Genomic DNA, 288,358 nt, shown 5'->3' on the forward strand with positions numbered 1-288,358 from the left:
TTTGTTACCAAAACACGAGGGTATGTCAGTCCTTAATAAACAGAAGTTTCTTAGTGACAGTAGCCATGACACATGTGGACTGTTGATCTACTTGGAAACAAGCTTCTATTTGTTTCACCAAAGATAATAAAATGTAATGAAATAATCCTTGACATAAACTTGATGCAGTAAATTCTAATACTAGTTTACTTGAGAGAGAGAGAGAGCAAGCATGAGAAATCATTCCTCTTTTTGGGTTACGGCCTTCATTCCCTTCATTCTGCCCTGTTGTGGGGAGTGACCACTTCCTGGCTTAATCAGATTCAAAGGCTTGCTGACTGAGCTAATTGTTTCTCCACTCAACCTGCCTGGCGGTTCCAGCATAAAGCCAACATCCTTTGTGCACAATAGATCCACATTCCCAGCACAATTTCCCACAAAACAAAGTAAAAATAAGCACTCTGATCACTTTTCATTACTTTTAATTTAAATGATTTAAAGCAAAAATGAGACCTCTCCTCTCATTCAAAGTTCAATTCTCCTACAATTATTTTTGAGTTTTTGACAAATATTTTTGATAGGGATTCATCCTCAAATAGGCATAAGCTTCGTTATGGAGTTCTGCATTGTTTTTACTGAACTGGCTTCACCTTAATTATTTTATTATTGCATAATTCAATTATCAAGTAAAGGGCAAAGATGGAAATGTATGCACTTGTAAAATAAACTTTGAAGAGTAATTTATTGGTTCAATAAAATACTGATCTCTAATAATTCTTGAATAGTAATTCAAATTTTAGAGGTTGAATTTATGTACATTAAGCAATTGCAAAAGTTCATCTCTTAATTTCTCATGCATTTGAGAAAGTGGTGATATTTGCCTTTGATTGATAGGAGGTGTTTGACTGTTTCTTCCAAGATAATAACTTGAAAACACAGAGCACTCTTTGAAGCTATCTAAATAATTTTCCTGTTCAATATTAATACCTTTTTTCTTTAATAAAATGATGAAAAATAATTTTTTTTTTTGGTGAGGAAGATTCACCCTGAGCTAACTTCTATTGCTGATCTTCCTCTTTTTTTTTTTTCTTGAAGAAGACTGGGCCTGAGCTAACATCTGTGCCAATCTTCCTTTATTTTGTATGTGGGTCCCTGCCTCAGCATGGCTGATGAGTGGTATAGGTCTGCTCCTGGGATACAAATCCGCAAACCCGGGCCGCTGAAGTGGAGTGTGCCAAATTCATCCACTACACCAAAGGGCCGGCCCTAAAAATAATTTTATGGGTAGAAATGTGGTGGTTTAGACCATGTATTTTGGCATCAGACAGAGCTGGGATCCTGTTCTGGTTCCTCTGCCCAAGGTGTGTGTCCTTGGGCAAGGGCAAGTTACTGCACTTTCTAGGTGTGTTTCTTCACATAGGAAATGGGAATAAAACTACCGTTTATCTCACCAGGTGGTGATTGAGAGAATTAAATGAGCCAATACACGTCAAATGCTCAGCACTGAGCTCCGCATAGCAAAGATGCTCAGTTAGTTACCTGTTATGACTCTGGGACCTTCCATCTTTGGAGTTTTTTCAGCGTGGGACAGAGGCACAGTCGTTGTTATTGCTTTTATCCATCATCTTATAAACGAGAAGTTTAACTCTTCCTGATCAATTTGGTAAAAGCTCCCAAAACACCCTCCCATGTATGGTGAGGAGAGAAGCTTCTCTCTGATTCTCTGCTTCTGTCTTTCTGTCTTTAATAGCCCTTCCACAGTGTGACCCAGATTTTGAAGCAGTTGTATTCCTGGAGATACAGAATCCAGAAAACCAGCTCAGGCCTTCTGCTATAGCGGTGATTTCCCATCTCCCCTCAACACTGTATGTTCTCTGATTCTTTTTTTCTGATGCCGTTAGGTAAGTTCCACAAGGGCAGAGGTCTTGCAAGTCTTAGACGTTCGCTAGATGCATAAGACATCCCCAACACCTAGAATTGTGTCTGGGCCAGAGGACATACTTAATACACATTTGTTGAATTAATTAATGCATCAGACTTTCCAGCTACGCACTTGGGGCTCTGTCGACCTGCCTCAGAGTAGATCTACATGTGTCCATCAACACCAGTGTGTTCCTTGTTACAGAGGGAAGGGGTCTGGACTGAAGACAGACTTGTTTGTGTTAGCTTTTGGTTTGAGCTGTTTTGACTTTTTCCTTTACTTTTTATCTCAAGGTTATAGCTACATGGTATGTCAATATACTGTGGGTCAGATCACTCTCTCCTGTTTGCATGTTTGGAAAATAAAGACTGTTGAAATACTCATGTTAAACAGTACAAAGAGGGCAAACAAAGAGAATATTTTTTGTTTTAATTTGCGGGGGCCTTTTTAGTGTTTGTAACTCTGGCAGGCTAACCCTGACACTGCCGGTGTGACTTTGTAAGCCCGAATTTCTTAGTGATTAGAAGAGTTGTTGTCACTTAGTATAACAAAGAAAAGGGCCAGAGGCAGAACTAGAGACTTCTCTCTGTGTGTTTTCCCGGCTGCACTTTCCACAGGCATCTTTCCACACTAATTTCCTTAAAGCAAAGAAATTTTCAGGGAGGGCAGCTACTGGGAAAGAAGAGAAAATGTCATTCTGCTCCTGGCCTGGGCTTCCTCTCAGGTAGCCACGTCTCTGTGTTCCCCGTCTCCCGCACCAGCAAGGCTCACAGGGCGCCTGCGCCCTCCGGGGCCCCTCCCTCCCATTTGGAACTAACTTACTGGAAGGTGGGTCTGTATCCCCAGGGCAGGAAGTGGAGTCAAGGTCTTTGCAGACCCTACCTTCCCCCTCACCCAGGGGGATCCTGACATCTTGGCTTAGGGAAGAATGTAGAAGTTCCAGTGAACTCTTCAATCCAACTTTGCCACTATATTTTTAAAAAGTACCCAAAGAAATTGATGCTTTGATTCCAACACTCACCATTCGCCCTCTGCAAAAAAAAAGAAGAAAAGAAAAAAGAAATGTACCCTGGACCGCCAAGGAGGTGGCATAATGTCAGTGATGCTGAGGGAGAGAAGCCGATTTAGACATTCTCTCCCTCTATAGACACATGCCTTCACATGTGAGCTCTAGAAATGGCAGCTCTGTGTGTGTTAGAGTCTCGGGATTTTTTTGAAAGTAGGTTTCAAAGCTACAGAAGGGGTAGCTTTTGCCAAGATAAAAGAAAATGGAGCTCTAAACAAGAGATGAAATTAATATGCTTATTTTCCCAGCAGATGACTAGCTTCATTTGTTTACACATTAGAGGTAGCTCCTGTAGCAGAAAAAGCATGAACTTTGGCATCAGAAAGACCTGGGTTTGATACTGAGGATTCTATCTGACATAGACAAAAGGAATGAGACAATTGGAAAATTAACACTCTGCTACCCCAGTGCAGATTCAAGAACAATGGAAAAGGACACCTTTACAATGGCAAATATGGCAGTCCCCTCCTTAATCAAGTTGTCCGACTGTATATCACCATTATCGGGACAGACTGACATCATTGCCTCCTGATATGATGCAGTGGAAGCACAGACCATCACCTGTGTCGTGGGAATCTAATTGCAAAGAAAAGACAAAGTCCTTTGTAAAAGACACTTTACAAAGGACTAGCCTGGATGCCTCAAAATTGTCCATGTCATGAAAGATAATAAAAAGGTTACTGGGACAATTGGGGAAATTTAAATATGGAGTTTACGTTAGGCGATACTAGTATATCACTGTGAAGTATCTTGCGAGTGTGAATGCCATTATAGTCAAACAAGAGAATGTCCTATTGGTGAAACTAGGTAAGTTAGTGTTCCTTATGCTTTCTTTCAGCTTTTCTGTAGGTTTGAAAATTTCAAATTAAAAGGTGGGAGAACAAAAGGGAAAAAAAGATTTAGCTTTATTAACTGCACAAAATGAAAGGCCTAACTTTTACTCAGACATACAACCATGCTGGCTCAATAATCCTTGAGAATATTGATGAATGTAGGTCACAGTGTAAGGAATGTGAGGCAGGAGATGCTCTGCGCCCCTTTAGCACTGAGACAGAACCTGTCTTCCCAGAATAGGAATGATGGAACAGGAGTGTTAGGTTATCCTCTGAAGACATACCATTCATGCATTCACGACGATGGGTATCTTTTATATACTTTTTTGCCTTTCCAAATTTTCCAGTTTCTTAACTAGATTAAAAATCTTTCCAATCCTCATTCATAATGCATATTTCCCTCTGCTTTTTACTAGCCATTCGACTTCAACTTTGAGTGAACCCTCTCTTCTCAGATGGCTTGGGGTTTAAGGAGAGCAAAGTTCAATTTTTATCATCCCTAACTGGGAACTGTCGAATTGAAAGCCTTCCAATCTTCAAGATGTTTGGACCTAAATAGAGATTGGTGCATCAACTTGTACTTACCTAATTCAGATTTTATCTGCCTTTTGTATGTCTGACCCTCAAATGTGTTTTGAAATCATCTGGAATTTATCAGAATTTTCCCATGTTTTTGCAGAGCAAAACAACTTAAGTGTGTCACCGGCAAACTTGTGCGGCTAGCTGTCAGTTCGCTGTCCCAAGCCTTGCAGCTGTAAGGACATGCTCTTATTGGCAGACTTGACCTCGCCAGGCAGCCTCCCACAGGCTACTGTGGAGATCGTCTGTCTTTTGGAGAGGCTGCCCCTATCTCGCTTTATCATGCAGATGGAGCAGCCACAGATGGAACTGCGATTGTGACAGCGATCGTGATAGATTGGTGCTTTGGCCACCAAGGAGAGGGCAAGAAACTAAGAAAACAGGAAGAGAGAAACAGTGGGGGTGTCTGGGGAAGAGAGGTGGAGAAAAGATGGAGAGGAAAGGACAACAAGAGTAGAGTCAGAACATAGAGGAAAACATTCCTGAAGCCAAAAACAGCGTCTTGCGTCACTCACAGATCCAAAGCCTTGGTCTGGACAGAGTTGATTTCAGGACAGGGGAGCGTTGGAAGCCATGGGCCATTTGTGTACATTTTCCAAACGATGTTTGTAGGGAGGACAAAAGAGAAATAAATAGAGAGGGAGGGCAAAAAAGCAGAATGATAAAGAAGAAGTTAAGTATCCTGAAATGTTCTCAGATTATGCTTGTTTTTATAGTTGCTTTTAGTCCTCTTAAACAGGAAATGTACACTCATTTAGTTCCTTCTCTTGGCATTTTTGAAAAAAGGAAAGAGTCAAATTGTTCAGTGAGAAACTAAACACACTTTGATCCAATTATAGCCACGTAAAAGGCAAAAGGGAGGGAGGAATGGTGCACATGCATTCACTCAAGTCCTCTACAGTTGTCACTATTATTCCCATTCTACAGATGACAAAACTGAGGTTTTGAGATGTTAAATAACAAAGGTGACATAACTAATTAGTGTTGAATCCTGGTTTTGTGCCTAGGAATGCTTGACTCCGAAGTTTGTAATTTTTGTTTTTCTCTACTAGATCAGTATACAGGTATATTATGTCTTTTTAAACATATGTGTACATCTGAAAATTGAACCATGAAATATACCAAAGCGTATAGGGCTGTACTCAAACCAAGGACATAATAGGAATGGAAATGATGCTGCATATGCACAAAGGAGACGTTATTAGAACTGCTGATTCTACTCCCAGTTATAAAAAAAAAAGTGAACAAAAAGATTCCTTGCTATTTCTTTTTTTAAAAATTAGAACAAAAGAGAGAACTAAAACCAAAGTTTCATTTCTGTGTATTGAGGTAAAAAATCCCAGAATTCCTATCTAGAGCATTGCTGTGGCTAGTTTTCCATTTTTCAGGGCTTCATGTGTGGGCTCTTGCCCTTAATGTGGAGGTGGACTGGGAGAATGTTCCTGAATGGCTCCTGGAAGGGCCTGGACTAAAACAAATGAAGAAGATGAGGAGCAGCCTGGGGCGGTAGAAAGAGACCAGGGCTGTGTGACCTTGAGTAAATCAAAACCTCTCATAATCTTGGTGCTCTTCTCAGCAACATGTGGAGGTTAGACTAGACAAATTCTAAGACTCCTTCCATATCTAAGATTCCTTCTATATCTAAGATTCCATGACTTAAAATAAATCCCAAAGGAGCAAAAGTGCCTACGTGGCCAAAATGCCTGTCCCTAAGAAGCCTTTATCAGTAGGAATGTTATCTCCTTGAGGGCTGAACCGCCAGCTAGATCCTCCTCTATCTGGTGCAAGCAATGGGCACGTAACAAGCTCTGCACACTGCGTGTTGGCCAGTTGGATTCTTTTTGGAGAGATTTCATCTAGAGCTCCACTGAGGAGGCCTCACTTTGTCCCTTGTGGCACATAAGTAGGCAGCAACTGGGGGCCAACATCCACCAGCTGGATAATTAACAGCCCCTGAGTAACAAATTGGTGATCTCAGCCCAGCTCTGGTGACCGCGTCATAAAATAATTGAAACTTGTCAGTAAACACAGCAGAGGCCAAGGAGGGCAAGGATTGAAGGCACATAAGACGGAATCGCTCTTCTTTCCCAGCTTCCTGAAAAGGGATGAAAAGCTGGTGGAAACTGGTAACACTTGTAGGCATGAAGTTTCTGGTGTAGACGAATGGAGAGAGGAGAATTCAGTGAGAGTCTGGACGTGGCAGAGAACTCCAAGGCCAGGCCCCGTCCACTGGACAGCAGGGACTAAGTAGGACGAGCCTCTCTAAACCAGTTTCTGATTGATGAGGAAACAAAGTCCTTATTCTATGTTTTCCAAGCAACGATTAAAATATCAGGAGCCTCAACTTTCTATACATTTTAACACATATAGGAAAGCAAGGTGAGCTAAGGGTGCTACCAACAATTGATTCACTCTCTCACTTCATCCAGGTCTCTGCTCAAAGGGCCTCTCATCATGGCCCTTCCCTCATCAAGTCTCTCTCTCCATCCCTTTATTGAGCTTACTTAGTACTACCCGGCTTTATTCTTCATAGCTCTTGGCTTATTTGTTTACTATGTGTCTTCCCAACTACAGTGAAAGCTCCATGAAGGCAAGGACTTTGTTTTGTTCACTGCTACGGCCCAGAGCCAAAAACAATGCCTGGCCTGTAGCAGATGCTTAGGAAGTATTGATGAATGAATGAATGAATTCATGAGGTCACTGCCTATCACAATTGCTAGTTTATCGAGACCATTTTGCTGTGAAAGCTAGCTCTTCAGGCCTTCGCTTAGAAACATTTAATATCTTGGTACCTCAAATCTCTCCATCCTTTCTCCACGAAAATCCACACAGAAACACAAGGAAGATCTTCGAGGTTAGCTCACCGGCTGTGAGACTGCACCGTACATACATGTGCATTTACACATATATGAAGATACATATTCACATGTAGATACGTGGGAGAGACGCCCTGAAGTCACCCATTCTGGAGTTATTTCGGACTTCCTATACCAGCACGTGACATGCTGCCACATGATTCTGTGTTAAATTGAGGAAGACACAAGGTCACAGACTAACCTCATGAGAGTCCAGCAAGAACTTCCGCCCCTGGGAGAAAGCTCTGATGTGCTCCTTTTTAATCCTCTGTGATGCCGACTTTTAAAGCAGTTCGTGTTCATGGTGATCTATTTCATGATTTTTATGTACAGTTTTTATGCATAGTCAAAAATTTTCTCTACTTCTTTATCTGACCACTTTCCATAGATAATGAGTATTTTCCCCTAATCTCTAGAAAAGAGAAATAACACAGATATTAAAAATTTTACCTGAGAGAATTTGTCTATGCAAACTTATACTCCTATTGTATTTCCATACAGATGACATTGTGATCTTTTCTGAGATAGGACAATGGATATAAACTAAGTACGTCCTCATGACATAAGGAGTTGGGTGGCATAGCATAAACATCACCTATGCTTAGCAGACAATGGTATCATTTTTGTATACAAAGGCCCACACTTTCCTTTCCCTTTTCAACAACACAGTTCCTGCCCTGGTTTTTATTTCTTTCCTTTTTTTTAAAGTGGAGAAAAGGGCATTTCTTGGGACTTCCCCATTGCATTGTCCCAGTACATAAGTCCTTCTATTTCTTCCTCACAATCCACACAAAGCTAATTGACATAAAAGATAAAAGCTGGCCTATGCAAGGCTCCTTTATCTAATGGACAAGTTTCCTAAAAAGAATGTGGGGCAAAGAGAATGAAAGGTACATAGTGATAACCCAGCTGGAGAGTCACAGAGTCGAAAAGGACCTTAGAGATCAGCCAGTCTATGCCTGTCATTTCGCAGAATAATTCCACAGTTAAAATACCAAGAAAAAGAGCCATCCAATTGCAACATTAACCTAAAATGTAAGAAGCCAGTTATGACTGTTGATCTTCTGCTATATCTGCGTTTAGCACTAGGTGTTGCTCTACTGCTATTTATAGACCAGCTTTCCTTTGATTTGCAACAGGAGCGGATTCCGCAAATGCTGAGTTTTTGAGATGATGCTCCTGTAGCACATTATATGTTACAGTGAACTAGCATCGTTTAAATGGTGCAGGGATGGCATACTGAATCCACTGAAGCAGCCACTCCGGAAAGCAGGGATCAATACATGCCAGGGAAAGGCTACCCCCAAGTTAAATTTTTCAAATTGTCCTAATTCAAATATTTACTTAAACTCTGTTTTTATATTATGTGCAATACAAGGGGAATGACATTGTCAGCTGTGTGTTTCCTGGAACTGACCGTCTGCTACAAGGCCACAGATAAAGTTTGTTTATAGAAAAACAAAATATGAAAAAAAAAGTGTAGCACTGTTCTATTTGGGGTTTCATACTCCCACACATACCAAGTGGGAGAAAGGACAACTTTCTAGAACCTTTCTTTCCCCACGGCAGCAGAGGATGGAAATGCTTTCACCCCTCTGGTGACAGACAAGCCATTACTCAGTGCCGTTGTTCAAAGTTTGAGTGGCAATACCACAGGGAGAAACAGGTCATGCTTCAAGAAGTTTATGGTGTAGGAAGAGGGCAAATTTTCAATTCACCTTTAAGTTTTAAAGGGTATAAACTTCAGCTTTTAAGTGTGAATCTTCAACCTCACTACTTAGTTCTTTCCACTTGGATACATTTGGTGTAAGCTCTCAGCATGAATGTTCAAGTTCTGCTAGTCACATATGTCACACTACTACTGAGTTTAAAATCTTCTGGATACGTGTAACAAAACAGTGTCTTGTATGTTGTTCCTAACCATGTTATTTTTTCAGTTTTGGTTATTTGCCAATAGCTATTTGTAATGCCAACAATCAGGTAATGATGCTAATAACAGTCTCAGGTTTTTCGCAGAAAGAAAAGTAGAAGACTGAAGCCCAGAGTGGAAGCATCACAGTCACATCACGGAGTGTAGAGTAAAGAGAGAGAAATAGTTCTGCAGAGTTAGCTGCTAGGATCCATAATCTAAACCCTTCAATCTAGTCCTAAAGAGGGGGTTTCTTATAATTTTTATAGTTTTGGCCTTGGGCTGAAAAAACTAAGTAATACTTGGCTGAAGTTTGACTTTCTTACAAAATGTCCTTTTCAGCTCTCTCCCCGGCATGAACACAGCCCTTCTTTTCTGAAGATTCTATTTCCTTTACATCCTTCAAGGATAAAACTGTGCTTTGTGCTTTTTATGCCGTATTCACTTAGGATATTTAAAAACAGAGTGAACTCTACTTTTTCTCCCAATTTTCTCTTCACAGCGGTTCTCCTTTCCCTGCCCGTACAGCCTCAATAAGATAAAGTTTTTTGCGTTTCTTTTGTTATGCTCCATGTTGAAGATGGACAACTTTTCAAAAGTGATATGTCAAACTCCTGATCCGTGTTCTTGTAAACTTGGAGTAAGAAGTGTTTGTGTGTCAAGAGAATTGTCTGTTTCCTATAAAGGGGAATGGGAGAAGAATTTTTGAAGGAATCCATTTTGGAAATCAATGTTTAGTGAACGGCAGGAAGGAGAAGCACAAAGTGGTGGGCACTGAGGAAGTTTCTGCCATTTTTAGCCAGACTCACTTCTATATGGACCCTTTATAGGTAAGTCTATGGGTGTATGTATAGGGGGTAAGAAATAGTAAGACCTATGAAAATAGACTTACCATTTATATGCACACAGACATGCATACACAAATCACAAATCATTTTTCCTAATGCTAAATTGATCAAAGTTTTTAAAAAATACTGCTGAATGGACTCTTCTAATGTCATCTACTAACCTCTTCCATCCCTGTCTATCCTCCAAGCAGGTTTCATTTGCATAATTCCAAAGAGGTGAATATGGGTCCTGCTCATGCTTAAAAATTGTTTCCAGCCTAGCTTAACAACCTCTATTTTTCAAGTTTATTCCAAGACTGAGACAAAAATCTCTCTACCAAAACCAAAATAAAAGCCAAATTCCTACCCTTTTGCCTCATTTCATGTTTTATTATTCTTTGTTTCCTAATAATACATTTTGTAAATATTGAGATGGGCACATGTTCTGTGTACCAGAGGCAAGGCTATGCACGGTTAATGCAAATCACAGTCCCCAGAAGATGTCCATTTCAGGCCACATGCAATTTATATTTTTTCTCCTTTCTTTGACATAGGGGAAAAAGAAACCTAGAAAACATTATAGAACCTAATGATACACATTTTTGGGTCAACGATAAACCATTGGCTTTTAATGCTCACAGCAGAGTCAGAGCTGGCCTGAGCTGAAGCCTGGGAGTGTGCTTCCTGATGCACAGATGTGATAACCACAAATTGGAAAACGTAGTGATGAGGGCAGACCATATTATTACAAGGTGCTACTAAAATGCTTGTTAAAGTCTAACATTATTAAAGTTAGAAATTAGAAATGTTTGCTGATGACCAGCTAAGCCCACATGCACTGTGAAGAATTCATTTTGTGTGTTTATAATAATAATAATAGCAATAAAAATTTCCCCCAAATCTGCTTACATTTTTCTTGTTAATTATGGGTTGGAGAAGACAGCAATTATAAGAAAGACATCTTGAAGAACACATACACTTTTGTCGAATGGAGGAAGTGTTTGCAATATAGATTTAATTAAGTTTTTAAAAATGTAATTATTTCAGTTAGGCAAACCTTGTGCTCTATTTCCTTAGAGGAGAGATTTTCAACATTTTTGGGAGTGCATTTTGAGTGAGCAAAAGTCTCCCTTTTGAACACCCACATTAGAGGAACTTCGAAATGGGCCATCAGTAGGTTCTCTCCAATCTAAATGTGGTGTTGGCAAACAGAGGACACTCCTATAGCACAGAGGAAGCAATTCCTTTTATCGGCATTTCCTCGTCATGAATGATAAGGGGATATGCTCTTTGAAATCCATCAGTTTTCTCTTCATATTTTTTTCAAAATAGTTCAAAACACATGAAAACTCTGATTCCCTAAGCTACACTATTTTTCCCCTGAATTTACCCCTGCCTGCAGAATCAGGACAGAGTCCTACAATTCTGCAGGAGCTATCTCCTGTCTCCCTCTGGGAGTCTGCTCCTCCTGCAGCTCAGGCTCCCACACTCGTTTCCTCTAGCTGCCTCTAGGCGGCCCTGAGCCCTGCGCCTCCATCCAGCTGCTGAGGTGATGCCCCCGCTGCTGCGTGTCCTTGGCAGCTGTCGCAGTATGGTCTAGCTCATATCTTTGGACCAAGCCACGGCCTTGACTCTCCTTCCTTGGCAGGAGGGTTCTTCCCCAGGGGACTGCTCAGCCTCATACAAATACAGCTGGCCCTGGAACCTCCCTAGGCTTGTCTGAATTTGTAACAGTTTAGGCTGGCCTGTGGCCCTCAGTTATGTAAAGATTGGAGCTATCACTATCAGTCACCGACTACTTTGTGCTTAGCACTATTAGACTCTATAGAAAGATAGGAAGAAAGGGAGGGAGGAGAAAGACAGAAAAAGAGAGAGAGGAGAAAAAGAAGGAGAGAGGAAGGGAGGGAGGGAGGAGAAAGGAGGAAAGGAAGAAGGAAGGAACGAAGGAAAAGAAAGAAGGAAAGAAAGAAAGAAGGAAAGAGAGAAAGAGAGAGAGAGAAAGAGAGAGAGAGAAAGAAAGAAAGGAAGGGAGGAAGGAAGAAAGAAAGAAAAAGAAATTTAAAAGGATTAAAGAAAAGGTCTGGAAATGAAAATCCTAAGAGGTACATGTTTGCTGCCTATAAGAAGTTTTTATCTACTTGGTTATAATTATTCATAGCTAAATACAATGCAAATTTCATAATGAGATGACTAAATCAGAGAGCACATCTAGATGCCAGCTTAAAGACTTTTGGCAAACAGTGCATCAATGTCAATCAAGCCATCCAGCAAGCTCCTTTCACAGGAGATGTCATTGCAAAAAACACCTCTGCCCAGGACCAAATCCAAGTTCATGGGTTTAGCAAATGAAAGTAGAAAACCTCTGTCAATCAATCTCAAATTCAGCTGTGGCCTGGACTTCAGAAACAAGCTTAGCTCTAAGAATTTTCGAAAGTCCTTATGCAACATTTTTTCACAAATGCTTTCATGGGGGAGGAAGTTACAAGTTAGGGAAATTGCATAATATATCTGCTCTTTAGCTGATCTAAGTATTGGGTCCAGAAAATTGTGCGAACTTCAAGGACACCGGCAGCCATAGCATTGCTCCACTGGCGCTGGAGAATGTCTCCAAAATTTTCTAGGATAAGGAATACTGCCCTGCACTCAATGCAATTGGGCCAATAAGGGCACAAATACACAAGTAATAAAGGTTGTAATCTAATCAGAGAATAGGGAGATATTCCTTACCTTGTTCTAGGTGCGACATTTTTATTAATGCTGCCTAACATCACAGTAGCTTTAGCTGGGCCAGGGAGGCCATGCTCTTAGAGCTTATTGAGCTTGAGGTCAACTAAAGCTCTCAGGACTTTTATTGTATCCGCTCTTGTTAAACCCATCCCATGTTATCTCACATCCCATAGATGTAGAGTTGGCTTATCAACTGTACACGTATCACTGCTTAACTTCTTGGTAACTTTAACCCTCTCCCCTATTCTACTGAAATCACTGTGAATCTTGATTCTATCGATTTTCCCTCAGTTTTCACCTGCAAATTTAATAAACACAAATTCATTATTTCCATCTAAGTTATTAGATGAAGCTGCATGGAGTCCTGTGGCAATTCACTGAAGGCATTGTTCCAGTAGATAATCACGCATCATAATAAACACTTTTTGAATATGGTTATTCAATCAATTTTGGTTCCACATAATCAAATAATCAGAAACACTGTGTATACGTATTCTGATTTACCAGCCCAGTAGCTCTGTCCAAATATTACGTCAGGCTTGTTTATGATAACTAATCACTAGGAAACTCTTGCCTGCTCATTGTGATTCTTCTTCACCTGAGAAAAATAATAACATTTTATAACATGTTTATAAAAGTAATAAGTGGCTCTTTGTAAACAGATTTTTAAAATAAATGCATAAAGAAGAAAACAAAAGTCACGTAAAATCTCACCACTGACCCCTGTAAACAGTTTGGTTAGTTTCCTCTCAGCTTGCTTCCTCCCTGCACCCCCCCTCCTCTCCTCTCCACGCACACACATTACTCAGTCCCCTCAGCTGTTTGCTCTGTGCCATCTCTTCTCTTCCCCAGCTCAAACAATTGGACGGCAGTCACCTGGCACTTTGAGGGGATATGGGTCCAACAAAGCCAGAGAAAAAAAGAGGGGAGAGAATTTTGACCTTTAAGGTCAAAAGCTGCAAGACTAACTGTAGAATAGAAATGTCTGCATGCATACTCAGAGAGTGATTATTCTTGAAACAGGTCAGAGGAAGTCAAGGAAGGCTGAGGTATAGACTTGGAGTTATCACAGCCAGGAGAAGCCCAAGATCAAGAGAATACAGCCTCAGCCAGCCACCTGCACCAGGGAGCCACATGGGTGCCAAGATCACTGCCCAGGTGTCGTCGTTGATGTCCAGTGGAAGCCACCAGTCAACATGGCCGGTCAATGGTCCTGTGAGTTATACCCTTCTGTGGCCAAGGCTTTGCTCTACTTGCCATAGCCTCTCTTCAAAGGCCCCAAATAATATCAGAGGAACAGATAACTTAACTGTCATTAGCTCAAAACCCTACCCGGGTGGAATGAATTTGAGGTCCAAGTAAAACCATCGCCATCTGCCCTCCAGCATACACTCTCCAACATACATGTAAATATAGGAAAGTCTCTGTGTTCCTGTCAACTCAAGGCTCTGCCAATGCGGCTGCTTGGTCTCTGCCAAAGTGAGATGTTGCCTCAACCCCCACAGCTGGAAATCTATTGAAGCCCTTCTCGTCCACCCTGCCAATGCTCCACCCTCGAAGATCAACCTCTCCCACTTCTCTGAATCTTGATGTCCTCATCCCTCCTGGGGCCTGGCAGCTCAACATCTGCTCAAACGGTGTCCTTAGAGTGCTCATTTGGTTCCACACAGCTTTTCCTCCCCAGGAGCACACAAGTTTTGGTATCTTACTGTGCTTTATTTTTATATCTTTATACTCCCAGTGAGGTTAAATACTTTTTTCATTTATTTATTTGCCACTTAAATTTTTCTTTTGAAAACTGTTCGTATAGCTAATTTTTGTTTGTTTTCTTTTATGTGCCCCCAAATTACAAGCAAACCCTTTTCTCAACTAGTTGGGAAATAATCTCCTTGGAGGTCACATGTCTTGAAGTCACTGAGGAGTCTTACTAATTTCCACATGGAATAAAAAGTACAGAGGTCTAACTTATGTCCTCCTCTTGACTGCCTGTGGAATTCCCACTTTAGTAACTTTTCACCAAAATTATGAAATCCTAACAAATAATGGGGCTCAGTCCACACAGTCACGGTCAAAGACTCACAGTCCAACAACCACAAATAGTAATTTAGAAGATTTCTGATATTTATATATCACAAAGACCATACAAGGGGACCCAATTCATACCCCCAGCAACACACGGCTCAAGCTCCTTTGTGCAGCCACATCAGATCCTCTTGGCCCCACTCTCTAACACTTTCCCTCTACCCTATTCCCCACACAGATTTTCTTCCTCTCTCTTCCCCACTCTTCCCTAGGTCTTTATCACGTAGATTAGCTTGGCCTCTCTGCCTGGGTCCTCTCCTCCTTTATATTTACCTCTCCGGCCCAATCCCTTCCTACCCATTCTCCTGATTACAGATCACAAAAAACAAGGGTAAGGAAGTAGATTAGGCACATTCACACCTGGATCAATTTCGTTCTTGTAACATTTGACAAAACCCACTACAGCCTTCTAGCACCTGCTGGCCTCTGGTACCATCAGGAAGCACAGTTTGCACCTGCATGGAAATAACTCCACACCAGAGAACTCTTAACACTTCAAGCCAATTAACTCCAAGCTTGCCACCTGCCCCTCTTATCTTTACAGCTCCCCAACTGCAAATGCACGAGTCCTTCCTCCTCTCATGTACTGTGTTTTGTCCCCTTTTCCTTATCAGCTTCTGACACTAACCTACCTCTGGAGCCTTCTTACTGTGTTCTGCTGCCCCCTGAACAAAATTCTCACCCTCAAACGCTCACAGAACAATACCACGTGTCTTGCATTCCTGTAATCCTACTCCATCCAGTGCAGCCTGCGGGAAGGAGGCCACTGTGGGATTTGGGGAACAATCTTCAGATCATCCAAGCTTACCCCTCTTTTTGCCAACAACTCTTTGAAATGATTTCATCTTCAGTTCAGAAATGTTTGTGGCCCTCCTGTTTACAGGTATGGATTGCATGCAAAAGTTACAAGGTTAAAAAAAAAAGGCAGCACTTAATAAATATTTGTGTAATTAATGGAAATATTATTTGTATGGGCCAGTTGCAGATATTCTAAGAATGTTAAGAATAACATTGTGGGTTTAGTTGGGACCCAGATCTATAATACCAAGCTCAATCAGTGTGCCAAGGCAGGGCCCAGAGCATGGGGAAGGTGGGATGGAGAGTTCTGGTGGGTGAAGAGGAAAATCACTCTACCTCCACAACAGGGGAGGCTCTGACAACAGGCCCCTTAGGCCATATGATATATGGCTTCATATGTCAGACTACACCCAACAGAGGGATTAAAAACCTTGAGCAAGCCCCCTCAAGTAGCCCGAGCTTCTACCTTGGAACCCCAGGAGGATTTTTCCCGCTGTCTGCTCATCTATTGGTAAGCCCAGGAAGCTGTCCCAGTTCTTCTTTCTTCCTGAGGGTTCCTTAACACCCACCACACAAAGTGAGCTACTTGTCCCTCCCTATCTCTTTCTTTCTGTGCTGGGGGTAAATAGGGAGGGGAAGGGTCTTGCATCTCTGCTTTTAGTTCATTTTTTTTTGTGAGGAAGATCAGCCCTGAGCTAACATCCATGCTAATCCTCCTCTTTTTGCTGAGGAAGACCGGCTCTGAGCTAATATCTATTGCCAATCCTCCTCCTTTTTTTTTTCCCCCAAAGCCCCTGTAGATAGTTGTATGTCATAGCTGCACGTCCTTCTAGTTGCTGTATGTGGGACGCGGCCTCAGCATGGCCGGAGAAGCGGTGTGTCGGTGTGCGCCTGGGATCTGAACCTTGGCCGCCAGTAGCAGAGTGCGCGCACTAAACCGCTAAGCCATGGGGCTGGCCCCTGCTTTTAGTTCTTAAAAGCACTTTGGTGAGAAAGTGGCTGTGAAAGAGAAAGCAGTAGATAAACTTCAATAGGATTTTAAAATTGAGCTCCAACACAGCCACGCATTCTCCCATTCCCCACGACCTGTCTGTTCTGGCTGCTACACCTTGTTTCAAACTTGACATCCCCGGCTGTACATCACCGGAGTTCTGCCTCTCCCCTTAGCCCCTTTAACTGGGCTCTCTGATTTGACTGTCGGTCTTGTGCTTTTGCTTCTGCTCCAATGCTACCTCCAAGATCAAACTGGTCTTCCAAGCTCTGCAGCACTCGGAACAGTCCCACCCAAGCCCCCGGCTAGTCTGGTTCCCTGGACCCCACTGCAAGCTCCTGCTTAACCAGGAAGGTGCTGGAACAACACCAAGTGGTCTGGAGACAGCACAGGAATGCTCCTAGGTTCACACTGTTGTTTCCCAAAAACTAACTGCCCTTTTAACCTTATTTGAAAATCGCTGCTCCTTTGAGGTTCCTGCTACCTGACCACACTGTAATCTAGCCCCTTCTCATTTTCAGTTCTTGACCTCCAGGTTAGTATCCCACTTTGAGCACGGGCTTTAGAACATGACTGACAGTCTCATAATGCCAACTATCCCCATTGTCTTCAGTGCCTTCAGGATCCATGTGGATGACCCATCAAATACTCCAGCCTCAGATTTCTGTGACCTCTTCAGCTCTAACCTACCTAAAGTCCCACTTGACTCTAACCACCCACTCTCATAACCGAGGTTTATCTGTGGCTAGCTAGACTGTTACCAGGTGCAAATCTGAAACAGTGTGAAGTGACATAAAGAAAAGAGTGACAATCACAGTGGGTTAATGAAGCCAGAGGTCATAGTCTGAGAAACAGCAAAACCTCATCTAGGGCATTAAGTGTAAGGGGAAGAACACAGACAGCAATTAAATTAAGAAATGAGGAATGATCATATTTTGTAGATCCAGGGTGATGAGCTCCAGGACGTTGGAATAGATACATTTACACACACACAATTGTGAATGCAACTTCAGGGAGTTTATGGACCCAGATTAAATTGTGGCTGAACATATTAGTACATATTATCTAGAGTCACGTTTTCTTTCTTGCTGAACACTTGGACATCAGTTTTGGCTTTCCAGTCTTCTGGTGATTTTTATCTTCTTCTTGACTCCTCAAATATTACCAAGCACAGAATCTGCAGTTGCGTCTACAATGTTTTTAGTGTTCTGGAATGTCAAACGTCTGGATTTAGAAACCGAAACTTAGAGAAGCTAAGAGTTCTCTTCCTATCTGATTCTTCACTTATCTTAGCCTTAACTCGTATAGCTAGTCTCAATTTTTTAGCTTGAAGATTATTCCCTTTGATAAAGACAATGCTTAAGTAGAAATCAGATTCTTCTGCTTTCTCTTCGCCCTATCTGACTCAGCAATGCTTCCATCTCTTCTTCCTCCTATTTCATAGCTCTAGCTATGAAATCGTCTTTTAAATTTGACCTTAGTATTTGTCATGAGTCTCCCCTTATTCAGAGCTTGAGGCTTTCCAATAAAATTCTTACTCTTTAGAATTTTGGGTCCCACTTTCCATCTTTTCTATCTGTATTGCAGAGGGCCAGGAAATACCAAGAACATTCCTTGAAGACTGTCTTGTTATGTAATCATGTCAAATGTTCTCTAAATGTTTCTTGAAATCTGCTTTTCTAATGTTTAGAGTTTGTGTGTGAGTAGGCTCAGAGTTCCCATTTTTGGCTGTTGTAAATGCTAAGAAAAAAATAGACACTTTCTGATCTCAAATCAACAACCTAACTTTACAACTTAAGAAACTAGAAAAAGAAGAACAAACTAAACACAAAGCTAGCAGAAGGGATGAAATAAAAAAGACAAGAGTAGAGATAAGTGAAATATAGAATAGAAAAACAGTAGAGAAAATCAACTAAACCAAAAGTTGGCTCTTCAAAAAGATCAACAAAACTGACAAACCTTTAGCTAGATGGACAAAGAAAAAAAGGAGAGAAGACTCAAATTACTGAAATCAGAGATGAAAGTGAGGACATTACTATGATTGTACAGAAATGAAAGGAATTATAAAAGAGTACTACAAACAGTTGTATGCCAAAAAATTGGATAACCTAGATGAAATAGACAAATTCCTAGAAACACAAAACCTACCAAGACTAAATCACAAAGAAACAGAAAATATGAATAGACCTATAACTAACAAGGAGATTGAATCAGTGATCAAAAATCTCCCAACAAAGAAAAGTCCTGGAAACTGATGGCTTCACTGGTGAATTCTACTAAACATTTAAAGAAGAACTAATGCCAATCCTTCTCAAGCTTTTCCAAAAAATTGAAGAGGAGGGAGCCTTTCCTAACTCATTATACGAGGCCAGCATTACCCCAATACCAAAGCCGGACAAAGACAACAAGAGAACTACAGACCAATATCTATTATGAACATTGATATAAAAAATTCTCAACAAAATACTAGCAAACAGAATTCAGCAGCATGGGCCAGCCCCATGGCTTGGCGGTTGGGTGCGCATGCTCCGCTGCTGGCGGCCCGGGTTCGGATCCCGGGCGGGTACCGACGCACCGCTTGTCTGGCCATGCTGGGGCTGAGTCCCACATGCAGCAGCTGGAGGGATGTGCAACTATGACATACAACTATCTACTGGGGCTTTGGGGAGAAAAAAAAAAAGAATTCAGCAGCATATTAAAAGGATTATGACTAAGTGGTGTTCCAAGTGGGACTAAGGTATATGAATGGCCAATAAGCACATAAAAAGATGCTCAACATCACTAATCGTTAGGGAAATGCAAATAAAAACTACAATGAGATACCACCTCACACTCATTAGAATGGCTACTATCAAAAAAATAGAAAATAACAAGTGTTGGCAAAGATGTGGAGAAACTAGGACACTTGTGTGCTGTTGGTAGAAATGTAAAATAATATAGCTGCTGCGGAAAACAGTATGGTAATTCCTCAAAAAATTAAAAATAGAATTACCATATGATCCAGCAATTCCACTTGAGTATCTCCTCAGAAGAATTGAAAGCAAGGTCTCAAGGAGATATTTGTACACTCATGTTCATAGCAGCATTATTCACAATAGCTAAAATGTGGAAGCAGCCCAAGTGTCCATTGACTGATGAATAGATAAACAAAATGGGATTAAGCGTATACAATGGAATATTATTCAATCTTAAAAAGGAAGGAAATTTTGCAATATGCTACAATACGGATGGACCTTTAGGACATTATGCTAAGTGAAATAAGCCAGACATAAAAAGAGAAATACCGTATGATTCCACTTATATGAGGTACTGAGAATAGACAAAATCATAAAGTGAAAAAGCATAATGGTGGTTGCTAGGGGCTGAGGGGAGGAGAGAAGGGGAATTATTGTTTAACAGGTATAGAGAATGGTGGTGATGTTTGCACAACAATGTGAATATATTTAATACCACTGAACTGTACACATAAAAATAGTTAAGATGGTAAATTTTATGTTATTTCACCACAAGAAAAATAATAGATACTTTCTGCCAAAATTTTCCTCATTTCTACTTTACCAACCAGTTCTTCTCATGGGTCAGAACTAAACCTGAATAGCAGATCTTTTCATTGCAAATAAATTTTCACAGGTGACCAAACTGTGGCCCACAGCAAGACAGAAGGGTGACATACTTCTAACAGAATGAGGATCGCTGGGGACGTCGCCATTCTGTCTTGTGGGCCACAGTGCGGTCATCTGTGAAGGAAAACATTATCCAGTGTCTCTACCTAGCCAGATAATTTATAATTTATTCCTAAAACAATTGTCACTTATTTATCTTTCTCTCCTTTTACCCTCATACCCTCCCATTGGCTCCTGTACTCCCTACAAGTGTATGGTTTCTTCATTTAGAGAGTTCAAGATTTAGTCCTTCTATGCTCTTCATTTTTTTTTTAATTTATTTTTCCCCCAAAGCCCCAGTAGATAGTTGTATGTCATAGCTGCACATCCTTCTAGTTGCTGTATGTGGGACCCGGCCTCAGCATGGCCGGAGAAGCAGTGCGTTGGTGCGCGCCCGGGATCTAAACCCGGTCCACCAGCAGCGGAGCGCACGCACTTAACCGCTAAGCCCCGGGGCCGGCCCTATTCTCTTCATTTCTTTGAACAGATTTTAATTCATTCATTGTTGCCTTCAGTATTTATATGCAAAATTTTGGTGATACATATGTAATTTGTGCAAAACTGCAAATTTACGTTGCTTACTATCCGTATGCTGTAATTGGTGCACAGCTAGCTGAATTGCATGAAAACAAAACCCAAAGGGAAAAAAATGAAAGGAAATAAGTTCGTATATTGAACTATTGAAACTAAATTGGGTTTCAACATTCATTACAAAAGTCAATCTCTCTTAAGTGCTAGCCTATCAGATTTTTTTAACTTCTGGATTTGTAAACAAAGTCATGAGAAAAGATTCTTTGGTTTGTGTATATTATGTATTAATCAACCTGTTTTCATAGGGTGCAAGCCTATAGAAACTATTTTATAGTGGCCAACCGAAAGAATAGAATTAATGTAAGATACACTCTGATCAGAATCTATTTCTGTTTATTAACTGTAAATTAGAATTTCTAAGAGCAAATATGATACTGTACAACTCAAAGGAAGTAACTGGTCTTACAATTCCCTGCAGAGTAGGGAGAAACTATTAAATTTTTATTTATTTTTATTCTTAAAAATAAGAAAAATTAAGTTTTAATAAAATATTTTGGTAGATGCAGGCATCCTCCCTCACGTTTTTCTTGAAGTAAAAATAATTAAAATAATATGAGGAAAACAATGTGGCAACCAGACATCAGGAAATAGTTGCGGAAGATAAGTCACATTGTGGAAGAATTTAAGAAACAAGTGTTAGAACACATTATACAGTGTGGGAGGCTTGCTATACATTTGGAAGAAAGAATGAATGTCTCTAATATGTCTGGGCTTATGCTGGATTCTTCTTTAATTAAATGCTAGACGTAATTTTTGTGTTTCGTTTAAGCAGTGGCAATTAGCAGAGGTCACGCTGGCCCATTGGAACATTTTGGAAACGGGGGGTGTATTTTTGATCAACACAGTGGTTGGGGGCTCTTATTGGCGTTTAGAGAGTGGAGGCCAGGGATGCTAGAAGACTGTTATGTGTGTAATTGTCTTGTAAATTACAAGTCCCTCGTCCCACACAACTGCCAAAGGTCTTACTGGACATTCATGTAAGTGAAAAACCTGCTAATTAGCTGAGCCTGGAACCTAACTCTGATTTACATATAAATTCAAAATATTGCTTGCATCCTTTTCATATACACTGCATTTTTGGAGAATGTAACTAGTGCACAAATTGAGAGAAAACTGTACTTTACTTGTTTGGAACTTTGCTAAGAGTTGTTTGCCAACAACTCTCGTTCGTGCAACAATCATGAACCGATGGTTTGTAACTCACTTGGCAGCAAAACCTGACCTCAACTGACTTGAGACTATTTGGAAAATCATGTCACTGAAAGCAACACCTTTATCAGTCTACAGTTCTAACGGTCACATCCAAATGTCAACATTGAGAAATGGTGTTGACACTCACTACTCACAGTGTCCAGCTTTGAGTGGACCTGCAGCATTAGAGTCACTTTTGAGCTTGCTAGAAATGCCCCACCCAGACCAGTGAAATCAGAATCCACATTTTAACAAGAGCCACAGGTGACTTGTATTCGCACTGAAATTTGAGAAGCAATGGTGTGGACGATAATTACATGAAAATTTGCCTTAAAGAAAAACCCGTATTCGTTATAGGTAGTACAAACATCGGACCCATATGATGTCTTCTAGTATGGTTGTTTGAGAATTTTACATATTGAGAGAGACTCTATTTCATTATAATTTGCTTTCTCTTATTTCTCCTCTTTTGTCAATACATTATATGTACTTTTTTGAAATTATGAATAATCCCATTTCAAGATAATAAAACGGATGTTACAATAAAAAGGCTGTGTTGCCCTGATAGGGTTAAGAGCTACTGAATAAAGGAAAGATATACTAAAGGAGAAAAACATATTCCCAGCCTCTATGAGTTCCATAACAAAAACAATGTTTTATGGAAAAATTGTGCCAGTGTAATCAGTGGTGGAAGAGTTGCTTTGACTGGAATAAAATTTGCATTCTTGGATAAAGATGCAGAGATAGCTTCAAAAATAAATATATTCACTGCATCATTCAGAGGCAAGAAGCTCTGGCAGCAAAGATGAAGCTAGAAGCGTATAAATTGCTACGAGATGTCATTGACAGAGATAATGGTATAAAAGCCAGACTTGAAACAATAATAAACTATTTGCTGTTCTTGGTAGAGATGATGAGTGATGATGAAAACATTTTGTATCACAGACAAGGTAGCCCATTTTATCATGGCTGAGTACGTTTCAGCATTGTCAAATTTAACTGAACTACACATTCCTATTTTCTAAAAACACTGGTGTTCCACATTCTGTCTTTTCTATGATAATGAGTACGTATCAAGTCTATGATAATAAAGCAGGATTTTAAAATAATTAACTGTCCCTTCAAAATAAAAGTGTTACTTTAATAACAAGTGGGAGAGTTTCTGCTTTTGAAGGAAACTTGGGCTAAGGGGAGAGCGTTCTGAAAGCAGACCTTTGGAAGTGCTTCCTTCTTAACTGATCGACTTCGGAATGCATGTGTCACTTCCAAGAATTCTCATATCTGCCCACTTTAAAAAGCTCAGAAATAGACATTTTTAATTCATTTTAAAAATATTCCTCAAAATGACTCAAACTGGTTTTGAATCGTCTTAAATACAGTTGTTAAAAATATAGAAATGCAACACCTCCGATTAGTTGGCAAAAAATAATGTTCTTTAAGATATTGAATGAATTGGTGGGGGTCAGAAAAGGTTTTTAAAGTGTTCCTCTTTGTCTGCGGGATCTACTTAATTCTGTCTTAATTCAGGTCCATGATGCCCTATCTGCAATTCTAAAATCCAAAAAGCCCTGAAAACCAAAAGTTTTGTTCATAACTCAGGGCAGCAAAACCTGACCTGCATTGATTTGAGGCTATTTACAGTGTTCATTTTTCCATGCAGTGTGCCTATTCACATCTTTTTTGCAGAAATATGAAGGTATTTAATTATGGAGTGCTGCCCCAGGCCTCGCTGGGGGTGTTACATAATATATGCTAGATGAATTTTCCAAAATTCATAAAATTCCAAATATCCTAAATTCAAAACTGGTCCTGAGGATTTTGGAACTTGTGGACGTATGTAGATTCCCAGCAGTGAATATGAGATGAGTAAAGAATTGCAAAGTATTCTTGAGGATAAACAAGGATCTTTTTCATTGTATTTTAATGTTAAGGATCTATAATTCTGAAATTTGTTCCTGAGTTTTTGTTGTTATAGGGATAGTGGAGTTACATCTTTGGGCAGAGGGTCTGTAATTCAAAGTTAGCATGGAAGTCAAATAGATTGTCCCACTATAGAAATTAATATGTATATATATAAATTTTTTTTTTCTTTTTTCTACTTTGTCCTTACAGGAGAGTTCTAACTCCTAGGAACACTCTGAGCTCAACTGAAGCTGAGAGAGTTCTGTGAGATGCCTTTGCTATATCTGGGGTGAGAAGGTCTTGACTGGCTTTACAAACTAGCCTAAGGCATGAGTTTGAAAGTACATCTATAATGCCACAGTCTGTACATGAGTGAAAACTTGTACCAGCAACAATTTAGTGTGAGTGTCTATAGGATTACATTTCTACTGAAAAATGAAAAATGAAGCAGGGAGATGAAAATGTTTTCCAAACCCCTTAGCTGTTACCAAGTGTTAGCCAAGAAAACTCTTCTGTAATTCTCTGGAGGTTCTAAAAGATTAGAAGGCACATGGGCAGGGATCTAAATGGTTCTCACCCTGGAAGTTTTGCATTCTACTATTATTAAAGAAACCTTTTATAACAAGCCCTTCTATTTCTATTCTTCTATTCTAAGTAAGAACATTTGCTAGTATAACAAACATAACTTCTAAATGTAAACTGAACGAGGAAAGTATAAAACCAAACAAATGTTTGTAGAAACATTTCACTTGGAAAATGCAAAGAACGCTAATGGGTAATGGAGTCTGAAGCTAGAAGCTTTGGAGACTACAGATCGAATATTTGATTTCAACCAGCACTGAAGTTATGACCTGAAAAGCTGAATTGGTTGTATGTTTATTTAGATGAAGACTGAGTCAAAACTTGATGGAAAAGAAATTTGTCTTTAATTTTGAAATGGGAATATGGGAATATGGTGCAGGAACTGGTCTAAGGGTGGTGGAACTGAATTCTACAGGGCAAAGTTGCAATAACACAAACTTACATTTCATAAACAAATAGAACATTTGCCTAGCTGAAGATAAAAATGCAATGGTAATGCAACTGATTGGGCCCCTCTGATGCCTTCACTAACTCATCTCTCCATGAACTTTGTATCATCAGGGAGGAGCTAATGCCCCTGACGAATAAGGCTCACCTTGAATATTTGGTTTTCCTGAATATTGGTTTCTTTCCTATCTATACCAAGATGCAGAATCTGACCACTTCTGACACCCGCATGACTATCACTCCAGTCCATCCTTGCTTGGTTGCTTTGTCTTCATGCTTCCACCCTCACCCCCATGCAGTCTGTTCTCCATATAGCAGTCAGTGTGGTCCTTCTAAAACAAAAGTCAGATTACATCATTCTTCGCCAGAAGCTTTCCACATCAATGAACATTAAATTCAAACTCCTTCCTCTTAGGAATTTGCTCCCTGCCACCCCTCTGACTCCATTTTCTTTCTTTCTTTTCTTTCCTTTCTTCCTTCCTTCCTTCCTTCCTTCCTTGCTTCCTTTCTTTCTTTCTTTCTTGGTGAGGAAGATTGGCCCTAAGCTAACATCTGTTGTCAATCTCCCTCCTTTTGCCTGAGGAAGACTGTCGCTGAGGTAACATCTGTGCCAATCTTCCTCTATTTTGTATGTGGGACACTACCACAGCAGGGCTTGATGAGTGGTGTGTAGGTCCACGCCCAGGACTCAAACCCAGGGACCCCAGGCTGCCGAGTGGAGTGCGAGAACCCAACCACTACGCCACGGGTCTGGGCCTGACTCCAGTTTCTATCACTTTTCTCCTTACTCACACCACTCTATTCACTTTCGCCTCTTACTCTTCCTTGAAAACACCAAACACATTTCTTCCTCATGGCCTTATGCTTGCTAGTCCTTCTATCTGGACGCTTCCCCAGACTTCCGTAAGCCTTATGCCTTTTCTTCTGCTCCAGTGTCACCTTATCAGAGAAGCCTTCTCTGTCAACCTCTTCCAGCCCCGCCCCGGAAGCCCTTGTCTTTTCCTCTACCTAGTTTACATTTCTTCATAATACGCATCATCTCCTACATATTTCAGTCTGTTATCCTACAGAAAAGCAGCGGCTTCGTCAGTTTTGTTCATGCAGTATCCTCAGCCACTAAAACAGCTTCTGTAACATAGTGGGCTTTCATGATGTATGAATGAATGAATACTGATACTTGATTTTAAGTCTAAAAGTTGAAAATACATAAATATGTTTGGACAAAATACTTGAGCTTTGAAAAAAATGTTAGTTTTTTTATATGGATTCTTAAGATCATTTTTTACTGTGCAATTTACGGATTTTTTTGAAAACTGAGAATAGTTACTTTTATAGTTACTTGAATGCAATGGTAGCAACCAATTGACATACAATTGTTTTTTTCTAAAGAAATATTCACTCTTTTAAATGCTTTTGGATGTTTTCTTATTTAATAATCACGCTACTTTGTATATATGTACAAACGCATGAAAATGAATACAATTTTAGAAGATATGTAAACATGGAAAATATAGAGATATTCTCAATAAGTTATTAGACTTATTTAATGACTGTTGGTGGAGTTGGATCACTTTGGCCTGTTGGAAATGAAAATGCTTCAAAGGGATTGGCTCAGGGTAACTGAGAAGATTCATCTCTGGTGTTTCATTGGGGCTGTAGGCGTCAGCGTGGCCCCTTTTTACAGTGTCGCATGGTAGACAGCCCACAAGCTGACCGTTGATGGAAGAAATTAGGAAACACATGAATGGTCCACAGGAAGCTAAAATGGAGATTATAGAGAAACAATGCGTACGTACACCTTGGCAATATCCACTCTGTTCCTCATTCTCTCTTGAGACTTTTTGTCCTAGCCACTGTGATGTTTTTTTTTTTTAAGGCTTGATAACCACACTGTTCTCATCTTTCATTCTGTCTCTGTTATGATGGCTGAAGTGATTTATGTCAGCAGATGACCGAGGATAAAATATCTTACTCCGTACTCTTGTTTTCTGAGTAGCATGTGTGCTGTGGTTAGTTAATTAGCGTTAATAATTAATTGTTTATGAACGAATGAATGAAGTGCATGGTTGCTGATCAGGGGACTGTCAGTTGGACTGGATGACGCAGAAGTTGCACAGGTTACATCAGTGAGGGTTACTGGGGGCAAGCAATAGAGCAGACTCTTGCTATCTGAAGGAAGAGGGCACCAGGGGCTCAGACTCAAGGCAAGGCTGGGAGACAAGGCTGGGAACAGCAGATACCAAGGAAGCACCAGAAGGTTAAAAACAAACACACCAGGAAGTGAGAAACTGTCTCTGACGGGGTCACCCTGGTCAGGGCAAAGCTGTTGCTGGGGCTGCTACGGCCTCTGCTCAGTGAGCCTAACCCCAAACATCCCCAGCTCCCTCATTCCTTAAGACTCGGCGCACTTGGCCTGTGGGGTAAGGAGTGGTGATGGGAATAGAGAGGAAGGATCTCCCCTTTGCCTTGGAGATATACCAAGACTTACCAAGACTATACACATATGGGGAGAGAGAATTCTCTGCAAAAAAATTGAACCCATCACAAAAGATGACGGACGCTGGGCATCCCAAAATGACCTAGATGATCTGAACGGCACTGTACATATAAAAAACACCATGAGGGAAAATCTGTGAGGGCACACTGGTATGCAAATTTTATAAAGTAGTCTATAAATAATGTATATATTATTGTTTATTATATTTTATACAGTATTCTAGAAATAATATGTATATATAAATAATATATTTCTATTAAAAGCATTAATGCAAATTAACAAGAAGAGCAATAATATCACGTAGAAAAAAAGGCAATGGACATGAATAGATCATTCTCAGTAAATAGTACACACAATCAATAAACGTGAAAAAATAGTGTTCATCATTATTGATTATTGGAGAAATGCTCATTAAAACAAGATATGATTTTGATCCATCACATTTTCAAATTATAAGCAAGATAGTACTTAATATTGGAAGGTATTTTTGCAGTATCTCACAGAGCTTCAAAAATGTTTATAAATGTTGATCTAGTAGTGTCATTTTTAGAACTCTATCCTAAGAATTTAGAGATCTCAACAAAGATTGCTATCCACAGTGTTCATTCTAGCATGATTTATAAACTGCCAAAACGTCTGGAAACATCTTAAAAGCCATCAACAGATGAACAGATAAATAAGTGTTTGGAATATTCTTCAACAATTAAAAATTATATTTAAAAGTTTTAGTAAAAAAATACTCAATTTGTAAATATTCAGTGAGATAAGCAGGATTCTAAATTGTGTTAATTTTGTGACAAACCTGTATTTATATAAGAAACAAACAAAAAGGAAATATACCAAAATGTTAACAATGGGTATGAGGGGGATTATAGGTAATTTTAATTAAGAAAAAGTTATTTTCTGTGGTCTCCAAAACTTTATATTTTTATAAAATATAAATATAAAAATTATAAAAATGAGCATGTGTTACTTTTATACTGAGAAGAAAAGATAAAAATTAAAGAAGATTTAGAATACCATTTATCTGATAAAAATGTCAAATGTATCCAGATGGATATGCAAGCAGATTTTGTAGTCATTTTTTATTGACATCTCTGAAGGTATGCAAGATTTGGTAAAATAACCACAACAACCAACAATCAGAAAATCTCTCAGGAAAATAGAAATAATTACATACAGAATCAAACTATGTCTAAAACTGATCTTCAACAGTCCATAGCTTATCTCTAAACAACATGTGGCCTTTTTCTATTTTATTCTTCTAACTCAGGAAAGCAGAAATTCAATTACTGTGAGGGCACTTAAATAATTTTATTTCTAATCATAGTTAATAGAAAGACCTATTGTCGTAGCTTAGTGGCAAATGTTTTAATGATGACACAGGAATTTGCGATGCAATTTATTGCCTGCTGCTTCTCAATCAAAAGCGTTATAATTTCTGAAGACAAGCTTGTAAGAGTGCAGTTGCTTGTGTGTATAATACTTATCAAATCATCTGTGACTAATAAAACTTGAGAAAGAAGGGGAGGAAGGGGTATCCGGGCTTTCAGTAACACGCTTGTCTTACACTTGCCAAACTCCTCTTAGGCAACACACTGTTTGCTCAGAGGGCCATGTGTTTAATTGTAAAAACCTGTCAGTATCGTAGGATTCAAAAGACATCAATCATTTCTGTCAACAAGGAAAGAGCGACTGCTGTGTGACTCTTCTATCATTAGGAAAAGATGTGCTCAGGACAGAAAAATGTAGTCCATGGAGGGCTGAGCAACTATAGGATACAGGAAAAGAGCTCCAGGCTATAATTTCACCCGCCTCCCCTACTTTGGACTGGAATCTTATATTTTTCATTTCATGTAGTTCCATGTGTGCAGTAAGACATGATGTAACCCGGCCAGTCGCGGCTGCAGGATGTTCACGAAGCGCTTTTAAGTGGCCATGGTTACTAATAGTTGGGTTTGTGTGGAGGCGATTGCTGCTTCGGCTTTGGCAGAACGCGATATTGTGTAATGAGGCTTGAGCTGGCCTACATTCAAAACCATATTCCAGAAGGGCTGCTGGTCAAGCCACATGACAACTGGTTCTCTTTTTCTTAAGACTTTATTCTAAGTGGACTAAAAACATCAAAATTGCTGTGTTTGGCCAGTTCCACGAGTGGAACGGGAATTTTCCGTGTTTTACTCCCGATTTATTATTTTATGCTAAGATTTCTGAATTGTATCCAGCTTGAGCTTTAGAGACATCAAGACACAAATTCCAGTCTCCTGCGTTCTAAGTTGGGTGACCTTAGGCCGGTTACTTCACTTTTCTGAGTCTCAGTTTTCTTACTTGTAAATTGGCAATAACACCCTCGCGAGGGGTTGGCAGAAGGCTGATAGATGACGTCAACAAAGCTCCCACTTCTTAATTGTGTCACCTCAGGCAAGTTATTTCGCTTTTTTGATCCTGTTCCCCTGTTTGTAAAATGGGCCAATTGTGGCTACGAGCTGCAATAAACAAGGATTAGATAACGTAGGCAAAGGTCCTAGAACAGTGCTTGAGCACCTGGGGGCTCAAAAGTACCTAATAATAATAATGATGATGACGATGATGCTGATGATAATAAATGATAACAATAACGCTAGTGAACATCCCTAGGTTGATGCGGTTGAGTTATGAAACTTTGGGAGAAGAGACAATAGGGAACGGGGACCAGGAGCGAGGCCCAGCCGCCGGCGCCCCCCCGCCCCGCGGAGCGGCCGGCCAGCGCCGCGGCGCACCCGGACCCGGCACCGCCTCGCCCCTCCCCGCCAGGCCAGGGCGAATCCGGGCGGCGAGTTCCGGGCGGCGGCGGCGCGGTCCCCCTCGGGCCCTCCCTCCTTCCCTCCTCCCGCGCCGCCAGCTGTGCCAGCTGCGCCCGAGCCCCAGGATCCGCCGCCACCGCGCAGGTGCCCGGCCGCCCTCGTCCTGCAGGTAGGAGCCGCGCTGCGGCCGAGGCGCGCCAGGCTCCCGCGGGAGCCGGGTTTCCGCTGCCCTCGCCCTCCGTCCCTCCTCCCGCCAGCCCCGGGCAGCTGGCCGCTCCCCGCCCAACTTGGAAGGGACTTTGGCAAAAGCGTCGGCGGCGAACGCCAGCGCCGTGCGGCCTCGCGGGACCAGCCTCCCTGGCGGCCCCCGAGGCCCCCTGTGCGCGCCTTCGGGCCCAATTCCCGCCGAGTCGCCGCAGACAAGTTCGGCGCGCACCTCTGCCAGGGCGGCCGGCTGCCTGGGGCGCTGAGCCGCGCTGGCTCCAGGCCGAGGTTGGGGGCGTCTTCTGCAGGATGCACCCACCCACCCCGCCGCGGGGCCCCCGCTGTGGTGTGTCTGGTGCCCCGGGCCATCTCGCGCGCCCGGAGTTCGCGGGCGCTGTAGGATGACAGGGCTGGCGGGCGCGATGGCACCAGCATCCCGGAGCAACCAGGAAGTGCTGCGTTCCGAGGCTTAGAGCCCAGCTTGCCAGATGCACCGTCCTGGGCGTGTGGCCACACAGCTGCTGGCTGTGGCGCCCACGAGGTTATGACTCCGAAGCGGAGCGTGTGTTAAGGGCTTGTTTTTCTCGCTCCAGCTCAAAGTATTCGGGACCTCGGTCTCAGATCCAGGACCGCGGTGCTCCAAGCCTTCTATAGGATTTGGTGACGCCCTTCAGAACAGCCCTCGTGGAATCAGTCCAGAGTTACGCCACGCCTATATTTGCTCCTTCTCCCAATCTCAGATTACTGCCTTCTTTACTTCCTCTGTGAAGTACTAAATGCAAATAGATTCTTCAGGATCACGAGGGTTTCTGTGTTTGGTCAACCCTAGGTCTTTCTTCAGAATGAGGAGTTTCCTAAACTTTATCTGCCAGGCCTGCCACTTTCAGTTTAGATAACCGTTTGTGGGCCTTCTAAAGGCTTCTGGGAGACTAACACAATACCCAGAGACCTCTGTATTGTGTTAAATGGGCTAATTATTGGTGGTACAATGGAAGTGTAAAGAATGAAAAGAATCTACAGCTTGAACTGTTAACAGACACCACATTTACACACTGCCTATTTGAATAAGGATCTCTTTCTGTATTAAATGTTTTGTAACATACATACAAGTGAATTTGTACACAGGCTTTTAGCTTGAGTTTATATGCAGCCTTTAAATGTTGTTTGGGGACCTTTTAACTAATTGTATGAGTTCCCAGGCTGTCTTCTCTGGATCCAGTGTAACGTATAATCTTTATAAAAATGTGAGTAGTTAAGGCCTTGAGGAAGATGTGTCTTTACCATGTATGTCCCTGATGTCAGATTATTTATGAACCATGGTGATAAGTGCTGTATAAGGCTAATTTAGGTGGATTTATTTATAACCAGGTAGTGGGGGACCCTGCTCCTTGAAAGTTGTCTGATTGCTAAGTGTGTGTTTCCTAATTAAAAGTTATTTGTTATAAAATTCATTTACCTTTAATTTTTACAGGGTATTTTTTTCTAGTTGTTTTATTTTTGTTGTGGTAAAAGACACAAAATTTGCTGTCTTAACCATTTTAAGCATACAGTTCAGCATAAAGTTAAGTACTTTCATATTTTTGTGCTATCATCACCACCATCCCTCCACAAGACTTTTCCTCTTTCTTATAGGGTTTTAATTTCATCTTATAGGGTTTTAATAACATTTAAATGGTAATGATTATGTTGCAGGCTTTAGTTTTCTCACTAAGCAAGATTTGAGTTCCTTCTCATAGCTTTAGAGAAATGCACTTTTAAAGAAGAAAGGTGAAAAGCCATAGCCAGACTGTGTTTAGTAAATCTTATCTCCGTCAGGAAAGGTCTAATGCATTACTATTTGAGGATAAGCTTGTGAGCTGTTTAAATTTGTATATAAAGATATTGCGAGGTTTCGCTATCAAGAGGGAAAAGCAGATAAGAGAGTTGTTGTTGATAATTTTCTCCCCTTAGTATCTAACAGACACATGAAATCGTTTTGTTTCCTTTAGCAGAGCGGTAGCGCTGTTCAAAATTATGCTTGGGCTCAGCTTGTGACACCTTTTTAGTAACTAAAAGCAGTTTTGATCCATCTAGCTGCTGGGTGTAGCAATTGCCTCTGCACTCCAGGTGTGTACTAAAGATTGATGCTGGAAGACCCAGCACATGAGATATGGCCTTTTAAACTCGCAGTTAGTGTGAGTCATTGTGTTCACAAGAACAGTGTAGCTGTGCAAGGCTCGGATCTATGTTTACAATCCTGGCAGTCTTAGCACCACAAAATAAAACATATTCTCCTGCCGGGGTGTGGTTGAACGTTGTTACAGGGTTAAAGTGGGAAACCGGTAGCCTGAATTTCCCATAAGCCTGTGACATTTCTGATTAGAAAAGGAATTGTACAAATGGTGTCTTACGCTGCAGTGGGAACGCGTTCCAATGTCTTAGTTTTCCCTAAGTTCACAGTGCAGCATATAATCTGGATGCCAGATGTTTTAGTGCTGGGTTCTTAAACAGCAGTGTATGTCATATAAATGCTTCATAGTGTCACAGCCCTCTCTTTTTTCTTTCTGTTGTGAAGCTTGCTTAATTTTTGAACTTCTTGAACAAACATTGCAGAAACAGAATAAAATGGTTTGTTTATTTAATCAACACTTACGTGGTGCTCCCTGTGTGCCAGGCACTATTCTAAGCGTTTTGCAAACATGAACACATTTAATGCTCAAGACGACCCCGGGAGGTGGGTAATCGTCTCATCCCATTTTATAGATGAGGGAATTTGAGACACAGTGAGATCATACAACTAGCACATGGCAGAGCTGGGTTCCATCCCAGGCAGCCCGAACCCAGAGTTTTGGCGTTGCTATCTCACCAGGAAAACATAACCTGAGATTCCACCCTCCTAACAAATGAACTTTTTCTGCGTTGTTATATTCCTATCTTGTCCTTATCCTTAACGATAAATGATCTGACATAATTGCAATCTGAGTGCAACCCAGACATCAGTTCAACTCCGTTATTTTTCAAAAGAGGAAATTAAGGTGGAATGTGGTTATGTCCAGGGCTGGGAGCCCTGGGGCAGGATCCTGGAGAGCGTCTACTGGGCCAAGTTGTACCTCTTGATTGTGAGGAGATTGGGATAGGGATCCTGGGAGGGTCTGGGGATCCAGGGTGTGTATTTGGGGGGACAGTATTTGCCAATCAGAGGGGAAACATTTCAATATTTTACTAATCGTTATGACCATCCTGGAGCCAATCTGCTAAATAAAGGGCCGGGTTATGCCAGGAGTGGGCAGAGCAGAAGCTTGTGCCGGACTGGGGCCATGGAAAGTCTTGCTGCTTAGGGCTCCACAATCCTGGATTCCTCCCCCAATTGCCGGTGCTGCCTGTGACCCTGGGCTCCCCTCTGGATGAGGGGAATATTTTATTCCGAACTCAATCATTTCTTGAGCTTTTTGGATCTAGAGTTGGGAACCTTTTGAAAGCCTCTGACGCACAAAAGAAAATCAGCCAAGAGCAACATGGAAGTAAAAATAACTTGGTTTAGTCGATTCTTTTGTTGAGAGAGAGAGAGAGACTTGTAAGGGCATAAACTGACAAACTCTATATCAAGAACAGGAAAATCAAAGTTCAGTATTCAATAGTGATTGAGTTCAGTCTGGGCTTTTACAAACAGTACATTTGGATGAAGGAGAATAAAGAATAAACATGGGGAAATGACAGTGGTGGGAAGGGAGGGAGAAACAAATGCAGAGAGAAGAGGACGTGGAAGAGGGGGCACAGAAGACGACAGGGCGCTAAAACGTCGTCGGTTCTTTATACAAGGCTGAGTTTCAGTGCATTACCTCTTAACGCCCATTGAAGTGCCACATGCAGTAGAAAATTATCTTTCCTGTGATGTATCTTGAAGTGATCTTAATGTTGCTTAAAACCATTGCTAATCAACAAAGCTTGGGGACAAGGAGATACCAGGGAACTCTTAGCCCCTGCTTGGGATCTTCATACCAACCTAGTCTGTTTTCGTTTATACCTCTTTTATATGATGGATTTTATGCATGATGTAATAATTGCCGGGTTTGCAATTATTTTGTTTATCATCTGTCTTCCCTGTGAGAAGGTAAGGTCCTAGAGGTCACAGACTGTGTTTTTGTCATTTTTGTGTCTCCAGTGTCTGTTGTAGGGTACAATAGGTGTGAGCTGAATGAAAGGACACCTTTAATGGATGAAGGAATAAGATGTGATTCGTTTTATTCAAAATATATAGATATTTCCAGAAAAAAGGATTTTTGATGGTTAATGTTTTACTTGTTTATTTGCTCCTCTGTGCCATTTAACTATTCTCACAAATAAATTTGTAGACGTGGAGTGGACAGTCTGTGGCGTTTTGATCGGCAGCTGTGCTCATTGCATTGGCCTTTTTCTGCGGCTTGCTCTACCCAAGTTCTGATGAAGGAGTCCTTTGAAATAAGGAGATTGGGGAGGTAGCAGTGGGTTGCCATGGGGGTTCCACAGCTTGGAGCAGGAAAACAACTCAAGGTGTGTGGGGGAGTGGTGGTATGAATATGCAGAACCAAAAGTGGGAAATTTGAATCAAGGAGCTAAGAGTAGAAAACAAATAAACTGAAGATGAATTTTAGAAATTGTTTTTCAAATCTTACCATTATTCCCGCTTTGGAATAAAAACATATGAGCTAAGGTAAGGGCACAGGATTTGAGGATGAAGTGTATTTTTGGTACTAACATGATTGGGATGTCAAAAAGATTTAAAAACAAAAAAGGAGAGGGTAAAACCAGCCAGAATCCTATTATCCTAAGGGAAAAAATACCACCTGTTAGGATATTGGAGATGGTAAGTACTTCAAAGCTAGGAACGTGGAGCAAAAACTCTAACCCTAACTGTCACCTTACCCCAATGCCAACCCCAACCCACCACTGTCTTGGCTGGAAAGGCAGGGTGCTGGGGCAGTGAGTAAGCAAAGCAGGTCTGTGAGGCTTGTAAGGGACAACTGGGCCCACGGGATCCTCAATGGGAGGAATAATAACTCCGGGCCTCGGCCTAGGAGCCAGAGAGCTTAGATTCAGATCCTGAGGACTCTAGCACCATGTGGCCTGAGACAAGTAACTTGAAAGTCCTTCTTTGCCTTGGTTTTCCCATTTGTAAAATGGGGATAAAAGTAGTATCTATCTCGCAGGATTGTTGCAAGGACTGCAGGCAACAATGCCTGCAAAGGGTTTAGCATAGAGCCTGGAACATAGACATGACACAATAAATGTTAGCTTCCCCCCTTTTACACATCACCCTCCCCTCTCCACCCAAAAGCCAGCAGGAGCGACATCCATGAATAACCAGGCAAACTGTAATTGCTGCTGGAGTAGACATGGAGATGTGGCCCTATGGGAATATGGAGGATAGAGAAATGAATTTTGCCTGGGAGCAATTCTTGAGTGAGAATGGGATTCCATGAGACTCCCATGATGGGAAGCAGAGAGAAGACTTCTGGCAACAAAGCTGGTTACAACCAGAGAGAATGAACTATATGCCTTTGATAATTATACTTTTAGGATATGTGTTTTGACATTAGCTAGAAAATTTGATTTTTCGTAATTCGGAAGCATACCATGGCATTTAATAGGAGAAGCATGATTCATTTAATAGGAGAAGTGTGAATCATTTCTCTTTACCCGTGAGTGTACACATAGAGGTGTATTTTAAAAATGTATTTAGAATTAAGAAGAACAGAGTGTACTCTCAAGGTAAGAGTGAATTAGCTCATGCTGTGTTGGGAAAACACCCCTCTCATCACATTCTTTAGCTTCACATTAACTGGGAGGAGGGCATCCCTGGCGCTACCAGCTCTGTAGGGGTGTGTGTAATACATGTCTACATGAATCATGGATGGAAGCGTAAGACTGTTCGTCAATAACCTAGACCAGCAGTTTTCACACTTTTTAGAACAATTGTGGTTCCTGTTCCCCACCCCTACTCCCAAGAACCACTTTTCTGAATGAGTTCTGTGACATCCCAGTATGTAAACCACCCCAAAGCAGAGCCATCCTTCTTGATGATTCCTGGATGAAGACAGTGAGCCAGCAGCTTCCTCCCATCTCCCTCTCTGCCCACCTCCCGGCACCAGTTGCCCCTCAGCTGCTGGGACCGTAGGGCTCCTAGGAGCAGATGTGAAGGCGTCACCATACCGTTATTATAGAGAAGAGAAGACTAAGACCCTGAAAGAGGAAAGAAAGGCAAGGTGGTAGACTGTTCAGCTTTTGCCAGTGATGTGCTGGAACTGGCTCAGACTGCGAGCTGATTTTTAAATTGTCAGGAATTTTGTGTGCTGATTGTTAAACACGCCATTATTAAAAATTAAATTATCTGAAGTTTAGCTTTTAAGCTCACATTAAATAAATTATGTCAAAAACAAAGATAATAAATACCACAAGTCATCACTTAGTAATTATTTTACTAAATTTACTGCTATCCGTGCTCTTGGAGTTATTTACATCTGTTGTTTCTGTATGGTAAAAATACTATAACTACTGCACATCTTTTGTCAAACTGTGTGTTCTGTAACATCATGCTGGGAGCTTGAAATTGGCCATGGTGGGAATATCTACACCATGGAAATTGGCAAACCTTCTGGTTAGGGCTTCTCCTCTGCCCCCAGCTGGTTATTAAGCATTTGTCAGCACACCGCTGGCTTTGCCCCTATGGGACATCAGAGCTTCTTCATTCCCTTTTCATTTCTCACTGGGACCAACGAGATTTGCCCAGTTCTTTTCTTTCAGCTGTCACAGTGGTTCTAAATTTGGAGATGTGGTCGGAGGGAAAGGAATACAATTGCAATGTTCTTATATGTCTTTTCCTATTAGCTGGTACAGTTATGATTGATTCCAAACGTTTTAGATCTCAACTACATTCAATTTAATCCTTGAGTCTATTCTTTCGTAGAGACAGGATTCTTCTGACTCTACCCTCCATCCCGCCCCAAAGAGCTTGCCCTCTGCCCTCCATCACAGTAATTCTAAAGTCTGACTAAACAGAATCACCTGGGAACTTATTTGAATTCAGATTCCCAGGTTCTGTCACATACCTACTAAATTGGGATTCTGGGAGTAGGGGGGACTCAATGTACTTTGTTGTAAGTTCCCCTTGGATTTTGATGATCATCTCATGTACCTGCTTGGTATCTCCTGTGGCACCTTGCTGCCCAGAGCTGGTGCCTCCTGTGCCCTGTTTAGTGTCGGGTCAGTTGGGCTGCTGGGCCTGGCCACATTGCACGGGAGCCTTGATTTTTATGTTTGGTCTCAAATTCTCATCCTGTGAAACTTAGCATTCAGAGGCTAGCTCTTTGCCCATGAACCTGTTCCGCATAGCAGGGCCTGATTCCCGGAGCTCAGTTCTACTGGGGCCTACAGACTGCTATCCAAGGAGTCAGCTCTATGTGGTGCTTGGAGACTAACATGGGAGTTGGGTGTGCTGGGTTTATTTCCACCTTAGCCTCAGTTTTCATCCTTCTGAACTACTGTTGCCCATCTCTGGGGATTGTCAGTAGCGTTCTGTTTCTGGAACACACCAAGCATGGTTCCATCTTAGGGCCTTTGCATGGTGCTGTTCCCTCTGCCTGGACCACCCTTCCCCTAAGTCTTTGCATGACTTGCATCTTTTTGACATTTGGGTCAATGACACAAAGTTAAAATATTACCTCCCTGGAAAGGCTTTCCCTGACCATCAAATCTGCCTCCCCGCTCAGTCTGCATTGCTTTGCCCACAGCCTCATCCATCCTAGCCTTTACCATGGGTTATTTTCATCCCAGCACTTATCACTATCTTCATCTCTTGTTTTCTTGAAGATTGAGTTTTCTACATGAGAACGTAAGCTCCATGAGAGCAAACAGTAGGTGTTCACTAGTTGCTTGTTGAATGAACGCCTCTCCAAATTGCTCTCTGAATATATGATGTTAGTGTGAACCCTGGATTCCCAAGTGACTCGTCTGTTTCTCTAATCATTCTTTCCTGACCCCACACATGTTACTATGTTCATGATGGTGATTAATTGCTGAGGTATTACTGCCATTTGGAACCAGGGCTGCTCTTGACTGATGGGAAGTAAAATCTGTAGCTATATGTGAATGTCACCTTCTGTTTTCAGAGAGCTCATAAGGAGTTGATTCAGCTGTACCCATTTGTCATGTGGGTGAATAATTTGTGATAGAATGGATCAATTAAACATGAAAGTAATGTAAAATAAACCTAATCGACTTTGGGAAACTCTTGTTTCCTCTTTTTTAAGTTCTATTAGGGGTGGTTTTTGGTGGGGTGATGGGGGTTAGGGGGTGTACAACACTCTGTAAGACACCAGGAGGCCAGAAATGCGTGCTGGAGATGTTTGTCCTGTTTGATCGCACCAGAAGACACGGAATAGGCTTGACTAATGGGGAGGTAAATTTTGCAGATCTGTTGACAGGAAGGCCAGTAGGGTGGGCACTGAAAGCCGTCACCCTGTGTTTGCAACAGTCCCTACCCATGCTGGTGTTGGAGAATTTACCAAGCAGAGTGTTTTGATGCCAACAGAGTGCTCAGCATGTGTTAGTGAGTGTACAGTGGGGTTCTGCCCACAGCTTAGAGCCTATGGTCTAGTGCAGGCAGCTGAGGGTAGGACTGAACTGTGCAGTCAGGTCCTGCCCGGCTGCCTGAAATGGGCTGGTATTTTGTCATGATAACATGCTCCAGTTTTTCTTGAGAGTGATTTTCAAACCTCTCTGTGTTTTGGGATTGGAGCAGGGGCTGGGGTCAGGGATGTAGAGAGCAGAGTTCTGGAGCTTCTCTAAACTTTACTTTCAACAAGAGCACCTCATTAAAAAGCCATAATTTTGTATATTTGCCTTTTTAAAAAGAAACTTTTTGTTTTAGATTTACAGAAAAGTTGCTATGATAGTTTCTCAGCCTTTCCATGTTTTTGATGACCTTGACTATTTAAAGGGGTATTGGTTCGGTATTTTGTAGAATGTTCCTCAATTAGAACTTCTAGGATGTTTTTTTCTCATGATTAAACTGGGGTTGTGGGTTTTGAGAGGAAGACCATAGAAGTAAAATACGATTCTCATCATATCATATTAAGGGTACGTACTACCAACGCGACTTGTCACTGTTGATGTTGACTTTGACCGCCTAGCTGGGACAGTGTTTGTAAGGTTTCTCCACTGTAGAGTTACTCTTTCCTCCTCCCTCTCAATACTGTACTCTTTGCAAGGAAGTCACTGTGCTGCAGCCCTCACTATTGTGCTGGGGAGTTATGCTCCACCTCCTGAGAGGAATGTTACCTATATAAATTATTTGGAAATCTTCTGCATGGGAGATTTGTTTTTCATCCCCATTTATTTATTTATTCAATTCCTTATTTATATCAGTATGGGCTCATGGATATTTATCTTATGCTTTGGGTTATAATCCGATACTGTGTTATTTACTTACATTTGGCTTTTTAAAGATTTTATTTGAACAAAACATTCTGTTGTTTATAAGTGTTAGGAAACTGTTATTCATATATATTTTTAATCTTTCTTCCTTTTTTACTTTAAATATCCTACTTATTTATTTATTCATTGGGGGCAATTAAAAGCAAATTACTGTTTAGTATTTAATTATGTTTTTCTTTTCATTGTTTATTGCAGGAGTCAAGTTAAAGTGTAAGTATTTAAATTGTTTTTGAAGTGGTAGAGGTCAAAAGGCATTTTTTCCCTATTGTATACTGTGTTTGCACTCAGCACTTTCAATTTTTGCTGAGATCACCCGTAGGGAGATTCATAGTCATCTATCTTCCTAAAACTCCATAGGAATTGTAATAACATACAGGGGTTTAGGAATAATTTTTGGCCTTCTTTTTTTTTTCTTCAGATTTTCCTTAAATATAAGAGAAACTTTGAAAATGCTACTCAATGGACTGTTCTTATTCTTTCTGCTGGAAGAATGGGAGACTGGTAACCGGAACCCTCATATCAGCCTTCCACGCTTCCTGTTTTCTAAAATGAATCTCCTTTGTGCAGTTTTTTTCTCTACTAAAGAATATAATTAAATAAATTATATGTAAATTTATATTTCACCTTTTTAAAAAAAGTCTGAATGTCTAACGTAATAGATCCTAACATGCTCATTAACCTGGCTTAAAATAGAGGGAAAACATCCTAAAAATATTTCATTTTCTTTACTTCTCTTAATGTTATAGATTTTCTTTTGTATTTCATTAATTTTGTTCTAAAATATAGTGCTCTTAGGTATTCTTCTTTCTGTGCCAGTTCACACACACAGAAATACTTCGCAGAGTAGTTTTAGCCGCAGGCAAGTCCCTCTTTTTTTATTGAAGTTGTGGACAGAGACTTATACTTGAAGACCAGAGGACCTGGCTAATTGGGTTGGAAAAATGCTTCTGAATCAGGTGTTGGTTAGTGGTTTAGTATACAGTGGGTTACCCACACAGCCCTAATTAATCAGATGCCCCATTGAGGACTCAATCCTCCCATAAGGAATGTGAGGCCCGTCCGAGCATGGCTGACTTCTTAAGTGGCCAAGTAAACTCGGATCTGTGGTCAGCTCACAGTAGGATCAGGTAATATGCCCAGAGCTGGGCCCTGGGATCCAGGTAGACAGGCCTGAAGAGTTTACTGTTGCAATTAAATAAGGGATAACAGTGTTAATTTAGAACACGTTGAAAAGTCATTATTGTGATTCATGGTAATTGCACAAGTTAAACATAAAGGATAAGCACTTCATTTAATTGACTGGAATTAGAATTATTTTAACACAACCAGAGCAAACATTAAATTCTCATTCTTTCTCCTCAAACCAATGCACGTCTTGATACTCTCCTGATTCCACACAGGATTTGTTTCTCCATTTCTTTGTTTATTCACTAAGTCATAGGTCCTTAATCTGATGACTTTTATACGGTAAAATCTTCTTTACACTCTGATTTCCCCTGGCCAAGGACTCGGGGATGCTGTGAAGTTTGTCCATAACTTAAAATAAGCATATGTTCAATGAGCAGGAATGACCAGAAATGATGAATAGAATTTCTCGTCTTTGTCATGGCACACAAACCAAGCTGGGGCTGGGGCAGGAAGGGAGAGGCATTGTTTTAGGTAAGGCCTGGGCTTCTTTGGCCCTGGAGTCCTCCTCACCACAGTCCCCAGAGCTGGTGTGGAGCAAGAGAGGTATCACAGGCAGAGGATGGTGACCCCTCAGACCCTTCTTCGGCCCTGAATTAGCTTCTGATCTCACCAGCCAGCCTGGAGCCTCTTCTGCTCAGAAGGTGGGCCTGGAGGACACTGCGTCCCAAAACAGAGGCTTGGTTTTCTTCAAAGTGTAAATCCATTGCTTAATGCTGCAAAAATGGGTTTAGAATTGCATTAGTAGAGGATGTCTAAGTGATCGTAATTCACTAAGCGCACCCTCACCATTTAGCTCTATATTGCATCCCACAGCATTTTCATCAGTCTAATTTGATCTTGTCCAAACCACTTTCCTGCTGTTGCTGATTATCCAGTAGGACAATCTTACTTAAGTCTGGGTGAGTGTTACCTGGATTCAGTGGCCTGAGAACTTTTTCCTTTCCTTTAAAGTTTCTTTAGGATTCACATTTTAAGGATCAGTGATACTTACATTTATCTATTGTTTTACAAATAAGTCATGAAAAAATGGAAAATGGGTTTGAAAATTATTCTCACATGACAGCCATCATGAAACTTATAAGGAAGAATGGCACTTACAGAGTCATAAGCCTCTAAAAAATTCTAAAGATTGAGAGAAAAAGAATAAACCCTCAAAGAGTTTAGCCAACTTCAGACAATTTTAAATAGGAGGTCCAAAATAAATAAGTGAGAAATTTAAAAACTCATTCACATCAGTACATGCCAGCTTTTTTTCACATTATTAAGATATTTGCATGTGTTTTGGTCAAAAGCTGCTTAATTAAAAAATATGCATTCAAAAGAAAGATATCCACAATATAGTATGAGTTTTTGTAATTAAAGTTTCTTTTATTGTTTTTTCTTTTTAAAAAGCATCACTGCTCATTATAGAAAAATTAGAAAATATAGACAACTAAAAAGAAGAAATGGTAAAATATCCATAATCTCACCTACTTTAAACAATCACTAGTAATACCATGTTAGATAATTAAAATATCCTCCTAGGTAAATATAGATATTTATTTTTTTACAATTTGTGTAATATTTTACACTATTAATACCATGTTAGGTAATTAGAATACCCTTCTAGGGGTGTGTGTGTGTGTGTGTATGTACATACGTAGATATATTTGTATTATTATACATAATATATGTTATATATAGTACTGTACATATATAATAATGTACATATTATACCTTATGTATATATATACTATATTATACTATATATATACTAATATGTACTATATTGTGTAAGTATATATAATATGTTTTTAAAAAGACAACCTTCTGAGTTTGCCTCTAAAATCATTCTGTGAGCGTAATTTACTTTTTAATAGTGAGTCCTGTGAGAAGTTTGAAGGACACACATTCAGTGGCTGATTCTTCAGTTCCTGCAGGATCTCTCCTTTCATGCAAAAAGGGCATCTCTAAGTGACCTTCTTGGCTACTAAACTAATTCATCTTTTTGAAGTCACAGATTGAAAATGACTTGATATGATAATTGTGCAGTCTGTCATTATTAGGTAATTTAAGTACATTTTCTACTCCACATAGGTGTTTATGCATTAATTTAAATGGTCTAAATTCACTATTAGAAACTGTGGACATGCTGGAAAGAACTCTGGTCTGGTGTTCAGGATAACCTGAGTTTTGGTCTTGTCTCTGCAATTAACTTAGTGTGAGTCTGGGCACTTTATTTCTGGAAATTCCACTAGTACTCTTGTCTGTTTCAGGCCCCCGCCTCTGGAGCTGGGTGAATTACCCTTAGCCTGATCACTGCCCTCAGGGAATTTAGGGTCTAGTGCAGTGGTTCTCACACTCCAGTGTGCATCAGAATCCCCTAGAGGGCTCAGCAGCACACTGAGTGCTGGGCCTCCCCCTAGACTTTCTGATTCAGTAAGTCTGGGCTGGGTGCATAATTTGCATTTCTAACAAGTTCCCCAGATGGTGCTGATGCTGCTGGTTTGGGGACCACAATTTGAGAACTACTGATCTAATGATTTAGCTGACACATCAATAATGAGAGTTCAAAGATTAAATGCTGTGAAATAAGTACAAGTAATGTACACTGGGAAACAGGGTGTGGAGAAGTGGGTCAAAAGATTAATGAACAACTGGAGATCTGAGAAGCCCTGATGGAAGAGGGAGAGGTTAAGCAGGATCTTGACAAGTGGATAACACATGGACGGGTAGGGCATTTTGGGGGATGGCACCATCCCAATCTCCTGATGGGAGGGAGAGTATGGAATGTACATGGCAGTAGGGAGGTAGTCTGGCATAGGTGGAGTGGAGAGTGCTGTAGGGGAAGGAACAGCCAGAAACAGATGGAATCGAGAATGATAGAGCTAGAAAGTGAAACTCAACGTGTTCTTGGCAGCCAGGGAAGAGCATGATCAGAGCCGTGCGTAAGAAGGGCAACTCTGGCATTGTGATGGATGGCTTGGGGACAGAAAGAGTGATTTCAAGAGAGGCAGTTAGGAATTATTGGGGGGGCAGCCTAATCCGCAAGCAAGGATGGGCTGAAGAAGAGCATGAAGGTGGGAAGGATAGAGTTGTGTGATGGATCTGTGCAGAAGCCACAGACTGGGTAGTTGATTGGTTCCTGGGGATGAAGGAGAGGGAGAGGAAAAGGGCAAGGGAGACTGAGGATTCAGGTCTGAGCAGTTGAGAAAAAATGATGGTGGCTGGGTCCCTCAGGGGAAATAGATTGGGTAAGAAAACCGAACTTCTTGGGGCCTTGATTTTTTTAGAAGAGGACTGGACCAGATGCTCTTAAAGGTCTCTTTTTGTATGATTGCAATCAATGTTTTAAGGGTTGTTGGTTGTCTGAAATATTATAGAATATATTTGTACAAAAAGTAAATGGCTGATGTATAACAGGCACTCATATATAACAGGCTCTTCCTCCCATTTTGTGTGCTATGCATATATAACATTTTTTGGATGTGTGTTCTGTGTATATATTTTAAATAAGTGTAGCAGATATTTTAAACCTCTTTGGCTTTTTCCTCCCATTATAATAATCACACTATGTATTGATACACTTCTGCACAAATCTGTCTTTCTCACTGGCTTATAAACTCCTTCTAAGTGAAGAATATGTCTTATTAATTTTTGTCTTCCTCACTGCACTCTTTATAAGTGCTTGTATAAAGTGGCCAGCAAATGTTTGAGGAATTTGATTGAATCATTGAGTAAAAGTCAATTAATATCTGTTCTTCAATGAGAGACAAAATGGCTTAGGCAATACAAAGTAATAGTTTAAAGAGAAGTAGAAATCCATGTATCTTGGGAGATAGAAAGAGGAAACATTTAGTTCAGTAGACTCTCAGGACTAGAATAGAGATATTCAGGGATACTTTAGGAACCAGAAGCGGAAGCCCATATAAACTAGAACAGTGTTCAGCTCTGTCTTAAATTAGCCACTGAAAACCTTGGGCCAGACCTTTCTACTCTGGGCCTCAATTTCCTTATTTGTAAGGTTGTGGTTGTAGTAAATTACAGATTTTTATACCTCTCCCCACACCCTTTGGGGGAGAATTCCAAGGATAGGGAACAGCATAAGCAAACCATCAGAGACGGGAAGGAGAATGTGTCTTCTTTGTGACCAGGGTGTGACATGCCAGGAAATGAAGCAGGAGAGGGAGATAGAGGCCTGGTATCAGAGGGCCATTTCTGCTAAGATAAGGAGCTTGGACTCTATCCCATGGGATAGTCTTGTGCCAGGTAGTTTAATTGGGAATGCCATCTGGGAAGCAGGAGTGAAGGACCGGGGAGAGTCACACAGGGAAGGAGGCGTTATTGAGTTGGCCATTGCTGTAGGCAACTGGTTGCTTGAGTCCGAGGGAATCTTCTCAGAAAGAGTCTTATGGAATGCATCTCAGGACAGCTCACCTGGAGAAAAAAAGGGAGAAGTTTTTATCCATGTTTCTCGTCTCCCATTGCTTAAAGGCAGCCCCACTTTTTCAGACTGGGCACGTCTGCCTGCCAGGCAGGTTCCCATGGGCGCCGTATGAGGCAGTGTCAGAGGAGCATGGGCTAAAGATGCCCTGTCAGGTTGCGCTTGTGTGGAGCTGGCTGGATTCTTCATGGGACTGGCTGCCATTGCAATGGCGGGAATACAAGGTGAGTTTGCCAGGATTTGAAGGAGTGCTTAAAAGGGCTGATAGAGGGAGCTATTGAGGGATTTTTGAACAAAGGAACCACCTAATCAGATTTATACAATGATGTGCTGGTAAATGTTTCACAACCGGCTCTCCAGAAAAATAAATGTATATGTGTGTGTGTGTGTGTGTGTGTGTGTATATATATATATATGTATTATAAATTTTACTGGTATAAATGTTGTATACTACACAATTTACAAATAATGATAAAATAGACAATACTCTTTATCATAAAGTCCATATAGCTAATTCACAGTTTTCTTTTGGTTTTTGCTGAACTCTTGGATCCAGAGCCAACCTATGGTTACAATTGACAAAAGAGGGTAATTCATGTTTTCCTATTACACTATGGAGTAAGATGAAGGTGAAACAATGAAGGCATATCCCAGAGCCCCACTGTTTATTATGCATCTTCTTTGTGAAGTGGATGGTACTAGAAGAATATTTCCTCAACTTTTTGTTTTGTTCATGACGTAACTACTGCAGGTGCCACACATTTTATTAACATTTTCTCCATCACTTGCTTAAGCCTAGACAATCAATGAAACCAAAATCAAGCTATGATTTGCAGGGGTTGTCAATTTCCGTGTGGAAACACTCCCCTTGTGGCTGATTTTAAGTTACAGGGATTCCGGAAGAGATGTGCAGTAGCATAACGTTACACAGTATTTCCACATGCATGTGAAATAGACCTAAGTAACCTCAAGAGCATAGATATTACTAAAATGTGCTGAAGTAAAGAAGTGATAGATTTGGGGTATGAATTAGCTTTGGGTTTAATATAATTTATTTCATTGTAAGCTTATATAATTTCACTTTTAATAATTGATATGTTTAACAACTGATTCATAAAATTCCTGAAAATGTACCAATCAGTTCTTAGGAGATGGGATGAGCCTGGAGTCTTACGTGTGCTTGCCGAGCCCCACGTCCCTTGCAGTCTTCTGCTTTGGCTTCCTTGTTGATGACCATGGGTCAAAGGGATTTGAGGGTGATGCTCCACCCCCACCACAGCTTCAGGTGCCCTCCTGGAGAATGGGATCCGTGCCATGGAAGCCACATGCAAGGCCCTGCTTTCCCAAGTTTGCAAATCTGGGGGAGGGGACTCTAGGAAGATGTTGGAACCTGGAGTGTGCCCCGTAGAAATTTGTGTCCAGAAGCCTGAAGTTGCTGGGTTTGCTTTTCCGTGACTCACAGAGGCAAGGGGAAGGCAGCCCTCTCTACTTCTTCGTGCACCTGCTCGCTGCAGCAGCCTCCGTCAGTCTGGAGCAGGGCGGGGAAACATCCCCTCTTCCCTCTCCTGGTTTGGCCCCTGGAAGTCACAGAGCCCTCTCTGCCTGAAGGCCCCCTTCTTCCCTTGCAGACCAACTGGTTCAGATGAATGCCTGAAGGCCAGGAGTCACCCAATCCATCCATACTCCCAGAGTGTATGGATTTCACTTTGGGGTTGTCTGGTCCCCCACTATTTGTAGTAGAAAAATAAGGTGGAGTAGATAAAAGGGTAGAAGTGGCCCCTGGGTACATGATGGGGCCAGTAACTAAGATATGGAATATGAAGGGTGGCACATGTGTGGCTGGGTGTGGGAAAGGGAAAGATGATGGAATTGAGATTCAAGGCAAAGAAGTTTAATTGTGTTCATTTTTTTTTTTTTGGTTGAGAAAGATTGGCCTTGAGCTAACGTGTTGCCAATCTTCCTCTTTTTGCTTGAGGAAGATTGTCGCTGAGCTAACATCTATGCCAGTCTTCCTCTATTTTGTATGTTGGATGCCACCACAGTATGGCTGGATGAGCAGTGTGTAGGTCTGTGCCCGAGATCTGAACCTGCAAACCCTGGGCTGCCAAAGCGGAGTGTGCGAACTTAACCACTATGCCACCAGGCCGGCTCCTAATCATATTCAGTTTTGATCTTGATAAAATGGGTGCCAGTGGGACAGTTCAGTGGGTTGTGGGCATTCAGGAGAAAGAGAGGAAAGGAATGCTGGTATTGGGAGTAATAAAGTTGGTGAAACCATGAATGTCTGTGAGACCTCCTCCTACTATGAGGCTGTAGAAAGAGAGTCGACAGGTAGACTAGCTAGAGCTCAGAACCCCAAGGAGCACCAGTGGTTAAGAGATGGTGTCAGGGGTTAGGAGCCCAAGAGCCAGACAGAGAGGAGTGTCCAAGGAACCCTGAAAGGAAGGAAATAGCACAAACAAAGGAGCTGAGGCACAATTGTGGCTCCTACTGGGACAGTTTGGCCCATTGTGTTTATACTTACAGTTTCCCAAGTTTATCTATTCAGAGTTATGATTATGTTCACCTGACCTCCCTTCCTCCCTCTGAAAAAAGGAGTCAGAGACTCTGCAGTGTCATAAATGACCCAGGGTCAGGAGGACATCTGACACTTGTGTACCATGGTAATACTTTGATCCAGCCTTTTGTAGTCAGTGTGAGGAGAAAACAAATTTACTTTAAGCTAAAGGTACTGGAAATGTCAACTTTTTCCTGTTTGATGTTTCTTACTGTATTTTCCATCTTAATCACTTTATTTTCCCCTTGGTCACAGGCCTGATATCTTTTCTTTCGCAGCTGTCAGCTGCCTGGTGTGTCAGGCTGTTTTTCACTGTGATAGAGTGACACAGTAGAGTTCAAGCTGGCAAGGTCAGTGCCCAACGTGTTTGCCACTCTTGGTGGTTATGTTCACGAACATCCAAAAAGCCCAATGCCACCGAACTGAATTATAGGTTGTGGAATGACCATATGGTTTGCAGTCAGCAAAAAATATCCCCCAGACATGTTCCAGGGTTGTTGGTTTGGGAGAAATTGGATGACTCCAACATGAAAAGACAGGGCCTATCTAAAGAGATAGTATAGTGAATTTTCTACAGCACAAATCTGTTGAATAAGTGAATTTGGATGTGACCACAGGCTTGCCATATGAAATTCTATTCCATGGGAATTAAAGTTAGTGGATTTGTGAAGGCATTTATCGCAGGACTGTGAAAACTTTTCCCGTATTCTTTTGCCAAAGCATAGAAGCATGGAGAAATAAAGATGGGCTTTTACTGTGACTATCTGCTCTAATCCTCGTAAACACTTAATGTGTCCCCATGTATGTAGCAGTGAAATTAAATATAGCTATTCCTTGTAATGTGTTAGCCTACTGCAAAGCGAATAGGAAAACTAGAGAAAACAGTCCTTATATCAGTTAATATTGTGTTTAGCTACAAGTGTCAGAACCCTCCAGATAGTGGCTTTATTTCTCATGTAAAAGCAGTCTAGAAGGAGACAGTTGTGAGCTGGCGTGAGAGCTCCAGGAATCATCAGGCTCTCTCAGCTCTCCAATCTGCCGTCTCCAGGATGTGATCCTTGTCCAAGATGGCTGCTGAAGCTCCAAACGTCCTATTTACATTACAGGCAGAGAATGAGGAGGGAAGAAGGGTGTGCCATCTTCCTTTTAAGGATCTGTCTCAGAATTCCAACCCTCCTACTTACATCTCATTGGCCAGAGTTTAGGCACATAGCTGTGCCTAGCTGCACGCATTGTGTTTAATTCACTCCATATCTCTCAGTAATTATAAATCTCATTTTTTGAAAAATTAATTACCCCACAATCTTCTGTTCTTCTGGTCATTATTGCAGGAGCTTAGGAGAGAGCTCTTGCAAGAGTGAGATTCTTTAGTGTCTTTCTGGATGATTCCATGCCAAGAGGTCTTCCTCTGTGTCTTCTCAATAATAATTCCAACATGAACCAGTCAGGGTTGACCACAGAGGCAGAGCTAGTAGGTTATGTGGATTAAGGGATTTGTTATAAGGAATTGGCTTGCTCAGTTGTAGGGCTGGCTAAGCATTCTTGAAATCCATAGGTTTTGAAATTCAAGCAGTAAAGAATATCAGGAGCAGGCTGGAACCCCAAGAGCAGGAGCTGAAGCTTGGAGTTTCTGAATTCAGGGAAGTTTCAAGTCCTGTTTTACAGGGGTTTCAGCTAATTACATCAGTCCCACTAGGTATAATTGACTAATTAAAGTCAACTGATTAGACACCTTAATTACATCTGCAAAATCCTTCACAGCAGCACTAGATTACTATTTGATTGAATAACTGGGAAAAGGTGTGTGTATGCTGCAAAATGGCTGCTGCCTCCCTTCTTTACTCCGACTCTCAGGAAAGAATATCCCTTGTAGCCAACTCGAACTGGAAACATACAAGAGAGGGAATTCTGGGAAATATAGTTCAGCCTAGCCAAGTTGACCCATCACAAAGCCATGACATACTATTATTTAGTTGTCATCTAGAGAGAGAGGGTAAAAACAAATCAGTGTTTCTTCATTTCTGCTATTCTGACAGCTAAAATGAAGGCCTGGTATTAATTACGAATTTTAAATATTTTTTCTGCTTTGTTTTCTCTTTCTGTTTATCATAGATAGTTAAGACTTTATTTTTGATGTTTTCATTAAGCAAGTAAAGAGCTTTGAGGCTCATTGATCATAGTGAACTCATCTAAGTTAGCAGAACTTAAAATTTGCTTTTAAAACTAATGGTAAGATGTCTAATTTTTTAGTAACAAATATTTTTTCTCATTTGTACGTTTTTTGTCTTCTGTCTACAGAGATACGAATGGACTCTTTCATTCTTTATTCAAACAAATAATAGCTTTTGTAATTAAAGCAAAAATTAGTATCATTGCAAATCTGTTTTTACTGATGAGACCCAGATGCTCATTCATCTTTTATTGAAAGAATTCTCTATATTCTTTTTTTTAAATAACAGCTTTATTGAGATATAATTCACACCATAAAGTTTTTTGAGTGTATAATTCAGTGATTTTTAGTATACTTAAAAAGTTGTGCATTGATCACCACTAATTCTAGAACGTCTATGTTCTTTTATATTAAATATAGATATGCATGTTTTAAGACAAGTGAAGAATTTGAAAAACTCAGTTCTGTTGCCTGATTTAAATTCACTTGAAAACAGAAATCGGTGGCTTTTGGTAAGGGCAGAGCTGCAAATGTTTGGTTTTAATTTTGTGAGGAGACTATGCATGAGGACTTCATTATGGGATTTCCTGCGAAGTTTAAGTATATTATTCTCACAGATATAATTCAAAATCGAGGCTTTCATTCATCTTTCAGCAGGTATTTATTGAACCCGCACTTTGTGCCACACTCAGTGCTAGGCCTGGCGGTCCCAAGTCTAATGAGACTTTCTCAGAAACCTTGAGAAAGGTGGTCAGGTGGGTGGAGAGGTTGGTAATGTCATTCTGTTGGCCTTCATGGTGCCATCTTGATTGTAGGCTCAGGAGGTGTGAAGCTGCCGGAACTAGCAGACACCATGTGTGGGGATCCCATAACTGTGACTGCACCTGTAGAGAAGGTTTTGAGAACACACCAGAACATTCCATGAGAGACCCAGGTCTTCTTAGGGGTTGGTTTCACAGCAGATCCGGGTGAAATCGCTAAGCTCTTCTGAGAAGTGGATGCAGATTCTAAGTGTTGGGAATGTTGCTGCAGTTAGTGAGCTGTCAACCAAGGATTCCCTTCTGTCTGCAACCTCACTTCCTTCAGATCTCTACTTAAATATCCCCTATCAGAGAGGCCTTCCCTGACCACCTCTCTAAAACAGAATCCTCTCCTGCTCCACCACTTTGCTCTGCTTTCTATTTTTTTTTTAAAGATTTTATTTATTTATTTTTCCCCCCAAAGCCCCAGTAGATAGTTGTATGTCATAGCTGCACATCCTTCTAGTTGCTGTATGTGGGACGTGGCCTCAGCATGGCCGGAGAAGCGGTGCGTGGGTGCGCGCCCGGGATCCGAACCCGGGCCGCCAGCAGCGGAGCGCGCACACTTAACCACTAAGCCACAGGGCCAGTCCGTGCTCTGCTTTCTATTTATTCTGAGCTCCATGTTATGTATTTGCTATTGCAGCCTCTCCTCCCCCCCCCCCCCGTTAAAATGAAAGCCCCATGAGACCAGATATTTTATTTTATCTAGTACCATGTCTGGCACATAGTTAGTGCCAATAAAGATTTGCTGCGTGCGTGAATGAAGGATCTAAAAAAAGGTGCAAATTATAGAATTCTGTGTATGTGGTTCCTTATGCAAGCAGAAATTAAGATTCTTAATAAATACTCCAGACCTTTGGTGTATATTTATTTGTGCATGATAATTGAGTGAGGCTGGTTTCTCACTGCAAAACGATGGACTGCAATTTGAATCCGTCTTACCTTTTCTGTTCCTAGACCTCAGTATGAAGCTGAGAACAGCTTCGACTGTGCTAATTGGCCCAATTTAAAATGGATGCTTTCCAACCTCAGTTAGGGCCCCACTTAGAATGTAAGCTTCATATGAGCAGGAGATTTGTCTGTTTTCTTTTATATTCACAGAGCCTGGAACAATGCCTGGCACACAGTAGGCTGCAAATAAACATCCACCCATCCTCTCTCAATAACTGAATTCGCTTCTTTCTTCTCCAAGAAAACAGGCCACAGGAATGAACTCCCTCGAATCCCCTTAGACTCCAAACATTTCCTGCCCCCTTGCCTCTTCTTATCTGTTTCAAACTGCTTGGAAGTTCTATGTGTGTTTTTCTTTCTTCTATTGGGATTTCCTGTGGGACCCTCCCACTCTCACATATGAAACCATTTAATCACTGTTAAATCTTTCTCTTCAACTTACGGAATGCCCGTCTTCGCCATATGTGGAGACCTTCTCTTGCTTATCTCTTGCTTTCCTTCCCTTTGCTGCCAGCCTGTTTGAAAGAGGCTCCAGGAGCTGTGGCCTCCTAATGTATGTCAGTGCTCTCCTCCTCCTCTCCCCCAGTCCCCTGAAACTGCCCTAGGAAGATCACCCATGACCCTGAATTGCCTAACCTGATGGTGTTGTCACAGTGTTCAGCTAGTCCACTGCTGGAGCCTGCTGAGTTACCCCCGCATCCTCTTGAAGTTGGTGTCATGACACCCTGCCCTCACCCCCCACCCCCCCCCGACTGTGGCTTTGCACTCCTCTGGCAATGGCGTTGCCCACACCTCCTTGTTTAAGTAAGAAATGTGGTCATCTTTGACCCTCCTGCCTCCCTGCCTCCTAACTCAGCTGGTTACTAAATTCTTCCTCAAAGCCTGCTTTCCATTCTCACTGTGGCCGCTGCCCAAGTGGGCTCTTAGCTCCTGGAAAATTGGAATAATGCTGATTCTCTGCCCTCAGCTTTACAGAGTGAGCTTTCTAAAACACAGATTGGATTATGTTATTCTACAGTTTAAATCCTTCTATGCTTCCCATCATCAAAGATTGGATCTAAAACTCCTTAGCATGGCATTCGAGACCTGTCTCAGTCTGTTCAGGCTGCTATAACAAAATACCACTGACCAGGTAGTTTATACACAACAGAAATTCTTTGCTCACAGTTCTGGAGGCTGGGAAGTCCAAGGTCAAGATGCCAGCATGGTCACCTTCTGGTGAGAGCCTTCTTCCTGGTTTATAGCCGGTGCCTTCTCTCTCTGTCCTCACAAGGTTGAAGAGGGCTAGGGAGCTGTCTGGGGTCTGTTATAAGTCACTAATCCCAGTCATGAGGGCTCTACCCTCATGACTTAAGCCCCTGCCAAATGTCCCCTTAATACCATCATCTTTGGGGGTTAGGATTTCAACATGTGAATTTTGGGGGGACACAAACATTCAGACCATAGCAAGACCCTTCTCAATGTGGCAGTCATATGGTTTTCAGCCTCATTTCCAGTCTCCCCAGTGTACATACACACATCCTCTCTCCTTCTCTCCCTCCCTCCCTCTCTCTTTTCTCTGCAGGGATTCCCGGTGCCAGAGCATGCCTTGTGCTCTCCTGCTTTGGGGCTCTTTGAATAGGACGCCCTTCTTCCCTTGTCCACTCACACGCGGAAACACCCTATACCTCCCTGGAGTTCTCCCTGACCACCCGTTCTCCCTGCATGCTGCATCACTTCTGCCCTGCTCCCTGTTTGTGCAGCACTTTTCTGCACAGCTCCTTTAGTGCACAGTATACTTTTGTGTGGGGCCACATAGGCTGCCCTTCCATGAGTTTGCCAGTTTTTTGAGGACACCGTCTGTCTTATTCATCCTTGAATCCTCAGTGCCTAGCAGAGTGCACAGCAGAGAGTAGGTGTTCAGTAGACATTGGAATTAAGGAAGAAAATTCAAATAAGCGATCTCATTAATAGATGCAGACCAACCCCGGTAATGGCAGCAGAGAATTTAAGCACAAACAGATCATTGGACTTGGCAATAGAAGTGTGTAAACAGAACTCTAATAAGTGCTGTCTTTGTCTTCTTAAGCTGTCTTCGGCAGTGAGGTGTTTTTATAAACGTGGAGAACCTCAGATGAGCATATGTGTCAAAGCTCTTTTGTGTAGGACTGACCTGAGTCTTGTCATCATCTTGACAGTACTTTTCTGGGTCAGTGTTCAGGAGACAAAAAGTTTTTAGAGCAATTCAAAGAATGTGTAATAAAAGCTTGCTATTTTGTTTTATTTGCTGCTATATTGTTTTTGTCTGTTTTTTATTTGAGAAGCTAATGAGAGACATGCTGTTAGAAAACCAGAGGCAAGCTGGTTGGTTTATTGATGTGCTAACTGAATGAATTCAGTTGTATGAGTAATCCAGGAAGCCTATACATTAAGGAAAAATTCATCCCTACCACCTCCCTGGTGGTGTGAGCTTGTGAACCGGGCCTGTTTCTCAGCAGTTGGTAAACTGATCATCCTGTTTCTCTCTGTCACCCATCTCATCAGTTTACAGGTCCACATATCCTCCTTTCAGTCCATACAAAGAGAAGAGGCAGGTGCGCTCAAGAACACAAAGGTTCAGTTTGTTCTTGAGGCTGACAATCATAATAGGTTTCTTAAATAATTTTTTCCTTTCTTTTTTTAAACCAAGTTAATTCTCGTATTATCTGGATTTCATTAGATTATCAGAGAAAAATATTCCCTTTTCACAAATGAGGATTGAGGCACAATGTACTTGCTGCTTCATAGGAGGCATCTGCCCTTAACTTGTATCAACCTGCCTTGTTTATACCTGTCCCCCCACATACACACCACACTATGAACATTAAACACCATGAACATGAACACCATACCATGAACATTAAAAAGAGAAAACCTGTCCTTCTTTTTATTTTCTGGGCATGTTGACATCTAAATGAGTTATATGCAAATATACTTTAGACTCCTTTTCTGGTTCATAAATCCATCACATTTTCTCTTAGGTTAATATTATGCTTGGGAGGTTTTTCTTGGGTGCTGCATTTTGTACAGCCAGCTCTTGCAATGTGAGAGAAGCATCAGCCACTTGGGGGCAACCAGGTATTTAATGAAAAAACTAAAGGAATTGCCAAGGGAAAGTAATTTGATCTGAAGAAAAACAGGGAAGTTCTTCACTGAGTGTTCACTCAGTGCAGATAGACCATTTCAACATAACCAATCCGGAAAGTAGGTCTGTGTTGAACCCAGATGACCATATCCTAAGGAAGGAAATTCACCAGACAGCCTGTTTTACTGTACAGAGTCAGTAAAACCCCAACCAGGTTCCTGTTTGTTCCTGGGGGACTTCTGCACAGGCACGCAGCCTTGGGAATCTCAGAGAGAGGCTAGCAGTGGAAAAGCAGAATGAACAGTGAATGGCAAGAGAATTCAACTGTAAGCTTCCCCAGGGCCCAGACCACATTTTCTCATTCTCTGTTGTGTGCTGGGTGCTTAGCACTCTGCTAGAGACATGCACTCAATAAATATTTGTTTAATGAATAGCTAGATGGATGAATTGAATGAATGTACAAGGAACTAACAAAGAATGGGTGGACAGAGGCTGGAAGTTTTAAAGTGATGATGTAGTTAGTTAGCATGAGACATAACTACATGGCATTGCATGTATTGTAAGATGTAGTTGCTTGGCTAGAACGTTTACATGAGAGATGAGAATTGGTCAAGAAATTCCCATGTTACTTATTCTCATTGAAATTTTGTCAGGCTGAGATATTGTGTTATATATATATATATTATATATATAATACATATAGTAGACTTGTTCATTTGCATTTTGAGTATTTAATCAAACAACACAGAAGCTTGAACAATGTGAATGCTCAAATTACAATTTTTATGGTACCATCCAGTGTAAATTTATGATTATAATGTTGCTTTGAGGCATAGGAGATTCTGAAATGCCTTTTGAATTCTCAAATAATATTCAATTATGTTAAATATTTTTAGAGTTCTTAATTCTTTATCCTATTCTAGTTCCTTGAGAATTGGAGGCTCAAGTAACTGCTTAGTTTACTCAGTTGCTTTATTAACCCCTAACTCTGGAAGACAGGATTCTATGATGAAGGATCTGGGCAGACAAAACCCTGAGATGGAGGATCTGGGCAGACAAGACAGTGTGATGAAGGATCTGGTCAGACGAGAGCCTGGGCTGGAGGGTCTGGGCAGACAGGATGGTGGGATGGAGGATCCGGACAGACAGGACTCTGGGATAGAGGACTGGTCTGACCAGCCATTTCCAGATGGGCTCAGTAGTGGCTGCTCCTTGGTTCTAGCTTCTTGAATCTTTTCTTCAGCTTTGTAGCTTTAGAAATCCACTTTCATGAATTCAGCCAGGGATGAATGAACCCTATGCGTTTGCTAGAAATCAAACTCACTGGGAACTGATGAGAACCAGGATACTATTTTATTTATTATGAGAAATTATTGTTTCCAAGTAGTCTGGATAGTTTATTGGTGGCTAAAATATTCTTCTGTTAGGAAAATAAGCTGTGAAACCACATTATGGTCACAAGGCTCTTTGGAGAGTACAAAGCAGAATGAAGGGAGTCTGATGCTCTTGATTCTAAAGCACCATTTCTTCCGTGGGAGTTCAATCCTGGAAGCATTTGTTGAGGGTCTGTTGGATGTAGAGGAAAGGGAGGCAATGGTTGCTGAACGCTTCCTATGCAGCTAGCACGTGCTTGTGGCTTGTAATCTCACTGAATGGGTAATCACTGCGGAGAGTGTAGGGCTGAAAGAAGCAGCCTCTGCCCTTAAGGACGTTCTAGACCTGTGCTGTCCAGTCTGTTATGGACACACGTGGCTATGGAACACTGTTAAATGTGACCAGTCCAAGCTGAAATGTGCTCTAAGTGAAAATACACACTGGATTTCTAAGACTGAGTACAAAAGAAATGTAAACTCTCTGATTAATAATTTTTATATGGATCACACGTTGAAATTACATAGTATTTGGCTAAATTAGATTAAACAAAATGTCATTAAATTATTTTCACTTGTTTCTTTTTACTTTTTAAGTAAAAAGAATCTTTTAAGAAGATTTTTTTTTTTTTTTTGGTGAGGAAGATCAGCCCTGAGCTAACATCCATGCCAAGCCTCCTCTCTTTTTTTTTTGTTTTTTTCTGTTTGCTGAGGAAGACTGGCTCTGGGCTAACATCTGTGCCTATCCTCCTCCACTTTACATGGGACGCTGCCACAGCATGGCCCAACAAGCAGTGCGTCGGTGCACGCCCAGGATCCGAACCCCGGCCGCCAGCAGCGGAGCGCGCGCGCCCAACCGCCACGCCACGGGGCTGGACTAGGAGATTTTAAATTACACATGTGGCTCTTGTTTATGACTCACACTGTAATTTCTACTGGACAATGCTGTTATACAGGTAAGGCATATGCATGAATTGCTAGAATCTCATGATGAGCATTTAAATTGGGGTAAACTTTATGAAGGATAATTTGGCAATACGTCACGATAATAAAGTCTGGATCTTTACGTAAGTTATTGTAGTATTAGACACAGAATGCTGAGCTTAGAATAGGCACGCCTACCATTGTGTTCAACTTTTCCTTATGAGTCCCTCTAAAATATGTATGTCAACAGCTGTCTACTGATTAACTATTATGCCAGGCACTGTGTGAGGCATTCTGAGTCCAATACAAAGGTAAATCATGGAGAGTTCCGGATTGAAATATTAGATGATTCTCTCTAAGGGGGGAGATGCTATAGGTACCCAATAGCTATGACACTGGACACAACTCAATAGACATCTTAAGAGGTGAGAATGCAGAGCTTTGGCAGTTCCAGAGGAGTGTGGTCAGTCTTTGGCTTGGAGTCTGTGATTGAGCTGGAGCCTGAAGGATGATAAGATGTGCGTGGGCAGAGACTGGGCAGGTGGGAGGGTGGCCCAGATGGAGGGAACAGCAAGAGCAAAAGGTCAGAGATGAGGCAGGAGGGGTCTTGTAGGAGGAAGGGCGGATCCACATGCCTGGGACATGATGTGTGTGCAGGGGAGGGGTCGAGGACTGGACTTCAACAGCAGAAGGTCAGGCTAGGGAATCTGGACTTCTTCCTGTAGGACTTCAATGCCGGTGAGAATGTGGTGCCCTAAAACGGTTTCTCAAATACCCATATAGCAGTCTTTCTAAAATTCTGAATGCCTGGAAGAATGCTAGCTTTTTTTTTTTGAGAGTGAAGTGACAAGGCTTAAATTAAATGTTTTTAGTGTAATTTTTATGCTTAAATGTTTTTGAAAGAAATTCTCTTGAAATAATTGCATTGAGTCTAGCTTCTTCAGATCCTCCTAACGTTTTTTTTTTTTTTTATAATTTTATTTATTTTTTCCCCCAAAGCCCCAGTAGATAGTTGTATGTCATAGCTGCACATCCTTCTAGTTGCTGTATGTGGGACGCGGCCTCAGCATGGCCGGAGAAGCGGTGCCTGGGTGCGCGCCTGGGATCCGAACCTGGGTCGCCAGCAGCGGAGCGCGCACACTTAACCGCTAAGCCACGGGGCTGGCCCAGATCCTCCTAATGTGGTATTTGTTCTGTTCCGAGTAGCAACATGTTTTCTTTAGGAGTGGGAAATAGAAGACAAAAAGGGATGTGCTCAGAGACAAGAGAATAAATTTTTCTCTCATAGCCAATTTGTCGTGATGAAAAATCACACCAACTCTTCATGTCTTATATTTCCCATTCCATGAAAATAAAGAACACTTCTATAAAACTTATTTTTCAGGACATTAGGGCAAATAATGCCCTTGAGTCTTAGAAAGACCAAATTGGTAGACAGATTATCCAAACACAGAGAGTTATAGGGGCCAGAAGTGCTGGAAATGCTGGAGAGTGTACAGTTAGGGGGGTGGCCTTGGGAGACAGACAACTGGGTTCCAATCCCAGCTCCACCATCCCCCACTTCTGCTATCCCCAGATCAACGATTTTACTCCAGTCCTTTGACTCTACTACCTTTTTGCTTTCCATCAATGACCTGTGCATTTTAACGTTCCCTCTGTACTCGCCTTATATTCTGTCGTCCATTGCTGTGTCGCCTCTCTCTCCTCCCTCTATCTTAGTCTCCTGCAAAACCCAACCCTGGTTAAAATCAAGGTTATACAGGCATAACTCTGCACTTTCCTCCAAACAGCTGAGCATACCTGGAACACACACACACACACACACACACACACACACACACACACACAGAGCTCTGATGACATTAAATTGGTCACTCCACCCCCTCCACTGACACTCAACGCTTTCTGGCAACCCTACCACATTCCCTAGTAAATTCATTCTCTCACTCTCCCACGTGACTATTTCATACCTTTGCCTCTTTCTTCAAACCTCCAGCGTCCCCTCCGGTCTCTCCCTCAGCTAATGATCTTGCTGCTTATTTCACTAGGAAACTAGAAGCAGTCAGAAGAGAAGCACCTCATCTCCCCACTACCAAATCCTTCTGCATTCACCCATAATTCTGTCCTCCCAACCCCACTCTTTGCCGTGGATGAACTGTGTGTGCTCATTTCGGGTGTGGTCCACCTCACCCCCAACCCACCAGATCCTCTGCTCTTGCCTGTTCAGAGCTCTGCTTCTACAGTATCCTCTCACCAGCTTCACCAAAGTTCCTCTTTTTACTGGATCATTCTTATTATTCAAACGTTCTATATCTCCGTTCTTTACAAATTCCTGCCTTAATCCTTTGTCTCCCACCAGCTTTGCTCCACCTATCTGTTCCTCTTTAAAGCAAAACTCTTTGAATAAGTTGTCTGTTCTCACTGTTTCCAATTCCTTACCTTATACTCTCCTCCCCCCGCTAGCCAACATTTTATTATGAACATTTTCAAACATACGGAAAAGTTGAAAGAACTTTAAAGTGAACACCCATATAACCACAACCTAGACTCTACAATTAATGTTCTATTTGCTTTAACACATATCTTACCATCTATCCATCCTTCTATCCTTTCATCAACCGGTTTTACGTTTTGGATACATTTTAAACTACATTAACAAGCATCAGTACACTCTCTCCTAAACACTTCAGTGTGCCTATTATTAATTAGAGTTCAGTATTTGTTTATGCTTCTTTTCTCTTTTGAAGTAACGTTTATATACACTGAAATGCATGAGTCTTAAGTGAATCATTCAGAGTTCTGACAAAAGCATATACCACCTCTGCAATCCAACCCTTATTAAGGTATGGACCGTGACGATCGCCACTGCAAGTTCCCTCATGCTCCTTCCCAAGCAACCCACAGCCCGCTCTCCCATCTGCCAGAGGCAACCACTGTTTTGATTTTTCCTCACCATATATTATTTTTGCCTATTCTAGAAGATTATCAAAATTGAATCACACAGTATGTACACTTTTGTGTAAGTTCTTTGACTCAGCATAGTGTTTTTGAGATTCATCCATATTGTGTGTGTTAGTAATTCATGCCTTTCTGTTGCTAAGTATTATTCCAGTGTTTCACTACACAACAGTTTATTCATTCCCATTGGTGGATACCTAGGCTCTTCCTAGTTTGGGGCTATTATGAATAAACTTGCCATGAGCAAACACGAAAGTCTTTTTGTCGGTGTGTCTTTTCTCTTCTCTAGGCTAAATACTTAGGAGTGAAATTATTGGGTCATAGGGTCGGTGTATGTTTAGTTTTATAAGAAACTGCTAGAACTTTTTCTAAAATGGTTGTATTGTCTTACACTCTGACCAACAGTATATGAGAGTTCTGGTTGCTCTACATCCTTGACAGCATTTGGTTTTGTTAGTCTTTTTAATGTTTATCCATTCTAATGGGTATATAGTGATATCTCATTGTGCTTTTTATTTAAATTTCTCTGATGAATATTAACATCAAGCACTTTTTCATGTGCTTATTACTAGTTTATCTTCCTCTGTGAAGTGTCTGGTCAAATCTTTTGCTCTTTCTATTGAGTTGTAGGCAGTCATGATATATCCTAGCTGTCAGTCCTTTGTTAGATATATGATTTGCATATATTTTCTCCCAGGCTATGATTTATGTATTTATTTTCTTAACGGTGTTTTTTGATGAGCAGAAATTGTTAACTTTGGTTAAGTCTAATTTGTTTTCCTTTTATGTTTATTGCTTTCTGTTTCATATCTGAAAGCTTTATAGTTTTAGCTTTTACATTTAGGTTTATGATCTATCTCAAATTAATTTTTGTGTATGGTGTGAGGTTGGGGTCAAGATTTATTTATTCTTTAGCCATATAGATATTTAGTTGTTTTAGCATCAATTGTTATAAAGCCTTTTCTTTCTCTATTGAATTTCTCTGTCAACTTGAGAAAATTCAAATGATCATACGTGTGGGTCTGTTTCTAAGCTGTCTATTCTGTCTCATTGATCTTTTTGTTGACCCCATGCCAGTATCAGACTGTCTTGATTACTGCAGACTTACTAGTCAAAGTCTTAAAGTCAGGCAGTGTAAGTCTTCCAGCTTTGGTCTTATTTTCTTGTGATTGCTTTGGCTCTTCTAGGTTATTTGCATTTCTACACACATTTTAGAATCAGCTTGTCAATTTCTACAAAAAAAGCCCAGTGAGATGGTAGTGATTGGGATTATTGAATCTATAGATCAGTTGGTAGAGAACCAATATCTTAACACGATTTCATCTTTTAATCTATAAACATGGTATATCCACTTTTTTAGGTCTTTAATTTCTCTCAGCAATGTCTAGTAGTCACATTCTCATTTGAGCCCACTCCATTTAGGTTTTTGTGCCCCAAATTCCCCTAAACCACTTTTGTCTAGGTCAGCAGTGACCTGCATGTTGCGGTATCCAATGATCAGTTCAGTCTTCCTCTTTCTTCATCTCTCAGCTGCCTTTGATATAACTGATCACTCTATCCTTGAAGCATTTTATTCACCTGGTTCTGCCTCACCGTGCTTTCTTGGTTTTCCTTCCATCTCCCTGGCAGCTCTTTTTTGGCCTCCTTTGCTGAATCCTTCTCTTATTTCTGAAATTTAGATGTTAGAGGGCCCTGAGCCTCAGGCTTCTGTCCTTTATCCATTGTCAGTCAGTCTCATGGTGTAAATATGTTATTTAAAGCCAACTACATGTGTGGTGAACATGATGTAATCTATGTAGAAATAGAAGTATAATTATGTACACCTGAAATTTATACAATGTTATAAACCAATGTTACCACAATAAAAAAAAGTTACTAAAAAATAAAATAAATAAAGCCAACTACAATGTTTAAAGCTATCTGACTCCCAATTTTATATCTCAGTCCTAAATCCAGACTTATATATCCAAACCCCAGACTTATATCCAACTTCCTACTGATCCTCATTTGAGTATCTAAAAGGTATCTCAAACTTAACCCATCCAAAATGGAACTCTCGATTTGCCCCTGAAACATACTGTTCCTCCTTACTCTCCACCACCCACCGTGTTCCCCAGCTCAGGAAATGGACCTTTCTCCCCACTGCTCATCACCAATCTTAGAGTTTTCCTTGACATCTCTTTTTCTTTTACACCCCACATCACAACTCACATAGAAAATCCTCTTGGCTCTATCTTCAAAATATGTCTTAGATCTATCTACTTCTTAGCTGTCACTCCTGTCCAAGCCATCATCATCTCCCACCTGGTTTACTGCAGTATTCTCCTAAGTAATCTGCTTTCTCTCAGTCTGTTCTTTAGCTGTACAACTGGAGTAATCTTTTAAGATGTCACAGCCTTTTGCTCCCCTGATTAAAACCTTTCAGGGCCTTTCTGTTGTGTTTAGGGAAGAAAACCTGTGCAATGGTGTACAAAGCCTTCCATGGTCAGACCTCCCTGCTTGCTCTCTGACTTCTTCCTCTTCTGCTGCTCTTTTTTTCACAATACCGAGCACGCGGGCCTTTTGGTTCTTCTTGAACACTTCAAGCTCGTTTTGGCCTCAGGGCCTTTGAAATTTCTTTCTTTTGCCTGGAATCTTTTTCCCAGAAAATTACATGGCTTGTTACATTCCTTCATTCAGCTCTCTGCTTAAGTGTCATCTCCCCAGAGAGGCCTTTTCTGACCACCCTATCTAAGGGGTGTGCCCCCCACCCCATCCCTCTCCAGTACCTTACTCTGCTTCGGTTTTCTTCCCTGCACTTAGCATTATCTGCTTTGGTATTTGTTTGTTTCATTTGTTGATAGTCTGTCTCACCTAATAGAATACAAGCTGCCCACGGATAGGGCCTTTCTGCTTTGAATCATTAGTGCTGTTAACAATGCCTGTCACATAGTAGCTGCGCAGTAAATGTATGTTGACTGAATGACCGTGGGCAAGTCAACCTTGCTGGCCCCGTTTTCTTCATCTGAGAAATGGCAAAAATAATGGTATCTACCTCCTAGGGCAGATGGGAATGTCAAATAAGATATTGGGTATAATAAGATATTGTGGCGATAGTGTTGGCTGTTGTTACTGTAATTACTATTAAATAATATAAATGATTTCACTCTCTTATAATCAATCCACATAGACATGAATTCTGTGTAAGGTAGAAGTTGTCTGTTACATGCTTTTTACAATGGTCGATTTCAGAGGTATAACTTGTGACCCCCAGTTGTTGATAACTTAGTTGGAGGAAATAGATGTAAGTACATGAAAAGTGAAATGCCATAGAATATTTAAATAACCCATCCAGACAACAATAGACATGTCATCAGGCATAATTAGTCATGGAATACATTTGCTGCTGCTGATTGTTCTAGGTGTGAGTAATAAAAGCGATTTTTTTAAACCAGGGTGGTCTGAGAAGGCTTTGTGGAGGACATGGGTTTGGGCTGCCCCTTGAAATGCTGGAGAGGGTTTTAATCCTTTACTGGCCATGAGGGGGAAGGGCATCGCAGGTGAGGCAGTGGCGCACACCCAAAGGGGAGGACAGACTAGGGGGTTTGAAGATGGAATAAACCAGTTTGGCTGGAAGGAGAGGGCTTTTGAGGAAGCAGTTTGAGAGCAGTGCAAAGAAAACAGGGAAGGCACCAAAGCAAGTGGCTTCAGGCTGCAGGAACTGCCAGGGCGACAGGAAGCCCTTCCTTCCTTAGATTGGGCAAGCAAGGAAGGAAGTGCTTCTGGGTGGTGAGGAAAGAAGCTAATATATCACGGGCTTGTTGCTGCCAAGTTCAGTCCCTTCTCCCGCTGCAGTGCAGGCAGCCAGGTGTTACCCTCTGCTGATCACATGATGGATGGGCGTGCCGAGTGCATGTATCCACGCGTCCACCACGAGGCAGCAGCAGGAGGGCCCCACCTTCTGTTCCGGGGCCCAGAAACCAATTTTGAACTTTCTTTTTTACCCATAAGAATTCTCACTCTAGTTTTTAGGTGGCTGTGACTAGAAGGCGAGTGACAATTTTCACTATGGCTCCTTATTAAAATAAGAAAGAAAGAAAAGAATAGAGAAACTTAGAAATTAAAGGCCAATCTATAAATATAATAATTTACATATTAACTTGCATATTAAGAAATACTCAACTTGTTTTTCAGAAGAGCACATCACGTCAGTCATATAAAGCCACATTCTCGTTATCGTTGTGAAAGGAAAGCATGCATTACGTGAGAGGGGGCCAAAGTAATCTGTGAACTGAGAAGCTTATAAACAAAGAAAAAGATAGGTTATCTAGCCAACCATGAGATAAAATTTGCTTTAATGATATAATTTTGAGTAAATTTTAAGTAACCTAAAAGAGTGTCAGTGTGCACACCTTAAGTTTTTTTGTTATTACTAAGTTACAAAATGTTGTTATCTTTGGAGGGTTAGATTAGATTTCAGAGCAATTTGTAATAATTATGAAAATGACCCTGTAAGAATAAGAGAAGCAAAATAAAACAAAACAAAATAAAATAAAATATAGATATGAGCCATAACAGATGTTTCAGAATAGGGAAAAGACAATAAGCGACATTGTCACTAACACAGCCCTGGCAACACGCGTCACACATTAAATCATGAACGCCAGTTGGTGGGCACAGCGAGGCGAGAACAGAGAGCGCCTTGTTCCAGCGTGTCTATCTAATTTCAAACTAGTTGCTTAAGTACAAGCTTCTGTTCTGGTTATAGCCAAAGGAAAATTAAACAGTTGAAATATTGTAAATCTTGTCATTCACCCTGGATCACCAATCAGAACTAAATAGGACAGCTTTGAGCAAAGAATCCAAGCAAATCGTTAGCGCTCCCTGCAGATGGAAGCCTGAAGAACAGCAGGACCCACTCGTTAGGCTCTGCACTCCCTATGCCTTCCTCCCGGATCAGGTTCTAGCGAATATGATAACAGGGATGGGCTCTTCATTGCACTCGTCTATGCTCATGACTACGGCTCCGTAGAGTCCGGTGGCAGATGCCACATTCCACCCCTGGGACTGGCCCGGGGAGCCGTGTCTTCTTGGGCTGCGGCTTCTCTGAGGTTTCAGGCAGGTTGGGGTTGCCTCCCTTTTCCTCCTCTGGGTCTGTGTGATGAGCTAACGAGCAGATACATGTGAAAGCGCTTTGTTGACACAAATGAAGGGGTTACTACTTTTATTATTTTAGGGTGTGGAGTTGGTGGAGGAAAGAACATAAGTCAGAAGTCCTGCATTTGAATCCTGGATCATCTCATACGAGGTCCTCCCTTTTCTGAATGCTTTTTCTAAGTATCTTCCTGTGGTTTTTTCTTTTCCCCTTAAATCAGATGTTCCTTACTTTTGTGTATGTGTGCCACGAGACCTCTTTGGCATCCTAGTGAAGCTAATGAATCCCTTTTCAGAGTAATGTTTAATGCATAAAGCTAAATGCATAAATTTAAATGCATAAAATTAGAATGCTTAGGATTACAAAGGAAACCAATTATACTGATATAGTTATCAATATACCGCCAAAAATGTAATATTGTAATACATGTCCTTTATTAATGCATTACATACCAAGAGCTAGTGGCAGGTCTAATAACTACTGTAATTCTGAAGTAGCAGTGAGTGGACATCATACTTTGAGATATTTGCAACTGTTATGTGATATGAAGATATCTTTGATTTCTACTTGTGACAAGTCATAGGTATGGCTAATTCTACTGTGGATTGTTGCCTACATTTGCGATTGAAGGAAATGGTAAATTTTTGTTAGAGGTTAGTAAAAATTAAAATGAAACTTTTCCTCACCCATGTCCTGAATTCTGTCTGAGATGCTCAGAAACCCCTTGCCTTGGACTGCACTCTTTCCTCTTATGCTGTGTGCTCTTCAGGGGCAAACTCACTGCACCTGCTGCTGCCCTCCAGCTGCAATTTGCCTGTGCGTGCAATGACTCCTAGATATGTACCTCCTGTCCTAACAGGGCACTGGAGCGCCAGATCTGTGTCTCCTGCAGCCCGCTGCACATCCACCCTTGATGGCCCACAGGACCTCACACTCAGCCTCCAAAAGCCACCTCCTTGGCCTGGCCATCCCACCTCCCCTCCTCCAGCCTGCTCTTCCTCCTGTGTTCCCAGCTCTGAGGATGGCACTAACAGCCTCTGCATGGCTCTGGCCCCAAACCTAGCTTGAGCAAGGGAACTAGTGAGCACCGCTGCTGCCAGGATTACCACCTCAGCCTCCTTGATGATGTTCGTGACAGTGTAAAGTTGTACGTTTTAAAGCACTGGTCTGCCCTTCCCTTCACCTGGAATGTCTTCTAAATTTCTACTCACCCTACAAGGCTTGGTTCCCCCTTATTTATCTTTCCAACATGCACAGCTAGTTGCTTTCTGGTTTAAAATTTTGGTGGCGCCTCTTTGACTCCATGACGTGACATCAGAAGACTCCTGCCTCCCTCGCAGTGTTTTCTTCTGCTGGTCCCCTAGCCTCACCAAGCTTCCTTGGTCCCTCCAATGGCCTTCTCTCCATTTCCCCCTTTGCCTTGGCAGGCCCAGTGAGGGCCCTCTGCCTGGGGATCCCTTACCTGCCATGTCGCCTTCAGGTCTCAGTTCTGTGGCTGCTTTGCTGAAAAGCCTTTCCCAGCCTGTGTCACCATGGGGACTGCTCACAGAGCAGTTCTTGTGCAACTATCTCCCCATCCCTTTCATTTGACCAGAGTCTGGCAGGGTTTCACAAGTGGCGTGCACTTGGAGGACAGAATTATTAAAGTACATGGTCAGAAGCATTGACTTCAGAGCCAAATGGCTTGGGTTCTAATCCCAGCTCCACCAGAGCTGTTTGATCTTGGCAACATACATACCCCTTAGGTGCCTCAGTTCGCTCATCTGTAAAACTAGTGTAATAATAGAGGTGTGAGATTTAAATGAGTTGATGCTTGTAAAGCACTTCAGAACCATGCCTAGCTTATAGTGAGAGCTTAAATATTAGCTAGTATTCTTAGTTTTAGCTTCAGTAGTGTGGCTTGGGCTCATTTAAAAGTCACATCCTACTATACTTTTATTTTTGCTGGAGTTTTATTAGACTGTAGTGTAATTTGAAACCCAATATTTAACTTCAGCTCCATTGAGGTTGATATGGGATGTTGATTTTAGCAGAAATAATTTATATGAGACAAAAGGAAATACTTTTTAACAGAAAGGTAGGAAAAATCCTGGGGATACAGCCTTTTAACAGAATGATGGAGACATCGTCCCACCGGTAGTTATATAGTTGAATTGGGGATTTATCCGTATTTCTTCCATTTCAAAGATGACATTGACCTCACAGGAATTTTCCTTGCAGCTCTTTGGGTAAAGGAGAGATCAATATTATTTATCAGAGGATTTCTCTGAGAATGCAAATCATCATATAAGTTTGCAAACCAGATCTACATCAAAGAGATGGTTTCGAATGTAATTACTTTATTTTTGCATAAGTATTTTCATATCCTCTAGAAATATTTTGCTCTTGTGGGAAAAAAACTTTTCAGGATCCTTACCACAAATTGTATGTGACATTAATGTGCCCTTATAACTGATCCTTCTCTTCCTTTTTGTTTTTCTTCCAGCATCCAAGTACATCATAATACTTCCCCTGAGGTTTCCAGCCTTTTCTTGGTTTTGCCACCAGGTGGCGCACTGACTCCTTTGTAAGGCACGGGCCGCATGCCTTGAGGCTAGTTTTCTCACTGAGGTAGGTGACTGGCTTGCCTCCCTCATTCTAAAGTGACCCCGTGAGAAACTGTGGAGCCCTGACCTGAGAGTGGGTGGGGGAGGCAGGCGGGGCGAGTGGTAGACCTGAGGGAGTCTCCAGGTTTTTCATGCCTGATCTTGTTGAGCTAATATGCTAATGGCTTATTTTTCATCGGTTTTGAGTAACTTGAATTTTACAAGAAATACACGTAAATCTATTCTGCAACAAGTAAATCAAGTTTTCCTTGGACTATTTGGTCTGATCTTATGGTTTAGAAGAAACAATAAAGTGAGGTAACCTTGACCATTATGTTAATTAGGTCTTATTTAAATAAAATAGAAATCATGGAGGCAAACCATTAGAATTAAAACTGTTCTTGGAGTTGAAAACTAGGGGAAAGTTGTGTATACTGTGAACACATTATGTTGAGTAGCAGAGCATGGATTCTTATTCTTTCTTAAGCAATATGCTGCAACATTATTGACTGTTTTCAGATAAAAATGCCTTAAGGAAATTATCAAATACATTTTTTTAGAATGAAAAATAAATTTAAAGTTCTAACTTTGAAACCATAGTGAATGATATTAAGTTCCATTTTAAACTATAAAAAAACTACAAAAAATATTTATCTTATAAATATAACCTAAACGTAGATGGTGAAACTGAATTATGAGTGATTTTCAGATTTACAGACACCAAGTCAGAATCAGAAGTTAGAAGGTGCTTTGATAAATTTTCCCCGTGAACTTCATTAATTTTTAGACTTTAGTGGTGAGTGAGAGGCTTATTTAATGCTATGCCCCTGCCAAAAAATCGGAAAATAGTGATAGTATGGGACTTTGCTTCTCAGAAACAATAACTTCACGTGTCCCTCTTACGCAATGTGAAATCACAGTGCTACATGTCCACCACTGGCACCCAACTCCAACAACAATATAAAACTCATTTTATGGCCCAATGGAGGGCAGACTGTATGCCTCTTAAAATGAATGATTCACTTTAATACAGTGTCTGGGGGAGAGAAGGGAGTGAGAGTTCTTCTAGGGGAGAAAGGGGAGTACGAGTTCTGTTTGTTTAAGTTTGTGTTATAGTTTTCTTGGGCAGCAGTACAAAAGTGAAGCCTGAAGCGTTAGCTCATTCTGTACATGAGTTTTATTTCTCACAGCAGCCTAGTGTCTATTTAACATACGGGGAGTGGTTTCAAGTTCATTACCACAGCTTATAGGCTAAAGTGCTTTGTGGGCTTGGCTGTGACTTAAATTGCCTTTAGGGAGTCGGCCAAAAACGGGGTTGGGAACAGACTGCTTTCCCTGTGTCTGTGGATTCTCAGGGTGGTCAGATTTTTCCCCTCTCCCTCTCGGCTATCAGCTGCTTTGGAGACTAGTTTCATTGTGAGAATTCTTTCTTTAAAGCAAAATGGAGCGACTGCTTTCACAGGGGTGCCAGGTTAGTAAATAACATTTTGAACTTGCTGCTGCATGTGTCACATTTTCTCTCTGTGCTCAGGGGCAATGATGTGACAGTTAGCATTGCATTTGTGCTGTTGCTGCGTTCTTTTAGAAAATAATGCTAGTTCGTTGATCCTGCCGAGGTTTGGGGGTTATGATTCTTCTTATAATATATGCATTGTTTGACAATATTAAACGCAAGTGGAAGCCAAGAAGAAATAACATATATGTGTTGGATTTGCAGTTACAGGTTTGGACTTGCTTGTAAGCATTTTCAGTTCCTTTTTTAGAATTACTTTCTTTGTGTCCACCCATTAAATCTTCTAGGCATAAGTCTGATTTTATACACAGGTGATTTTGGGTTTTTTGGACATTAGGCAGCCGTGTGTTGCCCCCGCTAGCGGTGTTGTCGCTCACACACTCATGCATGCTCGTCTCATGCATGGTTTTACCTTGGGCCTACTCCTTATAGTTACAATGAACCAGAATATCATTTTCATTTTCTCTTCGAAAAGTCTGGCATTTTTCTAGAATGCCTCATAAAATACCTGCATAGCAGTTTATGTGGGCAGAATGTACAGGTGGATCAAGCTGGACTGAATCCCTTCCTTAGTTGTCACTGTTTTTATTCTCAAGTGATTCCTCAAAATCTGAGATCACTCTAGGAGTAAATATGACTGTAAAAATGGAGTGTGGCTTATAAAAGATAAAAGTATTGCTAATAGTAATAAGATGAAATTGTCAATAAAATTAAGTACCAAGAGAATATCTTCCTTAATTTCATCAACTTAAAGATCTAGAGAGCAATTTTACTTTTGTTAATTTGTCACCAAAGCAATTCGGCACGAAGTAGTTCCATAAGAACAGTAGTTCAATTTGATGATGTTTTAATGTTTGCAGCACTTTATGAAATATTCTTGCTTTTATGTTACTTTAAGGACGCTTCACTTCAAGGGAATGTACTAGTGTTTTAAAATATGCTAATATGCTTATGTCGTTGCCATTTTATTCTCTTCTTTTTCCCGCTTGGAAATACAGTGTTTCAGAAAGGGTCTGTTCTCTCATGTTCTCCTCTGTTTAAAAAAATAAAATTGAAGGGAAAGGGAGACAGAAATAGGTACTTAAAAAACAATCTTTGAGGCGATTTGCTAAACTTTAAGGATCCCAGTTTCCATCTCTAGGGCTGAGGCTGGAGTTGTGCAGTTATGGCTGCCTGCCAGTCAGGCTTACCAACTTGACCCCTGCGTACCCCCAGACGCAATTGTACAGCTGTATTACCGCCCCCGCCTTTAACAGCAGATCCACTAGGCCATTTGAGCTTACCAGGAAAAATCAAAGGTGGCTATGACTTGCTTATTTACGCTATTACTGCATATATGTGCTATTATCAATTATTAAATGCTGTTAATTTAAATTTTAAAGGAAGACTTGTCAATCTGATTGTAGCTGCCCAATGATTTTAAAGAACAATGTTAAGACATTTTACTCATTGATTACTTGTTTGTGTTTAATTGGCATGGATAAAAGTCTTAAAAAGCCCACATAAAGCTCATTTATGTCTGGTAGATCTTAGTTTCGGTGTTCCCAAGTGCTTCACAGCCTCTTCTTCAAGAGATGATAATAAAACAAAATAGCATTGATTAGAAACTGAAATAAACAATGTGGCCAAGGATAGAATAAGAGGGGAAACTCCCTAAAAACCAGATTTTAGGGTTTTCCCAAAGAATATTCATTAAAATAAGTTTCTACCAAAACTGGGGAGAAAAAAAAAGACTGTATAGTAGTGTTCAAAATCTGTCATTTTGGGATAAATCTTATTTCTGATTCTAGGTTTGGAACATGTAGCACTGCAATTCTGATTCTCATCTTGCTGGACTGGTCTAGTTTTGTTACATCTCTGCCTTTTGGCTAAAACCATGTAGAGACAGGCATTTTTCTCGTTCCGTACCATCTAATTTTAAGCTTTGAGCTGATTAATTTTTATCCAACATGCTTTCTTGTTGATATTGCAAGTATCTAGATGTCTCTTAAATCTTACATGGCTTATGAACCTAGCTGATGATCTAGGAGCATGTGATTCTTATTTTCCTTTAAAGTGAATCTGAGTTTTGAAGTTGAAAACAGATTCTTAGGCAAACTATTTCAACGTGAATTGGCCCACACCGGAAACATTGGGAAAATTAAATGGCAGTAGAAGATAAGGACTCTGAGGGAAGAAATGAATAACTAGGAGTAATTGTGATATTAAAAGTGGGTTTTCTGACTGCTGAACCTTGAAAATTTTTCACCTATCCACCAGTTCCATTCACACCCCAGAGCATTCGTTCCCGTTCATAGTCTTGATCTTCACGGTGCCTGTTTCGGGAGGTGTCAGCTCTTGATCTGCAGTTTCTGGCCTTTGTAGATTCATGTAATGGCTACAGTGAACAGTGCCACCCCTGTCTTTTTCAGGCCTACCCCCCGCCCCGCCCCCGCTTCTTCCTGCCATTAACCCTGCTCACTGAAGGTGCCAACGTGCATGGGTCTTGTGATTACATATCAAAAGGTGGGGACAGAAAGCAGGGTAGACTATGATGTCACCCATCCCAGGAGTTTACTATTTCAGTAATAACAGTAAATACTAACTTCCCAAAGGGATTGCAAAGGCTGAGCTGATCTGACCAAGGACCTCCCCAGTCCCATCTTTCCTTCTGAAGAACCCAATTTAAGTTTGACTTTCTGGCATTTCTGGGGGTGATGGTAACAGTAGTCATGGCAGGAGTAGTAGAGGTGGTAGAAAGAGTAATAATAATACCCAATACTCAGAAAACGTTTCCTAAGGGCAGTCCCTGTACTAAGCCTCTTATTTTATCCTCACAACAAGCCTAAAAGGTCAATTGTCTTTATTATCCCCATTTTGCAGTTGAGGAAACTGTCCCAGGAAGGTTAGGTAATTTGTCCCAAGTTGTAGCAGCCAGTAAGCAGCAGGATCACTATTGTGCCTCAGAGAGGTGCTGTGGTGGGAAATTGATATGAGAAGTTGACGTTCTTGGGCAATATAATCCAATATTTGTTATGAATGAGAAGCAACCATGTAAATACTGATGTCTGTGCTGCTCTTCATACTCAAAGATGCTTCTGTTGACCCACTGTCAACCAACCGACTGTCAACACTGTCAACCTTTGTGTTCTTTTTCTATTGGGTGGGGGGTGAGCTTGTGCTGTGCTTTTTTTTTTTTAAAGATTTTTTTATTTATTTTATTTTTTCCCCCCAAAGCCCCAGTGGGTAGTTGTATGTCGTAGCTGCACATCCTTCTAGTTGCTGTATGTGGGACTCGGCCTCAGGATGAACGGAGAAGTGGTGCCTCGATGCGCACCTGGGATCCGAACCCGGGCCACCAGCATCGCAGCGCGCGCACTTAACCACAAAGCCACAGGGCCTGCCCTGTGCTGTGCTTTCTCACCCGTTCTGCTGGTGACCAATGGCAAGAACCTGATGACGAATGGCAGGATGTAGAGGTTGCCTGTGGTCAGTAAACGAGACCAGTGGTGACCAGTACACGTAGAAAATAAGCCCAGAGCATTGAAAACTGTCTGTTGACTACGTAAGCTCATCTTGGAACTTTTGAGACTTTTTAAGGCTAAGATAATAAAATCACTAAGGGTAAGAACTTGTACCTTCTGGTTGTTTAGCTTTAATTTGGCCTGTGTGAGTGTCCTCTTTATTCCTGCCTAGTGTGATTTCCTGCTGATAATCAAAGCTCTGGGTATTTCGTCAGGCCTAAAGGCTTTCTGAGACTTAGTGGAAAGCCAAGAATATGAGACATGTATTTCCTTTAAAAACATAAATGTGCATTTGAAAATGTTGGGTAAATAACTTACTCTAGATTTGGCCAAAACTTAAACACGTGACAAATAAGTTTGGAATCTTTAACAATATATAAAAGTATAGCCCATAGATTAAGGATCTAAGTTAAAAAAAAAAAAAAGGAAAGAAAAAAATCAGTATAAATTCTGGTCTTTGGTTGGGGAAGCACTTTCTCTTCCTAAAACTAATGGAGGAAATCACACAAGGAATAAGGCAATAGATTGGGATTTTCCAGGTAGGAATGTAAAAACTTTAAGTACAGAAATACTCACTGAAGCATTATTTTTCATGAAACATTGGAAATAATCAAAACATATAGTAGTAGAAGAAAATTACATGATGGACCATTATGTAACTATTACAACTTTATTTATGAAAAATTGTAATAGGAGAAATGGTGATGATAGATCTTTAAGTTAAAACACTGGATATCAGGGCCAGCCCTTGTGGTGTAATGGTTAAGTTCAGCACGCTCTGCTTTGGTGGCCCAGGTTTGGTTCCCAGGCATGGATCTACACCACCTGTCTGTCAGTGGCCATGCTGTGGCGGTGGCTCACATACAAAAAGAGGAAGATTGGCAACAGATGTTAGCTCAGGGCGAAACTTCCTCAGCAAAAAAACAACAACAAAAAACACTGGGTATCAAACTATTTGTACATCATATATTTGCCCGTGTTTAAAATATATCTATCTCTGTGTGTTATATTTAGGGAGACAGCAGAAAGGACAGTCACCTTAAGTTAATATGAGTTTAGGAATTATTTTGAAGATGGAAATTTCTGGTAGTTTATATTTTCTTCTTATACTTTTCTGCATATTAATATTTTTAAACATGATTACTTTATATGTATTTGAAAAAAAAACTACTCATGGAGAGAAAAAAAATAAGAACAACATATACCAAAATTTAATGGCAGGTTAACATCACCTGCAATCTATTTAAGGTGGTGGCTCTAAGAATGATTTTAATTTCCTCAAATAGTTTGTAAATTTAAGATTTCCCTTAAGAAGAATTTATTATTTTTATTTTTAAAAATTTGTATTTATTTATTTATTTTTGTGAGGAAGATTAGCCCTGAGCTAATCTGTGCCCATCTTCCTCTACTTTATATGGGACGCCGCCACAGCATGGCTTGACACGCGGTGCATCGGTGCGTGCCTGGGATCTGAACCCACGAACCCCTGGCCATGAAGTGGAGTGCACGCACTTAACCGCTATGCCACCAGGCTGGCTCCTATTATTTTTATAATGAAAATTAAAATAGATTAGGTTAGAGTTGAGACAACATCAATTTTTATAAAGGGGAGATTAGTTTTACTTTGAAGAACAATTATTTTGCTGTGTTTATGCATTACTTTAGGAAACTGCCTTTTGATTTTTACGCATTAGGTTTAAAATTTTAGTCAGACGTTATAGCTCATCAAATTATAAGGTAGATAATTTATTTAATAAGGGATGTGGGAGGAAGTTCACTTAAATACTTGAAACATCAATCCAGAAGAGACACTTTAATGGATTTCAGTGTGTCTTAGTGACGCTTCCTTGGTCTAAGAGCAGTTGATGACTTTTACAAAGAGACAAGTCAACATACTGAGACAATTCTTAGAAGAGATGATTCCACTGGAATAATGAAGATGGAAGAGAATTTTAGAGTGGTTGACTTCATTCTTCTCCCTCCTCATTTTATGGATGAAGCCCAGAATGATTGAGTCCCCAAGGCCACAAAGTTCTAGTAGACTCAATTGGAGCCTTTTGAGGTCTTTTGACTCTTCCATTGCTACCATTTCTAATATTCCATTCTGTCCGTTTAAAAACATTTTAGTAACGATGAGTGAAATTTTGTTTCCATTTTTCCTGGGTTGGTAAAAATCAAAAACTAATACTATTCAGCTCTTACCTAATGACATTTGAGAAAGAGGCAGAAGGCCCTTTACTGCTTCCAAGGAAAACATACCAACTTCACAGCCATGGTCTTTATTCTCATCATTGTTGTTTGAACATTTTGTTCTTGGGTACAGGATTATTTAATGCACGTCTGGAAGATAGCAGCCACGTGGACTAGATATCACTTGATATCTACCCCTGGAAATTATTTTTTAACAGCTTTATTGATACAATATAATTTACATATCACAAAGTTAACCTCTTTAAAGTGTACAATTCAATGGCTTTTAGTGTATTTACAGAGTCGTGTAACCATCACCATAATGTAATTTTAGAACATTTTCATCATGCATAAGAGAAACCTTTCCCCACTCTACCTTCCCCCCCCGTCTTTTCCTACCCCAGCCCTAGGCAACCACTATTTTATTTTCTGTTTCTCTAGATTTGCCAATTCTGAACATTTCATATGAATACAATCATACATTAGGGAGAAAGCTGGAAATTTTTTTTTTGCTGAGGAAGATTCGCCCTAAGCTAACATCTGCTGCCAATCTTCCTCTATTTTGTATGTGGATCGCCACCACAGCATGGCTGCCAATGAGTGGTATAGGTCCGCGCCTGGGAACCAAACCTGGGCTGCTGAAGTGGAGCTCACTGAACTTAACCATTAGGCCATGGGGACAGCCCCTGGAAACTTTAATTTGCTGCTCAAAGACCACTTAGATGAATATGACCTGGTTACTGTGCGGGCCCTTTCTTCTCAACAGTGTCCTAAAGTGTAAGATTAAGACCAAATGAACTCAGTGTTGTCACTTATTTATTAGATTAAGTGGATTATTTTTGTTTTCTGGAATCTTTGTATTCAATATTCAAATAAAAATATTCAATATTTAAATTAAAAGTCTATATGGGAGTACATACCCATTAATATGAGCTCGTTGTAGGCTATGTTGCAAAATTGTTAGGTTAGACTGCTGCTTATTAGTTGGGACCTTGAGCAAACTACTTGACTTCTCTGACTCGATTTCCTTGTCTATAAAATGGGGATTATAATATCAGTCCTTATCTTAGAGGGTTCTTGTGAGAATTAAATGAAATAATGTATACAAAAGGCCTACCACAATGCCTGATGCTTAAGAAGTGTTAAGTGATGTTAGCTATTGTTACTAGTGTCATTTGTAATAAACTGTAGAATATTATTTTATTTCATTTTTTATGACTTTATCCATGCCCTACTAAGGATTTGAGTTGGCTTGCAAGAATATTTGCCTACCATTGAATACACATATACACACACACACTCAATATAACAATAAAACAAAAGCAGGGATGATCAAGTTAGTAGAAAGATAATATCAGAGGAAAGTATAATAATATTAGTAATGATAGTCAACCCTTATATAGCAGGTTTTCCATGGACATTTCTTTAGCGTCTTTCATAGTGAGCTAAGGGAATCTTGTCATATCAGAAATGAGCAGAGACAATCAAATGAGAGCCCCAGGCTGGGAGGGACCTTTGATGATCTCTACTCCACCTTCATACCCCATGTGTGAGACATTGGCACAGATGACAGCTTGGTCTGGTGTTGGAACTCACAGTGAGAAGCTGAGTTCACCATCTCACTATATGTATAGCTGATATTTATTAGGCACTCACCATGAGCTAAGCTAGAATAAGAACCCAAACTGACTCCAAAACTATATAATTATGATGTAAACTTGCCTACTCAACCAGTTTTCTTGTTAATAGTTCTATTTTTTAGAATGTTCTTAGACATATTAAACTGAAATGTACACTCTTGCAGATATTGTCCTGCCCTTGATTCTCATAGTACCTTCTACATGGAGAAGCGAACACCTGATCAGATAGTTCCACAGATATCTGAAAACAATTATCATGGCCCTCACCCTGACTTGCTCTCTTGCTCAAACATGCAAGGTTATTTTTTACTGTTCTTTAGATTACATAGTCCAACATACTGTAACTGTTGCTTTTTTCTGAAATGTGCTTTCTTTCAAGTATACTCAGTGAACTCCTGTCTGGTCTTCAAGATTCCTTTCCCATGTACCTTTCCGGCAGTAACCTTCCCCAGCCCCCAGATTGAGCACTTTCTCCTCTGAGCTCCCACTGCACTTCTCCTCACACTCTGAGAATTAGCTACTAAAAGCCTGTCTCCTCCCCTGGACTGTGAGCCCTTGACAGAGCTGTTGACCTTTATGCTCCTAAACCCCGTCCCAGCACCTGACATGTAGTAACTGCTCAATACGGTGGAAGAGAGAATTTTTTTTTTTTTTTTGGTGAAGAAGATTGACCCTGAGCTAACATCTGTTGCCAATCTTCTTTTTGCTTGAGGAAGATTGTCCCTGAGCTAACATCTGGGAATTCTTTTGCAATGGAAGAGAGAATTTTGACCTTACTTCATATGGATTCCTAACTATGTCTGATTTTATAGAGGTATCAATTATAAGAAATGTCTTTGGACAAAAGATTTGTAGGTAAACCCAGACTAACAGAGGGCTGAGGCAGATGACTGAAAAGTAATAGCCTATGGCTTATCTTGGACCAAAAGTAGCGTCATCTGGGGAGTAAGACTGTGAAGGCCTTTCAGTCAGTTACTGTGCCATTCATTTCACCTGGTAAAAGGATCCACTAATTGCCTGATGTAAGCAAAGTGCTTGTTTGTGGGGCGAGGCTGATACCCACTACTTTTGCTCGGAGAGATTTAGATAAAATGATTGTAGGTGAATCATGATGTAGTTGAATCACAAAGTTCACAGTAACCTTAATACCAGTGTTCAAATAAATGTTGATAAGAAGATACAGTCCAGGGCCGGCCCCGTGGCTTAGCGGTTAAGTGCGTGCGCTCCGCTGCTGGCGGCCCGGGTTTGGATCCTGGGCGCACACTGATGCACTGCTTCTCCGGCCATGCTGAGGCCGCGTCCCACATACAGCAACTAGAAGGATGTGCAGCTATGACATACAACTATGTACTGGGGCTTTGGGGGGGAAAATAAATAAATAAATAAAATTAAAAAAGAAAAAAAAGAAGATACACTCCAAAGTTATGCTTCTGTTTTAATCTGAGATCTTAGCCGTTTTTCATGGATATGGGTAAAGATTTTTCCTTAAAGCATGGATGGAGTGTTAATTTAAGAACAAGTGTGTCACTAGGGCAACAGGGAGCTGGCCTACACTGAAGGAAAGAATGTGGATCTCACCAAGGGTTTCCTGTAATTCATCAAACTGGTCCACGTCTTAAATGGACTCATTAGGACTCAACTGGAACATTCTACCTGGAGTAGGTCAGGCACTGGTGGTGTTTTCTGAGAGTTTCAGTACTTACAAAGTGCCTACTCTGAGGGCTAGATTCATGCTTCTTCACATCACAAATTTCCAGGATCTGGGAGACACTGCCTCTTGCCACCTGAGTTTGAATTTGCCAGTTGTCTCTATCCAAATTGAGTCTTTGCCTCCCATGTGAGTTGTTACAATACCAGACACCCCAGTGAATCCATCTTATTCTCCTTTCCCCTTTTTCCAGTTTTGTGGTAGCTTTTCCCTAGACAGTGGAGCCTATGCTGGTGGAGGCCTAGGGGGCCACTTCTACTCCGAGTGGTCCCCAGAGGTCTGGCCTAGGTCTGGAGGAGGAAGAGTCAGGTGTGGAATTCTAGAGTTGAAGTGGACACAGGGTGCAGCCTCTGAGACCAAGAAGGAGGCTTTTCTGGAGATGCCGACAGGGAGCCATCCAGGCGCTGAAGGCACACTTCCTGTTTTAGGAAGCTTTCCATTTCCCAGGGCTCTTTCACTCTTAGAGAGCTCAAAGTGTTAGAACGTTCTCCATTATGCTGAAGTGACACGGGCCTCTCTAGAATATCCATCCTTGTGTTCCAGCTCTATTCCTGGAACCACAGAGGAAACACCTACTACACCCATAGGTCTTGATATGTTTGAAAGGCCTCTCATTTTTGTTCAGCCTAAAAACTCGATTCTTTCAGTCTTTTCCTGTAATATCATGTTTTTCAGACTTCTCCAACTTGGCCCTATTCTCTGACTATCCATAGTTTGCCTTTGTTGTTCTGTGGCCCGCAGACTGAGCACAGCACTCCAAGTGTAGTTTGACTAGCAAGCTGGGATTATTGACTGCTTTTCTGGATACTGCTCCTCTGGCAATGTATCCCAAGAGTGCATCCACTCTTAAAAAATAATAATATTAACATGTGCCATATTTTGGGGGGACAGTTACTATTTTCAAGGCAATGTGCCAAAGTGCCTTATATGTGTTTTGTCATTTAATCTTCACAACAATACTGAGGTTGGTATTACTATTGTATTTCCTTGATACTAAGACACTGTCAATGGCAAGATGCACCATCAATTAAATTTTAGCTTTTCAGGGAAAGTAGAGAAAGGAAAATGCCATCACATTAAATGAAGATGTAAAATGCAATAGCCTTGCCCGTTTCAGAAAAGTTAAAATGTGTGTGTGTTGGGGAAGGGGGACAGAAAGTACATCTTAGAATCAAGGAAATACGGTATCTTCAGGCTACTGATGAGGAGATCAAGCTTAAGGAACTGGAGTAGCTTGCACAGTCTATAGAAGGGACAACCGGGATTCAGACCTGGCTCTGCTGACTCCAGTGTGTGCTCCCACCATCCATGCTACTCCCTCCCAAAGAGCCCTAAAGTGAAGTTGGTTCATCCCAAATTTCCAGGGCTTTCACATAAAATAGCTGTCAATCCAGGCAACCCCGGCCTGTACTTGTGAGTGTGTTTAAAGCTCAATGCAGATGCCTACGTTTATCCTTGACAGTGAACAACTTTCTGTATGTGTCTTTCCCTGGATTTTTAGGGTGTGATTACCAGATCAAAGGGAACACATGTTTTTGAGGCTTTACAAACATATGTCCAAAGGTGGTGTATTCATTACCAATGCCACCAGCAATGAGGTTGGGTTAGCAGAATTGTTACAAGTTTTTAATACAATCCAGTACTGGTCTCATTCAGATTAGGAATTTGGGTCTGTTGTGGGAAACTCACGCATTTGACGCTCTCCTGGGATTCCTGGGGCCCCTTGAAGCCCCATCCTAAGCTGACTCAGGCCTATGGGTTACTCCGCCAGTGCTCCTCCGTAGTTAATACGTGCCTCTGTTTCTGTGGCCTCTGGACTCGGCTCTGAGTCAGAATCCTCGGGGGCCACGCTGCCCTCAACTTTGCCCTACTTACTGCTTGCTCTCGGACTTTGAGCATGCTCATGTCCTTCCTTTTCCTTTATTGTACAACCCTGGGTTATTGATGCAGTTTATAAAAAAATCTCTGATGCATCCAGAGGATGATTCATGACAGTAACAGAATAAGTGGGTTGAGAATTAAGAGCAGTTCTTTTTATAGATCCATTGTGGTTGAAGGAGGGCTATCTTGCAAAATTTCTAGGAGATATCTGGATGATTAGTTAGCAAGAAATCCATCCTAATTGTTCTAGTTCTCTCTAGATGAAGACAGGGAGGAAGTAGGAAGTGTCAGGAATGTATAATTGAAGGTTCTAAAGTAAAGAACCTGTCTAGTAGATTTAAATGACGAAAAGGATAAAACTGAGGAAGAGAAAGAATGTCCACCTCTTAGCTCCAGAAAGTGTAGTCTTGTGACTAGGACATAAATGTATTTTTTATTTTAAAATTGAGAATAAAGGGGCCAGCCCGGTGGCACAGCAGTTAAGTGCGCGAGCTCCGCTCTTGCGGCCCGTGGTTCGCAGGTTTGGATCCCAGGCGCGCACCAAACGCGCCACTTGTCGGGCCATGCTATGGCGGCGTCCCATATAAAGTAGAGGAAGATGGGGCACGGTTGTTAGCCCAGGGCCAATTTTCTTCGGCAAAAAGAGGAGGATTGGCATCGAGTGTTGGCTCAGGGCTGATCTTCCTCACCAAAAAAAAAAGAGAGAATAAAGAAAAAAGTCAAATATACATCTCACCTACTAAGACCACTTCTAGTTATGTGCATAGATTTTATATGTGGAGTTATTGGGGTTTTATAACTCTCTTTAAACAAGTAAGAAATATTAAGTAAAAATTAACTCCATCAGGTACTTCTTTAGATTCTGACTCATAGCTCAACATCACTCATATCTCTTGTGAGAGGATAGTTACTGTCCTGCACTTCTTGGCTACAAATATAGGTCACTTTCTGTCTAAAAATATAGGTGTGCCACATAAAAAGAAAATCATAAACCATATTGAAATAAGTCAAGTTTAAATCAAGTTTAAACTCAAATTTAAATTGACTTTAGTGTTGTATTGTGCTCAGACGATGTGTTAATACTCAAAAGGATAAAGTTACCTCAATAAGAAGTGACTCCTGGATTGTGAACGAAGGTGGTAATGTCACACAGATCTTGAGTTTTATCAATCCATGGCACAGCTCTACTCTGCCTGATGAATGATTCAGTATTTGCCAAAGACAATGTATTTTTATTTCCTACATGATACATGCTTCTAAAGATACAGGTCTGGAAATTTTAGAAGAGAGTGGAACTAATGATATACTCACTATAGATTCAGCCATTGCCTCTGTCATCAGTTCCCTAGGGATCTTTGTAGGTCCTTTGTAAATATCTGTGTGCCATTATCCAGGTGAATTAAGGTCCTGATACAGCCATAGCAAGCTGGTTTTGTTCTCACTGAGTATAACACTTCTATCATATTTTCCTTCTCAGACCTTCTTTCCTCCTGTCATTATCTCTATCATTTTGGAGCTAGTCCAAACCACTGCCTTTCAGACTGATATCTCTATGAATAACGTGGGTATCTTGTGAAAATGCAGATCCCTGTTTCTGGGATGTGGCCAAGATTCTGCATTTCCAGCAAGCTTCAGGCTGATGCCTGTGCTCCGGGTCCATGGACCATACTTTGAGTGACAAGGATCTCAAGGTTTTTACTGTCGATGCTCCCAGGGAGACAGGTGGTAGGAAAAGACGAGGAATAAAACAAACATTAAATGGAGGTGCCTCATATGTTAATTGATGACGTGATTACTTTGGCAGGTGCCCAGCTGAGTTCAGAGGGGCAGCAGTACACACTGATTAAGAACTTTGGGCCCTGCAGTCCTCTCTCTGCCAGCCAGCATTTGAGTCACATGGGCCCATTACTAATCACTTTAAACCTCAGTTTCTGAATTTGTGACATACAGATAATGTGAAAACCTCTTTTATAAGGTTCTTGTGATGATTAAATTATATAATGCGTGTAAAGTACTTAGTGTTTGCTAAATGTTAGCTATTAGTAGTAATAATTCAGAAAGCATTTATTGAACACTTACTGCATGCCTGGAATGTTAAGGTAGGTAAATAAAGATTAAAAAGCAACTCTTTAATTTCAACCAGGATTGAATTGGTTTATTTGGGAGTCCCTGGAGTGGAGATTAGATCTAAAATTTGTAACTCCAAGGCCAGTGCCTTCCTGCCTAATTCTTTCTATGTGCTCATTGGCTGTTTCTTAGGATGTGTAGCCATATTAAAGCAAACCTGGTTTCAGACAACTTTAATTAAGTGCAACACATGCGCTGAGTCACAGTGGATTCAACATGTTCTAACTTTTAAAACCAAAAGTGAGTTATGTTTGGTTCGTTGGGTTTGGGTGAGTTATCTCTGAGGACAGAAATCAAAGGATAGGTTTTTGTTTTGTTTCTTTACAGCTGAATTGTTTTGCTTGATCAACCAGAACTGAGTGATATCAAAGGCTAGGCATAATCAGTTTCTATTCTGGTGGATCAAATTCTGAGCACACACCTGCCTTCCATTTACGCATCTACCTTTTAAAGTGATTTCAAAAGGACTCTGTCTTCACGTGAACTCACTTGTTTTTCTAATACAGACTGAAAAATTTGCACCCTGCCCCTTTTCCAACAAGTACCCAGCACAAACACATGCGTGCCTCTGAGGAGCTGGGTATTCCTATTTTTCATTCATCTTTTGTACCTTTCTTTGGAACCCTGTCTTGAAAAGGAAATGATCACTGACCCAGAATTTATCTTTTCTTTATCTGATTGTTTCTTTACTTATTGAGACTTGCATGCTTTTTCTGAGCTTACAATAGTTCTTTTTGTGATACATACTTTTGTAATTTTTTAAAAATATACTAGTTTGGCGGAAACTCCCCAATGTGACTGTTGTATTTGTGAAAACATCATAATCTCACCAAGCAGAGTCTTCAGACAGTGAAAACAGTGAAATTAAAACAATATTCAACATAGGCGTTGACAGATTGCTTTCTTTAAGTGTTTTGACAATTCCTTTTTTCCTTATCTTTTTGGTTATAAGGAGCAATTTGTCTATTTTAGTTATAAGAAATGTAAAAGTGATTTTTGTGGCTAGTTATTCCTCTATAGGATCAAGAAAAATTACCAGCTCTTCCTTTGAGTATTGATATATGTTGATTGATTTTTACAACTCTGCTTATTATTCCTCTGTCTTTGAAGATTTTTTTGAAAATAGCTTCATTGGGATATAATTCACAAACCATAAAATTCACTCATTTATAGGATATAATTCAAAGGTTTTTAGTACATTTATAGAATTGTCTTTACAGATTTTTGCTGGTACAGTTTTCTTTTCTCTTTTAACTATGTATGCCCAAACTCCTCCATATTACCGTTCCTTTAATAAATTTTATTACTACTTATAGTTTTGGGCAGATATAGGTGCCTTAACAATGAATTCTGAGAAGATCCTAACTTAAGGCACTTTCTGATTACATTGTGGCTTTCCATTAACTTTATGTTAGTGCTGTTTTAATGATAAATCAATAATCTGTCAAACATGCCCATGTGTTCTGAGCCTGGCCTGTTTCTCATTACTCTTCTATCCCTCCTGCCCCCTAAACCTCACCCTCCACACACATCTAGTTTAGCTTGTTTACCTTAAATGTTGCATAGTTTCTCAAATGTGACAGAACTGAACTCTGATGGTCCCATTAAGGCATTACTTTACACAGCTGAAACTCATCTGGAAATTGTTGTTCAGTAACTATAAAAAGAGCAGAGTCAGTTTTCTATTTAGCCAAGTATCTTTTTTATTTGTGAAAAAGCACCATTGTTTAGCTGGGTAATAAAAAAATAACCAATTGAAAGTGATGTTAGTTATCCTGCAAAATCCCGTGGGGGGCAGCCCCAACTTATTGTTATTAAATGCTTTTTAGCTCCAGGCCTCCTGCATCAAGATCAGGGAATGGGAGGTGGTGGATGGAGACTTGGATATAAAATCTAAGTGCCTTAACATCACCTGCCTTGTACTCTATGCCTAGCTACACTGCACCTTTTTTCATTTCCTGAAACCTACCATGGTTATGGAGATAACATATAGTGGTCACATTGAAAAGATATTTAGAGTTTGGCAGGACTTACTAATTGATTGGATATAGAGAGTTAGGGAAAGAGAATTGCTAAGGATGAGTTCCAGGATTCGGTTTATGCAGCTGGGTAGATGATGTTTCCAATTCATTCAGGGGGAAGCACAGGAAGAAGAAATGTTTTGGGATTTGGAAGATGATGAATTCTTTTTTGAGCATATTAAGTTCACCTGATGGGGAAGTTCATAGGCAGTTGGATATATAGATCTCAAGCTTAGGAAAAAGAACAAGACTGGAAACAGTCACTGAGAGCCCAGTAGAGACTAGTGACTGGGAATAGAGATGGCCTCTGCCTTCAGGGAGCCCCCAGTCTTCCAGGGGAGACAGAGGCCAAGTGGAAAGGAATGGACTCAATGGTAGGTGTTACCTGGGAGCCCTAGAAACACCAAGGAGAGGAAGCATTAGCAGGTATTGTAACCCCATTAGAGTGGGAAAGAATGATCCTAGGACCCTGAAGAATACCAGCTTATAAATGTTGAGCAGAAGAGGAACAGCCTCAGAGAAGATTCCACCTCAGTGGCCGGAGGGAGGGAGGAGGAAAACTAGAACAGTGTGGGATGGTGAAAGCCAAGAGAAGAGACTCTTAAGAAGAATAGAGTTAGGGTTATGCAACAGAAATGTTAAGTGAGATAAGAATGGGGAGGTGTGGGCTGCACAATATGCAGGTGGTTATGAACTTTGGTGAAAGCTGATGGAGTGTAGAGGTGGAGGCCGGTTGCAGTGGGTTGAAGAATGAGGGAGAAATGATGAAATATAAGGAGCAAGTAGACAACTTTCTTAAGAAGTTGGCCTTGGGGCCGGCCCGGTGGCTTAGCGGTTAAGTGCACGCGCTCCGCTGCTGGCGGCCCGGGTTCAGATCCTGGGCGTGCACCGACGCACCGCTTCTCCGGCCATGCTGAGGCCGCGTCCCACATACAGCAACTAGAAGGATGTGCAGCTATGACATACAACTATCTGCTGGGGCTTTGGGGGAAAAAATAAATAAATAAAATCTTTAAAAAAAAAAAAAGAAGTTGGCCTTGAAAAGGGAAGGAGAGACAGAGCTGGATAGGCTCAGGTGAGGTAGGAGTCCATAAACACTAGCTCATGCAGTTGATGCTTTTTCTGCACCCATGTTTAGAAACCTTGGGTAGGGGCCAAGAAGGCAGATAGTTGGATCGGCCCAAGATTGGCTTTTTCTAGATGACTGCAACAGAAGGACAATGGGACAAGCGAGTAGAGGTTTTCAGCAAGAGAGGAGTTAAGAGTGATGGATCACGTGCTCTCAGCTGGATGAACAGGGGTGTGAGACGTGAAAGGGGCTGAAGGAGAGTTCACAGCTTGTCGGAGATGTAGTAGTTGCTGGGTATCAAAGGGTCTTAGATAAATGTTGCCTTCACTGCTGTTCTACCACATAGGATGGTGATTTCCTGGTTTTCATAATTAGTGAGTCACATATGCTTAGATTTTCATTTTCACATAATGAGTGAGTCACAGGGCAGATCTGTAGCCATTTCATCATGACCCCTAAATTTGAGATGTTTTGCAGGTTTTGGGGGAAGATATGATGCCACTAATCATTTATGTTCATCCATCCCACCAAAGGAAGATGGAAGTGATGTCTCTATTTTTCTGGCTGTATTATTTCTTTTTCTAAATTTACTTCTTTTGTTAAAATTAAACAGAATCCATTTATGTTCCTTTTAATAAGTAGTTTTGTTAGGCACAAGGCAAGCAGACTAGTTTCTAGATGTCAGGTTTTGATGAGGAGAGTTTATAGAGTATTGTGTATATCTGAATGTGAAGACAGTAGTTTACAGGGAATGGAGAGAGCGAGAATGTGAAGTTCAGGGGTCATAATTTGAGTCTCAGACCTGCCACTTATGCAGTATGACCCTGGTCAGACCTCTGAATCATTTTGAATCTTTGCTTCTTCAGCTGAAAAGAAGATTACAAATAATACTGCTTACCTTGCAGGATTAGTAGGAAAATCAAATAAGATGTGTATGTGAAAAATGCTTTGTAATCTGGAAAGTATTATGCACATGTTGTTCTCCGTATTGCCCATACTGAGAGCTGTTCTGTCTTATTCGTATTCATTCATTCCTCATTTGGTCTGCGAACAGTTGCTGAGAGCCCAGTAGACACTAGGGACTGGGGATCAAGAGATGACCTCTCCCTTCAGGGAACTCAGAGTCTTCTAGAGGAGACAGAGGCCAAATAGAAAGGAATGTTCTTGATGGACTCACCTAGATGCAGTAGAAGCACTGAGGAAAGGCATCTAAACACAGCCGGGGAGGTCAGGTCCTGGAGGAGATGGCACCTGAGACAAGTCCACATGAGTGATAGGAGTTAATCAGGCAAAGAAGGAAATTGGAGGAAGGCAAAGCTGCAGAGGAGCAGCACGTTGGAAGGCTGCGAGGTCAGAGAGCATGGGGCATGTTTGGTTCAGTCCAGCTGAGCAGGGAAACATAATACCTTTGAAATCTTGACTATGAAGTCACAGTGAGAGAGAAGTGATAGGTAGAGGGGAACATACATGTAATTGAGATGCTTGAGAATGTTTTAAGTGGTAAGAGGAAAAATCTATGCGAGCAGGAGAGGTTGATAAGGGGTTGATTAATGGAGCCACAAGAGGAGGGTTGGAAAGAAGCACAGGTGGGAGATAGGCGAGGTTGAAGGAGGGGCCCTCTTCCAGGGTCTTGGTGGGGAAGGAGGCAAGGTGAAGAATAATGAGAGAGTTCCTTCCTAGAAGCCCCTTTTTTCATAGTAAATTAAATATGTGAGGTCGTTTTGTATCCCCCACGCCCAACACGGTGCTCACTCCGCACACTGTGGGTGCTCAGTAAATACCTGTTGAGTGAGTGACTGTCATCCTGAGTCACTTGAGAAACCCCACCAAGAGCAGGACTGGAAAGTGGGAAGTCTTGCCAGTCTGTCTGGCACACACTGCCTCTCTCCAGTTCACTGAAGTGTGGCAGCCTGTCTTTCAGTTTGCCATTTCTTGTTAGTGTTGATGCAGTCCATGTGCTTCTGATCCTCAGGGAGGTCAGAGTCAGGTGTCACTAGAATAGCTCTGTTCCTTGGTGACTTTCATGGGAGCGGCGGTCTCTTGAGCAAGGACCAAACTCATTCTGTCCCACTGAGGCTGGCAGCCTGTCCACACCTACTGAGCAGAGTCCGGCTGCAGCTGAGACAAAAGCAGTTTATCCTGCCTGTCTGGTCGTCCTCATTACACATTTTGGACGTGGTTCAATGCTGCATTATATGGAAAGAATCTGCCCCAGAAACAGACTTGTGCAAGCATGCAGTGTACAAGAGTGGCCTGAATTCTAGTCTCGTCTCTGCTTTGTCTGTGTGATCTGGGGTCTCTGTCTCCTCAGTGCATTGAAGAGGGTTGGGCCAAATGAATATCGGGATCATCATGTATAATAGATGTTACTGACCAGGGTTTGTATCTATTGGTTTCGTCAGTCTAGAGATTGTATCCTCAATTCTTACCTAGTGTCTGCCACCAAATACATGGGCCAGACAGGTTTATTGAATTGGATTGCATTCACTTCTATTCTCTGATACACACACACACACACACACACACACACAGAGTAAAATAGTGCCCATCGATGGTGTAATTCACTTTCTTCATTTAATTCATTTCTTCTCAACAAATGCTCAAGATATGATAGATCACCGTTGATTTCTTTCAGGGATGGCAAGGAGCTTAAAACTCCTGAAGTGCAGAGGTTAGAAGAATCAGGAGGCTGTAGCCAGGCTCAGAGAAGGAAGTAGGCTGTGATCACGTAGTGATGCTAGCCATGGGATGGGATTGAGAGTCTGGACATAAGTTCAATTTATCGTCATCTGGGTTCCCAAGGAGCTCACAGCTCAGTAAGAGTGAAAGAGACGCCAACAGTTAACTTCACTTTAGCAAAAAATGTTGGATTTGTATGATGGAGACCAAAGGAATGACAAATGCACTGAGTTTTCTACTTTGCAGAGTTTGTTGGTATTTAGTAAACATGTCTATTACCAGATTTTATTTTCCACTTCACTTGGCTAGAGTGTCAGTGTTTGATGATTGATGGGCCTTTCCTATTAATGATACTCATAGTAACAGTGATATTTATAATATTGACTATGTATTGAGTTCTCACTTTGTGTCAGGTACTGGATTAAGTACTTTATATGCAGTATTCTCCCATCCTATTAGATAAGATTAGCTTTATTTTACAGATGAGAAAACTGAGGCTCAGAGAGGCCCAGAGTAATGTAAGTAAAGCAAGAGGTTACTAGTTACAAGACTAATAAGTGGCAGAGCCAGGATTAAGAGCCCATGTTCTTAACCCCGGGTGGGCACCTAGGGTCTGGACATTGGTTGCAGATAAGCCAAAGGAGTACGTAAGGATGGATTGGGGGCTGAAGATGGGGATCTTGTGACAGGGTGGATTCAAACCTAGTGGATTCAAAATTCTCACCTAATTTTTAATTGACTAGTATGATTTTTTACCCAGCAAAGAGTTTTGAGTGCTTACTGTGTACATCCATGGGGATGACCCAGCTTTCTGTCCCCCAAAGTTTATAATATCACAGAGGACGTGAAGCATGTGCCCAAACCTCTGAGATACAAGTGCCACCAAAGACTTAGAAACCCTGTGCTGCGAAGCTTAGTCAAGGGAGATGTTATCTGTGCCTTTGGGGGATGGGTTGGGGAAAGCCAGGGAAGTTTTAGTAAGAGGAGATTAGGCCGAGAAGTGGAGGAGGTGGGTGTTTAAGGTGACAGAAGACGATACATGGGTGGGGGAAAGCTGGGCCAAGTGTACAGCTTAGTGCATCATTATGAATCGAGCACTCATGTACCACTGCTCAGGTCAAGAGGCAGACCTGTGCAGCTACTCCAGAAGCTGGTCCCACATGCCCCCTCGCAGTGCCAAACCCCTGATCCCCAAAGTAGTCACTGTCCTCGTGTTTCTTCATAGTCTTATCACCTGAGTGTGCATCCCTGGACACTAGAGTTTAATCGTGCCTGCTATATCATTTTCTCATTTGATATGTATTTTGAGCTGCTTTCGATCTGCAGGTTCCCTTGTCTCCTTTTCTTTTTTGTATAATTTTTCTGTTAAAGAACCCAGGCCATTTGACCTATAGAGTTGACCTATAGAGTTGACCATGGTCTGGGTTTTGCTGATCACATCCTCAGGGTGCCATTCAACGTGTCTGCCTGTCCTCTGTATTTCTTGCAAATTGGCAATTGGATCCAGAGGCCTGGTCAGACTCAGGCTCCAGCCCCAGGACCAGTTTGAACAGACAGTAGCAAATAAGTAGAACTCGAGGTGGAGGTTGGGCTAGAAAGGCATTTTGAAGCCAGATCAGAAAGTCCATCGAATGCTATAATATTGAGCTTGGGCTGTGGTCTAGCCCTCTGTGTGTGTGTGTGTGTGTGTGTGTGTGTGTGTAGGGGGCAGGGAGACTCCAGGGGGCCAACTTTGTAGGTTTTTTGAGCCAAGGAACAGCATCTTCACAGGTCCTTCCTAGCCACATACCTATGTAGGAGTGGCTCTATTGATCGTGATGATAAAAGAGTGAAGTAACGAGTATGAAATGAAATTTTGAAATAATATGCAATGGTTGGTGGTCATTTTCTCTAGTACTGTGAAATGTTATAAGCTTGCTAAGAATTTCCTATAAATGCTTTGTAAGTGAAACTTTGTAATAGAGAATGGTAAGTTCACAGTATAAATACTTTTGTGAGTAGCATTATAAATATTATAAGAATAGATCTAGGGAGAAACATGAGTCTTAAATCAAGAAATGTAAAAGGAACAAATCCAAGAAGAAAGAAGAAATCTAAGAAGGTTGTTGAAAGAGAAAGAGATTTGTACTTATTTTGCTTAAGGAAATCCAAAAATATTCACTGTTTTTCCAAATGGCTTATTGAAAACTGCTAGCGCCAGGGAATTTAAATAGGGCAGTGGTCTCACAAGTATTATTTCTTAGAGTCTTGAGGAACTTCTTGGCTTCATTATTCACTTTGTTTTGCTTTTTAAAAGCAAGAAGGCCAGTGTATAATAACAGCAGCTAACATGTACATGGCACTTATGCTGGGCCAGGTATCATTTTCAGCACTTTATATGTTAACTAATTTAATCCTCACAACAACCCAAAAGGTAGGCATTATTATTCTCCCCATTTTATAGATTGGGAAACTGAGGCACAGAGAGGTTAAGTTACTTGTCTAGGTTTACATAGCTAGTAAGTGGTGGAATGGAGATTCAAACTCATGTAGCCATGCGACTCCACTTACACGGCCTCTCAGCTAGAATCCAGGTGGTAGCTGGGGCCAGTGGCTCAGGTGTTTCCCTAATAGGGAGACTACATATCTGTTTTCAGTCTGAAATATCTGTTCTCCTTCATTTCACTAGGACTCAGGTTTGAATCCTGGCCCCGCTGCACACTGTACCTGAATGACCCGGCACAGGGCCCCTCTCCTCTCCCCTCTGAGCCTCAGTTTACTCACCTCTACAGAGGAGATGCCAATAATACCTCCTTTATAGAGTATTCTGAAGATCAAATGAGACCAAGTATAGGAGAATGTATTAAAAGAAGTAAAATGCTATGTGTTTGTTATAATTTTAATAAGATTTATTATTATCTGTACTTCTCTGTTTTTGAGGAATTTGTGAAATGAGTTTCATTATATTTTAAATGCTTGGATTCTTAGAATAAAGAAAGGGACTTTCTAATTTGAAGAGTTAGATTACCTGGCGCTAAGGAGGGGAAATTTTCAAATGAATATATTAAGGCTTTCTTGTTTTAAGATTTTAATTGAAGCAATTTTAATAGCTCCTCCAGGAAGGCAAAAGCAAATATAACTTCAGTTTTGATAACTGTTTTTCCCTTACCTGAGCATCACTACCATTAATAGTGGAAACCCCCACTTTATAGACAAGAGCCATGGAGCATCAAGACCCTACTTGGAGGATTAATTTAGTTGTCTCAAAAGAGGCCGAGTTTACTTTCAGTTCCAGTATTTAACTTCATCCTTTTACTGGATGTTGAACTAATCCTCAAGCATGGCCCACATTTGTGTAGACCAACTGTTGACTGTAAGGGGAATCAGATTGGAGTCTACAAATATATATATGTTTTCAAAAGTGGTCAAGGGGAGGTGCAGGTCAAAAAACTTCAAAATATTTTGCATATTGCCATGTTAGTGGGTCACCAGTACCGGCTGAATTTAGAAAGAATAGTGAATTATGTTTGTTTGCAGGGAATGCAAAAATCATTAACCAGGATTGGACTTAAGGACATTAGTAAAATCACTTATTCTGTAGCTACTTTTCTTTTTAATTGTTTGTTTTAAATGAAATATTTTAAAAACAGAGATTAATATTTAGAAAGTAAAAAACCTATGTACCTATAACATCCAGATTGAACAAATTTTATCATTTAGATGTATATCCTTCTGATTCTAAATACGAAAGAAAGATGTTACTGATATTTTAAGTCCTCTTTGCACTCCTTAATTGCATTCTTTTCCCACCCTCTCTCCCTAAAGGTAACCACTGTTCTGAAGTTGTTGTATTTTATTTCTTTGATTGCTTTTTGTGTCATACTTCTATGTATGTTTATGTCAATAGGCAACATACAGGATTGTTCTGTGTGGTTTTTAATTCTAAACAAAAGCTGGCTTTTTTTCACTAAACTTTGTGTTGAGATTTATTCATGTTGATACATGTAGTTCTGATCCACTTGTTTTTTCTGCTGTATAATAGTTCATTAAAAATATAATTCATTTATCCATTCTCTGATAAATGGACATTTTGGTTGTCCAGTTTCCTCTACTGTGAACTGTGCTTCAGTGCCCATTCGTATATATGTTTTATTATACCCCCATGGATGAGTTTCTTTGTGAATATGCTTAGAGGAAGAATTGCTGGGCAGTAGGTTACACCATCTTCAGGTTTTTTAGGTACTATTAAATTGCTTTCCAAAAGGTTATTTCCATCCACACTTCTACCAAGCAGTGAATGCAAGTTTAGTTACCTCACCAATACGTATTAATTTCAGACTTGCAAAAATGTTACCGATCCAATGGATTTGAAAAAGTATCTTTTTGTTATTTTAATGTGACTTCCCTGATTACTGGAAAGGTTGAACATGTTAAAGGTTTACTGGTGGGCCGGCCCCGTGGCTTGGTGGTTAAGTGCACACGCTCCGCTACTGGTGGCCGGGGTTCGGACCCGGGCGCGCACCGACACACTGCTTGTCCGGCCATGCTGAGGCCGTGTCCCACATACGGCAACTAGAAGGATGTGCAACTATGACATACCACTATCTACTGGGGCTTTGGGGAAAAAAAAGGAGGAGGATTGGCAATAGATGTTAGCTCAGAGCCGGTCTTCCTCAGCAAAAAGAGGAGGATTAGCACGGATGTTAGCTCAGGGCTGATCTTCCTCACAAAAAAAAAAAAAGGGTTTACTGGTAATTTAGAATCTGTCTTTTGTGAATTGCCTATATATACCTCTGACCTATTTTCTATTGAGTTTTGGATCTTTTTCTTATGTATTTAATACAGGAGATTTTTATGTATTCTTATATGCCTTCTCCAAATCCGGACTTGTCATTTAATTTTGCTATTTTCCTAACAGAAGTTTTAAATTTTAGTGTAGTTGAATTTATTAACTTTTCCTTTATGGTTCGTGCTTTTTTTTTTTTTTTTTACTCTAGGAAGATCAGCCCTGAGCTAACATCCGATGCTAATCCTCCTCTTTTTGCTGAGGAAGACTGGCCCTGGGCTAACATCCGTGCCCATCTTCCTCTACTTTATGTGGGACGCCGCCACAGCATGACTTGACAAGCAGTGTGTCCGTGCGCGCCCCGGATCCAATCTGGCGAACCCGGGCCGCCACAGCGGAGTGTGCACACGTAACCGCTGCGCCACCAGGCTGGCCCCTGGTTCATGCTTTTTATGTCTTGTTAATATTCCTTCCTGACCCTGAGGTCGTAAAGACATTCTTCTGTATTTCATTGCAAAGGTTTAAATTTTGTTTTTCATACTTAGGACTTTAATCCACATGGAAATTATTCTTATGGGAACTGTGAGCTATAGAACTAATTTTGTTTAATATTTCTTTATGAATTTCCAGTAGACCCAGCATTGTTTATTGAAGAGTTCATTCTTTCTTCACTAAATTTCTTTCGTGCCTCTTTTGTCAAACACCAAGAACCCAAATATGCATAGGTTTGTTTTAGGGGTCTCTGGTTCTATTTGTCTGCCTGTTTCTGTGCCAATACTGTACTGTTTTAATTTCTCCAACTTTATGATAATTATTGATATCTGGTTGGACAAGTCTTATCTGCTTATTCTTATTAGTTCTTTTCTGTTATGAATTTTAGGATCATATTGTCAAGTTTTGTGAGAAATTCTTTGGAATTTGAATTAGTAGGTTAGTTTGGGGAAAAGCAACATATATTCATTTATTCAGTTCCATATTTATTGAGCTTTGGGATGTTGTTTCACCGTTTTATTGCCTTCATTTGTTTCTGATGAGAGTTTCGGGGTCATTAGCATGGTTCACCTGAATGTAATAAGTCATTTTTCTCTGGCTGCTTTTAAGGTTGTCTTTCTTTATACTTCAGCAGCTTGGCTTTAATATGCCTGCATGTGATTTTCTTTGTATTTGTTCCAGCTTGGGATTCACCAGACTTCTTCAATCTGTAAATTTATTTCTTTCATTAAATTTGACAAATTTTTTTTGCCATTATTTCCTGAAATATCTTTTTCCGCCTCATTTTCTCTCAGCCTGTTCTCCTGGGACTCAAATTATATGAATGTTATATCTTTTGATATTATTGTATAGGTCACTAAGGCTCTGTTTGTTTTTTAGAAATCTTTCTTCTCCTTTGCTTGTTCTTCGGATTGGATAATTTCTATTGATCTGTCTTCAAGTTCACTGACTCTTTCTATCATTGTCTTTTAGATGTTAAGCCCATCCAGTGAATTTTTCTTTTTTTCTACTGAGATTTTCATTCATCAAAAACATGTTTCCTTTACTTCCTTGAGCACGTTATAATAGTTGCTTTAAAATCCTTGTCAGCTAATTTCAACATCTCAGGGTGGGTCTCCATTGATAGCCTTTCCTCTTCAGAATGGATCATATTTTTCTGTTTCTTCTTTGTCTAATAATTTTAGGTGACATTGTGACTTATATATCGTAGAGACTCTGGATTCAGCTATGTTCCTTTCAAGAGGTTTTTTGTTTGTTTTTATTTTTTTGAGTAGGCAATTAACTAGGCTGGACTCATACTCCAAACTATATTTTCTGTGGTGGGCAGCAGCAGAAATCTCTGTGGAAGTCATTTTAGTACCACCTGAGTTGCTTTGGAGTGTACCCCACGCCTGCATGGTTCAAGGATCAGCCTGTGCAGAATTTGGCCCTCCCCACGTGTGGCTCTCTCCTTTCCAGGATTTCGCACTTCACGTTTCAGTTGCTGTGATTGCCGTGAAACTTGTTCTCTGATTCTCCAAGCCAGTAAGATTATGGATTTTCTATCTGACTTTTAGTCACCCAAGTAGACATGGATTGGGTCTGCCCTTAGGCAAAAACAGTGCCATTCCTTTCTTCCAAATATTGATTCCCTTCCAGTTTCTGCTCACTTTCAGTTGTTCTTCAGGCAATTATTTTTTAACTTTGTCAACAATTTATAGTCGTTATCTGTGGAATGGCTGATCTAATAGGAGCTACACCTCCGTTACTGAAAGCCAGAAGTCGTGATCCTGGATAATTTTTGTATAAAGTTTCTCATTTTTTAGTTACCACAGTTCCATGCCGTCTCTTTCCAAGTCTGCTGGGTATACTTCTTCTAGTCTCTTTTAAACAGAGAGTGTAGCTCTTTCAGGCTCTAGGTTTTTTTGTAGGCATCTCACTTCCAGGCCCGTGCCCCCCATAGTCCTGGGATATGTCTCCTAACAGTCCTGTGGGAACAGAAAAGTAATCCCAGACCCTTTATCCAAGATGAAAACCCTTTGGGCTCCTTCAGCTTCAGTTCTAGTATACTCATCTAACTTTAATTTGTTTCTTCCTTCTTGGAAACTGGAGGCTTTCCTTGCTTATTGTTTTTGTTGCTGCTGCCTCTGCTTTTATCCTTGACTAAGTATTTTCTGAAAATGATTACAATTTATTCAGCAATTCTATGTTTGTAGTGGGAAAGGGGCACCTACATTAGCTTAATCAGTTTTGTTTCCAGACGTTTGTAGCAGTGTTTTCTATAGTGGGCAACATCAGACCATCCCCAGAATGCAACTCTGGCTGCTAATTCCTGTACTCAGGAGGGAACTGAGTTCTGGTTTAGATATATGGACTTTGGACAGAAGTCTTGTAGCTCTTAGAATAGCTGAGGGCCTAGGAGCAACTAACGTTATTTCAGCATCTACTATAGCCCAAGTTCTAAGCCACTCACTTTATATCATTTAATTCTTACAATTCCTTATGTTAATAGTATAACCTCCATTTTACACATTAGGAAATTGAGACTTAGAGAGCTGTAAATAACTTGTTTCAGCATAAGAAGAGTCAGAATTCAAGCTTTTTGACTCAAAATCACATACCCTGCATGGTACTCTGCTGTCTCAAAAATATTTTTTATAGTTATACGAATGGATAAAAGCTTGAGGCTTTGCTATGTTTAGCAGCAGTCATGACAAAATTTGAGAGCTCATTAGTGCTGGAGAATGTCTGGAGGAGTTTACACACGTATGTTTGCCAGCTTCATTCTTCTCATAGGTGAAATTCGTGGGTTATCATTGAAAACGCTCTCTATGCTGCCTAAACTCACATTAACAGAGGTTCTTTGCCCGATCCTTTGGAAGGAAGTGAAAAAAAGGAATCAGAATTTTAGACAGCTGGAAAGAATTTTAATGATAAACAAAGACTATATGAGGTAACATAGGTTCTTCTAGCTAAATGGGACTGCCATCATAAGATGCAAAGACCTGTTTTAAGAAAAAGAAGCAAAAAGAAGCAAATAGTAGAAATGATTATATTAAAACCCTTGAATTAATAGCTTCTTGATCAACATGTGTTCTTATCAAAAAGCAACATTATATTCTATAAAGAAATATTTATTTAATATTCTGAGCCAGTGAAAGGAAATTTTTCCTGAAGTCATTTTAATAGAGATTAACTCTATTATGGAAAAAATATTTATTTTGTTCATATACTGCTCACCGACTGAATCACTGGTGGTCTACATCTCCGTTACTGAAAAAAATGTTTATATCACTTTACTTAGCATGATTTGTCAAGCAGAATAAAGTGTGTTCCTATAATTCATGTGCAGTTAGCTTCCTCGCCCAGAGACCCATCACAATGCATGCATATTCTATTCTCAGACATAAAAAATTGAGTGTTCATTTAACATCGAAGGATGTTATTTTTAGAAGTCTTACCACAGTTTTTAGCAATGTTAATTACCTTTCTTTTATAAATCCCTTTGAGATCTTTATTGATTTAAGTCAATCCCGTATTTGTACAAAGCTTCTCACTCATCACACCTAATAAACTTACTAACAAACTTTGGAATGAAGAGGGGTCCTCCTATGTTTTCACAAACAAATGTTTGGATGTACGTTGTCATTCACAGAGGCAGAAACAAATCTTACTTAGATGTTGGCTCAGAATCCCCGTCTAAATACCCTTGGCATTTGGGCTAGGTTTTTATCTCCTGTTTGGGGTCGCTTGGAATGTGTTGTTTTCTCTGACTTTTAGTGATGCAGAAAGAGGAGTTTTTCTTATAATAATGTACCTGTTGTAAAGTCCTAAACACAGACAACTGCTTGTTAATTTCAATTTTTAGATGAGGAAACTGAGCACTCAAGTGACTTTGTCCAGCTTAGTCAAGGCAAAAAATCAAGCAAACTGTGTAGGCAATTGACTCCCATCAGTTTGCTGTATGGCCTTGAGCAAGTCACTTAACCTGTCTGTGTCCACAGTTTCCTTGTGTATAAAAAGGAGATAAGAACAGGATCCTCTTCACAGGGCTGTTATGATGGCAGGTTGAGTTAATGGAGGCAAAGTGCCCAGATCACTGCCTGGCACACAGAAAACACTATGCAAGTTTACTTTTTATTATTACTGGTAACTTCAGCACAAAATGGATTTCTGCAGGAGGCAGGATGCTTCAGTGATTCCTGCTAGTTCCAGCACTATCCTAGCCCAAGTTTCCTGGATCGTAGAACCTGAGCTAACGTAAGCTTTCCCAGGAGCAGCAAGCGTGAGGGGAGAAGAGAAGAGAGGCAGGTAAGCGTGCGAGGTGGTGCGTTACCTGGCTGGCCATGACTTCACAAATGTCAGCCAGTTGCCTGGTCACATAGGACGGCTTTCTGACTGGCTGTGTGGTACCTGAGTACTCAGCACAGTCAGATGAGGAGGAGAGGGAGAGGCATACAGCTGCCAGCTCCTCCACACCCCCATTGTCACAGGCTGTGCGGCTTGGTTCCCCATGCTTCCCCTTCCACACACACAGCTCCTGAGGAAGCCAGGTCCCAGCCCCTGGTACAGCATTTCCTCTGAATTCAGAAGCCTCAGGATGAGCCAGTGCCTCTGTGGGTCTGGCCAGAGGGGCATGGAGCCAGGGTAGCTCCTGCTGGGCCATGCCATGGTGGCTGTGCCAAAGCCCACCCCTCAGCCAAGAGGAAGCCAAGATGTCTGGTGGTGTTAGGAGAAGAGGTGAGAGTGGCAGTGATGGGGATCTCCACTGAGTCAGTGGCCGAGGCCAGGAAGGCAGATGGGACAGAGCCATCAGGGTGCCCCATGCACTGGGACCAGCCCTACCACTCACAACTGTGCAGGCTCAGTAAGCTGCTGTGGCTCCATGTCCTTGATTCCAAATGAGATTGTTGTGAGGAATAGAAGTGATACATGTAATGTGCCTTTAGTACGTGGCCCAGAGTAGGCACTCAGTAAATGACAGATAGTATTTTCCTATCCACCCATCTTTGAAATAGACATCAATTTCCCTTAGCGCTTGTATTTGTCTCAGAAATAAAACATCTGTTTGAATTCAAAGATATGACTGAGATAAACTAGAAGAAGCTGGTACTACTATAAAGAGGGTAATATTTAACCCTAGGACATGTCAAAGGAAATGACTAAGAAAGCTCATGGCAGAGAACCGAGGCCACCCAAGGAGGTCAGAAGATTTAGGGAAAATCATGAGAACCAAGAAATGATTTTCATTCTAAAAATTGCTTTATGTAATTGTAGATTTGTTTTTGCTTTTAGCTAGGGTAGAGAGAGAGAATATAGTTTCCAACTCCTGTTCTGTGGACACAGGGAGTCCAGCTTGCTTAGCACCATCACCTCCAATCCTGACACCTCAGGGAGAAGAGCAGCATCAGTGTCAGGCCGAATGGAGGCCTTGATAGAAACCAGGAAGGGAGGATAAGTAAGTGGGAGATTGCTGGGCACTGGGAGCCTCAAGATGAGATTGGATATGAAGCTCAGAGGGAGGATAGTGTTTGCAAATCAAACTTCTATCTCTTGGAACCATATAAGTAAAGCAAGTCTGGACTCAAAGGCTCTGGGCAGGATAAGGGACTGTAACTCCACGTCACAGAGCGTCTCCTTTTCTTGGCATGGGTGCAGGTGGAGACAGAGGCAGAACAGGCATGTGGGTCTAGAGTCAGCCACAGCTATGCTGAGAGCTGGCTTACTAACTTTCTAACTTTGTCTCCTCTGTCAGCCTGTCTCATTTTCTGTAAAGTGGCGATAATGACAGTACCTCCCTCATGACATCGTTGTGAGGATTACACAGATTGAGATGCATGAAAAGCCCTCAGCAACTTAATAGACAGCTTCTTTTTTTTTGATGAGGAAGATTGGCCCTGAGCTAACATCTGTGCTGAACTTCCTCTGTTTTGTATGTGGGACTCCGCCACAACATGGCTTGATGAGTGGTGTGTGTAGGTCCACACCCAGGATCCAAACCCACGAACTCTGGGCCGCTGAAGCGGAACGCACGAATTTAATCACTATGCCACCAGGCTGGCCCCTGGCCAGAGCTTCTTAACCTAAGGCTCTTGAAGAGACATCCATGAACCTAAGAAAATATATGCAAAATACTGTGCATGAGCATCTGTTCATTTTTTTCTGGGGTTGAGGATTCATAGGTTTTATCAAAGTCCCAAAGGGGGCTGGACCCTAAAGGGAGCAGGAGTCAGTGCAGTGGACCCAACCACACAGTGCTGTGAGGGTGCAAAGGAAGTAATGCATAACTAGCTGGGGAGAGGAGGCACTAAGGACGGGGAGATGTGCAAGGAAAAGGAAGGACATTCACTGGGTCTGACTAGTTAATGCCTTTGGTGATTGGTTTGCTGGGGAAGGCTTACTGGTTTCTCTGCAATTGGTGTAGTCAAGTCCAGAAATTTCAGGCCTGGTTGAATGGGAGAGCCCCATTCTTACAGTAGCCTAGCCAGAAAGACAGCTGCTCAATGGTACGTTAGTTTGAGGTGCTAAATAAGAGATGAGAGGCTGGGTATTTCCTAGCCTGTCAGCCCTGAGAAATGTTGAAATGAGAGAAACTCTCCTAAGATTGTTTTTTTAGGGGTCACCTTTTAATAGATTTAAAGATAACATCAGTGACCTAGATTACCTTCATCTGCAGATGTATATGCATTATCACACTGGCCTGGCACATCTTCCTAAGGTAGGAAGTATAGGCGGCGGTGTTTTCATTTACAGAGGAGATGCTGAAAGCCTGGAGGCTGTGGGTTGCCAGGTTACACTGATAATAAGGATAAAATGAACCTGGGTCGTCTGATCTGTCCCCTACACCACTGACATTTAATTATCTGTCCAAGGCTCGTAATAAGCCCTCCATTGACATTTGTGGAACTGATATTCCTTTTAAAAAATTCTAAGATCCATGTAAACGTCAAGAGTCGGTTTTTTTGATGTGTTATTTTCTCAAAATATATAGTCTGGAATGTAAAATATGACAATAACGTTACTTTATTCAAAGTCAGCTAAATTCGAAACATTTATCCAAGGCTTACTATGTCACTAGAGATTGAGTTCAGTCTTGAGTCTACATTTATGATTTTTGCGTTTCAGGAAGCGTCATGTTAGTTCTGTACAAATCATTGCTGTATAATGTGTTCTGGGAGGTTATGTAGTATGGATCCACCAATTAATTTCATCATAGTGAAAAATGGGAAAAACAGGAAATCCCCATGACTCAGTTTGGTTTTAAATGATCTAATTATAATTCATTTCGCATTCATACATTATGATATGATTTTTGGTTTAGAAATCCATTGCATTTATTTCTCTTGGTAAGTACGAATAAAGTATTGAAAAAATATGGGGGGACTTTGCATGTTTTGTTAGAAAGTGAAGCAAGAAGTAAATCACAGTTATCTTCATGGAATGAATGTTGAGGTTTTTTTGTTGTTGTTCCTTTTTGAATTGTCTTATTCTAAGAGTATGTAAAGTAAGGAGTAAAAGTCTTCCAGTGTCCATCCCTCCTGCCACCCCTGACTGGTTAATCAGTCCCACCGCTGGCTGGTTAAGTAGCTGGACTTTGAAGTCAGATCAGCCAGGGACAGGTCCAGCTCCATTATTTCCCAGCCATGTGACCCTGGGCAAGTCGCCCACCCTCTCCAAGCTTCTCATCTTAAAAATGGGAGTAACAATGGGACCCAGCTCCTAAGGTTGTTGTGAGGATTCAGTGAGATCCTGCAATTAATCTTCTTATATAGTGCCTGGCATACAGTACATACTTGGCAAATATTAGCTTATGTTAATATTTATTTTAATATTAATTGTTATAGTTGATAATATTTATCTGGAAAGGAAAATATTTGCTCCTTTTGATGTTCTCCTTCCTGATCATGTTGAAAATTAAGATCAGAAGAAAACTCTTGATTTCTCCGATTTCACCATCAAATAATTGGAGGTAATTAAATATTCCCTGCAAAGATTTTTAATTCTAGTGTTCAACACCAGAGAGAAAAAAGCACTATTTACTTCCTGGATACAGATGCAAACAGAAATAAAACACAGCTGCTGTTATCACTTCATGGGTACCATCTCTACTTGGTACCAAAAGACATAATGATCTTTGAGTATAATTTTATAAGGAGGTAACAAAATCAATTACATTATCTCAAGTGTGAACACTGAAGGTCTTATGCCATTGCTGGTTAAGATGGGCTATACCTGTGGCAGCGTCTCACCCACTATTATAGATTATTTTAGATGAAAGAAAACATGTGTTAATAAATGAAGATTTGACAACATAGAAGTGTAGCTGGCCTTACAGCTTGATATTCAAAGATGAAGCCAGCAATACAATTTGAATGAACAGTCAACACAAAGCAACCGTGAACATAAGTGAAGGCAGTGATGGACAAATCATTTGGTTCATTTTCCATTACTAAATAGTACAGTCTTCACAAAATCACGAACAAATCTGCAAACCCTTTGGGTCCACTGAAATTCCATGTGATCTTATAAAATATTATGAACTATAAAAATAAAAGGCTAGGAAGAAATTTAAGAGGCTGTCGGGGTATGTTGTTTTCATAATTGTAATGACTGTGGGGCTAGTAGGATCCCTTCCAAGGTTTGGTGGTTAAAATAGAGAACATCTTTTATTGTTATGGAACTGAAACGTCATATAAAAGATAAGTTTATAGACATTCAAGCTCATAAAATAAAATCAATAAATATGAACCTCTATAACCAAGTTCATGAGATTTCAGAACCAGACAAATCTGCTTTATAAGCTAAACACTGACACAGGGAGAGTGACGTTGGACTTAACTTTTAGTTGAGTTGGACTTTTAGTTACTTAACTAAATCTTTCAGAATAATCACAAATACCAGGTAGGATCATTGTGAGTATTAAATAACTGTGCTAACATTGTGCGTAGCACGTAGTGAACACTTGAGGATAAATAAGAGGATTCCTTTCTGTTTTTTTCACATTCTTCCTTAAGTTTTTCTCAAGTTTATATGCTTCTTTTCTCTCTATCTGAAATAAGATATTCATTTTAGCTTAATCCAGTGACTCAGTACTATTTATTCCAATTTTCTTATGGTATGTAGATTACTCTGGTCTCTGTATATCTTAAATTTAACATGCATTTTTAACATTAACACTGTCCAAAAAGAAAGTCATTTGGAGTAACCTTTGTTAAACTTTGCTATGCTAAGAAAGTTGGCAAAGTTAACCATAAACCTGTTTAATCCGTAGAAAATACCTAAAGGCTTTACAAATTTACAAGTAAAGATGATATGATGTAATTTCTTACTTGTTTTTCCTTGTCTCATTTCCTCTAAGTTTTTCATTAACTTGTATTTTAAATAAAGCAAAACCTGGCTCGTGGTTGACAGCTAAGAAGTGTTTGTTGAATTGAGAGGGAAGGAAATAAATATTTTGATTGTGACCAGAGGCAATGGATGGCTCCTCAATGGTGGCTGAATAGACCTTGATTATCTTATCCAGGTTAGAAAACATTCTGCCACCTGCTTCTCATATTCATATAAAAAACTACTTGGGAATTTCTTGGGATACGTTTAGAGTTAAATTAATTACATTATAAGGGGAGGCTAAACAATTTTATAGCATCGTTTAGCTACAGTTAGGGTGTTAGTGTTAAAGGGACCCTAGAGATGAAATGGCTCAATCTCCTTAATCTACAGAGAAGGAAACCACGGCCCTGAGAGTTTAAATGGCTTCATCCTGTGGTGCTGAGCTGCTAAAGGAACTCATTTCTGATTCTTTCCATTTGAGTCAGCTCCTAAAGGGACTTGCCTCAGGGCACTTGTTTATATGAAAACTTCCATCTATTCCAGAGGCACTTACATATCTATAAAAAATAGACAGTAAGATAAAAGCTGTGGTTGAGAACATTGGCTTTTGAGTCAGAGAGACCTGGGTTCAAATCTCTTCTCCACCACTTAACTAGCTGTGTGACCTTGGACAGATTGTCCAAGTTACCTAAAATCTCTTCATGCCTCCGTTTCTTTATCTATAAAGAGGGGATGATAAACCTTTGTCATCTTCAAAATAGAAATAACAAGGCTTCATAGATTTATTATTGATAATAAGTGTGATAACAAGTATAAAGGATTATCACTAAGCCAGGTGCATACTAAGCAATCAGTGCAGGTTAACTATTATTATAATATAAATTAGAAGTGGGAAAGAAAATTGAAGGGAAGTGATATAGGCAAGGATAGTCCTATATTTTGCTAATAGTAGGCTACAGATTTGGCTCCAAGCTTCCTTACAGCCAACATGAAGAAAGAAACATGATTGATTGCATAGTTCACAGCGAACTTAGTTATGTTAATTATATATCTCTGGCCAAACCAGAACCGCTGTCCTCTACCCCCGTCTTTGAATTTCCAAACAAGATCTCTCTCTATCAGACACAGCAGTACAGGTTTTAGAGACATTGAGTTACAATAAGGGCTGCCCAGGCTTGCCTCAGGCTCTCTTGGCGTTTCCCACATACCCCTCAGCTTCTTGGTAGCACTTGTGGGAGAGAACCCAGCTAAGTGTCTTGCACTCAACACATGCCCTTCTCAGGAAGGCCAAGACTTTGGAGGAGGCCAGGGATGACCGTGGAGTTATGTAGCTTATTTCCCTCACCCACCTCAGGTGCCCCTTAACCACAGGAGCCAGCCTTATTTGTCTTGATGTATTCACTCACTGCATCTCACAGTGAGTGAATGGTGGATGCTCAGTCAATGTTTGTGATTTGCAGTAATTAATGAACATGTGGGGAGGAGTTACTGGTATAAATATCCCCCGTTTTAGGGCCTCGTTGTAGCAGCTTATTTCAGGCACTACGGATTTTTCATCCAACTCTGATGACAGCACTCAAGGCTTAAATCTCAGTATTTTAAATGAAAAATAAAATCTATATGAACTCTTCTTCCCTGGGTACTGATGTGCAACAACTTGTGTTATTAAATGTTGGAATGAAATAGGACCAGTTGTCTTTAAAAAGAAGATAAGTATAATTCTAACACCTCTGGTCTCTTTTGGAATAGGTATACTAATCAATTTCCTTTCAAGACACGTATGTCATTATAACTCATGTAAAGTCATGGCAAAACTTCACATCTCAAAAGAGGGAATGTAGAAAGGTTATGCTATCATAAAAATATTTTTAAATCTGCATATTGAAATTATTGTAAAATGCACTAAATTTTCTTTAGAAAATATTTAAAGTTACGTATTTTATTATATTCTTTCTTTCCATGTATTTATTAGAGTTAAGAATCAATTTCTTTTCTCTGAATAACCATTACCAAACCAATCTCCCTTGAGTCTCTCCTCAGTTATCCAAGTTAGTAAAATTGGATGAGAGATATGTTGGCATTTATTCAAGGTGGTATTTTATTTTCTTGCTTGTTTACGATTAAGTATCTCACTACAATTTAATTTACAAACTAGGAATCATTTAAATGTTAAACAGGAAAGTAAGTTAAAAGGTTGTTTACAATAACCGGGGCTCACACAGAGCTGGTTGACTTGTTTCCATATCTAAGCCAGAGTTCAAATTGTAGAATAGAGTTTTATTGGACCAAAATAATAAGTCCTTATGACCCCTTTCTTCTTTCCCAGTCTCTTTGCTTTTACCCCATCCGAAGCCAACATGTCACTGAAAAATGAGCCAAGAGTAAATACCTCTGCACTGAGGAAAATTGCTGCTGACATGAGTAATTTGATAGAGAATCTGGACACGCGGGAGCTCCACTTTGAGGGAGAGGAGGTGGATTATGATGTGTCTCCCGGCGATCCCAAGATACAGGAAGGTAAAGACTGATGGTCTGAGCGTGGAGAAGGGAGTTGATCAGGGTTGCCTGGCAGAGCACAGATTTGAAATAACCAGTCAATGATTGATTGTACAATGTTGTCTTAACACTGGGCTGAGACCATTTCATTAGCTGTTTTCTCACTGTAGCACATTAATGATTCTTAAAAAAGATGCTCGTGAAATATCATTGTATTATCATTGCAATATCATTGTATTCTTGCAATAACTTTATTTATTTATTTTTTAGTGTATATCCCTTTCTCGGTTATTTATAAGACTCAAGGATTCAAGGAGCCGAATATACAGACATATCTCTCTGGCTGTCCAATAAAAGCCCGGGTTCTGGAAGTGGAGCGCTTTACATCTACGACAAGGGTCAGAACGTTTGTGGAGTCACTTTGAATTTGTCAATACATATATATGTCAATATATATGAATTAACACATTGACTTCCATTTTTCTTCCTCCTCACTATGACTGTGTTTTTCTATGACTTTTTGTTTATTTGCTTATCACTTCCAAGTCCTTATCACCTCTCAAGTTTTTGCTTCTTTCACATTTAATCTTTCTTCTCATAGGTGTCTTTCCCCATTCTGGAAAATACTTTCTTTAAAAAAGGCATTTGGGGCTGGCCCAGTGGCGTGGTGGTTAAGTTCGTGTGCTCTGCTTTGGCGACCCAGGGTTCGCAGGTTCGGATCCTGGGCACGGACCTACATGTTGCTCATCAAGACATACTGTGGTGGTGACCCACATACAAAATAGAGGAAGATGGGCACGGATGTTAGCTCAAGGCCAATCTTCCTCAGCAAAAAAAGAGGAAGATTGGCAGCAGGTGTTAGCTCATGGCCAATCTTCCTCGCAAAAATTAAAATAAAATAAATAATAAAATAAAATAAAGGGAAGAATTTAAAAAAATAAAGAAATAAAAAAGGCATTTAAGGCCATTTATAAGTTTAATAAATTGCAAAGTGCCTCTCCTAGTCTTCCTCTCTCCCCAATTTTCTGTTTAATGTGGACTCGTGGGGCATCACCATTCCACCTAGAATGTCAGGTTAGGCCAAGGAAAAGTTCAGCTTTCCTAATACCTGTTTAGCAAGAAAATAATAATGCTACCTGGCTCTTGAAAGAAAAAAAGCCAGGATGCTGGATTGGCCAGCACCGTTACCCAAAAGTGCTGCTGGGAGGTTCTGCTAGCACACCCTGCCTCTCTGATTTGCTCCCAGCAGCTGTCTGTTAGGCCCCCTCCATGTGTCTTCTCTTTGAGTGTTGAAAGACAATGCGAATAAAATGTTTTCATCAAGCAAAGCTGCACCCTTTGAAACGACTGGACCAGAAGAAACTGTTAGGGTACCTGTGTTTGCTCTGTTACTGCCTGGATTTTGCAGTTGCCAAGTCTGATGGGTAGAGAATTTTGCTTCAGGCTGGTGGCCTTTGTCCCTTCAGGTTAAGCTCTGGCCATGGCAGAGTAAGGCCGCCATTGGCTCCTGCCCAGGGAAGTGTACAATAACCTTTCAGCTGGGGCAGGCTTTGCTTCCCTTCCTCCTCGTCTTTTGGAGGGTGGCACTCGCTGCCTTGGTCCTGATGGTTTTGCCTTGTGCTCTGTCCCGACCTACTTGGTGTCCAGCCTTTCCTTTAGGCTCTTACTGTGAGTTGGTTCCACGTCTCCCTGATATGCCGCTGAGCACCACCACCTGGAAACGTCTTTAAGATGACCTTTGCCTTCTTATTTTGCCTGCCAGCTTTTAGATTGAAAGGCGATACCACGTGGGGGTTAAATGCACTGATTCCAGAGCCAGATTGCATGGTTTAATTCCTGTCTTTGCTTTGTGATTTCCAGCAAGTTACTGACCTCTCAGTTTCCTCATCTGAATAATGGATACAATAATGCCTACCTTATAGGTTTGTTGTGAGGATTTAGTGGTAATAATACATAGTATTATACTTGTATTACAGGGCCGGCCCCGTGGCTTAGCGGTTAAGTGCACGTGCTCCGCTGCTGGTGGCCCGGGTTCAGATGCCGTGTGCGCACCAACGTACTGCTGCTCCCGCCATGCTGAGGCCGCGTCCCACATGCAGCAACTAGAAGGAAGTGCAGCTATGACGTGCAACTATCTACTGGGGCTTTGGGGGGGAAAAATAAACAAATAAAATTATACTTGTATTACATAAGTATATTATATGTCGTATTATACAAGTAGACACTGTATAATACTATGTATTATTAGTATTAGGTATCTCCTAAAGTTATTCATGAAGACAAATATTCAAGACACTGAACCAGGAACTTCTCTTTGCTCATACTCTTCTGTTAGTCAACTGAGTTTGGTTCAGTTCTGTTTTATTTATTTGTTTATTTATTTATTTATTATTTATTTTGCTGAGGAAGATTCACACTGAGCTAACCTCTGTTGCCAATCTTCCTCTTTTTATTTTTTGACGTGAGCTGCTGCCACAGCGTGGCTACTGACAGACAAGTGGTGTAGGTTGGCGCCCAGGAACTGGACCTGGGCCGCCAAAGCAGAGCGCACCTAACTTAACCACTCGGCCACCAGGGCTGGCCCTGGTTCTGTTTTAAATCTTCGTCAGTGTGAGAAAGCTAAGGAGCATCCGTATGCTACTTAGAGTTAGTTTAGTTTACTAAGAAAGATGAACTAAATTCACGCGGTTTGAATGTGATTCTAGGCAGATGAGAAGGACCCTTTTTCTGATTACTGAGTGCATTCCATGTGCCAGCTTGTGGCAGGCACTGTCTTTTCACTCTCATGACAATAGGTGAGACAGATGTTATCCCCGCCCGCCCGGGCTGGAGATCTTCCACCTGCTCCTGCAGCTCCTCCTCCCACCCTCCCACCCTGCTCTCTGCTCCTGGGGGCTCCCTTGCCTCCGTCCTCTGGTAGGACTCAGACAATGGAGAGCCCAAAGAGGAGACTGGGGTCACCCTGGGTCGGCTGTGTCCCTTGACCAGCGACATCCTTCCCCCCAAGGCAGCCCCCTTCACATGGCTCTCTCCTTCCTGTTCCAGCACCTGGTCCCGCCTCCTGTCCCTTCAGGACTAGGCGTGGCTTCACAAGTCCCAGGTTACTGTCCTCTCTTACCCCTATATTACGCCTTCATAGGAAGATCCTTTATTAAAACCCCTCAAGTTATTCCGATTCCAAAGAATTCCAGTAATTCTGCTGGGATGTTGTCTGACAGAAGTGACGCTTGACTGAGGTTTCACAGCTGATAGGCTGCACAACAGGGTTTCAAACCTTCCGAACCTTCCAAAAAGATGTCCCCGTTGTACCATACTGCCTCGCAATTGCTAAGAAATTTATAATTTATGTGTGAGGGATAAAACTTGGCATTTGCAACGTTTTGCAGATATTCAGTTTTCTTAGATCGGGAAGTAAAATCCTAGGAAACGTGGCAGCTTGCCTGAATTGTATAATTTTTCTTGTTTATTTGGCTCATCTTAAATTGAGTGTTTTTCACTTGAATACAAAGTTTCTGGCCACTCTATGTTTTCTTGCATCCTTCTCTGTGAAACATGATGCAGGGTGACGCCTGTAATGTTCGCCAAGGTAAAGGGCAGCATGTTAAACAGTCATGTGCCACATAACAATGTTTCAGTCAGCGACAGACCACATGTACGATGGTGGTCCCATAAGATTGGTACTGTGTAGCCTAGGTGTGTAGTAGGCTATACCATCTAGGTTTGTGTCACGTCACTCTCTGATGTTCACATAATGACGAAATTGCCTAATGATGCATTTCTCAGAATGTATCCCTGTGATTAAGTGATGCATCACTGTATTGAACCCCAGAACTGGGTTCCTTCAACTTCTGTTTGTAGTAACTATATCATGGATCCTAACTAGAAGCTAAGCAAGTGCTAGATTTGAATGTTTACCAGGGATAGGGCTATATTCCAGATTTAAGAGCACAAGTTGCATTGCTTCTCACACTTGTGTTTATATATCACATCTACACAGAGTGGTCATGCTTTAGAAGTTTGCAAAATATGCCAAATGTCAGGAATGAATGGTAGCAGGCCAGGAATCACCCATGGGGATGCTGACACCAGAGCCTGGATAAACTATCAGAGTAGGAGACATTTACTCTCTCCCGCCCCCAACACCCATGGTGCCTAAATCTCCCGGGAGGGGCTAGTGTCCTCTAGGTGGTCCAGAGTGACCGCTGCCCACTCCCACAACACACACCATGGTAGCTTCCTTCAAGATCTCTTGTGCTTCATAAATATCCCCCCATCTTCTGATACCTTCTATGATATCAAAACTCCTATCCACTAGGTCTGTTAGCTCTTCTGATTGAAATAATGGACTAGTCACCAAGACATATTTGCAATTTAATAAGAAATATTTAAAAAATTTTAAATGGAGATTCATTTTGGTTAAGTAGTTGGGGGAAATACTTTATGTGTGGGAAGATCTTCTGCTCTTTTCCCTCTAATCATCCTGGTCACTTGTGGTGTTTCAGGGCAGGGAGATGTTGTAGATGTGATGGACTTTGGAATGCATTTCAGAAGGAGAAGGCATTAATGTCATTTGTGAAGAGCAAGAAGTGGGCTAAGATGGTGCTCCTGGAATCCGTTTCTTCTTCCCTCTCACCCCCTCCAATTTCTGTTCACTGCTTATACTTTTGGACAACCCCCTGATGGCTAATTAGGGCCTTCATTTATTGTCTCCTTTACCTGGTTTCTTGTTTCAGGTGTGCGTGTGTGTGTGTGTGTGTGTATTTGGAACAATACAATTTGTGGGAGTTTGTCTTTGGTGTGATTCAGAGTTTGTCTTATGTATATTATAAGGTGAACATTTAAGAGAATATTATTTCTGTAATCACTTGTTTTTGAAAACATGTTGCTTAACTACTTACACAAAATAAATAGGTTGGATTTAAGAGTACTTCTATGTTACTTGTTAATTAGCTATTGTTCATTGAGAGATTTTAGAATTATTGTTGTTATCTAAAATACCAACCATTTTTATTTATCACTGTAGGTACCAAGTACCAATCTTTACACTATTGAGTTAACACATGGGGAATTTAAATGGCAAGTTAAGAGGAAATTTAAGCACTTTCAAGAATTTCACAGAGAGCTGCTCAAGTACAAAGCCTTTATCCGAATCCCCATTCCCACCAGGAGGTAACTGTTTCAGAATTAATTATAGTTATCCCAGTATACAAGTTGGGTGGAAAGAGTATTTCATTCATATTATGGGTTAACTAGTCCATTGTTGGTGGATATTTTCTATTAAATAGACTCTTCTAAAAATAAGCCATCTTATGAAAGATATTATGAGAGTTATGGTTCAAAGAATAATATAGTAAGTGTTTGTACTGTGTGTGTGTCTATGTGTTTTAGACACACATTTAGAAGACAGAATGTAAAAGAAGAGCCTCGAGAGATGCCGAGTTTGCCCCGTTCATCAGAAAACATGATCAGAGAAGAACAATTCTTTGGTAGAAGGGTAAGTCCTTTCACTATTCTGTTGTTCTGAACATAATTTTGCAGCACTGTAGAAACAGAGCATCTACTGAGGGGTGAGGTGGGCCTGGCTACACCTTCTCTCACCCACTGATCCATCACCCAGGCTGGTTTAGCTTCTCTGGAACGAGTTAGGCAGTCCCTTCTTCCCCAAGCCATTCTGAGCCTGGGGAGGTTGCATTTTCCCGGAAGAGGAAGAGTGTTCTTTGTTAGGAGCAACGTTATAGAAGCCATCCTCCCTGCAGGAACCCTTCTTGGGCTCCTTGTGAGTCAAGATCGAGCTTGTCATTGAGCGTTTTGAGATCTGCTTTTTTAAAATCATATATTTGCATATGTTTGTTTCAATGTTTGTAGGAGCTTGTCCTAAATAAATGTAAAGTCTCATTCCCAAACTATAGATGGGGCGATTAGGGTCTGAGAAGAGTGGGACAGAGTACAGACATGTACAACAGTAAGACAGAAACCTCAGGAGGAAGGACACTTCTACCTGCTCTGCTTCGGTGATATGGTGCTGCATAGGGTGGAAGATTAATTTTTTTTACTAGAAAATTAAGAAAATATCAGTTCTGTTTTGTAATCTGAAACTTTTATGTTCTGAAGGTACTTGATTTCTCCTTTGTAGTTATCACCTTGTTTAAAATCTTTTTGGGGGTCTGGAATAAATATTTTCCAGCATACCTAGACATATAAAAGTCTGCAGTTTTGGGTTACTGTGTACATATATGAGTCCAGTTGAAAATGATAAACTATGGCTTTAATACTTACTGCAACAGCGCGTATCATAGTCAATATGATTGACATTCCCCCTCCCACATTTAACATTTTTGAAATCAGGGTACGACTTACTAGAAAGTCTCTTTTTTTTTTTTTAGCCTCCCTCCTTTTATCCCTGAAAAGCTGTTAAAAAATTGTAGTATATCTTCCAGTAAATTCAGTGTTAAAATTGAGGAAATTCAGGTTTTCGATAAAAACCAGCAAATGCTTTAAAACCACCTACTATGGGCAGGTCCTGTGCTAGTAACTATGGAAGATTAAAAGAATATACAGCTTGGACCTTGTCAGCAGTTTGTAAAAACCTAAGAATGTGAAAAGTTAAATGGTAAGAAGAGATTTAAATAATCGTTCAAGGGAACTGTGGAAATAACTCCTTAATGCTATTCAGGATTCCCTGTCTAGTGATAATGTTAATAAATACTTGAGTAACTTACAGAAGCTAAGATGGAACAATGATCACATCATTGTCACTAACTGTTTAACTTTTTCTGTAAGTATGATGATGTTATCACTTATCTAAAATATTTGCATTACAGAAACAACTGGAAGATTACTTGACAAAGTTACTAAAAATGCCCATGTATAGAAACTATCATGCAACAGTAAGTACTATTCAGTGATTTAAATTTTGGACTAATTTATGAAATCGTAAATTGTCAGCTAAATTTTGAATCATTTTTTTGGCACAAGTGCTTGTGTCCACTTTTGCATTACTCCTTGAGTTAAGATAAATGAATACAAAATTGATTTGACAGCAAGGATCCAATTTATGGTGATACTGTTTTTCAAATATTGAATGTAACAATTAATATGTCTATAACAATAGATTTAGATGAACTTGAAATGCTGCTACAGGATAGATTATCTAGAAATCAACCTCCTTCTCTCCTCAGGCTTCCAGAATAATGCTAAAAAGCATTTCTAACCTTGAAGAGAAAACGTTGATGAACACGGTTGGGCAGAGTTGAATACCCACAGATTATATGGGGCGTGCTGCGATTGCCATCTGATTGGCCTGTGAAGCCTGTAAAAGGCCTGTGTTTTCATGTGAAAGTGAGAAGCATGGGAAAAGCTAGGGAGAGAGAAAACTCTTGGGAAATCAGAGAAAAGAGAGAAGAGGTGGTAGGGCTTAGAAGCAGCTGGGAGGCACCCAGCCAGCAAGCAGGAGGGAGTGGGCTTTACAGAAGAGGTCAGAAACCAATGAGCTTTGCCCTCTTAGAGGCCCTGGAAGGAGGGGTGTTTTTAAAGAGTTAGCCTTCAATTATCCAGAGGTCCAGATAACTGAGAATGCACTGGATTATTGTATTTTTGTGTCTGTGTGTAAACCGTATTGCTGTGGGGTTGAATGTATGCATATGATGTATGTGCAGAACTGAAGAGTAGGCGTGGTTATGATCTGGCCTCTAGTTTAGAGAATGGCATCACGTAAACACATAAAGAGGGAAGCCCTCTGTGTATTTAGGAGAAGAAGCAAGAACGCCTTGACTCTTTGAAGTGTTTTGGTGACTTGCTGCTTGCTTGCTCTCTGCCAGCGTATTATTTGGAGGCTGGGGCATGCACCCAGCTGGTCCCCTTTGCACACAACTGACCCGGGGCCAGGCCGTGGCCCACCTTCTGCAGCAGCTTACACTGTGATGTTCATGGAGTTGAGGGAGCTTCTGTGGTTTCAAAACCTGGAGAAGAGTTTTCCCAGGAAACCAGCAATTCGGGTCCAACTAGAAGATGTCAAGAGAAGGACGATGGGAAGGATTTCTTCCCTTCTAGGATTTAGGAACGTGCATCTTTGAAAGAATGAAGAGAATAAGAGTACAATGTTATTATTATTAAAAATGCTGCCTCCTGTTGTGGTCTCTGAAATCAGACACACTGTTTTCCTTAATAGAGAATTATTTGAATGTGTATTTGTACCAGTATGCAATAATTTTCCATGTCAGTTACTTTTCTGACTGCCTGTGACTTTATTTTTACTATTTCTTTTGGCTGTAGAACAGTACTTGCTGAGTTCGGTCTTCTCTTTCTACGTATGTTACTACGTTTTGGATTCTAATGTTGATCAAAGAATGTTTACATTTTTTTAAATGTTCATTGTAATTTCTTTTCCAATGATAAAAATCTTTCCAAAATTGAGCCATATTGTATTTAGGAGTTCCAGAATGTCTTCTAAACATTTCCTTTGGTTGGGAAAACCTGGTTACAACTTACTATGTGTTACTCCTCATTTTTGATGGCTACTTAGATTATTATCCCCAATAGCAGAATTCTCCAAAATGATTCAAGCATGAGCTACAACTTGATCTACTTTAATTCTTTAATAGTCTCTTCCTTTCCTACTAAATGTAGTCTGGCCTAGACTCTAGATTTATAAGCTTCATATTTGTGAAATTAGATTGTGTGTCTCTTTTTTCCTAATTGTGAGAAATATTAAAACTCCTATCTGCAAGAAGCATATTAAAAGTTATCTTTATATAACCACACATAATTAATTCATATTTTTATAAGGGTAAAAAAAACCTGTTGTAAGTTAATTTGGATCCTTAAGCCAAGAGGATCATGGGTCACAGATCAAGGAATCAGATAGGATCATGTCTCTAATTTCAGTAAAATTTCAATGAAATTAGGCATGGACAGCTCTTTCTTCATACTTCATACTTCATTGGTTGGGTTAGTACTTAGACAACCTTTTCCTCCAGGATTATGAAGACTTCCTTTGTTTTTATGCCTTTTTTCCTTCCTTGAGGTTCTGAAAAGCAAAACTTCTTAGTGTTTTAGTGGATTCAACATCAGACAGTTCCCTTGGAGATTATTAGTAATTCATTCCATTTTCTTTACTCACTTGTAAAATGAAGATAAATGTATTTGGCCTCTCCTCAAGGCATAAATATGTTAAAAAAAAAAAAAGGTAATATTTACTCAGTTGTACAATAACATAAAATCTCAAACAGGATTCCTTTTGTGTTCTGAATTGTGTTCGTGCTGGCTACAGCACCGAACCCACTAGCTGGGCATTTTAATTCATAACTGAAAAATGCTTATCTTCCAGGGAATTTAAAGGAGTAGTCAGTAGGAACAGTAAATGTACTTTTTTTCTGAGTGAAGATTTTTCTAAAATCTAGAAATGGAACAAAATGCATAATTTCCAAGAGAAGACCCTAAGCTGATGGGATGATATTGCTAATTTCAAGTAAATCATCTGAGTTTTGTAGCTCAGATTCCTTACCCCCAAGATGGTGATTTCAAGCTAATCACCATCTTGGAGATAAGGAATGTGAAGATAAACATCCCACACACAAATCAGTAATACTGAGTTCACCTCGCCCTTGTTTTTTAGAGTGAATAACTTTAACTTGAGGGGAAGAGTGGGTAAAGATTAATAAAGATGCACACAGTGTTTCCATGCCAACAGGGAAAAGCTGTCCTGATTTAAACAGCTGCATCTGCAAATTAAGGGAAGTGTTGTCATTCTTATGATTGAGTCTTAGAGTTGAGAGGTTGGTGGGCCTTGCTCCAGCCTCTCAGTTTCCTCCACAGCTTAGATGTCTCCTCTCCTCTCTGGATCTGTGTTAACTGTTTTACCTGGAAGGCAGCCTTTCCTGGTGCCACAGAGCCTGCCTCCCACCCCCACTGCAAGGGCACTGCCCAACCCCACACTCTTGCCTTCCTTATCGGGGAGAATTTCCCACTTCGCCACTTGCTTGAATTTTTGCTACCTCAGGAATAAAGGGGCCTCTGACCATCCCCCTTCTCTTCTGATACAAGATGGAGTAGAGAAGCAGTGCGTATGTGATTGCCAAGTAATTTCTAGGGTTTGTTGCTTGTCCGTTGGCATGAGAGCCCTTTGCTTCCCTGTTTCCCTAACATTTAGTTGTACTTTTCACAAGTTCCTTTGGAAAAAAAGATATTGATTAGTACATTATTCAAGAGATCAATAAGCCCTATGGAATATTGTCAGACTAAATTGCTCATTAAATTTTTATTCCTGAGAATCATCTGCCCGAATGGAGAATGGAATTCTTATCACTGAAGATGCACTGAGACGTTTGGACAGCACATTCTTCTCAAATTTTAATTGTATTATTTAGATTTGCTTCTAAATTGACCTTGGCACATTTACTTTCAATCCAATAAATCTGTATTAAAATGTTTATTGCGAGAGACCTTTTTTCCCTCTATAATAGGGCTAGTTCTTTCTTTAACTTTCTTCTTTAGTCAAATTCTACTAAACCATTAGGATAAATTTAAATTTCATATTAATACACAACTTAAAATTTTCTGCATTGCTGATGTATACTTCTTTTATTTAGATGAAATTCTTTACTTCTAGCAATTTTGTTATGATATTCCAAAGTTATGATTTCTGAATTATTTCAAGGAATATTTCTGTTGTCAACTATTTGATGATAAGAGCTATGTGAATAAGAAAATATCCGGGTGTTAGATAAGTGATTTCCTTGATTTTTGCTTTTCATTTCCTGTTTTTTCATTCACCTGTTCTGTGACTTTGCGTAAATTAGTTACACCTCTGTAGTAGTTTCTTCCAGTGTAAACTAGGACTGACATTTTCTCTCTGCTCCTCAGAGATAAAATGAGAAGTTGTGGCTTAGGATTTTAAAACATTTTGGATTCTATGGTTCAAAGTCTGCAGTGTCACTTCTAATAATCTATGCATTTTCCAGTTAGAAAGCATTTCCACAAATCAGATAAAGAATGCATGGTACTGGGGCCGGCCCCATGGCGTAGAGGTTAAGCGCGCGCGCTCCACTGCTGGCAGCCCAGGTTCGGATCCCGGGCGCGCACCGACTCACTGCTTGTCAGGCCGTGCTGTGGCGGCGTCCCACATAAAGTGAAGGAAGATCAGCTCGGATGTTAGCTCAGGGCCGGTCTTCCTCAGCAAAAAGAGGAGGATTGGCATGGATGTTAGCTGAGGGCTGATCTTCCTCAATAAAAAAAAGAAAAAGAAAAAATCCATGGTACTGAATCACCATGTTTCATACAAGAAATAAAATGTAAAGGCCTTGGCTTTTAAAATTCTTATTAAAAAATGCTATGTGAGGATATGTTTGATTTGCAGGTTTTAAGTCCTTCTGACTTTTAAATACTTCCTCAAATAACCCTAAGAAAGATATGCAAGCATTTAATTGGACCTCACAAGGACTGATAGGTCTGAGAGATTTGTAATTTTTTTTTACAGGTTAAGATTAAGTATTTCTAATCACATATGCAAAACTTTAAAGGAAAACTGTTATGTTTCATTTTATTAATCCTGTTTATAAGCCCAGATCAAATGCCATTTCCTCCGAGATGTCACATCAGCTGGGCAGTGGTCACCTTCCCTCTGTAACTACTTTCACAGTAACTGTTAGATTCTTCCCACAGAACTTTGTTGATGTGGAGTGTTTCCCATGTCTGGTCTCCCCTCTGCTTCCTGATGCCAGGAACATATCTGTTTTGCCTTTGATTTTTCTATTAAGGCTGTTCTTGACATGGTCTATGACCATTGGCGGAACTGGGCTTACTGTAGCTGCTTTTAAAGAAAATTCTGTAATTTGGGAATGAAATAATATCTAACTCTAGTTGTTTCGAGGAATACACAAGGTAAAACTCCTGCATATGCTAAGAGTGACATCATGTTCGTTGGTTTTCCCCTCTATGCCTCCACGTTTTCATCTAGCACTCACCTTGCTAGAATAAAGGTGCCCAATTTGAGTAAGATAAATGTTGAATGACTTTTTGCTTTTGCAGCTTGGTTTTGAGGATACTGACTGGTCTGACCTGCTTCTGATTCTACCCCTTGCTAATTATGTTATCTCAGACAATTTACTTAACTTCTCCAAGTCAGGGCTTGGTAAACTATGGCCCACAGACCAAATCCAGCCCACAACTTGTTTTGTATGGTCTGTGAGCTAAGAATAGTTTTTACATTTTTAAATGATTGGAAAAAAAATCAAAAGAAGAATAATATTTCATGACATAAAAAATGTATTGAATTCGTATTTTAGTATGCATAAATAAAATTTTATTAGAATACAGCCATGCTTATTCATTTATGTATTGTCTATGGCTGCTTTCACGCTACAGTAGTTTAACTATATGGTCCACAAAGCCTAAAATATTTACTGTCTGACGCTTTGCAGAGAAAGTTTGCTTACTTCTGCTCTAAACTTCAGTTTCCTCTTCTGTACAATGTGAAAAATAACACCTATTTCAAAGAGGTTTAAAATAATGTGCGAAAAATGCTTAGTACAGAGCCAACAGATATTAAGCGTTCAGTAAATGTTAGCCATTGATGTTGTTACTATAATATTTATAGTTTTTAATCTTCTCATAATCTATACAGTGAAAGTGGGCCTGAAGTTCTCTTTCTCTTCTACTCACTAAAAGTAGAATTATTTCTATATTATAATTACATAATATTATTATTAGTTTGTGTTAGAATATTCTGGTACTCTTGATGTTCAAAGACCTCCCGAATCTCCCCTCAACCTACTTTGCCATTTCATTTTCTATTACTGTCCTTAATCTTACTCACTCTAACCCAACTGTACGTCCTATAACGTTCTTACACCTTTCCTGGTCTATTTACCCCTTCATCTCCCATTGCCACATGCCAAGTCCAGTCCACCTTCCAGAACCTGGCACCAACATCACCCACTTCACACAATCTTTTATTATTTGTATGTACACTAGGCTACACAATCCCCCTTCCCCAACAACAAAAACAAACACAGAAGAATTTTGGGAGTAAATTCTCTCTCCACGACCTTCTTGAGCATTTTGTCTCTACATCTTAGAGCACACATCACTTTCTTGGTTGTGCTTTAATTATGGATATAATTCTGATCTGTACTCTTTCAGGGCAATACCATTGTTATTGCTCTGTGTCGTCTGTAGAGTACCCCAAAAATATTTACACGTAGCAGTATCTCACCTGTGGTTTTTTGAATGCATAAATTTCTTTTTTTTCCTGACTTTCTAAAGTATGGATTTTTGGCCTCTTTTCAGACAGAATTCCTTGATATAAGCCAGCTGTCTTTCATCCATGATTTGGGACCAAAGGGCATGTAAGTTCCAGTGTTGGATCTTTAAAGAGAAGTGTGAATGTTGATGAGCTTTATCTTTTGCTTTATCGGCATGTGGTGGTGATGGAGCTCACCTGGCTTTCCTGCTAGCTTCTCTCCTCCCTGACAGTCAGAGCAACTGAGGTGATCTATTTATACAAAACAGAGTATCTTGCCATATTAAACAAGGGTAACAACTGCTCCACCCTCTTTCTTATGTGCTTGCAGCACAGATTTTCTCTAACCCAACAGTAGGAATGTTTAATACAGGTAGTAAATATGATGTGTAGGAGAATGCAATAAAAATCAAGTATACTATATTGTATATTTGAAAGTTGCTAAGAGAGTAAATCTTAAAAATTCTCATCACAAGAAAAAAAATTTGTAACTACATGTGGTGGTGGGTGTTAACTAGACTGATTGTGATGATCATTTCACAATATATACAAGTATTGAATCAATATGTTGTACAGCTGAAACTAATATAATGTTATATGTCAATTATATCTCAATTTAAAAAGATCAACTATACAAGATCCCTTCTTCTAATCACTTATAAAAGTTAGCCGTTTATCACTCATTTTCATGACTAAAAATAATACTGTGTAATACTATGTAACAAGACTGAAATTTACTTAATGATTGCTTTCCTTTACAATACGAGAGCTTGATATTATAATAAGCTTAACTATTTTAGTAAAGAGCATTGATAGTAGTAGTTTTAAATTTTTTCTTTTGTTTAGCCATTATTATTGTTCTTTTTTTTCACATCTTTCAAAATCAAGATATTTCTCTTTTCAAAGCTGGTAGCTTTGCTCTCCTTCCTTTGGCATGGCTTGGTCCTAGAACTGTAGGTACAGGGCTGCAGAAATACCCTGGAATCTGTGGCTGAGCACCTCCAGGGGTCTCAACAGGAGCTGGGCCATCCCCCTGCAGGCATTTAGCAATGTGTGGGATCTTTTTCTGGCTGTCACAATGACTGGAGGGAACACACAGCATTTAGAGCCAGAAGCCAGGATGCTTAAGGTCCTGCAGTGTGCACAACAGAATTTTACTGCCCCCAATGCCAACAGGCCTGCATCTGACCAGGTGCTTTCAAAGATTAGCTACTAGAGTACTCAGCCTTGCAAATATGACATTGAGCTATTTGAGAGTGAGGGAAGAAAGAGTGGAGAGGAAAATCATGTGAGAATAAAATAGTTTATTTCGTCCCAGGTTGTCAGGCTGTATCAGCTAAGTGTGAGCTGGAAATCTGACCTGATGGGTTAACTTGACGTCTCTTTCAGAGAAGGTATGATAATGAAAAGATCCGGGGGACACAGAATACCAGGCTTGAATTGCTGTGGTCAGGGAAGAGCCTGCTACCGATGGTCAAAAAGGTAGGACTTAGGAGTTTTGTGTGTTTGTTTTGATAAACTGGATATTTGGGGAATTTTTGCATACTAGTTTTCAATGATAAATCAATTATAAATCCCTTGAAAGGCATGGCAGAGCAAATTTTCCATTATTTTAAGTTCTAAGTTTCAGCATCCATTTAGACATTCTAATTCAAACCTAGACTTGTAGGCAGAGTGTACAAATTATAGTATACACTTAAAACCCCAGTGGGCCATAGGACTCAAAAATTGGCGAGCAAGATAACATATACAAATGGCCAATAAGCACAAGTAAATATGCTCAACATCACTAGTCATTAGGGAAATATAAATCAAAAACACAATGAGATACAACTTCATACCCACTAGAGTGGCTATAATAAAAAAATAGACAATAACAAGTGTTGACAAGGATGTAGAGAAACTGGAACCCTCATCCACTGCTGGTGGAAATGTAAAATGGTGCAGCCACTTGGGAAAACAGTGCAACAGTTCCTCAAAATGTTAAACATAGCGTTACCATATGCCCCAGCAATTCCACTCCCTAGGTATTTACCCAAGAGAATTGAAAAATACGTCTGTATCAAAATGTATATATGTATGTTCATAGAAGCATTATTCGGAATAGCCAAAAAATATAAACAACCCGTATGTCCATCAACTGATGAGTGGTTAAAGAAAGTGTAGTATCCCCATACAGTGGAATATTATTTGGCCATAAAAAGGAATGAAGACTACTAATGAGTGTGGTTTCTTTCTGGATTTATGAAAATATCTGATTATACAACTTTGTGGGTATATTAAAAACCACTGAATTATATACTTTTAAAGGGTGAGTTTTATGGTATGTAAATTACATCTGAATAAATTTTTAATTTTAAATGAAAAAAAAGAAATGAAGTACTGATACATGCTGTATCATGAATGATCCTTGAAAACATTATGCTGGGTGAAAAAAGCCAGACACAAAAGGCCGCATATTATATGATTTCCATTCGTATGAAATTTCCAGAATAAACAAATCTATAGACAGAGTAGATTAGTGGGCTGGGGGAGAGGAGAATGGGAAGTGATTGCTAATGGGTTTGGGTTTCTTTTTGGGTGGTGAAAATATTCTGGAATTAGATATTATTGGTGATAGTGCACAACTTTGCAAATATACTAAAACCACTGAACTGTGCACTTAAAAGAATAAACTAAAAGAAAGAAAAATTGGTCTGACTTCAGGGATGATAATTTTAGACTTAACGTTCATGAGGATGTACATTATGATGAGTGTAATTTAGATAGAACTTTAATTCATATCCTATGTCTTACTCAGCTAAAGACTCCTTGTGGAGGGATATTCTCATCTGATTCTTATTTGTATCCTTAAAGCATTTATCATGATGTTTTGAATGTAATAGATAATAGCTATTTGTTGCAATAATAATTTACTGGGATTTTGGAAAAATATTAAGAAATATATATTATTTCCTCAACCTTGCAAAAGATGTATGAGCTCATGTTTAAGTATGAAATTGAGCTATGTGTGTCTTAAAAATATATAAACTCTAAACTGGGATCTACCTTTAAACATATTTATGATAAAATACCAGCAAAAAATATCATTAAGTTGGGTTCTTATTTTCTGGATTTTGAAAGGATAAAAGAAATTACAAGGAAAAGATCAAGAGATTAGACTAGAGAAAGTTGAAAATTTCTGTGTTACAAAAAAACAATTTTACTAGGATAGATAGGGAAATAATATACTAAAAAATATTTGATTTCAAATAAACTGCTATAACTTACATAAATGTCTCCATGAACCTGCAGTATAAGTAACATCACAGGAAATTCAGAGACTCCCACTTGAGGTATCTTTCCACCCTCTCCCACCCCAATTGTACAGAACCCTGGGGAAGACACAGACCAAATGCCCAGCTGGGAGAGGAATGGAGTATAGGCCAGCCTGCCCCTGCCCTGCTTGCTGCCCCATACCATGCCTGCCTGGGAGGGTGGTCTTCCCAGCATGCTGGGGCCCTGGTGCAGGTTCCTCCTGACCCTCCTCCCCAGTCATCAGCTTTGCCTAAGGTAGCTGCTGTGTGCCAACCACAAGGTTTCAGACTGCAAGCACCACGAGTCTTTGACTGAAGACTTGCTCTGGGCTGCCTGTGGGCCATGCAAGCTGGAAGTGTTCATAGCCCCCAGGAGCAGCCGTCAACCAAGAGCTGGCAGGAGTCCAGCCCCTTCACCCCTTGGGTGGGGTGATCCTGCAGCAAGCTCTACACTGTCTCCCGGAGATCCTCAGCAGGTTTGCAGCCCAACTGCCCACAATAAACGGCGTGAAAACACATCCTCGATGGCTCCCTTTCTGCTATCCCTGCCTTTCCTTCCCTACTGGGGCTCCTGATAAGCTCCCTAATAAGCCCTTTTAGAAATTACTTTCATTTACATCCTTCTCTCAGAGTTGACTTCTGGGGCAACCTAATCTAAGACATCTACTCAAGAAATGGAAGCCTTGGTCTGGTCCATTCAGTCATTTATTGAGTGCCTGATGTTTACCAGGTTGTGTTTTAGCCGCTGGGAAAACTGGTGATCAAGAAAAGTCCCTGCCCTCAGGGAGCTCTGTAAGAGGGGAATGCAGGCAATGGGAAACTGACTAGCAATGTAAATGATATCAGTGCAGGTGGTGATCGGAGCTTTGAAGGAGAAAGAAGACGATGGGGTAGTGAGGGACTTGAGGACTGGAGAGGGTGACTTTAGCTCCAAGAGTCAAGGAACTGAGGTTTGAGTTAGAGCTTCTATGAGAAGAGGCAGCCAGAAAAGAAGGGGGAAGACTTTGTTATATAAAAGAAATATACCTCCTTCTCTTTTTAAACTTTGGATTAAATCAGGCTTCAACCAGGACAATCTAAAAAGATATGATCCTGCCCGGAATGAAATGTGTCATCATTTTAAATTGTGTAAATCTTTTCTTAAAGATTGAAGCCCTGGCTCCACATTAATAAGTATTTCCTGAGTCACATTTGTGGGATATAAAATATCAGTACCAAATAAAGATGATAAGATATAGCTGACAAAATTAGTTTAGAAAGTTTCCCACACTAGAAGGCTATTGGTGTCTTAAACAGGGGTTATTTTCAAGGGCAACACTCTTTCATAACTCTTTTTTTTATTTTTGTAGCCATAAAAAACATTTTGATTACTTTTTATTTATTCTGTATTGACAATTGACATAAGGCAAGCAGGGCAATCAAACTTTCAGTTAAGTCTTGTAATGATCTTGTCTCGGGGACAAGTAAAAAGAAAAAAAAAAGGCAAAAACAGCAAACATTTGTTCCCACAATTTAAAACGTCTGCTTGAACAGCACATCTCTTGGGCAGTGTCTCTGCACCTGGTTGTGGACTAGATGATAAGTTTCTTATCTCAAATAACGTCTTAAAAGAAAATGAGAAGTATAGATTTTAAGAAATAAATTTAGCGTTTACTTTACTGAACTATGAACTTGTTAACCTGCAGAAGCAGAAACCAGCTTAAGAGGTAAAGCGTTTATTTGGGATCAAAGAATTGCAATTTGGAGAGCACAGATTCAGGTAGAAACCCAAAAAGTGTCCTACTAGGGAGTAAAAATCAGGGGTTTTTAAAGGCACAGAAGGGAGGTTGTAGTACAAAGAGTTTTGATTGGAGTTGGAGGCAGAGAGCTAGTCTTGGCTAAACATTGACTTTTGATTCTATCTTCAGAAGGTCCACAATCCTCAGTCTTTGTGACAAGGATGTCCATTCTCCTGCTGACGTCTCAAACAATTACTTGTAAATCTACTGCCGGTTTGGCCCAGTCCAAAGGTTTGGCCCAGTCCAAGGTTCAAGACAGCAAGGCAGTTTCTCTGGAGAGCCAGCTCCAACTCCATTTTATTTTATTTTTATTTTTATTTATTTATTTTTCCCCCAAAGCCCCAGTTGATAGTTGTATGTCATAGCTGCACATCCTGCTAGTTGCTGTATGTGGGGCGCGGCCTCAGCATGGCCGGAGAGGCAGTGCATCGGTGCGCGCCCGGAATCCGAACCCGGGCCGCCAGCAGCAGAGCGCGCATACTTAACCACTAAGCCACGGGGCCGGCCCCAACTCCATTTTAAAATGGCTCCACTAGAGTCAATTTTGACACTTCTCCATTTTGATCGTGGTCTTTCTTTGAAAACATTCTGATCAACCATTTGAAAACATTGCTGATCGACTATTAGAAAGCCTTGCTGATCAGCCATCAATGCGTTGTTGGTCCCTTGTCACCAGGAAGGCTCATTGCTGGTATGTCATGTCCCACCTAGCAGGGAAAGTGGTTTCATTAGGAGCCTTAGGCCACATTTGAGCAACAAGAGTGCCAGAATACAGAAAAGCCTTACCGTCAGGTTCCTTTAAGGGCAAACATTGCCTATAGTTCCTTGAAGTTTCTCAGGTGAAGGTTCATAAGCCTTAGCAATCATTTTAAAGCACTGAGCAACCATAATCTGAGTGGTGTTTTTATAACATGGAGCTATGCAGAAGAGACAAAGTTTTACAATAGTGAGAATTCCTATAATAATAAATAAAATGCTAAGTCCAAATTGGAGAATAGACCTGAACCAGGAGACAATTCCTGAGGGTATCTGAATTCTAGAGGGGCCAGGTAGAAAGAAAAAGTAAATGTTTTATCTTTGTTCGCAAGGGTATATCTTACCAAATTATTGATAGCTTAAGAGTAAAGATTTCTTTAAATCTGGAAAAACAAAGCATTAGAGCATCCTTCTCAGTTCATGTAGTCGCATGTAATTATTTGTTCTTGATCTTTTGTTAGTAGTTTTATGAAGCCATCGGTCTCTCCATTAGAGTTCTGTAATTTCTTACCCAGTTCAGTTTTATGATCTGAAAGTTTATCAGAAGCCTGACATTCTATAATGTCAGAATCCTTGACATGAATTTCTGCGAGAATGAAACCAAAACATCGTAGAGTAAAACAATAACTGTCTGTAAATGACAAAAGACTTAAAATGGCATGGTTAAAGATTTGATTACAGTTGACAAAGAAATTTGGTTATTTTTGTGACATACAACATTTTAAGATAATAATTAGAATTATGAATAACATAATTAGAATTATGAATGATAACATTATACCAGAACATTATCAGATTTTTTAAAATGTCATACAATTTTTTGAACATTTATATTAATAACATGTGCATACAAGGATATCCATAAAGGAGATTTAGCCTCACTTATTTGACAATGCTTCCAATGTAAGTTAACATATCAATAAGCCTAATTAGTTTAATATTTCTCTTTTTTTTTTTTTTTGAGGAAGATTGGCCCTGCACTAACATCTGTTGCCAATCTTCCTCTTTTTCTCTTTTCTCCCTAAAGCCCCAGTACATAGTTGTGTATCATAGTTGTAGAGTTGTAGCTCTTCTATGTGGGATGCCGCCTCTGCATGGCTTGATGAGAGGTGAGTAGGTCCGCGCCCAGAATCCAAACCGGCAAACCCTGGACCACCAAAGTGGAACACGCAAACTTAACTGCTACGCCACCAGGCCTGCCCCTAATATTTCCCTTTTTATAAGAAGAGAGAAAAACTTCTTTGGTAAGTCACAGGGGCCTATTGTAAATTCTCAAAGTTACTTCAGGTCAAAAAAAAAAAAGATTTTATTAAGGATTTGAATTTGGGGAAGTTTGTCAAAAATATCAAAAGATTTTAAAATACTTGGTCAAATGGGATTATAGGTCACTGTGAAACAATGCTTAGTTATCCATTTAACCAAAATGACAACAGAAGTTAAAGGCAAATACACAGAGTTAAAGTTAAAAAACCTTAGCTCTCTTAAGAGAGAGACCTCAGCTTTTTGAACATAGGAAATTATTTTGACAAAACATGGCATCTTTGCCTTTAGGAAAGAAAAACCTTTCATAATCTCTTTATCAAGAGCAGAAAGAAAAAACTGTCCTTTTAAGAGAGAGAAAACCAAATTCTAATTTCGTACCAGCTTACTTTTGATATTAAAACTCATTTACTTAATTAAGTATTCCAATCTTGGCCAAGTTGACCAGACACAAAACTCTTTTCTTAGGGTTCTTCTTCCACAAACCTTCTATAACTTTCTCTTGTACATTCAGAATTTGGCCTTCCCTCTTTCCCGTAACATTTTACTTTAGGAAAAATTTACTTTCTTAACAAAACAAACAAAAAAATCTCCATTCCTTATACCTTCTTTACTGAAAACATACATTTTCTCATAACATAAGATTCTTTTAATGTGGCACAGACATGTTTACTAATAGACCCAAGCATCTTTTGTTTCTCTGTAATAAGAAGCCAAAGGTAGATAAACCTTTGTTTAGTAATTAATGTCTAATATTTTATCTTATTTGAAAATGATCTAGATACTTAATAGATTTTTATCATTTTACTTAGTTTAGTGAAACTCTAAGGTTTCAAGTTACCAAAAGATTTTGAAATTATTTTTAAATACATATACCATAACACATAAAAAGTACACCTAAAAACTTTCATCTTTCTTACATCTATTTAGTTCACTTGTTCCCAATAATTATGTTTAGATTGCCTACAAAAACTTCACGAGACAGACAAAATCAGCTCTCATTCTAAGTTTTTCTTCTTATAGCTGACAAATTTTGTAACAGAGATAACATGAGCTTATTTGACTAATAAATCCAGGTAGAATAAAGGCTGCATGTCTGCATCATATCCAGTGCTGATAACTCTGAGGACGTACCTATTTCAATCAAATCAACAAACTTAAATAAGCTTTTATTTACCAAAGATTATTCTATAAACTTGAAAAACATTTCAATTAGTTTCTGTTATATTTCTTTTGAGATATATGTAGCACTTGTTTGTTTTTAAGCCAATTAAATAGAGCTTTCTTATAAACTAGTCTTGATAATACCATCTGGAGGTAGAAAAATATCACATAGTTATGACATACATATATAGACACACACATAAACACACAGAGAGATGAAAACAGGGATCTTATAGCCACTGTTTTTAAAATTTTCCTTAGATTTTTGGGCAAAGTTGCTTCCATAGCAGTCTACATCTCCAAAAGCTTCTTTCCCACCTTTTTTCCTTCAGTCTTAGGAATCAGGGATGGTCTAGATAACAGTTCCTGGAGAGGTTACAAGCTTTTTGAGATAAACAAGGGAGCTTACTTGCTTATCAAGGACTGACATGCCCATCCAGTTATATTATCTTTGATTTGTTTCTTCCACTACATAGTTTTATTTTAGCTTAGTGAAGGGAAAGACTAGAAAAAAAAATTTCAACCAGGCTCTGAATATCAGCTTCCACTTTGGCCAAATTTCTGGTCTTAAGTTATTAAATCTTTTCAAATATCTTATCAAGTTTCAGCTGGGATGAACAGTAAATATTTACGGCAGTACTAAACAACTACATTAGTTTTTTTTTATAATTTTATTTATTTATTTATTTCCCCCCCAAAGCCCCAGTAGATAGTTGTATGTCATAGTTGCACATCCTTCTAGTTGCTGTATATGGGACACGGCCTCAGCATGGCCTGAGAAGCGGTGTGTCGGTGCGCGCCCGGGATCCGAACCCGGGCCGCCAGCGGCGGAGCTCATGCACTTAACCACTAAGCCACAGGGCCGGCCCATTAATTTTTAATTTTAGTTTCCCCTTGACTGTTTAAGGGAGTAACGTAGCGGTTTACCAGAAAATCTCTCAAAGTCTCATTAACTCTGAGCAGGACCCATAGAGGGCCCTCCTTCAAAGGTAGATATTAGGGTGTCTGTAAAGCCATTAACTTAACAGACTTTTGTATAGTCTTTTCTTTTAGGTACCTCTTATATCTTAATTTTTTGTTAGCTTTTTGCAATGAAACTTTCAATAAGGCAGTTTTGGAATTTTGCAGCCTTTGCTTTTAAGTGCACTTCTTAAATGATCTTATCCAGTTGGAACGTTCCTTCTAATAGCCAATGTAGTTCCCCTGAGGCTGGCAGCAGTTTGGTAGGACCCTAGCCACAAATGGAGTTTAACCTTCATTTCCGCCCAGCCATATCTGGCTGAAAATGGGGTGCAACCCACATTTCTGTTTGATTATATTTTGGGGCCCCCAACCTGATGGTAACCAATCTAAGTTCTCAGGACATGAAACAAGCTTAGTAAGATTTTGCTATTCTTTGTAAATATTTACAGCTTCTGGGACCATAGTTTTTAAGCAAGTGTGCTGGAAGGTGGCACACTTAATTCTTTAGAAATTAAAGATCTTATTTCTGGACTTAAATCTGCAGTTAAGTCTAAAAAAAATACAAGTTTTGGAAGCCTAAAAGAGCCCCAAAGTCACCACTGTAATTTCAAGTCATCTTTTGTATTATTGGTCCACTGGGACAAAGATTTACAAGAGGAAGGACCATAGTTCTTAAATATAAACCAGCTGGAGTTCCCAATGGAGAAACTTCTTGGGAACTTTTAGAAGATGCAATTGTCATGTTAAAGCACGTCCAGACAAAAGGGCAAACAGGTGCCAGTTGCAACCCCCAGGTTGTTATCTGTGCGTCTGGCCCACTGGCATAGCTGTTTGGACAAACAACACAAAAGACAGAATTTGAGTACTCACCAGATGGGGCATAAATCCTCCAACAGCAACAGCTGTAGCTGGTTCAAACAGAGAAATCCTTCCAGATGGCAATAGCCATGAGCTGCCATAAGGTGGCCCAAACAGGGAAACTCTTTCAGAGGACAATAGCTGTGAGCCAGCTTGGAGATACTTGTCTCCTGGTCACTTGACCCCAGATTGGGCTCTTGCCCTAGAATCCTGAAGAAAGGCAAAGACCTTAACCAAAAGGAGGGGAGGTTCAAGCCTGAGAGGTCCCAGAACCAGAGGAGTCAGCTGTCCCTGGGAGCGGATGAGCACGCAACATGGCTCGTGTTGGTACCAAAGCCGTTTCCAGGAGACTCTGGTCCCCGAAGGTGAGATCACTGAAGATCCTGCTTTCTGACACCACGTGTCAACGTTCAAAAACAGAAACCAGTTTAAGAAGCAAAGAATATATTTGGGATCAAAGAATTGCACTTCAGGGAGCATAGATTCAGGTAGAAACCCAAATAGTGTCCTGCTAGGGAGTAAATGTCAGGGGCTTTTAAAGGCACAGAATGGGGGTTGTATTACAAACAATTTTAATTGGAGTTGGAGGCAGAAGTAAGTCTTGGCTAAACATTGATTGACTATTGATTCTGTCTTCAAAAAGTCCGCAATCCTTAGTCATTGTGATGTCCATTTTCCTGCTGACTTCTCAAACAATTGCTTGTAAAACAATTGCCCTTTTGGCCCAGCCCAAAGGTTTGGCCCAGTCCAAGGTTCAAGACAACAAGGTAGTTTCTCTGGAAAGGCAGCTCTGACTCTATTTTAAAATGGCTCCACTAAAGGCAATTTTGACAAGCTATACCAAGAATTAAAATTTGTAGACAGTGACAATGTCTAAATGATTACATTTACTCTCTGGGACCATCATTTAGGAGAGACGGTTGCTTTGCCTGAAGACTTGCTCTGGGCTGCTGGAGATTATTCCAGGCTCTGGGAAGATACCAGTGGACAGGACAGACACAGTCCCTGCTCTCATGGATCTTACTTTCTAGTGGAGGAGACAGACGACAAGCAGGCAAAAAAATACTTCCAGATAGTGGTAAATGCTGTGAAGAAACTAAACGTGATGGAGTGGAGGGTGAGGGGTGGGGACAGCTTTTTCAGATCGGGGAGCCAAGGAAGACCTCCCTGTGGAGGAATGTTTAAGCAGAGGGTTGATTGACAGGAAGGGATCACCTATGGGAGGATCTGGAAAAAACAGTTAGTAGGCAGAGGAATAGCAAACACAGAGGCCCAAAGAACAAGTGTGGCAAGTCTGAGGAACAGCCAGCCCCAGGCGATGGGAGATAATAGTAGGAGTTTAGGCTGAGAAGGTGGCGACCGGCTTGTGTGGGCCCATCTGCGTTTTAATGCCACAGCGAGTAGTAGCACAGGCTGGAGGCATCTTGTTAGAACAGACCATAGTCTCACCTGCTTTAGAACAAGAATATTCATAAAAGCTCTTATTTATTGGCACCGTGCTAAGCAATGCACATGAATCATCTCAGTTAATCCTCACAAACGCTTGTGAACTGGACATTGCTGTTATCCTCATTTTATAGATTTAGACCTCAGGCTCAGTTGCCCAGATTCACACAGTGGGGTGAACGGCACAGCTGCAGTTGGAGCCCAGGGAGGCTGACGAAGGCAGGTGCTTGATTCCTGTGCAGCCAATGCCGACTCCCAGAAGGCTGGCTGATGGATTGGATTCCTTTCTTGACGCATATCCTCCTGTTAAAGGAAAAAAAAAAACAAACAAACCATTGACAAAAGAGAGAAAGGAAGAAATCAGAAAATTTGAAGAGTTTTAATGAATGGCATAATAAAGAGCAGTTTTAAATAAAGGCCAGGAATCAATTTACCATGATATCTAATGACTGTTATAGAGAATAACTCATCACTGTCAAAACGGAAACCATTATCCTTTGCATTCAGCTTTCAAAGTCCAGTTGTCATTAATAAACAATTCCGTATTTCCAGGCTGCCGCACCTTGGAAGGGCAGGAGGAAACCATTCATTAGGATACCACGTGAATGGCACCTCCAGAGTTGAGCAGTGCCCTGGCCATGCAACACACCCAGCCATCTCATTTCCAATGCTGAACGAGGCTATTAATAGCCTATTTGGAGCCTCTGTCAAATGGGAAAAAAGTGCCCATCCCTGCAGGATGATGCAGCCACACCAGACCCCTCCTTCCGCAGGGCACATCTGCACAGTGGTACCTGGGGCCTGTTCCTGAGGGCCTGTTTTGCAGCCCTTGGCCTTAGTGGTTATGCCACGAGCCTGCACTCACAGGAGCCTTTCTGAGATTTGTTTTGTAATGGCGATGATGGGAGCGGTACACCTGGATAGGGGTCATGCCATTGTCATCCTGCACCGTTGTCTCTGGTGTGGAACTCCGGGCAGAGCTGGCTCTGATACCATTCAGGTGTCCTTGACTTCCAGACAGGCAAATTCACAAGTCTGGTATGTTTGACTTTCTTCTCAGATTGGTAAACCTCCTGGCTGTGGTTTTCAAAACTATGACTCTTTCCCAGTCAGCAACATAGCAGACCAGTACTCTGGGCCTGTGCCACGCCATCCGCTCTCTATCTTGCATCAAAAGCCAACCTGGAGAAGGGACTGCAGCTAAAGAAGGAACTTTAACAGATATCTGATCCATCTAATCTCTTTTAGTCTTAACCGAGTTTTGTCAACAGGCAGCTATATGTCTGGACTCAGAACTCAGCCCCATCAGAAGCATCGAGTTACCCTTTAATATCATGGCCTTGGCGTTTATATTGAGTGGTGTTATGAGAATTCTTATAAAATGTATAATTTCTGCATGTACTGAAAATTATTGAGAATGTTATCCATTATACAGTTCAGTTGCCTTATGTTAGGTCCCAAATGAGAAACTTCCTTTGGAATTTAGTTTTTTAGGGGGGAACTTCTTTATTTCTTTAATTTATTCATTTGATAAGAAAAACCAGGAAGCTCAGACCCACATTGGTGTGCCGGCACCGTAGTTATATTAGTGTAGTGGTTAGGTATTTGCTTTCTGTGACTTTAATGTTTTTTGTTTTGTTAACCATATCACATGTATGTCCTCTCCTGTAACTTATCCTAAATCCATCCCATCCCCTTTCACTGGGAAGTAGACAGCCTCTATATTAAAAAACAAATGAATGAAATGAAACTATGAGGAAATCAATGTAGATTTGGTCTACATTAAATCTTAAATTATAAAGCCACTAAAATGTAATGTGGTTAGCCATTTCAGTAAAGATTTATTGTAGACTTCTTTTAAATGCTGATTTCTCAGGTTACATTTACAATATTGTTTAACTTATGTTCAGGTGTCCTGGCCTTAACTGTTTCATAATGTGTTTTACTTTGTCTGATATTTGATATAATACGCCCATTGTTGCTGTATTCATTTATCAGCTGATTCATTGATCACTACACAATTGCAGGTAAATATGAATGTATGGTGTTATATGCAGCATGACGGAGTTGCCATTTGTATTCACTTCAAGTCAGCCCCATCCTTTCCCTCTTGCTCTTCCCACTGTCATCGTCATGCCTAACATCTGCTTCCTTACTCCTCAAAGTGTGGTCTCAGGATGAGCATCGCCTATGAGCTTGTGAGAAATGCAGAATCTCGGGCCCTGCCCCAGACCTGCTGAAGCAGAATCTGCGTTTTCGCAGGATCCCCGGGTGATGTGTATTCACGGCAGAGTGTGGGAAGAGCTGCTCTATCTTATTGCAGGAGCCTGCTAACCTGCCACACAGTGTCCCTCTTTCTCCTTCACGCCTTTCTTTCCAAAACATTGTTCCAATAATATTATTGTTTTATTACCTTGCCCCAGGGTATGAGGATTCCCTTATTTAGTAAGCACCGTGGCGTTTTTGTTAAAAACACAGATCGCCAGGCCTTTTTATTGAATCTGTTGTAGGGCCTGGGAGTCTATTATTTTTAACAAGCATCTCAAGAGATTCTGATGATTCAGCAAGTTTAGGAAACACTGGTTCCATGGTATAAAATCAGCCTCCTGAGCATGGCCTTCAGACCCTCCTCAGTGTAGCCTTTGCCTATTTTCTCTGACTACACTCCCTGAGACCTGGCCTCACCAGACTTTCTCCCAACACATGCAGCATTTCCACACCTTAGGCCTTTGCTCACTCTTCCCTCCATGTGGGATGTGCACCTCGACCTGCCCCTTGGAGCTTTACTTGATGGGATCCTTCCTGGCCTCGCCAGATACCACCTCTTCGGGAGAATGTCATTAGCTCCTTCTCTTAGTCAGAACTAAGGACTCCTCCCTTCCACCCATCACTTTTTGCTTTTCCCTTCTAGTACCTATCTCATGCAGCCTAGAATTATCATTGTTTGTGCCCCACTAGCCTAATAAGCTCCTTTGAGAACATGTGTGATTTATCTTTGTCCTATTTCTACCTCTGCCCTAACTCCTAGGTTATCACTGTACTTTTCCATTATGAAGCTCATAAATATCTATTGAATTGAATGGAAATATACTTTTGAGAGATCATGTTCCATTGAGCATCATTTATTAATGGTCCTTAAAACCACAAGTAATTTGAAATGAACAACAGCTGGTGTGGCGTATTGGATGCTTACTGGATTTTTTGAAGGAGGTTTTACTTACTGACAGACTTACTTGCCTCTTTCATGAGATTTTATTTTAGCAACCACCAGCCCATTCCATTCTTGCACCAGCTGGGGCTCGTGCTGTACCTCCTGCCTGTGTTACTTGCGGATATCAGGGACCTTCTTTCCAGACTTTGCTGTTAGTGTTTGAATTATTTTGAATCATTTGGCGCCAGTACTCCTTAGAAAAGCATAATAGAAAGATTTTGTTTCTTTTTTTTGTTTCATAGTGATTTTTAAGAAATAAATCTCCCGTGTAAAAAATAAAATTGTGGGGCCGGCCCGGTGGCGCAAGCGGTTAAGTGCGCGCGCTCCGCTGCGGCGGCCCGGGGTTCGCTGGTTCGGATCCCGGGCGCGCACCGAGGTACTGCTTGGTAGGCCATGCTGTGGCGGCGTCCCATATAAAGTGGAGGAAGATAGGCACCGATGTTAGCCCAGGGCCGTCTTCCTCAGCAAAAAAAAAAAAGAGGAGGATTGGCGGATGTTAGCTCAGGGCTGATCTCCTCACAAAAAAAAAAAAAAAAAAAAAAAAAAATAAAATAAAATAAAATTGTGCCTATCATCTGCTAGAGTGTTTACTTCAGACTTGTCATAATAATTGGTTCTTTTTGTTTCAGTAATTCAATACAACTTTAAAAATCATTATTCTCTTCTTACAGGTGGTTGATAGTGAAAGATTCCTTTTTATTGTATATGAAACCAGACAGCGGTGCTATTGCCTTCGTCCTGCTGGTAGATAAAGAATTCAGAATTAAGGTGGGGAGAAAAGAGACAGAGACGAAATATGGACTCCGAATTGATAATCTTTCAAGGTAGAAATTTCAAATATTTTTAAAAGAGTATCTACAAAAATCTCTTAAAACCAAAGTTTTTCCCCCAACCTTAAGTGAAGGAGGAGGTAAAATAATGTAAATGTTAGACAATTGTTGTTTAGAACTCATCCGCAATCAAAAGTAATGAAACTACTTTTTCTTTGTCTATATTTTTAAGAATAGGGTATCCTATATGCAGCAGTCAGAATAAACAATCCTGTGTGTTGAGATATGCCTATTTTAACAAAATTGACTACTCAGTAATGCCAATTTATCAAACAGATAAATTAAGGAGTGATAGTTCACATTTTTAAAAAATAAATTTTACTTTATAAATTGATACCCTTTAATTAACAAAATACTTAAAAAGTGATTTGATTTACAAAAATTCTGTTTACACACAGATTTTAAGAAAGATACCTTGAAAGAATACTCAAGTGTATATTTACTATAGATTTCATTAGTGTGTGTGTGTTGATATATATGTTTCCTTCTGGAAGATTGTAGTTATACAATGTATGTGTCTCTTTCTCTGTATATACATTTGTCTCTGTTTAGTTCAGCTTCATGTATATGAATATATATACATTTCTTTCTTTACTCACATTGACTGACATGCAGATATATATATGCTTACTAATGTACATTTGTGTGTGTGTGTGTGTGTGTGTGTAAAAAGATTCAGAACTTCCTGATCTTCTCTGACAATGGAAGGTTCAAGATCGGTTATTAAAAACGCAAAGCTGCTGCCATTAAGCCTTCCTCCTGGTACTGCATTTTGGTTTTCTGGAGAACCATAGAAATCAGGCCACAGTTCTCATTGGTCCCTATAATAGATCCCTGAACCCGTCTTTGGGGTCATAGGGCTGGAATATGCCATTGTGCTTGGCTTTGGTGGACTCAGAGTAGGGAGGGATTACTCTCCTAAAGCATAATCAGGATGATGTTTCAGAAGCTGAGGGATGGACACCAGGTGGTACAAAGGAGAATGTCCTCTACTGAAGCCAACAGCTCTCTAAATAACACTTAGACACAGGACCTCACCTTACACCTCTTTCGTTCTCCTCCTCACAGCCTAGCACAGCTCTGGGCCTGTGGTAAGTACCTTTACACATGTTTGCATGAGCGAATGAGTGAATAAGTAACCTGAAATTTTATTTTTGGTACTTTGAGTATATTTTAAAATCCTGCCAAAAATTTTTAGAAGTCTGCTTTTTTGATGTAAGTAAGATACTCTTTGCCTAAATTTTTCCACTTATGTTTGCTACAGTACCAAAACAAAACAGGGCATGTTTAATCTCTAAATTTCTTTAAAGAGACTGAACACAGAGTGACCATTCTTTCCCACATTTTGTTTTTCTTTGAAGGACCCTTATTTTAAAATGCAATAGCTATAGACATGCTCGGTGGTGGGCAGGGGCTATAGAAGAATTCGTCCAGAAACATGGCACCAACTTTCTCAAAGATCATCGATTTGGGTCGTATGCTGCTATCCAAGAGAACACTTTAGCTAAATGGTAAGATCTGTTTGCTTTGAGACTGTCAGGGCGGTCATAGCTTTCCATATTATAGTGGTCTAAATTCACCTGGAATCAATTTTCGAAGCTGTGAAAAGATATTATGTATTATACTTAACAAGAGCCTCTCTTTACAGGACTACCTGAGCATAGATTAGTTTTCCAATTTTTGTTTTTAAGATGTTTTTTGGTGAGCTTTAGATAGCTAGCCATAGATTTTGAAGTTTGATTGTAAAAGTCAACTTTACAGATTATCTTACTGATGCAAATGGAAGGTTTATTTAAGTCATTAGCCATAATTTAGAAAAGAGAATTTACTTGCTAGATATTTCTTTTAGATAAAATCATGCTTAGTGTGTTTTTCTACCTTTGTATTGGAAACTGGTCTGTTTTCAGTCTTAGAAAAACAACTATGTGTGAGTTCAACAGGATGGGAGAATTCATCTGACCCCATATGACGTTGAGACCAATTAATTTATTGTTCCCTAAGCAGAGAAGCATTGTGTTGCTTACTTCTGTCTACTTATGGTCCTTCCTACATAGCAGATGTAAGGTGGGATTTTCAATCCTTGTTTTGTAGTTACACAAAGTAAGCTGGTGGTTATGTGGATGCTCTAGGCAGTGGCTTCCCTGTTTTGCTCTACAATAGGATATATTTATTTTATTTATATTTTTGTTAAAAAAAAAAAACGAAATGAAAAACTTGTCTTTCAGGTATGTTAATGCCAAAGGATATTTTGAAGATGTGGCAAATGCAATGGAAGAGGCCAAAGAAGAGATTTTTATCACAGATTGGTGGTTAGTATTTGTCGATGAGGATTTTGTCTGGAGGTCTCTATGTTTAGAAATGTGTACCAGTGTTGTGCTGTTCCAGAACCATACATTATGAAAATCAGCGGTACCCACAGAGGGTTTGGCCAAAGTCTCAACCAATTAACTGTAATAGCCTCCATTGAAAGGTCTTTTCAAAAAACTTGGCATCCAAATATATTCTTAACATATTTCACTTGAACAATTTTGTTTTTGTTTTTCCATTTGGAAGCAGATATCTAAATATTCATTTTAATAAAGATTATGTTGCAGTGCAAATATAGGTGTAGAGGTAATGGAAAATATTCTTTCTTGGGCATCTTTCCTCATTTTGGTATGTCTGTCACCAGGTCCAGTAAATATACTTATTCTGAATTGTCTCTCTGACATTGAAATAGTTCCATTTGCCTATTGCTATTAAAATGTCCTTGGTAATGACCAGGCCAGGTCAGCTTTTTTGGAGATTTATCCAGTTTCTACTTTCTGATTACTTTAAAAACATCCATGAGAGTTATGATGCTTATTAAAGCCACTGGAAGTATCATATCCAAAACACATTAAGCTCCTGGGAAGTTTTACTCCTGGAGCTGGTATAGGCTTTACAGTCTGACTTTAGCTCCAATTATCCATCTGCCTGGACGGTTAAAACCCACTGCAGATGTCAAGATTGACTATAGTGGAAATGAAAATGTCTGAAATGTGTTTTCCTTCTAAGAACTTAGTTGCTTGAAATGCCCCTTATTTTTCTCTATCCTGTTTCCTTCCAAATGCTACCTTATATATGAACTGTGAACATATCATCATAATTTATTTCCTCCTAATTCTAGATTTTGCAGGGAGAAGAGAGTAATTAGGAATGCGAACTCATCTTCTTCTACTGTTTTGCGTCAGTGATGTGGAAATCTATATATCTAGGGCACGCTTTCCCAACCTGGGCACTATTGACATTTTGGGCCAGATCATTCTTTGTTATGGGGGGTTGTTCTGTGCATTGTAGGATGTTTAGCACCATTAGCATCCCTGGCTTTTACCCACTAGATGCCAGTAGCAAGCTCCTAGTTGTGATAACCAAAATGTCTTTAGACATTGCCAAACGTCCCCTGGGGGGCAAAGTCGCTCTTGGTTGAGAATCATTGGTTTAGAGTCAGTAGATAAGGTGTGTGATGGTCAGTGTGTCTGCGAACCTATTTATTCTCATGTTTGTGGAGGAGCTTATACTTGGCCTTTTATATCTTGCCAAATTTTGTCTCTTCAGTGAGTTACCAGGAAGTAGAGAAAGTTTCATACTTAGGAGCAATTTCCTAGGTTGAATACTTTTAAACACTTATGATAATAAATTCAAGCCTAAGGTATTACTATCTTCCTTTAAAAAATATTTCTGAAAATTTGACCAAAAAATGAGAGAGACTGAAAATAGTTTTTCCATTGAGCCCATATCTTAATGTTTTATGCAAGAAAATAATATCTCCTTTGAAGGTTCTGAACACTAAACTACAGACTGTCATTTATACATCTAAAGAGATGGAACCCTGAATGTTTTCTCTTCTACTGTCAACAAGAAACTAAATCAGGAGATTATTTCTTTTTCATGACTGCACTAAGATAACATCTTATTACAACACTCTCTTTGAAATAAAACCTTCTCCGTAACTTCCTTCATGACAAGTGAAGAAAATTCTTGTCATGCAGGTATATTGCAAAAGAGAGCATTCAGAAACTTAACCAAACCCTGATATGTTTGGATGTGAGAGAGTGAAAAGCATAGTTAGAGGATGAACATGCCCTTTAGAAGGTTCTAATTTAATTCAAGAGACATCATATACTTAAGTGAAAACCGTGTTAATATGTTTCTAAAACAATTAGTGTGCAAGCAAAGGCAGATACAGTGAAATGAGGAACAACCTGGGACCTAGAAGTGCTTGGCTCTATTTGTTCATTAATTTATTTAACCATCCATCCATTCATTTGTTAATTTATTCACTCATTCATTCCAGAGCTATTTAGTAAGCACTCAGTCTGGACAGGTCTAAACTAAGTCATGTGTATATAAAGATGATTGAGAAGCAGCCCCTACCCTGGAACAATATACAGTCAGGAAGTCATACGTAAAACAAAGAATTGGAGAAAACTGGGTGATGATGATCAACATAGTGGAAATCATGGAGGGAGCACAGAGGAAAGGGCAGTGACTAAGCTTGCAGACGCTGTGGATGCTTCACCGAAGAGAACGCTGGCTTGGGCCGTGGGTAATGACTTGACTAGATGAAGACAGGTGAATGTCTTAGGCAGAGGGATAGCCAGGACCAAGGCATAGAGGTGCGAGAGAGCACAGCACTTTTGGAGGATGGTCAGGGTTTATACAGCTTAAGCATAACAACTTTTGAGATGGTGGGTGGAGATGACACTCAAAAGATGAGTTAGGCGCAAATTGTGCAGGGCGTTGGGTAAGCTGCTAAGGAGTTTGCATTTAATCCTGTGAACACTGGGAACCACTGAAAATTTTTAAGCATGGGAATTTTAATCAAATTTGTTTTCTAAAAGGGACCATTTTGGTAATAGTGTAAAAACTGAATTGAACAGTAGTTATAGAAACCATTTAGTGAATTATGATGGTGGTCCAGGAAAGAAACCATGAGGGTCTCTGCTCTGACCACCTTAGGGTCCTGACTATTACTAACTTGGGGCAGGTCGTGTTAACCGTTCTAAGGGGCAGTTTCTAAGGCATGTCGAAGTAACGTTAACAGTAATAGCTACTATTTGTTGAATTCTTACTAGACACCAGGGACCATGTCATAGATGAGATAAGTGAGACTCAACGAGGCAGAATAGGAGACTGCCCACAGTCACACTGCGGGCATGTGCCAGTGCTGGCGTGGATCCCGCTGTGTCTGCTCCAGCACCCACACGTCACAGAGCTGCCTCTCAGAGGAGCCGGCTGCACTGCTGGTGTCTGAAGTTCCTTTTCACTCTGAGACTCTTTTAAGTGCAGATTGAATTTTTTTTAAGGTGCTGGATAAAGTAGTAATCAGGTTTGGGTAGATTTAGTCAGGAGAAATTTTCTGAAGAGGTAAATTCTAAGGTAGGCTCTCAAGTTAGAAGAGGTAAGGATTCGTTAACAGCCCAGATTATCTGAAAATTAAGATGAAGAGTAAATCCTAGCTAGATGTTGAAGGTATCCAAAGGAGTAGTTTCTACATAAAGATTAGTGAGCGTTCTTCACTTGTTTATCTGGATCAACCAGGAGAACGCTTGTTTTACATCTTTTTTGTGCTTGGCGCTGTTTCAAGTCACCTATGAACTAACTATCCTGTGTTGTTTGGAGTAAGTCCTAAAATGAGGTAGGACACCAAGATGTGGCTTCCAGCTCCATTGCCAAATTGCTGTAACTTAGGACAAATCCAGAGTGAGGCTTAGCTCAGCTTTCCTCTGGAAGATGGTGATTCTGATTACCTCTGGCCGGCAGGGATGTGTGGAGCAAATGTGCTGAGTCTTTGCCCAGGCTGGTTCTTTGACCGGCCTGTGGCGGATGTGGGTGTGGGTAGGGTCTTCCACAACCTCTGAGTCTGTGCATTAAACAGGTCAGAGATAGACAGGATTGATAAAACTGCAGAATAAAGCAGAAAAACAATAAAGATTTTTAAAGGGGAAATTTATAAAAGGAAGAGAAACAGAAGAGAAGTAAGAAACTGGGCTGGAGACAAAGGCTATAAAGTAAAAAACAAAATCAACATTTCATTATTGACTAGCTCGGAAGCTAAGAGAGGGAGGATACATTTAAGTTGATTTTAACGTTATGAGTGTTTTTAAAATGGTAGGTTGAGACTTTTTAGTAGTTATTTATTAAAATAATTTATTGGATTATAATCAGAATTTTTTTAAAGAATGGGAGAGGATAGAAAAGGAAGGGAAGAAAAGAGAAAGGAAGAATGCAACTTAAGTGGTAGTAAGCATTAGTACTTTGTGAAATTTGTATTTCAATAGTAAACAGATAGATAGATAGATAGATAGATAGATGGATGGAGGTATCGAGATGGATTTATAATGTATTTCTGTGGATTATGATCCAAAAAGTTTGAAAGTCACTGACTTTCAACAAGATTGGTAAACATTTTCTGTAAAGGTCCAGATGGTAAATATTTTAGGCTTTTCAGGTCACATACAGTCTCTGACACATATTCTTCTTCTTTTTTTTTTTTTTTTTAACAGTTTAAAAATGTAACAGCCCTTCTTAGCTCATGGGCCGTACTAAAACAGGCCATGGGCCAGATCTGGCTCGTGGATCATAGTTTGCCAACCCTTGTCTTAGGAAGTACATTTCAGTTACTGTATTATATCCATACTAAGAGCTAAGCGTATGGTTAACTTTTTGAGAAACTATCTGTTTTCCAAAGTGGTTGTACCATTTTACAGTCCCACCAGCAATGTGGGAGAGTTCCAGTTTCTCCTCATCATTGCTGGCACTTGGTATTGTCAGTCTTTTTTAATGTTAGCCATTGCAAACGGTATGTAATGGTGTCTCATTGTAGTTTTAATTTGCGTTAGCAACATCTTTTCATGTTAAGCATATTTTCCTGTGATTTTTAGACTTTTGGTTAGCTTTTTTGGAAACATATGTTCAAATCTTTTTTTCCCTCTTTTTTGTTGGATTGTATTCTTATTATTGAGTTGTAAGAGATCTTTATACATTCACGATGTGTTCCACTTCATGCTGGCCTGCATGGTTTCTGATGAGAAATTCATAGTCATTTGAATCATTGTTCCCCTCTAAATAATGCATTGTTTTTCTCCTGAGTGCTTACAACATTTTCTCTCTGTCTTTAGTTTCAGCAGTTTGGTTATGATGTTTGAGTTTATCCTGTTTGGGGTTCATTGAGCTTCTTGAATCTGTAGGTTTAAGTCATTTACCAAATTTGAGAAATTTTCAGCCATTATTTCTTCAAACTTTTTTTCTGCACTTCCCTCTTTCTCCTCTCCTTCTGAGTCTCCAGTGACACAAATAGTGTCTTTTAGTGTTGTCCCACAGGTCTTTGAGGCTCTGTTCATTTTTTTTTTTTCAATCTTCTCTTTGTTATTCAGATTGGATAAATTCTATTTATCTATCTTTAAGTTCACGGATTCTTTCCTTTGTCACCTCCATTCTGATATTGAGCCTATCCTGTGAGAGTTTGTTTGTTTTTTGTAGTTGTATTTTTCAGTTTGAAAAGTTCTCTTTGGTTTTTCTTTATATCTTTAATTTCTTATCTGAAACTTTCTTGTCTTTCCATTCGTTTTAAGACTGTTCACCCTTACTTGTTGAAAAACTTTTATAATATCTGACATAGAATTAAAGTAACTAATTCCATCATCTATGTCATTTTGGTATTAGCATCTGTCGAATGTCTTTCCTGCAAGTTGACATTTTTCTGATTCTTTGTTATGCCAAGTAGTTTTTTATTGTATTCTGGAAGTTTTGAATATTATGACTGTGGGTCTTATTTAATCTTATGGAGAATATTGATATGTTTGTTTTAGCAGACAATTGGCCCATTTAGGTTCATTCACAAAGTTCCAACTAGTCTACTGTCTGTGTTTGTAATGTCAGTTTTGTTTTCAAAGGCTTTGCAATGCTGTTCAGATCTGTCCCCCATGTGCTCCACCTAGTGGCCACTTTGGGCAGTGGTCTATTTCTAATTTCAGCTCTCACACTCTTTGGTATAATACTTAAGACCAAATCTACACATGGGCAGCTTGGGAGTGAGTTAGAAGTTCATAAACAGCTTTATAGGGTTGCTTTCCTGAGCTCCTCCGTCTCCATGATCTCTCCACTACTTTTGGGTTCCCTGAGGCTTCCCTTTTTAGTCCTCTAGCTAGAAAGGGGGCGCTATATTTACCCTGCTCTGCCACATACTTTCTGCAATGACATTTGTGTCCAGAGCCAAACAATGGATATTTACATCGCCCTCTTGGAACCACAACTCTTCCAGTCGGAGAGGAAAGTTCCACTCCATCAGAGTTTTTGGTGTTTGTGGGCCCTTCGCTGCCACCTCTATCACTGCCAGAAGATCCCACTCTTTCCCCCCAAGCCTGAGCTAGAGGACTTAACCTGGTGTTCTCTCTACCAATGCCAATGCCCTTTGCCAGGTTCACACTCCAGGCTGAGGAATCAGAGGGGAAAGAACTCAGTAAAATCAACACTGTTTAGATGGTATGTCAAATTCTGTTCTTCTTACTTAATATTGAGTCTTCCAATTCATGAACACCGTATGTCTCTCCATTTATTTAGATCTTATTTAATTTCTTTCAGCAATGTTTTGTACTTTGCATATACAGGTCTTGCACACGTTTTGTTAAATTTATCCCTAAGTTATTCACTTTTTTTATGTTATTGTAAATGGTAATTTTTAAAATTCATTTTCTGATTTTTCACTGCCAGCATATAGAAATGCAGTTGATTATTTATATTGACTTTATATACTGCAACCTTGCCTAATTCACTTATTAGTGCTAGTAGCTTTTTTGTAGATGCCTTAGGATTTTCTCCATAGATGATTATGTGATGTGTGAATAATGATACTTTTACTTTTCCCTTTCTAATCTGTATGCCTTCTATTTTATTTTATTGCCCTATTGCATTGGCTAGGATCATCAGTAGAATGTTGAATAGAAGTGATGAGAATGGATATCTTTGCCTGGTTCTCAGTCTTAGGAGAAGAGCATTCAGTCTTTTATTATTATGCTTTAGGTATTTTTTTATAGGTGCCTTTTATTACTTTGAGAAAATTCCTTTCTGCTTATAATTTATTGAGAGTTTTTATTGTGAATGGGTACTGAAGTTTGTCAAGACTTTTTCTGCCTTTATTGAAATGATCATATTTTTTTCTTCTTTTGTTTTTTTCTTGTTGTTGTTAATGTGGTGAATTGCATTGATTGATTTTCAACTTTTAAACCAACCTTGCATCTTAGGATAACCCCACTTTGTCATGATCTATTATCCTTTTTATAAGTTGTGGGGTTTTGGTAAAGATTTTTACCTCTGTGATGGTAGGAGATATTATTCTTAATTTTTTTCTTTTCTAGGATTGTCTTTGTTTGGTTTTGGTTAGGGTAATGCTAGCCTCATTATATGAGATAGTAAGTGTTCCTCCTCCTTTGTTTCCTCAGTTTGGGTAAGATTGATATTATTTCTTCCTTATATATTTTATAGAATTTGCCTATAAAGTTGTTGGGGTTTGTAGTTTTCTTTGTGAGAAAGTTTTAAATTATGGATTGAATATTTTAATAGATATAGGGCTAGAGTTTCAATTTCTTTTTGCTTCCATCTTGGTAACTTCTTTTGTTAAAGGAAATTGTCCATTTTATCTAAATTATCATAATTATTCATATAATGTTATTTATAATATTCTTTTATTATCCATTTAATGTTATTTTAATCTCTGCAGGTCTTGTAGTGATTTTCTGTCTTTCCTTCATTTTTTTCACATTGATAACATGTGCTTCTCCTTTTTTCTTTTTTTAACCAAGTTAACACATTTTTATTTTTTATTTTCTAATACTTGTGTATAAGCATACATATATTTTATGAAGTTGATGTAATAGCATATATAAAATTATGTATTTCTCCCTCTGAGATTATATTATATATTTTCAATGACCATGTGTTTATTTCATCATCTTTTTATAAAAAACCATTTTATTGGGGTACGATTGACATACAAAAAGCTGTACATGTTTAATGTATACAAATCGATGAGTTTGGAGATAAGTATACACCTGTGGAGTTATCACCACAATCAATGCTATAAACATATCCATCACCTCCAAAAGTTTCTTCCCATCCTCTTTGTTTATTTTTATTTTTATTTTTTGTGATAAGAACAATTAACATAATATCTACTCTCTTAGCAAATTTTTAAGTATACAATATAGTATTGTTAACTATAGGCACTATGCTGTACACTAGATCTCTAGAACTTAATCATCCTTCATAACTGAAACTTTGTACTCTTTGACCAAGACCTCCCTGTTTCCTCCTCCACTCAGCCCCTGGTAACCACCATACAAGGAACCCTTGTTGGTGAGAATGTAAATTGGTGCAGTCACTATGGAAAACAGTATGGAAGTTCCATAGAAAATTAAAAATAGAACTATCATATGATCCAGCAGTCCCACTTCTGAATATATATCCAAATGAATTGAAATCAGGATCTCGAAGAGATATCTGCATTCCCATGTTCATCGCAGATCATTCAAAGACATGGAATCAACCTAAATGCCCATCAAGGGACAGATGGATAAGGAAAATGTGTTATTTACATTCAGTGAAATATTATTCAGCCTTAAAAAAAAAAAGGAAATCTTGCCATTTGCAACAACATGGATGAACCTAGAAGAGGTTATACTAAGTGACGTAAGCCAGACACAGAAGAACAAATACTACATGATCCCACTTACATGAGGAATCTAAAATAATCAAACTTCCTTTTTCTTCTTTAATCTAGCAAGAAGTTTATCAATTTTGTTAATCTTTTCAAAGAGCTAGCTCTTGGTTTCATTGAGTTTTCTCTATTGCTTTTCTTTTTTCTATTGCGTTGAGTTCCACTCTTATCTATTATTCCCTTCCTTCTTCTTACTTTGGGTTTAATTTGTTCTTTTCTCTATCTTCTTAAGATGGAAGCTCTGATCATTGATTTTAAACTTTGTCTCCTTATATAAGCATTTAAAGCTATAAAATCTTCTAAGAGAAACATTTACTTAGAAGTACATTTTAACATCTCTGAAATCAGGATGCATCTTACACTCAGTAACATCTTATGGTTGTAACTGTCATCATTGTTTCTTTCTTAGTGGTATACACAGTAATGATGCATCTTACAATCATTGATGTCCTAGACTCAGTGAAGTGCAATATTATACAGTTCTTTTGAACTTTGCTTATCTAATAATTATGTAGTAAATATCCTTACATAATGATGCTTATGAGTCATAGCTGCTCTCTCTTTACCATTGTTTATATTTTGTTTTGTTTATAGCATGATTATCAGTCTTTTATCTTTTTATGCATTATCCTCAAAATCGAGGGTACCTTGAGAGCTATCTTATGATCTTCCAAAGTATCTAGTAGAATACTCTGCATACAGGGAACACAATGCTTGTAGTAAATAAAGGATGATAAAGGCTTAAGTGCAGAGTATAGAATTAAAAGTGGCCCCAAAACTGAAGCCCTCTGAGTCCCTAATTAACATGTACGTCAAAAAATTGCAAGTACGTATATGTTGTTGGATATCTCCCACCTTCAGTGCCCTAGTAGTGCACTTTTCTACTTAAAACAGCCCTCTTTTTAACTCATCTTAGATATTTTCCTAGTAATAGTTGCATTTTTTGTTTGTTCAGATATAGATTACCTTTGAGTTGTTTCCTACTCTAGATTAAAGGATGCAAGTATTTATACTGTACTTACCCCTCCATTTGTCTGTTAACTTGTTTATCTTACCCAGTATGAGTTTCCTTTAGTTACTTTATCTCTGGGTTTTTATTTTCTTTAACTGAATGAAATAGAGCATAAAATTATTTCTTTTAATCTCTGTAGCTCCTTAAAACCCTGTTGTTTTCACATGCTTAGACGACTCCCTGGCAAGGCAATATTCCAGTCTGGTGTTCTGTAAGGCTTTAATCCTTATACAGTCTACTCTTGCTCTTCTAGGTCTGGCATTTCAGCAAATGAAGTGTTTTTATTGTTCATCTTTTTTTGTTTTTCCTCATTACAGGGGAGTTACATCACATACAGATTTAACTCAGACGCTGACTTTAGGACTCAACCCTAAGGGAAAAAGTGACTCTACTGTACTCTTAGCTGCCTGTGGGTCTGCTAAAGAGAAGAGCCTAGGGGTCCATTCGCACACTGAAAAATTTCATCTATCAGCAAACTTGCCTTCTTCCCACTCAGAAAGTCCCAGGTTCCATGGACACCTTTTGTTCCACTCTTTGGTATAGGAAGTCAGTGTTTATGTTTGTCAATTAGAACACTTTTGCCTTGGGGTGACAGAATGCTCATCTAAATGTGGCTTAAGCAATGAGGATTTATTTGTGTCATTTAATGAGAATTCAAAGTTAGATAATCCTAGATGTGGTGGAGTGGCGCAGTGATTTCAGGGTTTTGGTCTTCCCTTTAAAACTTCAATGTGGCTGTGCTTCTCTAAGCACCATACAACATCTATCATACAACATCCCCATACAACATCTATCCTAAAGCTGCTTTTCCTGTTTTGTGTGGGTGTGTGTCTCTCTCTCATAAAGAGGGAAAGCTTTCCCATTAACCCCACATGTACCTCCTCATATGTCTCGTTGTCCAGGATTGTGTCACGTCATGCTCTAGCTGCACAGGAGTCTGGAAGAGCGAGTATTTAGAACATTCAGACTCTATAGTGGGAGGTAGGCTCTGACAGCAAGGAAGGAGAAGGAAGAGAATGTCTGTTGCCTGGGCAGTCAACAGTATCTGCATGTGTGTATACATGTGCATGTGTGAGTAAGAGAGAGAGAAATCTAGATTGACTTTTGTTTGGATAGATGCTCTTGTTCCCGTATGAAGTTGTAAGTAGACCCATAGCAGAACTTTGGATGACCTGCCACATGGAGGAGGAGGATGGCATTTGGGCTAAAATTGCCTTTGCTTCTCATGACACAATTAGAACTTTACATTTTGTTTTAGTTACTTGAAATCTTGGTTTCGTGATTTCAGGTTGAGTCCAGAAATCTTCCTGAAACGCCCAGTGGTTGAAGGAAATCGTTGGAGGTTGGACTACATACTTAAACGAAAAGCAGTATGTACTTTCCAAACAAATGCTGATATGATTTTTTAAATGTTTATTGCCTCTGAAATGACTTTTCTTTTTCAAAGCCCTTCATATATACTTAGAATGTTTTTTTTAGAGTTTGACAAAAACCAGAATACTTACTGTTTTCAAATTCATTTGATTCTGATTTTTTTCCTGTTACTCTTGAGTGCATAAATATTTTAGCCTAGTTCACAGCATGGATTATATTAGCAACTCTAATTTATTTTTTTATTCAGTTACAGGTAGTTAATTTTACAGGCAAAAAATTGTAATAAAATTTAATCATTGAGTAATAAATGATGAAATGAAACACAGCATTTTATTTTATTCATTATTCTGTCATTTGAGCAAAAGAGAAAATCATTTGGAGAATGATTTCAGTCAGATGGGGCCAAGCTGATATAGAATAATATCAAAGAGGAGGGACATTAAGAATTGGTGCTGTTTTGGTTCCAGTGTTGGAACAGTTGATGGTAATAACGTGAAATTGTTCCCTGGGCAGTTCACTCTGTAGATTCTGGGTGAGCACTGGGTGTGTTCTTTTTGTCACAAAAAGTAAATAACTGAAGCAGTACAAGTTCACCAACAACTACTTTACATTCATATTTCTAATAAAATTATTTTTATGTAGTTCGCTCTCAGCCAAGTTAAATTAAGTTGAATTAGAATAGATCTGGATTTGTTATTAATCATGTCCAAATTAGGGAGTGCTAGGCTTTTTACTATTATTTGAAACTATCTTAATGTTTTTTATTCTATCATTAAACATCCTAGCAGAATTTGTAGATCCTAAGTAATTGGGGGTAGCATTTTTCTATTTCTCACAGCCATCACTCATTTCTTCTTTCCTATCCTCAACATTCCCCACCCTTTTCCCCACTCACCTGTACCTTTCTCTCAGTGTCTTTTCCCCATGCCTTTACTTTAGGATTTCCACAGATATCTATAGATGTAGTCAGACCTTACTGCTAATGCTGAAAGCAAAAGAAGTTGATCATCTTTTTTTCAGACACTTGTTCTTCCAAACAGCATCATTTTCGTGGCTAGTCTAATTTGTTGCCTCAACAGAATTCCATTCACAAAATTGGAAATTCTGGGCCCGAAAAGCATTATTTGCATGTTCATTAGATAGTTCAACATATAGTTACGGAGTGTCTCCCGGGAGCCGGGTACTACACTAATTACTAAAGACGCCGTGCGTGAATAGGATTCCCTCCGTCCGTGGAGACCTTGCTGAAGGACTCCTGTCCTGGGCCCAGTCCTTGCTTTATCAGACTTCTTTCTATGTGTTGAATGGGTTGTAACTTTCTCCTTGTTTCTCTCTGTGAAATGGCACCTTTCCCGTTTCTCCTCAAGATTCCATTTTAGTAAGTTTTTCCAGCCTTGCTTAGCAATCGTCAATCATATTAGTAAATCCTCTTCTCGTAGTATTTATCAATATTTTACTGTTTTGGGTTTCAATCAACATGTATTTGTTCAATACATACTATTTGCAGGGCACTTGGCTAATAATATGGGGATGCACATGAATAAAAGACATGATTCTTGACCGAAAGGAGCTTAAATGTCTACACAAGTCAGCTGGGTACAGCGACAAATCTGGGTACAGCTTCAAAGGCAGGAAACAAAGCCCTGGGTAGGTCTGGTGGGGAAACCCCTCAGACATGAGGGATTTAGGAGGGCAAAAAATTTAAAAAGAAGAAGTTTCTAGGTGTAGGAAATGTAAGGAAACATGCTGCAAGCAGGAATTCAGAAGGCTCTGTCAGTCACAGTATGGAGACAAGGTTGTATAAGTAAGATAGGGATCCAGCTGGAAGGGCAGGCTGCAGCTGGGATGTGGAGGCTTGCCGAGCCAAGCCAGTGATCTGGACTTTATGGAAGACAATGGGGAACACTCTAGGGGATGGGGAGCTCGGTGGAGGAGGGATGATCTGATAAAAACGGTGTGTTGGGAAGGTGAATCTGGTAGTGGGAGGACATAGGGAGACTTCAGATTTGGAGAGCTGAATTCTAGATGTCTTGAGTGTGAGGTGCCTACAGGACATCTAAGTAAACTCCGGAGAGCTGCTAGGTGCCAGGGCAGGGCTCCAGAGGAAGGGCCTGCGTTCCTGGCCCTCCACCGCACGCGAGCTGCACGCGCTCGTTCACTCCCCTCAGCGTCCTGTCCAGCTGCCTTTTCCATCACTAGCGTGGCTTCTCTTTGCTTTTGTGGCCCGTGAGCCCTGGTGAGGTCCCAGTAGAATACCATCTCCAAATACGTATTATCGCCTGGTAACGGTGCTTCATTTCAATTTCATCCACTTCCTGAAACTTGTAATTTTTAAATTGCACACAAATGATTTTAAAATTTTCCTAAGGAAATAGTAATACTATTAAATATTAATTTCTCAGTGGTACATTTAGCAGAATTGCTCTTCCCTACTCTACCTACACCATATTATTGTTTTGGCCATAAATTTTTAACACCCAGATCATTCCAAATTGACATTTCATGTGCTTATAGACACTGCTTCACATACATAATTTAGTTTCTGAAAGCCACTAGATTCACAAAGTACTGGATTGAAAATAACATGTATTAATGGGTCCCAGAGGTACACAAGGTTGATTAAAATCAAAGATTTTTTTCTTCTATCTGATTATTTAGATTTGGGGGGAAGAATTTAGTGTCTCTGCCTCATAGCCAAGATGTAGGCAAACATCTCTTAGGGAAAAAATACAATATCTTGCTTCTTTGTATAACCAAGTTTGAATAACCAAGTTCATATTTTCCTGTTTCTTTGGCCTTCTGATATGCAATGCCGTCATTTAAAACAGTATAAGCCAAACTTGAGAGGCAGACTGTTTATAATTCAAATGGGTATCCCGGGTTTTCCACAGTTCTGCATTTACTTCACTAAGAGGCGAGATAAGTTGCATCATCATAGTTATGGTAACCGTATCCCTGTACCCAATTTGTATATTTCAACCCTAGAAATGTGCAATAGTTCTGATGACACTTGCACTAAAGGAAACTTCAAGTGTAGCAACCTGGAGATTTACAGGAAAAGGTTTAGGTCCTCGGGGGAAATTTTGTCATCAGGTTAATTTCTTTCTGTCCTGGACCACAAGGCACATTCTAGAGTTGCAGTCAGTGAATAGGAGGGAAAAACATCCAGGTTTGTCAAACGAGATCAATAATCAAAACATCCAGCTTTGTCAAACGAGATCAATAATCACATCTTCACACAGAAAAATCAAATGGAATCTTATCAAAGCGGTGGCTAGGAGAGCATGGCGGGGAAGAGGAGAAGGGATCTTCAACCTTGAGGGCAGTGCTTTAAACAAAACTGGTTTGAAAAAAAAAAAAGGCCCGTGAGCATTTGTGCTCTTACATCTCAGTGCTTGCTGCCTGCTTTTAAATGGTAGGGATACGATATCTTTTTATCCTTAACTTTTCATTTTCCTAAAATATTACACCCCCTGGGGAAGTCCTTGATAAGTGATAAAATTAGTGATTGACCTGGGGTTATGTAAACTAAACTATCTTGAGGCAGTGGACAAACTTGGCTGCCTTTAGAAAATATTTTGGCCACGGTCCTTTGAACAATCAAAGAAAAAGCTAGCTCAGAAACAAAGTCTCTTTGATTTCAACTATAAAAATTTTTAATTTTTAATTGTTTTCATGTGTGTTTTGCATATGTAAAGCTCCTAAAAACTCCTACTGTTTATAGTATTGTGTCTGCTCTACTTGATTAAAAACTAAGTAGAAAAGAGGACAGGCCCTTCATCTTTTTGAAATCATGAAATTCAGGTTTCATGAAGTTTATTCTGCCGAACCTTCAGGTTGGTTGACGTCAGCAGAGAAGAAACATGGCACTGCATACCCAGCTCCTGGCCATTCATTTTCCTATTTCCCCTATTAATAATCTTCCTCCTCTGTAAACAAAAGATAATTTCCCCTTCCCCCTACTAAAAGGCATTGGTAAAATATTAGATGCCTCAAAAGTATATTTTTTAAATTACAGAATTAACATCAGTCGGGTTTTTTTGTCTGATTTGGCTTTCCTTTGGGACAAATATTTCCCACATTTTGTGTAAGTCTGCACTATTATGACCTGGCAAATGCCTTCATTCCAAAGGAACATTTTTTCCTTTGCCCTTTGTAGTTTAGAGTTTATGATAGTATTGTATACCTTGACCAAAAGAAGAGACACTTGTTGCTTTATTATCACAGAAATCTTGTCACTAATTAACTGTTTATTGTGATATGGGTGTAAGTAAATAATTGTAAACCAGACTACATAAAAATGAACTTTTTAATTTAATTACTTCCTTGTTAGTCATTTGTATTTAAGCAAAAAAGACTTAAAAGTCTCTACTTTACTTCCTTTAGAGTTGATTTATTTCAATGAGAAAAGACAAAATATAGAAGAAAATATCAGATGTTAATAGATGGAGGGTAATAATGTAATCCATTAGCGTTAACATCTCTTTTATTTCAAAAATCCATTAGTTATGCAGGTAAATGGAAAATTGCAAGATTCAGGCCAGTTCCTAATTTGCAACTACTGCCCTTTGTGAATAATCACCTCGTAAGCATAAGAAGCAGAATTTCATCCATTTGAAACAAATGAACTATGATGAAAGATGTCAGGTGTAATGTTCTATAATTTAGGTTGAAATTTTGGGTTTTAAACTTTATATTTTATCTTTCAATGGGAGGCTATTTTTTGTAACTATTATTCATTGCTGAATCCTAAAACATTCTAATAGCAAAGTAAATCTGAAGAGTAGAGGAGAAAAATAAGATAATGTCCTCATTTTCATTTAGAGCTTCAATCAGTGGCTCATTGCAGAGCATTCACTGGCCAGACCATTAGAAACTAATGTGTTTACTTCTTGCCTACACTTTCACTTCTTTATTTCTTTACTCAGGTCTGTACTTATGTACTTGATTGCGATAATAATTGAATAATTATAATAAATAATAATCAAGTTCCAAAAAGCAGCTGTTAAACAGAGAAATAGAATGACATATGTATTTTTTTATCCTATTTTTTTCAGAGCAAGAATGAGTTTTCTCCTAGTACTCAAATTTACTTAATGCAGCCCAGAACGTATATCTAGTGTGTCCTTCAAAAATGTATACATTTTTCAGATATTACTAACACCAAGAAAGATAGAGTGTTAGTATTTTGAAGTGATGTATTATTATAAGGATTTAGGAGCCAAAACATGCTTCTTAGTATTGGCAGAGCAATATTGGGGAACTGTGTATGTGTTTGGTTTACTCTAAGATTTTATATCCTGCAACCTACAAATATTAACTCCCATTTTATTTCACATTTTATAGCATTGCAAAAATAATCAGTTCTTATAAATTAGATGCGTTCAACACAGTACGGCTTCTTAAACTTGTGACTCAAGTTTCCATTATGAACAATGCCTAATTGCGATGGATTATTAATTTAAACTGTAACTAAATTATTCTTTGTCACTATAGTTTATTAGATATGCCTGCATCTCTAATACTCTAGAAAGCATTGTGGAAAAATTCTTGCCTTTTATCTCTAGGATATTACATGGCTAGCTGTAGATACATTATCTAATGTGTATGCAATATGTTTCAGAATGCTTTCAGAGGTGCTGGGTATAGAGAATGCAGATTAAAATGTTGCAAATTGCACAGCAGTACTGAGGATGCAAACCTAAAAAGTAAAAAAAGTGATGTAAGAAGTGAGGGTAAGTAAGATGGAGTTTCCTGGAGGGATATATTCTGAACTATATGTTGGAGGAGGAACCCTATAAGTGGACAGGGAGAAGGGCAGGGACATTCAGGTCTGGGGCATTTTAGCATAGGCTAAAACTTTGTCACCACCCAGAACTAAAAGAGAAAATATTAATACTTTTTTATACTACCAGCTGTTGGACATTGTCTTTTTGATGGTTAATATTAATTTAAAAAAAATGTTATTTGTATAGCACATTAAAGTTTACCAGGCACTTTTGATTTAATTTGACCCTCACAGTGGCCTTGTCTGTTTTCTTTTAGGTTCAAGGTCTAAGGCTGGATAAATGTTAATTTGTGTGCTGCTGCTAAAACTCACGGATTTTAGAATGTTAGAGAAGCTGACTTCTGAAGAAGTCATTTCACTAGAGAAATTAACATTAATGCTTTAATCATGGGTTAAGAGTATGAACCAACACATTCATCTTTGAAGATAAAGAAATGTTTTTTCCATTCAAATAATTTTTTAAATAAAAAAACATTTTATGAAGAATACCCCATAAACATATAAGGGATATTTAGTATAATTTATTGCATCAGAGTTTTTTTAAATCACTGCTATTTCAACTGATTAAAATGTAATAAAAACAAACAAAAAACACTAATCCTGTAACACGAATCAGGTTCAAATTTTCCTCAATGACAAGTGTTTGGAAATGTTCAAATGTGTAAGATTATCAGACACTTTTAGCATTTGAGGTTACAAATGTCAACCTTCTAGCTGTAATTAGTCAAATATTCACACTCTCTCTTGGTGTGACAGGACAAGTCGTAGGCATGGAAGGGAGATAAATTTTTATTTTTCACATTTTTGTCAATATACACTTATGTTTCACTCCTTGTATTGCATTTTTCATTAAATATTTCATTATATTTGTTTATTGAAGAAAGTTTAGAGAGTATGCACAGAAAGAAGGAAAAGAAAGTCATAACCTACCTCCAGAAATTCTCATTCCTCCTCTGGTTTCTCTTGTGACAGCAACAGGGGGTGAGGATCTTCGTAATGCTCTATAAAGAGGTGGAACTTGCTCTTGGGATCAACAGTGAATACAGCAAGAGGACTTTAATACATCTACACCCCAACATAAAGGTATTCAGGTTCATCTTGCTGAACAATGTTTCTTCTTTATTATTCTGCAGTTTTTCAGATACGTTTTGCTTTGAGCAGTGGTAATCTGTAGCATTCCCTAATGTATGTTTTGGATAAATAGCATTGTGTCCTGAGAAATAAAACAAAATACTATATGGAGTGTTGACAGAGTCAGCAGAGTTCATATTTCTGCTTCGATTACCCTGATAATTTAGCCAAGAACACGCTTCCTGGAGTTGTTTTAATATTCAAGAGCCCTGTCAAGTTCCCATGCTCCTCATTGGGATTATCCTGGAACCTCTTAGACGTGATCTCCCTGTAACATCCCTTGAACACTACGCTGACAGTACCAGAGAGCTCCTCTAGGATTTAAAGTGCTTTTCATAATAGTGTCTTGCATAATATACTAATAAAGTAAATAAACACTATAAACAATTTGAACATAGCTATTTGATATTTTACCAAAGGCTGAAAACCTATCACTAAATATAGCCCAGTCATTGAGATACATCAAGACAATGAATGAATAAATCTCCAGCAGGCTTAAAGTATATAATATTATATATGTCACTTGGTTAAAAAAAGATATTCCATGTAAATAGTAACCAAAGAGAGCAGGAGTGGCTATACTAATATCAGACAAGATAGACTTTGTTTAAATACAGAGCATTTAAATAAAAATGCTTAATACGGTAAACTTTATGTTTGTATATTTTATAATCAAAAATGTGTTATTAACAGAAATGTAGTCTCTAATGTTTCTACTTAAAGACGTAGGAAAGTAGGCTAGGTCATTGTGAGGTCATTTGGAGAGAATTCTATTTGAAAGCAGGAGGTTAATAACTTCTCAAAGTACCTTTCAAATCAAGAGATCCCAAAATATCCATATGCCTATATCCATATGCATACTATTTCAACACAGTGGCTACCAAAATATCAATATACTTATTAAAAATTTTGCCAGAGATAGATGTTGGTCACAAATTTTTAGTTTTTTAAAATAATACCAGATATAACATAATTCTTTTAGGGAGAAAAGGGAATCAGCTGTTATACTGAGGTGACTTTTTAGAAACGTGTGGTCAAACTTCAAGCTAAATGGCTGCTGCCCCAAAATGTGGTCTGGGGGGAGGGAGGTTTAAAAAGTATCTAGGAGTCTTCCTCTGCTAAGTATTGAGAATAAAATTAGAAGTTTGGAGATTTTCTTTGGTGTATACATAGCGCATTTTGGTATTCCAGTTACAGAAAATGCTATTCAGGGGAGAAAACAGACCTCTTTTATTGTAATATGAAGGACATTCTTAAAAGCATGTTACATGTGGCGGTTTTATTCCTCTCAAGGTGATGAGGCACCCAGATCATGTGTCGTCCAGTGTATATCTGTGGGCTCATCACGAGAAACTCGTCGTCATCGACCAGTCAGTGGCCTTTGTGGGTGGGATCGACCTGGCCTATGGAAGGTGGGATGACGATGAGCACAGACTCACAGACGTGGGCAGCGTGAAGCGTGTTGCTGTGGGACAGTCTCTGGGTTCCCTCACAGTAAGTAAATTTCACCTTTATGGAACTGCATAAAAGGGACACAATTTGTGTGAAGTATGTGGTGGTGGCATATCCCTGGAGGGGTCAAGAAGCTTGGGTCAAACATAGACAGACCTGGTTCCAGATACCACCAAGCAAGTCTGTAACTTTGCATCTCTTAGTCCTAGTTCCTTTTCTTGTAAGAAGAGAAAACAGAGTCAATGGAGCATTTTCTATCTCATAGTCAGCTCCTCTGTTCTCCCTTTAAAGATTTATTTTCTATTTGGAAAAAAAAAGTTTATAAACAAAAATGAGTGGCAATTGGGCTTTAAGTTAAAGAGCAATAAACAGCCTTGTTACAAGTAGCTGCCAAAGTTTTTGGAATATTCCTACTTAGAGACATACAAAAATAGGACAGGTCAGTCTGGAGTCATTTAGGGAGTTCTGTTTGAAAGCAAGAGGTTAACAACTTCTCAAAGTACGTTTCAAATCAAGAGCTGCCAAAATATCTATATGCCTATACTTATTATTTCAACTCAAGTGGTTGCCAAAGCATTACTACACTTATTAGAAGTTTTGACGGGCTCCATCTTATTTTATTGCTGGATATGTCATGATTTTTCTGGGAAAATCGAGATTTGGTAAATAGGTAACAGGGAAAATAATCGACAGAAAAAGCAGTGCTTGCTTAATGTTTATCAGAGGAAGAAGTTCAGCAGCTCTGCAGTGCGTGTAACTCATGTAATTTTATTTGAGAGACAAAGGTTAATTGGTATGAAATTTCAGGAATTTGGCCTACTGAAGGAGGAACTACAATGGAATGCCTGGCATTCGTTTGGTAGTGTTTAAACAGCTCACAGGAATCCCCCATGCCCTGTGGCTGACCTCACACATCATTGTGTGGCCATCATGTGGCAAATTTTACACCTCAGCTCTACTGGAATTAAAGGGCCACATTGCAGCATTATCTTATGTAGTGTCTTTTTTTTTTTCTTAATAATTTTCTCAGGCTGAAACAACAGAGTCTATGGAATCCTTAAGCCTCAAAGATAAAAATGGATCTAATAAAAATCTACCCATCTTGAAGAATGGTGATAATATGGATTCAAAACCAAAAGGAATAGGAAAGCCCAGAAAGTTCTCCAAATTTAGCCTCTACAGGCAGCTCCACAGGCACCAGTTGCACAACACGGACAGCATCAGCAGCATCGACAGCGCCTCCAGTAAGTCATCGTCTTTGCTGGAATTTAGCCTGATGTCGTTCTGTTCCTTCATCGCCAGACACTATATACCTGTTTGTTGTCGTTTTTTGTTTTTTTTTTTTGTGAGGAGATCAGCCCTGTGCTAACATCCGCCAATCCTCCTCTTTTTTTTGTTTTTTGTGTTTTTTTGTTTTTTTTTTTTTTGCTGAGGAAGACTGGCCCTGGGCTAACATCCGTGCCCATCTTCCTCCACTTTATATGGGACGCCAGCACAGCATGGCTTGCCAAGCAGTGTGTCGGTGCGCGCCGGATCCAAACCAGCAAACTCCGGGCCGCCGCATCGGAGTGCACGCACTTAACCACTTGCGCCACTGAGCTGGCCCCCTATATACCTGTTTTTAAAACCTGTCTTTCTTTTTTTTTTTTTTTTTTAATTTTTATTTATTTATTTTTTTCCCCCAAAGCCCCAGTAGATAGTTGTATGTCATAGCTGCACAGCCCTCTAGCTGCTGTATGTGGGACACGGCCTCAGCACGGCCGGAGAAGCAGTGCGTCAGTGTGCGCCCGGGATCCGAACCCGGGCCGCCAGCAGCGGAGCGCGCGTACCCAACCGCCAAGCCACAGGGCCGGCCCCTAAAACCTGTCTTTCTAAAATGGAGTAAAATGAGCCGTGCTGAAAGGTCACTATGTCATCCTATTCAATATCATGCCAGTTCATGGCTTTGTTTGCCTCATTTTGAACAGACATTGTTTTATTCACACAAGTAGTCATAACAACGACAATTCATGCTTCTGATGGTAGCAGAATGACTAAGCAGTTCTAAAATAATGGCAAGTTATAAAGGAAAAAGAAAAGTGTTAGGTGTACTGTATATACTTTTCATAGAAGGAATTTCATTTCTTATCCTATCCAGAAATATATCAAGCTTTTATCCTCAAACATCAAATTTTCTACGTCTTGTCAATTTACTGTTCATTTCAAATTTATCTTAAAGCTCTGCAATTTTCTCTTGCACAGAATTTGCAACTGATTTCATAGCCTTGCCTGGTTTTAAAAATGATCAAACCTGCTTTCCAGTTTAGAAAACTTGATACATAATATGTCTTTGTAAAAGAAGAACTCTTGACTTTCTCCAGGTTATTGTAATCACTATAGAAGTCGTCAGAATTTAATCCATGGCTTAAGACCCCATTTGAAACTCTTTCGCTCCTCCAGTGAGTCTGGGCAGGGGCCCCCTAGACCTCACGCTGGTAAGTGACGTGTGAAGCGGCAGAACCTCCTTAGGCTTCAGCTTTTGCTGCATGAGCAGTGTGTTTCTGGACTGGCTTTCTGTTCGCACAGTTTTCACGCCACATGTTATTAGAAATTGTAATCTGATAAGCTTTTGTGAGAAGAACTAGGTACTGGAATAATTTAATCAGGGCCTGAAATATTGTGGTGGGAATGAACAGGAATCTGGCAAGGGGTCAGATGTGGGGACAAGTAATCATGGTCGTAAATAGCAACCACAGTGAAATTGTAAGCTGGCGTTTATTGTGCGCAGAGTCTGCCCGTCACTGCCCTGAGCCCTTGCAGTGCTTGGTAGTGACGGTGTTATCTCCTTTTCACACATGAGGAAACTCAGGGTTAGAGCTGATAAATGAATTACCCGATGAAGTTCCAGTTTTGCAGCCTCCCAGAGCTCATGATTCAGATTTGTGATTTAGCAGAAATGCAGATTACTGCATCACGACCTTTCGCGTCAATTCCCAAGGCCACGGTTCTAGTGTACTGTTTAGGAGATGACTTGAGTTAGAGCCAGACTGACATGGCCGGATGTGAGTCACTTGTGACAGGAGCTAATGAACCTGATGGATTAAGTGGGACCTTGGGCGGTGGTTCCCAGCTTTCTTTAGTCTGGGGACGCTGCGTTTTTTAAACTGATTAACAATATATAATGATCTAAAGCTCCAATGGAACTTTTAAATCAATGTATGTGTTATAAATTGTAACACATTGATACACATTAAAAAATGGAGAAGAACATATATGGGGAGACGTTTTGTTTATGTACCATACAGCTAGGACTTGATGCATATGTGGATTCAGGGACAACTCAGAGTAATTCCTGTGCTTGAACGAGCTTCAAAGCCCTGAGACAGGAAACCAGAGGCCGCTGGGAATCCAAAGAGCCAGGTCAGGGGCGAATGCAGGGACAGATATTAAGGGTAAAGAGCTGGAAACAGGTCCGGGTAGTGCTTTGTAATTCTGTTACCGAACTAAGTGGGCTCGCCTCCTTGTGAGTTACATAAGACGCTACACCAGTGGAAGTTGTCTCATAAAGTAAAGTGTATTTGCAGCAAATAGGAGGCCATGAGGAATCATTTCCAAAGTCATGCTGTCCTCGAACAGAGGGAGGCAGGAACTTTCATTTCAGATGGAGAATGAATATTCGAAAGGGAGAGGTGGGCATTCGGAGAGGTGGGCATTCGCTTGCACAGGCTCAGCTGGAAAACGTGCTTCCACATACCCTGCAGGTTACGGTAATGAGGCCTAAGCTCCTCCTGGAGAGGTCTTAGCATTGAAAATGAGGCAAAGGTCATGGGCGTGGCTCTTGTGGTGAGGCTTGGTCCGTTTCAGGGTGGTTGATGGTTGCATCTCCTTAACACAACGAAAGGGAAAAAAACACAACTTGGAAAAACACTTAAATGCTTCCAAACCTACTCTTGAGTTTCTCAGGGCACCTGGTCAGTGACAATTCCCATGTGTGTTGCTTTAGTACTGAAGTTAAAAAGGAATAAGGTTGCCAAACCATGAAGCTGAGGGATCTGAATTTTGACTGAGTGGTTGTGTTGCCAACAATAGGACTGGGGGCAAGTAGAAAAGAAGATGCAAGCCAGGTGCTGAATACGTCACGTAACTCAGGCCAACGTCAGGCTGAGAGGGGTGACACCCACACTGGTGATCTGAGGACATGGATGTGGGTGGTTTTCAGGTGCTGATGGAAACTCCTCCCTAATATACTGGATACATGTCCAGTGCAGCATTGTTTATTGAGAGAGAGAGAGAAAAAGTAAACAATCTGAACATCCAACAGTAGAGGAATGGTGAAGAATGTAATGAGTGGTTCATTCTCCTGATGGAATTGTGCAATCATTAAAACTCTAAGTAGAGATACAAAAATAAATGCATATGACTTGTTTGTTTCATTAAATAAGTACTTATTGAGCTCTTATAATGTGCCACTGAATGTTCTAGGTAGTAGGGATGAACAAAACAGATGAAATTCTGTTAACTAATTGGAGGGTAAGGATGGGAATTGTTTTTACAAATAGATCATCAAACACAATGTGGTGAGAATTACGGAGAACAACAGAGCAGGGGAAGGGGCAAGGGCAAAGGGGAGGAGTTACTATTTTCTATCAAGAGGTCAGAGAATGCTTCTCTAATGAGTTGAGTTTTCAACAGAGACCAAAAGGAAGAGAAGAATGAGGATAAGAGGAGGTCTGGGAGAGGGCTCTGCAGCTAGGAGGAATAGCCAGTGTAAAGGCTCTGAGCAGGAGGGGTGGGTGTGTTCCAGGAACGTGGCTGAAGTGGAGTGGGCTAGGCAAGAGTGTCAGGGGCAAAGTCAGAGAGGGTTGGTAGGTTATAGAACTTTGAGTGAGATAGGAAGCCATCGGATGGTCTTGAGCAAAGGACGGACAAGGTCTAACTTTCATTTTTACAGGCTCAGTTCTTCAGAGCACACCAGGTGGCAAGTAATGACCGGACAGGTACTGAATACATCTGGAGGTGGAGCTGACAGCATTTGCTGATGCCCTGGATATAATGATGTGAGAGACGGAGAGGACTCTTTCCGTTAACTATGTTAAGTTCCAAATTTAATTTTTTAATATGAAAAATATTAATTTCCTTAAAAAGGGAAGCCAGAGGATAGTTGAGTCCCTCTGGAGCAGTGCTTTGCAAAGTCTATTCCTAGGACCCTGGTGTTTCTCAGGGGCTCTAAAATTGGATATTGAGTAGGTGGGCCCCGGACCCTTCCTCAGCTATTCGTACCTGCTTTAACTGGAACAGTCCCACTTGTATTGTTTTATGTATTGGAGTTCCATGTGAATTTGTGTTGGGAAAAAAGTAAGTTTCTACTATTAATAATAAAGGAAGTTTAAAGAGCACAGCTCTATATTTAAATCATGTAATGACTTCAACTGATACTGTCTTATAGGACTTGAAACCCAAATTAAGCGCAGAGTGACTCTGCCTTAGAAATTTGAAACTGAATGTTTGTTTGAGTTAGTAACTTCCTTTCCTGAGGGTATGAAATGGGTGATGTTGGGGAAGAGGGAGAATACCCCTCTGCCCTTTCCCTTAAGTTTTTTATGGCTGGCCAAATAATTAACAAGACAGGTTAGCAGGAGAAAATAATACCAAGTTTAATAACATGTATACATGGGAGAAACCAGGGACACTGCGTTTCTCAACACAATAGCAGAAATTCTCGTCTTAAATACCATCTTCAGCTAAAGACAAAGGAGGATGTTGGGGGTGGGGGGTGTCAGTTACAGGAGATTACCACTAAAGCACTGTAAACAAGAGTAAGGTTATTATGCAGATTTAAGGCCTCGCCTTCCACATTAAGTTTCTAGAAATGAGGTCATCCCGCCTCTTCCCAATACAGAGAGGGAGATACCTTTACAAATGGAGATTTCCCTTATAAATGTAAATGTTTGTCTGGCAACTCCTCAAAGGGCCATCCAGAGAATGTGGCCAGAGACAGAACTTCCGATAAGATGGGCTTGTTGGTGCCTTTTCTATTGTAACATCTATTTTACATTATATTACAGCCATCAGATAGAAGATCTGTTCCAGGAAGGAGTTACTATGTCAAATTCTTTAGGCAGTTAGTGGGGGAGGTCAAATGTTGGTCAGAGAAAACAATCAAGGTAAAGAGATATATTTCAGGGTGGCCAAATCTTGATCTCCCACAGTGAGCTTCTCTGCACTTCAGTTTCACTGAGGGCAAGAGGCCGTGATGAACTGGTCTCCTGCTGAGCCTTACTGGTGGTGTACAGAAATCAGCATAGAGTGTGCATTCAAGAGCACCATGGGTTTCTGAGTAGAAAAACTGCACTGAAATCAGTTCATCTTAAATGTGATTGGTAACCATGGTAGATTTCTATAGTATATACTTTAATTCAGAAATCACTCAGCCATCTTCAAGATTTTTTTTTTCTTTCAAAATTATGTTGCAAGAGGGAGAATTTCAAATTGACATTGCTTTGCTGGATACTATGTTATTTTAAAAGGGTTGAATTTGCCTCCTCTCCTATTCAGGGACTGTTTGCTGATCTTTTCCTTTGAAGCAAGATAAAGCAATGGCTGAGGGGGGAAATCATTTTTGCAGTTTAGTTGAGACAGATGTTTCAAACTCATATTAATCATAAGGGATAATGAATAGTAGGTTAAGTCATTTCTAAACTCTGTCCTCAGGGATGCAGTGGTATAATATGTACAAGACTTATTTTCTGCTGTCAGAGAGCTTATTATCTAATAGGTAAGTGTGAGTTTTAGTATTTTACTAACCTAGTGCCCTAGTAATTCATCAGGGGGCGATACTACTACAGGCAAGAGTTGTCAGTGACACCTCCTCCGCAGTAAACCTGATCCACAACTCCAAAATCCAAAAAGTTTCAAAAACCAAAGGATTTTTTAAAGTATAACTCATTGAAGACCTGTTTTGGAAGTGGCCTTGAATATAGGCAGAAATTCAGTAGGTAGAGACTAAGAAGGGAGAAAAATAGACATTCCAGGTATCTTAAGGCACAGGTATGGGAAATGCCAGAGGTATTTATTTTAGCATCTCAGACCTAGGTGTGGAACGTGGTAAATACACAAAGGTCTCTCATCTCTTATACAAAATCCTCGGGGTCAGATAGGCTTCAGAAATTAGAAGGTTCTGGATTTTAGGAAGGTAATACAATACCTTTCCTCTATATTACGTTACACTCCTTCCAGGGTTCAGGAAATACCCTATACGTAAATCATTTATATTTGTGCAACACCCAGTGGGATAAAGATAATAACCTCTTGTCAGTTCAGGTCAGGTTTTGCTAACACATGAGCTGTGAAAAAACAGTTGGATTTTCAGAGCTTTTGGGCTTGGGAATTGTGGTTAAGGGTGAGTTCATTTGTGTAGATTGGGCTGGTAGGGTGTGTCTGGAGGGCCTTGACAGTCAGGCTGAGATATTGAACCTTATCCACTAAATGTGGGAGAGTCCCTGGGAGGTGGGGTGGGATTTGGAGGGGATGGATGTTGGGGATGTGGGGGGTTAAGGATGGTATTTTACTAAGTTACACTAGAGACACAGGGACTAGCTTCTTCCAGTGGGCCCAAGAATGAAGCGAATGGGAGAAACTTTTTCCAAAGGAAGAATCAGCGGAATTTCACTAGGATTTGGGAAGTGGTGATGGGGAGGTGGGTGGAGAAGATAATGAAGAAAGGAGAAAAGCCAAAGGTGATTCTGAGGTTTGAGCTTGAGTGACTATGAACAGAAAGCAGAAATCTCCAGGGAAGACTTGATTTCGTGGGGATGATAATGCTGCTAGTGTCACATGTGATTTTAAAGTTCTGGTGGGACAACTAGGTCGACAAAGTCAAGTGAGGTGCTCGAAGTGGCTGCAGATCTGGAGCCCAAAAGAGAAGCCAGGACTTAAGGGGTAATTTAGGAGAAAGTTGGAGAAAACCTTGATAGGGAGGAGAGGCTGGGACAGAAGATCAAGAAGGTTAGAGTAATGATAGGGGAATGCAGCCTTGGAAGCCAGGAGACGAGAAAAAAAGGAGGATGTGGCAAAGCCAGAGACACTGGGTGAGGGGTAGGAAGACACCCTTTCCGTGAACTTCAGCAGCCAGAGTCTGGGCCACTGATGGATGAGGATTGCGGAAAATTGGCTTAAAATTTCAGCACATGCCCATGCTGAAAGACAAGGCAGGCGCAATTATGAAATCAACTGGGAGCCAGATACAGACCAATGAGAACCCTCAGATCAGCATCACTGGTGGAAAAAGTCCTCTCTCCCTGCTCACAGGTCTCATGCGGTTCTGATGCAGTACTAACAGTAACCAGGAGTACTAACAGTATTCAGCTCTATTGCCTTTATATTTCATTTGTTCCAAGGAGGACCCTGACTTATTTTGAATAGTATAGGCCATGACTGAAAAACAAAAACAAATTTGAATTATGACAGGTTGAATTCAGTGAATTCCAAGATAATTTTAGAGACTAAGAATTTGCTTTGTTTTGTTTTTCTTGTCGTAACTGATTGTTAGGTGAGAGTGAATTTTTAAACAAGTGTGTGTGTGTATATGTAAAAGTTTACCTTAGAGCTTCTCAATTGATGAAAACAAATTATGTATATATATATTTTTTTAATTTGACCCATTATTTATCTCGTTCTTTGTCCCTTTTTTGTTTCTTTTCCTTTTTTTTTTTTTTTAAACAAAGTGCCATGCTTACTATAAAGAGCCTATGGGTGAGCACACAGACCTACCAGTACTTTGGCCTCTCGGTCTCGTAGAGCAGGAAAATAAATCACAAGGAACAGTCAATTGATTCTATTTTTAACATTACTTAGTTTTGTTAATCTTTAGCACTTTAAGAGAGGTTTCTTTCATAGAAAATTTCAATAACCTTTGAAGGTTAATTATTAAGTTTGAGATAGAATATTGGCACTGTGTGTGGTGATTATTTAAAAACTTTTGCTCTGAAAATACTTATTGATTGCCTGCTAAATGCCAGGAGCTACATCAGGCAGGGAGGATACACTTCCCACCCCTGAAGAGTTTATTGACTAGTAGGGGGCAGGGAGGGAGCATCCTTACACAATTGTGTCACAGAGTCAGAGGCACTGGGGTGTGCAACTGTTAATGGTTCTACAACACTGCTAGTGACTGCCTCTCCCTACTGGGGTCTGGGAGGTCTCTCTAGGGCAGATGACAGCTAATGTGGCTCTTGATGGATGATGAGGAGATCAGGCTGAGAGGGAGGGAAGAGCATTCCAGGCAGAAGGAAAAATGTGCCAACTGCACAGAGACATGACAGACCAGGCCTGTCAAAATACAGTGAGAAATGTGGTATGCATGGGGCCTGGTTTGTATGGGAAAACAAGGCCAGAAAGAGAGATTGGCACCAGTTTAGGGAAGAGCCTTCTAGACAGAATAAGCCCTTAGGATTTGACCCCCTGTAGGCAGTAGGACATCCTAGAAGTCTTTTAAGCAAGGAGTCTGTGTTTTAGAAAGACAGTTGTGGCGCAGTGTGGTGGTAGGGGAACCAGTCCAGTACTCTCACGGGCTACTGCACATGGTACCATTTAGTCATTCAGCAAATATTTTTGCATCCAATGTCTTTTTGTTAAGTGCTTCTTTTGTGCCGAGTGCTGCATTTGTTCTTGTCGTTCTGCTAGTCTTCCTGCTTAGTTGTCTTTGTAGCCAACATATCCCGAAAATGTGCAAACCATTTAGGTCCAAGTATTTACCCTTAAGTAAAATGGTCCCGGCAAAGCTTTTTGTGAAATGTTGCAGTAGATTGCTGCTTTTGCGCCTATATGATCACAAGCTTCTGTCTGTTTTTGAGATATTTTTTGTGGGTGTCATTTATGATTTTAGGAATATAGAATGTTAGAGCCCAAAAGATCTTAGATGTTATCTGGGCCAAATTTTCCCTTTTACACAGAAAGGATTTCTGACCCAAAAAGGTGAAGCTCACTGTCACTTGGCTAGTCAATTCCAGGGCTGGAACATGGGCTATCTACAAATTTGAGATTTTTTGCTTTTTGAGATGCGAAAGACAAGAATTCTGTGTTAGGTGTGCACCATATTGGTTGAGGAAAGAGAAGGGCCTGACTTCTTTATGGCCTCTGCATCTCATGTTTCTCTACCTGACCTGGCTTTACTGCTCCCTCCGAGTCCCTCCTAGCAAGTTCTTTATTCACGGTTAGCCCTGTGATCCTTTCTTCCCATGATCTGGTAGACGGTGAGAATAGGAATGTTACGTTTCATTGTCAAATGATGAACCTAGTTATAGCCCCAACCACCCACTAATAATGAACTTGTGAGGGTTGTGAAACCTTGCCAGCCTACAGCCTCAGACAGAATGAACACACACTGCCCTCGTTCTGAGTCTTAAGAAGAAAAGTTAAGAAATCTGTAGGTGTTTAATATGTGAGAGTTGAGCCTCCCTCTCTGGGGCCCTTCTGAACCACAGTCTCTGAGCGGGTCTTGCTGCGTTCACAGACACTGGCTCCATCCGCAGTTTGCAGACAGGCGTCGGGGAGCTCCATGGGGAAACCAGATTCTGGCATGGAAAGGACTACTGCAATTTTGTCTTCAAAGACTGGGTTCAACTTGATAAACCCTTTGCTGGTGAGTACCATGGTGGTGAGAGGCTGCTTATATTTTGTCTTTTACTTGTCAGCATCTCAGCAAGTCTGCATGTGCATAATCTAATGTCTTTTGTTTTGCTTTGTTTTGTTTTGAATATTTGGTAAAACTTTGGAGACTATGATTCAGCCATATACTTAAGGACTTTTGCTTGTAGTTATAGTAAGAAAAGAACATGGAAGAGAGCTTACTTGTTTGAAACCTCCAGGCTTCGTATAGGCATATTTTGGGGGGTAATAATCTGTAATTCTCTGGAAGATGGTACCTTTCCTTTGATCATCTCCTTTTCTGCTTATCATCTTCATCTTCCAGCATTATCTCATTATTAACAGATTATCACTGTGCTTATATGTCTGAGGAGATAGAGATGGAACTGCATACATAGCCTGATGTTATTTCAACAGGATGAAAAAGAAAAATAATATCAAGTACACAGTCTTAGATAATTTGTACCGACTCATGTCTTGCCTGGCCTGGTGATTATCTCACACTAAGTGACATGGAAACATATTTGGGGGAATGTGTTCCTCAATGTGAGATCTATGTGTCCCTTGGCTATAAAGGTATTGTTCCACCCAAGCCAAGAAATATATGCATAATAGACATTACCACATTTCCTTTTACGTATCATAGTTGGGGTCAAATGGCTTCTGTCCCTGGCACAGACATTAGTGATGATCCTTGCCTGGTGCACCTGGGCAGATTTCATTGACAGGTACTCCACTCCCCGGATGCCATGGCATGATATTGCCTCTGTGGTCCACGGGAAGGCGGCTCGTGACGTGGCACGTCACTTCATCCAGCGCTGGAACTTCACAAAGGTACCCGGATGGTTTCATCATGATCCAGTCCACATGAAGAGAGGCAGGCCCAGTAGAGGAGAAACCCAGAGGGTTAACAAGAAGGGGCTGTGGTGACCGCAGCTGTACCACCCATCTGCTTTTGGGTGCCTGGTTATCAGAGCTCCTGGGCCTCTGGGCAAAAAAAAAGAAAACATTTATGAACTTTCGCACCATGGACAATTCAGAGCACTGAGGGAGAGATGCTACTATCAGGGCCTATGGTTTTAACCGTTATCATATCTGGGACCCTCAGTGTTGATAAAGCTTCTGGCCTGGGCTGATAGTCACGAGGAAGGCGATTGTAGGGAGAGAGGAGCCCTTGAGGTGAGAGAGTTTGAACTTTCAAGTCCTTCCAGCCCTGGCACTGCACTGGGTTCGTATTGGTACAGGCTTCTGAGCAAAGTGAGCAGTACAAGAAGCTGGAGCCATTTTTCTTTTCTCCAGATTGTCTTCTTTAGTGTGCCTTCATGATGTGTGAGAGTTTGACCTAACATTCATAAGTTAAGTACCTATCATCCAGGTGTTATTAAGGTTCTATTGTATTTACTTTAAATGATGATGAGCATTTTTCTCCCTGATAATTTGGAAAAAGGATTTAGTTTTATCAACAACTTAGAGTCTCACCTTATTCTTTATTTGCATAACATTATAAACATTTAGTGGACGCTCTTAGAAATAATGGAAATGTTTTTAACAAAAATTTAGGAGGGATGAACGAATAAACAAAGAGATACTACTTTTAACCTACTAGACTGACAAAGATAAAACACATTGCTAATACCTGCAATTGGGTTTGGGATTTTTGATGCTATTATCCGCTGCTTCTGGGAGAATAAATTGGTACAACGCCAAAAAGCTTTTTAAAAAGTATACGACCTTTGACTCAGAAAAACTATTTTGGGTATTTAATCTAAAGAAGTAATCCAATAAGGTAATTTCTTTTGATATTGCAACTAATAATTCAAATAAAATGAAGAATAACTGAAATGCTCATTAATAGGAATTTATTAAATTCTGATTCTTTCATACCATTTTACTATGAAGTTATTAAAAATAATATATAGTGCTATATTGCTGTGGCAAGATATCTACAACATAGTAAAAAATCAGTTTACAAAATAATCCCATTTTTGCAGTTATGTAACTCTATAACTCCAGATTATATTTAAGCTTTCTTTAAAAATATAAAGCAATACATGCCCACTACAAAGGGTAAAAGAAGGGAAAAAGGAGTTCTCTGCCTCTAAGAAGTAGAAAGAAAACAAAAACAAATAATCTATCGCCTATTCGCCTGGAAACATCCAGTTAACCTTTTTCTTTTTCTTTTTCAAATGAACCTGAATTTCTTTTTTTTTTTGTGAGGAAGATCAGCCCTGTGCTAACATCTGCCAATCTTCCTCTTTTTTTTTGCTGAGGAAGACTGGCTCTGGGCTAACATCCGTGCCCATCTTCCTCCACTTTATATGGGATGCCGCCACAGCATGGCTTGCCAAGTGGTGCATCAGTGCGCGCCCAGGATCCGAACCGGCGAACCCCAGGCTGCCGCAGTGGAATGCGCACACTTAACCCCTTGCGCCACCAGGCTGGCCCCCTGAATTTCTTATATAATCACAAAGTAGGGAAGAATGGAACTGTTTTCTCCTTTGGGTCTTTTTTATCTGTTTTTCTTTATTTTAGATTATGAAACCAAAATATCGGTCCCTTTCTTATCCTTTTCTACTTCCGAAATCTCAAACGACAGCCCATGAGTGGAGATATCAAGTGCCTGGCTCCGTCCATGCTAACGTGCAGGTGAGTCTGGCTTTTGCGTTTCACAAAGTCTACTGGGTAACGTTACTCTTATTGGACTAAGTGCCTATTACATTGGCTTCAGATTTTTCAGTAAGGACACCTCCAAAGCAAATCTGAATAGACCTTTAAAATTTAGTATTATATTTCCTATGTAAAATGTATTCAATTTATCCTTTTTTAAAAACTTTTTTATAAGTATAATAAATGCATGTCCTTAGAAAAAGCCAGTCAAGGACAGACTGTCCTGTAATTCCTTCTAAAGTGACCCTAGCAACACGATACACAGTAAACCTGGGACTGATACCAGTCAAGCACCAGGAATGTGGCTGAAACTTGGTATCTAGGGAGCTAGTTGTAGTTCAATCTAGTTTTAGTTCCTAATTAACCAAATGCCTTTTAGAGGCTCCTTTAATAGACTAAGGAATTTGCTTAATAGAGTCACAGAATTTTCCCACATCCAGTCCAACTATATCAAATTATAAATAGGAAAATTAAGACCCAGTGGGGCTATGGGACTTGTCCAGGGTCACCTAGCTGGTTCTTCCTAGAGGTGGAGCTTGAAATCCTAGTCTACTCCATTGTTACCCAATCTGCTCCCCCTACCAACTCCAGCTCAGATATCTTGAGATCATGCAGGGGCAGAATTAGGATGGGCCACCTTTGGTGTTGCCTTTTGTTCCAAGTCTTCACTGTCAGCATCACAAGTATTGTTTAAGTAAACCTCCAGCAGCCTGCTACTGACATCACTAATATGGATTTATATAATTTGGACATGTATCTAATGAATATGATTATATAAATGAAGTGCCTAACTCAGTTACTTTGTACTATGTGTATGTACTTTGTACTTAGAAGTGTGTGTATTTAAGAAGTAAAAAGACATTTCAGACCATAGATCAAATAATAGAACAATCAAAAAGATAAACCAGGGGCCGGCCCAGTGGCGTAGCGGTTAAGTGCGTGCGCTCCGCTTTGGCAGCCTGGGGTTTGCAGGTTCAGATCCCAGGCACAAACTGACGCACCGCTTGGCAAGCCATGCTGTGGTGGCGTCTCATATAAAGTAGAGGAAGATGGGCACGGATGTTAGCCCAGGGCCAATCTTCCTCAGCAAAAAAGAGGAGGATTGGCAGCAGATATTAGCTCAGGGCTAACCTTCCTCACACAAAAAAAAGATAAACCACTTGAGAGAAATACCTGTAGCAAATCCTTAGTCATCTCAGGCTACAGGAGATGACTAATTTAAACTTAGAGGCACAGATAGCTATGCCTTCATATGTAAGTTAATGAATGTTTTATGAACCTGTTTAATTTTATTCTACCTGGAAGGAAAAATTATCCGTGCTGTAAGATAAACTAGGAGTCTTGATATTAAGAAAACAAGGGAATTTAACTGAAGATTTGAGATGTCATTAAAACTGACTCAGTGATCAACTTATCAAAGTTAGCACATGCTAATTAAGCATCTGTTCAAAAGGTATTGCTGGGAATTGTGTACTTTTATGATCAGCAGAGGACTTTTTATCCCAGTGTTGCCTATTCATCCATCTTCTAATGCCTGTTGGTAAAGCCCTGTTTTACATATTCTCATTCGGCCTCCCTGGTAAGACAGACAGATGCTCTGCATGTCCACTCTACAAAATCCCTCCCTTCATTCACCTTCTCCGCGTCACTGGATGCTGTGTTGGAGATGAGGCTAATTCAGTGATCTCTTCTGATATGCTTTTATCTTCATCCTTGATATGCTCAGGTGGCCTGGACTCAGGAACCTACAAAGCCAATTGATTTGAAAGGAAGTTTACCAAGACTCACTCACTCGTTAATTAATTATTCAGTCAACATATGTTTATTAAGTGCCATCTGTTTGCACAGTGAAGTCACCAGTGCACACTCGGGTGCTGAGGAGGCAGACGGAAAGGGAGTTCTCTGTCTCTGGAAACGTAGCTGGGAGAGAGAAAGCTGTGATGTTAAAGAGTTCAGTTAACAGTGCAAGGTGTGCTCTAGGACTAAATGCCAGTATGAAAGTGTGGACCAGCATGCTATGAGTTCGGCAAACGAGAGGGAGAGAACTGGGTGTCCCCTCGAAGGCAGAAGCCTGCCCGCTCAGATGACGGTAGAACTGACTGCAGCAAACCTTTTGCTCTGAAAGGGATGGTAGATGAGGTTTAGATGGCATAAGGCCAGATTAGGCATGCCCTGGTTAATTTAGACCTGATCCTGTAGACATTAGTGAACTTTGGACTTTTTTTTCTCATCCAGGAAGAAGCATGATACATGAATGTTTTATGAAGATTAACCTAGATCAGAGTTTCCCAAACTGGGTTGTGCCTGTGAAATGCTAATAACTATTCCACAAAAAAGATTTCCATGGACAGACAAGTTTTTGCAGGTTTTTTAGATATGAGATTCCTTAGCACCTTTGTTATGCTGATGTATATCATGAAATCACTGAGTGAATATGCCATGCGAATTTCCCAAGCTTAATTGACTGAGGATCTCTCATTTTGTCCCATGTCTGTTTCCATCTCTCTGAACAAACATACTTTGGGACCAAAGTTTATACATATGAAGACCTTTTAGACTAGAAAGAGAATGAAAGCAAAGAGACAAGAGGCTGTTACAGTAATTCTAGCATATACTAATTTTATATTTGTAAATTAGTATTCTTTTTCTTAAAGAGGACGCCTCCACAATGTTAAAAGTGTTAGACCTCACAAAAGCTGGATCCCGACTAGCTGCCAGGAGATGTTTTTGAGAACTGCCAAAATAACTTCAGTTGTGAAAACAAGTGGTCACAGCCAGACAGTGCATCTTTTTGAAGACAGGAAAGTCTGAGATGACCGGAAACTGAAAAAAATAAAAGAAATTACCCTGCTCCATTTCTCCTTTTCCGTAAAGTCTGACCACAGGATTGTTTCACTTCATGTTATTTACTGGCTCTAAACATTATTCATCTTGTTCTAGACATTACCATTTTCAAGTCATGAATGTATAGTGCTTAGAGGGCCAAAGAGATAATCTAGCCCAATTCCTGGTTTTCCAGAGAATCCAGAAGGAAGCAGGGAGATAGGACCTGGCTGTGTAGTAGGGTACTCAATTTTTAAAGGGTTTATTGTCAAATTTTCAAACCTTTCACTCTCTCAGCTGTCATGTGGCAGTAGACAATTAATTGTTACATAGTCTTGGTTGAGAAATTTAGTAAAATTCTTCCTTAGGTTTATTCTTTTTAACATAGATTTTAACATAGTTTTTAACATAGTTTATTGTTCATAACACAGAAACCACAGCTTAATTAATTGAAAAGGAGCAATATAATGTAGCAAGGGGAAGAGGCAGTTTCTATGTTCAAATCCCAGCTTTGCTACATGCTAGCTGTGTGACCTTGGGAAAATTACTTCACGCCTCTGTATGCATTTCCTTCATCTATAAAACAGGGATTATAATAGTATCTGTCTCATAGGGTTGTGGTGATGGTTAAATAAACTAATGCATGCAAAGCACTTAGAGGAGTGCACAAGTTTGAATTATATCAGTATTAGCTACAATCTTCAAGCTTTCCCTAGTGTTTTTCAAAAGCTTGCAACCAAGAAGTTGACATTTCTCTGGATGGGTCACCAGGCTAGTTCAAGATACAAAATCTTTATACCGTATATTTATTGAAATGGCCAGAAAGACCATTTAACATAATAAACTAATAGTAGATAAAATTCATTTCTTTCACCTGCAGAAGGGAACCCAATTATTTAATTTTTTTAATGCAAGAACAATGGACCCAATCGTCCTTGGGCACACACAGCTGGTAATTCCACACCAGCACGACGCACAGCTGTTGCAGGAAGTTGACATAGCCAGCCAAGGAGACTAGAGCTACGGCAGGCAGAATGGAGGCCTGCACCCACCAACACAAATTTCTGCTTCTAAAAAAGTCATCCACGCTTGAGAGCTGACTTCAGCCGCTTCCACTGACACTTTTAAAATAATCTTGGGTGTTTCCCTTCAGTGCTGGGTGTTCTCAGAAGCCTCCAAGAGCACTCGGAGAAGACATGGCAGGAGAAAGGCGTGGGGATGGGGGTTGGAGGGAAGATGGTTCTGAAACTGTTTATGCTCAGAGTATATAAAAGAACTTGTTTTCTCCCTAAAAAGAACAAACTAGATTCATAAATGCTATCATTGCACTTAAGATAAATGACCAAGACAGAGGACATCTGATATGTCTATTAAGGTGAAAGAAAATGCCTGATGCCAAATTAGCGTCAATTTGGAATCAATACACAGGAACAGTCCTTTTTATTAAATTGGGAGCTTGTAATAGAAAAGCCATTCCTTAGACAATCATTGCTGAGAAGTGCTACCAAACAGAGGTAAGGGAAATGGTTCCATTGGGGTCATATCTTTGATCTCTTTGTCTATTAAAAAGAAACACATTTGCATCAAATTCAAAATAGCTGCCCACAGCTGCCTTTGGATGAGTGTCAGTCTCAGGATCCTCGAAGAGAAGTCTCTCCCAATCACTGTCTCTTGATTTCACATCTTGGGGATAGCGCATTTGGCAGCCACAACGTTGGGAACTTGGGCCTCAGGTTCCGCTTCCCATATTACAGCGTCACACTGCACCCCAAGTAAAATGACAAGACAAGATGAAAATCGTGTACGCCAGCCCAGCCAGCCCCTTCCCCAACTTTGAGCAAGCAGAGCTGCACAGACTGGTCCTGCCTGCTGGCACCCCATCAGATTTCTCCAGTTAGTCCCCATCAACCTTGCAGACAAAACAAGGCCAACTGAGATCTGAGCTTATGGCTAGAGTGGCAACAGTCTTTCAGATAAAATTTAAACTTCCATAAGAAGGCAAGCCCAGTGATGCCATCAGGTTCATAATAAGTGCTCAGCACATTGTTAGCCATTCTCACAATTCACTTGTTCTCTTTTATTAGGCTTAGGTCAACATGGAGAATGTGTATTTTTTCCTATTTGAAAGAATATAAAGTCAGGACACTGGATACTTTCTCCAAAGCTGAGAAATTCTGTTTTTGAGCCAAGAGTCAAATGGAGGATGCTCACATTTTTCTTTTCAAATATTTTCTTTTTCTCTGCTGCTCCCTCTTCCCCCAAATACACTACTCAAAATATATATGATTCTCATGGGTATATGAATATGTCCAAATTCCCCAAATTATATACAGTGAATATGTGCAGTTTTTTGTATATCAATAAAAAAACAAGATAAAATATTTTTTAAAAATATGATTCTCTGTGGACAAAACAACTATACTGGCATATCCCTTTCTGTGTCCAAAATGTGTTTCTAAACCACATGAAGTGGCTGAGAAAGAGTTACATGTAAGGAGGGCTTCATGCTGTTGCTGCATCTGGCCTGCCTGGATCCTTTGATTCCTGCCAACCTTTTGCAGGAGGTTATTTTCAGGACTTTCATGGGCAGCTCAGATAAAGTATTTGCTTTGGTTTGGTAAGGGTTTTCTTGAGGGGCCTTTTCCAGAAGGCTAGTTTATTCCATCCTAAAGAATAAGCTCCTCCCACTTAGACAAACGGGTACAATAAACAGAAGTCTAACAGAGAGGCCTGGTCACAAGGGTTAGATCTCGGGGTGAAGCCTTGTCATTGAGGAACAATTGGCCACCAAAGAGACAGCCTTTGTACCAAGTAGGAGCACAGAGAAGGTTGGAAAATAAGTGCTGTGCCATGGGGATCAAGCCTAGCATCACAGAGCAGACCGGAAGAAAATGAGGGCGCAGGTGGAATCCAGCAGGAAGGCGAAGCTGTGTCACGTAAGGTGATATACAGAGTGTGCAGGGGCTGGAGAGGTGGAAGGCTGGAGGAGGCCAATGACAGAAGAGGAAAGAAAGAGCACAGACCAAAGGAAAGTGAACATCTAAGGATAGGTTATGAGAGCAATACTTGTGCATTGGGTAAGTCCAGAGGGAGATGAGAAGTTTCCTGTAACACACATGTGGAACAAAGAGAAAGGAAAAGCAACTCAAGATCAAGAGGTCATGGGTACTGGGCTGAGGCTGTGACCTGATGAGGAGGGACTGGCAGCCCACACCAGGGTTGTGCTGTGGTCCTATGCTTGTAACCAGTTATAGTGCTTAATTTAACTATTTAGTGATTTGAATAATGTTTAATTTGTAGGGTGTAATCAATTAGTCACAAAGAGATAACTTTTGTTTGAGAGTAGGTTTTCAATTCCTTTTGGAAATTTCCAGTTCAAGAGACTAAAACAGGGCAAATGAGCACGGGCCCTACCCACATGTGAAGCCTGGAGTGTCGCCCACTGTGAGGCTAACTGCCCCTGGCCGGAGGCCAACTAGAGTCTCCCCGCGTCTCTGCCTCTCCAGTGGGAAGAAGCAGAGGCTCATCAGGGACCCTCAAACGGGTGGATGCACCTTCGTGTCCAGTGTTCTTAGGGTCTCACGGGGAGGTCAGCTGTTTTGTCTCCCTTTTGAGGAAACTGAGGCCACTGAAGGTTGACCGAAGAGTTTAAGGATATAGAAGAGGCTGAGAAAACCAAACTGGAATCCAGAGCTCTCAATCCTTTTGTAAAAAGCCAGTATTCAAACCAGTGCGAAATTTAACAGCCCATCTCACATACACTTAGGGATTGGGAAGGGACAAACTACCGGTGGATGTGGCTCTAATAACACTTTTGGCATTGGCATCTTCCCTGCTCCGCTGGAGAGCCTTCTGGTAATGGGAACCTTGTACAAGCATAATATGATACTAATAACAATTGCTACCTCTCATTGAGCACTTATTTCAGGCTAGGCATTGTTCTAAGCACTTGCTATAAATTAAGTCGTTTAATACTCGCAGCAATGCTATGAAGTAGATGTTATTATTATCTCCATTTACAGATGAAGATATTGAGGCATAGAAAGGTTATGTAACATGCCTGAGGTCACACGGCAGTGAAGATCAGAGTTAGGCCTCGTACCCACACTGACTGCAGAGCCCATGATCTTAACAAGTGTGCTCTGCTGTGTCTTATTTGGATACCACTGCATCCTTGGGCAGGATCTGCAAGCTACACTAACTTCATTGCTTTCACATTTGTAATCCAAGACTCCTACTAGAACATATGCATTCGTAGATTCACGTACCACTTGTGCCATGTGACCGAGACTCGTCTAAAAAAAGACCCTGAGCTTCTGAAGATGAGGCCCTTGTTCTAGTTGTCTCTGTGTTCTTGCAGCCTAACAAAATGCCTGGCATAAAGCAGTTGCATATTATGCATTTGGTGAATGGACGAAATAGCCACTGGTGAAAATCTGGCTTGCACTGTCATCCATACGGGAAGAACTCTGATTCTGCACACAGCTTAGTGAATTGTAAATTAGTTGTCTACACATCTGTCTCTCCCACTAGGCTCTCAGGCTCCATGAGCACAGGGACTGTTTTTTATTTTTGTTTTTATCCCAAGTGAAAGGCAAAGTGCATGGGACACAGCTGTGCTCATAACTTGTTGGTGAATTCGGTGTATAGAACCTCACACCTACCTGCAGAGAAAGCTGGATTCAGTGTTGCCAGTTATCAGATGAATGTTGCTTGTGTTCCCAGGACTCCACTGTGGTCTCATCCCAACTCTAGGGTGGGATTTGTTGAGTCAAGTCAACCAACACCCACTGAAATGACGAAAGGCACAGTTTTCCAAGCACTGAGCAAGGCATGTGGCAGAGGAGGAGGGGCTGACAAAGCTGCTTACGTGGGGAAGATGCCGTAGGAGGGCCCGCTGGATGTAAGGGCATTAGGACTGTGGATAAAGAGAAGGCTATCTTTTAAGTTAAAAAATAGGACACAGTACAAAGGAAAATGACTGGTTCTAGTTACAATTTGGAAGCTAAAACATGAAATCAAAAATATGCTGTTTTTTATATACGTTAAAGTGGTGTATTCAAACTTGAGGCTTGAAAAGTGTAGGTTAGATTTGATTCTCAGTATACTTGGGGCAGTAAGATAAGCCACATTTCTGCGTGTGTAAAGAGGAGTTTGGGCTTGTCTCCATTACACTGGTTTAAAACAGAAATGCAAGACGAGTTGGTCAGGCCAGTTAAGAAAAACGAGAGAATATGTCTTAAATTTAAAACAAAAGGAATTCAATCAAAATGTGTTTGACTTATTTGGCTGTTTATAAATTTTCTAGACCATCAAGCATTTCAAGCAGTTGAGTTGATTTGTACACACCTCAGGGTTCAGTGGTTTGGGGGTAGAGGCAGGGCAAAGGGGAAATTCATATTTTCAATTTATCTTGTGGTGATAGATTTTAACTAATTAGAATCATAGTAAATGAATAATAACCCCAAGAGATTTTTTTCTGTATTACTTAAAAGATATGTTCAAACTTAACCAAAAATGTTGACTTTTTAAAATTAAATGAGTTTTCATTGAGAGAAAATGATATAGATTTGGACTCAGATGATGGGATAGATAATGCCGACCCCCCTCAGGAGGGAGGCGACCTCCCACATGCTGTGGTTTTCTAGGCATCAGAGGAGGTCCACCCACTTGGCTTATGCTCCACCTCAGTCTGATAATAAAATGTTCTTTTGGCTTACAAATGTACTTATTTTAAACATTTAAATGCCTCTAGAAAGGGAAACATTTACCATTATCCTTCACAGGAAAGATAGCAAATATGTGACCTTCGTGCTTTCTCTCCTTGGCAGCCTTTGGCCGTCAACCTTAGATTTCTTCCCAGTGTGTCTAGTTCCAAGAATCTTCTCTTCAACATAGGTGTCCAGGAAGCCACTTCGAATCAATTAGACTTGAAACCTATTTTCACTCCTAATTTATATGTTATGTGAACAAGTTTATTAAATCTTTGAATCAGAGCAAATTTTGAGAGTGAGAAAGGACAGAAAGTATAAGGTTTCTGGATTTGAGAGGAAGACTAAGAAGTTACCACCAAAGGTGGTATATAAACTTGGCCTATAACTTTTTACACAGGTAGACATTCTATATATCGAATATCTACTATGTGCCACATACCATAGCTCTTTGTGATTGTTATGCCCCTTTTTGCTTCATAGCAGCTGTCTGTGTGTGTGTGTGAGAGAGAGAGAGAGGGAGATCTCAACTGTACAGTGGAGGAAACTGAGCCTCATAATATTAAAATGACTTGTTCAAGGTGGAAGGGCTAGTAAGTGCTACAACTTACTATAACACAGATCTCCAGAGTTCGTATCTTGCCAATACACTCTGCAATTTTATGCATTGTTTCCAGAGTTATATAGAATTATATCAGTATGTATGCCATAAGAATCTTCTCAAGGTAGTCTGCATTTTCAGGGCTATGCCTCTTAGCAACAAAATTCAACATACATTTGAGAACTAAGAACTGGAACTTCCGTTTGTGCCTCCTTGGTTATTCTTATGATGAACAATAGTGCAGTTCCTTAGAGACGATGTGAAATCAACATCCTTTCCCAATGTGGATCATATTTATTTAAATTTTCCTTATGAATTTTCTTTTGAGATATTTGACTATTCCTGTTCCCAATTAAATTTTTCACCTTCGTTGCACATATTCATCTGATAAATTTAAAGAAGAGCTTTGAGGGGAGCTATTTTGTAATAAATACCTCATACTGAATAAAGAAATAACATTTTGAGAATGGCTCAGTCAATGATTTTGGTAAGTACTAGGTTTGAATTTCATTAGCCTTAAAGATGCAATTTTTAAAGTTATGGATTAGAGCAAGAATTTTACCAGACCTTTTGTATGTAACAGATATAAAACTGATTGCATATTGGATCACTTGATATATGCCTAACAATTTTGGGCCATTCTTTTATTTTCAATTTCAGTTGACCTCATGAGGGATAGTTTCAATGTTTATTTCAAATCAGGAATAGCAAATCTGGTTTTATAGTGATTCTTCTGTGATGTTATGCTATTGCTTAAGGAAAATCAATTAATAAGTATTTATTGAGTACCTGCTATATGCCCAACATCGTACTGCAGGACTAGTTAGAAGGCTAAAAAGAATGACAACCAATGGCTTCTTAGCGTTGAAAAAGCCTTCCATGTCGTCTAGTCCACCCTCCTGTGCGCAGCCCCAGTCTGCTCTGCAGCCAGTGTCTCTGACATGATCCGCCACAGCTCAAATACATCCTCTAATGTTCCCATTAATAATAGCAAACACTTATATCCCACTTACTAGGTAATAGGCCTCTTTCTGCACACTTCGCAGTAATTCATTTAATCTTCTCTACAACCTATAAAGTAGATACTCAATTTTACGGAACAGAAATCTAAGACACAAAGAGGTTAATAAACTTGACCAAGATCAAAGCTGCTGAGTGAGCTAAGCTTTGAAACTAGGCAGTCCCACTCTGCGTCAGTGTATTTAACATATACTCAAGTGTCTCAGCTGGAAGCTCTTATTATAATCCAGGCGGGAGCAGGTGAGCGTCTGCGTAGAGGGAGGCAGCATGAGCAAGAAAGTTGAGAGTTGAAGAGACACACCAAGGATCAGACAGCTAATTAAAGGCAGAATCAAGATTATATATATCTAAATGAATCTATTTGTGGAAAAAGGAATAATCACATTATCAAGTCAGAGCTAGGGTGACCATATCATATGGTTCAAACCAGGACACTTTTGAGAGTAAAAGTGGTACTATTAATACATCCATCAGAACAACAGGCATTCTGGCATAATTGTGGAACCATCAGGGAAAAATAGTACAAATGGTCTCCCTACTCAGCCGCCAAAAGAGGTACTTCTGAAATACTCTGTGTAATCCACACCTTGTGGTTGCCAGTTTTGAATGAAAATAATGCTGGGTGGAAGAGAGTATATTCAGGACTTGATTTCTAGCTGGACTCCTTCCTTATGGATTATGTCCAAGGACCAGTTCCCCACCCCCCTACTCTCCTTTGGTCCACACATGACACCCAAGCCACTGTAACCATTCAGTTTAGAAGAACAAGGATTGACCTCATTGTGTTAATGCATCTGGCATCACCTCCATTGATTGCTCATTTCTGATTGCTGCCTTGTAGTTGCTCCGCTCTGCTGCTGACTGGTCTGCCGGTATCAAGTACCATGAAGAGTCCATCCACGCTGCTTACGTCCATGTGATAGAGAACAGCAAACACTACATCTATATAGAAGTAAGTCCTGCTCATGTAGATTAGTGTAACAACTTGCCTTCTTGTAAATGACATGCAGAGACTGCAGGGTCCCCAAACTCGGGACCTGCTGTATTGATCAGTATATGTTGAGATGTGAAGAGGCCTCAGGTCACCTGAATTTTGACCTCCCCAGCATGCCTGACATTCCCTTTGCATTTTCATTGACTCGGGACTCTCATGGGAGTCCCCCAAATCCTTGTTATTAAAATGCATCAACTCACTGTAATATTATTGGCCAGGAATGCCCCAGCATGGATGAGTAAGTTTTGATTTGGCTTGAGTTTGAGGGTGTTAAGTGGAGGCATGTGCTGCTTCAGGAGAGCGCACACAGGGATAAGCTGCTAAAATGGAGACCACTGGATGCCACTGGTTTGGGATATTAGAGTAGGGAGCGTGCAGGAAGAGGAACATGGATAACGAAGAGGGGCGAATATTGAGGGCAGGGACCACCTTCTTCAGTCCTGTGTGAACACTGTTCGTTGTAAAGCTTTTTCAGATCCCAGAGTTCACGTTCAGAGAATAGGAGAAAATCTGCGGACACTGGGTTTAGTTTGGGAACCTTAATTGCACTTCAAAGTAGATATCAAGCTAGCTCAGAGCACTTGGAAAATCCTAAAAAAATTAAAAGTCATGATAATGGAAAAATAAATCAGAGCACTTCTCCCTTCTTTATTTTAATCTTTTCTTTTCCATTGACTGCTTTAAAATGTATGGAGGGAGATGGGTTAGCTGGGGAAAACCATTCTAGCCCTATTTTCCTTCCCCTTGAGTCCTGGCCCTCTCCCCTTCCATGCAGTGACTGTTCATGAAAGGCAGGTTGGAAGGAATTGGAACTTTATTTCACAGGCCTGGAGAAAGAGAAGCTGATTAAAAATATTAGCATGCTAAATGCAATGTGGTGTCCTGGATGAGACCATGCACCAGAAAAAGGATATTAGTGGAAAAATTAGTGAACTCTGAATAAAGTCTGGAGCTTAGTAATACTAATACTATGAGTATTATTAATTTCAACAGTTATACCAGAATAATGTAAGATGTTAATGGCTGGCTCATCCATTACCCAGAATCCTTTTGCTTTATCTCTTTTAGTAGCATTAAGTCAGCTTTTCTTATTAATGCTACCACAGTGCTAAATGAGGTCAGTAGTGCCGTGTCGATACACATAGCTATGGACACAAACCTAGTTGACAAGCCTCTAGCCGAGGTCAGTGATCCATGTTCACTCTGCTCTCCTTGAAAAAGGAGAAGGAAAGGTCATGACGTGAGGCCAGTGAGTGTTTACAGTTCCTGAGGAATGCTAGGTTTCTCTGTAATATGAATTCAAGAAAACAACGTGGTTTGGTTGCCACTGAGATTTTGATTGATGCCCTAAGGGGAAGCATATTCTCAAATGAGTTTCTATATGATGTCATTCTTGTACGTTTGTCTTCAGGAGGCGGTTTACAGATTTATACACTTAAGTGTAAAAATGTGTATAGTAGTAAAAATGATAATGTTGCAAAGGGATGATAACCATATTTTGAGTCGTTGCCTATATGTCTCTTTACCTTAAGATGCTTAGCAAAGCTTACTTTGTGATGATTATACTTATAAGTTACAGGTGTATTATATCAAGGGGTATAAATAGAACATGTAATAGTCATAATATTTGTACCTAATTTTTAACATCCTTTTATGCAGCAACTAAATCTTTTATACCATTATGTTAATGATGGTGTACCCAGGTTTTTCAGTTGAGTTTTAAAGAATGTTTTATTTTATAGATACGTGAATAGCAGAAGTACTTAAAGAAAAAAAGAAATAAAAGTATTTCTTTTTCCATTTTATTGGTTTATTTATATTCATGCAACACTCTTACAAAAGAGATTTGAAGCTCCTTAAAATAAACATTCAGGAATAATGAGAGACCCAAACAAACGAGACAAGGCAAAAGCAGATACTAGGAAATAATGGAGAAAGAGTGCAGAAAATTAGACCAGGATTCTGCCACCCACCCTGTTAAAAAAGTAAACTGGGCATGAGGTAGAGTGTTTGCCAATGTAGAATTTTAATCATATGCATTTACACAATGTGTGAACCTGAAAACCTAATTTCCCTGTTGATTAAATTTGGAATGTTCCTACCGTTCTAAGAATGTAACCTACGAGGAATTCGCATGATGAAATAATAGTTTAGCTTCCACTCGACTAAGATGTTATATGTGATATTGCTGAGAAATGCATGAGACCCAGAGCGAGGGGAGGCTTCTATTCTCAGTATCATTGACTTTCCTAAGTGATTTCAGTATCAGAACATGTCTGCTATGTGAAATGTTTTCTTAAAAATATTAACATTGTTTTTGTTATATACCACATTTTCCTTATATATATACTACTAAGATAAGAAAGACTTATGTGATTATCTTATTTATTTCTCATAGAACCAGTTTTTCATAAGCTGCGCTGATGACAAAGTTGTGTTCAACAAGATAGGTGACGCCATTGCCCAGAGGATACTGAAAGCTCACAGGTAATGTTTTTGGCATTTGGGTAGGAGTCCTTACTGAAAATGTTCTTGTATTTACTGCTGAAATGATTTTTGAAAGCCCATTTTTAAAATACTGTCTTTTCCTAGCCGGCGTGAATTTCGTTCAGCTAGCAGTATGTTATTGATTCCTTAAATCTGAGTCAGTTTCTGAGAATTTTTGAGGGAATTCTTCCAGGCACTGTCATTTTTTCCTGGCCAGTCTCTTTCCCACGCACTAGATTTGAGATTTATTTAATGGCAGACAGTGAGCTGTGTTCACTTAAAAATCAAAGCAAAATAGTCATAATATTTTTCCATGGGTTATATTTAAATTCTTATTACCCTCTGTCTTATTTCTTCAGCTCATGGGATTATTTTTTTAATAACACTTTTATTAAGATATAGTTCACATACCATACAATCCACCCATTAAACTGTACAATTAAGTGATTTTTAGGATATTCACGAGTTGTGCAACTATCACCTAATCAATTTTAGAACATTTTCATCACCCCAGAAAGAAACCCCCTACCTATTAGCAGTCACTACCCGTTTCCACTTCCCGTAGCCCCTGGAAACCACTAGTCTGCTTTCTTTTTCTGTAGATTTGCCTAGTCTGGGCATTTCGTATCGTACAATATGTGTTCTTTTGTGACTGACTTCTTTCACTTAGTTTAATGTTCTCAAGATTCATCTATGTTATAGAATATACCAGTATTTCATTTATTCCTATTGTCAGGTAATATTCCATTATCTGGATACGAGCATTTTACTTATCCATTCATCAAATGGTAGATATTTGGGTTGTTTCCACTTTTTGGCTATGTGAATAGTGCTACTGTAAGCATTCTGTACTAGTCATTATGCAGACATGTTTTCATTACTCTAGGGGTGGAATTGCTGGATCATGTGGTAACTCTATGTTTAACATTTTGAGGAACTGCCAGAATGTCTTCAAAAGCAGCTATACCATTTTACATTCCCATAGTGTATGAGAGCTCCATTTCTTTATACCATCACCAATACTTATTATTACCTCTCTTTTTTATTATAGCCATCCTAATAGGTGTGAAATGGTATCTCATTGTGGTTTTGATTTGAATTTCCCTAATGACTAAGGATGTTGAGTATATTTTTGCTTGTTTAGTGGCCATTCATGTATTACCTTTGTAGAAATGTCTATTCAAATCTTTTGCCCATTTTTCAATGAGGTTGTCTTTTTATTGTTGAATTGTATGAGTTCTTTGTATATGCTGGATACAAATCTCATATCAGATTTATGATTTGCAAATATTTTCTCCCATTCAGTGTGTTTTCTTTTTTACTTTCTTGAAAGATTGTGTCCTTTGAAACACAAAAGTTTTTAATTTTGATAAAATCCAATTTATCTATTTTTTCCGTTATTGCTTGTGCTTTGGTGTCATAGCCAAGAAATCACTGCCTAATCCAAGATCATGAAGATTTGCCTTGTTTTCTTCTAAGAATTTTATAGTTGTAGCTCTTACATTTAGGTAATGATTCATTTTGAGTTATTTTTTGTATATGGTGTGAGGTAAAGGTCCAGCTTCATTTCTTTTTGCATGTGGTCCAGCACCATTTGTTGAAAAGACTATTGTTTCCCCACTGAAATGTCTTGGCACCTCGGACTATTTCTTTTTATGACTAATTTTAGCTCTGTGTAAAAGCAGCAAAACAAACAAACAAACAAAACCATTACATTTTTTATTTCAATTCATTGAACACATGCAGTGGAGAATGTTAAGTACATACACATTTGGGGATTAAAACATTTTTTGACTTCCAGTGTCATGTGGTACTTTGATATCTTTTTTTTTACATAATATCTGGGGATTTTTAGATGTAAGAACATTTTATACAATAACTACCAGCACTTTTTATGATACACAATTTATGTCTATAGACTCTTACTGAATCTTCACAACTACTCTTAAAAGTAGATCATGTAATTTTTGTTGTTGTTATTATTGTTGTTGTTGCTGTCCCCATTTTTAGAATTAAGAACTGAGGTTCAAGACATCATGTGACTTGTCTAGGCCACTAACAGCAATAGGCAAAAACGGTTTTGAGCCCAAATCTTTGGTCCTCTAACCCAGTGCCTCCCCCCACACCACGTAACTCCTTTCATGGATAGTTAGGATTAAAGACCTCTTCAAGATTGCCCCAAATTAAAGCAAGTGGGATGGGCCTTTGTTTTCCTCTCTTCCCATGGACGGGTCATTGGATGCAGGCTGCCTCCAGGGAATGGGCGTGACCTTGGGTGAGGCAAGTCCCTTTGGCCTATGGAGGGCAATTTGGAAGACGATTCCTAGAGGAGGACTTAAGTGTGAATAAGTAGTCAGCAGCGAACACTCTTGGCAGCTAAGGAAATGGCTGTCTTGGTCCCAAAGTGAGGGCATCTGGTAGCATACCACACCACCAACCACATCCTGCAGGATGTACAGTGGATCTCACCCTTTATTACATGTCAAAATCACCATTGGAACTTTACAAATATACAGAGAGCTGGACTCAACTTCAGGCTTACTGGATCAGAATTTTCTGGAGCAAGGCCTTGGCACCCGTATTTTATAATGTTCCACAGGTAACTCTAGAGCACAGCCACGAGTGCCTAGTACTCCCCTAGAAGAGTGTATATGGCCATAAATATTAATACAGGCAGCCTTTATCCTTTGCTTTCTCATATGCTTTTTTACAGAAAATCACCATAGGATCTGTTTCTGAGATGACTTAAAAACAGTCTTTTTTATAGTTAAACATGCTTGTACACACAGAGATTTCTTGCATCCTTGCCACTCTCGCAATTATGTCTAATGTACAACATTGGATTATCTTTCTGTCAATTCTTGCATTTCATTGATGCAAGCGAGTCCACTTTATCTATAAAGCGCTTTTGACAAAAGAGAAAAATAATTTTTTCATGAAATTGAAATAAGTTGTGGAAACATTAAGTTGACAAATGAGCTTGTTGGGCTGAGCAGTGAATCATGAATTTTGGAGCTGTGATCAGCTAATAAGGAGAGTAGCTTGTACACCTTCAGTCTCAACTTCCCTCATCTCAGTTATTAGTTCCCTATAGTAGATGGTTTAATAGGTACCTATAAGATTTGTTTTAAAGTGTTTGGGAGCCTGAAAGACTATTTTTCTTTAGCATATTAATTTGTCTTTAAAAATTTGGACTTCTTCTAAAATCATAGCATTTTAGGGCTTTAAGATATTTTCTGATTAAACATTTCCCGGTGATCCTGTGAGCTGCTCTTAAGAGGAAAAGGGATCCGTGGTAGGAGAGCATGGTAAGGTAGCATCTGTTGTCGATTGCATCTCACACTTGGAAGTTCACAGAGCACATTAAAGATGCAATTTCAAGCTTACTTTGTAGAAATGGGAAATGAGTCCTTTGAATTTCAAATTAACTGTGTGTCATTTAGCTCTGATCTCCGAATCATCCCACTTTCTTTGAGAGTCACATTTCAAAGTGGTATGTATATCACAGCTTCAGACTTTTAGTGGATACACACACGTATCCTGGAAACATAGTTTACATTTTTCCCCTTCTGTGTATCTCCACATTATTGTTCATCTCCTGTGTTAATCACAAGTGTGAAATATATTTTCCTTTAATAATTTCTTATCTGTGAGCTCGTATTCTTAGGAAAGGTAAAGGCAGAATTAAAAAGCTCAACTTGCAGGCTGCCTGCAGTGGGCCCTTCCTTTTCAAACGGAGAGCCATGATGTGCCATCCCCAAGCTTACCCCTCTCTCTTCCTTCATTGAGTTCTCTGCTCGCCACTCTGCAGAGACTTGGAACTTCCCTGCCAGTCACATGCCTAGCAACAAGTATAATTTTGCCTGTTGGAAAAAGAATAGAATGTAGCACACAGCAGATGGAGGGAAAGGACAGTCAGCATTCAGCCAGGCTGACCGAGGAACACAGGCTCTCTTCCAGGTCCCTGCCACCCAGGAGAGATGGGAGTCTTTAAATTGCCAACTACCTCAACTGGCCTGAGCCTTTACTTTTCTGCCATTGCTGGAATCCAGCCCCACACCAACTCCCTGAAGGGAGTTCTCCACTCCCCTCTCTTCCTCCTAGTTCCTTCTCAACAGCCATAATTCTTTACAGAACCAGGTTTTTGCATCGCCTCCATACTCTGGTCCATGACCTGGAGCCTCAGAATATTGTTCATCCCACGCAGAACTAAGCATAGTTGTGGGGATCTCTGCAGGAACGAAAGGTCTGCTCTAATAAGTAAGACTGTCTTGGAGTTGAGACCAGCGCCCAGCCCACTGGAAGCCTGTTTTGACAACTCAAATCTGACTAGAGATCAGGGAGAAGAAGTCATAATCCACAGTCTAAAATCGACTGGTTTACACCATGTTTGAATAAGCCAAAAGACAGAGTAGAAACAAGTGACCCAGGTGGAAAACATTTAAACACGCTGTGTGCCATGAATGAATGGTCTCTGAGGATGAAACCATTTTTGCTCATGGAAACTCGACAGCGTTAATGTTGTTGCCTTTAGTCAGGAAGTGAGAGAGTGCATTCTGCACTGTTACCACCACAAAGTTGACACATACAATGAAAATAGGCAGTTGATTTAATGCCTCTGTATTTTAATATTAAACTGCATTGAAAAATACACGATTGGGGCCGGCCCAGTGGCGCAAGCGGTTAAGTGCGTGCACTCTGCTGCGGCGGCCCGGGGTTCGCCGGTTCGATCCCAGGCGCACACCGACGCACCGCTTGTCAAGCCATGCTGTGGCAGCGTCCCATATAAAGTGGAGGAAGATAGGCACAGATGTTAGCCCAGGGCCAGGCTTCCTCAGCGAAAAGAGGAGGATTGGCAGATGTTAGCTCAGGGCCGATCTTCCTCACAAAAAAAGAAAAAGAAAAAGAAAAATACAGTATTAAACTACATTGAAAAATACACAATTTTGAAAATTACTCAAATTCTTGCTTCCTGTAACTGTAGAACAGTGCCAGATAGTGCTTGCACTTTGCCCGTGAGTGGGTGGTATGGGGAATACTCCCCTAGGGAATCTGAAATTAATTGGGGACCAGGTTCTTTCCAACTCTGTTATCTACAGGTATGTGACCTTTTGACTGCAGTCGGCCCTCTGAATCTGCGGTTTCCACATCCGCTGATTCAACCAACTGTGGATGGTACAATGCGGAACATGGGCTTATAGAGGGCCAACTGAGGGATGTGAGCATCCACGGATTTTGGTATCCGTGGGGTGTCCTGGAAGCAATCCCCTGCAGATACCAAGGGACAACTGTATGTCAGTTGCCTTTCTGACACTCTTTTTTCACCAACAAAGAAAATAATATCTGCCCTACCTAGCTCATATGAAAGGATGTGAAAGCTATTTGAAAAAGAAATAAAGCACCAGTTTCTGTAAGAAATTATTATGTTATTTCCAGGAAATTCATCCTCTGGAAATATGCTAGCTCACTGTAAATTGAGTGGGGATAAAGAAGCACTGTTTCAGAATTAATATTTATGTTAGAAACAGAAATGTTTTAATTAAAGAGATGTTTAATATGCCTTATTTTAAGTTATTAGATGGCTACTGCTGGATAAATAAAACCTATTTTGGCTTCCTACCACTGGCGCTTGTCCATCCTGTGACAAGTAGATGCACATGATTAAAACACTGTCTAGAGGTGCCCTGCAAAGAATCTATAGCTGACTCCTCCTCCTGGGATTCAATTTTTGGATTCCCCATTATTGATTTGATAACACCCTCTCCCAAAATATAAAGTAAAATAAAAGGTATTCTGAAGCACAACGTGAGTTCAGTTTTGCTTTGTTTTGTTTTAATTTTAGGCATTATTACTTTATTACTCTTTGAAGGTGTGCAAGCTTTCTAATTTAAATCACTGGTTGTTAATTGAATAATAATGTTACCAAATAGTTTTTGAGTTTTTCCACATCGGAGGTGCTTTATGTATGTTACTTCGTTCAATTCTCATATCAACCTTATGAAGTGGATGCATAATTATTCCCATTCTTCAGATGAGGCAGCTGAGGCCAAGGGAGATCAGGTAACTTGCCCAAGTCACACAGCTGTGGATGAATGGAGCTGAGACCCAGACCAGGTCTTTAGGACTTCAGCCTTTGTTCTCCACTCAGCTACAAAATTTCCCTCATTTCAAGGGAAGTAGAAATGTTCTAAAGTTAAGCCTCCCAGAAATCTATGAGACATACTTTATTTTAAAATAAAAAATCAGATGAACTGTAAAGTAATTGCTTGAGAGATAAAAATTTTGTATGCTTAAAGAAAAATCCACATCCTATAATTACCATATCCTATAATTTGTGTCCCAAGCTGAAAGGACATGTTGAGTATGTTTCAGGAGCACCATCTTAAAGAAATTTAAACTGCAGTTATAATAAAAAGAATAAAAAACATTTCAATTAAGTATGCCAATTGCTGGTTTCACATTTTTTTCTTGTAAGATAACCTCCACGGTCTATGAAATTCCTGGAGAAGGGAACAAATGACAACATTTCGTGGCAGGAGAACTTCTGATTTAGATCATTGAATTGCTTTCATTTGATGCCAAAAATTATATAAATGGTAATCTCAGCAGATAGAGAGATGTAAAGATTAGCACAGGGCAGAGGCCAGCAATCATTTTGAGCCTGAGCACGTGCCCTGGCAGAGAGAGCAAGGAAGGGAGATAGTCTAAAAAAAATACAGCTGGGCCGTAGTGGGAACAGTTTAATAAAAGATTTTGTAGACTCTTGTTTGGGGGACACTGAAGGACGTGCCTGCCAAAGGTTATCAAGTCCAGAGTGAAGTCTAAGTCAGACAAGCTCGGCTAACCCTGAACATTCTCATGTTTAAAAGCTTTCCATTTTCAAAAGATAACCAATGAGAGAAATTACGTGTGTGTGCGTGCACAGTATATAATATGTCATATCTATAAAATCACGCATATAATATGCAAAGTCATTGCTAACAGGGCCAGTACTTCTAGTGGACTAGCAGTGATATTAGCCAACTCCCCCATTTACAGATGAGGAAACTGAAGACCAGAAAAAGCTCTACTGCATTTTAAAAGATTTGCCAAACTCAAGATAACATAGGTTATGTTCCAAACCACTGAGGAGCTACAGATCCAGTTCTCACATAACTGATACCACTAGCGTATAAAGTTCTCTCCACAAAAAACTCTAAGCCCCAATCACAATTCTTATTTCTGGCAGCATTCACTGCTGCTATGATAGGATTTATACCAGCTCTTGAAGTTGACAGCAATGAAATATGACCTATAAATCTCAAATTCTCAAAAAATAAAACATCTTGTCACTGAAGAAGCACGATGAGCTCCTTTGCGGCCTTCTTACAGATTCTGAGACCCCACTCTGAGCAGACCCCGCTCCTCTGACTGCCCTCCATGCTGAGGAGGGACCAAGGGTGAAGAAGGGGGTTTGGGAGAGAGAAGAACAAGGAGGGAAAAGTAGAGGGGAGCCGCTGCTATGACCCATTTACATGGTGCATTAGTCCTCTGTTTTAAAGGTACAAGCAGCGTTACAGCAATCACAAAAATTAAAAATATTAATTTTAAAGATCCTACACTCTCACCACCCTAAATAACTCACCTTTTATCTTCCTATTTCCTTTTTACTATATTAATATACATACTTATTTTTCTGTTGAATTGTAACTTATTTCCTTTTTGTATAACTCACCTAATCTCAAGTCTCATTTCCACACAATAGAAGGAAATTTAATTTAGTCACTTCCTGATAAATGTGGCCTAATCCAGTGATTTCTCTTTATTTCTGCTCTGTATTCAGTCAGTCAGGGTGCTACCCGGCCTCTCCCCTCCCTGACACACCCCCATCCTTGGTATAGATGCTAAGGAGCCCTAGACCTTCGGGAAGGGGTGTCCAGCTCTCATTATTGATCTGTCTTGGGCCAGTTCTGGCTTCTGCTTACTGTAACTTGGGGGCTTCAGCCTACTCCTTTCAGACCTGCCTTTCTGCCACTTCTGTATCGCTGCCACATCACGTGGGCTGGTAGACTACACTCTCGGCATTTCTCTGGGGTTCCACTGGAAGCAAGGCTCAGATCCTCATGGCTCCCATATCCTCATGTTTAAAAGGGGATGGGGTCTGTTATGTTCTCCCTGGAATTCTGCTTGACGGTGAAGGAAGGGGCTCTGCACTGAGTCTCACCCTTATTTCTTTATTCTCCTGCCTCAGCTCGAGGGATATCTATCTGGTTCTCCAAATCTAAGAAGGTGACATCTTTGTGTCCTGGTTTCTTTGTGAGAGTGCCACCCTAGGGGCAGTGCCTGCTTCATATCTCATGTCACAGAATGGGAGAAGTTAACACATTTAAGGGGAAAAATTATTTAATATTTCATAGTATCAGCCTGCCACATTTGTAATTGTCTTGTAATTGTAACTTTGCTTTAGGGCCATTTTAACACAGTACCAGAACTATTTTGCTAGTAAGCTATCATAGTGGTCATTTTTATCATTTTTAGTGGCTGCAAAATGTTATATCCATTGAGTGGCTATATATAATTTAGTTAACTGTCTGCCTATTATTGGACATTTATCTCAAATTTTTAGCTATTATTCATAGCGTTGCTATAAGACTTAGTGAGTTTTGAAAGAAAAACTTATTTAAGAAAAAAAGCCTGAGAATGCAATTTTATAAAATTGTTCTGAACTGAAGTGGATGAAGCGATTGCCTGCATGATGGCTTGGTGCCCACTAGCTCTTATCTTGCTTTTAAAATCATAAATAATTCTGCACTCGAGGGGCTCAGGTTCTTGCCCTAAGCTGATTGCTGTAATTTGCACCACCCTGACATTATGAGGATGCAGTGTTTCAGAAGAAATGAGAATCCTCAGCAGCTGAGAACTGTCGTCTTCCGGGGATTGGATCGAGGAAGGAGATGGGACATACTGTCACATAGAATTTTCTCTTCATTGGCTTCAACTTAGCCACAATTTTACGGTTTGAAATTCTAGAGCCCTTTTTTCTATAGCAATGAAAATCTAAGTCGTTCCTGCTAATTTGCTGAGCACTGTTTAAAAATTTCATCATTCAGGAACTGTGGCCTTGTAAAAAAACCAAGGCCTTGATATGAAGCTAACAGAGTCCCAGAGCAAGAAAATGTGAACATTCTGATTCCTATAAACTAAATTTGCACGAATGTTTTATCTAAAGATATAAGATTTTTACAGGACATTTCTTAATATCCTACACATGAGGTCTCTATATTGAAGTCATTTTTGCTTATATAAAACACGAGGATAAAAGGGAACCATCTTTTACAAACAGACCCACAAACAATACCAGCAATACCACCTCTAAGATTTTTCCAAATCTGAAAAATGACTTATGTGGGTCAGCATACACAGCAAAATAGTTTTTTTTGAAATAGCAGAAAATTAGAAACAATTGAAATGCCCACCAAGAGAACTGGTTTAATTATTATAGTACACATGTAGGATGGAATACCACACCACTGTTGTTAAAAAATGAGCAACTCCCTATGTACAGATCTCGAAGGATTCCCAAGATACACTGATAAATGATAAAAATAACATTCAGAAAAGTGTTTATAGTATTCTAACATTTGTGTAGAAGCAGAGAGTATATATATATGCTTATAAATTCATAGACTATTTCTAAAAGAACCCAGAAGGTAATGGGAGTTGCCCTCAGGGAAGGGAAACAGGGCCAGAAGATAAAGCAGAGAAAGAGAATTTTTTTCGTCATATAATCTTCTACCTCTTAAATTTTGTACTACAAGCATATATTATCCATTAGGAAATGTAATTTATTTGGTGGTTCCTCAAAAAGCTCAACGTAGAGGCCAGCCCCATGGCATAGCCGTTAAGTGCTCGCGCTCCGCTGCTGGCGGCCCAGGTTCGGATCCCAGGCGAGCCCCGATGCGCCGCTTATCAAGCCATGCTGTGGCGGCGTCCCTCATAAAGTGGAGGAAGATGGGCATGGATGTTAGCTCAGGGCCAGTCTTCCTCAGCAAAAAGAGGAGGATTGGCATGGATGTTAGCTCAGGGCTGATCTTCCTCAAAAAAAAAAAAAATTCTCAATGTAGAATAACTATATGACCCAGCAATGCTGCTCCTGGGTATATACCCAAAAGAACTGAACATAGGGACTCAGACAGATACTGTATGCCAGTGTTCATAACAGCATTATTTACATTAGTCAAAAGGTGGAAACAACCCAAGTGCCCATTCGCAGATGACTGGATAAACGAAATGTGGTCTGTACATACAATGGAATATTATTCAGCTATAAGGAGGAAGGAAATTCTCACACATGTTACAACATGGAGGAATCTTGAGGACATTATGCTAAGTGAAATAAGTCCGACACAAAAGGACACTTAGATGAAATATCTAGAACAGGCAAATTCGTAGAGATAGAAAGTAGATTAGAGGTTATTAGGAGTTGCAGGGAAGGGAAATGGGGAGTTATTGCTTAATTATCAGAGTTTCTGTTGGGGGTGATGAAAAAGTTTTGGAAATAGATATCATGATGGTTGCACAGCATGTGAATGTAATTAATACCACTGAATGGTACACCTAAAAATGGTTAAAATGGCAAATTTTATGTTATATATATTTTACCACAATAAAAAAATTCAAATAAAATGTATTTTAATTTAAAGAAAAAAGTCCGGTGCAGCTTAACCTCTTGTCTACCAAACATTTCCCAGAAACAAACATTCTTCCAACCTGACCCCATCCTCCCAAAGCAAATTGTACCAGATGCATACTGTGTGCCAGGGTCCTCTACTGGGCACTGATGAAAATAGAAAGACATGTGGACATACATCCTGTGTTTCAGAAGAGGTTATCACGTAGCCTAGGCAGCAGACAAGCATATCACTAAAGCGTAAAGCAAAAGCAGTGCTGAATAGACATACGTGCCACGTTCCGTGGGAGTGCAGAAGGAGGAGCACACCAATTTTGACTGGAAAATCCAGGGTGGCTTGACCGGGGAAGGAGCCATTTAGCTGCCCTGGAAGGAGAAGTTGGATTCTGCAAGGCAGAGAAGGGTGTTCTGGGCACAGAGGGCAGATCAGCCAACCTTCCTTAGCAGCGGGGTGCACTTCTGAGAAAAGGGCAGTGGTCTTCAGTCACTGGAGCGGGGGTCTGGGAGGATCATACTGAAGGTGATTCTGGAAAGGCAGTTGGGGCCAGATGCTGTCAATTTTTAAGTGTCTGGTTTAATTCGTTTGTACTTTTAAATCCTGGCTGTGGGGAAATAGCTTAGGTATTCTTTCTGTTCTTCTTTTCCACTGTCAGGTTTACCATTTAGGGATGTGAGTCACTTACCCTTATCAGGCAGAAATCTTGAACAGTTTACATTTTTTAAACGTTTTTCTCCCCCAACTCAAACTGTGTTTGCCATCTAGTGATTAATCCCTGCCATTGCAACAACCACTGCAAGTTCCTTGTTCCTCAGCGCTGCGGTTAAGCTCACCAGCCTCCAGGCTCCGTTCTGTTGGCCATCTCTCTGCCCTGAACTGAATTCACTCTCCACATGCCCTGATACGTACGTTGGCATTCAGAGACATCAGTAATGAAATCTGACCCCTCAGAGAGTAGTAATAATATTCACGTGAAAGAAAAATGTAGTTGTTTAGAAGAACATGAACTTTAGAAAATGAGTATTATGAAAAGTTTAAGTAGGATAGGATTTGAAAATTTACCAGCAGCAGCACTTGTGTGTGAATATAGCCTCTCAGGTGTACGGGTGAGATTCCTTGACCACAATGGATACCAGTCATATCCAGGCTTTCTCTTCTTCCTGTGTATCTTATAAATGGAGACAACGACTTTAACAGCTTTGCCTCCAAATAGGCGATACCTGTTTGAACATAATTCTCCAAATTTCTGACTTACTGAATGCAGATCAAAGTAAGGAGCGGCACTTTCTTCTTCTATTTGTTACGTCATTGAGTAGTAAAGGCAACTCAGATGCTTTTCTTTCCAAAGCTGTTGTTATTAAGTTGGGAGAGTGAGCCAAGAAATACTGTATTATATATGCAGAGGACTTAAAAATCAACATCAGGGCCGGCCCCGTGGCTTAGCGGTTAAGTGCTCGCGCTCCGCTACTGGCGGCCTGGGTTCGGATCCCGGGCGCGCACCAATGCACCACTTGTCTGGCCATGCTGAGGCTGCGTCCCACATACAGCAACTAGAAGGATGTGCAGCTATGACATACAACTATCTACTGGGGCTTTGGGGGAAAAATAAATAAATAAAAATAAAAAATCAACATCAGTCACTCAGAATTCTTGAAAGGCCCAGGGTAACATTTTGCAGCTGAATCAGAGTTTTTAAACAATGATGATTTTTGCATTGGAAAATATACTGGGTCCAGTATGTCTTTTTACCCCTGAGATCTAAGCTGTAGAAACTCATTTACTCAACAATTATTAACTGAATGCCTGCTATTTGCCAGGCTCTGAGCTGAGTACTGTGGATATAACTTGTTATACATAAAACTATAATGATAACATCTTTTTCAAAACTTGGTTATAATCCGCCCGCCCCACTTCCATGGGAATCAAGCAAGGCTTTCTTACAATGAATTTTGTCATAGGAAGGATTACGCTGTAGAGAGAGAGTGGATACGATTCCCACTTTACTGCCATGTTCAGCTACCTTTTCAGGTTGTTAAGAACTGTATTTGGATAACAGCTTCTGGCCTCCGATCCAGCAGCACCCCCAAGCCCTGAAATGGGATTGAGTGTATTGTAGGGAGCCATTTGCTCAATCTCTAAAACCATGAGAACTGCTTGGCTGTCATTTTTAACTGATACTCTATCTTTTTTTGGTGAATTTCTCTGCATGCATCTGACTTTTGCAGGGAAAGCCAGAGATACCGGGTGTATGTGGTGATACCACTTCTGCCAGGGTTCGAAGGAGACATTTCAACCGGTGGAGGAAACGCTCTCCAGGCAATAATGCACTTCAACTACAGGTGCCAAAAACCTAAAATTGTCTGTTTTCACCTTTCAATCAGTCATGCATGTAAGCTGGTGAAAGGAATGGAAATGTGTCTCCACATCTATTCAGTGGAGCGTTGAACAGATGAACACTTTTCTTTATTTTACTTTTGAATCTTAGCCTGTTTAGTAGTTGATGAAATTCAAATAGAGCCTAAAATCATAAATGGTGGGCCTAGGACACATGGCGACTATAAAAGAACTAAAATGTTAGTCTCTCTTATATATTCATTGCCTATTATATATATCTAAAGTCATTGTCTCCATTTATTAGATATATATGTGTATATATTTATATGTATACAATATGTACAAGTACAAAAGGGAGACTAATACTTTAGTTCTTTAGTATATATATTTATATATACATGTTTTTAAAATATATATACATATATGTATATATACATATGTATCTTTTATGTATATCTTTTTAAAAGATATGTATGCATATATATCTTTTTAAAAGATATGTATGCATACATATCTTTTAAATAGATATACATATGTCTTTTAAATTAATATATATGTACATATATATCTTAAATATATATATAATCAGGATTATATGTATAGAATATTGATTTAAAAATTATCTTTAAACCACCAAAGAGTTATTGAGCTTTCCATATTCTTTGCAGTAAGTAGAGAAAAGAAAAAAAATTAAATGCTTAAAATGCACACGTTTGTTGATGATTCTTTAGGTAGCGAGTCCTTCAACAAGGTTGGTAAAATAGCCTCTGCTAGTAAATGAAGCATGAAGGTTCTTTCCTATCTTGTGGAATTTTAATTCTGTTTTATCTGTTAAAATTTGGGGGAAAATGGTAAGTCCCAGTCTTGACATTCTAAAAAGCCAAGTTCCCGTATTCACTCAAGAAGGCACATGAAGCTCAGACTTGGCCAGTGGAGCGTTATGGAGGGTAGAGAGGTACTAGCTGTGGGCAGGCGTAGAGAGGTGGAGTAGAAAGTGATGGAAAGGCATTCCCGACGTGAACTCTGGGTCACTGAGTGGAAAAGAGAATGGGAGTGAAGAGGTAAGTGGACGGCCTGGGCATAAATCCAGCTCCCAGTTATAGGCTCTGTGACCTGAGATACAAAAGATTCCTGCTCAGGATCACACTCTTACTAAGTCAAAACAAGGTCTGGACTCTGGGTATTTTGTTTTAATAGCCCCTGTTTTTCAGAACCACCTGTAGTTTCCCACTTTTCTAGTCAAACTCGTTTGTGGGTGACAGACAAATGAGACCTTACTGAGAACCCCCAGTGTGTAATGCAGGTAAAAGTTCAGAGCCTTGGTCAGATTGGGGGTGGGGGCTTAGGTGCCCTTCTGCTTGGGTCCCCCTCCCTAGAGGCACCCCCTGCAGTGGTGGAAATCTTCTTTTTTAATCCTCTTGTTTCTTACTGACTTTTCAAGCTGTGTCTATCTGCCAGGGTTTCAAGTAAAGATGTTTTGTTTCCTCTTGGGTAATTTTGCCTGATTACAGTATGAGAGAACTTTATCTGTGCTTTGGTCTATACATTAGGTTGAAGATTTGCCCATTTCTAATATCATCTGATTTATAGTATGACAAACAGAGCTTTTCAAGTATTTAAAGCACTGACATATGTTTAATTGGATTTTATCTGCTTCATTTGCCATGCTAATATTATTTTTGGAATATTGTCAATTGTAATTATTTTCTATGACTGTTTTCTTGGGTTTGAACCAGCTGAGTGAAATAACATGCTTGGCTTTTGTTCAGCAACCAAAACTGTAACTTTTTATTATGCAAAAACATCTCTATTTGCTGGCATCATCTTTAATAATATCAGCACTTCCCAGGCATAACTATATTTTTAATTGCTTTCATAGAGCAAGCAGATGGAGCATAAAATTTTTTATTTTGTTAGTCTTTGTAATTCATCGACCATTATCAGAGTCTTGAGAAACAAAATCATTAGCAGAGTCAGTTATTTGAGACTATATTTTTCACTTCTAAGGGGTTTGCTGACTTTACAGAGACACCCCAGGTATAATAGTTTCTTTAATTCCAAAATTACTCTGCTAAGTGTTTGCCCTTTTTACCTCTGAAAGTAATGTGAATCTGTCAGTATTCTTATCTATCAACGCATTCTAAATTTTACTGTCACCGAATTTTCTAAGAGGCAAAGTTCATTCATAACCCATCTTTTAAAAATAGCGTCTCTTTCTGAAATCTAACATCAATTTTATAACTTTTCCATTTACCCAACTCAACACAACTACCTTGTCCCATCAGTGACATTACAAGTGATAGTCATGTGGTTTTTTAGCTTTTAAAACATCTATGTAGCATCTTCTCATAAAAGCACTTGTTGTGTTTTTACTTGGATTAAGACTATAGCCCACAGATATTGCAATGGGATTGGTTCCTTTGAAATCTCCATAATTATTTCTTTCCTTTATATATGTCCAGAACCATGTGCAGAGGAGAAAATTCCATCCTTGGACAGTTAAAAGCAGAGCGTAAGTAACTGCTTTTCTTTTCCTCCTTGGTTGTTTTTGGTGACATATCAGTAATCGTTAATGTTTTCACAGTGTGTTTATAGAGCTCTAAGCACAAAAAGTAGCCCAAAAAATGCTTAACAGAGATAAGTTACTTATTCTCATTAAATTGCCCAAACCAATGTTCAGATGAAGACACGACGACTTGAGATGCATAGGTGATAAAAAATGAGAGTATTTTTATAATTTATTCTTATTATTTATTTTTATTTTTTTATAATAATTGTTTTGATAATAAGTGGGATTTGCAAGGCATTTCACAAGGACCCTATATGTGTCTTCTCCTGTGGGTCCTTCACCACAGTCCTGAGAAGTAAGCAGGACAGGTATCATCCCTGCTATAAAGATGAGGACACAAATGCTACAAGGTCAACAGGTATTTATGTGGCCTCCTATATATGCAGAAGTCCCAGGGATCTCACAACAACGTCTTATTTTTAGGGAAGAAAACCGATTATATAAGCATTTGCCACCATAACACTTCACTAAATCTTTGAGGGTATTATACTGGAGGTAAATAAATAAGAAAAAAAAATGCAGTAATACCTTTCACTTCTGCCATTCTTCATATTTTCAAGGTAGTTTCTGAAATATCTTCTCAATTGATCCTTCTACATAGTTCTTAGCTACAGTATATTATAACTACAGGTTTACTTATCTATATCTCCATGAACTGACTCTAAGTTCAGCACATAGTAGGTGCTCAATAATGTCCTATGCCCCATAAAATAGGTATGGGAGCTTCCACAAGAACTAAGCCGGAATCAGAACCCCAGTTGTCTGACCGCTAGTTCAGACTGGTTCCAGATTTTGAAAACTTGGAGGGCCACATTAAAAAGACTAGATTTTATCCAGAAGAAGACAAGGTAAGGTTGATGGAAGCCTCTGATCCCTGGAGTGAACTCTGATATCAAAGTCGTATTTATATGAAGATTCACTTATTGTTGGTAAGCAGAGTAGAGAGGGACTGGTGGCAGGTGAGAGGTAATGGTTCACTGGTAATGGAAAGAAAGGTTATATATGAATAAGACTGAAGGAAGACTTGAGGGGATGTGGAAGAAGAAGAGTAAGGGAAGTGTCAGATAATCCTGAGTTTCAACTCAGCTGACCAGGAGAATGGAGGTCCCACAGGGAAATCTGGAAAAGTTAAGGGGAGCCATCACAATCATATGATGCCATGTGGTGTGGCCTTCGGAAATGCTATAAACCTCAATTGAGTTTTTTGAAGATTTTATTTTACACTGCTAACCTCCTAAATGGAGTACACTGGATGATGTATCAGAATGTGGGGAGAAAATATTAGTTTTTCCATGTGTGTATATTTTTACTTAACATACAGAATTAGGACATCAACAGGAATGGCATGGTATGAATCTCCAAAAATTCCCTCCTACATAAAAGCAACAAAAACACTGACAAAAATTGTCAAAATCAACTTTTTCAGAACCTTGGAAATTACAAAGGCTTTTAACAATCTGAAGAGTGTTTATTCAAGAAAGACAGCAGACTCTTGGTAAAAGCAACAAGCTTTGTGGCATTTTAATTTGCCATATACCATCCCCCCTGCTCAGTTCCACAGTAGCCTTGAAAGCCATCTTCCCATCATGTGAAAACCAGCAGCCTGGCAGCCACTAGAGAGAGCCGAATGGACTTGAAGCTTCTGTCCTGTGAAAGTTCTCAGAGAATTGTCATAATTTGACCTGTCTGACAGTTTAAAACTCTTTAAAATGGCTAGTTTAACTATATTCAAAGAACTAAAGGAAACAATATCTAAATAACTAAAGTGAAGTATAAAAACAATGTCTCCCCAATAAAGAATATAAAAAAATAGAATTTTTTAATTAAAAAGTGTCTATAATTTTTTTTTTTATAAAAAAGGAACCAAATATAAATTCGGGAGTTGAAAAGTATAATAACTGAAATGAAATGTACGTCAGAGGGGCTCAGCAGCAGATTTAAGCAGGCAGAAGAATCAACAAACTTGAAGATAGGTGAATTGAGATTATCTAGTCTGAGGAACAAAGAAAAAAGAATGAAGAAAAATGCACAGAGCCTCAGAGACCTGTGAAACACCATCAAGCATATCAGTATACACATAATGGGAGTCCCAGGAGAGGATAGAGAGAAAAGTGCAGATAGAATATTTAAAGAAATAACCAGTGAAAACTTTCCAAATTTGATGAAAAACATGAATCTACACATCCAAGAAGCTCAACAAAACCCAAGTAGGATAAACTTAAAGAGATCCACACCAAAACACATCATAAACAAAATATTGAAAGATAAAAACAAAAAGAGAATCTTGAAAGCAGCAAGAGAGAAGCAAATCATCAAGTACAAGGGATCCTCACTAAGATTAACAGCCAGTTTTTCATTAGAAACCATGAAGATCAGAATGCAATGTAAGGACATATTTAAAGTGCTGAAAGAAAAGATTGTCTGTATCGGACAAAACTATCCAAAAATGAAGGAGAAAATAAGGTGTTCTCAGATAAGCAAAAACTGAGAGAATTTATTGCTAGCAGACCTACCCTACAAGAAATGCTAAAGAGAGTCCTTCAGGCAGAAATTAAAGGGCATTGGACAGTAACTTGAGTCTTCATGAAGCAATAAAGAGCACCAATAATGATAACTACCTAGGTAAATTAAAAAGACAGTATAGATATATTTTCTGTTTGTAACTCTTGTTTTCTCCAATCTAAATTAAAAGAGAGCTGCATAGGGCCGGCCCCGTGGCTTAGCGGTTGGGTGCGTGCACTCCGCTACTGGTGGCCCAGGTTCGGATCCTGGGCGCGCACTGACGCACCGCTTCTCCGGCCATGCTGAGGCTGCGTCCCACATACAGCAACTAGAAGAATGTGCACCTATGACATACAACTATCTACTGGGGCTTTGGGGAAAAAAAAAGGAGGAGGATTGGCAATAGATGTTGGCTCAGAGCCGGTCTTCCTCAGCAAAAAGAGGAGGATTGACATGGATGTTAGCTCAGGGCTGATCTTCCTCACAAAAAAAAAAAAAAAAGATACCTGCATAAAGCAATAATTATAAATCTATGTTGATGAGTATATAATTTTTAAAGATCTAATTTGTATGATAATAGCATAAGAAAGGGGGAAGAGAATGAAGTTATGTAAGGGAAAAGTTTTAGTATACTATTGAAATCAAGTTGGTATTAATCCAAACTAGATTGTTATAAATTAAGATATTAATTATAATCCCCAGGAGAACAACTAAGAAAATAACTTTTAAAATATAGTAAACGACAAGGGAATTAAAGTGGTACATTAGAAAATATCTATTTAACAAAAGATGGCAGATATGGAGAAATTGAGGAACAAAAAAAGTATAACACATGAATAACAAATAGCAAAATGGCAGTAGTAAGTCCTTCCTGACCAGTAATTATAACAGAAATAAATGGATTAAACTCTCCAAGTAAATGCAGAGATTGGCAGAATGAATTTTTCTTAAAAAAATGACCCAACTAGGGGTCTGGCCCCATGGTGTAGCGGTTAAGAGCGCGTGCTCCACTGCTGGCGGCCTGGGTTCGGATCCTGGGCACACACCGGCACACTGCTTGTCAGGCCATGCTGTGGCGGCGTCCCATATAAAGTGGAGGAAGATGGGCATGGATGTTAGCTCAAGGTCAGTCTTCCCTCAGCAAAAAGAGGAGGATTGGCATGGATGTTAGCTCAGGGCTGATCTTCCACGCACGCGCACACACACACACACTAAATAAATAAATATTAAAAAAAAAAAAATACTAAAAAAAAAAATGACCCAACTATATGCTATCTACAAGAGACTCCAGATTCAAGACATAAATAGGTTGAAAGTAGAAGGATGGAAAAATATATTCTATGCAAACAATAACAAAAAAAATAGAGTGGCTATACCAATATCAGATAAAATAGACCTTAAATAAGAAATTTTTATGAGAGGATATTATGTAATGATAACAAGTTTAATCTATCAAGAAAATATAAAAACTATAAACATATATATATACCTAACAACAGATCCCAAAGTACATGAAGCAAAAACTGATAGAATTAAAAAGAGAAATACACAATTCAAAAATAATAGTTGGAGTCTTTAATACCCCATATTCAATAATGTATAGAACAGCTGGACAAAAGATCAGCACTGACACTGAAGACTTAAGACTATAAACCAACTAGACCAACAAGGCAACTATGGAAGACTCCACCTAATTACAACAGAATACACATTCTCAAGTACACATGGAACATTCTCCAGGATAGACCATATGGTAGTCCATAAAACAAGTCTCAAATTTTAAAGGTTTCAAATCATATAAAGTATGTTCTCTGGCCACAATGGAATGAAGTTATAGATCAATAACAAAAGGAAATTTTAGAAATTCACAAATAGGTGGAAATTAAACAACACATTTCTAAATAACCAAAGAATCAAACAAGATACTGCAAGGGATGTTAGAAAATATTTCGAGATGAATGAAAATGAAAAAAACATATCAAAACTTATGAGACATATCTAAAGCAATACTTAGAGGGAAAGTTATAGCTTAAACACCTATATTAAAAAGAAGAAAGATCTCATATCAATAACCAAATTCTACACCTTAAGAAACTAGAAGAAGAGCAAATTAAACTCAAAGAAAGCAGAATGAAGGAAATAATAGAGATTGAAGGGGAAATAAATGAGATAAGAGAAAAAACAATAAAGAAAATAATGAAAATGGGCCGGCCCCATGGCTTAGCAGTTAAGTGCACGCGCTCCGCTACTGGTGGCCCAGGTTCAGATCCCAGGCACGCACCGACGCACCGCTTCTCTGGCCATGCTGAGGCCGCGTCCCACATATAGCAACTAGAAGGATGTGCAACTATGACATACAACTATCTACTGGGGCTTTGGGGGGAAAAAGAAAAAAAGGAGGAGGATTGGCAATAGATGTTATCTCAGAGCTGGTCTTCCTCAGCAAAAAGAGGAGGATTGGCATGGATGTTAGCTCAGGGCTGATCTTCCTCACAAAAAAAAAAAAAATGAAAACAAAAGTTGATTCTTTGAAAAGATCAACAAAATTGACAAATCTTTAGCTGGACTGACCAAGTGAAAAATAGATGAAAACCCAAATTACCAAAAAAGGAGTATAAAAGAACACTATGAACAGTTAAATGCCAACAAATTAGTTGACCTAGATAAGATGGACAAATTCATAGAAAGACATAAACTACCAAAACTGACTCAAGAAGAAATTGAACTCTGAATAGATTTATAACTGGTAAAGAAATTGATTAGTAACAATCTTTTACAGTCTGATTAACAATCTTTCTACAAAGAAAAGCCCAGGCTCAGAGGGCTTTGTTGGTGAATTCTACCATCCACAGAAGAATTAACACCAATTCTTCACAAACCTTTCCCAAAAAAATACAAGAAGAGGGAATACTTCCCAACTCATTCTATGAGACCAGTATCACCCTGATATCAAAACCAAAGTCATTAAAAGAAAAGAAAGCTACAGACCAATATTCCTTATGAATATAGACACAAAATTCCTCAGTGAAATACTACTAAACTGAATCCAATAATATAAAAAGGATTATACACCATGACCAAATGAGATTTATCCCAAGAATGCATGGTTGGTTTAACATCTGAAAAGCAAGCAACATAATACACCATGTTAATAGAATAAAGGACAAAGGCCACATGATCATCTTATTAGACACATGAAATGCATTTGACAAAATCCAAAACCCTTTCATGATAAAAACAGTCAACAAACTAGGAGTAGAAGAGAGTTCCCTCAACCTCATTAAGGGCATCTATCAATACCCACAGCTAGCATCATACTTAATGGTGAAAGACTGAAAGCATTCTCCCTATGATTAGTAACAAAGTGAGAATGTCCACTCTTGTCAACATTGTACTAGAGATTTTAGCCAAGACAATTAGGTGAGAAAAAGAAAAGATAAGAAAGAGAAGAGCAAAACTATCTCTTTTACAGATGACATGATCTTGTATATAGGAAATCCTAAGGAATTCTCAGCCACACACACAAACACTAGTAGAACAAATAAATGAGTCCAGTAATGTGGCAAGATACAAAATCAATATATAAAAATCAATTGTATTTCTATACACTAGCAATAAGTAAGCTGAAAATGAAATTAAGGAAACAATTTCATTTACCATAGCGTCAAAAAGAATAAAACACTTAGGAATAAACTTAACAAAAATAGTACAAGATTTTTACACTAAAAATTATAAAATATCATTGAAAGAAATTAAAGAAGATCTAAATAAATGGAAAGACATCCTGTGTTCATGGATTGGAAGACTTTAACATTGTTAAGATGACAGTACTCCCCAAATTGATCTCCAGATTCAACACAATTCCTATCAAAATCCCAGCTGCCTTTTTGCAGAAATTGACAAGCTGATCCGAAAATTCATGTGGAATCACAAGCATCTAGAATAGCCAAAACAATCTTGGAAAAAAAGAACAAATTGGAGGACTCACACTCCCAATTTTAAAATTTACTACAAACTTACAGTAATAAAGAGAATGTGGTACTGATATAAGGTTAGACATATAGATCAAAGGAATAGAATTGAGAATCCAGAAATAAACTCTTAAGATTACAGTCAATTGAATTTCAACAAGGATTCCAAGACATTTCAATGGAGAAAGAATAATTTTTTCAAGAAATGGTGATGGAACAACTAGATATCCACATGTAAAAGAAAGAAGTTGGACCTCTACCTCACACCATATACCAAAAATAAGTCAAAATGGATCAAAGACCTAAATGTAACAGCTGAAACTATGAAACTCTTAGAAGAAAAGATAGGCATAAATCATTATGACCTTGTATTAAGCAATGGTTTCTTGGATTTTACACCAAAAACAAAAATGTAGAAATAGATAAATTAGATTTCATCAAATATGAAATCTTTTGTGCTCTGATGGACATTATCAAGGAAGTGGAAAAAATGACAGAATGGTAGAAAATGTTTGCAAATCATATATCTGATGAAGAATTTATATCCTGATATATAGAGAACATTTACAATTCAACAATAAAAAGAATAATCCAATTTAAAAATGGGCTAAGGATCTAAATAGACATTTCTCCAAAGAAGATATACAATGGCTAATAAGCACATGAGAAAGATGCTCAACATCGTTAGTCATAATTCAAATAAAAACTACAAGATACAACTTCATACTCACTAGGATTGCTATAATTTAAAAAATAAAAAAGGTATTGATGAGGATATGGAGATATTGGAACTCTCATACATTGCTGCTGGAAATTCAAAATGGGATAGGTTCTTTGGAAAGCAATTTGATAGTTCCTCAAAAGTTAAACATAGAATTACCTCACAACCCAGCAATTCTGCTCCGTAGTATGCACCCAAGAGAATTGAAAACATATGTCTACACAAAAACTTGCACATGAATGTTTATAGCAGCATTATTCATAATAACCAAAAGTGGAAACAACCCAAATATCCATTAACTGATGAATGCAGTAACAAAATGTATATATCCACACAACGGAATGTTATTTAAATACAAAAAAGAAAGTACTGATACATGCTACAAAATGCATGAACCTTGAAAATATGCGAAGTAAAAAGAAGCCAGACACAAAAGGCCACATATTGTATAATTCCATTTTTATGAAATATTTTTATAGGCAAACCCATAGAGACAGGAAAGTAGATTAGTCATTGCCAGGGTCTGTGGAGAGAGTAGAGTGGGGCGTGACTCCTGATGGGTATAGCGTTTCTTTCGGGGATAATAAAAATATCTTCAAGTTAGAGAGTGGTGATGATTGTACAGCTTTGTGAATATACTTTTTAAAAAACCACTAAATTGTGCACTGTATAGGGGTGAATTTTATGGTATATGGATTTTAAATGATTTGGAAGCTTTAAAAACAATGAATTAAGCTTTTAGTACATTTATATAATTTTAAATATATATTGATGTGTTGAGTGTTCAATAATTTTTCACTAATGGTCTGCTCAGTCTGGAACACTTTAGAAACAACTTTAGACATAAGACATGTACATCAGCAATAATAAATACTTGCAAAAGTTGACCAATTGCATCCAGGACAGAGAAGATTTACCAGAGCATTATCCCTATCTCTGTTTTCTAAAATGAAGCTGATAGTGAATGCGTAAGTCTCTAAAAGATATATTGATAAAATAAAATCAGAAAAGCCATTCAGTGCTGATAGTGGCTAGGAAAAATACAAAGGTGAGGTTATAGGAAAATAAAAAGTCAGAACAAGCCTATTTAGTTTCTCAGCCATAAAGATGTCCTGAGCTTATTATAAAGCGTTTCCTTCAGCTGTGGCCCCTTTTCCTGTCTTTGCCTATTCAGAGGAAAAATTGGATTTTAACACAAGAAGTAATTTCTATGTTAAGCCCTCTTATGAAAAGATTTCCACATACCCTGGGAACAAGTCAAAATCAGGCATCTCAGTGGGGAAAATGTTCATACGCTAAACATGGAAGAACAGATTAATTACATAATGCCCCCTTTTCGGTACAACATTGTATTGTTGGTTTTGTTTTTGTAAATGTGTAGTGGGTTTTGAATACATGAACTAGCTAATCCCTAATTGGATAGAGAACTGTAGTTCTCTATTGTTTCAATTCTTTAGAAATAACAAAAATGCTGCTATGAACATGTTAAAATTCCTGAAAAGAAAACCAGCAGCTATTAGTGTATAATTATCTTGATACTCCAATCATCAGGGATTTAGTGTTTAATTTAAAGCATTTCTTTATCATTTTTATAATTTTTGTGAATTATGGCATTTTGGCAGCCAATTTAGTATAATATAACACCAGGTTTAGAGGTATTCAAGCAGGATTAGAAATGTACATATAAGAAGTGCTACAAGTTTTTAAGTAACAAAAGCCTGTAACAACTCTTGAAGTCCTTTCACAAAATTTCCTTATCAACATCAAGAGTCTATTGTATTGAATTTCTCTTCTTTTGAGGTATGTATGCACTAATGTTCACAACAGATATGTCCTTAGGGGCCCATATAAACCTCCAGATTCTCATGACATGGCATTTGGAAACCTCCATTCATTCAGTCAGTCATTTATTCAACTTCTTTTTAGCACTATGCAAGGATTGAGGATACAAAGATGTATAAGACCTCCACAACAGTAGGAGAAATGGAGGATTAAATAAATGTTTGTAAAATAATATATTAGGCATTATATTAGAAATATTTTCCAGGAATTTTATGGGCATGAAGGGCTTAAAAGAGGAAATGCTCCTCTCTCCTGGATCAGAGAAGACTTTAAAGAGGAGGTGAGGCTTTAGCTGAAGCCTCTTTCCAATATAACATTAACAAATGGGGAAGAAATTGATTTGCAAAAATCTCATTTATGTGAAACTTTTTAGAAATGCATCCCTTACACGTAATGTACCCGTACACTAACACACAAACTCTTGGCAAACACGGCTACAAGATCACTCATATATATAAGGTAAGGGTTATTTGCAGATGGAGAAATCTCTGTACATAACCTGTGAATGAATTTCTTTCCAAGATACCCAAATTTAATAGAATCAACAGTAGAATAACATCAACAGTAAAATAAGAAACATCACTAATACATAGAAATTTCAGTAAATGGAATATGAACTACTCTTGTTTCTATTAGTATGCTTCAGATTCTCTTAAAGAAAAAAAATGATTTATATTCTCTTTCTGTTAGAATTCATCATGTTTTGGTTCCACTCCATTTATTCTTGGTGTCAGACTTTGCTTATCCAGGACGACTGCTATGTTGGCGAGGGACCATAAAATCTTGTGACTAACACTCATGCCAGGGTAATGATTATGGGTTGGCTTGGTATGGAATGCATTTCTTCTTATCACATGAATGGCCCTCACATGGCAAGAGGCACTTAAAGTACGCTTTAAAGTACAAACCTGGTACTGCTTGCTCTGAAGAAAATTCTCCAAAGTCAAATGTAGTCAGGATTTTTTCATTTCCTAATTTTAATGATTTAGAAAGAGGAGTGTTATTTAATTGCCAACATTTTTATTTACCCGGAGTCTGTAAAATTTAACTGCCGCTTTGTGCTGAATATGCTACAAACTATGGATACATCGGGCAGTTTGGGCGCACATCTTGTATCTGATTTAAACTGCAGCAGTGTCAACCAAGATAGACGCAAACGTCACCTGAAGCCTTGGGTTACCTACTCTGGCTCTGCTTTAATTATCACACTTAAGTAGTTACTCACCAAATCATTGAAATAAAATGTTTATATGTGAATATAGTTTTGGATTGCCTCAGCAAAGTGATTTCATAGAAAGCACTTCAATATGATTTTTAAAAAATGTATATCCATTCATATTAACAGGATAAAACTCTTCAGATAGCAAAAATAGATCCTGGGTAAATTCTGAAATTATACATACACATACATACATTATTTACAATCTATTTTTAGCAACCTGCTTAAGTAACCTATTGTTTTGAAAAACAGTAAATTTAATGTGCCTTTATTGAGCTTGGTCATACTAATTTTAGTAATTTCTTTTTCAATTTGCAGTTGGCAATCAGTGGATAAATTACATATCATTCTGTGGTCTCAGAACACATGCAGAGCTTGAAGGAAACCTAGTCACTGAGCTCATCTATATCCACAGCAAGCTGCTAATTGCTGATGACAACACTGTTATTATTGGTAAGTACATGGTCTATAATTGTGTTCCTTGCTAGTTGACGTACCTCGTACAAAAATCTTTCTTTCTATTCCTCCCAAGCTTCCTTTGCAGTTGAGAGGGACAGTAACACAATATCTAAAACATTTCTGAAGCAATCTTTTTCGCTTACATCTTTTCTTATCCCTGTTTTTATCTGTAAAGAAACAGAGAGCAATTAAGTGGCCATTGTGCAAATGACAGTATCCAGAGGCAGCAGCTTAACCCAGCAGTGCCTTTTCTCATTAATTCTTTATTATTCTCTTATTTTTATTTTGAATCCAAGTACCTAGATTTCGAGGATTGGAGGGGGAGAAACAGGGAGAGGAAATGTATCACAAATGAGTATGCAGTGGTAATTTGTATGTGCTGGCACCACATCCACCGAACCATTACCACAGATCTGAAGTTATGCAAGAGTCAGAATTGGAAGGATATTAAAATGTTGCTGTGTCTATGCTTACCATTTTCCCCCTAGAGTCTGTGTTTTAGGTGTTATTAATCAGGGTGCAGAGCAGACCAGCTTTGGGGGGCGTGGTGCGGTGAGGTAGAAATTGTGTAGGAATGATATGGTGTCGTTCCAAACTAAGGTCTGCAATCTTTTCTTGTCAAGGAGACACAGTAGGTTTCTCCAAGTCCTCTCCCCACTGACAGACTCATACAACAGTTACTGGTTATACAATCTACCCAGGTTGGATCAACTTGACCAGAGTGGTGGATGCTCAGCGTCCTTCTTTTATACACATGGAAAGTTTCATTTTCCCATCATTGAATGGTTTTTCCTTCTAATATTATGTTGCACGAACACTGAAAGGCCAGGAGAAACAGACTATTAATAACCAGCCAGAAATGAATTGACAAGGGTAGGCGATGTTACTTAGAGATACGATGTGTCCCACTATTGGAAATTCCGCTCATCTGTTTAAATAAAATGTAGTTCCTCAGCTATAATGAGATACTTCCCTATTCTTTAAGAAACTAAATGTCATGGACGGTTTTGCAATTTTTTGGCAGTAAATGTGCCTTTTCCATCTCCATCCTCCACTGAGAAAAGAAAAAAAATCATATATCTAGGAGGAATGAGACTGTCTTATCTGGAAGATGATTTGAAAAGAAAGAAAAGTAGTTCTGAAGCCAGAAAATGTATAGACCATAGTGTGGTGCTATGTACACACACACACACACACACACACACGCACACACACGCACGCACACACACGCACGCACACACACGCACGCACACGCGCGCACACACGCACACACACGCGCACACGCGCACACGCGCACACGCACGCACACACACATTTTTTTTAATACTTATACAGGGCATTTAAGAAAAATATCCTGTGTCTTCCATCTCTTGCTCTGTATGGATCAAAGCTCTTTAGGGATTTATTAACTGCCATCTACCCCCAATAAACAAGGTTTCTCTTATTTTCCCCAAGCTACTCTGGCCTTGCTGTTCAGAAGCCAATCTCAGAATATTTTTATATTAAATTTGGCAATGACGATAGGAAAGGAAAAATATTAGTGTTTGCTGAAATGGAAAAACAAACAAAGCCAAATAAAATTGATCTCTTCAGCAAGACTTCAGAACACTTGAAGTAAAAACTGACAGGTGTTAATATTTTTCCTTTTAACGGTCATTTTGACTTTCAGCCGGCTTTGCTTTACATGAAGTATAAATGCAAGGTAGTTTTCAGTAACAGAGCTAAGAGTTAAATGGGTTTGTTGAGTTTTTTAATTGATTTATTTTCTAGAAAGTTCTCTGAATCCTCAGAGGCTGCAATGTACTTAGGCTAGCAAGAATTGATCAATTTCACACATAACTCATATCTGTTTTCTTGCAACTGAAGATGTGGCCTTGGGAGGATGAAGAGGTCTTACTTGCTAGTCTTTAGAGGCTGGATTTCTTTTTCTCCTTCCCAAGGGCAGAACACAGTTCCTCCATGGAAAAATCCAAAGGTTCCTTTGTTCTTTTTATCTCAGTGGAAACTCTGAGAGAAGCGGGCTTATTGTTGCTCTCAAACAGCAGCCTGTTTAAGTTTATAACACAGAGAACCGTGTTTAAAATTCTCAGAGAGGAGTTTGAGAAGTTAGATTGAGAATATTTTACAGGTGTTAAGCATATATTTAAAAGCTTACAAGAGGTTAAAGTAACCTGTGATTAAATTTTCTAACATGGCAAATTTATGACAGAATTATTGAATACTTGACATAAAGAAAAATGACTAATTGTTTATCATCATTTTTTCCTCATGAGCAAATACTTGTTTTCTCCCATTGAAGATCTCTTTTATGTGTAGCTTGAATTCTCTCTTGCCCTGGGAGGCCCTGCTGGTCATGAAATTTGTGGCCAAGTCCAGTTTTCTAATCCATCTTAATATTGGCACTTAACCAAACTAATGTTTATTTGCTTTCCTAAACACAAAAGGCTGTCTTTAAGTAGAATTTACATCTATCCTGATGACTAAGTGAGACGATTGTTTTTTTAGTGTTCACTAATCCACTGCAAACACAATAGGGAGATACACAACCTGGACCAAACAGTGCCACTGCCCAGCAGAGCTCACGGCTAGAAGGGGCAGGTACTCTTTCCAACAATACCAGAAACATCAGATGGGTCTTGCCCAACTGGAGCAAGAAGGCCCAGAGGCAATCAACGAGGGTGGGTAGGTGCGAAACTATGTGGAGGGAATGAATATCAGTGCTTGAAGGGCATGCTTGAGACTGGCTGATGAGAGTCTGTGGTTGAAGGGCTGCCCCGGTAAAGAGGGGTCACCCTTGATCTGGTCCCTTGGGTCTCCACCCTGGCTGCATTAGAATTGCCTGGGGAGCTTTAAAAGATATGTTATTTAGGGGGAAGTTTGTTCATATCTGCAATTTACTTTAAAATAGATCCAAAAAATGGATACATAAAGGGATGGAGTGGTATTGGGGGAAAATACTAATGCCTGGTTCCTCCCTCCAGAAATTCTGATTAATTGGTTTGGTTTGGGGCACAGGCATCAAGGTTTTTTGTTTTTGTTTTTGTTTTTGGCACCAATATTTTTGAAAAGCTTCCTAGGTGTCACTCATGTGCAGTCTGAGCTGAAAACTTCTGGACTGGAGGTACAGGGGACACAAGTGGGTAGAAAGTACTGAGTAGCCCATTTGGGCTCAATAGAAGAATCAGTTTTCCTTTAAAACAAATAAGCTAAAACAGGGTAGATTTGGTGTATTAGTTGTCAGTTACTCCTATAACAAATGACCACAAACTTAGTGGCTTAAAACATCATAGACTTATTATCTAACAGTTCTGTAGGTTAGAAGTCCAACACGAGTCTCACTGGGCTAAAATCAGGGTGTCAGCAGGACTGCATACCTTTCTGGAGGCTCTAAGGGAGAATCCATTTCCTTGCTTTTTCCAGCTTCTAGAGGCTGCCAACATTCCTTGGCCCATGGCCCTTTCCTCCTTCTTTGAAGGCAGCAATGTTACATCTTTCTGAAGGTTCCCAAAAGCCTCAACCCATTCTTCTGTCATCACATCTCCCTCTGAATTCCCTTCACTTTTAAGGACTCTTGTGATTATATTGGGCCCACCAGGATAATCCAGGATAACCTCCCTATTTTAAGGTCAGCTGATTAGCAACCTTAATTCCGTCTGTAGCCTTAATTCTTTACCACGTAACATAACATATTCACAGGCTTTGGGGATTAGGACATGGTCATCTTTGGGGGCCATTATTCTGCCTACCACAGAAGGATCCACAATTTCTGAAACAAGACATTAAAAAAAAGCGCAAACCACAAAGGAAAAGATAGATAAATCCAACTGCATTAAAATTCAGAACTTCATTCATTAAAAGATACTATAAAGAGAATAAAAAGATAAACCACAAACTGAAAAAAGATATTTGCAACACACTTAATATTCAAAACACATAAAGAACTCCTATTAATCAATAGACAAGACAACCATCCAAAGAAAAATGGGCAAAGGAATTGTGTAGGAACGTCACCAAAGAGAACATACCTGAGGCCCATAAACAGGAAAGATGTTCATCCTCATTAATATAATAAAAAGACAACAAAAATACCAATTGGCAAAAATTAAAAAGTTGGACAATCCAAATATTGGCAAGGCTGTGGAGCACCAGGGACTCCATTCCTACGTACAGGTAAATTCGTAGGAATTTACGAATTTGGTAAACTCCCACTTGTGTGCACCAGGAAACGTATACACAGCTATGCAGTGCATAATTGTGCATCACAGCAGAATTCTGGAAACAGCCCAAACTTCCAACAACAGCAGAATAAATAAATAAGTCCTGGTGTGCTCACTCAAGGAAAATAATGTGTTACAATTATGCACAGATAAATCCCAAAGACATACTATTGAATGAAAGAAGCAAATCTCAAAAGATTATCTACTATGTGATTCCATTTATACAATTAAAAACAAGTCAAAAGTAAACTACTTTTTTTGTTTAGGAAAACATGCAGAGCATGATGAACAGAAAATCCTTTATAAAGTCTCTCTCTTGGGGAGGGAAGGGCATGCATGGAGAGACACCTGAGGGCTTCTGGGATGTGGTAATGTTCTGTTTTTCAGCTTGGGTGATAAATTGTGATGTTTTATTATTGCCTAAGTGTACATATATGTTTTCATACACTCTTTTGTATTTTGCTATATTTCATGATGTTTAAAAAGTTCCCTAATAGCAGACTTAGAAAAGGTCATTTTCTAAAGATTAAGCGGCTTTAAATTGTTAAGGCAATGTTCTAATAAAAACAGGGGATTGCAGTTACCATAAATTGCAGTTACCATAAAAAGTAATACATGAATACAAAGCATATTTGTTGTAAACAATTCAAACTCTAAGGGCACATATAGAGTAAAAAGTCAAAATTCCCCTTATTGTCCTCCCTCTCTTGGTCAGAGGGCAGTGGCCACTCTTAGTAGTTCAGTGTGTATCTTTCAAGAGACCTTGCCTTCCTTCTTCCTCATATGTTGTATAGAAATGGGGTACGGCCAGCCCTGGTGGCCTAGTGGTTAAGTTTGGTGCACTCTGCTTTGGCAGCCTGGGTTCAGTTCCCAGGTGCGGACCTACACCACTCATCTGTCAGTGGCCATGGTGTGGTGGCAGTTCACGTACAAAAAGAGGAAGATTGGCAGCGGATGTTAGCTCAGGGTGATCTTCCTCAGCAAAAACAAGAAAAAAAAAAGAAATGGGGTAATACTACATCTGCTATTCTGAATTTGGTTTTCGGAACATGGGAATGTTTAACTGAATGGAGGTAACATTGACATCCGTCAATATCTAATTTTCAGTGTCTCATTTATTAAATTCTTCTCAAATTTTCTCCTCCCTTTCTTCACATTCCTTTTAAATAGTAGCCAATTCACTTATCCAGTGTGGTGAGGGTCAGTGCTCTGGGTAACCCCAGATGGGTCACTGAAGTACAAGACCCACACCCTCTCTCTAAGGATTCCAGCTCAGAATGCCAGAAATACATTCCTCCCCTTGGGAGTGTGCAGCCTGCTGCGGTGGGAGGCAGACTAGGGGCCTGATGTGAAAGTGTGTATGTGTGTGTGTGTGTGTGTGTGTGTGGAGGAGGATCTCCAGGGACTCACATCCCCTGTTTTCCTGATAATGAAGAGCAGCCCCCAGCCCAAGAGCAGCCTCTGCCGGGACCCTGGGGATAGTGGAGCCACAAAGCAACACTGTGGGACTTTGTTCCTCACCGCCTTATAGCTCACACACCTGGGCGAAGGGTGACTAACCCAGAGAGGAGGCCTCTTTCACACAAATACTACCTGCCAGCCAATTGTCCCTTCGTATGGCAGTGTTCTCTAGTGCAGATGTTACAGCATTAAGAAGTATCTGATAATAATGCCAGTAAAGCATTAACCTTTGTAGAGCAGTTTATAGATCAGTAAGTGCTTTCACATGGTCTTACTTAATTCTCACAACAATCCTACAAAGTCTATATTATGATCTCAGTTTATAAAAGATCAAATTAAAGCTGAGAAAGATTAAATAACTTTGCCCAAATTAATGCTGGGCCAACTGTCAAGCCCAAAGATATGGCTGCAAATTTTATAGCGTAAGCAAAATGTAAGTGTATGTGTAAAGGACTATTTGTTGCTAACAAAACAAAGTGTTTCAATGGTCCCCACCTTACAGTGCTCCAATGATGCTCCCAAATGTCTGTGAGGTGCTCCATAGTTTCTCTGTCACCCAGGGTCACTGTGGGGCACCACTGACATCCATAGTCATCACACATTGCTATTAACTATGCGACAACATTGTCAAGTCTCTTCAGGAAGGGCCAGTTTTTTCTCATGTACAGCATTCCACCATTTGGGCTCGGGGCAGGGCTGCTGTCCCCTTACACCCTTACTGTCCCCATCGCAGAGAGTACCCAGCCCTCCTGTTCAACCCGACCCTTCTGCTCCGTGTCTGCAGAAGCAGTGGAATGTGTGACTAGGGCAAGAGGAACAAAAAGAAAAAAATCAGTCAGCCCCTGTCTGTAGTTTGTAGGACACCTCAAGGATTCAAAAGCGTAAATCCACAGTGGTTAAATGCAGACAACGTGATGGGGTTTCTGAATACATGACAGAGGAGTGGAGAAGGCGCAAGTTGAACTAATATGCCCTTCACATGTGAAAGTCAACATTCTCAGCTCATTTGGATTTAAAAATAGAAGGGAGAGAAGTTGATACAGAAGCTGTTGGCATGCCACACAAGTGAGGCAAGAGAATGGAAAACCCAAAGCCACTAATGAAAATCTATATTTGAGAGGGGACTCTGTTGATTGTGGAGGCACTCTTGGGTATTGGCATTCATAATTATGTGACCGTAAGTTAAGGTGTACGGAGTCTGATTTTTAAGTCTAGAAGCTGACTGAACTGAACTGGTGAGCATGTCTTGTTTCTTTGTGTGCTTGATGAATATCAGTTAGAATCCTTTGAGCCACAAGATAGAAAATTCAGCTAAAATTAGTGTGAAACAGTAAGGAAAATGTATTATTTGATATAAGAAAATTCTAGGGTTGACCAGTTCAGTGACTTAAAGACCCAGAGTCTTCTTTCTGCTCTGCCGTCTTCAGCTTGTCTGTTTGTCCCCTAGTGGTTACCAAAGAGCTGTAGCAGCTCCCAGAATCACGTCCTTATCCAACTGTTCAGGTCCCAATTTCCAAAGGTTGGAAGAGATAGCATCTCATTCTTGTGTCTGTTTATAAGAAGGAGAGAAACTTTCTTGGCAGCCCCTAACATACTTTCCTTCACGTGGCGCTGGCTAGGAACATGTCAAGTGCCCATTCCTAAGCCAAATCACTGGCAAAAATAATGAAATTACCATGGCCGGCTTAGCCTGATCAAGATTCACCCCTGGGTTAGGGAGGGCCCCGCCTCCCTAAAGCACAGCGTCTCTTGATAACCTGAACTCCCTGGGTTTTGTTAGCAAGGAGGAATTGAGTGGGGAGAGCAACCAACAGTGTCTGCTACAATGGATGAGAAGATTGTTCAGTTTCACTGTTTCTCCTTATAGGCTCTGCCAACATAAATGACCGAAGCATGCTGGGAAAGCGTGACAGTGAGATGGCTGTCATCGTGCAGGACACAGAGACAGTCCCTTCAGTAATGGATGGAGAAGAGTACCAAGCGGGCCGGTTTGCCCAGGGACTTCGGCTGCAGTGCTTTAGGTGGGTCCTCCTGCGTGTCTCTTACGTGGTTCCTCTGCAGTGGGCCCTGGAACCCAGCCCAGCCTCCTGCCCTCGGCAACATGCCGTCTCCAGTTCTTCCTTGTCTGAAACAGTCTCCCAGAATACAGGATGTGAATCACCAGTGGTGTGTGAAATGACTTTAGATGGGCACAAACATTTTCTATTTTAATAGTTTTTATTATTTTTATGTGTAATAGAGAAAACTAGCATTTTAAATCTATTAATTGATTTAGGACCAGGCCAGGTCAAACCATCTAGTGTCTATTTAAGTTTTTTCAAAGTGAGTCCATTTTTAAAAATTGTAATAGTCCCAAGAATACAAAGATATAATGAATATTATGAAAGGAGACTGCCAGTGACTACTGGTGTTAAATTTAAACGTGGAAACTTCAGTTCTCAGATTTAAGATGACTCCAGACATGGAAGATTCTTGATCCTCTGCAAGAAGATGTGAGTTTAAACACTTCTGTGGTCAAGTTGAGAGAACCCTCAGCTAGGAAGCAAAGGCTCTGTGGCCCTAAATGAGTCCTTCCTTCAATTAAGAGTTACAGAGAACTTTCTAGCCCCGCCTTGGCCCCCGTAGTCCAGTCTCAGTGGTCAGAGTGATCCTTCTAGAACCTACCTCAGATCCTGTCACTCCGCTCACCACTCCCCAGTGGCTTCTTACCTCATCTCCTCTCACTCTGGGAGCCCCCCACTGTCCGAGGAACACTCCGACCACTCTCCCACCTCTAGGCCTTTGCAGCAAGTCCCCAGTTCTTTGGTTCTAGAACTGTATTTGCCAGGATCAGATGTCACTGTGGCCTCTACAGGGAGAGCAGCAAGTGTCCCTGATTAAGCCCTAAGCTATCTGGGGAAAGTGCTGCACAGATAACGCGTTGCAGCTCTATTGTTTTAACCCTCCGGCCTTAACGGTCGCGTTTGGAAGCTGGTTTGCTCGCAGATAGGCACGTAAGGAGCGCTCCGCTCCCTGCAGATGCCAGCAGCCATCTCCCTCATACCTCACAGTCCAGACTCCGGCTTTCAGGAGCCAAGATAATCTTCAGTTCCAGAGACATTCATTCTGCAATCTCTGCCCCAGGAGCTCAGCAAATCCGTCACCCCAAATCTGACTGTCAATACTCTCACAGTCTTTATTGCTGTATTTATTGCCTTTGTTACAAATTGTTTTGCCATTAAGATTTTTTCAAACCATTGACATTTCAATTAGCTTCTAATATTCATTTCTTTTGTTTAGTAGAGAAGAGTTGGAAATTAGTACCCTGTTAATCAACCCATTGCTTGCCTACTGCAGCATAGATGAGGAAACAAATATTTCCTCCTGTAAACTAGAAATAAAATGCATCTTTTCAGTTCCGTCACAACTTAAGTATTCTCTTTAAAGTGGTGAGCTTCTTTATAACTTTCTAAGTGTATCATAATTATAGAGGTAGAGGGTTCTGATTACAGCATATTTTCGTTGTAGACAATTGGCAAATACAGAAAAGCAATAAGGTAATTAAATTCACCTGTAACCCCACTACCCAGTGCTAATAATTTTAACATTTGATGTATATCATTTAACTTTTTTCTATACATATATTACTATACTATATTTCTTTTTTAAAAAACATACTTAGGGTCTTGCACTTCCTCAAAGTTCTTTAAAAAAGTAGTTACACATACTTTTCCATGTCATTAAGTATTCTTCCATAACATTGAATAGCTGCATTGTGTTACATCATATGAGTATGCCATAATTCCTTTAACTAATACAGTCCCCCCTTGGTATCTGCGGGGCAATTGATTCCAGGACCCCAGAGGATACTAGAATCCGTAGATGCTCAAATCCCTTATATAAAATGGCATAGTATTAACATATAAGCTGCTCACATGCTCCCATATACTTTAAATCATCTCTAGATTACTTATAATACCTCCTAATACAATGTAAATGCTATGGAAATAGTTGTTATACTGTATTGTTTAGGGAATAATGAGAAGAAAAAGAGTTGTCTGTAGACGTTTAGTACAGATGCAACCATCATATAGACTTTTCCACCCCTGGTTGGTTGAATCCTTGGATGCAGATAGGGAGGGCTGACTGTACCTCATTGATAGGCAGATTTTTCACTAATATAAAAAATGAGTATATTTGTAGATAGCATCTTGTTTACCTTCTTAATTGTTTCCTTAACTAAATCCTAACTATGGAATTTCTTGTCAAAGGAAGTGTGCAGTTTCCTTTGCCCTCTACCTTCTTATTGTATCACTAGTAATGTTTCAGAGGGCTTATTCTGCCTATCTTTACTAATACTGAGTTCTATTATTTAATCTTTGCCAATCTGTTGGATTTCAAATGGAATTTCCTTATTTTAATTTGCGTTTTTGAGGGTTTTTTAAAAGGTGCTCATTAGCCATTTATAACTTTTCTTTTGTAAACTACCTAGCCTACTCATGTCCTTTGCCCATTTTCTTGGAGTGTTTCATTTTCTTTTAATGATTTATAAGTAATTTAAGTCTATCAGAGGCTAATTCCTTTGTCACATTTGTTGCAAATCTGATTTGTCAATTGCCTTTGAATCATATTTAGAATATTTGCGGGAAACTTTTCAATTCTTATTAATCAAATCTATCAATTTTTTCTTCTTTTTCCCTTTTCTTATATGCTTAGAATAGCTTCCTCAGCCCAAGATCAAATATTTACTTTTGTTTTTTTCTAGTGCTTATTTGATATTACTTTGTACATTTAACATCTGCAATTTATTTTAATGTAAGAAATGAGGTAGGGACTCTAACTTTTTTCCCCCAGCCTACCATCTGATCCAGAACTGTATCATGGGCAGTACTCTTTGCCTCTGTAATCTGGAATGCCGCTTTATGAAACACTGAATTGCCATACATCCTGACTTATCTCTAGTCTTTTTATTATGTTCTATAGTAAGTCTGTTTAGGTACATGTCAATGGGATACCATTTTAATTATTGTAGCTGGACACTTTAATACTCCTTCTTGCCATACCACTTCTCCAGAATAATCTTGGCTACTCTTAAATATTCATTCTTCCATGTGAACCTTAGAATTATTTATTCAAGTTATCTCATTAGTTTTTTATTGGGATTACAGTGGATTTATAGATTAATATAAAAAGAATTGACATCTTTATAATGTTGAGTCATCCTATTCAAAAACAAGCTTTAGGGTTTTCATTATTGGGGGATTGTTTTTCAGTAATCATATGAGTTTTATTTTAACTTTTTTATGCTGATTCTGTACATTTCATGCTAAGCCTATTCGTAGGTGCCTTTATTTTTCCTGGCAGTTTTCAAACTGTCTTAAAGAGGCGGCTGTTCTTGAACAATATGTTCCCTTTGTGCCAATGGCGAACACAGACAATATATTAAAAAGCACCACAAAAACTTTGAGTCGATTTTAGCTCTTTTTGTTAGGAAATGTTCTCAGAGATAAATATTGTGGCCTACAGCACAGCCATTTTCTCGCTTAAAAAAATGCAACTTCAATCCATTTTCCATCTGGGCTATTTTTGAATAGAAATAGGGAGACACATTTCAATGTGAAATCAATTCTAAATAGAATCAACCATCAGGGTACTGCACTGAATGTCACAGCTATGTGCTGAACAGTTCATTAAGTCCTAGAAAATTATCCAAACTTTATAGATGTAACCATCACTCAACAGAAACCATTATTCACAAGCAGAGCTCAGAATCATTTAAAGTGATAGACATGAGGAACAGAAAGACCAGAAACTATTTTCTGCAGTTTTCCTACAGTTCCACTGATGCATAAAGAACTAAACGTTAGATAATTGCCATTATACACACCAACATAAAATCAAGCTTTCTCTCAAACCTTAGTCCTCAAAAGAATACTGAGTACTTCATATTACTTTTACTATGCATTTTAATATAAATTTCTTATCATTAAAAAATGGAGAGAAAATAATTTATTGCTAAATATTATCTGTTATAGACTTATTTAAATGCTTTTTCTACAAACAAGCTCTTAATGATAATTTGGTGGACACATTACCTCACCTCTTGTTTTAATTTAAAAGCAAAGTTATAGAAATGTTCTTTTTGCTCAGTTTTCAGCTGGTTAGACCTGACCCAAATCAGAGGTATTATTATAATTGACTTATTGTCTTAACTTGAACTGTCTTTCAAATTTGCTGCAGTAAAATTTTGCTTTGGTCTCAATGGGCAGCCAGCATCTGTGTGCCAACATCATCCCTTAAATCCTTTTTAAAAATTATTCCTATATAGTCTGAAGGAGACATTATTTGAAGTGGAAATAGAATTTTGAGGTCATAAAACTCTTAAGAATCCTAGTGAGCCCATAGTGCCAGGTCCATTTATTTTACAGAATTTTTATATAGCAGGAAAAGTGCAGACTAAAACTAAGATGAGAGGCCCTTTTATCCCTATGAAACTGGCTAAGCTTTTCCAGGAGTTGATACTGTTGGAGATGACTGGGGAACATGCATGGTTAATAGTGTATGTGTTACCTTTCCTGAAGTAAATTTTGCATATTCTTTAACCAAGGAATTTTAATTCTAAAATTTACCCTAGTGAAATAATCCTAGAAACTCACAAAGTATTATATGTAATGAATAAATTATGTTCCTTGTAGCATTGTTCGTAATAATGAAAAACTGGAAACCACCCAAAAGGTCATAATAAAATAATTGGTTAAAGAAAGTTCACATGATGGGAAATTCTGCAGCCATTAAAAGTGATGTAAATCTACATTTATTCAAATACAGAAAGGGTAATAATATAATAACCTCCACACTGTTAAATCCAATGGTCAATTCTCATCTGAATTTGACACAATTCTCCTTGACGTACTTCATGTGGTTCCAGGATACCACATCCTCGCTTTTCTCCAGCCTCACTGGCTGTTCCTCCTCTCCCCGACTGTTGAGGTGCACTGGGGCCTCTTCTCTGTCTATACTCACTCCTTTGGTAAACTCAGTTACAGTCACATGGCTTTATGCATATATATATATGGACAATTCTCAAATTTATGTCTCCAGCCAGGCCTTCTCTGCCAAACTCCAGACTCATTTATCCAGCTGTCTACTTTGCATTGCCACTTGAATGTTTAATAGATGTCTCAACAGGTTCAAAATTGAATTCTCGGTCTTGGCCTACAAACTGGCTCTACGCAGAGAATTCCCCATCTCAGCTAATGGCAGCTACATTCTTCTAGTTGCTCAAGCCAAACCTGTTTTAGTCATTCATAATGCCTCACTTTTTCTTACACCCTGTATCAACCCTATCAGGAAAACATGTTAGCTCTACCCCTCTCTCCACCACCCCAGCCACCATCATCTCTCACCTAGATTACTGCAGTAACTCCTAACTGGGCCCCCTGTTTCCACCCTTGCCCCGCACAGTCTGTTCTCAGTACAGCCGCCATATTTTAATATGTAAGTCAGATCCTATCTGCTCCACTGTCTGCAGTATGTCCCAGTTTCACTCAATGTAAAAGCCAAAGTCCTTGTAAGGCCTATTTCCCAACTTCTATTTCTGATGTAGCACAAGCCTTTTTGGTATTCTTTGAAACAGTCAGGCATATGAGAAAAGGGCTTTGGACTCGGTTTGAATTCTACCTCTATTACAGTATGTCCCCAAACTTTAGTTTCCCATCTGCAACATGGGAATCGTGTACCATCTACCTCACAGGATTACAGTGGAAACACTTTTTTACCCTTAGGCCTTCTATAAGTACAAAGGTTTTCTAATTTTCAAATATGACCTCTAAAACTTGTCTTGCTTTACTTGAGAATTTCTTGTTATTTCTAGTCCCCTGTTTATATATGATCAATTCCTACAACATCTAGTATGTAACTTCTTTCATGCCAAACACTGTGGGGATATGAGCAAAGCCAGGTCATGTTCTTTCAAAGAATTTACATGCTAGAGTGGGAGAGGGACCTGTCAAAAACAGAAATTGCATAAAGAATTGCAGGCGCTCTGATAAAAACAAAGCTTATAGGATGTACAGTGGGGGAACAAAGGAAGAATGTTCAAATCTCCCAGGATTGATGGGGAGAAATGGGAGATGGGAGAAGGGGAGCCACAAACAGTGTTGTAGAAGTGACCTTGTACTGAATCCTGAAAGATGGCAGGTGGGGTTAGGCAAACAGGTGGGGAAGGAAAATCCTCCCTGACTACTCCCATCTGATACTCTTAAAGCACATCCGGTATTTATCACAATTTTCATTAATTCCTTTTGAGGGTGGTTATTTATTCATTGTTGATCTCGCCCACCAAATTTAACTCTACTTAGAGAGGCGCCATGTCTTTTGTATTCATTTCTGTACCCTAGAGTTCAGCATAGTCAAGGTCAAAGAAGAGAGGGAGGGAGTGAGGGTGATGGGAAGATCAAGTCATGGTTAAGAGCACAGGTTTGGGAGTTGGATGGTCCTGGATGGAGTCCCAGATCTATCGCTTACCAGCTGTAAGACCTTGAACAAGTTATTTAACCTCTCTGTGCCTTAGTTCCCATATCTGTAAAATGAAGATAATAATACTTGCTTCTTCGTAAGGTTGTTGAGGATTTACTACGATAGTTCTTGGAAAGGGCTTAGCACATTTGCTGGCACATATTTTGAATGCTAATCCTATACTATATACACACACACACACTTAGTTTTAATGGCTTCCTTATTTCCTAAAAAAAAAACGGACTTCTGTGCTTGAGTGCCTGAAATACGTTACCATTAGCAACAATGCCCGCAGCAAGCTGCTTTATCTCAGTGACTCATTTTGGAGTGCACTTGTATTTCAGGGTTGTCCTTGGCTATCTTTCTGACCCAAGTGAAGACATTCAGGATCCAGTGAGTGACAAATTCTTCAAGGAGGTGTGGGTTTCAACAGCAGCTCGAAATGCTACAATTTATGATAAGGTAAGGTTCGCATATTCCCTCTCTCTTTTTTAATTGAATCACATCACAAAAGCACATCATTATTTCTGCATGTTATTGGTACGAAGTATTCTTAATAAGGGTGAAAAACAAATACACCTCCAAGTTGTAATAAAATACCTCTTTGTAGACCTTAGAAAAACAGAAAGTCAAAAAGCATCATGACATAAAGCAACTATTAACAAAACTAGAAGGAGACGTTAACAACAACACAATAATAGTAGGGGATTTTAATACCCCACTTACATCAATGGATAGATCATCCAGACAAAAAGTCAATAAAAAAATAGTAGACTTAAATGAAAAACTGGACGAGATGGACCTAGTAGACATATACAGAGCACTCCATCCAAAAACAGCTGACTACACATTCTTCTCAAGCGTACATGGAACATTCTCAAGGATAGACCATATGTTGGGAAACAAAGCAAGCCTCAATAAATTTAAGAAGATTGAAATCATAACAAGCATCTTTTCAGACCATAATGCTATGAAACTGGAAATGAACCATGAAAAAAAACTGGGAAAGTGACGAAAATGTGGAGACTAAACAACACACTACTGAACAACCAATGGATCATTGATGAAATTAAAGGAGAAATCAAAAACTATCTGGAAACAAACGAAAATGAAAATATGCCATACCAAACCATATGGGATGCAGCAAAAGCAGTCCTGAGAGGGAAACTCATAGTGATACAAGCCCACCTTAACAAACAAGAAAAAGCCCAAATAAGCAACCTTAAATTACACCTAACAGAACTAGAAAAAGAAGAACAAACAAAGCCCAAAGTCAGCAGAAGTAGAGAAATAATAAAAATCAGAGCAGAAATAAGTGAAGTTGAGACCAAAAAAACAGTAGAAAGGATTAATGAAACAAAGAGTTGGTTCTTTGAAAAGATAAACAAAATCGACAAACCCTTAGCCAGGCTTACTAAGAAAAAAAGAGAAAAGGCTCAAGTAAATAAAATTAGAAATGAAAGAGGAGAAATTGCAATGGATACCATGGAAATACAGAGGATTATAAGAGAATACTATGAGAAATTATATGCCAACAAATTGGACGATCTAGAAGAAATGGGTAAATTCTTAGACTCATACAACCTCCCAAAACTGAGCCAAGAAGAAATGGAGAATCTGAATAGACCAATCACAAGTAAAGAGATTGAAATAGTAATCAAAAACCTCCCAAAAAATAAAAGTCCAGGACCAGATGGCTTCTCCAGTGAATTTTACCAAACATTCAAAGAAGATTTAATACCTATCCTTCTCAAACTATTCCAAAAACTAGAGGAAGATGGAACACTTCCTAAATCATTCTACGAGGCCAACATCACCCTGATACCAAAGCCAGACAAAGACAATACAAAGAAAGAAAATTACAGGCCAATATCGCTGATGAACATAGATGCAAAAATCCTCAACAAAATATTGGCAAACCGAATACAGCAATACATTAAAAAGATCATACACCATGATCAAGTGGGATTTATACCAGGGACACAGGGATGGTTCAACATCCGCAAATCAATCAACGTGATACATCACATCAACAAAACAAAGAATAAAAACCACATGGTCATCTCAATAGATGCAGAGAAGGCATTTGACAAGATACAACATCCATTTATGATAAAAACTCTCAACAAAATGGGTATAGAAGGAAAGTACCTCAACATAATAAAGGCTATTTATGACAAACCCACAGCCAACATCATACTCAATGGGGAAAGACTGAAAGCCATTCCTCTGAGAACAGGAATGAGGCCGGGCTGCCCACTCTCACCACTCCTGTTCAACATAGTACTGGAGGTTTTGGCCAGAGCAATTAGGCAAGAAAAAGGAATAAAAGGAATCCAAATAGATAACGAAGAAGTGAAACTCTCACTATTTGCAGATGACATGATTTTATATATAGAAAACCCTAAAGAATCCATTGGAAAACTATTAGAAATAATCAACAAGTACAACAAAGTTGCAGGGTACAAAATCAATCTACAAAAATCAGTTGCATTTCTGTATGCTAATAATGAACTAACAGAAAGAGAACTCAAAAAGATAATACCATTTACAATTGCATCAAAAAGAATAAAATACCTAGGAATAAATCTTAGCAAGTAGGTGAATGACCTATACAATGAGAACTACAAGACATTATTGAAAGAAATCGATGATGACATAAAGAAATGGAAAGATATCCCATGCACGTGGATTGGAAGAATAAACATAGTTAAAATGTCTATATTACCTAAAGCAATCGACAGATTCAATGCAATCCCAATCAGAATCCCAATGACATTCTTCATGGAAATAGAAAAAAGAATACTAAAATTTATATGGGGCAACAAAAGACCCTGAATAGCTAAAGCAATCCTAAGAAAAAAGAACAAAGCAGGAGGCATCACAATCCCTGACTTCAAAACATACTACAAAGCAATAGTAATCAAAACAGCATGATACTGGTACAAAAACAGACACACAGATCAATGGAACAGAATTGAAAGCCCAGAAATAAAACCACATGTATACGGACAGCTAATTTTCGACAAAGGAGCTAAGAACATACGATGGAGAAAGGAAGGTCTCTTCAATAAATGGTGATGGGAAAACTGGACAGCCACATGCAAAAGAATGAGGGTGGACCATCTGCTATCGCCATTCACAAAAATTAACTCAAAATGGATCAAAGACCTGAAGGTGAGACCTGAAACTATAAAACTCATAGAAGAAAATATAGGCAACACACTATTTGACATTGGTCATAAAGGAATCTTTTCGGATGACATGCCTACCCAGACTAGGGAAACTAAAGAAAAAATAAACAAGTGGGACTTTATCAGATTAAAGAGCTTCTGCAAGACAAATGAAACCAGAATCAAGATAAACAGACAACCCACCAGCTGGGAGAGAATATTTGCAAAACATACATCTGACAAGGGGTTGATCTCCATAATATATAAAGAACTCACACAACTGAACAACAAAAAACAACCCCATCAAAAAATGGGCAGAGGAAATGAACAGACACTTCTCCAAAGAAGATATACAGATGGCCAATAGGCACATGAAAAGATGTTCAACATCATTAATCATCAGGGAAATGCAAATCAAAACAACACTAAGATATCACCTCACGCCCGTTAGAATGGCTATAATCACCAAGACAAAAAACAACAAATGTTGGAGAGGATGTGGAGAAACAGGAATCCTCATACACAGCTGGTGGGAATGCAAACTGGTGCAGCCTCTATGGAAAACGGTATGGAGATTCCTCAAAGAATTAAAAATAGAGATGCCCTATGATCCAGCCATCCCACTACTGGGAATCTATCCAACAAACCTGAAATCAACAATCCAAAGAGGCTTATGCATCCCTATGTTCATTGCAGCATTATTCACCATAGCCAAGAAGTGGAATCAACCTAAGTGTTCCTCGACTGACGATTGGATCAAGAAAATGTGGTATATATATATACAATGGAATACTACTCAGCCATAAAAAAAAGACAAAATCGTCCCATTTGCAGCAACATGGATGGGCCTGGAGGGTATTATGTTAAGTGAAGTAAGCCAGAAGGAGAAAGACAAACACTGTATGATCTCACTCATATGTGGAATATAAACCAACACATGGACAGAGAAAACTGTATTGTGGTTACCAGGGGCAATGGGGATAGGGGGTGGGGGGTGGGGGGTGGGGGGTGGGCACAAGGAGTGAAGGGAGTCATTTATATGGTGATGGACAAACAAAAATGTACAACCCAAAATTTCACACTGTTAAAAACTATTAAAACATCAATTAAAAAAAAAAAAAGCATCACGGATGTGCTTTAAAAGAGACTTTAGCGGCATTCTGATCTCTCATCTGATTCAGGAATCCCATCATGAATATCCTCAGCAGGTGGTTACCCAGCCTTTGTACCTGTCTAGTTACAAAGAGAAAAGAGACAGATGGGCTCAAAAAATGAATCAAGTTCATTTTTCAACCGAGCTTACCCAGTTGCTGGTGATATAACTTTGTGTATAGTGAATTAGCTTTCTGAGCCTTCCTTTCCTGTCCTATTAATTGGGAGGGATATTCACTAGGGTGGTTGTGAGGATAAAGAATAGTCTATTAAATGTATTTAGCACATAGTTCATAGTAAATGGCATCCATCTTTATGATAAAGCTTATTGATAATGAGACATGTTTTTTGTCAGACAGCTCTAATTTTGGAAAGGTGTTTTAAAACCAGCTCCATTTGTTAGGGAGGCCAAATGCATCTTCTGGTAAGTTCTATCCATTGGTTATGATAAAGAATGTACAAGAGTTAAGAGTTGTCCAACAGTGGAACAGGTTACTTCATAAAATAGCCAGCTTTCCATCACAGAAAATATTCAAGCTGAGATCTGTTGACCATCTCTCAGAAACTGGGTAAGAATGTGTTCTTCCTCATGACTTCCAGAGCCCCTTCCAGCACAGAGAATTCATCATTCCTAATGAAACATGACAACTATCTACATAGCCTTATTTCTTACTGAGAACTCAAGGCCGTGATCAAATAGGTCATGTGCATGGAATCTTTTAAAGAGTAATTTTAAAAATGCAGTGCACTGCCTTGTTTGGATCCTGGATTGGGGGGATAACAGCTATAAAAGACATTTTGGGAATAATAGGATAAATTTGAATATAGACCATGTCTTAAATGACATGAAATTCATTTTCTGAGCTGTGAGGATGGTATTGTGGGTATGTCCTTATTCTTAAGAAATACATGCTGAAGTGTTCAGGAGTGAAGTGTTATAATGTGTGAAACTCATTTTCAATTAGCAAAATAAGTGTACAATTGGTAACTTTAAGTAAAGGTATAGGTATGAATGTTTTTCAAAATAAAAAGTTAGCGAAAATATAATATGCAATTTTTCTCTTAGACTGGAACCTCCCATGGGAATTCAAGAATCATTATTATCCAAAAACTTAACCTTAATGTGGAGTAAATCAGTGAAATTCCTTACCACTAGCTTGACTTTATCCTGAGGTTAATAACTTGGATCGATGAGATATAAGGATTCAGCTATGATTTTTTGATGGAAACAAGTCTAGCAGTTTTTTGTAGCAAATAAGAGAAGCAACTCTTCAGTCAAGTCTGTGTTGTAACATAAGACTAGTATGTGTTTCCTAAAACAAAGGTGTCGTATGTTTGAATGAGTATTTTTCATAAAGGGGATATGTTTTCTTTTAAACATAACTCTGTTTCCTATTTGTGTTTTAATCAGGTGTTCCGGTGCCTTCCCAATGATGAAGTACACAATTTAATTCAACTGAGAGACTTCATAAGCAAGCCCATATTAGCAAAGGAAGATCCCATTAGAGCTGAGGAAGAATTGAAAAAGATCCGTGGGTTCTTGGTGCAATTCCCCCTTTATTTCTTGTCTGAAGAAAGCCTACTGCCTTCTGTTGGAACCAAAGAAGCCATAGTGCCCACAGAGGTCTGGACTTAAGAGTTGTTTTCATTTGCAGCTCAAGGACTTCCACATGAAGAGTACACTGCACACAGTGACTTTCTGGAGACCCTGACAGCCAACGCCAGCCCTGATGCACCCTTTTATCCAACCAATGGACCCTTTGGATTGGCTGGGAAGGGCTACAGTCGCACTGATATAGGACACTGAACATCAGGAGGGCTTTATAATTCCTCCTGCCTGTCCTTGTGAAAAAGGGACTGTCTTCTTATTGGTAGCATATACTTAACAACTTAAACACATACTCAGATTCCATGATGTACACCAAAATGTGTTTCCTTTGCTAACAAGAACTTACCTGTAACTGTGATCTAGGTTGCCAAAAATTGTCTGAACCTCCTTATTCTTCTCTGACCCTCCTTTATGCAGCTGATGTCTGCTGGACCTGCCCTCGTCTCATAGTCCATACAGATACTGTTTGAGACATTTTTTATTATTAGAAGATGTTGTGATGCTGCTTCAAGGTTCTTCAAGGTTACATGGGATGCCGCTGCCCTTCTGGTCCTGAAGTAATAATGTTCACCCAACCAAGAACATGGTCTTTATTCCTTTGTAGCAATTGAGAGGACAGGACAGTCTTTACACAGCAGTCCATGTTAGGCACTTCTGATAACATCGACACTATGTATCTTGACACCACAGAGCAACAGGAAGGAATTAAATTCGGTTATCAAGGCAGAGATTTCACGTTGCCTCCAAAGGCACTGACAAGGTGTGTCCTTTTGATAGGGCCACCTGATCAAATTTGAAAACAAGCATAGGATATTTGATTACACAGCAACCGATAAAACTCAAAGACAGAGCAGGCAGCCTTCAGAAACCTCCAAGGTGTCGGTGGGGATCTGATCCAGATAAGAAAAGAAGATTCCTTATAGTCCTGTAAAATTTCTTATCATTCTTAGCTCCTGGATTGATTGAAATTTGAGTTTCTACATTTCAGAATCAAACCAGTGAATGTGATTTGCCTTTCAAGAGCATCAGAGACTTCATAACTCCTACCAAGTTAATAAGTATGAGCCTAACCTTATTTGACGTACAGCTCTCCAGCTATGTTATCTTCTTTAAGAAAAATTGATTGCAAAATATGTGCTGCTTTGCTTGCATTATTAAATATACATTAACATTCCACCAGGGCTTCGAAAGAGGTTAGGATATGTATTACTTCACATTGTCCTAGTGACAATTGTGTGAATTGTTCTGGAAACCTGTTTTTCCCTTGTGGATGTTAGCATACCCTTTGGTATGCCATAGCTCTGATTTTACTAAGCAGAACTATTCTTAACAGCCTGAAGAGCTAATGTGGGTTCCCGAAATGCCTGTGCCCATAAAACGTGGTGTAGGTGCATTGATTACACATCTCTGGGTTACCTGGACAGAATCTCATTTGAGTCATTCTTCAAAGAGGCAAGGACCCAATCCGTTTTCATGGAGCTAATAGTCCAGTGGAAAAGGTTAAACAGGAGCACAAGGTCACTGATCTGGGTTAGTAGGAGAGAGACAGTGTCACACCCGGGAGAGGATTTCACAGCTGGAGAACATTTCACAAATGAGGTGGGACTATGTAACCAACAATGGAAATGTATATGCTTTTATGAATAAATAACTTATTTCTCAGATGGCTGAAGATGGTAAAATGACTTCATTCTATAGCAGTTGTAAATAAGACATTTGCTATTTATGAAAGAAGTTTAGATTGGCATTTAAAGTGTTGAGTGTATGTGGAATAGCTAACGGTTTCTTTTATTTTAAAAATATTTTTAAACCATAGAACAGTCAACAAACTGGCTCTTGATTTTGTGGAACATGGCCCCATAAAACCATGAAAAATAAGAGACTGAAAGGGCCTTTTCCCTTAAAAAAAATCACTTAATCCAACCTCTCCCCATTTTATAGTTGAGGAAACTGAGGCTCAGAGTGGTTGAAGGACTCAAATTCACTAGACTTCTAGATGGTGGAACTGGGACTAGTGAAATTGCTACAGATTGGCGTCTCCTTTCACTTCATCATTGCCCGAAACCGAGGAGGTGCAGTAAATGCATTTCAGGCAGGGTATCTCTAAGCTGTTTTGAACCCTGTGATATTATGTAATTACATGCTTGGCTGTCTCCTCCTACCAGAATGTAAGCCCCGCGAGGCAGGGACTGCCTGTGTTTTGTTCACAGTGTATCCCCAGAGCCTGGAACAGCGCCTGGCCCCTAGGTGCTCAATAAATGTTTGTGGGATGAATAAATGAGGTGGAGGAGCAAGCTAATGAAAGGAAAACCGTATGGAGTCTCAGACAAGAAACTCGCTGCTGGCTTCTGCCGCAAGTTTTCTTTACTGCATCTTCTCAAAGGCAGGATGCTCATCTGCAGTGATGAGAGCCTGCAGGATTTACTTGGATGGATTTTATGGAAAGTTCAGTGCAATAATTGCCTGTTTTGCAATAGCAGTTTACATAGTGCAGCATTCTGCAAAAACCGCATGGGATGTGGATAAGAGATGTGTAATGGCCTCATGACCCGTTATTCTCTCACCATTACCACTGAAAAGAAGTTCAAATAATTTATCTTTAAACATTCTAAACACATCTAAAACATTTAGCATTGCAATGTCTGATATAAACTTTAAAATGCAAATGAGTCAGAGCCTTGGAAAGCTATTATGAATCTGTTCAACATTTCAAATTGACTATAATCTTTTTTTTTTTTTTTGGTGAGGAAGATCAGCCCTGAGCTAACATCCATGCTAATCCTCCTCTTTTTGCTGAGGAAGACCGGCCCTGAGCTAACATCTATTGGCAATCCTCCTCCTTTTTTTTCCCCCCAAAGCCCCAGTAGATAGCTGTATGTCATAGTTGCACATCCTTCTAGTTGCTGTATGTGGGACACCGCCTCAGCATGGCCAGAGAAGCGGTGCGTCGGTGCGCGCCCGGGATCCGAACCCGGGCCGCCAGTAGCGGAGCACGTGCACTTAACCGCTCAGCCACGGGGCCAGCCCTGACTATAATCTTTTGAAATGCCTATAAATGCTGTACCTGACACTCTGATAATCTCTGTAATAATTTTTGTTTTTAAGAAGGAAAAATGCTATGATTATAAGAAATAAAGGGCAGAAAGTGGTCATGGCCTATTAAAGCTATTCAGAGTGGCCAAGCTTAGTCGTTGGAGGATACTCAACACCGCAGATCTGGTGCAGGCATCTGCTCTGTATCAAGTGTCTGCTTGGTGGCTCACCCTTCAGTGAGATGTTCTTAATCCTCAGCTGTAATGTATCACAGAGAGGCTTGGGGACCTGGTCATTAGATAATCGAGTGGCCTATTGTAAAACAAAATATTGGTATTATTTTAATAGCACATTTGGAAGAAAATTTTGTCTGTAGGAAGTAGAAAACATGAGCAGTTAATCTCTTATGTAATAACTTGGGACATTGTCATATATCATGAATTAACAGTCTCCAGATGAAAACAGCCAGAGAAGAAGTCATTTTACAGATGTAAGCCTACGAGCGGAACAGATTTTATAAATATCGGGAAGAACCTGCACTTCTTTCCACATCTACTCATTCCTTATTCCTCCAATCTCTGTCCCCAGAGTACCTCCTTATTATATAAACCATCTTAGGAGATAAGAAAAAGTTTTCTGGAAAAAACAGAATTAGGCCTCTACAATAAATCTTCAGTTTAACTCACACTTTTAAATAACTGACAAAATATTATTATTTTTTAACAGAAGTAATCAGTCTTTTTAACATCCCTGATCTGATGTGGCACATGAGCATTTTCAGATGCCTGTCTCCCTCTGTGGTGGCAGTGAAGAGGACCCTCCATGGCTTCTCATCCCTCTCCTCTCTCTCTTGTGTGAAATGAGAAAATGCTACAGGATTTTAAGTGTGCTTAGGAGGACGTTTTTAGTTCCCTGAAAGATCCTCTGAGACTAATTATTACTGGCAGTTTGGAGGTTTAAAATGGATTTTACCAGGTGTAGGCCTTGAGAAATTCTTGCCTGTAGAATTTCACTGGAAAAGGAATTCATCAGCATCTACCCAAAAGTTGCAGGTGAAGAATCAATGGATTTGCATTATTTATTTTTTTTTTGGTGAGGAAGGTTGGCCCTGAGCTAACATCTGTTGCCAATCTTCCTCTTTTTGCTTGAGGAAGATTGTCCCTGAGCTAACATCTCTGCCAATCTTCCTCTACTTTATATGTGGGACACCACCACAGCATGGCTTGACAAGTGGTGTGTATGTCCCCGCCCGGGATCCGAACCTACAAACCCTGGGCCGTCAAAGCAGGGTGCGCGAACCCAATCACTACACCGCCAGGCTGGCCCCTGCATTATTTTTAAGGAGGACTGTGTACCTTAATATGATTCCTAATGATGTTTAATTCACACATGATTTATTACTGGCTTTGACTTGAAATTGGAAGGATTCATTAAAGGAACCTAAAATTTTATGGCTTAATTTCTTATAGCTTATTTTATTTTTCCCTTTTACCATTTCTAATTTTTAACTTAAAAACAAAAATAAATCAAACATGGGATAAATGAAAAATTGTCACAGTAATCATTTTAAACTTGTAAGTTTTAAAGTCAGAGACTGGGATGGCAATTCAACCAAAATGCGGGCTTCCGGGCCGGCCCTGTGGCTTAGTGGGTAAGTCCGCGCGCTCCGTTGCTGGCGGCCCGAGTTTGGATCCCGGGCATGCACCGAGGCACCGCTTCTCCAGCCATGCTGAGGCCGCGTCCCACGTACAGCAACTAGAAGGATATGCAACTATGACATACAACTATCTACTGGGGCTTTGGGGATAAAAAGGAGGAGGATTGGCAGTGGATGTTAGCTCAGGGCCTGTCTTCCTCAGCAAAAAGAGGAGGATTAGCATGGATGTTAGCTCAGGGCTGATCTTCCTCACAAAAAAAAAAAAAATGCGGGCTTCCTTAGTCTTTCCTATTCCCGAGTAGCTATCACTGTTCACTTTATTCTAGATAAATGCACTTAAGTGAGTGTCATCCTAGTTCTGCTTGATGCTAGGAAATATAACATCATGCCCTCCTAATGTATATTCCACTTAGATTCTTCACACAAAATGGTCTGGACCAAATGTACTCATGTTTTAGACTGAACTAGTCTAAAAATTCATTCCAAAATATTGTGATTGGAGCACATGTCTCTCTGACACAAAAACCAAATACTTGGTGGTGAACATTCATTCAGAATATTCAGATATTCTGGACAGAACTTTTACCACAGGGTTTGGCAAACTGAGGCTGGGCCTCCTGTTTTTGTAAATAAAATTTTGTTTGAACACAGCCATTTCCATTCATTTACATGCCTTTATGACCATATGATCTGCAAATCCTAAAATATTTACTATCTTTAAGAAAAGTTTGCTGACTTTTCCTCTAGAGAGAGCAGAGAATATCCAGAGTACCTCAAGCAAACAGATTTGGGTGAGTTTTAATCTCTTCCATGAACAGAGTTTTCAAGTTTCCGATCCCAGAGCCCAATATTCTAGAATGGATTTATTCTAAGAACAGGTCATATCCTTTCAGGAATGAAAATCATGTGTTTATTTGGTGCTGGAAAGAGATGTCGTCAGCTAAAACAGGTGTCTCCAGCTGAGCACTCATAGGCAAGCACGGTTGATAATGTTTGTAGTGAAAGTGTCATATAAATGAGGATGGATAGGCCTAAGGGTTCGTGTTCAGAATGAGAACTGAACTCAAGAAATTCAGTTTCCCTGAATTTTCCTTCTGCGAAGCATTGGAAGTGATACATGAATCCATCCTCTGCTACACAATCAATGCTCTCTATGCCTTTAACTGCTTTTTTTTTAAATGTAAATATTCACTAATTAAACAATTAAAAGTGTGAAATCAGCAGTGTCCCTCTATTTGAAAACAAGATTCCTCATTCTGTGCATGGGGTTTTTAGAGCCAGTGTGTTTTATGCCAAGTGAGGGACAGAAAGATGTCCCTGAGGAGACCTTCCCCGCATACTGGTTGTGGGCCCCCACGAAGGTCGATTTCAGAGTCACAGTGTGCCTGCCCTTCGGAGTCCTCTCTCACCTATGACCTGTGATGATACAGTGATGCAGCGAATTTCTTTTAAGAGACCAATATGCCATTCAATAGCCCATACTGAGCGAGGCCCAGTGAGGGTGCTGGGGGGCATCAGTGAACGAGTCAGACCAGGGGCCCCACCCTTGTGGTGCTTATGTTTTAATGAATGGGGAGGGCAAAGCTACTTCCATTCTTAAAGTAAGAAAATGCCTGAAATAAGAGGTGTTTGGATGCAAGTGTGGGAATTTTACCAAGCTGGGGAGAACAGCAAAGACTGGAGTATGATAAATGCTAGTCTCTGAGGACACCAGGAAACAACAATATTATTACTATCCCAACACCAATAATAATAATAATTGCTAATATTAGTGGCTTTGTTGGCCAGGGCCTCTTCTAAGCACTTCGCATGTTTCAGCTCACTCAATAGTTTGATAGCTGGTGCTCTGTAGCTTGGGGAGCCGAGCAAACTCCAAAGCTCAGGACATGGCCGTGGCCCTGAGACAGCCCTTTACCCCCTTTTCAAGGCCCTGGAGCCTTACCTACAGCCCTCAGGTACGTGAGGTATAGGTGTGGGAGTTACTCAGCAAGTACCAGTGGGAAAGCACAGGCTTCAGTGTTCAACAGAGCTCGCCGAAAAGCTTGGCCCTGCCACTTGCCGGCAGTGGGACTCCTTGAGCAGAGCAACCTTTCTGAGGTCTTCAAACACAAGGCCTCACTCATGAAAGCCAGTGAGATGCCCAGGTAAAAGCAAAGCCCCCCCACATAGTAGGTGTTGTCTATCAAATCAGGGCTAGCTGCAGCACGTGGCTTTCATTCACTCTCCGAAAGTGAGTCAGGGCATCTTGGCGAAGACAACACACCCCATGCCCACGCCCATGGTCTGGACTTCTTTTCACACTTCCAGAAGGCAATCAATGATAGTAATTTCCAAGTGGAGGTTCTAAGGTGGAGGGAGGGCAGAGAGAGGTGTCTTCTGCTGAGAAGACATCTTTGACCTCCCTGAATCTAGATTCGTGCTATCGCCTCCTATGTACCTCCCCAGCATGCTGTCCTTCTCATGACATTCCCATACCATCTATAGTGCCTGCTAAAGTACTATCCTGAGCTCTAAGCAACAAGAGGGTGTGGACCGTGACTGTCTTGTGCACTGGGGCATCCCCAGTACCTGACATACACCAGACGTACCAGACAGTTGGTGGAGAAAATGAGTAAATCAGGGAAATGATGGACGGAAAAGAGAAAGGCAGCAGATTGCTAGGTACTTGCCAAGATATAAAAGAAATAGAATTGTCTAGACTGCATCATTGCCTGAGCTAGAAAGGCCAAACTTAAATTGAGGATGAAAAGGACAAGGCTTACGGGGGTGCTGTCAACCGAGGCAACCTCATTCTCAGCCAGACTCCCAGATGGTCAAGGGCAGCCAGAAAAAAGTTAGGCAAGTGGGAATCTGCACTGCCTGCATGGATTTCAGGCCTGTCCTGTCACGAGGGAATGGGGAAGGAGCGCTGGCACGGAGGGGAGGGAAAGTTATGGACTAGGGAAGGGAAATTTTGTTTGCTACACGTCTTGGCATTTGACTATGTTCTGTCTGAGATGATGTTTTATTTAGGTTCCCCCTCAAAGCAAACCCGGAGACAAAGACTTGGGTGCAGGTAGTTTCATTAGGATTAGTTCTCAGGAAGCACATGTGGGGAGTGCATAAAGCAAGATCCAGAAGGGCAAAGCCAACGAAGATTACACTAAAGAGAGAGTTACCACTGAAGGCAGCAGAGTCCACCCTGCCAGGGCCTCTGAGGGCGGGAGGCTGAGGTCCTTATCCACAAACTTCCATTTCTCATTGGTTGCCTGCCCCTGGGGGTGTCAAATTCTCAGCGCTCTGGAACTTCTCAGCACACAGGTTCAGGACGCTGCTGTGGGTCAGCGAGAGCCAGTGCAGAAGCAGAGAGAAGGCATTCAGGGGCAAAGCTGCAGGTGGGGAACCGCCCTCTGCAGCTGAGGGCTTATGTGGTGGGTCATCAACTGTGCCCCCTAGAATGGGCCTCTGATTTCTCATGATGTAGTAATTCTTATCTGTTCTAGAAGCATGTAATTTCCCTGAAGACAGGAATCTTCTAACTTTTTTCATTCTCCATACTGGAGAACTTATCACAGTGTGGAGCATATTATTCAGATTATGTGAAAAGTGAATTGAAAAGTTGCCTCCTCTGCCCTATTTCCCCAAGGCTATCTATGTTCATGGTATATGGGATTCACAGGCCAATCCATAAAGCTGGGAGGAGAACTCAAAGAAATGAGTTGGTTTTATGTTAGAGTGGTACGGTGAGAAGTTGGTTTCTAAATTTTTCTTTAGTATTTGTAAACTCTCAGTCAGTTTTTTAAAATATAAAATATAGTTAAAGCTGTGATAATAGAACTTTTAAACATCAGGTCAAAATCACATTTGAAAGATTATGAAAAATTAAAATTAAATAGTTTTTCCCATGATACTTGACTATTCACTTTCTAGATAATGGACCAAAGAGCTGCTTCAGAATTGCACCAGATAACTCAGGGGGCAAACCCTTGGTGATTTATGAGAAACAGCAAAAGAAGGAGTGTTACTTTTTTAAGGTCTTTTAAAACAAAGACATATTATTTTTCTGAGCCTGTTTTTCATAATCGTTCTTCATTCATAAAATACTTTACATTACAATGTATTCCCTAGAAAAAGATACAGAAACCTCAAGGCAGAAGCAAAAATCAGGAAGTTCTTGATTAGTAGCTTAAATCACCCTCCTCTCACCCCACTAACTACCTCCTTCTACGCCCAGAACAACCCAGCACTGTATCACAGACTGATTCCTGTTTGTTTTGAAACTGGTCTTCAATATTATTGGATGTTAAGTCTTCTCTTTTTCTATCACTCTTTTACATGTCATCTCTTTTCGAAGTCTGGATTGCTTTCCAGGTTTTTTTTCTTTAACTTTAGTTTTTGACTTCTAGTGCAGAGGATTGAATAAATCACATCCTTTAGCCCATGGCTCTTTAAGACCCTCCTCTTGTTTAATTCCTTTATTTATCTCCATACCCCATTCATTTTCTCCTCCTTGCCATAGGTCAGCATTTTAATGTATTTTTGTATATTTTTTTACCTGAATGTGTTCTGGCAAAATGTATATTGTTGTGTGAGGAATTTTTATTTGCATGGATGATATTATTTCTGACAAAGCACTATTTTTAAAATCCAGCTATGTTGATGTACATAAGTCTAATCTCTTGCGTTTAATCATTGTGTTTAATGTTATACAAACACCACATTTCACCCATCACTTTTCCAAAAATTGACTTTCAGGTTACCTCCAGCTACCCACCACCACACATATGCTGCAGTGAAAATCCTCATACCATAGAGTTGCTTGAGTGACCTCACAACATGGCAGCTGGCTTCCCTCAGAGTGAATGACCCAAGAGAGAGCAAGCAAAAGCCACATGTCTTTTATGACCTAGCCTTGGAACTCACAAACCATCATTACAACAATATCCTATTGGTTGCACAGTCAGCCCTGTTCAGTGTGGGAGAAGACTATACACAGCATGAATACCAGGATGCAGGGGTCATTGGGATCATCTTGGAGGCTAGCTATCACACACATTGGTCATTATACTCTTTTTTTTCAGATTTCTTATTTTTCCAGGTAGATATTTGGTTTTTGCTCTGTTCTTTTCAAGAACAGACTTGATTATTTGTGTGATAACTCTGCTTCCTAGAAGACGTACATTACCTTCCTGTGCTTGCATAAATTCTAAAGCGTTTTGTCTTCATACTCACACTGAGTTCTATTATAAGAAATGTCGAATGCTGTTCATAAAAAGGAAAATCATGATAGACTTCTAACACCCGGAAAAGAAGCCCATCATATTCAGGAACCTGAATTTTGATTTAGCCATGGTATTCTTCTGTTTGCTTAAGCCAACCTCAACTCTTCTCTCTGCTGTTGTAAGTAGTGGGTCTGTTTCACTTGATTTCATTTTTTATTATGTATTTCAAATAACATATGTACTGGTAAGACACCTGGCCTTTTTTTAGAAGTCAAAGAGATATAGAAGGGAGAAGCATCCTCTTTGACACTTTTATAAGTCAGAAAGAGCTACAACAAATGCAGTGGTTTCTAAAAGGAATGTTTTATTACAAATAGAAAATGGCCGTTATAAGAGGTCTGAAATGATACTGCATGAAGAGCTTAAATGATAACTATTCTTTTTGTTTCTTTAGTCTGAGGCCCTTGAGTTTTTTACACATCAAGACATGGATGCACATCAAATAAAAGATTTAGGATCATGAATAAGAGCAATACAATAGGGAACCACGTATTCATTTTTCATTAGGAAAAATAAAAGGAAAGAATATAAATTTATCCCTGCCATTTTTTATTTATTGAAGCAAAAATGCTGTTCAGCACAAATGCAGCCATTACCATCCGAAGTGAGATATGGATGAGCACTGAGAGTCCGAGGGGAGAGCAAAGTCGGTCAGCCTGAGAGTGCCCCCCATCATGTAGGCTGGAGAAACAAATTATTGAACTTTACCTGGGTTTGTATACACATCTTCCTCCACTTATGATGGGGTTAGGTCTTGATAAACCCATCAGTAAATTGAAAATATCGTTAAGTCAAAAATGCACTTAGTACACCTCACCTACCGAACATCAAACCTTAGCCTCACCTACCTTAAACGTGCTCTAGGGCCGGCCCCGTGGCTTAGCGGTTAAGTGCGCACGCTCCGCTGCTGGCGGCCCAGGTTCAGATCCTAGGCACGCACTGAGGCACCACTTCTCCGGCCATGCTGAGGCCGCGTCCCACATACAGCAACTAGAAGGATGTGCAACCATGACATACAACTATCTGCTGGGGCTTTGGGGGGAAAATAAATAAATTAATTAAATTATTTAAAAAAAAGTCCTCGGAACACTTACATTAGCCTATAGTTGGGCAAGATCATCTGACACAAAGCCTATTTTATAATAAAGTGTTGAACATCTCATGTAGTTTACCGAATACTGTACTGAAAGTGAAAAACAGAATGGTTGTCTGGGTACAGAACGGTTGTAAGGGTACCGGTTGTTTACCCTCATAATCGCTTGGGTGAGGGAGCTGTAGCTGCTGCTGCCGCCCAGCATCGCCAGAGACTATCTTACTGCGTATCGCTAGCCTAGGAAAAGATCAAAATTCAAAATTCAAAGTATGGTTTCTACTGAATGCGAATGGCTTTCGCACTGTCATAAAGTTGAAAAATCATAATTTGGGGACCATGTGTAGTTACCACGATTGAGAGCCTCAGTACAGAAGCAAACTACTACCACATAATTTTTATCTTGGCTACTCTTCCTTGTATATTGAGGACCTCAAAGAGTTCTTCATTTCTATGCTAAAATAAGCGCAATACGGACATTAACAGCCTCCTTTGGGAAACCTGGCTCAGGGTAAGCATGGTACCTGCTGCCCAACCTGTGTGTAACTTGAGGCAGAGACACAGCCAAGGGACCGCCAATTTATCCCCTTCACAGATGGTACCAAAGCCAGTAAAGGGATTTTTTTTTTTTTTGCCTTACTTAATCTCTCCAGAGATTTGTAGCTAGGAATAGAAATTTAGAGGAATCAAAGACAGATAATGTTAAGTGAAGCCAAGCTTCTGATTTTACTGTTGAGGGTAGGACTTGTGGTAAAGAATACATAAGTCAATATGTGAAAGTGCTCTGAAAATTGCAAAGGGCCATATAAAAATAAAGCATGTGTCCAAAATCAGAAATAGCTTCAGGATTACTTCAGGGTTACTACCTTGGGCTTGGCAATTCCAGACAGTATGCACCAGACCCAAGGACCCTGAACTTTCTCTTGTAAATATATCTCCCCTACTTGATAGCAAGGAGTCAGGGCCAGGAAAAAGTTTGGGCCTCAGATAGTATGGGGTTGTGTATGTTTGGGTGTTTTCTCTACAGACCATGCTGCTGTTTCCTTCAGCACTTCAGGACCTTATTCTCAGAGCATCCTAGGGACGCATAACAAGTATTGACCAAGCCTACCCAAAGTTGATGTAAACCATCAAACAGTCCACCCTTCTCCAAAGAGCTTCAAACATTTCCAAGGATGATCTCAGAGTAGCTTCTCATGGCAGAAGAGAGCAGCTGTTACTTTTCCACATTTTATGGAGCAGAGAACTGAGAGATTAAATGATATGGAGAAGGTCTAAATAATGGGTAGAGAGAAAGGACCAGACCTCCCAGGTATTTAGAGCTGACGGAGTTAAGCCCCCAACTCCCCTCAGGGTTGAGGGAGGGAGCCCAGCTACAGCAGCCTGGAAACTATTAGATGCTTTTCTCTCACTCACCCGCACCATCAGGCTACAAACAAAATTAACTGCAGCCCAGGTTTAAACGCTCCATTGACCTTCCCTGACCTTCTCCAGTCCATTTCCAAAAATCCCAATGATCTGTTTGATTCTTGAAACTTATCGTAAAAGTATTTGGGGAATTTTTTAAAACATATACAGTTGTAACTCTGAAGGAAAACGTAAATCTATTTACTAAAACAATCTTGAGACAAAGGCAGTATTGTTTAATAGTTAAGAGAATGGACCCTGGAGTCAAATTCAAGCTCTATCAGTATTTTACTGGCTATCTTGGGGCAAGTAACACAATCACCCTAAACCTCAGGTTGTTTTACTACACAAATACTTATTGAACACTTACTATGTGTGAGGCCCTGTTCTATGTTTGAAAGAGACTATTATGGGAAGTCTGTTAAGGAAATCTGCAAGAAATGAACAGTAAGATTATTGAGTTGCGATTGGAATTAAGAATACAATGAATGTTAGAGCTGGAGGGGATTTTTTAGAATCTTCAAAAAATATCTAATGCCCTAATTTTATATTTCATCACTCTCTACCTGTCACCTACCAATCCTTTGGTCACTCCCACCCAAACCACAGAGATTTTTCATCTGTTTTTTACTGTTAATTAGGGTCATCTCATTGTCCAGATGGGTAGCTCTTCTAGCCTTGACCTCTCAGTATCTTGATCCCCACTCCGATACTTGTGAGGTTCACATTTACTCCACCTTACTCATCCCTACTACAACTCATAGATATGGTCTAAAGTGATTTTCAGGTTTTTAAACTATGTGCATTTTTATAATCATTTATTTATTCATCAAATATTTAACAAGGGTCTACAGTGTCACAGGCACTATTCTGAGTCCTAAGAGTATAGTGGTGAACAAAACAAACCAGCTCTTGCCTGCAGAGGGGAAAGAGACAGACAATAAGCAAGTAAAAGAAGAGGAAGAGAATTTCAGACGGTAGAAAGTCCTAAAAGAAAGATGGTGGTGGTGTGGGGGGGAGTAATGGATTTGCAAGTCCTGGAAGAGGAGGTGTTATTTTAGAGTGGCTGAGGTGTGTCTCTCTGAGGAAGCGGTGTTTCAGAGAGATCTGAATGGTGAGAAGGAGTCAGCCATGTAAAAACATGGGTGGAAATGTTGCAGGCAGTAGGAACAGCAAGCGCAAAGGCTGTGAGGCAGGATGACACTGGTGTGATTAAAGAACAAACAGAAGGCCAGTGCCACTGAAAATGAGTGAGGAGATAATAATGGGAAATGACATTGGAGTCACAGGCAAGGGCAAGCCAGGTAGGATTTTTACACCTTAGTTAGGAGTTTGAATTTTATTCTAATTGTTAAGAAGCCATTGGAAGATTCTAAGCAGAGAATGACTTGATATAATATACTTTTAAGGATCATTTTGGCTGGTACAGAGGGAAGGAAGACATAGAATGGAGTTGACAATGCTTACTTGTCATAGTGGTGTTTTCTCAGAAGCAGACCCTGCATGATGGACTTGGATGAAGGTAATTTATTGGGGAGGTGACCCCAGAAAACACATGTTGGGGAGAGGGGAAAGTGAGACAGGGAAGGGAGAAACACCAATAAAGAGTGCATTAATAAGCAGGTTACCATGAAAGTGAAGCTCAGTCCCCTTCAGAGGTATCAAGTGGAACACAATTCTCAGAGCCCTGAGAAAGCCCTCAAGCCAGGCAACAGAGATGCTTCGTCACTTGAGGTGAGAAGCTCTCGGAGCATATGGGAACTGCCTGCCACAGCTTTGGGGGAACTCAGGGATAGGCTGTGATAGTTAGTTTTATGTGTCAACATACTTATTCCCCATTTATTCAATCAAATACTCATCGGATGTTGCTGTGAAGGTATTTTGTAGATGTGATTAAATTGCATAATCAGCTGACTTTCAGTAAGGGAGAGTATCCTAGATACTCTGAGTGGGCCTGATTCAACCAGTTGAAGGGCTTTAAGAAGAAGAAATTCTGCCTGCAGAGAGAAGCTTCAGTTCATGCCCAGGGGTTCCAGCGCACCATCCCTGATGGTCTGCCCTACAGATTTCAGACATGCCTTGCAGCCCCCACATTCGCAGAAGCCAATTCCTTGCAATAAATCTCTTCACATATATCTCCTACTGGTTCTGTTTCTCTGGTTGAACTCTGACTTATAGGAAGGAAGAAAGGAAAGAAGGAACCACACTGGTTATTTTAACAGAGAGCATTTAATGTAAGGATTAGCTAAACAGTCTCTGGAGAACAGGGCAGGCCAAATGGGAATACTGAAGCAACATAGAAATGGATCTGCAGGAAGCAGCTACTGCTCCTGGGCTGGAGGAACAAAGGGAAGAGAGAGTTTTTAAAACTTGGAAGCTTGAAGAAGGGGACCCACAAAATTGGGCCCCAGGCCTCTGAGGAGGTAGCCCAGGCCTGCTGGTGATGGTATCTCTGAGGGAGCTTGATAAGACTGGTCCTCTTTTTTAATATAGAGGCAGTAATTTGTCCATTTGTTTAGAGGGGATGTCCTGGCCTGCCCCAGACGATTGGATCTCTAAAAACTTGACAGAATTGTCCCCTGGTGCACATGTGTCTTACCAGGGCATCCAGAGAACTCACCACTTTCTGCTCACCGAGTCTGGTTAACTTGATATGATCAGTATAGTACGGTACTAGTAAGCTCTGTGAATGTCAAAAAATTAACATCCCTTTGGACTATATTTTATCAAAGAGAGCAGAAAAATTAGCATAGCCCTGGGATAAGAAAATGAATGTGTCTTTCTGTCCTTCCTATGTAAATGAAAACTGTTTTTCAACTTCTTACCTGCTGGGGATTGAAAAGTACGTGTTCACCAGATCAATAGCTGCAACCAAGTGCCAGAGGCCGTGCTGATGGGATCCAGTAAAGATGCTGGATCTGGCAGAGCAGCTGTGACTGGGGGTATGCTGAGGACTGCTTAGCTGAGTTACCCACCATGGTCTTTGTCTTTTGTTTGGTTTGGGGCTTTTTTAGGGATGAAATAAAAAATACAGTGAGGTGCATGAAGTGCACAAATATTAAAGAGTACTGCTTGGTGAACATTTACATACATCTGCACCCACAAAACCACTACCTAGCTCAAGATATGGAACGTTTCCAGCATGCCAGCTGGTGCCCTTTCCCCCTTAATACACACTCCTCCTCAACTACGACTTCTGACTTCTATCACCATTGATTGGTTTTTCCTGTTTTTGAGCTTCATATAAACTGTGGGGCTTCTGCTTGACATAATATCTGTGAGATTCCTCCATATAGTTGCATGCAGCAGTAGTTCATTATTATTTTTTTATTGCTCTGTGGTTTTCCATTGTATGAATAAACTATAATTTATCTATTCTTCTGTCGATGGACATTTGAGTTGTTTACAGCCTGGGGCTATTATTAATAAAACCATATGACCATACTTGTATTTAAGCAGTATGCGTGAAATAAACCATAATAATACAGTAGTTGGTATTCCAGGCTTCCCTGCATGGGGCTGAGCCAGTTCCTATGGCTGAGCAGCGGAGCAACACAGGTGCTGAAGGTAAGCAGCATACATGGGAATCATCTACCGTGGCCTCAGGTGAACTTGGAAGTGGGCCAAGGGGATATGGGATGGGGCATCAACAGCATCGCTGCACTACTCCATAGGGGTGTTTTGAGGTGTAAATGGGATAATGTATATACAGCACGTAGAATATAGTGGTCACTCAATAAAAGGTGGTTTTTATTATTATTATATCAAACTTATAACCTTAGACTTTTAAAGCAGCAGGCTGCAGGTGGGGACAATAGAGTTACTTAGAGCCTTCTTAACTTATACCTTCTGATCCATCACCCTTCTCTAGTGCTGTAAAGCCCTGATACACAAAGGATAATCCATGACCAACAGCTTCAGCATCAACTAGGAAGATGCTAGAAATGCAGGATCATGGGCCCCACTGAATCAGAATCTGCATTTCAACAAGCCCCTGAGTGATTTGTACGGACATTGTGTTTTGATAAGCACTAGCTTAAGACAGCACGTTGGAATCACACGGAAAGCTTTAAAACTTACTCATACAGGGCCCTACTCCCAGAACTTCCAATTTAATTGACCCAGGATACGGCTTGGGCATCTGGATTTTTTAAATCACCCCAACTGATGTTAATATACAGGAATGTTTGGAAATTGCTTAATAGAAAAAGAGGGGAAGTCAAAATCCTCGTAATTCTCTTTAATCTTATAGCTAATCTCCCATTAAAGAAACAATATTCCTCAAGAATGGAGAGAAACCACTATGGAAGTTTGTTCAAAATTTTTTTCTATTTAGCTTGAAAATTATAGTGTTAGAGAATAAAGGGAATCTAATTCTCACAATAGCAGAATGCAAGCTAGACTTCCACCCTGCAACAGGGGTGATCTAGCTGCAATGTGTAAGAGGAGCAGATAGTTTTGACCAGCAACACAAATATGATGTGAGAGTAATCCCTTTGGGCCAAAGAAGACAGAAAAATAGGTGTTTTTGAGTAAAAGGGGATTGCAACTGCTAAGGAGGTAATTAGCACTTTTCCCTTAAAATACTGTTGCCAGATTTAGCACATAAATATACAGGACCCGCAGTTAAACTTAAATTTCAGATAATGATGATTACTTTATTTTGTAATAGCTTTATTGATATGTAATTCATACACCATACAACTCATCCACTTAGAGTTTAGAAGTGAATAGATTTAGTACACTCAAAGATATGTGCAACCATCACCACAGTCAATTTTAGAACACTTTCATCACCTCAAACAGAAAGCCTCTCACCCCTTGAACATCCACCCCCACACTCCAGCCCTAGGCACCACTAATCTACTTTCTATATCCATAAATATGCCTTTACTGGGTATTTCATATAAAGGGAATCATATAATACGTGGTCTTTTACAACTGACTTCTTTTAACATAATGTTTTTGAGGTTTATCTATGTTATACCATGTATCAGTGTCATTCATTTTTATGACTGAATAACATTCATTGTTTAGATATACCAAATTTTGTTCTTCCATTCATCAGTTGATGGACATTTGGGTTGTTTACATCTTTTAGCTATTATGAATAATGCTGTTATAAACATTTGTGTCCAAGTTTTTGTGTGGACTATGTTTTCATTTCTCTTAGGTTTCTACCTAGAAGTGGAATCGCTGGGTCATATGATAACTAACTATTTGAGGAAATGCCAGACCGCTTTCGAAAGTGGTTGCACCATTTTACATTCCCCCCAGCAATGTAGGAGGGTTCCATATCCTCACCGACACTTGTTAGCATCTGATGTTTTTACTATAGCCATCCTAGTGGGTGTGAAGTAGAACCTCATTGAGATTTTCATTTGTATTGTCCTAAGTACTAATGATGTTAAGCATCTTTTTATGTGCTTATTAGCCATCTGCAGATCTTCTTTGGAGAAATGTCTATTCAGATCCTTTGCCCATTTTTTAATTGATTTGTCTTTTTCTTGTTGAGTTATAAGAGCTCTTTACATATTCTATATAGGAGTTTCTTGTCAGATATATGATTTGCAAATATTTTCTACCATTCTGTGGTTTATCTTTTCACTTTCTTGATGGTGTCCTTTGTAGCACAAAATTTTATAATTTTGATGAAGTCTAATTTATCTTTTTGTTATTGTTGCTTGTGCTTTTGGTGACATAACCGAGAATCTATTGCCAAATCCAAGGTCACAAAGATTTACCTCTATTATTTTTTCTAAGACTTTTATAGTTTTGGCTCTTCCGTTTAGGTCTTTGATCCATTTTGATTGAATTTTTGTATATAGTGTGAGGTAAGAGGCCAAATTCATTCTTTTGCATGTACCCATCATGTTGTATCGCACCATTTGTTGAAAAGACTATTCTTTCCCTATTGAATGGTCGTCTCACCTTTGTCAAAAACTAATTACCATAGATACATGGGTTTATTTCTGGACTTTCAATTCTATTTCATTAACCTATATGTCTACCCTTCTACCAATACCACACTGTCTTGATTACTGTTGCTTAGCAAGTTTTGAAATTGAGAACTGTGTGTCCTTCAGTTTGTTCTGCTTTTCCAAGATTGTTTTGGCTATTCTGAGTCCCTTGAGTTTCCATATGAATTTTAGGATCAGGTTGTCAATCTCTACAAAGAACCAGCTGGTATTCTGATATACATTGCATTGAATCTATAGATCAATTTGGAGAGTATCACCATCTTAACAATAGCAAGTCTCCTGATCCATGAACAAAGGATGTCTTCCCATTTATTTAGATCTTCTTTAATTTCTTTCAGCAATGTTTTCTAGTTTTCAGAGCTTCAGTTTTGTACTTCTTTTGTTAAATTTAACAACAAATACTCCTTTAGTATAAGTATTCCTCATGCATACTTATTTTCAAGTATGGGACATACACACACAAAAAATACATTGTTTATCTGAAACTTATCTGATCATTCAGATCAACAGATTCACATCAAATTTGTTTATCTGATCATTCTGTATTTTATCTGGTAACTCCACCTTAAAAGTAACCAAAATGTAGAATGAAGCACACGAGCCTAGAGCTGTGAAGGGCATCTGAGTATCCAGAGACTGGAAGAAAAGCAAAGATAATTAGATCCACACAAAAGCAAATATTTAGCTCATAGGAGATTATAACAGATAAGCAGTGTAATCTATTTTGTTCCCAGAAGTTATTCTACTCTAAACTTTACTCTGAAATATCATGTTGCCTTGAAGCAGAAAGTAAACATTTTGAAAGACGTTAACTGGGCTTTAAAAAAAAATTTTTTGTATCAAGGTTCAAGACAGCAAATCCTGCAAAGCTGTCTCCATTCTCCTATTGGTAGAAACTTTCAAGGCCCACGAAGCCTATGTGATATTGGTGTGACATGGTGATATAGTTACATCCTTGAGCTCTTGCTGGAATTGTTTCATATTTGCGAGATTGTTTTTTCAGCCTATTACCTTCATTTCTATTAAGAAATGACTCTTTATGTCAAAATCCTGATCTGACCATTACCAGAATTAACATGGCTGTGGAAGAGAACACAGCCAGCAAAGATTGAATAGTGATGGACAGAGAAAGCAGATATACAAAGTGTTCTCAGAGGAGAGAGAATGCATTTTTGGAGCAATAAGTGGCCAACAGCAGGAAATTTTAACAGAGTAGATTGGAGAAAGCAAAGCTACTCTAGAAATCAAATGATAATAAGAGTACTTAAAGTAAACTTGAAGTATCTGGAAATGAAAGTCTATGATTAATAAAGGCCCTGATACAAAGATGCAACACCCCAGGCAGACCAGCCTGGGCTGAGGATACCAGGAGACTCACAGAAATGAAGCAGCAGAACTAGGCAGTGTTCTTGAGCAGGGAATAAACTGAACCCTCAACAGAGACTCTTCTCTAAGTTACACGTGCTAAAGATTCTTGCTAGATCTTCAGAGAAGCAAAATTGTGTAGGGTATAATCTCCCTATGAATCGTATACATGCTTATATATAATTATGTCTATGTTGACCTTAGAACAGAATTTTATACGTATATTTAGCTTCCATGTATGGAAGCGCATGTCTGAGAACATGAGATGGATAGCTGCTTGAAGCCACACCAGGAAAGGCCAGGCAGGTGGCAGGTTCTTTTCCATTAGAATCCAGACACTTTGCAGGCTGCTGTCTTAGCCAGGTTGATCCCTGTCCTGGTGTGCCACCTTTACACAGACCCTAATGTCTAACAGAGTTCTTTTTCTTCCATGGGAACTAGGTTTTTACTCCTTATTCTAATTCGGTGAAGGAGAGTTCCAAACAAAATATCAAACTTTAAATGCAACTTTTAAAGTATTAAAAAAGTAAACATGTAGACCTTAACTTCTAAATAAAAACTCTGGCAGGAAATAAATGAAAATTGATGTGCATCTTAAATAAACACTCAAATTGTGTTTTGAAAATAGACACTTCTCAAAATACACATAATTGGATTTCTGCAGATTAAATATTTCAGGTAACTAAATTAATCAAGCAGAAAACAATTTTGAGAAATTTACTGGATGAGGGAGAAAAATTATTAGGTGAAGATGAGAATAACGCTGAGATACACAGGAAACTCTCAAGAAATCCAATATAATTGTATTAGGAATTCCAGAAAAAGTTAGAGCAGAAGCCATAGCTAAAGAAGTAACAGAAGAAAACTTTCTTAATTCAAAGAGAGACCTGAGTCTGTAAATTGAAAGGACTTGCTAACTCATCAGGCAAAATAAATGAAAAGAGATAAACATCTTAAACCAGTGTTTCTAAACAGGTACTCTATGGAGTCCCACGAGATTTTAGCAGGTTTCCATGAAAATTTTTGGTTTAAAAATTTCCTTAGTTTAAAAAACTTCCCAGAACCTTAATATGATTATCAGATTATTAATCTCCAAAAGGCGGACATAATAGATATTGTTTCTCAAACTTAGTGGACCACGGAACTCTTTTTGTCACAGAATGCCTTTTAACATCTCATGAAACACACCTTAGGAAATGCTAATTTTTGTTTAAAAATCAACTTGAAGAAATATGTATCCCCCCCCCCAAAAAAAGATTAGAATTCAAGATAGCAAAATGTAAGTAGAACTTATTTCTGGGTGGTGGTCTTATTTCTGCTTTTATTTTTCTTCCTTATGCTCTTCTGTCTTTCCAAAGTTTTTATAACACTTTCAGAATCAAAATTAGAGAGTTTGTTAACTATGTTAGATGCTAGAAATATTTTTCAGAGCTGCATGTGAAGTGTTTAAGGATGAAATATCATGATATTCTTTTAAAAGATACAGTAAAAAATAAGAATTTATAGAGAAAGTTAGAGTAAGTATAGCAGAATGTAAACAACAGTTGAACCTAGGTGGAATGTATGTGAAGACTACTACTTTTCAACTTTCCATATGTTTGTAAATTTTCATAATAAAAAGTTGGGGAGATAAAAAGTTAAATTTTTATCATTGGAATAACATGACGATATAAAACCATTATGTACATGTCTGCATATATAATGCATAGAAAAGTTGTATGAAGATGCACACAGAATGGAGGTTCCCTTTGGGAATAAAACTGAAATTGGGGGGCTATCATAGAGAAGATTTTACCTTTGTCCAATGTATTAGAGTTTCAAGAGTGCCATTGTGTATTACATTTAAAAGAAACAAGTCTTCATTGGTGCCCGGTGTTCAAGATGTATGGTATCAGAACCTGGCAAGTCCACATCCTGACATCATCAGAGTAAAACCTCGAGTCTAGGACTCTATTAGGTCTTATGAGCACCAACACTTAAGAGAAGAGCCTGTTGCCTGACCCAGTGGAAGACTATCCAATCCTGCTTTAGCCTAAAAAGAATAAAATTCTACTGTCAGAATATTGGAGCCTTCAACCATGCAAGAAGCTGTGGGCTTTTTTCTGAGCTTAAAGAATAGACATGACTTCTTGTGTGCCTGTTTGCTAACAAATGCTTTTATGTGTGGGAGAATTCCATATGAGATTCCTTTAGCCATAACACACCACCCATTAGGAAGGTTGTGGAGACTTACAGCTCTCATGAAACTCCAGTGATGGGAGACTACCAATACCTACCACCACAGAACCTAATGTACATGCAAGACCAAATTGGCTTAAGGTAATACACAACACTGATGAAAAAAAAAATTTTTTTTTCTCTAACCTATTATTGAATCCGGGTAATAGCTAAAAAGGAAAAAAAAAAGCACCATGCTTCTTTCTCCTGCTTTATCCTTCCTTCCACTTCCTCCTCTCCCTCATTTATGCAGAATGCATATGTAATCTCCTTACGAAGTTTTCATTGTTTTTGTTCACAATTTCTCATTTAAAAATCTGTGCTTTCATTCTGTTTAGCCTATCATGCAGATATTTTAGTGGCATTTATAACAGCAATTATTAGGAATTTGAGTGTTGGCATACAGATCCTTGTCTATACTGGAATTGAACTATCCAGTTTGAGTAAGGGACCTGGGAGGAAAAAGCTAACAAGGGCTTTTCCAGGGATGATGATGATGTGAAGATGTGAGCAACAAGGTGTTATGATTTCAAATTCTGAAGATCCCAGTAAAAATACATAGCTGGCATAAAGTTATTGCTCAATCCTTTTGTGTTTTATTTTTCTAAATCAAACTAAAGCCATTTCCAAATCCTGACTTGCCAATGTGCTGAGAGATCCAATATCAGTCATCATTAAGAAGATGACTCCCTCTATCTAGGATCATTTAAGAAACCCAGGAAGCTCAAACAGTACAGAAAACTTAGGGACAGGTCTCTAATCTTGAGAACTTTGTAGGCTATGTATTGCTATGTGCATTGTGCAGCCTTCCTGCTCCACTAGAGACAGGTAACTATTGGCCCTTCTCCCAAACCTGGGCAAGACGACTTTTGATGCTTCTCCCAACACCATCGTGGTGGATTGTTACAGTAACGACCCCTAGTGAATCGCATCTCCCTATATCCCTGCCCTGTGTAGTTCCCTCCCACATTAATTCAAGCTTTTGCCATATGACTTGCTTTGGCCAATGGGACATGAGCAAATGTGATGTAAGCTTGAAAAGTGCTTACACACTGGGGCTTGTGCTCTCTTGCTACTGTGCGACCACCAGGAGAAGCAGCCCAGGTCATTCTACTGGAGGATGAGACCATGTGGAGGATGAGATCACATGGAGCCAAGTCAAGCTGTCACAGCTGAGACATCCTAGACTAATACGCTCCCGGCCAACCTGCTAGCTGTCTGCAGTCACGTGAGTACCCTCAGGTGTAATCAGCAGAACTGCCCAGCTGAACCCACCTAAATTGCTGACCCCCTAGAACCATGAGGAAATAAAATAAAATATTGTTTCTTTAAGCCACTATATTTTGAGATGGTTTGTAGAATGGCCCCCACAATTCCCAATCTCAGATAGTCACATCCTGCATAATCCCCTCCCCTTGAGTGTGGTCGAGACCTGTGACTTGCTTCTAGCCAGTGGGATATGGCAAAGATGAAGGGATTTTGCAGATACAATTAAGGTCAGTTGTCTTTGAATTAATCAAACGGAAGATTATCCTGGGCAACCCTGACATAATCAAGGTTAAGCCCTTAAAAGAGGGACTGGGTCTTCTCTGAGACCAGAGACTCTTTCTCTGTTGTTGGCTTTATAAAGCAGCAAGCCACCATGAGTTCTATAGATGCAAGGAAATAAATTCTGCCAACAATCTGAATGAATTTGAAAGCAGATTTTTTTTCCCCAGTCAAACCTCCATATGAAAATGCAGCCCAGCTGATGCTTTGATTACAGCCTTGTGCAACCCTGAGCAGAGGACCAGCTGAGCCATACTCAGACTACTAACCCACAGAAATTGTGAGATAAATGCGTGTTGTCAGCAAGTTTGTGGTAATTTGTTATGTAGCAACAAAAAACCAATACAATTTGTTACTGGGCAATGTATAACCTATACACCCACATTACCAGGTATTCAGCCCCTTTGCTTCCATATGCTGACCCTTTAAAAGTTCTGTTACCTTCTAGAACATAAACCCAGTGACTACCCCAGCATTAGTACCTGAAAGTCCTCTGTCCTGGGAAATCTCTCAATCTGGAGCAAACCAGGATGGTTAGTAATCCTAACAGCATGGCAGGCCACCACCACATGGAGACAGCCACCTATGTCTTTCCCTTCTCAAGGGAAACTAACGCTCTTTCTCTAGGGATCGTGCCCCATCTCTCCTTACTCTATCTTCAGCTCTCAGTGAGACATTGGCTTAATCCCCTTCAATGAGCCAGAAAGCTGTTACTTCCCCTTCAGGAAAATAAAGTGGAGGGGCATGCAGAGATGGGAAGAGGGGTAGGGTTATACGTAAGGAGCTCAGACATTTCGAGGTACAAAACTTCCTGGTTGTGAGCGGAAGAAAGACCTCTTTCTAGCGAGTTGAAAGCAGCCAAAAACCTGGAACATATTAGGTAATTTTTTTTTTCATTTCTTTCAAAATAAGAATTCGGGTAAGAAAGGCAGTGTTAACTAGGAAGGGCTCTTGCTGCTATTCATGGTTGGCATGCTTAGACAAACACAACTTCTCTCCTCTAACTGTCTCTAAGCCTGATTTCAAACTAGTTAAGAGCCCTAGCCAGGCAGAGCTGGTGGGACTTATCAAAACCCCTCTGGCCATGCAGAGGGGCCCAGAGCGTCTCTTCAGGCCCTGGTCCTAGCTATTCTCTGCCCCAATGTGGTTCTGATTATGTTGCCTCTTACTGGTTTTAGTGGCTTTCTGTCCAATCCTTTCACATTGGTGCTTAGGATTGGGCCTTGCTTAATATCTCTGCCATCCACCAGCCCAACCTGACCTCATACCCAACCTAGGCTTCCAGAACTCCAGCCTGGAATCTGAGCCTAAGACCCCCGTTTATCCAAGATGGTGTTAAGATATATGGGATAGCATAATGCTGGCCTCACAGGCAATTAGGAATGTTTAAAGGTCCAACCCAGAACTGGTACCAAGCTATGTCACAATTTTGGTGTCCAATCAGCTCTATTAGGGATTCCCTGAGCTGCCTGTGTGGTTCCCACACCCTCTCCCCTCTCACTTTAAGCCAGAAGCCTCTGCCAGCTCTTAGAGGTACCCCAGGGTTGTTCTACAAGGCTGACAAATGAGAATTCACACAGCACAAAACCCAGCGAGATTTGTAAAGAGAGGAATTCAAGTGGAAAAACAGAAAACTGACAAAGATTCTCACCCCTGGTCTTCTGTCATTTGGGGAGGGAGAGTGTAAAAAGAGGAGTTTCTTAGGGGCCAGCCCCAGTGGCCTAGTGGTTACGTTCAGTGCGCTCTGCTTTGGCAGCCTGGGTTCAGTTCCCTGGCGCAGAACCACTCATCAGTGGCCATGATAATCCACATACAAAATAGAGGAAGACTGGCAACAGATGTTAGCTCAGGGCAAATCTTCCTCAGCAAAAAAAAAAAAAAAAAAAGAAGAAGAAAGAGAGAAAAGAAAGAAAAGAAAAGAGGAGTTTCTTTAGAGTGGGCTATATGAGATAGAATTAATTATCTAAATAAAAATCCCTGCACATTTCTTCCCCAACTCCTGTCCTCCATAAATCAGCTCAGAAATTGTTTTGTTGGTTCCCAAACGGTCCAACTATCAATTTCAGATATAGGAACTGCTCAGGTTTCTGTAGAAAATTTAGCTTCTATTGTCCATACAGAGTAAATGTGAAGAGGAAGATCTGAGAGTTCCTAGATTAACGTGCTCTCAGCCTCTCTTTCAACTACCCCTGCAAAACAGCCATCTACATCAGTAATCTATTGTCACAATGACGCTGCTTGACAGCCTCAAAATCCAGCAGCTTTGAACAATGAGCACTTACTTTTGCTTCCGTGTCTGTGGGTTGGCTGGGGCTCAGCTGATCTAGGCTGAGTGTGTGTCCAGACCAGATTCATGTGTCTCTCCTTCTCCTCCTCCTTGGACCACTGGACTGGCCACAACATTTTCTTCTCAGGACAATGGCAGAAGCACAAGAGGGCAACTGAAAACACAAATGCCTCCTAAAGACTAAGCTGGAACGGGCACATAGTCCCTGTGCCCATATTCCATTGGCCACAGCAAGCTGCACGTTCAAACCCAAGATCCGTGCCTCTAGTGGGAAGAACTGCAAAGTCACACGCAAAGGGTGTGGCTACAAGGCTACAAGAACATGTACCAAAACATCTAATAGGATTGCTATTCCCTCTACTCATATCTCACCAAGTCAGTCCTGGCTGGGTTTTTCCTAAGCATGCCTGTAGCACTCAAAACACGTCTGTATTTCTTTCTTTGCCTTACTGAGCTGCATTCTTCTGGTGACAAACAAGCACATCCAATGACTTTTTTTTTTTTTTTGTGAGGAAGATCAGTCCTGAGCTAACATCCATGCTAATCCTCCTCTTTTCGCTGAGGAAGACCGGCTCTGAGCTAACATCTATTGCCAATCCTCCTCCTTTTTTCCCCCAAAGCCCCAGTAGATAGTTGTATGTCATAGTTGCACATCCTTCTAGTTGCTGTATGTGGGATGCCGCCACAGCATGGCCGGAGAAACGGTGCCTCAGTGCGCACCTGGGATCCGAACCCCGGCCGCCAGTAGCGGAGCGCGCGCACCTAACCCATAAGCCACGGGGCCGGCCCCTGATGACTTTTCCTCTTCTGTTTCTGGCTTTCCTCAACAGAAAGAATTCTGGAACTTATGGTTACTTTAGTCTCTTAAATTTACCACTGGGGTGGATACAAAGGCATGAGCAGCTTATGGAAGACTCACCTGCCCTGCCCCGAATGAAAGAGAGCCTTCAACTTCTCTTGGGGAAGAATCCCCTGGTTTAAATACTTTTGAATATGTGGCTTTGTCATTTTAAAGAGTATGGTTCTGTTGAATCTTTGATGTATTTTCCTGCGATGGAATATGTATTTCATTCTTTTCTTTTCCCACAGTCTTAATATGGTTCTGGCCACGTTTTCCTAACTACAAATCAGGTGCAAAGGCTTCCAAGGAGAGGGACAGCAGGAAGGACTATTTAAAACTGGTAATTACTGCATTTGACATATTGCCTATTACTGAGAATTTGTATTCTTCATATTTCCCCTCACAGAGTATGAATTTTGATTAAACCCAAGGACCTCTGACCGTCTTCCATAAATAGGGAAAACTCCGTAGAGTCTTAAAGAATGTTTTTATATGCAAAATGAGTTGCTAACTTATCATGCTAATTGTTCCGGTGTTTATCCCCCTAAGTCCTAAGCGCTCCCTTCAGATTTGCAATAAAACTTCCTACCAGCCTATAGCATTCTGGTTGATAAGCAATATTTTTCTTTATGAGGTTCCACTTCCACAAGCATTGTTATCACCTCTAAAGAAAATTTATATCTCTGTTTGCCAGGATCTCAGGCCAGAAACATCCACTGAAAACATGTAAACGGTTCTCAGCAATAAACAGAGGTCAGTGTCACTGTTTCTAGGTATCTAGGGCACAATCCAATCCTACAAAAATAGGACTCACTGTGCACCAAGCACTATGCTAAGTGCTTTGAATACACCATCTTAGCGAGTTCTAGAAAAAGCCCCACAAGGTGGGTGCCATTGCCTCCCAGGATGCTGATGAGAACATTGACTAGCCAAGGCCTTATACATATTGGCAGAGCCTGGATTTGGACTCAGATGCATCTGACCCCATGGTTTATTCTTAACTTTTGAAAGAGCCCCTTAACTGCTATTTTCACAATGAGGAAGGATAATAACAGGACCCCCAACCTCAGATGCATTGCCCAAGTCTGCATCTGCTACATATTGTATTGACTCAACAAGAAGACATTCCTTAAGAACTGACTTTAAATCCTGGTAATCCATCAAAGGAAATCCTGAATTATTTCCCCACGCTTCTTTGTTTCTGCAAGAATAGTACGAACAGCTCCTTGGTTCCTGGGTATAGATATTGATCCCATGATGCAGATGCCTTCCCATTGGGCATCTCCAGATTGTTTATCCTGATTTTTCTCCCCCAAAAACATAATTTATATACTCACTCTTCTTCTACACGTTTTATTCACTGCTCTTTTTAGACATGAAATCTTCCTGCTTAAAAAGATGACTTGCACACGAATATTTTTCATAATAGCAAAAAACTGGAAACAACCCAAATGTCCTTCAACTGGTAAATGGACAAGTAAAATGTGGTCTATCAATACAAAGGAACATGACTCAGCAATAGGAAGGAACATAACAGTGATAAATGCTATGCCATGGATAAACCTCAAAAACATTACGCTAAGTGGAAGAAGCCAGTCACAAAGAGACGTGTCCTGTGAGTCCATTCATACGAAATGTCCAGAAAAGGCAAATCTATGGAGACAGAAAGCAGATTGGTGACGACTGCCTGGGCCTGGGGGTGGGAAGGGGGCTTAAGTGTAAAGAGGCAGGAGAGATTTTGTTGGGGTGATGAAAATGTTTTAAAACTGCATTATGATGATGCACAATTCAGTAAATTTACTAAAATTTATTGAATTGTACATTTAAAAGTAGTGAATTTTACAGTATGCAAATTCTATTTGAATAACGTTGTTTAAAAAAGAATTAATTCATGGAGAACATTTTCCGTCACACGGAAAACTGGTCAAACTCTTTGCACTGTAAGTTGCTGAGAGATGAATTTCATTATCCATACAATGAAGATAGAAATTCCTACATCAAAGACAATTACTTGAATATCATATGAGATATTAAAATGAAAGTGCTTTGAAAACTGAAAAATAGTTAACAGAGATGAAAGATTCCTTTGACTCAGTGGTGGATGGAAATTATTTCCTTCTCTCCTCTAGGTGGTGCTAGAATCTAAAAATGAGCCCTGGGTAAATGTAGCCGTTTTGTACAAAATTCCTATTCCCTAGGAGGTTACGTCCTTAAAGGGAGTTTTTATCCAACTGTCCTTGAGCCCAGAGCCTTCTGCTGAATTAATCTCAGGATAACAGACATCCAACTTCAGTGCTGGTCTTCTAACCACTCACAAACTATCAATTGCACGTTCCACGTTGCATGGTTCCTTCTTTGTCCTATGGAATTATTCCTGTGATGGAACCACATTCATCTTCCATTTCTTCCCAATTTCATGGAAACTTTAGTTTCCATCATAATTGTACACATCTCTTTGGTTGCATCTTTAATTGCAGTGTTTTAGTACTTAATTGGAAATGAGGGGTTAATTCATCAAACCATTTGTAAAATGTCTCAAAAATAAATGCAAGCCTAGCCAGCACGGTCACATCAACGAAGAAAGGGGACTCCAGAGCCCCCGCCTGCTCACACCATGCGTTGGTAGCAGGAACAGCTGATGTGCTGTTACTTTGCTATGTGCTGTGTAGTGTTATATATAAAGAGGTTCATGCTTCAAAAGTTGTAAGAAAAACTTCTGTATCATGTTCAGGACTTCAGTCTGAGTCCAGCCCCCGGTCCCTCTCTCTCTCTCTCTCTCAAAAAACAAGAGAGGTGGGTCTATAGATTGTCTCTTTGCTCTTCATCTGATGGTTTGTAAAAGCATCTGGTTCAAGTAGGAGAGCCCAGAGCCCAGAGGGTAAGGCGCATGGGCCCCGCTGTGCAGCAAGGACACACAGTGCCATTTTCTGAGCCCCTGAGCTCCCGCACGACCGCTTTACTCAGTTCCAATCGGCGGCAGGGCTGGTCCTTTAAGGGAGTACAAAAGCCGAAGCTTGTGCCTCGTGATGTGTGTTGCAAAAGGAAGAATACAGAAGCAGCATGAGAACCTGCACACAGGAGTTGTGCAAACAGACAGCTCATTACCAAGAATTCCTCAATGGTGAAAATCCTTTCCCACAAGGAGAAGGGTTTGAAAAACAGCTTTTGCCACCGGGGGCCTCTCTTTGGTGGAAAAAAAATCAGCTTTAAAAATACAATACAATAAAAGCTTTAAAAAGTGGTATTTAAGCAGCAAGGAAACAGCCTACGAGAAATTAATGCAAAATCAATTCAGTCACACAATTTACATCTGCTATGTTACCCAGAATGGCTCTCTTCTATAACTGGAAATCTATGGACCTAATTCTGGGATGACTGGAAGGAGTTTTATGTCTTCTGGGATGTAGATATGCAGTCTGTCACTAGGAGGGAAAATCTGTAACCCACTGAGGCCAGCAGAAGCTGGGGCCCTATGGTTAGAAAATGCACATCTAAAATTAACACGCAACAAAATAAGTGTTGTTCACACGTCTAGGCCTTTAAGCCCGGCCCTCTGCCCAAACCTGCAGTCTTCCCACACCCAACAGGCTTTGTCTTCTCTAAATATAGTTCACAGCAAACAATGAGCTGCTTCTGTTTTGAAGGCTGACAGTGAATGCACAGAAGAGGCACAGCCAAGCTCACGGCTGTGCTGGCGCTGGGAACCCGGCTTCTCACCGGGCCACTGGGCCAGCTCCAGGCCTGCTGTGGGCCTTCCTCTCTGTTTCCCATCCCCCCAGTGGGCGTGACGCTGATTTAGTTCATCAAAACTACTGTGAGTTAACGATGCACAAAGCATGTCTAAAGTTCCACGTTTTTGACGTTAATTATAATGAAGAGATTGGGAAGTAGAATCAGAGGACTGGGAGGGAAAGGGGAAAAGGGTGGTCTCAGGAAGTAGCTACAGTTTCCGGGAAGAGGAAGTTGGCAAGGGTGTCAAATGCCACAGGGAAGACGAGTAAGAAAAGGACTCTGTGTGCCCATGAGGCGGCCTTTAGGAGGGCACCACTCACCTCGGGGAGCATTTTGTGGAGTGGGAAGGGAAGCCCTGAGTTGAGCGGACCAAGAAGGATAGATGATAGATAGGTGTCGGCCCTGCTGCCTTCTCCTGTGAAGGGAAATGGGGCGGCGTTGCCACGTGGAGGCACTACCCAGGAGGGAGATTTTTTCATATTGCAAAGACTTGCTCAGGGTACTGCATGCCTCTATCCAGTGCTGAAATCACAGACCAGGAATTCTAATCTTGCCTGAGGCACCATCGTCTTTGAATGGCTTATGATAGGGTTTCAGTAAATATTTGTGGAAGGAAGCAAGGCTGCCCTCTCAGAACTGCCTATATGCAGCTTGTATTGAAAGCAGAAATCCTTTTCAATCAGATTGAAAGAGTTCCACTCCTTTGTTTTTTAAGGTTTTTGTACTTCTTAGTTGTGTGAACTCAGACAAGTAACTTGTCTTCTCTGGACCTCAATTTCCTCATGTATAAAAGTCTAAAAGTGCATGGCTCAGAGTAAGTGGATTATACTGTTTGTTGTTGTTGTTATTATAACTATTTGGCATCATGGGAACCAGGGGAGGCAGGTGACATTTGAACTACATATCCAAATAACTCACAGAATATTCTCGCGCAAGGGGAAAGGTTTGAAATTCAGCTCTTGCCTTCTGAAGTCCTCCCTTCAGTGGAAACAAAATGGCTTTTAAAATACAATCTCATAGAAGTTCTTTTTAAAAATACCAAAGACAATTCCAAAAAAAAGTTCTTAAAAAATATAACATCATCACCAAGAGTAAACCCTAATGTAAACTGTGGACTTTGGGTGATGATGACGTGTCGATATAGGTCTATCAATTGCAACAAATGTACGCCTCTGGTGGGGGTGTTGATAATGGGGGAGGCCGTGCATGTGTGGGGGCAGGGAGTATAGGGGAAATCTCTGTACCTTCTGCTCAGTTTTGTTGTGAATCTAAAACTGCTGTAAAAACTTAGTCTTAAAAAAAAGTCTGACAGCGATGCCCTGCCTAATTGTGTTTGTGAAAGAAAGGAACCAAAGCATCATGCCAGGAACATGGTGGCCCAGCTAAGCCAGGGCAGCTGTGGCTCTGGCGGCTGTGGTGGGGGAGATAGTCTCCCTGTTGTATGAAAGGCAGCCAGAGGAAGGGACTGAGGGGTACAAGCCCACGACCGGGACGCTGACTGGGACTCTGACCTTGTGAGATATGTTCTGTTGATATTCCTGCACAGTCAAGATATGGGTGAACCCCCTGGGGTGGGGAGCTTCCAGGTTGGACGCTTCTGTTGCAGGGAGTGACCTGTCCTCTTGCCAATAGCCATGATGAGGTGAACTGTGGGGTTTCTTAGGAAACACCCTAAAATGAGACAGAGTGGCAATCTTAACAGAAGTAGGCTTTGTCAATGGCATAGAGGCAGGAGTGCCAAGAGGTTACTGTCCTGCCTTAAGAGTCAGGTTTGAAATCTTGGCCTCATCGCTGTGTATGACCTTGGGTGAGTTACCTAACTTCTGACCCGCAGCGCCTCATCTGTCAAATGGGGATAATAATAGGGCCTGACTCAATGGGCTGAGGTGAGGCTGCGGGAGATCACGTGGGTGAGGTACTTTACAGGGGTGGCACGCAATACCTTTTTTTTTTTTTAATCAGCGAATCGCTTACCACCCTCTGTTTTTGTCCTTCATAGAAAAAAAAATTCTAAATGTTACTTCCAATTCCCAGTGTTTCATCAGCTTCTAGGCAGAGTGGAGGTTTCCTTCCTTGTTTTCACAAGGATTCGGGATTGAAGGGGGGAGGGGTTCGTGTTAAAATTGTTTTTCTTCTAACGAAAAGGTCAGAGCCTAAATGCGTGTTTCTGTTACTGGTTTCTCTCTGACTCATCTTAGTGCCTAAAGCAAATTACATATTTCCTGTCTCATTTTCTTTATCTGAAAAATGGGTTTTATTTACTCATTTTCCCTCCCTGCCTTCCAGCACGACCTTACTGTTTGGGACACTCCGTAAACTGTGTTTTGCTTACGATTTCCTCTTTCTGGAGATGTTTAGATTCCTTTCCAGCAGTAAGGAATGGGGAAGTATTTCTCCAGGGGCGTCATTAGAGAGCAATAGAACGGGGGTTCTCAGCTCGGGGTGATTTGCCCCCCCAGGGGACATTTGGCAATGTCTGGAAATGTTTTTGGTTGTCACCACTGGTGGGAGGGTGCTGCTGGCATCCAGCGGGTAGAGGCCAGGGATGCTGCTAAACATCCTATAACACACAGGAGAGGCCCCGACAACAAAGAATCATCCAGCCCCAAATGCCCATAGTGCCCAAGTTGAGAAACTGCACAAAGGGTCTCAATATGTTAACTTTTCTCGTTTACTTTTTCTTTCTCCTTTCACGTTATTCTTCTTGGTCTTAGCTCGCTTCCCGTCCCCCTAATCAAACCTCCTTCCCTCTCTCCTATAAATCTTTCTACCCCTTCCTCCTCTTACCACTAAGCCTTTTTTCACTTTCTTTTTCTATCTTCTGTTCTATCGCTGTTTAGTGTGATCCTCCAAAGGTCCCAGTCCTGGGAGAATATTCAAGAAGTTGCTTTTCCAGCTCGGTCACCAATTGGCCGTGTGACCTTGGGCCAGTCATGTCACCTCTCTGGGCCTCAGCCTCCCTCTTGTAAGTGGACACAGGACTGAATGATCTCTAAGGCTCAAATCTATGATGGACAACTGTCTTTGCAATTCAAATGCCTAACAAGCTTACAAGAGAATCTCAGTGTGAGAGAGGGACCCTGTAAAGAACATTGAAGAGTTTATTAGTATATAGTGAGAAAGAAAAAGATGTTTATGAAGTTGTGTGAATATATGGAAATTCAATCCTGCCAAGGGAATTAAGGGTAAGGAAAAATATGTAGGTGGCTAATTTTCAAAGAAATCTATGGGAAAATTAAGTAAACTAAAAGGATATTGATTGCAGTGTTATTTGTAATAATAAAAAGTTGGAAATAACATAAATAGCCAACAATTGGTGATTGAGACAAAAAAAATTATGGTATATTTATATCATGAAATATCATGCAGCTGTTAAAAATAATCATGAAGTTTTTAACAACATGGAAAATGCTTAAATGCAGGAAAAAAAATTGTGTGTAGTTTATACTCATATTTACTAAAAGAGAGTACCATTTTCTAGAGTGGACATATTTTTTTTAATTAAATAATTTTGTCTTTTCTTACTTCAAAGGTAATATAGGTTAATGTGTAAATAATTTCAAAAACTCAGATAAGAAAATGGAAAAACATTACCTATAATTTGACCACCGGAATTAACCCCTGAGACATCTTTCTAGTCTCTTTTCATTCTGTTTTTTAAATAACAATGAGGTTATACTGTTTTTGTGACCTGCATTTCCTTTCCTTGTCATTAAATAGTGTTCTGTAAAGGCATTTATTTTAGTTACATAATATTCCTTTGTATCTATACTGGATCTAATTGAGGGCAAAGTAAATAAACTTAAAAAAAAAATGAAAAGTGCCAATTCACAGCCAGGGACCTGGTGGACCTGAATTACGGATGCTTCTCTTCATTACCAGTCAATGGAATCTACATCATGTGGAGGCTTGGGCAATGCTGGGCTGGTTAGCTCCTATCATGGAATCATAAAACGGCAAGTTGAGTGGGGACCGTGAAAGTCATTTAATGTAACCCATTCCCCCCCTCCCCCCCTCCCATGGATGAGTAGGGTCTTAACTTTCTTACTAACCTCTCACCTGGTGTGTTTAGTTTGATCAGTCCAGAGCAGGAGAGCCACCTGTGTGACACCCCTGTCTCTTCCAGTCTCCCTCCCCCATCCCACTTCATCTGGTTGAAATGATGGGCTGCCTGTTTCCCAAACCCTTTCGCCCAGGGTGGGGGTAGGGGTGGGGGTAGGGGGAGGAGATGGGGGGCCTCAGGTCCTTGTTAGTCATCAAGTTCCCATGACACAGGCTCAGTCTGAGACGCTCTTCCCTCTGTGATTCACTGCCAAGTCTGCAATCTGCTTTCCTGTCTGGGGTTGTTATGACATCAAATTTATCTGGTTGAAAAGAAGAATATGCTTACCAGCTCATTTCTTTACCCGGGCACTCTGAAAATCCTCTAAGGGTCACATGGGCCTCACTGCCAGGATCAAAACCTCGAGAGGCTGCAATGACACTGCTTTGGCTAAGGCCCGCCTGGCCTGAACAAAATTCCGGCGATTTCTCCCTCTGTGACCATTCCCATTCCAAAACCCCCTTCTCAGAGTTCTCCCAGCAGGCAGAAAATGTCTGACAAATGAATTTTCCCATATTCTTTGGGGATTCCACATGCTGGCATTTGTAAAGAGAGCCACCGCAGGGCGATGCTTAATCCAAAGTCACGACCCGGTAACTAGAGGACCTCAGGTGTCCCTGAGGGGCTGGATGACTGAAAGGTGCTTTTAAGGCTTTCACCACAGGCTGCACCCGCTCCAGTCACACCTGAAGGGTTGGAGTAGGGAGCAAACCAGAATTCGTGGAGCCCACAGATGCTGCGCACGGTGCCAAGTGCTTTCCATGGGTTTCCACATTTATTCCTTACAATGCTGTGCACTGGGCATTTTTATCCCAATTTTAATATAGAATAATTGAGACTTCAAGAAGTTTAGTCATTGGCAGAAGGGGCAGAGTCGGGATTTGAACTCAGGGCTGTTGATTCCAATGTTATATCATCATGATGCCTCCCCATAAGATTAGGACCTGTGTATTTTCAAACAAAAAACAAAATGCCTGAGACTGAAATTAGTGTCCTTCTGTGCTCAGGCTCACAGGTTAATACAAATGTCTTTGTACACAGTAAATGTCTCTAACTGAGCCCTTTCCTCCAGACATCTGGGACGCAGTATGTTGAAAGGACAAGAAAAGTCTCCTTCAATTCACTTGTGCTGATTCTACTTATTGTCTCCCCTGCCTCCCTGTCCCTTTGCAATTGCTTCCCCCCGTCACAAAGGTGAGCCACGGAGGACCTGGAGCAGTGGTTCTCAAGGTGTGGTCCCTGGACCAGCAACATCAGCATCTTCTGGGCACTTGCTAGAAATGCAATTTCTTGGGCCCCACTCCAGACCTGAATCAGAAATTCTGAGAGTGGGGCTCACAATCTGTATTTTAACAAGCCCTCCAGGTGAGTCTGATGTGCTAAAACTTGAGAACCACTGACCCAGAGAATGTCGTCAGCATGAATCCTTGGCCCTACCGCAACACCCGATCAGTTGCTAAGCTCTGTGGATTCTGCCTCTGCCTGCTAGTTGGGCTGTCTTTGTCCTAGTAGAGGCCCGGTAGCCTCCCAGTAATCTCCTCACCTCTCATCCTTCACTTTCTTCTAATTCATGTCACCTTCTGATACCACATTATCTCTCTGCTCTGATGATGTCATGCAGCTATTGGGATAAAATCCAAACTCCTTAGCTTGACATTCCAGATCCTCCAAAATGCGCATCTAACTTTCATTTTTAATCTTAATTCCTACTTGTCCTTCCCTTTACGCATCCTATACCCAAGTCATACAAAACTATTCACTGTTTGCTACAGATTCATGCTTTCTCACCTCTGTGCCATTGCTTATGCTGTTTCCTCTGCCTGGAATTGCCTCCCCCTCGTCCCCATATATCTGTTAAGGTCCAGCTCAAATGTCATCTCCTCTGTAAAGTCTTCTTTCATCCTTCTAACTACTTTCTTCCCTTTCTCGAACTCTCATAGAATTTATGTTCACTTCTCTTATGGTACTATATGCTTGCTTGTGAACATGGTTTATCTCTCTACTAGGTAATAGAGGGACAGAGCTGTGCCTTTTTCCATCTTTGCATCTCCTACAGCACCCAGCACAGTGGCAGCTTAATATATGGTTGTTGAATGAATGAATAAATGTTGGATCCACATAAATAAAACTGGAAGATTTTCCATTCCTTATTTTAAAAAAAATGCTTATGAAAATCAATGATATTATTATTGTTGTTTTTCTAACAAAGTAGTGTCCATTTTATCTCCTCTCAAAACCAGGCCAGTTAGAAAGCACAGATTATTACACAAAGTTATCAGGGATGACAGTGTCGGTAGAACCAGATCATTGCCACAGTATCTGTGGCTTGAGTAACAATATACGAGAACAAAATTACAAATTTTGTTTCCAAGCTTCACCTTGAACAACATAATGGACAGCCAAACCCTAGCAGTTTCTCTTGCTAAGCAAAGTGAGAATAAAGCAGAAATGACTCTCAAGGAAACAATTTCTGGAACCTTGGAAGTCCCCAGTTACAGTTGCTGGCCTGGCTTGATTCCAAAGTTGGGAAAGAGACTTTCTGCTCGGAAGAAATTATTTACGTAGGTAGTGTAATACTCTGCTCATCTGGACGTCCCCACTCGTTGAAGACCTTCCTCTACATGGCTAAAAGAGATGACCAAGGGAAGGTTTTCAGGCCCTCACTCATGGAGCACCAGCAGCAGTGTGTTAAGCACTGAGCAGAATCCAGAGCAGAAGAGATGAACCCTGGGTCCCTGGGTTTACCTTTCAGTGGGATATACTGTCACTGTGGAGAAGCACGAGTGTCTGGTGTGCTTCAAGAATGTCATGATTTTGACAGGTTTTAAATTTTCCTGAAAATACCAAGTGTTAGAGATGCAATCTCTCCTTTCATAGGCTCTGGGCTTCTGGCTCTGTGTGATGCTTGACTTGCGTCTTCTTTCTGACTCAACCATTGTCTTTTCTTGGTAAAGGCTTTGTAACATTTCTAAGTGTAACTTTTCAAGGGGGCAGTGGGCCCTTTCTCCCTGACTTCCATTTGGGCAAAAGGAAGAGTTAGGAAATGGCCAGCGAGTTGTGCCAGGCTTGCATGGCTGGACCTGGAGGAAAGTGGCGCCATCTGCTTCCACCTCGCTAAGCAGGATGACTCTCTGGCAATGAGCAGCCATTTTTTGCTGTTGCCTCAGCCCTGGCACTTTTCTGTCATGTGCAGTGGCTTCAAGTGACGAGCCTCTGGGTGATCCTCTGCCATCTTGCTCTGTTCTCTGCTGCATGAAGTTTCTCATAAGAAGCAGGTGCATTTCCTAGGTGCATATTCATTTTGTGTCTATCTGTAAAAAGTCTTTTCTTTGAATGTTTTAGGTATCTGGACCTCTCTCCTTAGCAGAATGCTCAACAGTCTTCTCTATATCTCAAGATGAGTTCATAAACAGGCAGTCCATGTCGGAGTTGTTGTCACTGTGAGGCAACCTTCTGGCAGGGTCAAAAGTATGTTTGTTGAGGAATGAATATTTAATGACATGGAAAGATGATCGCCATATATTAGGTATAAAATACGAGTTACAAAGCAATTAGCCTTATAATATATATATACTCACACACAAATATGTGTAAAAAGGATAGATAGTAAGTATTAACAGTAGTTATCTCTAGGAAGTAGGTGAGTTTTTCTATTTTCCTTGTTTTTCTTCCTCCTGGTACATATCTTTATTTTCCAAATTTTTTACAATGAACAGATTTTATTTTGGTGGTAAGAAAAGATAAGTAAAACTATTTTCAATTTTCTAAATATATTAATATCTCAAGAAATAAGTCCTTGGGGAAAAGACATTTCCAGGAGGACCCCTGAGTTAGTACATCTAGGAGTTCAGGCATACAGCTTGATGCTCTGTTTTTAGCAATATGGGGCAGGTGAGCAAGGCTGCTGGGGCTTCGCACAAGCCCAGCCCCTGAGGTAAGTGAGGCCCAGGTTCCATCGCATTCTAGCCACAGTTGACACCAAAGCAGCCGGTCGGGCAGCAGGTAATCCTCAGGAATCAGGCTGGTGGGCTTTCTGCTTCAATCAGATTTGGCAACTGAAACTCCAGGGCAGGAGCAGCAGTAGCTGTCACTCTGAGGAATGGGGAGGCCACCTGAGGAGGTGGTCCCCTACCTTCCCTCAGGCCTCTCCTTACTGAAGGGAGTGTGTTACATCTATATTTCAGCAAAGCTCTTGGGCATTAATGCCCTCCAAGTACTATGTCCATCTAGTACACGTTCAGTTTCAGACAAATCACTTATTTTCCAAGGCCTGAGTAAATTAGGTGTTAGAATTTTGAAAGATGTCATTTACCTGGGCTGTTTGGGGAAGTTGGCATAATTGTACTTACTGCTCCTTTCCTGGTAAAGCTGCTTTGCATTTCATTTTTTGTGCCTTCTCATTCAATCTAGATGGCTGAGGGGTCAACGATGCTCATCGTTGTAACTGCTCCATGGAAAGGCAGGCATCAGTGTGGTTCTGGTGCGTGTTTTAATCAGGGACAAAGACCCTGAACGCATGGAACCCTTGAGAACCGCCTTGTGTGGCCGCACCGGGGGTCTCTACACGCTGACCCTGGGATTGGCCAGGCTGGAGCAGAGCAAGGCCTGTTCCTCCCAGCATTGCTGCTCCTCCGTCTTCTAGAATTCCTCGACAACTATGCATCTAGGCGTCTCTTCACCTTGGAGGTGGCTATAACAAGGGAAGTGTGTTTACGGGGTACTGGCTCTCTTGCTGAAGCTCATGTTTTCTAGATGGCGCTATGCAGTCTGTTTAAAGCTTGAGGCTGAACATATGGTCATTTAGCATAAACTTCTTTTTCATTTATTTTTAACACTAAAACACTTATTGGCTCTTCATTGCCTTGTGTGTACTCTTCCGCAACCCCCCAAAGACCACTTGTTTATAGTGGTCAAAATCTTTGGGTAAAATCTTTGGGATGTGGGGATACATTGGGACTGCTCCCAAGAGTGCTTTAAAATCTAGTGGTTCTAAGTCAAATCTCAGAGGTTTGTTAGGAGATAATGATAGGAATAGAAAAATAGAGTTATTTTCCCATGTATTTTTATTAATGGTGAGTCTGAGCGATGGCCAGAATTCATATCTAAGATGTATGTGGGCAAGAATTTGAGATTTTGGTTCCATAGCTTAAGTCCAGTAAAACTACAACCCATGGCATTTTTAAGGAAGTGTTGAATCTCCTTTTTTGATGGCTAAAATTCTGTGGTCCTGGACAAATATTCCCAACTCTCCTAAACCATTGAAAATATTATTACAAATAAATTAAATAACATAAGACTTCTATCTTCCCTGAGAGATTTTATAATGTCTTGAAAAGGAAAGTGTGACTTTAAGAGGTGAGACCAGTATGATCTCAACTACATTTAAAAAAATATTCCTACGCGTAGGAAAAATTCTCCAGAAAATGTGCTCAAATGAAATCTTTGGGCTGCAAGGTTATAGATGATTGTTACTTACCTGCTTTGTTTTCCACAGTAAGTATGATTGACTTTTATTATCAGAGAGAAAATTAACCTTTTAAGAAAGGAAAGTTGGTTGCTAAACCACAATTATTATGTGGCTCATGGAATCAGCTTCTTGATTTTAATCTGTAGTTGGATCCTCTCGCTCTCTTGTCTCAATCTGTTTGGCCAACAGATCCTTGAGGACACACAACTGCCTGGGTCACGTTTAAGAGAAATATGTTTTTTCAGTCACAAAGGAAAATTCCAACTTGTCACGGGGGCAAAGCTTATAAAAAGAAAGCTTTTGAGAACGAAGTCGTTTTCCCCACCCTTCGTGCATTCTGCCCCATGACCAAGACCGTGGTAATGACAGAACTCCTGTGTGCAGACATGTGTGGGGAAGTTTCTACAATACAGGGTTGCATTGTGCAGAGAGCTTGTGTCCTGGAGGCCCATGGCAGCTGTGTGCCCTCAGGTCAACATGAACTAATTCTCCTGCAGAAAGTGGGCCCCCCAGAGAGCCAATGAAACCTGCTGCAATAGGAAAGCACTCATGAAGGCCCAGCCCTGCTGAGAGAGTCAAGGAGTCTGGAACATACAGAGCAGCTAGTCCTAGAAATGATTAGCCTGCCTTTATGACTCCTCTCTAACTTAAATTTGGGGGGAAAATTTCCCATAGCATTTACCTTTTCTTTCCTGCCTCTCTTTCCTCCATCATTGATTCGAGCGTTGCTCCTGGCAAGGGCTTCTTTGCCCTCTAGGTGATTTCTCTTAGCTGCCCTCTGAGAGCCAGGGAGAGAGAATTAGAAAATAAATCAGGAATCTAAGCTATGTGATATCACTCGCTGTGATCATGAGATAGAAAAGGCTGATTCTGTGACTGCAATGGAGAGCTTGTCTGTCAGGGCTCTATAGGAAGAGTCCTAGGAGATCACATCATCAGCTCACAGACAGAAGAGTCTGAAAAGTATAAAAAGTAGAAAAAAAAGAACTCCAAAGCTTCATAGGCCTGTAATTCTCTCCTATCTGACTGCTGAGCCTTAGTAACCTCCCAGGACCTAGACTGTCTGGGCATCACGGTTGGAAGCAGCATCAGAGTTCACCTTGTACAGGGATTGCAACCTCAAATGCCCACAGGGGCCAGGAAAGTGACACAAACGAGTAAAGAAGATTGGGTAGAAGGTAATAAGGAATGGTGGGGGCTGAGGCAAACCAGAAGTACATGCATTTTCAAAAACACTGTGTGGGCCAAAGAAAACACAGCTACTAGCCAATGTTGTCATGCAGCCCGCCCATTTGTGACATATAGCTCCACACTAATTCACACTAACTTTGTGGATGAAGAAATAAAGGCTCAGAGAGGTGAAGTGGCTCACTCCAGGTCACACAGCCAAGCAGTGGTGGAACCAGTACCAGCAGCCCAGTCCCTGGACTCTTGTACCAACACTCTCCCCACCGCACCATGCCACCACTTAGCCTGTCCCTTGGGTGGAGTCCCTTGGGTGGAGCTCCAGCTCTCTCACTGGAGAGAGCACCTCTCTCCTATTATGAAAGCTGATTGGGGCATTTCACAGGGAACTTTTTCCTATAACCCCATATACCAGTTTAGCCAACACATCATGCCAGCTGCAATGCCACCACCTTTTATGGCCTCTCCCACACTGTGAATTTCTTCCTTTGACAGCACATGAAGAATTTCCCTCTATTGGGCTCCCCTCTGGGTACAATTTGGGAACCGGCTGCTCCTCATTCCAAGGCTTCAGGCAACGAGACTGCAGTCTGGGTCTAAAACTTCTGAGTAAGGTATTCTGAGCCTCAGTGCAAGTTTTGCTGAAAGTTACCTTTAAATTTGTCTCTAGGATGTTGGAGGAATTAATTACCGGTTGTAAAGCACTTTGAAAATTAGGGATGAAAGGATCCGTGGATCTAGAAAATATTATTATAATTAATGAATACCTATCAATAAACTGTGATTAAGAATAATGGGCATTCTTCACTGGTTATCAAGCTGAGGCATCTTTCACATAAATACTTCTAGCGTCATCTATTTCGCCAGAAATGTTTTGTTTGAAATTTGCTCATGGGAGTTTTGTCCAATGCAAAAAGGTACATTTTGTGCTTTGAAGAGAATATCATTGATATTTTTATACACCATGAGTTAGTGACAATGGATACTACACTTAATTTCCATTTATATCTTATTCTTGAGAAACTTTTTCAAATTTCCTCAAGCTTAGTTTCAACGAGAATCTCGTCAGATAATTTATATTTTTAGGTGTCCTCCCCAACTGGTTCTCCATCCAAGAACTCAACGCCCTTCTTATTTCCCAACTAGGAGAGACTCTTTTGATGTATAAATATCAGACACCATGCAGAGTTCAGGGGGTTACACATAGTAAATGCTCAATAAGCATTTGATGAGGGAGGCAGAGAGTGAGTGACAGGCCACAGTTGCCGGGGTCCAGTTTGGGGGCATGGATGATGTAAGCACTCTGTGTTGAGAGGCTACATTAGGTAAGTGGACAGAATTTCCTCTATAACAGGACCTGGCTTGAATCCTTGATTTCTGAGGCTTGATTTGGATTTCCAGTCAATTGTTCAAGCCCATTTAGTGACTGGTAGTGGTCTCACCGCTCAGAGGTGTTGGAGACTGGGTTCATAACTTCAGTTCATTTGCTTGTGTGCCGTGGTAAAAATTCCAAAGTTATTGGGCCTGAGAACAGAACAAAGCAATTGCAGCGATTCCCCTGAGACTCACAAATCATGTAGGTGCTGCTTTGAAACAGACATACTTAGGTTCAACTCCCAGCCAATAATAATAGCAAATATTTAAGCAGCGATTATATTAAGCTTGGCCCTGTGCTAAGCATTTTTCGTGTATTATCTCATTTAATCCTTACAATTATCTTAATGAAGGAGATACTATAATTATGCCCATATTTATGTTGAGAAAGCAGAGGTGGAGAAGTAAAGTAATTCTTCCCAAACTACATTGGTAAGTAGAGCTGGGATTTGAGCAGAGGTCTATCCAGTTCTAGGGTCTGAGCTCTTAATTCCTGTAATATATTGCCTCTCATCAATCACAGCTTTGCCACTTATTACCTCTATAACTTTACATGAGTCCCTTAACTCTGAGATTCGGCTATTTGTTTAAAATGAAGAGAGTCATAACCACTTGGCAGAGTGTACACCTGAACATCAGCCTCTTCTTTGCTCCTCCCTCTGACTCTAACCATGAGGTTCAAAGGGAGCTGCTCTCTTCTCACAGTGCCCATTCTGATCCCACTGATTGGCAAAAAGATGAGCACATGACCCAGACAGGCCCAATAAGAGTAGCCTATCTCCCTGGTCATAGTTGTTTGGTCAGGGAGTGAATCAAGTCAGGTCAATCAAACTCTTCTCTGAGGCTTTTTTTAGTTGGCACCAGAGAAGGTGAGCATCAGCCCCTGGGTAGTGGTAAAGCAGAGAGATGGGAGCCAGGCTGTTCTCCCTTGCAAACAGCGAAAACCTGTCGGAGAGAATGAAACCAACATAAAGACCGAAGCAGAGGAAACCAATGGAGAAAAGGCCCGGGTCTAGACACCCCCGTGTCCCAGCAGCTCCTCTGCTGTTTCCCCAGTATAGTTATGGAACCAATAAATCCCCATTTATGCCTAAGCTAATGTAAGCTAAGTTTTCTGTTCCTGGCACCAAAAGAGATCCTGACAAGTACATTGCATTGGGCCTATATAAGCCTATATGAGCACATATAGGGAAATGCACTTATAAAGTGTCTGGATTTTAGATATACCATTAGTGGGCTAAGAAGAGGCCCTGGGAAAATTATATCAATACTGGGAATGGTGTTCACTGGAGTTTATAGTACATAACCTTTGCATCTAGTGCCATGGATATGATTATTACATCACCCAACACTTGATGCCAGGCCCATCTCCTCCCAGTGCAAACTTATTGCGCATTATGGGCGTTTGGAATCTTGGCTTTTACCAGTATTTCTATTTTGCCAGAGCTAGTGCCAAATATTGGAGGGGAAATTAAATACATGCGAAATGCTCAGAAAAGCATGCAAAAATGATTTTATTAAGGATTTCTCAAGATCACAAGCATCAATGCCTTTTTAGGATGTAAACTCCTTAAAGATACTATCAGGATACCTTTTAATTTAAGTCTTATCAATATCTGGAACTTGATCACAGAAAAATAGCGAGATGTTTTCAAGCATCAAGCAAAATTCAGAGGTGGTTCTTTTCATCTCACTCAGCATGTTATTTGTCATAACTTTTCCCTGCTGGAAATAGGAGACATGCATTTTGGAGTTTTTAAAATTTTATAAATGGGGAATTAGACCCAAAGAGACTGGTCTACAGTCACAGAAGTGACATTAAGGGTATAATCCATGCTGTTATATTATAATTATTAGTATAGTAAATGTTAGTTACATGTATATACACACACATACAGGTATGTCTTGCATTCCAAACTATCACTGTTTGAACTCTAGAACCAAATAGATATGTATAAAATTTTGGATCTATCCTGCCTGTCCTATTTATTCTCCCTTGACTCTCTGGATCAATTTTCCACCCTCAAGTACATACTCTATGCCTAAAGCCTGCATCTCTAAATAGTATCTTCCTTTACTCCTCTTCCATTAAATCCTTTGAATGTACCATCGGTTTCTGATTGGGACCCTGACTGAGAATCCTCTCTCCTCCCAACTCTGTTACTCGCTAGCTAAGAGGTGAGAACTAAATTGATCCACGTAACAAAGTATCCCTTGCTATCCAAACTCTCTGTCAAGAATCTCTCCATCTGAACTAAGAACGTAGCAGATTATGGATAGTGAGGATAATAACACACATACCCATACACACAGACACAGAAACATGCACTCACACACATCACACTTGCCTCATATAATTATTTTGAAACTTATGCTGAAGACACTAAAAAGTCACTTTGAAGATAAGTGGTAGAAAATGCCTTAAAAATATTAAGTAGCTTTCTGATTCTGCCCATGAATTATTAACTGCAACAGGAATTTCCCCTTGATATATACAACTATGAAACTAGACAGAATACATGACACAACTGTTTGCAGACTTTGGACAGAAGGCAAAGCGGGACCGTCACCTCTGAGAGAAGGGAGATACGTGGCGTGGACCCTCCCTGTGATTACCCCAGCTACTGCCTGGAGGCCGTTTCCAGGCTGCAGTGCAGGGAAAGGGAAACCCAAACAGAGGGCAGCAGTCCCACTGAGGTGAAGAGATGGAGATCCAATTTCAGAGAGGGCAAGGCAACTAGAATTGGTGGGGCAGAGTACCGGAAATGAGGGAAACGTACAAAGAGAGAGCCCTGAGATCCACAGAGGGGCCCTTTGAATCTTTGGCTGAACACGGACCTGGACGTGTGGCGTAAAACCACGAGGCTGGAAAAAGAAAAACAAGAATGAAGTAAGCTGAGCATTCTTGGCGTTCATACAGGGCTGGGAAATTTTCACTTTCCGATCAGTCGGAAGAGAAAGACCACGTAATACACAGGGCACTAGATAGAGTCCTCTGAGGGCATTGCCTTCTCAGTCGGCCTAAATTAGCCCTAAAGAAAAAAGCTTCTTTGGACCCAGCCCAACAAAGTTTAAAAGGAAGCCTTGAAAGAATCCAACTGCTTCCAAATAATTTAATTGCATATCAGAACAAAGTCCACAATTATTTAAAAGAATGCAACGAGGGGCCGGCCCGGTGACACAAGCAGGTAAATGCACGTGCTCTGCTGCGGCGGCCCGGGGTTCGCCAGTTCGGATCCTGGGCACGCACCGACGCACCGCTTGGCAAGCCATGCTGTGGCGGCGTCCCATATAAAGTGGAGGAAGATGGGCATGGATGTTAGCCCAGGGCCAGTCTTCCTCAGCAAAAAAAGAGGAGGATTGGCAGATGTTAGCACAGGGCTGATCTCCTCACAAAAAAAATAAAAATAAAAATAAAAGATTGCAACAAAATCCAGCTCCCATAAACGAAAAAATTCCCAATGTCTGTGATCTAATAAAAAATTACCAGGCATGAAACAAGCAGGAAAATATGACCCATAATCAGAATAACACTAAACCAATACAAACTAACCCAGAAATGACAGAGGATGGAATTAGAAGGAAAAGGCCATAAAACAATTATTAGAAACATGTTCCATGTGCTCAAGAATGTAAAAGAAAACATGAATATAAAGATAAGAGGAATGGAAGACATAAAAAGAAGACCCAAGTAGAACTTCTAGAAACAAAAAATACAATAGTTTAAGTAAAAACATACTGGGTAGAATTAACTGCAGATTAGATACTACAAAATAAAAAATCAGTGAACGTGAAAACCGAAGAATAGAAATTACCCAAAATGAAACACAGGGAGAACAAAGATGTTTTAAAAATAAGCAGAGACCTTCAGGAAAATATCAAATGGCCTAGCATATTATAAATGGAATTTTAAGGGGAGGGGAGAGAGCGAAAACATAAGATATTTGAAGAAATAATGGTTGAAAATCTCCAAAATTTAATAAAAATGGCAAACCTATAGATCCAAGAATCTCAATAAACCTTAAACAGAATAAAGAGAAAGAAAACTACATAAGGCACATTATAGTTAACTAGCTGATAAAGAGCAATAAGGAGCAGCCAGAGAAAAGAAACAAGATAAAATAACAACACGTCTTGTCAGAAACTATGTAGCCGGAAGACAGTGGGGTGACATCTTTCAAGCACTGAAAGAAAACACAACAGTCAACCTAGAATTTTATACCCACTGAAAATATCTTTCAAAAGCAAAGACAAAATACTGCTTTTTCATACAAACAAAAGCCAGAAGACTTCCACTGCAAGAAATGTTAAAGGAACTTCTTCAGGCAGAAGGAAAGTGATGCCAGGTGAGAATTTGGCATAACAAAGGAATAAAGAACACTGGAAATGGAAAATATGTGGGTCATATAAAAAACATGTTTTCCCATTCTTTAATTGTAGGGTTTCTACCACACGTAGGATTACAATGAATAACATCAAGGAATAGTGGGGAAATAGATGAAAGATTTTATAACATATGTGAAGTCAAAGGTTGACTATGATAAGCTAAAGATGTATAATATAAATCCTAGAGCAGTCACTAAAAATAAACAAATAAAGAATGATTAACAATCAAAAAAACTAAAGAAGTACAGCTAATAAACCAATAATGAAGCTAAAATCGGATTATAAAACATAAAGTAAAAGAAAGGAGCAAAAGAGGAAAAAGGAAAGAAAGAACATATGAGACAAATGGAAAACAAACAACAATATGGTAGATTTAAACCTAACCATATCAATTATTACATCAAATATAAATAGTCTAAACACTCTAATTAAAAGACAGATTGTCAGCTTGGATAAAAAAGCAAGACCAACCATATATTGTCTATAAGAAACCTACTTATAATGATATAATAAAACAACACAGCTATATTGAAGGAGGAGGATGACAAAACATAACTATGCAAACATCAATAAAAAGAAAACTAGAATGATGATATTAAGATCAAACCAAGTAGACTTCAGAACAGGACTATTACTGAAGATGAAAAGGAATATTATGTAATTATAAAGAGGTTAATTCATTAAGGCATCATAACAATTCTTAACATGTATGCATCTAATAATAGAGCTTCAAAATATATGAAGCAAATTTGAAAATTTCAGTAATCCTCCCTTGGGCACTGATAGACCAAGTTGGCAAAAATCAGTAAGCACAATTATATTTTGAAATTTCAATACTCCTCTTTTTAGAATTGATAGAACAAGTTGGCAAAAATCAGTAAGCACATGGAAGACTTGAATAACACTATCAACCAACCTGACATAATTGACTGGTTCTGGGAATCAGACTGTAATGATGGGATCCTGGAGTTGGTTCACTCACTGGCCAGATGACAATGAGGACCTCACCATTGGTGGTAGGTATTGGTAGTTCTTGGCATGCTATAACAGAGCAATTGCTAAAACTTTCACTTGTAGAGAATGGGGATAGAATACGGGGGAAGAAGATGCACCAGCTTCTACAATGTCTCTGGCATTTTAAAGATATGAGGGAAATAACTCTAAGGACTGTGGAATTCAGTGGCCAATTTAAAGCAAAGTGTGAGTGCCAAGGGACCCCTGGACAGCCTTTAAAGAGATCCTCGTTTCTTTCTCCCAGAGGGCAGCATCAGCTGAATGCCAGGCATGATAATTAATTGTAAGACAGACAGAATTTAAGAAAAGCTGAATTCTCGGGTAGGCAAGTCCTATGCCGAAGTCAGAGTCTCTCTGTTTGGAAACTGTATCAACACACGCCACAGCATCTTATATAAAATTATCTCCAAATTCAATTACTTTCAAGAATTGGCCTGTAAAACAAATCCTGAGAAAGCCCCTGCCAAATCCAGGGTAGACAGACAAAAATGACTACACTAAGCCAGAGAAGTCTACAGTCTTCCCTTGACACCACAGCTCTATCACCTCACGGCATCAAGAAACCAAGGGTTTGCTTTGTAATCAGGAAGTAACAAATGCTCAGAGCACCTATTCCCAGTTTGCTTCACATGCTATTTGTGTCATTTAAGAGGGTAGCTGATCTTCTGAATGCATTTAATTTCTTTCTGGAGGGTGCTTCTAGGCATAGCAGGGGAGCTGCAGGCACTGTCTGCTGTACACTCAGGGCTGACCTTCAGAAAGGAGAGAAGCAGAATTATTTCCCTAGAGGAAAACTCAAGCTTCCTAGAGAAAAAGTTATGGGAGTTCCCAGGTGTATAGATTTAGACATTTTGCTAGTCTTGTCCAGTTCAGTAGAAAATTCTTTTTGTTATAATTAGAGGAAAGTGGAGGCATGGGGAGATTCTCATACCTAAAATGATTAGCTATGGGGCCGGCCCCGTGGCTTAGCGGTTAAGTGCGTGCGCTCCACTACTGGCGGCTCGGGTTCGGATCCTGGGCACGCACCAATGCGCCACTTCTCCGGCCATGCTGAGGCCGAGTCCCACATACAGCAACTAGAAGGATGTGCAACTATGACGTACAACTATCTACTGGGGCTTTGGGGAAAATAAATAAATAAATAAATAAAAAATAAAATAAAATGATTAGCTATTAGGAAGGCTTTTCAACATGTTTAAGAGTTCTCACATTATTGTAGCACTTTTCAAACCATGTTCAATTTACATAAGTTTCCTGTATTTCCTTCAAGCTCTGGTGGTCTAGTGGTTAAGGTTTGGTGCTCTCACCACCACAGCCCAGGTTCGTTTCCCAGTCAGAGGACCACAGCACCCATCTGTCACTTGTCATACTGTGGTGGCTGCATGTTGCTGTGATGCTCAAAGCTCTGCCACTGGTATTTCAAATACCAGCAGGGTCAAGCATGGTGGACAGGTTTCTGCGAAGCTTCCAGATTGGCCTGAAAACACTATGAATAGCAGCTGAGCATTGTCTGATATAGCGCTGGAAGGTGAGAGGATGGCACAAAAAGACCAGGCAGGGTTTCACTCTGCTGGACACAGAGGTCCTAGGAATCGGAATTGACTGGACGGCACTAACAACCAATTTTCTTCAAACCTCCAATACAATTAAACAGTTGGGCTGTTCTCATCACTGGTAAGGAAGGGGAAAGGCCTGGCAGGCAGGCAAGAAGACAGACAGACAGATATAAAAGAAAGACAACCCCCATCTGCAAACGTTCTCTAATCACATAAAATTATTTGCCAAGGTAACTCGGGGCTAGCTACACTTAATAGGTTGCGTTTACCCACTTTTGTCAGTTTGCATCACCTGTTTCAAATGGCTCTGGCCTTTTAGATTCTCTCCCACTGGGAAACATTTTGTGAAGAGAATAACTTTATTAGTAGTAGTAGCTAAACACGGTGACTCGTTTTTTGGATTGCTGTCTGTTGAATGGGCCAAGCACTGTCATTGGAGGTGAGTGGCTGAGTCCCCAGAGCAGGCAGAGGAAGCCCCTGTGGCAGGACTAGGACATGAGGAGAGCTGCCCTGAGTCCTAATTGGTCTTCTAGCCTCAAGCCTGCTTCTTGAAGTAGCACTTCTGGCTGTGAAGTCATGTTTTTTAGTGTGTGTTTGGCAAATCAGATGATTTTTATTTATTCTGCCTTAGCTACAGTAACTCTTTGATTAATGCCCTCTTGCCCTGCCCTTGTCTCTCTCCCCTCCAACTCACAACATCATATGCACATTGATGGTATAACCTTCTCAAACACATGCCACTCGGGTTCAAAAGTCTACTAGGGCTCCTCGAGAGACATTTTAAGAATCTCTCATTTCCTTTTGTAGCATTCAAGGCCCTCTCCAATTGCAATCAGCTAACTTCCCACTCTCCTCTCCCACCTAACCACACCTGTTATTTGTGTTGCAATGCTACAGTAGATGTTACAGTAACCATTTTTCAAACCCCCAATCAGGATACTTGCTTTGACAAATAAAAGAACAATTGTGAGTCTCTTGGGAGAGAATATTTTCAATCTGCACAGTATTGGAAAAGTCTGTGTCTTATGATGTAATTTCTTCTTCCCAGTTCTTTCCTGCCTCTGTGTCACTGTTTTTTCTGCCAAAAGCATTTTTTACTTCTTCAATCTCCTGACTCTCATTTCCCAGCCTGTTGATATTCTAAGTGTCTGCCCAGTCCCAGATCAAATGCCCGCTCTCCACTTCACAAATTAAATTAGTTTGCCTTCTCTTTGTGCTCTCCAGCCATTTTAGAAATCTTTTATATATTTTCCCTGCACTACAGAAGTGTGTGTTCGTTCCTCTTAGCGTCTAGTTATAATAAAACTTTCTTGAGCGTCTGTTAGGTAATAAGCACTCTATTACCACATTGGAGTCTCACAGCAAACTTCTCATGTGTTATTACCATTTTACAATTGACGAAATTGCGTCCCGTGATGGTTAAGTAACCATTGTCCAGATTCACAGAGTTAGTGAGCAGTAGGCCTGGAATTCAAACCCAGTTATCTGTGGCATCAGAGCTCTGCACACATAGGAAGTGCTCAAAAAACAGTCTTTTCAAAAATTGAACTGTCAGGTGCACCAAGAGATAAGAGAATCACTCTGCAAAAGAAGTTAGCACTGAGGAGATTAGAGGCCCTGATATCTTTTCTTCATAACAAGGAAGATACCAAATAATTGATTAGTTTTCAAAGATCACGGTGGATGAAGTAGGAGGGAAATGAACGTGAGCAGAGAGTTAAAAAAAAAGCCACACAAAAAAGCTTTGTTTAAAATGCATTTCCTCTCTCCTTTATCAGAGTGGATGTTTTCTGTTTCACTGCTTGCTGGGCAGCTGCTCAGACATCCCTGCATATGCTGAGTCAGCAGCAGCAGCAACCGCCCTGCTTTTTCAGTAGATGTGTGCAGGTCATCGAGGCCTGTGGGCCCTGGGCTCACCCCCATACCATTCACTTACCCACCTCCATGTCATTTACCCACCCCCTGTGAAAGGTGTCACCTTGGACACAAAATGACGTTCAACTGATGAGGTCACCAGGGGTGACCAGACCGTAAAACTGACACTGCTCCATTTGAAGTATGCTGAGAAGACCCATTGTGAAAACCAGGCAAGGCTTAAGTGACCTTGCAAAATGTTCTCTGTCTGCTGTTGGCACAGGAGAGGGCCCAGCCTTGTCTCCCAGGCAGGCACTGAAATGGGGAGTGGTATCATCATTATTACTGCCGTTAATATTAATGTATGGATTCCACTTCTATCAGCCCATCTCGATGACCTTATAATGGGTTCATTGCAGGTCTGGCTGGTCTAAGGCTTCCACAATGAAATTGCTTCATCAAATTTGGACTTTCTTGATGAGATGCCTCTGGCTTCATCAGGTGATCAGCTCTCATGGAGTTGAAAGCAGGCTGCTATTCCATTTTAATTTCTTTTTCTTTTCTCCTCTCACCCTTGGGGATTTTGGATAAAAGAGTTTATTAGCGGAGTTCACTGGCTTGTCTCCCCAAAGCCTGGAACTATGCTTCCAACTTAGCCAAGGCCCTTCCTTTGAGAGCAAGCCAGCTACGGAAGACAGGCAAGGAGGTGCAAACTGTTTGTTCCAGTGAGTCTTCCTGCAGAAAGTTTGAGAACAAGCTCCGCTAGGCCAGCGAGTGATGTTCCCAACAGCAGAAAGCAATGAGAAAGTGATCATTTTCATAGTCTGAATACAATTCCACGACCCATTTTCCACAATTCTAGAGTCTAAAAAGCTCTGAAAAACAAAACCTTTTGTTTATAAATCTGTAGCAAGCTCACTCGGTGGTAAAATCTGACGTGAACTGGCATGAAGCTGTTTGTAATCTTTATCTCATTTAGTATGAACATTTACACATTGTACTGCAACAAACTAATATGTTTAATTGTAAGGTATTTCCTGCTGGAGTGTGTGTATGTGCATCTGAAATATTCTAAATCGCAAAGCACATTTAACCCCAGGGATTGTAGATAAGGAATTGTAGACCTATAGTATAAAAACACCATGAAAATTCCTGCTTAATAACTTAATGAGACGTTTGACCCCATTGCTATGTTCTTGAATTTGTATTTCTCTCTCTTACTGAGTTGGAACTTGCTTGCTGGCTTAAAAGTCACTTTATAGTCATAGAACTAGTCTTAGACTGTAAGTTGGGAGGCCTGAAAGAAATCATTTAATTTCTCTGAGCCTCAGTTTCCTCATCTGTGAAATGGGGATGAAAATTCCAGTTCTAACTTCTTCCAGGGCAGGTTTGAGACTCAAATGTGAAAGCCCTTTGAAATGGGAAACCACGACAAGAGTGTAAGATATGATTATCAAAGCCAAGCCATGTGACCATTCAGTTGGTGTTCTTTACAAAATTTTTCCTGATTTAAAAAATACATGCTCCACTAGCTCATCTAGGCCCAACCACATCATCATCAATGTGTGAGTCTTGATGCCCTCTCATTCTTCAATCATGTTGGATAAGTGTTGAACACCATATCTGGGCAAATTGATGATTATATATCTGTGTGAGTTTAAAAGCATGGAAACACCTGCTTAGATTGCATTAGGGTTGCAAATATTACAGAATAAGACCTTCTGGTCCTTTGATTAATAAATGTCTTTGGTGACACAAATGTATTTAAAAAAATTTTTTTTTCCACTTTGGAAAGAGAGCAAGACCGAGAGAAGGAGTTTATGCCAACAGACAACCAGCACAACTATGTATGGTGATTAATTTTAAGTGGTTTGTATTGGTGGATCAAAGGAACACCCTAAACACAGCAGATAAGATCCTAGTCACAGCCTGAAACTGAATGAAGCAGAAACCAGTCCAACAAAACCAGAGATAAAGCATAGAGAAAAAGACTACAGCAAAGGTGCGGGACTCCAGAACTCCTTAGGGCTTTTGGCTGATGTTCCCTTGCCTTCCTCGGGGCAAGTACTCTCTGTTCTCAGAGTTTCAAAATAAACACCTGTGGAACAAATGTATGAACTAGCTACCTTAAACAAGGACCTAAATGAGACCTAGAATTGAATATAATGACAATAATAATAATTTGCAATTTACTGACTGCCTACTATGTGCTGGGCACTTAAATTCATCATCTCATGTAATCTTCACACCATTTCTATACAGCAGGTGTGGTCACAATCCTCATGCGTTCTTGACTATTGCTGTTTAACAAACCACCTCAAAACTCAATGGCTTAAAACAATAATTTCTTATTATCCCTCATGGTTCTGTGGGTTAACTGGGCTCAGCTGACCAGTTCTCTTTCAAGGGGTTTCATGCAGTTGCTGCAAGAAGCGGCCGGGGCTGGAGACATCTGCTGACTCGCTTGTGCTGGACATCCACGTTGGCTTCTTCACTCCTGGCTGCCTTCTCAGATGGGATAGCTGGAACATCTGGAGGCTGGCTAGACGTCTGTTCTTCTCTCTCCAGGTCTTCTCCACAGGCCAGTTGGGGCTTCCTAAAAACGTGGCGATCTCAGAATAGTTAGATTTCTCACACGGAGACTTCGTTCCCTAGATTGAGAGCTCCAAGGGAACAGGGTGGAAGCTGCGAGGTTTCTTATGACCTAGGCTCAGAAGTCACACTGAGTCAGTTTCACCAATTCTATTGGTCAAAAACGAGTCACAAGACCAATCCAGATTCAAAGGGAGAGGCTTATACAAAGGTGGAGATACTGAGAGGAGTGACGCATTGAGGAACCATCTTTGGAGACTAGCAAATATATATATTTATAACAAATAAAATTATAAATATTTGTAACACATCATGTCATAAATGAGAGAATTAAGGTTAAGTTACTTGTCCGAGGTGAAATACCTTGTCGGTAGTCAAGATGGAGTCCAAATCCAGCTGGTTATGATTCTCCTGTGCTACACTCTACCTGCTAAATAAAATTACGTATGGAAAGTGAATTAATTTACTAAAGCCATGTCTATTAAGGCAAAGACATAAACATATGGTCTGCATCCTCTAAAAGCTCTAGAGGGCTGCAGTTTAGTGTGAAAACAACATTGGGCTTGGAATTAGAAGCTCAGAGTTTGAATCCTGACTCTGCAACTCTGGGCAACTCATTTAATGCCTTTGAAACTCAGTTTCCTCAAAGATAAAGTGGAAATAACAAGGTCTTTCCTACAGGATTGGTGTAAAAATAAAATAAAATAAAGTGATACGTGTGAGCATGATTTCGTTAGTGATGGAGTATTATATAAATGGAGGGCTTTAACTGAGAGGGAAAGCTTATACAGCAATGTAAAACATGAGAGCACCTCTTCCTGAGATGTGTGCAAGTTGAGGCTTGCACCTCAGCCAGGAATATCCTAGAAGTAATCCCTGCTATTGCTGTAACATTGGCCCAGATGCCCTCTGGAGCTCTTTCCATCCCTATACTCTCTGAGTATAGGTTTCCCTGGGAAATTCGAACAATCCTTGACTACAGGAGGAACTCCTCTCCTTCACGTGATGGCAAACCACCATTTTGTCAGGGAATAAATAGCACACTGGAGTCCTAACGAGCAAAATCTTAGAGAAAATCTACCCTTTAATTTTATGTCATTTTTTTTCAACTTGGCTTCAAAATGCTTGACGTGGGTAGATCAGTTGGGAATGAAATACTATAGAAGTTCAGAGAGAGCTGTAGCTCAACCCGAGTTTGAACTTGAGTGTGACTGTGTCTGATGAACTGGGATCAATAGACCCCAGTAGCACAGTCCTGCAGGAGGAGATGAGTGGGATGGAGGAGAACAGCCCAAGTCGGGTTCTGAGCTGGGCCCATCTGCCAGTCTGAGCCCTAGGGAGAAAGTACAGCAGCTCTAGGTACAAAGTCAAGCACTCACACTGCAGAGTTTTCTGTGATGCTCTGGGGAACAAGCAGTGTGGTTTTCAGGCCCAGGTGGCAAAGAGAGACAGGGCGAGATTTGACCACTTTCTCCTTCCTTCCTGGGACTTCTTGTGGTTTGGCATAGAGAGGCCTGTTTGGGCACTAAGGGTGTTACGTAGGAACGGGAAGTGAACCCTTGAACTCTGAGAAGTAATGTGAATGCTACGTTGTTTGTTTGGATGTGGGTAAATTCAGGATACAGAACACCTGACTCCTAATATAGACTTAATCTGTGTATAGCAATGTTTCCCAAACCTCTCTCCAAGGATTCATTTTTATTCCTTTCCCTCACATGTTTTTTTGGTATGTGTGAGGAAGATCAGCCCTGAGCTAACACCCGTGCCAATCTTCCTCTACTTTATATGGGACGCCGCCACAGCATGGCTCGACAAGCGGTGCTTCGGTGTGCGCCTGGGATCCGACCCTGTGAACGCTCAGGCCGCAGAAGCAGAGTGCGCGCACTTAACCACTGCGCCACCGGGCCGGCCCCTCCCTCATATGTTTTAAATAATACTACCCGTGAACCAAATGTAACTTTTTTTTTTAGTTTATTTTTTAAAGTGTCCAAGTGGTTTTTAGTACATTCACAAAGTTACAACCATCACCACTATCTGATGCCGTAACATTTTCATCACACCACATTGAAATGAGCAGTCACTCCCCATTGCCTGCCCCCTTTCCCTGCCCCTCCCCAGTCTCTGGCAACCACTAGTCTACTTTCTGTCTCTATGGATTTGCTTATTCTGGATACTGCATATAAATGGAATCATACAATATGAAGTCTTTCCTGTCTGTCTTCTTTTACTTAGCACAATGTTTTCAAGGTTCATTTATGTTGCAGCCTGTACTTTGTTTTTTTTTTTTTATTTTCAAGTAATATTCCATGGTATGAGTGTACTGCATTTTGTTTATCCATTTGTCAGTTGATGGACCTTTGGGTTGTTTCCACTTTTGAACTATTATAAACATTCCTCTACAAGTTTTTCTATGGATATATGTTTACAATTCTCTTGGGCATATATACATTTAGGAATGGAATTTCTGGGTCTATATTTAACTTTTTGAAAAACTGCCAAACTGTTTCAAATAAAACATTTTAATCAATAATTTTCAAGTTTTTCTTAATAAACCTATAGACATTAAGCAGTGCTTCTGGCCAGCATGAGCTAACCCTTGCTACTACACATATTGGCTTCTTACCTTTTTAGCCACAAGCAGAGAAATTTGCTGTCTAGCCTATACAGACTAATTTTTGGCAAACGGCAGTTTTCTTTAGATTTTTTAAACATTGCCAATAGCTTGAGTACTAGTATTTTTGAAGGTCCATAGGGTCCAGAACTACAGATTGGGAACAGGGCAAAGAGTGAGAACAGCTTTTGGAAATGTTTTCTTAGAGTTGAGGACATCTAACTCCTTCTCCTTTCCTTTCTTCTTTCCCCTCAACTGGAGACCTTTATTTTTTGGGGAGGAAGATTGGCCATGAGCTAACATCTGTGGCCAATATTACTCTATTTTGTATGTGGGACACTGCTGCAGCATGGCTTGATGAGTGGTGCATAGGTTCGCGCCCGGGATCCGAACTTGCAAACCCCAGGCTGCCGAAGCGGAGCATGTGAATTTAACCACTACGCCACAGGGCCAGCCCCTAACTTTTTTTTTTTCCCAACTAGTAAAAAAGTTTTTTAAAACAGTGGACTTGTATATGTTTGCCAACTTTCTGTTTTGCCAAATAAGAACATTAAAAAACCATCTTCTGTCACAATGATTTCATTAAAGACAGGACAACCCCAGAAAGGCAAATACTAGACTAAAAGACAGTTTTTAAAATTTATTTTAATAATAATTATTATAAACTCCCTAGTTTATTTTTCTAACTTTATTACGGACCAGTGAAAACATCCTCAGGGACCAGATAAACAAGACGGATCATGCCAAGTGGGGATAGAATAATTAAGAAGTCTAGCAGGCTGTGTTCAAGTGTAGATGTTCCTAGCCTCACCCACCTTGCTCTCACTCAGGAAATGCTATCATTTCCTAGTAAAATTTTCTCCCCTCTAGCTCCTCCTTTCTAAGGAAGTTAGATTTCTCTGCCACATATGTTCCTAGGCTTTGGTGATTTGAAAATGGGGAGAGAAAGACCAGTAAGGGATGATTAAGAGGTTAAGTTGATCTAAAGAACTGGGAAGGAGAGGAGTGAAGAAAATTTGGAAAGAGGGAAAAACATCCTGTTGGACTGAGGGTAGCTATCTTTGGGTGGATCTGGTGCTGGGGATGGCAGATTACAGAGAGTGTGTGGTGTGAAAGACTCAGGAGGGGCGATAAGAATAAATATGAAATGTTGCCAAAATAAAGTAAGTCTTCTTTACTATTTTTCAGAAATATTAAACAAGAAGATTGGAATTCCTTTTTTAAAAAATATAGAGACTTGACCTCATGACCCAGGATTCATAAAAGGCTACAAAATTAGACAGTAGATGATATTCTGCTCTCAGAGCATCAATCTCCCATTATAATTGGTATTTTTTCACTCCTTCTCCAAGACACTTTGATTCTCTTCCTGTAACTCCTAAGTGAAGTTTTCTCTTAGGAAAAAAAGAAATTTTATTTCTATGGGGATAGTATACATTTGCCATATAGATATGAATAATTATCCTTTGGGGTTGAAGGGGGTAACAGTAATGGCAGTCTTTATTCATTCCTTAATTCATTTATTTGCTCATTCATTCAAAAAATATTTGAGTACCTCCTTGGTGAAAAGATTTTGCCTAGGGACTAACCAGATATACAGATAAAATTAATGCTGAGGCCCTGAATTAACAAATATTTGACCCCAGACATGTAAACAAAAGAAATTACAGTAGTACACAATAACAACATTACAAGACACAGAGGTGGGGCGTGATCAGCTCTATCTTTGGAGGCGTGTGGCAGGGGGAGAGTTCAGTATAGACTTCCTAGAAGAGGTGACAACTGAGCTGAAGAAGGTAAATAGCAGCACGTCAGGCAGACCAGGTGGGGAGAACATTCCTGGAAGAGAAAACAGGGAAGAATGAACTACTTACAGTTAGGTTGTAAAAAATGTGAGGCTGGTCTATGGAAAACAGTATGGAGATTCCTCAAAAAACTAAAAATAGCAATACCTTATGATCCAGCTATCCCACTACTGGTTATTTATCCAAATAACTTGAAATCAACAATACAAAGAGACCTATGCACTCCTATGTTCATTGCAGCATTATTCACTATAGCCAAGAAGTGGAAGCAACCCAAGTGTCCCTCGACAGATGATTGGATAAAGAAGATGTGGTATATATATATATATATATATATATATATATATATATATATATATATATATACAATGGAAAACTACTCAGCCATAAAAAAGACAAAATCGTCCCATTTGCAACAACATGGATGGACCAGGAGGGTATTATGTTCAGTGAAATAAGCCAGACAGAGAAAGACAAACGCCATATGATTTCACTCATATGTGCAAGATAAACTAGCAGAGACAGAAAGAACAGTTTGGTGGTTACTGGGAGGAAAGGGGTGGGCACAAGGGGTAAAGGGGCACATTTATGTGGTGACTGACAAACAACGATGTACAACTGAAATATCTCAATGTTATAAACTATTACGACATCAATAAAAACAAGTGTGAGGCTGGGAATGGTGGAAGATTAGGCTGGAGTGCAGAAGTCAGAGCAAGGAAGTGGATCTGGGACTTTGTCACGGGGTTGACAGAAAGCCAGTGAAGAGGTTTACTCAGACAGGCAGAATATGACTTGCATTCAGAAAGCTCACTCTAAGGTAATGGAGGATAAATTCAAGAGCAGGCTAGACATAGACTAATTGGGCAGCTCTTACAGCAGTCCAGGTGACAGAGAACCCAGAGAAGTGCATGCTATGGATACACTCAATTGAGGTCGGCAAAGGGAG

At 40.0% G+C, this 288,358-nt stretch overlaps 1 protein-coding gene and 1 long non-coding RNA gene across 5 annotated transcripts; one reads left to right on the forward strand and one right to left on the reverse strand.

Moving 5' to 3' along the window:
• The first annotated feature begins 30,351 nt into the window (after window positions 1–30,351).
• PLD1 (phospholipase D1) lies at window positions 30,352–233,278 on the forward strand. 3 transcript variants are annotated; one of them, XM_058556350.1, is made up of 27 exons: window positions 30,352–30,391; window positions 67,943–68,067; window positions 105,266–105,456; window positions 105,706–105,833; window positions 110,459–110,604; window positions 110,824–110,929; window positions 112,257–112,322; window positions 118,720–118,778; window positions 120,062–120,154; window positions 134,076–134,228; window positions 135,596–135,745; window positions 136,460–136,543; window positions 147,270–147,351; window positions 154,116–154,226; window positions 155,568–155,768; window positions 156,757–156,970; window positions 166,216–166,344; window positions 167,065–167,183; window positions 168,882–168,995; window positions 180,013–180,123; window positions 182,564–182,652; window positions 195,545–195,658; window positions 198,116–198,165; window positions 208,796–208,930; window positions 216,482–216,635; window positions 223,455–223,572; window positions 228,847–233,278. In XM_058556350.1, the coding sequence occupies exons 3-27, from the start codon at window positions 105,297–105,299 to the stop codon at window positions 229,069–229,071; spliced, it is 3,111 nt and encodes a 1,036-aa protein (XP_058412333.1). In that variant the 5' UTR covers window positions 30,352–30,391; window positions 67,943–68,067; window positions 105,266–105,296; the 3' UTR covers window positions 229,072–233,278. The 3 variants fall into 3 exon arrangements, with proteins under 3 accessions (XP_058412333.1, XP_058412334.1, XP_058412332.1); XM_058556351.1 differs by lacking the exons at window positions 30,352–30,391; window positions 67,943–68,067 and adding exons at window positions 69,377–69,513; window positions 158,087–158,200; XM_058556349.1 differs by lacking the exons at window positions 30,352–30,391; window positions 67,943–68,067 and adding an exon at window positions 69,377–69,513.
• Window positions 123,307–129,277, reverse strand: LOC131414973 (uncharacterized). Of its 2 annotated transcripts, none has more exons than XR_009222277.1 (3): window positions 128,760–129,277; window positions 124,533–124,663; window positions 123,307–124,453 (listed from the first exon to the last, which is right to left on the reverse strand). It is a non-coding gene; the product is annotated as an uncharacterized LOC131414973 (long non-coding RNA). The 2 variants fall into 2 exon arrangements; XR_009222278.1 differs by lacking the exon at window positions 128,760–129,277 and adding an exon at window positions 124,847–125,083.
• Window positions 233,279–288,358: the final 55,080 nt, after the last annotated feature.

Source organism: Diceros bicornis, chromosome 15 (assembly GCF_020826845.1).
Source record: "Diceros bicornis minor isolate mBicDic1 chromosome 15, mDicBic1.mat.cur, whole genome shotgun sequence".
Lineage (NCBI taxonomy): Eukaryota > Metazoa > Chordata > Mammalia > Perissodactyla > Rhinocerotidae > Diceros > Diceros bicornis.

Coding starts and splice junctions, on each gene's coding strand:
- PLD1 (XM_058556351.1), top strand. CDS start 105,297: ATGTCACTGAAAAATGAGCCAAGAGTAAATACCTCTGCACTGAGGAAA. Junction 118,779..120,061: donor GATTTGGGACCAAAGGGCAT/GTAAGTTCCAGT, acceptor CGTCTCTTTCAG/AGAAGGTATGATAATGAAAA. Junction 156,971..158,086: donor CAGCATCGACAGCGCCTCCA/GTAAGTCATCGT, acceptor GACTTTCTCCAG/GTTATTGTAATCACTATAGA.